Source organism: Esox lucius, chromosome 18 (assembly GCF_011004845.1).
Source record: "Esox lucius isolate fEsoLuc1 chromosome 18, fEsoLuc1.pri, whole genome shotgun sequence".
NCBI lineage: Eukaryota > Metazoa > Chordata > Actinopteri > Esociformes > Esocidae > Esox > Esox lucius.
The window spans coordinates 6,212,793-6,459,171 of NC_047586.1; the positions used below are offsets into that span (position 1 = coordinate 6,212,793).

The 246,379-nt window shown below is 45.2% G+C and overlaps 12 protein-coding genes and 1 long non-coding RNA gene across 29 annotated transcripts; 7 read left to right on the top strand and 6 right to left on the bottom strand.

Moving 5' to 3' along the window:
• Nucleotides 1–816: 816 nt before the first annotated feature.
• Nucleotides 817–16,783, bottom strand: mdm1 (Mdm1 nuclear protein). Of its 7 annotated transcripts, none has more exons than XM_034287994.1 (15): nt 16,760–16,783; nt 14,713–14,818; nt 14,224–14,540; nt 13,586–13,726; nt 12,978–13,163; nt 12,256–12,413; nt 11,651–11,747; nt 11,519–11,557; nt 8,460–8,674; nt 7,867–8,136; nt 6,701–7,155; nt 6,094–6,227; nt 3,779–4,016; nt 2,361–2,429; nt 817–1,469 (listed from the first exon to the last, which is right to left on the bottom strand). In XM_034287994.1, the coding sequence occupies exons 2-15, from the start codon at nt 14,744–14,746 to the stop codon at nt 1,363–1,365; spliced, it is 2,460 nt and encodes an 819-aa protein (XP_034143885.1). In that variant the 5' UTR covers nt 14,747–14,818; nt 16,760–16,783; the 3' UTR covers nt 817–1,362. The 7 variants fall into 7 exon arrangements, with proteins under 7 accessions (XP_034143885.1, XP_034143881.1, XP_034143879.1 ...); XM_034287990.1 differs by lacking the exon at nt 16,760–16,783 and adding an exon at nt 15,598–15,923 and having other exon boundaries at nt 14,287–14,540; XM_034287988.1 differs by lacking the exon at nt 16,760–16,783 and adding an exon at nt 15,598–15,922.
• Nucleotides 16,784–27,530: 10,747 nt separating this feature from the next.
• LOC105017798 (RAP1B, member of RAS oncogene family) lies at nt 27,531–82,434 on the top strand. Of its 2 annotated transcripts, none has more exons than XM_010882695.5 (8): nt 27,531–27,635; nt 64,979–65,058; nt 71,789–71,857; nt 72,232–72,288; nt 74,031–74,171; nt 76,520–76,663; nt 80,371–80,486; nt 80,726–82,434. In XM_010882695.5, exons 2-7 carry the CDS (start codon nt 65,002–65,004, stop codon nt 80,455–80,457), a joined length of 555 nt encoding a protein of 184 aa, XP_010880997.1. In that variant the 5' UTR covers nt 27,531–27,635; nt 64,979–65,001; the 3' UTR covers nt 80,458–80,486; nt 80,726–82,434.
• Nucleotides 82,435–89,163: 6,729 nt separating this feature from the next.
• nup107 (nucleoporin 107) lies at nt 89,164–99,220 on the top strand. The gene is made up of 26 exons (XM_010882696.5): nt 89,164–89,278; nt 89,851–89,948; nt 90,163–90,249; nt 91,504–91,616; nt 91,941–92,070; nt 92,360–92,463; nt 92,781–92,908; nt 93,042–93,090; nt 93,177–93,248; nt 93,335–93,423; nt 93,520–93,598; nt 94,071–94,184; nt 94,387–94,477; nt 94,558–94,697; nt 94,916–95,064; nt 95,205–95,253; nt 95,352–95,421; nt 95,810–95,925; nt 96,030–96,219; nt 96,523–96,635; nt 96,738–96,840; nt 97,375–97,535; nt 97,725–97,850; nt 97,993–98,106; nt 98,520–98,687; nt 99,012–99,220. The coding sequence occupies exons 1-26, from the start codon at nt 89,271–89,273 to the stop codon at nt 99,117–99,119; spliced, it is 2,769 nt and encodes a 922-aa protein (XP_010880998.1). The 5' UTR covers nt 89,164–89,270; the 3' UTR covers nt 99,120–99,220.
• A 105-nt stretch (nt 99,221–99,325) lies between these two features.
• Nucleotides 99,326–103,126, top strand: slc35e3 (solute carrier family 35 member E3). Its single transcript, XM_010882697.4, has 5 exons — nt 99,326–100,149; nt 100,464–100,574; nt 100,992–101,150; nt 102,195–102,277; nt 102,478–103,126. The coding sequence occupies exons 1-5, from the start codon at nt 99,748–99,750 to the stop codon at nt 102,662–102,664; spliced, it is 942 nt and encodes a 313-aa protein (XP_010880999.1). The 5' UTR covers nt 99,326–99,747; the 3' UTR covers nt 102,665–103,126.
• A 2,288-nt stretch (nt 103,127–105,414) lies between these two features.
• On the top strand, nt 105,415–116,854 carry mdm2 (MDM2 proto-oncogene). Of its 4 annotated transcripts, none has more exons than XM_010882698.5 (11): nt 105,415–105,532; nt 106,954–107,022; nt 107,132–107,206; nt 110,054–110,187; nt 110,625–110,674; nt 110,824–110,882; nt 111,135–111,207; nt 112,328–112,488; nt 114,091–114,246; nt 114,365–114,436; nt 115,624–116,854. In XM_010882698.5, the coding sequence occupies exons 2-11, from the start codon at nt 106,966–106,968 to the stop codon at nt 116,239–116,241; spliced, it is 1,455 nt and encodes a 484-aa protein (XP_010881000.2). In that variant the 5' UTR covers nt 105,415–105,532; nt 106,954–106,965; the 3' UTR covers nt 116,242–116,854. The 4 variants fall into 4 exon arrangements, with proteins under 4 accessions (XP_010881000.2, XP_019911839.2, XP_010881001.2 ...); XM_020056280.3 differs by lacking the exon at nt 105,415–105,532 and adding an exon at nt 106,281–106,547; XM_010882699.5 differs by lacking the exon at nt 105,415–105,532 and adding an exon at nt 106,593–106,835.
• A 1,367-nt stretch (nt 116,855–118,221) lies between these two features.
• Nucleotides 118,222–156,021, bottom strand: cpm (carboxypeptidase M). Of its 3 annotated transcripts, XM_020056281.3 has the most exons (10): nt 155,730–156,021; nt 155,207–155,393; nt 149,856–149,936; nt 145,985–146,082; nt 137,870–138,039; nt 124,194–124,378; nt 122,954–123,124; nt 122,428–122,580; nt 121,616–121,764; nt 118,222–120,362 (listed from the first exon to the last, which is right to left on the bottom strand). In XM_020056281.3, exons 2-10 carry the CDS (start codon nt 155,367–155,369, stop codon nt 120,102–120,104), a joined length of 1,431 nt encoding a protein of 476 aa, XP_019911840.1. In that variant the 5' UTR covers nt 155,370–155,393; nt 155,730–156,021; the 3' UTR covers nt 118,222–120,101. The 3 variants fall into 3 exon arrangements, with proteins under 3 accessions (XP_019911840.1, XP_010881004.1, XP_010881006.1); XM_010882702.5 differs by lacking the exon at nt 149,856–149,936 and having other exon boundaries at nt 155,730–156,019; XM_010882704.5 differs by lacking the exons at nt 145,985–146,082; nt 149,856–149,936; nt 155,207–155,393; nt 155,730–156,021 and adding an exon at nt 144,291–144,462.
• A 2,791-nt stretch (nt 156,022–158,812) lies between these two features.
• LOC105017803 (beta-2-microglobulin-like) lies at nt 158,813–161,661 on the bottom strand. Of its 2 annotated transcripts, none has more exons than XM_010882705.5 (4): nt 161,526–161,661; nt 160,390–160,662; nt 160,117–160,151; nt 158,813–159,979 (listed from the first exon to the last, which is right to left on the bottom strand). In XM_010882705.5, exons 1-3 carry the CDS (start codon nt 161,587–161,589, stop codon nt 160,138–160,140), a joined length of 351 nt encoding a protein of 116 aa, XP_010881007.2. In that variant the 5' UTR covers nt 161,590–161,661; the 3' UTR covers nt 158,813–159,979; nt 160,117–160,137.
• Nucleotides 161,662–162,108: 447 nt separating this feature from the next.
• cpsf3 (cleavage and polyadenylation specific factor 3) lies at nt 162,109–170,880 on the top strand. Its single transcript, XM_010882707.5, has 18 exons — nt 162,109–162,304; nt 162,643–162,706; nt 162,786–162,883; nt 163,089–163,217; nt 163,747–163,924; nt 165,054–165,143; nt 165,241–165,391; nt 165,508–165,683; nt 166,137–166,295; nt 167,429–167,575; nt 167,834–167,986; nt 168,635–168,743; nt 168,880–168,978; nt 169,269–169,363; nt 169,692–169,779; nt 170,072–170,138; nt 170,240–170,336; nt 170,433–170,880. Exons 1-18 carry the CDS (start codon nt 162,234–162,236, stop codon nt 170,532–170,534), a joined length of 2,073 nt encoding a protein of 690 aa, XP_010881009.1. The 5' UTR covers nt 162,109–162,233; the 3' UTR covers nt 170,535–170,880.
• A 5,535-nt stretch (nt 170,881–176,415) lies between these two features.
• Nucleotides 176,416–186,090, bottom strand: adam17b (ADAM metallopeptidase domain 17b). Its single transcript, XM_013138487.3, has 18 exons — nt 185,436–186,090; nt 183,161–183,293; nt 182,793–182,926; nt 182,411–182,499; nt 181,880–182,057; nt 181,312–181,442; nt 181,013–181,099; nt 180,664–180,774; nt 180,346–180,490; nt 180,069–180,172; nt 179,648–179,797; nt 179,272–179,471; nt 178,797–178,900; nt 178,345–178,479; nt 177,951–178,081; nt 177,450–177,617; nt 177,190–177,246; nt 176,416–177,091 (listed from the first exon to the last, which is right to left on the bottom strand). Exons 1-18 carry the CDS (start codon nt 185,518–185,520, stop codon nt 176,702–176,704), a joined length of 2,532 nt encoding a protein of 843 aa, XP_012993941.1. The 5' UTR covers nt 185,521–186,090; the 3' UTR covers nt 176,416–176,701.
• A 785-nt stretch (nt 186,091–186,875) lies between these two features.
• LOC105017807 (14-3-3 protein zeta/delta-like) lies at nt 186,876–199,943 on the bottom strand. 3 transcript variants are annotated; one of them, XM_010882709.4, is made up of 6 exons: nt 199,802–199,943; nt 197,506–197,957; nt 190,369–190,492; nt 188,516–188,679; nt 188,302–188,397; nt 186,876–188,055 (listed from the first exon to the last, which is right to left on the bottom strand). In XM_010882709.4, the coding sequence occupies exons 2-6, from the start codon at nt 197,797–197,799 to the stop codon at nt 187,996–187,998; spliced, it is 738 nt and encodes a 245-aa protein (XP_010881011.1). In that variant the 5' UTR covers nt 197,800–197,957; nt 199,802–199,943; the 3' UTR covers nt 186,876–187,995. The 3 variants fall into 3 exon arrangements, with proteins under 3 accessions (XP_010881011.1, XP_010881012.1, XP_010881013.1); XM_010882710.4 differs by having other exon boundaries at nt 199,763–199,943; XM_010882711.3 differs by lacking the exon at nt 199,802–199,943 and adding an exon at nt 199,631–199,649.
• Nucleotides 199,944–202,380: 2,437 nt separating this feature from the next.
• Nucleotides 202,381–219,670, bottom strand: LOC106024762. 2 transcript variants are annotated; one of them, XR_002198139.2, is made up of 3 exons: nt 218,953–219,166; nt 217,674–218,566; nt 202,381–202,594 (listed from the first exon to the last, which is right to left on the bottom strand). It is a non-coding gene; the product is annotated as an uncharacterized LOC106024762 (long non-coding RNA). The 2 variants fall into 2 exon arrangements; XR_001198516.4 differs by lacking the exon at nt 202,381–202,594 and adding an exon at nt 219,210–219,670 and having other exon boundaries at nt 216,497–218,566; nt 218,953–219,101.
• Nucleotides 219,671–223,812: 4,142 nt separating this feature from the next.
• Nucleotides 223,813–232,099, top strand: taf1b (TATA box binding protein (Tbp)-associated factor, RNA polymerase I, B). The gene is made up of 15 exons (XM_010882712.5): nt 223,813–224,352; nt 225,270–225,368; nt 225,686–225,776; nt 225,861–225,958; nt 226,514–226,606; nt 226,772–226,886; nt 227,279–227,456; nt 227,706–227,805; nt 228,142–228,289; nt 228,625–228,796; nt 229,291–229,334; nt 229,882–229,972; nt 230,201–230,271; nt 230,755–230,989; nt 231,638–232,099. The coding sequence occupies exons 1-15, from the start codon at nt 224,335–224,337 to the stop codon at nt 231,879–231,881; spliced, it is 1,797 nt and encodes a 598-aa protein (XP_010881014.2). The 5' UTR covers nt 223,813–224,334; the 3' UTR covers nt 231,882–232,099.
• Nucleotides 232,100–232,331: 232 nt separating this feature from the next.
• On the top strand, nt 232,332–242,218 carry LOC105017962 (grainyhead-like protein 1 homolog). The gene is made up of 15 exons (XM_013138490.4): nt 232,332–232,512; nt 233,444–233,630; nt 233,744–233,817; nt 233,952–234,243; nt 234,708–234,769; nt 235,141–235,297; nt 235,937–236,048; nt 236,392–236,486; nt 236,953–237,190; nt 237,603–237,727; nt 238,777–238,805; nt 238,913–238,998; nt 240,665–240,750; nt 241,020–241,084; nt 241,293–242,218. The coding sequence occupies exons 1-15, from the start codon at nt 232,493–232,495 to the stop codon at nt 241,405–241,407; spliced, it is 1,743 nt and encodes a 580-aa protein (XP_012993944.3). The 5' UTR covers nt 232,332–232,492; the 3' UTR covers nt 241,408–242,218.
• Nucleotides 242,219–246,379: the final 4,161 nt, after the last annotated feature.

Consider the following 246,379-nt stretch of genomic DNA (forward strand, 5'->3'; position numbering starts at 1 on the left):
TCATGGGCAAACCAAACATGCTCCTAAATTAATGACGCTTTTGTCATTTTACCAAACAAAGTAGCCTACGTCACCCAGGTATTAATTAGACAATCAGTTTATTTTTAAGCCGCTGTACAGTCCTAACTGTAAATTCCCCTATGATGAAATTAAATGTTACAGCATTGCAAACAAACCAGCCATTGAGTCCACAGCCCAGGTTGATTCAAGCACACCGTAGCTCAGAACCAAACGGCATTCTATTCCCTATGTTGAATTACTTTTGACCAATGCCAAGTGCACTGGTAAGTGAAGAGGGTACCGTTAATGAGACATGCCATGTTTACTCGTGCCAATAAATCAAGGGCCGGTGCACTTGAGACAGATTGGGTATTTAGTTGCCAAGAGACTCTGTGATAGATTCACAAACGGCACCCTATTACCTTGGTAGTAAACTACTTTTGACCAGGACCCATTGGGATAATTTAAAAAGTAGTGCACTATTTTCCCGCTGTCATTTAGAAGACACTCGGCTCTTTCACAATTCAAGGATAGTTCCCTCGATATTGAAAGACGGCAGTCAACACAGAAAATACGTCCTCTTAGTTCTGAAAGACAAAGTCCATCACCTTTGTTTTAGAGATGGATCTTAATTCCCTAAAAGTTAACCCAAATACCTCTGAACATTGGTTAATTGACAACTGTCTGATTTAAATTGATACCATACCAAAATATGTAAATGTGTAAATCCATTGGCACTTATTGTATTTACACATTGGAATGACTGACCTCAAATCGATTCTCTGGTTCTTTCATTAAGTCAATTAGACATGCAAGTGTAATACAGACGGTTCTGACGTTTATTTCCCTCAACACTGTTACACTCAGAGTGTTTCTCTCATACACAGACAACATATTTAAATTGCATAGTTGTTCATTTAGCAGTGCATAATTAGCTTTCTAACAAGTGTAGTGTGCCCAGAAATACATTAATTAACAATGTAGAATAGCTAAATTGGTGACAGTAAAAAAATATACAAATAGAAACAACTCAGTACCAAAACAAATACTTGTACAAAACTAAATAATTTAGAATAAATATTAATCATAGTCTATACACTATTCAAGTTTATACAAATTCAACATTGAAAGTACATTAGGAAAATAATACAATTCACACACGAGTGGTTTACTGGGCCCAGGATCAGACTTGACAACCCCAATATCTGTTCCCTTTCGTTTCCCAGTGGGTTTGCTAAAAGGCCATGTTACACTACTGTCATCAAACTGTGCTCCCAATGCATCCCTCTGAGCCTGGGTAGTGAATTCAGTAGCGAAGAAAGGCGCCATTTAGAGCCCCGCTGTGAGTCAGTGGTGGTAGGACTACATCTTTCCCCAGAAGTCCTTCCTCATCTGGGCTCGGCCCAGAACCTCTGAGGCCCTGGAGCAGGACGCCGTGGACCTGGACGAGATCTGGGACATCCTGTCGTCTGTGGGATCACCAAGGGTCAGGGGTTGGAGGTCAGAGGTTAGTCAGGTATGGGAGAGTGATCAGCATTTTCCAAATACATACACTCTCTTCCACAGAATGAAATGTGTAACAAGGAGTAGTTGTATTTATGTCATAAGCAATTTATTTTGCAAAATCACAGTTGTCTATTCAGGTCATTACTAAGACTTTTCATCTGTATTCCACTGATCAGGATGGGGTTTTCCACCTGATTCATTCTTGCGTTATTGAGGCCAGTATGATACAGTTCTCTGATTTTTGTACAAAGCACCTGTACCTGTGGTAAGTAAGAATGTGTAACACAGATTATTTCCCCCCTGGCAAGTGAGCCGTTTTCTCTACTCGACCAAGCATACATTTCTTTGGTGAGATGGTTGGGAAGTCTCTGCATGCATGTGGGGCTACCGTTAAATAACTTGCCATCGCACCACAAAAATGTATTGGACAAACAGCAGATATCAGACGCGCTCACAAGACTTGCTAGTACTAGAGATACCAAGGGCTTAGTCTGACTTGGGTAAAACTGATTTTGACCACCGTGCCCCATGTTCATGGAACGCCCTGCAGAATACACTTGAGTTCAAAGCATTGGCGTCTATAAGGCTGTTAAAAGTTCTGACACAAGAAGTTTTTACAGTGAACTGTGATCACTTAACGTATGTGTGCTTTCTATCTATGTGTTTTTTCTGTTCTTCCTCTCTCTCTCTCTCTCTCTCTCTCTCTCTCATACATATATAGAGAGAGCTCTTACAGATCTTCAATATTGCTGTAATACGGGCTCAGCTGCAAAAGAGACCTTGGTCTCAGCTTAATTTCCCTGTATAAATAAAGGCTAAATGGAGAAAAAAAAAATACTTTGCTGTTACATTACCTTCATCATCAGACCCACAGCCACCATTAGGACACAGCAGTAGCTCTGACGTCCTAAGGCCTAAATTACCTACAAGAGATAAGAGGGGGGAAAAGGCTAATATTAATTAAAATATAACTGTGAGTTTCTATAGTACACACACCGTTATGCAGATACTACATATTGTGTTGAAATGCACTGTCAGTAACAGTTTCATAGAGGGGACAAGGATATTCCCTATGTTACATAACGGTTTCAGAACCCGGAAACAACCTGTTGCCTCATCAGTGCAGTTCATCAATCTGCTGGGTATCAGGTGTCCCCAGGTTAGGTGTCGGCCTGTTATACTTACAACACACCTTAAGGCCCGTTGTTCAGGGGTAAAAGTGAAGGGTGAGTAATGAGAGGAAGGGCGGCAAAGAAGAGAAGAGGTGCAGGACTCTGGAGAGATGGGGGAAATTCCCAACTTCCATACTCTGGCTTCAAATTGTAAACCTTTTTGTCTTGAGGTGAAAGACTATTGCCAGGAACTACAATACTGGACAATATCCGGGCTATCAGGAAGGACAAAAACCTGGTTCGATCCAGGTATATATTATGTAAGCAGTAGCCTGGTGCCAGATCTGTTTGAAACTGCACCACGTCCTTTACAAACCAAGACAGCCCTTACAGATCCAAGACCAGGCAGTAATTCAACAGATACAATATGCTGAGAACTCGAATTACTTCTCAGACTTCCAGGCACAGCTGTCTCAGCAGCTACAGACAGAGAGAAGACCACCCCTCCCCACAGAGACTGACTGACTGACCTATATAGAGCGGAAACCTGACACACATCCATCGTTAACGGTAAGTGACGCTGTCACAGTTCTGCAATTCTACTGTAAATGTCATGAAATGGCTTTGATGAGGAAGGATGCAGCTCTTTGAACAGGAGATGATGTCGCCTCACAGAGTTTGAACTGTTCCAGGTGAAGCATCCCTACACGACAGAAATGTAAAAGAGGACAGGTGCACCAAAAATCAAAGCCACTTATTTTTTCAGATTCATTGCTGAGGCCGTGTCGTAACTGCAAATGAGAAGTGATTTTCAAATGGCTTACCGAGTTTAAATAAAAGGTGAAATAAAACGAATGAAAAGAACAAACAAAATGCACACCCAACAGGTACATGCCCAGTCCAATCATCTCTTAAAGACGCACCACGATGAGTTACGAATCATGATGACAACTACTTCATTCTGTAAGATCACCCCCACAGAATGGTCACTTTCTAAAAACAACTTTTCATATCTAATGTCCCATCTTATATACATTGAGTAATTGCCTGGGAACAAGGTTAGAGAAAGACAGTATAAAATAACCACAGTTTTGGGCCCTAAGGTTATTCACGAAATACAGTCAAGAGGCCGTTACTAAGAGACGAAGTTAGGAGGGCACCGTTGTGTTGGAACTCCGGGTCTCTGAGCGTCCCCTGGATGCGGTTGACCGGTGGAGGGGCGGCTATCTGGGGTTGTCCAGTAGTTGCGGGTTTATGAGACATTTTGGTCCGGGGTGGGGGATCGGGGGGGTTTTCCTGTGAGGTCACCCCCAACCGGGAGTCCTCTCTCAGGGGCAGGGGGTCCTTAGTGGACAACCCTGCTGCAGGAGGGGACTGCAGCTGGCTCTGCTTCTCAACCTGATAAAGGAGAAATCAGGGTAACTGACCAGGGCTGAGGCACCTATACCACAGGTCTATTTCCCCAAACAGCATGAAAAGACATACATCTATACAACATAAGAGCAAATTTTGATTATTATCAGTAGAACCGCTAGCAAATATCAATGAATCATATGTATTTGCAAAATGTCAGCAATTGTGTGGGAACACCTTTAAGACTTTCGAAAAGCATTCCAGGGGACTACCTGGTTGAGAGAATTCCAAGAGTGTGCAAAGCTGTCATCAAGGCAAAGGATGGCTACTTGGTAGAATCTACAATATGAAATGTACTTGGAAAATGTTTGGTCGCTACATGATTCCATGTGTTATTACATAGTTACGATTTCTTCACTATTATTCTACAATGGGGAAAATAGTAAAAATACAGAAACAGCCTTGAATGAGTATGTGTGTCTAAACTCTTGACTGGTACTGTATATTCTCACCAATGAGAAGAACTGCCAACACAATCTCACATATACAGCTCTGGAACAAATTAAGAGACCACTGCAAAATTATCAGTTTCTCAGGTTTTACTATTCATAGGTATGTGTTTAAGTAAAATTGACATTTTAATTTTATTCTATAAACTACTGACAACATCACTCCCAAATTCCAAATACAAATATCGTCATTTAGAGTATTTGTAGAAAACAACAACTGGTCAAAATAACCAACAAATATGCATTGTTTTCAGACCTCAAATAAAGCAAAGAAAACAAATTCATATACATTTTTCAACAAAAAAAGTTCAGAAATCAATATTTGGTGGAATAACACAGCTTTCATGTGTCTTGGCATTGCTGTTGGGTGACTTTATGCCACTCCTGGCACACAAAAGTAGCTCTGCTTTGTTGATGGCTTGACCATCAACCATCCATCTTCCTCTTGATCAAATTCCAGAGGTTTTCAGTAGGGTTCAGGTCTGGAGATTGGGCTGGCCTTCACAGGGTCTTGATCTGGAGTTTCTCTATCCACACCTTGATTGACCTGGCTGTGTGGCATGGAGCATTGTCCTGCTGGAAAAAACAAGTCTCAGAGTTGGGGAACATTGTCAGAGCAGGAGGAAGCAGGTGTTCTTCCAAGATAACCTTGTGCTTGGCTTGATTCATGCGTCCATCACAATGACAAATCTGCCTGATTCCAGCCTTGGTGAAGCATCCCCAGATCATCCACCAAATTTCAAAGTGGGTACGAGACACTGTTGCTTGTAGGCCTCTCCAGGTCTACGTCTAACCAGGTGTTGGGCAAAGCTGAAAATTTTACTTGTCCGAGAAGATGACCTTACTCCATTCCTCTACGGTCCAATATTTATGGTCTTTTGCAAACTTCAGCCTGGCTCTTCTTTGCTTCTCATTGATGAAGGGCTTTTTTCTAGCTTTGCACGACTTCAGCCCTGCCCCTTGGAGCCTGTTTCGAACCATCTTCGCTATGCACTTCACTCCAGCTGCTATTTGCCATTCTTTTTGTAGGTCACTTGATGTCATTCTACGGTTGTTGAGTGACATTTGAATGAGTTGACGGTCATCTCGGTCAGTGGACAGTTGTTTTCGCCCTCTACCAGTATGTAGCTTTGTTGTCCCCAATGTCTGTTACTTGACCTTGATCTTATTCACCGCCATCTTTGAAATGTTCAGGATGGAAGCAACCTGACGCTCACTGTATATCTCTGCCAGCAAAGACAGAATGGAACCCTTCTTTTCCTCACTCAAAGCTTCTCTTTTCAACACCTATGTAATCCTGAATCTTTTTTTTTTCTATTCAAATTACCTTTGAGGTACTACTTGCACTGTTTTTGCCATCCAGCTGGTCCTATTGCAAGAGGATAGTGATGACCACAGCAGTGGTTTTTATACTTTTATAATTCCTCATTAAATTAGATTTGGTTCAGGTAATCACCTAATCAGTACCTCATTAAGTAAAATGAGGTGTGCCTGTCTTGGAATTGAACAGACACTGGAATGGAAGGGCAACATGTAGAGATGCTGATTTAAGACTGATTTAGGAGTGGTCTCTTAATTCTTTCCAGAGCTGTATTAGTACCTGCAATTAGTACCTGTGTTGGTGCTCCTTTCTGGGAGGACAGCGACAAATGTTTAAAGGGTGGACTGGGTTTTCCCAGCGGCGCTTCACTTCTCACATTTCTGTCACCACCCTTGATTTTGGGAGGAGACACCAGAATGGCTCCACCTAACAGACAAGAGGAAATGTTATCAGATAACCACAAAAAGTATTACATTACATACATAACACAGGGTTTGATTAAAGATTTTTAACTGTTGCTAATGAGATATATTTTCCTACTCAACTATGTTGTTTAGTTGCTCAAGGAACCATCAAATTACACATCTATAAAACGATTAAGCTCTTTTACATTTAAAAAAAAGTTTTTTGTATTCGGTGAACCATTATGTGATTGTGAACACAAAAAATGTGTAGGCTGAAAAATGGAGCTGTTAGCCTAAGATGAGAGTGATTCTCTATAGTAATAGTGAAACTGCCACTCGGCACATGTTGAATAGAGGTAATCAAGTGAGTTATCTGTAAAAAGGGTTTGGAACTGTGAAATCGGTGCGTTCTGGTACCAGTGGCAGTAGCAGTCAGGTCATTGTGTGTTCTGGTACCAGTGGCTGGAGTAGTCAGGTCATTGTGTGTTCTGGTACCAGTGGCTGGAGTAGTCAGGTCGTGGTGTGTTCTGGTACCAGTGGCTGTAGTAGTCAGGTCGTGGTGTGTTCTGGTACCAGTGGCTGTAGTAGTCAGGTCGTGGTGTGTTCTGGTACCAGTGGCTGGAGTAGTCAGGTCGTGGTGTGTTCTGGTACCAGTGGTTGGAGTAGTCAGGTCGTGGTGTGTTCTGGTACCAGTGGCTGGAGTAGTCAGGTCGTGGTGTGTTCTGGTACCAGTGGCTGGAGTAGTCAGGTCGTGGTGTGTTCTGGTACCAGTGGCTGGAGTAGTCAGGTCGTGGTGTGTTCTGGTACCAGTGGCTGGAGTAGTCAGGTCGTGGTGTGTTCTCTGAACCGTGGCGATCCGGTACAGTGTGGGAGTGGGCATTCTGCCACCCTCTACAGGGCTGTGGAAGCCGTCTGAAGACGACGCACTGCCCTGCTCCTGCAGCATCTGTCTGGAACACACACACACAGCAGACAGACACATACACACACACACACACACACACAGAGACAGAGACACACACACACAGAGACAGAGACACACACACACAGAGACACACACACACAGAGACAGAGACATATACACACACACAGAGACAGAGACACACACACACAGAGACAGAGACACACACACACACAGAGACAGAGACACACACACACACAGAGACAGAGACACACACACACAGAGACAGAGACACACACACACAGAGACAGAGACACACACACACACAGAGACAGAGACACACACACACAGAGACAGAGACACACACACACAGAGACAGAGACACACACACACAGAGACACACACACACACAGAGACAGACAGACACATACACAAACACACAGAGACACAAACATACAGCAGACAGACACATACACACACACACACACAGAGACAGACAGAGACAGAGACAGACGGACACACACACACACACACAGAGACAGACACAGATCAGGGACGTGTTTAATCAACATGCAGTGCTAGATAACCCCTCTGTGGTCTGAAAAATGTCATGAAAAATGTAACTGAATATTGAACTAAAAGATGATTATGACCATGTCCAATATGCATAAAAACATTTAATAAAGAAGACACTTTATTACACTCAGCCACTCAGACAACCAACAGACAACCAACAGACAACCAACAGGTAACCACATACTCGTTCTGCCTCTCCTTCCCCTCAACTTTATCCTCTGCTTCCTTCTCCTTTTCTTCTTCCTCCCTATCTTCTGTTCTCTTTCTGTCCTTCCTCTGCGACATGCCCGCATTCTCCTCCCAGGCCAGTTTTCTCTGTACGGGGGGGGCTCCCGTGTCGAGGTGGCGGGAGGGGCCCGCAGTGTCCCCGGCCCCCTTGACCGAGCTCCTTCTGCTGGACCCGGGGGTGATGGAGGCAGGGTGTCCCGATATGGAGCTGGAACTGCCCTCCACACTGTGAAGCCGGTGTACAGAAGGACAGAACAGGGAGGACAGAGATGGAGAGCTGGTACTTGATAAGCCTGTTGTAGACCAATGGCAACAGCATGTCTAAAGACCTGCTAACTGAACATTTAAAAAGCAATATGAAAATGTTTGACAATGGCCGTCTGCAAGACACCCAAAATGTCCCTAGCACGTCCACATCTAGCTCTGCAGTCAATAAATTCATTCAAACATTTCAACCTAAGGATGTTGAACCCACCTGCCAAACAAATGACCTCTGGGAGACTAACTGGTTATACACATTTAACCCATTAAGTGGCAATGCTCCCTCACCTGGCGAGGTCCAGGCCCTGGACGGTAGGGCTGCTGCCGCTGTCGTCCTCCCCGTCCCCAGACACTGTCCCTGGGGTGAGGTTGGACGACGAGGGGGTTGAGGCCTCCCATAGCTGGTTTTGATCTGACAGGATCTGGTTGAGGTGAAGGCGGGAGAAGTGGGTTCCCCAGGCCCTCCGTTTGTAAGCATCCGCTTTCTCACGGAGCTCACGCACCTGCGAGGAACACATCGGTCCCGGTCAGAACATAAACAAAAAATGGATCAGCAGTACAAGCGTTTCAAGCACAGCAGCGCCATGGCGGAGAGCAGGACAGTTCTGGTGTCTTCAGAAGCGGAACCATTTGTTTTATTGCAGCCTCACTGTCAACACGGTGATAGAGATCTCACAGTCAGGGCTCTGTGAGTGAAAGCGTGGCATGATAAGGATCTTAATGTAGCTGTGAGACAGCGAGGGTGTGAGAGGCACTGAACTGTCGTCAGTAGCTTCTAGACATCCACACAGTTGTAGAGTTTGACTCAGAAGCAGACACGAGCCTTGCAGGGTCTCCCCTGACAGGTCTACGTAATGTTCTCCTCGGCCCGTCTGATCCATTGCCATTTCTGACTCATAGTCTTAAGGAGGCGCTGTGCATAGGATCATTTCAAACTTATGCACTGCAATTGGAAATGTCAATGATATGTCTGCACTATTCTTCCAAAAGATCACTTACACAGCTGTATTTTTTTACTGTCTGTGATATGTACAGTGGATAGAAAAAGTCTACACACCCCTGTTAAAATGCCAGGTTTTTGTGATGTATAAATCATGTCAGGACTTTTTCCACCTTTAATGTGACCCATGACATCACAAGAACCTGGCATTTTAACAGGGGTCTGTAGACTTTTTATATACACTGCATATGAAATTTATGTGACGTATCTATTTGAATTTATTTATTTCCTTAACAGGCCATCTACTCATATAATCTTCACCTGGCAAAGCCAGATGGGTTCCCCTTGAGTTTTCTTGGACTGACAGACTGAGGTATGGACTGACAGACTGAGGTATGGACTGACAGACTGAGGTATGGATAGACAGACTGAGGTATGGACTGACAGACTGAGGTATGGACTGACAGACTGAAGTATGGAGTGACAGACTGAGGTATGGACTGCCAGACTGAGGCATGGACTGATAGCCAGCAGGACTTTAAAGAGATCAACTGAACTCAGTTTTCATTCAATTCTACTGAAAATCATCTTCAACTGAAAGACAAACAAATAGGCCTTTCTTCACTCATTTCCTGCATTGACTAAATCTACTGAGAGGAGAAAAGGCGTTTGAGCCCTATCTTGGGGTCAGAGATTAGAACTTTGTATCTCTGTAGCCCAACAAATGGTCTCGTACATACAACTCTGTTTCCAAAACAGTTGGGATGATATATAAAATGTAAGGAAAAACTGAATGATGTCCAAATCATTTCAACTCTATATATATATATATATATATATATACTTCCAAAAACCACTGTCTGTGAACACAGTACGTCTCTGCACCCACAAATGCAAGTTAAAACTATACCATGTAAAGAAGAAACCAGATATAAACAAGATCCAGAAACACTGCTGCCTTCCCTGGGTCCAAGCTCATTAAAGATGGACTAAGGCGAAGTGGAAAACTATCCTGTAGTCTGACAACCCAAAATCTGAAACTATTTTTGGGAATCATGGACACCACGTCCTTCGGACTAAAGAGGAGAGGAACCATCTGGCTTGTTATCAGTGCACAGTTCAAAAGTCAGCATCCGTGATGGTATGGGGACATAGCATGTGTGACTTGCACATCTGTGAAGTCACCATTAATGCTGAACAATATATACAGGTTTTGGAGCAACATGCGCTGCCATCCAAATGCCTCTTCTTCAGGGAAGGCTATGCTTATTTCAGCAAGACAATCCAAAACCACATTCTGCACGTATTACAACAGTATGGCTCTGTACTAAAAGAGTCAGGGTGCTAACTGACCTGCCTGCAGTCCAGACCTGTCACCCACTGAAAACATTTGGCGCATTATGAAATTAAAACAATGACAAAAAAGACCCTGACATGTTGAGCAGCTGCAAGCGTGTATAAAGCAGGAATGGGAATACATTCCACTTTCAAAACTACAGCAGTTGGTCTCCTCAGTTCCTAAACTACTTACAGAGTATTGTAAAAAGAAGAGATGCAACACAGTGGTAAACATGCACCTGTTCCAACTTTTTTTTTAAATGTGTTGCTGGTATCAAAATGGGCATTTGATATGTTGTTGCCTTTGTTCTATTTTCAATGAAATACAGGGATAAATTATTTGCACATCATTGCATTCTGTTTTAATTTGCTTCACACAGCGACTTGCCTTTTTTGGAAACAGGTGGTTGTATTTCACTACTCTCTTTACAACGCCACTGCCAATGTTGTTTCGCAATGCTCAGACGCAGGTTATATTTAGTCCATTTCCTTTAAGTTTCTGTTTCGTTATAAGGAAACGCAAAAACCAGTCAGCATATTCAGGTTGAACGGAAAGAAAAACGCTGCCTCTGCTGACTCAACCGACACTGCCTGAAACACACACACACACACACACACACACACACACGGTTTAACATTAAAGCCACCCTTTAGAGTAATAATCAAAAGTGTATATTTCAAGTCCTTTCTGAAACTCTTAATAATGGGGGGGGGGGGGGGGGGGGGGGGTGTAAGACAGAATGCCAGCATTCACAAGAAAGAGGAAATAGTCATGATAGTCATCAGCACGAAGACCATAAAGCTATGCCAGGGGTATACTAGAAAGCAGGCTCGTCGAATTAGCGTAACGTTGGCAAACAGCCAGAAATGACCGCTCTTCTGGTTCATTAAGAACCGTTAAACACAAGACGTGTTTCTTGGGACGTTGGGTCATTTTGACCATGCACACGACAGGGCCCCCTACACACCCGAGAAAATAGCCCTACAGGTTCAGGCCAATCGACGGGCCTGGCTTTGTAGGCCGCCCCTCAGGCAGACCGGGCAGGCAGACCGGGCCGGGCCACGTTACCTCATGAAACCAAAAGTGATTATCGTGACCCTCACCATCCTGTAACAGAGAAAGGATTAAAGAGACCCGATATCAGCCGCATCAATGAACTCAGTCTCCACTAATAACGCCCACGCCCACGACCACACCCACCTCCTGTCCCCCCGAGGTCGCCCTCATCCAAGCTCCGTCCTTATAGGTGTAGTTCAGTGGAGGGCGGAAGTTGGAGCGGTACTCCGTTTTCATCTTCCTGGGTAGACGGAGGGAAGGACACAGGGACATAATTAGGATAATTAGCACCCAGTACCTCTTCTCCTTGAAGACTGGAAAAGCCCAGGGAGGTTCACTGCGCACACTGTTGCCTAGCACTGCAGTGGGCATCGGCATGTCTGAATCAGAAAACATTAGAAGGCCGGCGGTCAGCCACAAACCCTGCTGCCGTTCGTTTGGAGACGTTCCATGTAATACTGTGTCTATTACATGGACAGAACTACACCAATCAACACGAGTCGCCATTTTTGGCTGGTTCCCCTTACCTCTACCGCTTCTCTGGTCGGGACGGGGTGGGCGAGGTGAGCAGAGAGGGGGCACTTTCTACTAACTGCCCTCATCCCAACCAGAATAACATCTTCAAGAGCGTTCTGGGGGTAGCCCAGTCTGGATAGAAAACAATAGGCGCGGGACTTTCAGCGGGATTTCTGAGTTCCTGGAGAGCTTCTGACATCATCCTATACCTGACTTCAGAACCCTCATCTCACCTGTGGGGATGAGGCACCTTCTGGGAGCTTTGTAACTTCACTTCCTGTTGTAACATTCCATTTTCTCTCGGCCGCTCATGAGACTGCGGAACCGGAATGTTGTCCTGCATGTCACCGTAGGTTCTCTCTTTCTGTTCCCTTTTGTTCTTCCTCCTGCCCTGATGAATGACGCAAGCACAAAATACAGCAATTAATTCAGAGCGTCTCCACCGAAATGGCACCCTATTCCCTAATTAGTCCTACTGTACCTGGTTAGAAACAGTGCCCTTATGTATGTTGGGTTTAGGGGGCCATTTGGGACCTAGCACAAGCAAGTCAGAACCATGGAACATGGCGAGTACCCTCAGCATGTACACTCCAGTCTGGTTTGTGTTTAATGTCACACGCAGAGCACATCACCATAACTGTTCCACCTGCTTCCATTGTATGAGTGTTTGGAACTGGAAGTTCTGCTTGTGCACTGCATTCCTGGGTTTTCTGAGAGGTTCATACGTAGATGGAGAAACCCTTGAGATCATATCTTTCTATATCTCGCCTAGAGATCAGTTTAAAAAAGAAGTCTGTGCCAAGTATCCCATCAGTTTCTTTTTCTAAATGCAAAGACACCATTAAAGATTTTGTAAATGATGTCATTGAGGCCTAATCTTGGCACACACAATCCTGACACTGTCAACACTACAATTTGTAGCAATGATCAAGCCGTGTTTTGTATTGAGTAGTACCTTCACGGTTTTCTCAGGTGAGACTTTCTCTCTCCGGGACAGAGGCACCGGGTCTTCCTCCACATTTCGACGTCGACGTGGTCCTCTGGATGGGGGAGTCGCCTTGAAGTTTCTGCTGTACTCAGTCTCCATCACCCCCGGGTTGGACTTGAAGGGAGGGATGGCCCGGTTGCTGGTGTACAGCATCTGGACAAAGTCGGCGCATCAAATACTCTGTGAATTGTGGACAATTCATACAGCAGCTCGTAGTTGATTCACACTGCAACTTGATGGTGAACACTGTTCACCCGCTGTTGATTCACACTGCAACTTTGCTACCACCAACTGGCTGTTTGAGTGAAACACATCTCTTTTTTTCGAAGCTTTGACAGATAGCTGACCATGCACCTGAAACTGGGGTGCATACTTACCAGCAATCAAAGGTATAAAAAGGAGCACTGCAGTTCTATTTTATTAATTTGCGTGCAAGTGAGAGCCGCACTCTGTGACCAGAACTTGCTTTATATGGGTGTTATAAAGGTATTATCCAAGTGTTTGGCTTTTGAGAATGTATGCAAAGCTTTAATCGTTTAAACATTTCACCCATAGAAGAGTGTACTAAGCCATACCTGTTCAGCAGCCAGCAGCGGGGAGGCGTGGCCAGCTACCGGTGTCTTCCACTGGAACTGATTCCCGTACTCTGATTTGTGTAGTCCAGGCCTCTTTCCTGAGGGCTTCAGACCCGCCTTCCTCCTCAAAACGTGCTGAACCTGAAAGGCCACATATTATTACCACACGTGTGGTTCCTGCACATCACCTGTCCACAGATTAGTAATTACCACGTAACACATCCTACGTCAGGGCTTCTCCAAACCGTCTGTAGGTTTTAACTCCAAGCCTGTTCCTGGAGAATTACTTTCCTGTAGGTTTTAACTTCAAACCTGTTCTTGGAGAGTAACCTTCCGATAGGTTTTAACTCCTAACCTGTGCCTGGAGAGTTATCCACCTGTAGGTTTTAACTCTAAACCTGTTCCTGGAGAGTTACCTTCCTGTAGGTTTTAACTCCAACCCTGTTCCCAGAGAGTTAACTTCATATAGATTTTAACTAAATAGCTACTGTCCAGTAGATTTTCTTTGCTCCACCTAGCACACCTGTTTCTAATAATTCGCTGGTTGAAAACATGAATCAGCTTAGTAAATACTAGGGATGGATTAAAAGCGTTGGAAGATTAGCTACCAAATCGATAATATAAGTAATCATTCCCACCCCATTGAAAGCTGACTCCTGTCTCTCTACAGCAGCTATCGGACTTCGGGTCTGTTTCTGGACCTGAGGAACAGCAGAGTCTGGATACAGTGTGGTTGGGCCTTGTTGGTGGTCTCCTGTGGGTCCATTTGGGCGACCCCCAGGGGCCAGAGGGGTCTGGGCTCTCTCCTGGGTAGGGGGGCCAGATCTGGGGTTCTCATCCCGTCTCTGCTGGGTCTCTGTGGTGGTGGGGTTCCATTGGAAGGAGCTGGAAACTTGTGGTGCATGGGTCGAGGGCACCTTCCTCTTGGACAGAAACTGAGGCTCACGACTGATACCTGTTGTGATAGAAGTTAAAGAGAAGACAAAATAAGTTGTGCAAATGCAAAACATAAATACATACAAGAGCATTTTTAAAGGCATTAAAGAGTTAGAAGCAAAATATAGCAGCAGAAGAATCAGTCTTTTGAATTTATTAGGCCACAATCAGAGTAGGCACTGTGAACTTACCCAATTGGTCAGAGCGAAGTCCAGCCAATCGCATTCTTCGCTGAGGAGAGGCACTTCTGGACCGCACTACCCGCCCTTTATATTTATTTTGGTATTCACTAATGCCCTGCGCATGTGAGAATAACAAGATTAGGACGTATAATATATATACGCACAGGTTCATAAACTGGGTGGTTCGAAATGACTGATTTTCACTGTTGTAATTGCGTTGGTAACAGGTTTATAGGTCATTCGGTCGTTTATATGGTACCAACGTGCTTATACGGCCCCTGATATTTAGGCCACATTGTGTGCTTTATAATAGGTACTACAATATTTTGGTACACTGTCTATTTACATCAAACCAGTTCGCCATTGCATGATTTCTGGTTTACATGGGCAAACATTGGTAGTTGAATATAATAACAATTCAACATAGCAGCAATTATGTCATTTAGCTAACCATCTCGTTAATATTGCTAAACATAATCCAGATTATTCTAAATCCTGTCTATCTAGCGGTTGTGAGAAAATGTACGAGTAGATCATCAGCGTTCGATCGCTGTGGTTTATCGTCTACGCGAACACACTAGCCTCTTATCGCGTATCTCCTAACTGACCTAAATACTAGCCTACTACTGTACTCTTTGCGTGAAAACGTAACCATGTAAAGAAAAACAAAAGGGGCTATATGGTTTATGTTCACCCGACTATCGCCTACCTGCAATCGTAGATAATCTCAATCAACACGGCACATAGTGCAAAATAAAGAATGTTGCCATGTCTGTAGCAATCAAAACCTGGTTTTACCTACTTGCGGTGACGTAGATACCTGACGTCGAGTTCAAAACAGAGACAGCCAACTGTTGCATTTCTACTTTATTCAATAAAAGTGAAATTGTTTACCTTAAAGTCTACTGGCATTTTTGCACTGCAGACGTATACAGGAACTAGGTCTGTATGTTTTATTTTTCAGCAAACCGCAAATTGTTGAAAGTTAAAGATACTTCTGCAAGGATGTTGTTATACAGCAGCCACTTCGCGTTGCCTTGGTGAAGGTGGTCAACGTTCAAAAACGCGCATGCGTCGTGAGGCCAATCGTTCGAACGATTTGTGGAACATGGTGGAAACCAAAGCCGTGTTTTTCAAAAAGTTTTTAGATCGGCCGCCATGTCAACGAGGTTTATCTCGAAATCTCGGTGGTGTAATAATACGAGAATGTAGGTAAAACATGCACATTATACTTTCACTTAACATCTTCGTGCTTTTTAAACCAATCAGAAATGCTCAAACCGGAAGCGTTACTTATCACTTAGCAATAACGTAGGAGGAGAAAGTGTCGGTGAACGTTCAGACACGTCCCAACTATCATATAAATATCATATAATTTAAAAAAAATCTCTAAATTGGATTCTCTGTAAAAAATAAATAAAAATCGGACATAGGTCCGGTTATGTCACTGCGACACTTAAATGTGCAGTGGTTTAATCTTTCCAGAAGGGGGCGGTACACCCATTCGATAATTACATTAAGCATCAGTAATTTTGAAATAGATAAGGTTTACTTGTCAATAATGCCACTCCTGTTACCACAACACTGATATTTACATATAGTTAAGACTCCTTGCCTTCCTTTACTGTTGACCAACCTTTGAGCAATCTCATTAGATCTTTTGACTTATCAAAGTCAAGTCAGATCTCTTTCACACACACACACACACACACAATGCTCCGAGTCTGTTGGGATGACCAAAGCTCAGCAACACAGCAGGTCTCATTCCCACATAAAGACTTAAAGCAAACACACACAAACCGCACATATTGATTTGCATACCATCACGCACTCCAAGAAACTCACAGAGAAAAAAACACCCTCATGTTAAATATATTGTGCTTGCATGTGTTGCTCTATTTGTGTTATAAACTAACTGGGACTGTTCCTTCATTACATGACAACATCAAAAACCAAACGGCTAACCCCCCAACCCCCCCCCCCCCCCCCCCCCCCCCCACACACACACACACATACACCCACTATCATACAGACACACACTCAAACTGACATTCACCTGTTAATTTACAGCTGAATAGAATTTTCACCTGCTGTTCCCCAGCTCCTGTAATCCATAAGGCTGTTAAACAAGAACACACACACACTACTTAGACTGCAATATGCACACATACGCCCATCCACACACAACACATGCACACAAGCTTGTTGACACTTTGACACTCCCATGGCGTCTTTTACTTTTCATTATATCCTGTTATTTATTTACTTTTTCCTGATGCCTAGTCACTTTACCCCCACTTTTATTACTAATGCGCAGTGACCTCATATCCTTGAACACGGGAGAGAATATAGTCATGATTGTCATTATTCATGGTATATTTAGGCAGTAAGGCACAAAGGGGGTGGAATGTATGACCACCATAACATAGATAATGTCTGATCTAATGCATTATGCAATGCAGAATGCATGGATACAGCCAGAAAGCACAAAGGTGCATTATTGGTATTATTAACTAGTTACCAATTGAATTCGAATATCAAAATATGACTGATGTATGTCATGCTCTGATGTATGATCTTATGTACCAGTACTTCCAGTCAATTATTCCTTTTGTATTCCTTTTGTTACTATGTTCTATATTTTTGTCATACTTTTCTCCCCCTAAATTTTGGACAAGGAGGAGGTAGAAGTAGATTATGTTTACACAGCTTATTAACAGTAAGTAATTAGAGAGAGAACACACTATTTATGCAGGCAGTCTGTAACCAGGCAACACAGCCTTTGATGTATCTCAGAGAGGGAAAGGTGAGAGAGAGACTTGTCTTGTTTCATAGGCTAGAACTGCTTCCACTTTGACCCCCTCGGACGCTGAAACAAACACACACGTACATGCTGTCGCTCTCTGTCTCAATTTCAACTCATTAAAAGGCATTATTGGCAAGTGAAAAAAGCTTTTGTTTTTTTTACAAACCAAAGCTAGTGAAAAGTAAAAGCAGTATAATGAATAATAAAAGTGATTTGAACTTAAACAATACACACTAAACAATAAAAAATGTTTTGAATATTATGTTATAAGCAATGTACAGTGTTGTAGATATGTGCTAAGTAAGTCTCTATCCCTCTGCATGTCTCTATGTCCTTTCTCTCTCTATCTCTCTGTGGTACATGAGAGTGTATACCAAACTTATTTTTGTTGTATTTATATATGTAATTAATAGGTAATTAACAACAATGATATGATATTCTACCAACTAATATGCAAAGAATGTGAAAGAAAAATTAATTATTTAAAGGAAGGAATAAACTGATAATATTGTGCCTCTAGGAGTCTGATGGTTATTTTTATGTTTTGTGCTAATGCATTCAGACGGTCTGATGGGTGGTTTAACCTTTAAAACACAACAAGCAGAAGAAGAATCATCAACATAATGTTCTCTCATTACAACCCTCTATACTCATGTTGTACAATGTGGACATCACTGAAATGGTAATAACACTGGCTAGGAAGCGTTAATGTGGGGAGAACAATGGATTCCCAAATTTATTTGCGTTTGTAGGACACACTCACACACAAAATGGGGGAGGATAGCGAGGGAGGGGGTTGAATTGGACCCATGAAAGGGAACACTGAGATTTGCTTCATTAACGCATATCTGACCTCAATCTCTGGGTAGATGGAGGAAGAGGAGGGTGAGCAATGCTCGTCGGTGCCATAGTGGCTCGAGTACATCTTGTCTCACCGCTAAGGGCCTCCTAAGGGCCGACATACAAAACCACACTATGGATTTCCCCTGAAAGCCTGTATTTAAAGCCGTGTGACACCATTTACATTTTCCCTCTTCCTCCCTGTTATCTATCCGCTACCTCAGAGTGAACAGTTGCAAAGGAGGTGAACGGACAGCTGTCTCTATATCCTGGTCACGACACACTGGGTAGTGCTTATTGGCCCAGAAATTCCAGGGGTGGAGGGGGGAGTGGTTAACAGGGATTTCTTTGATTTATTGTGCTCTAGTGACTCCCTCAGGCTAGCCGAGTGCCTGCAGGCTAAAATTAGGTCGTTAGTTCTGCGATTGTGTTTTCCCCACACCTTCCAGGCTAAAAGACATCTAAATACAGAAAGATGACACATACAGTGCTTTCATAAAGTCAGCTTATCATGTGCCTTTTACACCGTCTAGATGCTCTACCATAAAGATGATTGTCTTTCTGGCAGGTTGTCCAATCTCTGCACAGAAACTAAAGCTGTGTAAGAGTAGCCATTATTTTCTTGCTCACCTTCCTGACCAAGGCCCTCCTTGCCTGGTTAGTTACTTAGTTTGGCTGGACATCGAGTTCTAGGAAGTGTCTAGGGTGGTTCCAAACATATTCAATTTCACAATGATGGAGGCCATTGTGCTCTTGAAAAATGTCAATGCTGTAGTCATTTTTTATAATCTTTCGCAGATCTGTGCGTCAATGCAACTCGATCTCGGAGGTCTACATTGGGGTTCTCGCAGGAGATATTTAAATTTTTCATTTTATAAAAACTTTTAGTGTTTTTAATCTGATGGTAAGGGGCATTAGGTATAGATTGATGGAAAAATATATACATATTTAATCAATTACAAATTTGTTCCCCACATTTAATTAATTGTAATCAATTACAAACAAGAAATGTGGAGAAAGTGAAGGAGTCTTTCTGAAAGCACTGTGTTTTATTTAGCCCAACAACTGTGTGTCTGTTTGTGTCTGTGTGTACATGTGCATCTGGTGCCTCCCTGTTCTTATACTTCTGTTCCTTCACCCGCCACACTTCGTGTCACCCTACTGTCAGTACATTATCATGGCTCTACCAGAAGCTTCTTGGTATCTTGTTTCCCAACACACATTTCCTCTTTCAAGATCCTCTCCTGCTGTGTGACAGGAAGTGTCCAGGCTTCAGCCCTCAGTTCACTCCACCCCCCCCTTTTTCCCCTCCCTGTCCAGCCGGCGGTTGATTGGTTGGTGGCTGTGGCCGACCGACTCTGTGTCCTGTCCCTCAGGGAAGACGAGGCCTGTCGAGGAGCACTACTAATCAGCTACATTCCAGAACACTCCGGAAGATGAAGGACAAATAGCATTTTCCTTCATTAATTCATGGACTGCAATTGGCCTCTCAGCTGTGTTTGATGGCCTGCTGGTCTGTTACCACTTGAATAAACCTCTAAGACTGAAGCAACTGTGTGGTATAAAATATAATTCTTTACAAATGCTTTTCCAAAGGCAAAGTCTCAGATCAGTTTCCTAAATCACTAATCACACCAATAATATCCATAGGACCTATGCGATCTGGGATCAGGACAGTTTTACTGACCAGATCTTGGGACATAGATCTGGTTTTACTAACCAGATATGGGACCAGAATGGAGTTGTATTAACCAGATCTTGGGACCAAGATAGAGTTTTGCTAACCAGATCTGGGACCAAGGTGGAGTTTTGCTAACCAGATCTGGGACCAAGACAGTTTTACTAACCAGATCTTGGGACCAAGATAGAGTTTTGCTAACCAGATCTGGGACCAAGATATAGTTTTACTAACCAGATCTTGGGACCAAGATAGAGTTTTGCTAACCAGATCTGGGGACATAGATCTGGTTTTACTAACCAGATATGGGACCAGAATAGAGTTGTACTAACCAGATCTGGGACCAAGACAGTTTTGCTAATCAGATCTGGGACCAAGATATAGTTTTACTAACCAGATCTTGGGACCAAAATAGAGTTTTACTAACCAGATATTGGGACCAGTGGCAATTTTATATGTAAAAAATTGGTGGGGCACAAAACATTTCAAAATATAGGATATATACCAGTAAAACTACAAAACTCCCTCTTCCTACTGATGTGTTTATTTACACATTAACAAACAGCGTGGCTCCACCAAACACTTTAAACGACAGAGCGGCTTGCTTCTACCAGGTGTTGAAGTACACATACTGAAGAGAGAGAGGCGCTGTGTTGGTTACTCGTCGGCCTGGCTCGTCCGTTCCATCGTGAATGGTAGCAGCCCATTCATCAGTTTGCTTCTGCATATTCTGGCATAAGAAAGAAAAAAGGTTCCAGCAGCTCCAGAAAGGGTTGGCCCTGGACTTTTTCTGAGAGGCTGTATGCCTCACTAATGGTGGCCTCATCCCATCCTGGTTGTGTGCGTATGTCCTCCATACACAGGAGCAGCGCAGCGCGGTTTTCCCAAACTGCACTGACAGTTCTATTCCACCGTGATTTACATGGGACATCAGTTGTCTCATCAAATTATGTCTCGTCCACTTGCTTGGCTATCTCCTCCCTGTACACTTCATACATACAGTCTAACAGTTTGTTTTGTACAGTGCTAGATCTCGCTTTGAAGATGGGCTGAGCGTCATAGTTCCTCTGATGTCTCATATTCCCCTCACACATTGTCTTGAAAATGCATCAGAATATTCCAGGATTCAGGGAGTCCACCGACTCGTCATGCCCCCGCAGTGCGGTTTCACATTTTCCACACAGTTTAATACATGTTATGATCTGACTGAGAACGTACCTGTTTGCCTCCACCTGTTTGTTATGCTGCTCAATGGAGCACCTGTAAGCACTGTCAACTTGGGCTGTGACATTTACCCTTCCAAGTAAGCCCAATACCACAGCATTGTCCAGATGACTCCCGCTGCTCTCATGTTTTGCAATCCTCTCAGAAATTTTTTTCAAATCTTTGTAACCCGTCCTTGACCAAGTACCATCCCCACCAAATAGCAGACATGGAAAACAGAAGAGTGCCGTCTTTTGTAGGCTAACCGTTTGGTATGCTAACCACTTTTTCTTCAAAACTACTCCACGTTAAAGCCGCAGTTACTTTTTACTAAGTTTCTCCTCCAAATCAAGGATTTCAAACCGGTGCTCGAGTATGAAATCCACTTTATTCACTTTCTCAAGTTATTTGGTTTTTGTGAAGCTAACAAGCTAGCTAAGACAATCTACCCTCCTCGCTCTTGTTGCCAACTAATGTTGGTGCCAGACGGACAAACAGCCAATCAGGTCTGAAATAGGAAATTACGCTGTAGTGGGGCTACCGGCTGTCAGCCCAACTTGGCATAAAATTTGTGTGATCTAGATTGATCAAACTAATATTCTGAGCATGCGTATTGGACCAAAAGACCAAGTCAAGAATATTCTGAGCATTGTGAGAGAGGGGCTAGCCCCACCTTCACGCTTAGCCTATGGCCTACTACTGCGAACTCGAATCGGCAGAATGCAGTCAGAAGCAGCAAGGCAGGAACCAATGAACATTAAATAAAATCCTAACACAAATTATATGCAATTTAGGAAGATGCTATATTCATAGTTAATAAATTATAGGAAGTAATCTTTGAGAAATAAAATGTTGTTGCAGTTCTTTCGGTTGACAACAGGTGGGGCTGTCCCTACTGACCAGTCGCCCCTGCTTGGGACCAGGATAGAGTTTTACTAACCAGATCTGGAACAAGGATGGAGTTGTACTAACCAGATTTAATTACCCTGTCACCAGGGAGCAGTACCAATACAGCATAGCTCTCTTTCTCAACAATAAAGACAGAGCAGGAACGTCTTTGTTGGTGTCTTAAGGTAGAGCAGGAACTCACTGTTGGCATCTTAAAGGGGACAGAGGAAAATTCATGGGAGCATTGTCTATTCTTAGTAATGTCTTCCTTCCGGGGTGGAGCCTCGATGAACTCTCTTTTGTCTTCATGACATTTGTGCCGCATCATCTACTTCTAGCCTGTGTCATAAAGTCTCCCTATGACCTATGTAGTGTACTGCTTCTGAACAGAGCCCATCAACAGTAGTGCACTAGATAGACAATGGGGTGGCGATTCTTACACAAAGTCCACTCCTTCTACGCACCTGAAAGATAGCCAAGAAAATGTTTACAGAGAATTTGCGAGTGATGAGAAAGAGCGAGGCCATTCCCTTATTTCGGTACTTCTCCATTGTGAAAGCAGTCAAAGAGCTATTTATGACTGTGAGAGACTGTGACCATTAATTAAAAAGACAGGAAACCTTGTGTAATGCTGAAAAACAAAACCTGGTGGAATATCACACAACTAATTAGATCAATTGGCAACAGGACGGTAACATGATTGGGTATTTATCGATCATTCCAGAGAGAATGGGCCTGTCCGAAGTGAGGATGGGGAGGGGTTCCCCAATCTGAAAGACTGCGAGAAAATAGTGCCACAATTCATAAACGATGTATTACAATGCAAAAATTTAAAAGAGCTATATCATCATCTATGGTGAACAATATCATTAAAGGATTCTGAGAATCTGGAGTAATCTCTCTACATAAGGGAGAAGGGCAAAAACCAATATTGGATGGCTGTGATCTTTGGGCCCTCAGACAGCAATGCATTAGACAGACACGATTTTGCAGTGGACATCTCTGCATGGGTTCAGGAACACTTCCGAAAACCACTGCCTGTGAACACAGTACATCACTGCATCCACAAATGCAAGTTGAAACTCCATGCAAAGATGAAAATACACACATAAACAACATCCACAAATGCCAGTGGTCTCTGGGCCAGAGCTCATTTTAGATGGACTGATTAATGAAAATCCGAGATTATTTTCTGGGAATCATGGACGCTGTGACCTCCGGGCTAAAGATGAGAGGAATCATCTGGCTTGTTACACAGTGCAAAAGCCAGCATCCATGATCATATGGGTGTGCATTAGTTCACATGGCATGGGTGGCTTGCACTTCTGTGAAAGCACCAATGCTGAACAAAATATACTGGATTTGGAGGACGAACACCATTCTGCACGTATCACAACAGCATGGCTCTGTAGTAAGAGTCCGGGTGCTAAATTGGCATGCCTGCAGATCAGACCTGTCCGGTATTGTAAACAATTGGCGCAAAATAAAGCAAAGGAGACACAGAACTGTTGAGCAGCTGCAATCCCATATCAAGCAAGTAAGGGTAAGGGTTAGGGTTCAAAATCAAAACTACAGCAATCGGTCTCCTCAGTTCCCAAATGAGTGTTGTTATAAGAAGAGTTAAAACAACACAGTGGTAAACATGCCCCTGTCCCAACTTTTTTGAAACGTGTTGCTGGCATCAAATTCAAAATGGGCATGAATTTTTCCAACAACAATAACTTTTATCAGTTTCAACATTTGGTATGTTGTCTTTGTACTATTTTCAATTAAATATAGGGATTCAATTATTTGCACATCATTGCATTCTGTTTTTATTTGCAACTTTTTGGAACCATGTTGTATTATTTAATATAAAATAAATAAACATTCCTGTAGTATCAGGCGAATATCTACACAAACCTCACAATGGATCTCAATGTAAAATATGAAACAATCTGAGACACTGAAATATGATCTATGGAAAGGGTCTACCCTTTTAAGTTAAACAAGGCATAATGGGTAGAAAGGGAGCTGTTAAAAACTAAAAATAGAATCACTTAAATAAAACCAAAGTCACTGGGAACCAAAACTAAAATAGGAGGGGATGTCAAATGGCTTCTGAAAGACATCAACGGTGGAATTCATTTAAAGTTGATTGTGAATAATTAAATGTGCCCTAAAGTGTACCCAGCACTAAATATCCCTCTGGAAAGGCTAAATAAATACCCACACCAAGAAGGGAATATCAAGTAATAACCAAACATAGAGAAAACCAAACAGGTGAAAACCGTTAGCTTGTATAATCCCAAGGTCTTCAGGTCTCTCCAAACGGACCCACAGCAATTCCTACCATTTTATTCCATGTATTCCAGAGCTAGTACACCTGACTTGTTAGGTAATCATCAAGCCCTTGATTAGTGAATCGGGTGTGCCTGTTCAGGGCCACAAAAAAATTGTGAAATGTTTGAGACATGGGCTAGAGATATGTAAGGATTCTCAAATCTGTAGAACAAAGCTTCAAATGCTCCACAGTGTCAGAATGATAGTTTCTGTTGTGTTTTGGCACTGTGCATTGTTGGTTTATTTATTAATGGATTATTTTGTTAGACAGTTAAACTAAGCTTGGCTTATAAAACATGTAACAAAAAAGCTTTACCTACCTACCTACCTACCTACCCACCCACCAACCAGCCATCCAACCAACTAAACTGTGAGTCCATTACTCTGTAATTATCAGGCATCCACACACTCACATGACCCAGTTTACTAAGCAACAACTAGGTAAACACAATGGGATGTACAAGCCAACTTCCTGCACAGAATATATTTGCTGCTCAGAGAGCTGTGCAACTGGCATGTTGGAACATGGACTCAGTGGATAGGCGTTTGCCAGTGTTTCAACATCCAGCATCGATTCTTCGCCCAAAGCGCTTGACAGTACAGCAATGCATGTTTTTCACTCCACACATCAATACCAGGTATAGACTGGCACATATCTCTAGAGCAATGCAGTGATTGTGTATTAGTAACTTATAAATGGCTTGCACAGCACGGCCATTGGGTGCAAGCGCACATTTTTCAGGCAAGAATGAGCCTCTGGAGAAAGACGTAGATCACCCTGCGTGTTCTAACATGCACTCAGCATGCACTTTGAGATCCCTAGACTGGGAGCCTTACGTCTTGGTAAAGTAGACGTAAGGCTCCCAGTCTAGCAAAATTTGTAAAAGGGATAGATGTTCATAATGTCAATGACAACCTTGTGAGTAGTTTGTCTCTAGCTGTGGCCACCGAATCATAAACACTGACTCTGAAATACAATTTTGTGATTCCAAATGTAACCCTCGCTATAACGCAAAGAACCCTGTTAACCTAATTCCTCATTCTGACATTAAACGCCAAAACGAAAAACATTTCTCAAACCTCTGCTTTCTGGCTACAGAATCTGACTCCATTGCATAGGAGTATTGGCAATGTTGCGTACACTGTGCAGTATAACAGTCCTTGGAGGTGCTTGTCACATACGACAGAAAAACGTTTCACTGATCAAACACCCCAGGTCGATCCACATTTAAAATTTAATTTATTTTATTAGGGCCATTTTATATCAAGCAGTAATAATGTGCTTTTACAGCTTGACACCACAAAGAGCAAGCAATTCAGATGCAGAAATCCACTGTGTTTAGCAGCATAGACAGAGCTGCATGGTGCCTAATCCTAGGCAGACTCGACTTGTTTCTTCATGTCAGCCACACGAAATCTGATGTCCTGCTTGTACTTCTGACATGTTTAAAAAAAATCGCTCTCTCTTTCTTCCCCCTTTCTTTTCTCTCTCTACCCCTTCACTCCCTCTCTTTATATTAATCACTATCCCAACCCCCTTTGTTTCACCCAGAGAAGACAACAAGATGTGCTAAGCCAAATCTCTTTTTTCCCTTTCTCTGTCAATTCAGTTCTAATAGGCGTTTGTTAACTTTGTCAAAGCAAGTGGGAAATAACAAAAGTTAAATAAAAACAGTGAAGTGAAAATAATGACAAATCCTAAGAAAACGTTACAAATATATAGCAATGTGCAAACATATATGAATGACCAAGGAAACTAAATCAATAAATTAACTATTTTACAACATTGTTTGTGCTCCTCTGATTGCTCCTCTGATTGCTGCTGAGATTGAATATTTTATCTAACAGAAATTAAATTTTATAAATTTTTGTCAGTATTTATGTGTCTGTAATGGGGTGATACGCTTGGCCAGAGATAGGTGAAGTGCAGCTCGGTTTCCAGCAAATTTCGTGGGCATTGTGAACATATAGGGAGGCCACCACATGGTCCACCTATGGTGGCCTCCCTCAGTAACTACAGTCTGTTTTGGTGAATTCCTTTCCAGTGTATGAAACAATCGTTCTCTTTTTTTGTTCTCCTTATACTTTTCTCCCTGCCTCTGTCTATCTTTCTCTCGCCACCGTTTCCCTTGGTCACCCAGAGAAGACCAAAAGCCCCAGCAGAAATCAAATGGCTCATTGAGAGTGAGCGACTGACTGACTGACTGCAAGAAGGAAGGAATGCCAAGAATTCCCCTTCTGGCAGTGGGAATGTGAGCCCACTCCCTTCAGCACTCCGCTCTGCTCAGCCCTGCTGGCCACAGGCATCAGTAGCATCCCCGTTAGCAGCGTGGAAATAGGGGTTCATTTTGGTGGTAGTCGTCGTGGCCCCAACTGGTCATTCGGCGTGCACCGCCGTTTTCGTGGGCCGGCCGTGACATATGCCCCAGAAAACAACTGTTGAATTGGGAGCTGTGTTTAAAATAATACAGTGGGGGCCACTTGTGTCACTAATCCGGCGTGGAAATCTAACGTGTGGTTGGGCTTGTGGCACGCTTGCCCCTGGTGCCCTGTTAAACCAAAGTACTCAGACACTTTAGATGTGTTTGGTTAACACATGTCCAATCCTCCTGTAAGCCCAACTTTCACCTCACCTTCACACTTCTTGACTAGGTCTTTTGGTCCAGTATCCTTACCACTGTTCCCAACTGGTCTCCTGGTAAATCTAAATCCCTCACCGTGGGATTTACATTTGACACTCCAAGCTCATTTCATAAATGTTACAAAAAAACAGATCTGTTTTCTATGGTCACAGAAGAAGGAAAATAGTATAAAATTCCCAAGTGTGAAGTCTTTCTTACTAATTATTGATCGATTTTGTGTACAGTTTGATGACTGTATCGAGTGAAGTCGATGGGATATATTCTGTATAAAAAAAAAATTGTAACTAGATATTTTGCCAATGTGAGCCTGGTAAATAATTAATCTCACTGTTAGTCAAATATTATTGTTATTAAATAATGTACCGATATTGCAACGTTTTCACACTAGGCTAAATTCTACAGCTACAACAGTGGGCTTGAGCAGGGTTCAGTTTAGCTCGCCTCAAACCGAGGCTGCAACGTCATTCGAAAACTCAAAACCTCACCCTGAGAGCCGACAGACTGAGCGACTAGAGGGAGAGGCGCTAACAGATTGGAGCTACGGAGGATAACTGTAAGTACTGTTATCTTCACAGATTTGTATTTTCTGCTATTTTGTTAATATCTTTGACGTTAGGGTTTTTCCGGCGCTCCGGGAGATGCGCAATATCTGCGCATGATGTCTGTTTTCTAGGGTGAAATAATTAATTCTTGCAAATAAAAACGGGAGACCGGTTTCTGGAAATGCACAACACACGATTTGCGCAAGAGCAGGTCAAATGTCTAAAATATGGCGGAGCAGAGTGAAACAATCCAACTCATAATGTTTTGCCATTGCAATTTTACATGTTTCTTGCCACGCGTAGCCTAATGCAGAACGCATTCTCAGCAGTTTCTATCCAGCGACAGCTCTCGGGCGTGCAGTGGAAACAATCGCGCTTAGGCTGATATCCTGCCCGTGACCAGGTTGAAGTTTACGGAAATTGAAAAGTTATTCGATTGTCTAGAATTACACGAATTCTTTGGGACACTTAAATCTTATTCGTTTTCAAAAAAAACCCACCAGAAATAATTTCAAATACGCTAATTTACGTTAAATGTTTAATGCATTCGTATTGTTTCTTCTGTACCATTTTAGGGTCTGAAAGCAGCAGTCAGTCCCAATTCTAGATGTGTTAGATAGGCAACCGGCCCCGCCTAGTTTAGTGGACTACTTCTGTCGGTTGGAAGGCAGACAACTGGGTGGTGGTTTCCTCTTTTAGTTGAAAGGCCTAAACTACATTGAAATGTATTTTTTCTCAGTTCGCGATTATGAAACACATAGCCCGTGGGTCAAAACCAAGACCATGTGTTTGGTTAATATTTGATTTATATTTTAATTGTGAAATTTTGTACAAAGTCAAATATGTCAGCTCTTTGTAAACCTATAGACAGCCATCATTTGTAAAAGTATTGTTGTATATACGCGTAACAAAGATGTGAATTAATTCCTCTATGTTATTCACACATTTCCACGATTCTACAGTTTTACAATTTGAACTTGAAAACAATGAATTCATAAATCTGTAGGTATCATGTATTCGTTCTGCAGTCAATTCATCATGTTTCACTCATTCTGCTGTCCGTTACTGGTAAGAGGATGTGAATCTCTCTCTGCTTGTAGGGAGGGTGTGAGAGACATTTAATTCCGAGAGAGAAAGAGAAGGGAGTGTAGAGAGCTCTATGGTATAAAGAGCTTGTTTGTCTTTGCGCTGTGTTTAGTTATTACCTTTTATGAGCTCAGTCCACTGTGTGCCTTCCCTGTGTCTGTGGGGCATATGTTCAGTCTTTGATGTTGATAATGAAAATGGTTTCAAAATTGTGTGTGTGCAAGCGTGCGTGTGATGATTTATAACAGTGTAACAAAGTCACAAGCCTCGACTTAGGGCTAATGTTAGAAAGGTGATTGTGACAAATGTTCACACGGAATCCGGAGGATATCTCTTTAACCCAGGGGAAAGAATTCTTCTGGTTTCCTGTATGTGTAGGGTTGAGGGACCAAGCAGTGGCACCGTTGTTCAGATAAACATTCTGCTGTTGACACAGAGCACCAGAAAAGCTTTATATCTACAGTGCCAGTCAGACGTTTCAACGCAGTTACCCATTCCAGTGTATATCTCTCCCCTGTCTGTTTGTTTCTGTGCTGTGGACACTTTGTTTTCCAGATACATCTGTTCTGGAACCCAATCTTGTAGTAAAAGGCACTGCATGGTATAGGCAGTAGGCTGCCTGCTTTCCTCTCCAGGTTCTGTTTGTTGTGATAGTCAGGGAAAAAGACGTGCTCTGACATTCATTCCAGATATTAAGTGCTATCAGATACTAAGTGCAGTATGGGTTCAGATTTATTACTTTAAAAGCTCACAAGAAACGTAGAACACGTTTTGGCATTTCAAAAGCAATTTGATGCTGAGGGTTGGGTTTAAGGATTTGGGATTAGGTTTAGGGGTTCAAGTTAGGTTTGGGCTTGTGAAAATATGATTTTGAATTGGAATCAATAGTTTGTCACCAAAATCTTTTGAAGTGAAACACAGGTGTCTGTGTGTGTGTTTGTGCGAACGGTTAACAGTGCAGTCTTGTGGGCGGATTTTTGGTAACTCAGGCCACATGCATAAGCTGGCTGTATGTGGCCTCCAGATTGCATGCCCACGTGAGACCAAGGCAAATAGGCTAGCAAGGTACTGCTTCATGGCAGCAGTTGTGGTCAGGCTTGCTGTTTGAAGAAGGTCCTGTTTGTATCCCCGAGTGTAGATGTACATAACATCCTTTGTTATGTTCGGACCCTATTTGAATAGTCAAAAATATCATTGCTTTATAGCCATATATCTCTCTGTCCATCTCTTCTTTTCCCAGGTGAATTGACTAAGGACACATTCTCGTTTATTGCAACTGCCTGTGAGCATCTAGCACTCAGGATTCACTCGGTCAACCGTTCATTTACTGGTCAGATACTTTAACCGCTAGGCTACCTGCCGTCCCATTCGATTTATGGATTGGAAATGGAGCATTTCAGATGTGTGTGAAAATGGAAGCGAGGGAGGGAGGGAGTCAGGCTGGCCGGTTCGAGGGAGCGAGTGAAGCACCCCGAGGGGAGGGAGTGAGTGAGGCACCCCGGGGGAGGGAGCGAGTGAGGCACCTCGGGGGAGGGAGAGAGTGAGGCACCCCGGGGGAGGGAGTGAGTGAGGCCCCTCCGGGGAGGGAGTGAATGAGGCACCCCAGGGTGCACCATAAATGGGACCTGGTCAAAAGTAGTTTGCTATAAAGGGCCCCATGTCAAAAGTACTGCACCATGAAAGGGCCCCTGGTCAAAGGTAGTTCACCTTAAAGGGCCCCTTGTCCATAGTGCACCATGAAGCTATTAAGGGCCCCTGGTGAAAAGTAGTGCACCATAAAGGGCCCCTGGTCAAAAGTAGTGCACTATATAGGGCCCCTGGTCAAAACTACTGCACTATATAGGGCCCCTGGTCAATAGTAGTGCACTATATAGGGCCCCTGGTCAAAAGTAGTGCACTATAAAATAAATGGGTTGCCGTTTAGGACTCCAAGCAGAGGAAGGAACTCCCTGTGATTGTGTGATCTCCTGAGGCTGAAGGAATGCCCGCCCCGAGCCTCCTCTGGAAAAACCCAACGGTTACCGTCTCTGTCCCCTCGACACATTTGGTGCCCTGTTTAGTGCGCAATGTTTGAGCAGTAGTTGGACATCAGCGTGAGGAATAAGGCAACCTCTGGAAATGGACATACTGTCTGGCTTGTCATTTGGCTCTCCAGCCTGGAAGGGGTGTGAATGTGAAGACCAGGTTTCTACCAGTACACAAGTCATTCTATAACCAATGAAATAACCGTTATCAGGGGGATTCTGTACCAGTTTAGAAACCATTCATTAGCATTGTTGGTCTTGGTATTAGTTTAGCCTGAGTGCTCTCAAACCCAATCCTCCTACCTGTCTTTGTTGGTCCAAAGATGTTCTTTGGCCAACGGAGTCTTTGGGCTTAGACCACATCTCAGATGACACCCTAATCTATATTGTGCACAAGATTTAACTGGGGCCTGCATTAGGCTCTGGTCAAAAGTGGTGAATGATGCAGTAAATAGCTTTTTTTTTTGACGCAGATTTAGTGTCAGCTGTCTCTCGTCTCGTTGTGCTAAGCAGTGTATTGGCAGCTAAGCGCTTGCCGTTTGCAGTGAGGTATATTAGAGTATTTGCAGGTCCCAGAATGCGTAGCTCAGCCAAGCATTGTTGGGAAGGATGGGGTCCTGGGGGAGTCGAGCATTATGGGCCCTGACTGGTCTGGCTGGCGGAGAGAGCAAACGTCCCTCAGCCTGACTGCTGGTGATAAATAACCCCCATAACCCCCCCAACATACACTGCACTGGTCTCTGGAGACAGACGGAAAACCACAGACGTAGAATGGATCACTCCTCTGGGACAGTATGGATACCGGCTGACCCATCACAGTCCCATTAAGGGCAGCTTTTTTCTCTGCAAAAACCTTTCTGGATTCCTCGCTTCCTGTCTCCACGTCCTTTCTCATTGGAGAGGGAGGCCTTTGGGTCGGAATTTCGGACATTCTCCCCCAGTGCAGTTAAGAGAAAGGCGAGACAGGGTGGAGAGTGAAGAATCGCGGAAAGATGAACTGAGATGTCCTGTTGCCTGCTGAGTTTGAGTCATGGCCATGTCTCCAACCAGGAAGTCAGGACACTGACGGCCCCCTTCCTGCTACAGACACAATTTTGTGGGGCGGTGGCTCTGACATGACAGTCATCGGTGTAAGGCTGTTGGTACCGCCCCCAGGGGAAAATAAAGGACCGAGCTGCTAGTGAGGGGTGTGGAGGAGACAGAGAGAGAACTGAAATGCAGGAGGGAGGGAGAGAGAGAGAATTGAAATGCAGAAGGAGGGAGACAGAGAATTGAAATGCAGAAGGAGGGAGGGTGAGAATTTAATTGAAATTCAGAGACAGTGATAGATAGATAGATAGATAGATAGATAGATAGATAGATAGATGGGCATGGGGGTGGGTGGGTAGGGTAAGACTTATCGCCACCGGACAGAGGAAAAAGGGGATGGTTGGTGGCTGACCACCAATTGGCCCATTTCCTCTTCAGGCCAAAGGGCCTCATGCAACACAGTGGCCTTGTGACGTCCTCCCTTCCTCCTTCATCTGTCTCTCTGCAGTCGCTGCTCCGCACGGTGTCTGTGTGATGTTGTGTTGCTATGTTAGCAGAAAGCTGTGGCATCGTGTATTGGGTTGGGTAATGCTAGCGTCGGACTAGCGTGTTACACTGGCCCGCTAACTGCTAGTTAACTAGTGAAAGATGGTGCTCCTGGGTGGTCATATGCTTGCAGCTAGTAGCTAGCCTAGCTAGGGAAGTGCGTTACTCAGTGCTACAATGCTAATAATGTCAAACGCTACACGCCTTCAACGGAGGGTTAATACCATCCTAGTTGGCATTGTTTTGTTTCCCATGCCTGACACTGGCGTAAAAGGTGCGGTGCTTGGGATGACAGGTTGGATTGCTATGCTAATGCAGTTCATCGTACCGCAGTCCCGTTTCCCTGTAGCGCCTGTCAGCAGCCCTCTTGTTCATGATAGTTCTCAGTCGCGCGTGTCAGATTGATCTGAGGAGCTCAGGTTGTTGGCTATTTACCTCTCATCTCTCTCTCTCTTGTTCTCCGACTGCCTCCATCACTGTCCGTCTTTCTCTGACATCGCTCCCACTGCGTTTCTCCCTCTGTGCTCGACGGGAGTGAGTTTTTCTCCGACGTGAAATACTGTTTCAGCCCCCATCCACCGAAAAGAGATAGGAGTCCCACGGAGCGATATGAGAGAGAGTGCGAGAAGAGGAAGAGAGTCGTGGGAGGGGGAGCGGTGCGGACAGTGGCAGTAGCAGGGAACCCACAGTGTAATTTGGAGCATATTAACTTAATTAAGCCTTAATAAACCCTTCAGGAGGACAGAGCTGAGCCTGTCACATTCTCTCCGTCATTTAACACATGCCTTAGGGTGAGGTTTGTGGGATTCCTCCTCCATACCCGGCACTCACCGTCCTCACTCCGCGCTAGCTGACCCTGTCCAACCTGATCTCTGGAGCATGATTGGGCAGCCTCGTTAATGAATTAGAATATTTTCCAGGATACAAATCAGATGGTTTAAATCCTGACTGCTGATATGACATCACACAACGTTTTGCTGTTCAAATTAATTTGGCTTTTAACCAGTTTAAATGAGCAAAAAAGCATCTCTGGGGTTTGTGGTATATCGTCAATATACCACGGCTAAGCGCTGTATCTAGGCGCTCCACGATGCGTGGTGCTTCAAGAACAGCTCTTAGCTGTGTGGTGTGCTGGCTGTATACCACACACCCTCGCGCCTCACTGCTTAAATACATAGGTGGTTTAGAAGTGTTGGGAGAGTGTTTGTTTGTGCTCAGGAAGTGTAGGTGGTTGTAGGTTTATACTGTATGAGCAGGCTAATGTCGCCGTCGGCTGCAATGCAAGATAAAGGACCTTATAGCGGCGTTGGCCGGTCAGTGGCTAGCTCTGTGTTAGTTCAGCCAACTATGGCACAAAGCGGTGTGTTGCCGTGTTGTAATATTGTCAGAACAGAGTGAATGTCCCGATTTGTAACAGTTTTGATACTTAACCCCGGCTTCTCACAAAAACAGCTGTGGCAATAGTAATCTGAGAAAAATAATGTTTCTCTGATTTTACCAGGTTGATGCAGCCACTGTAATTGAAAAGGTCCGTTTGGTAAATTGGACGATGTAAGCCTTGACACTCTGTGTTATCAAGTAGCCTGACACACCATGCGCGATGCCATGATTAAACCTTGACCTTTAAAGTATAATTTAATGATTTTGTTTCACACAGAGCTGAAAGGAAGGTAACTGTATATCAAGGTAAATGTCAGCGTCTGGGAACGAGAAACAGATGGTCATCCTGATCTCTAATCCTTGATCGAAACATGTCTTTTAAGGAAGGTGTTTTTATACAAGCATTTGCTCTGACAAAGATTGCCAACGTCTTCTACACCTGGTGAGATTTACTGTGTATTTCCTTCCAGTGTCTTGTGTTCCTGCCATTGGTTGCTAATCATGACACAAAAGAAGTGAGATTAGAAAGGTTTTTTAACCTGTATGTCTTTCTCTCCCAATACTCTCACATAGTCTTGTTTGTGTCTCTCCATTTCAAGTGCCCCCTGGCCCTCGCTATTTTTACCCAGCAGCACCACATCAGATCTGAGACCGATAGAAAGGGAGTGTTTAGCATTTAAAGAGCTCCTCTCTCAAGGGTGTGTTTTCGTGTGTGTGCGTGTGTGCGTGTGTGTGTGTGCGTGTATGTGTAATGTAGGAGACAACCTAATAGAAGAGCCTGCGTGTCTAAGGGCCACTTACAAAGCCTCTTTCACCATATCATCAGACATGAGAGATCAACCTTCTGTAGCCCCTCAAACCTTTAATGCTAATGACCTGCAATGCATTGTTCTCTGCACTGTTTTCTCTGTCAAAGAGAAAATAAAATGAGGTGTGTGCGTGTGTGTGCTTGTGCTGTGTGTGTGTGTGTGTGTGTGTGTGTGTGTAATAATCAGGCTGGAATAGAGCATCAGGCTGTGTCCCAATGGGCTCCTGGAGCCCTACATAGTGTACTGCTTTTGATGCCAGGGCGGAACTGATTGTCCAAAAGAGTGCAGTTCGCCTTAATTCGCTCAGTTGATTTACAGACACCTGATGTGAACACCTGATGGAAGGCAAGCAAGCCACCTGTAAGGAACGGAAATAATTGAGCTTGTCGTTCTCATGGGCGTGTTGCCATGGCAAGGGCTGCAATCCTAGTGCATTGTGGACACTTACAGCTTGATGAGGGTACAGACATTTTGAACATTTATGTGGAGGGCGTAGTTACGTGAAGTTTGGCTGTCACCCTCAAGGATCAGATGGGCAAGGGGGCTTGTGTCTCATGTAGGCCTGTTAGAGTTCCCCCCAAAGTGCATTTCAGTGAAGGAGAGTCGTTAGGGCTTCTGGTTGAAAGGAGTGCAGACAAGGAGTCAAGCTCACACAGGAAGGGTTGTGTTCCGAGGTGTAGGGGGTGTTGCCGTGCTGATATGGTGATTTTTATCAGGCAGATGTGACCCCCAACACGTCACATTCACAGGAAATGGAAACGGCAGCGTGCTCGGAGAAGAGGTAGGTGGGCAGCCCAAGGTTTATGAAGCAGCAATCTACTCCATGCTCATAAAATCACTCCTAGGAGCAATGCAAAGATTGTCGAAAAACTGTCCTCCTGTTTTAACTCTGCGTCTGCCTCTTCCCATCCCTCCCTCCATCTCCTCCCGCCTCTTCCCTCTCATCCCATCTTTCTCTTCTCGTCCCTCCTTCCTTCCATCTCTCCCCTCTCATCCTTCCGTTACTCTGTGACTCTGAAACAGCTACATTGAGCTAAACGTCCATTACAGACATTTAACAGCGTGTGGTTTGCAGAGAGGGTTTGCAGAGAGGTGTCGTGTGCGGTGTAACAGAGGAGAGGGTGTGCATCTCCCATTGGCCCTGGTTAAAAACACTGCTGCACCATGAAAGGGACAGTGTTTGATTTAGTACATAGACTTTGTAGTGGAGGACTACTGACAGACGGACAGAAGGTCAGTATGACTGCCAGACAGCCAGTCAGTCAAGAGCAGGGTAATCTAAACTGAATGATTGCCTGATTAGTTGTATCTGGGGCTCCCATTCGAGGACGATATCCTGAGAGACATAGGAAACAAAGCTGATGAAACTAGCTGGCGTGTCAAGGCAGGCTTATGTGATTGGTCCAGCCAGGCAACTTGGCCAGTTGTGTGGTGGCTTGTGGGCTTTTGCTTTCTCTGTGTAGGGTTTGGGTGTTCCGTGCATTTCCAAATGCGATTTCAACAAGGCTTTCAAAGTGTCATTCCAGCTTGGAAGGTTGAGAGAAAGAGTGGGGGTGGGGGATTGTTTTTGGTTACTAGTCCAGGTATTCTAGTTAGGATTCTAGCGGCCGTGTGCAGCACTAATTGACAAATCAATAAACAAACTTCAATTAGTGCTGCCCATGGCTGCTAGAATCCTACCTAGAACAAAAAAAATGTGAACACATTACTCCTGTGCTAGCGTCCTTACACTGGCTTCCTGTTAGGGTTAGGGCTGATTTTAAGGTTTTACTCTTAACTTATAAATCAATACATGGACTTGCTCCTACTTACCTTGCTGAAATGATCCAGCCATACATACCTACACGTAACCTATGATTGCAAGATGCATGCCTTTTAATTGTACCTAGAATTTCTAAACAAACAGCCGGAGGCAGGGCCTTCTCTCATAGAGCTCCACAGTGTTGCTGGACCCCCCCCGTCTGAGTTCCAAGGTCCTATGCTGCTATACTATTGTGCTGGGGGATTGGGTCAGTTCTCCTTCTCCACTAAGTTCTCCTTCTCCACTATAAATCGTTGTTTATATGAGGAATGCATTTAGCCCACATGCTCTGGATTTAGCCCACATGCATTTATTAATTATTCCAATTGGACTCTTAATATCTCACCCGGCACAGCCAGAAGAGGACTGGTCACCCTTCTGAGGCTGGGTCCTCTCTAGGTTTCTTCCTAACATTCGGCCTTCTTAGGGAGTTTTTCCTAGCCACTGAAATTCAACAGTACCGTTGTTTGCTCCTTGGGGTTTAAGGCCGGGTGTTTCTATAAAAGCACTTTGTGACAACTGTAAATAAATACATTTGATTGATTGATAAATATGTACACTCAGCCATCTTTCATGGGGTCAAAGGTGACACATTCACACACCGCCACCCTCATAAATGTAACAGTTTTGCTCCCCGGGAAACGGGGCGCACAGGGATCAAGAATGTGTGTCAGTAGTGATTGAGTGCCGTGCACGTCCTGAGTGCACGTGTGTGCGCGGGCGCTCCGGGTGATTGAGTGTGGTATGAAGAGTTCATGTTAGCCGTTTGTAATTACACTTTCAGCAGGAGTGAAATTAAATGTCATGCCACGGAGGAGCGGATGAGTGGGGCTCTAGCGGTCGCTAAGACCGGGAGGTGACACGCTGTAGCGATCAGAGGACGTTGAAGTCCCTTCGCAGGCTGGAGCCTGGGTTTCCCGGCTGGTACGCAACTCTGGAGACCGTAACAAGACCGGGACCCAGGGAAGGGCCATTAAAATATTTGCCACACATTTGCTAGGCTTAAAAAAAAAGAAAGAGGGGAAAGGAAGAGACCATAAAGTAATAATCGGGGGAAGAATTGTATTTTGATGAGGGAGTCCAATGCCTTGACATGCTATTGGCCTGGCTGAAGAGTTTCGAGGAAAGTTTTATGCAGGACACCTTGTTTGTGTGCCATACTTAATTAGACATCAGACAGAGAGATTGTCGAAACCTAATAAAACACGTGTCCATGATTTGGGACGTTCTCTGACTGCGGCCTCCGCAGAGACAGGCCTTTGAGGATTGGTCCTTCCAGCCGATGACTCAAATGACGCCCGTCCCTTATAAAGAGCAAGGTTGTACCAAAAAAAGTATAAAAAATAAGCTAACCAATAGCTTTAAAATGTCTAACCGATCAGTGCTTCGTCACATCCTGTCATTTAATCCTTAAATGCAATCAAAAACACACCAATGAGATGCAGCACGTGGATAAAGAAGTTATGTTTCCCAAAAAGCCGGTGCCACACTGCTTTCACCCCCCAAAACCTGTCATGTGAAGTGAGTGGGCTGGAGGGTGCCGGCATCACCTTCCTGTTGCTACTGTAGGTGTGCCTGGCAAGTGGGTGTAATTAAAGTACATCCATTTTAACCAGGCATGTAAGATCTCTAGCCAAAGGAGTTTACTGTACAGGTTCATGGATAAGTGCTATATGGCCAATATAACATTGGCAAGGAGTTGTCTTAGGGACCTCGTATATTCCCGCTTTCAGCCAGTCAGCATTCAGAGTTTGAACCACCTGGTTGATAAAACCACTTGGTATATACACACCCAGTTAGTCAACAGAAAATGTGCCTCTTATGTCAGCGGACAGTGTCTGGTGGCTGTCATTCTGTTTTCAGGGTTTGACAATGCCTTGCATGCGTCTATAGTTTCAGTATGTGTTTTGATTCAAGATACTGGCTCGCTCGTTGGGGATTTTAGATGTCTTCTGGATTACCAGGAGAGTTTAGACAGCTTCTTGTGGACTTTGTGCAGTTGGCTTCTGTGTCGTGTATCTACTGTATTTACTTGCTCTCATGCTCCTGCGCTCTTGTCAAAATATTTGGTTGACTTTTCCTCAGTGACGTGGGATGACACTCAGCTCTCTTCCTCCTCTCTGTCTCCTCCTCTACCTCTGTGTCTCTCTCTTGCCACCGTTTCTTCTGCTTCACCATACACATTCCCACCCTCTGTCTCTCTCTCTGTCTGTCTTAATGTTTTTCTGTTCTGTCTGTCCCTCTATTATACTTTCTGCTTACTCAGAGTCAAGCCTCCACTGAGGCCATTATTAATTCCACCTGATGTAAGCTGGGTAGATTTATCCAAGCAAAGAACACAACCCAACTACAAACTAATTACTAGCCTTCCTGGAAACACAAATGGAATTGATTTAGGTCAGGGCTTTTCTTTCCTCCATTCATTTAATATAATTAGTCAGATAATGTGTTTTGTTTGTCTTTATTACTTTTGCAGGTTTTCTTTGTCTTTTCTGGTGTTTTGTGAGGGTGTTTTGTATCACCCTTCATTAAACGACTGCCAGTTTGACTGTTGTAGCCGGAAATGGTCCCATAAGCAATCATGGATACTAGCAACATTGTGCAGGCTATTCATTGTAAACAATGAAGTCCCAGTATTGGTCGTGTTGATAAGTGGTCAGTATGGTCGGTGTTGCTAAGTGGTAGATACAGTCGGTGTTGATAAGTGGTCAGTATGGTCGGTGTTGCTAAGTGGTAGATACAGTCGGTGTTGATAAGTGGTCAGTATGGTCACTGTTGATAAGTGGTCAGTATGGTCAGTGTTGATAAGTGGTCAGTATGGTCGGTGTTGCTAAGTGGTAGATACAGTCGGTGTTGATAAGTGGTCAGTATGGTTGGTGTTGCTAAGTGGTAGATACAGTCGGTGTTGATAAGTGGTCAGTATGGTTAATGTTGGTCGGTGTTGCTTCCCTACAGTTGCTTTTTCTGTCGACGTGAGACTGTCCTCTTCACATTCCTCCAGCCTTGACCGACTTGGGAAATGCCAAGTACCTTTCTAGAGAGGCCAGGTTGTGGAATGAGTTAAGCCACTGGCTGGCCTGGCATTGGCCTTTGGTGGTGTCCCAAATGTGACACTTTTCCATAGACAACTTCTAACCAGGAACACATGGGCCCGGTCGAATGCAGTTCACTACTCAGGGAACAGGGTGCCGTTTGAGAGGCGGTCCTCGTGCTGAGTGGAAGCAGAACTTGAGGAGAGGAGAGCCAAAGGTAATGTTTATCCGGAGGGAGGGGGGGGGGGGGCCTCGACAAGACTGTGACTCCTCCCCTCGCGGCTGACTGCTCTAAACAAATGACGTGTCATCATGTGTTGATTAGGTCATCTGTTTTTGTAAAATTAATTTTAGGTTTGCGATTCTGCGGAGTGAAGAATGGTACCTTCATCCAGCTTTATTGGACACACCAAACATCAGGTATATAACCACGGCAGCTCTGTCCTAGTGCCTTCTCCTAGGGTCGCAGCTCGTAATATGATCCGTTTTTTTCTCTTAAGCAGAACGAACTGGCAAGGTTGTCTTTAAGTTTAGAGTACTTGGCACCTCAGAACAGATTGAAAAAGTTTTGTAGCCTGAACATTTGGCTAAAAATTGGGTTGAAAGATGCCTAAAAACACTTGACCTTACCTTTGGGCTAGAATCTTGTGAAGTACCCGATCTCTCGTTCTTCAGCTGTTTCACATGTTGACAATACAGCAAACTGCAGGGCGTCCCATGAAAACACTGTGCAACATATAATAAGCCAAAGCTGTTTTTGAAAGACAGCAGAATAAGTGAGCTATAATGAAATACACTTTAAGGCTAATACTATAATCATAATGACAATAATTACTATAAACTGGCTAGGAGATTTGTCACATGTTTTGCAGTGCAACATGTTTAGCTAGCAATATATGGCTAACCTTTGCTTCACTTGTACTTCTGCATTATTCCAGTGTACGTCTCTGATTGTCTCGTCTCTACTTGCTGGGCCAAAGTGTTATACTTGTAGAATCACCAGCGTTCTTTTCAATGGTTTGTATGGGTTCTATAAACTGTTCTAGAGTGTTGTCGTGTTGGGTGTTCTAATGGGGAGTCGGAGGACAGCTGAGTGTCCGTGACCAAAGGAGTTGGAACATTGGCCAGCAGGATAGTCCTGGAAGGGGTTAACACTTTCTGGTGTAATTTACCTCTCATCCAGAACTTTTAGAACACAGAGCTACAGTTTCCTGTTGTCCTTTTATGGGCGTTGAGAGCTGACTGTTTGTGAACAGGGAGGGGCTGTCGCTGGAGTCCGATTTCACCTAGCTTTAGATATCAGAGGGTGTTCCAAATGATTCTCTATTCCCTATATAGTGCACCAACACCCTATTAAAACGTAGTGTGCTGTACCAAGAATAATGTGCAGTTTGGTACGCTCATCAGTCTCTGCGTGTTCACAGGTCAGGTGTATCTGATGGAAAAAATGTCTTTATCTTATCGCTAGCTGCTAATCGGGAGGTGTATGTGTGTTTCATCGGGTGGTAGGAGCTGGGCTTGCGAGGCAGGGGTCACCTTGGACATAGCGTAGATGAAAGCCACCTCCTGAACATCATGTTAAAGGAAATGGAGATGAAGGAAAAATAATCGCCTTGTTTCTTCAGTCTACAAAGATCTGATGTAAGAGAGACAACCATGGGAAGGTGCTTCTGGGTGGTTTTAGGTGTCAGGTGGCAGCCAGGGGACCAAGCTCCCAGCCATCCCAAGCTGCCGCGGTCGATATCGAAGCTGCGTTTTCCGATTAATACAAAAAAGTTGCCACTGCAGGCTCTCTCATTTCGAATTTAGAGGAGCCTAAATGAAAGTCGGGGACAGTGAAATTCCATGAATGTCAGCAACATGGCACATGCAGATGCATGGACACAACAGCCTCCCACACGCTGGCATGTGTTAGGTAGCTGCTCCTGGCGTCCGGGTGTACAGGCTACCATCACACCACGCAGATTTGAGAATCTTTTTTATCTAGGCTAGGGTTCCTCCCACGTTAGACACACACACACAGGATGGGGGCATGTCGGTCAGATACGGCTGACCTATGAACCCAGAGACTGACGGGCATCCCAAACTGTCAAGCAGGAGAAGTACGCCTCCTCTTATCCATGTGTGTCACATTGCTCTGACGACAGTCCCTGCAGTCTTGCGCACACACACACACACACACACACACACACACACAAACACACATTCTGGGCTTGCATACGGATGTGAGCTGTCAATACACTCCCTTGCTTCTTCACTTCTCTCTTCCCTCCAAACGAGCGTTAGCGGCTAAACCCCTTCCCACACCTCCCCCCCACAGGGCTGTGAAGATGACACACACACACACCCACACACACCCACTCATACACACACACACACTCATACACATACACACACACACACACACTCAAACACACACACTCATACACACACACACACACACTCATACACACACACACACACACACACACCCCCACACACACACACACACACATTCATACACACACATACACTCATACACACACACACATACACACCCCCCCCCACACACACACTCATACACACACACACACACACACTCATACACAAACACACACACACATACACATACACCCACACACCCATTGGAGCCCTGCTCTTGGTTTATCAGACCCAGCTATCAGGTTTCTGTCACCCTGGGGGAGCGAGCCTCCTAATCACAAACAGCAAACACTTCCTGCCAACAAGCCACACACACACATGCAGACACCCACACACACACATACATATACACACACACATACACACATACACACACTCCACCATCAAAAGGGACATTGAACTCATTCCTCATGTCATGCACTGACACACCCGCTCACCCGCACTCCAGCGCAAACGTGCTTGCACGTGCGCGCGCACACACCACCAACACCATTTTGATTAGTCTGTGTGTTTTTAATTTCTCTTTCAGCTGGGTGTTCAATTGCTTCCTCTCCTTACATCTGGCTGTCAGAGGTAAAGGGCTGTTTGTATGAGGAAGGGAGGGAGGGACAACATCTGGCCTGCTTATGCATGGAGGGGTCGACAGCCAGGGGAGGTTTTCGGGGGTGTAATTCACCCGTTTCTCCACAGGAAAGTCTGCTGTGTGTTTTACCTGTTGCTTTTGACTTGTTATCCCCTCTGAGGCGCATCGTAAAAACAGCACGTTCTGTATTAGCCGACGTGGCAGTAATATCCTGTTATTCTGCCGTAATATAACTCCTGTCCGCTGATCCGGGATCAGCCATGTAATGTTAGTTTCTGTGACGTAAATGGCAAATTGTGTACTAAATCGGCCCTCCTTAGCAGATACACTGTCACTGCAGATACATCAGTCAGTCAGTCACTCAGCCAGTTTGTAAGTAGGAGAGAGAAATTCAGTCATGAGGGAAGGCATTCTCAGCCAGTCTGGTCAATTCTCAAGGTCTTAATCGGTGTCTAATTGAGAGGAACTTGCTGGAGCCCCAAAAGCCCTCCAGGTATGTTCTTGGAAGACCGTGTTGGCTGTGAATGGCCAGTATTTAAATGCACCAATGCTGAACAGAAGTCTGTAGGGCTTCCCCACAGAGAAGACTTGAGCTGTCAGGTTCAACCCTCTTAATATGGTAAATATCATCCTGAATTACCACATCACCATGGCCCCTTTGAGGTGTTCTTTATGTTGCATTCTCCAGCAGTGTGACCTATAACGATCTTTTGTCCAGTAATTAGTCCAGTGTGGATGACCTGAACGTTCGCCAACGTTAAAAAGGAAGTGATTTTGGCTGACCTAGAGTTGGGGTGCTGCCGAAATGTAGAACTCATGAGTGGGCAGAAATGCTGCTTTTGGTTCCTCTTCACATTCTGCTGATTGCCCAGACATGTTTGGTCGCATGGAGTTTCCTGGTATGGAGAAAGGAGGAGAGGAGCGGCTGGTTGGTTGTGTTAATATCCTCGGGTGTCTCAACTGCCTGTCACCCCTGGAGAACATGTGTCTGTGGGGAGGAGTGGAGGAGGTGAGGAGTGTCGAAGCAGCACACCTTCCTCTTGCTTTTTACTCTCTGCTTTTTGTCCTGTCTGTCTCAGCCCTGATTATAATAGCCCCCCCACACACACACACACTTCCCTCTCGAACTAACTGTTTACCAGTATCAGATTATAACTCTTCCTCTATTATAACGAATGTAATTTGGTCAGTGCGTGTTTGACTTGAGCTGGCTGGCTGAAGCCGATGTCGGACCAGTCACCTGGCTGTTAAAATGCCACCCTGTTGGCGGTCATGCACATCCTACAACCAGAGCCCAAGGCCTTATGACCAGTGACCACTCCCACTGGAAGCCCAGACACCCCGGAGTGATTTTGACCAATGAGATCACCCGTCAGTCACTCCCGCAGGCAACAAACACACACAGACATTCACGTACACACATGCATGTGTGTGTAGCTACACATACCATGCTCATGCAACAGAGAGAAGGAATTATTCATGTGTGTGTGTGTGTGTGTGTGTGTTTCAGCATCAAGTCAAACAGCCACAGTGTCCTTCTACAGTGTAACGGGACACTGTCATCACCTCCACATGACTGAGCACAGGGGGACGCTATTAACTGAGCTAGCCACACAAACACACACACACACACCTCCCTAGGATTGTGTCCTCATTACCACACCATCAGTGTGTCATTCTCTGCTGTGTGCGTGTCTGTGTGTGTGTGTGAAATGTGATCACCCACGGCCTCACTCTTTACATAATACTCTAATTCCATTCCGCCCTCTCCCCTCCTCTCCGTCTCTAACAAGTCGTCCCCCGTCGTATTTTCCTGGAGCTGCATTCAGGCCACGGAGATGGAGAAGGGAGGGATGGAGGAAGAGAGAGAAACGGAGAGGGATCACGGGTGAGGGAGGGAGATGGAGGAAGAGAGATTGGGGGGAGATTGAGGAAGAGTGGCCTGGATAGTGGCAAGGGAACATATGACAATCGCCTGTTCGGTTGCTGTCTGCTGGAGCCTGTTGTTCAGCGTTTTATTCAGGGATATTTGTGGAGAATTCAGGCTAATCCACTCAGTGGCATTTGCCTCGCAGTCTGTAGGTGTCGGCCTGAACTGGTTTTTTCTGCAGGCAGCGAGTCAGAGCTCTTTTCCATGCAGCTTTGCCATTCTGACTTCGTAATGAGATCGGGAGATAGATGGGTTCTGTCCCAAATTGCACCCTATTGGGTGTTGATTTAAAGTAGCGCCCTACAGGAGGAAAGGTGTGCCATTGGGGACGACCCGTGTCACGTGGGATGAAGGGATGCACCCTTCTGACCGAGGCAACCGAAATGAGCCTCCGGGATCGGGTCCAAAGTAGTGTGCTCACTGAACAGGGAAGAATAAGGTGCCGTTTTCCCAGGAGGAGCTGGGAGGTCGTTACACTCCTGCGTTGGGAAAGACATCCAAGATAGGAGGAAGATTGGGCGAGGGAGAGCCTTCCTGGGAACATGACATCAGCTGAATGGCTTCCCGGCCGAACCCAACAGGACAACTCCCCAGCCAGTGTGTGTGGTATTACTACAGAGAACAGGGATGTTCAACACCCCGCCCCCTTCTGCCATGCTCACATTCCAGAGTGGAATTCCGGAGCAGCAGAATTCCATCCCTTCTGGCCTGCCTGACTTTCCTCTTCTGAACACACACACACACACACACACACTTCTGCCCCCTGGGGCTTCTCTGGCACCAGACAGCGGACAAAGCTGTGTAAACAGACGTCTTCAGCGGCATGCTCGTGCAGATGTCTGTCTCCGGTATCTTGGTTCCTACCGTTCCTACCGTTGTCCAGGTGTGATTTGACCGCACATCCGTGTCTGTGGACAGACCAAGCCCCCGGCGCCGTCTGTCTGCCGGTCAAGGCCAAGAGACGACCCGGCTGAGGGTCCCTCCGCGCTGGGCACGTTGGGCCACTGAAGGTGGCAAAATAACTATTTAATGTGGCACAATTGTCAGGTTGTCCATGACAAGAGCCCCGGGCAAAGCCGGCGTTGTTGGTGTGCACGGTCAGCGCCAAACACTTGTGAACACACTGTGAAAGCAAAACTTGTTCACAAAGTTTCACAATGTTCTGTGTAAATGTTCCATTTTATGGTTTTCCCAGGTGGCATTGCAGGACCTATTACTTTGGCATTGTAACGTGCGCAGTGAGAAAGGGCCGAGGGGTACAGATGGTGAACAAGGGCTTTTAATGACCACAATCTCAGACCAAAAGACTTGAACGGCAACGTCACGATAAAACAATGACCAACACCAAACACAGGGAACTAGGGAAACTAAATAAAATGACCAACACCAAACAGGGAACTGGGGAAACTAAATAAAATGACCAACACCAAACACAGGGAACTGGGGAAACTAAATAAAATGACCAACACCAAACACAGGGAACTGGGGAAACTAAATAAAATGACCAACACCAAACACAGGGAACTGGGGAAACTAAATAGAGAGATAATGAGGGATAAACGAGACACATGTGAACAAAGAACATAGAAACAGAACAAACAGAACCAAAATACACAAAAAACATAGAAATGGAACAACCGGCACGGCACAGGCCAGCTGTTACAGGCTTGTTTGTTCATATGTAATGTATAAGTACTGTACTATGCTCAAGCATTGGCCTGTAGACATAGGTGTGTCAGGACGAGAGAAGGCTGAGATATTATCCTGATGTTGGATTTACATATTGCATCATAATTAAATTGACCACAAATATATACTCACTGGAAAGACAGAAGTGTACTTGGATTGCATCTATTGTGTAATTCCTTAGTCATTTCACAGCACTCCCTTTTGCATGAAAGGACATATTTGGCAGTGTTTCGCAAATGAAAAGAAATTAGCCAGATGGATGAAACTACCCAGGTTGTTCACAATGATTCATCAACAGAAGAACAACAGCCAAGATTTCGAATTGGAAACCCAACCCACACCAATGTGTGGTCACTTTCAGCTAGACCCTGACCCCTGACATGCTTCGACCTGTCAGCTCTGGTCCCAGTCATCCATGTTGGATTCTGCTGTCTCTATGAGGCTCAGGCCCCGGAGTGTCTGTCTGTAGCAGGGAGACTGACATTAAACTGGACCCAGCTGTGGGACCTGAGGAGGAGGGTCAGTAAGTATGTGGTCAGTTGTGGAAACGCCATATCTCTGAGAGGAAAGCAAAGGGGTGAAAGCAAACGGCAGGATGTTGTAACTGTCCACTGATGTCAAATCTTAATTTGGGCCAGTTTTTTTGCAACGACAGGAATATTGTCACGTCCTGGCACGGTTTGTTGTTGTTGCCCTCACCTGTGTTCCTGGTCGCTGTCCCCATTCCTAATGTGTCTTGTCAGTCTTTGTTTGGCTGCATCCAATGTAATGTTGTTCTGTCCTGTGATTTAGTATCTGTTTTGTTTTGTCTTAGTTTTTAAATTCAATCTCTGTTCTCCCTGCGCAAGTGTCCTGCCTCCATGCAACAGTGTTAAAAAAATAATCCTGCAAATTACAAACTTGTCTTTTTAAAACTTATCATACACTATACGTTTAAAATGTCTTGAATTACTGGCATGTTATTCTGCTGTAGGGAAATTAAATAAAGGCCTTACTGTTATGCCATTTTCCTAAATTTTGCAATTATTTGGGTGGGATTTTCTGTGTGGCTTGCTGTGTTGCGACTCACCCTGATCATGTGGGTTGTTGTGACATATCTGGTTGTTCTGCCATTTCCCACCTGGTTTGGGAAAACCTTGGACATGCATGTGCGCGTGTGTGTTTGCCTACACCTCATTTATTGTTAGCTCCAGACGGGAAGGCCTTAGCGGTATGGCACTCAGATATTCTGATGTAACGTGTGGTTTGGACTTTGGTGTCATAACTCTCCCTATGTGGTCCATTCCCTCAGCAGTCTGACTGGAGGTTTAGTTCTCTGCGGAACAGTAGGTGACATTGTGCACTATCTTCTGCAGTTCCTGGCTAGGTGCCTGGTGCCATTTGTCTCTCTCTGATTTGCTGTGGGAAGAAGTGTTGTAAATGTGTTGTCACATGGCCACGCCTGCTAATTCCCGGTGGGCTCTCTGATTTTAAATGTTATTGTCGTCAAGGTGCCGCCACCCCTCGTGTCATATTGAACAGTCAGTTTACTAACGCACTGCGGTTCATGTGGTTGGACTCCCCGGTCGACACCCATAATGGGAAATGTTGCTGTGATAGTCCAGTTGACCCAGGACAGACTGCTTCACGAAGACATTACCGCTATCGTCTCATTGACCCAGGACAGACTGCTTCACGAAGACATTACAGCTATCGTCTCATTGACCCAGGACAGACTGCTTTATAAGGACATTAAAGCTGTAGTCCCATTCACCCATGACAGACTGCTTTATAAGGACATTAAAGCTGTAGTCCCATTCACCCATGACAGACTGCTTTATAAGGACATTAAAGCTCTAGTCCCATTGACCCCAGACAGACTGCTTTATAAGGACATTAAAGCTCTAGTCCCATTGACCCCGGACAGACTGATTCACGAAGACATTACAGCTATCGTCTCATTGACCCAGGACAGACTGCTTTATAAGGACATTAAAGCTGTAGTCCCATTCACCCATGACAGACTTCTTTATAAGGACATTAAAGCTGTAGTCCCATTCACCCATGACAGACTGCTTTATAAGGACATTAAAGCTGTAGTCCCATTCACCCATGACAGACTGCTTTATAAGGACATTAAAGCTCTAGTTCCATTGACCCAGGACAGACTGCTTCACGAAGACATTACAGCTATCGTCTCATTGACCCCGGACAGACTGCTTTATAAGGACATTAAAGCTGTAGTCCCATTCACCCATGACAGACTACTTTATAAGGACATTAAAGCTCTAGTCCCATTGACCCAGGACAGACTGCTTTATGGGGACATTAAAGCCGTGGTCCCACTGACCCAGGACTGGCTGCTTTATAAGGACATAACAACTATAGTCAGGCTGCTCCACACACTACATGCCCCAGCTGACGTGCTTGTGAGTTGCTGCTGACAAGTGGGTCTCAGGGGGTTGATGCTATCTTGAGAAGTGTCAGTCAGAGTTTCCAGGTCTGTGTTGATCCTGTGGTTTAGAGACACTCATCGGTTGCCGTCCCGCTGTTTCATCACACTCGGAAACTGTGGTTGTTTCTTTTATGCCACCCTACTCCGCCCATTCGTTTGGCCAGGGTCCTAGTGCGCTATCCAGGGGAGTAGGTTGCGGTTTGGAACACAGCCCATGTGATTCATAGGTCTAAAGGTCCATATCAGGCTATTTCCTCCGTAATGGATCAACAGGCCATCGGAGCAGGGCACCCGGACATCGATTCGTGGCACACATTCGCGGGCCGGCTAATTGCACTGTGAGTAATGGAACCGTAATGACCTGTGACCCGACAGCGCACGGCAGGTTGGCCCCAGCCGGGCCAATGGCATTGATCAGATGGAGCTGGTCCACATTACTATCCGGAGCTGCTGGGAAAGACTGAGTGTGTTCCAAATGTGGCCCCTATTTCCCATGGGGCTCTGGTCAAATGTAGTGCACAGTGGATTGAGAATAGGGTGCTATTGGGAATGGGCCATGTCTTTCTGACAGCTCCTGGTCAAGTGATTGGCAGACGGTAACTGAGTCCTGCATTTTTCTTGTGCGATTGGTTGAGTCTGGGCCTGCAATTTTAAATAATAATTTCTGCATACTTCTGTCATAATTGTTTGCAGTAATATGTAATTATGTTGGAAGAGTAGTCTCTCCGGATCTGCACGGTAGGAAGCTGAACAGCATTCCCCAAAATATCTAATCTGTTTTTTGGATCAGTCAGACTCCTATGAACTTGTTCTCTCGACAACAAGCCGATGGACTGCATGCTAGTTTTGCTTGTTAAATGTTTGGATTAGTGCCTCCGGCATGCAGAGAGAGCACCTCATCCTAGTTCTTTGCCAGACATATTTTGGCAGTTCAACATACAGTAGGCACCATCTTCTTCTTTCTCTTCTCTGCCGTGATTGTGGCACCGATAAATAGAGATCTAATGTCCTGTTTACCACTTTCAGTCATAGATAGTTTTACCAATCCTGCCTGCATGTCTTGTGTGTGTTGGTTTCAGTTTGTCCTTGTCCTAGTTACATCTGCAGCTTGTCAATATTGGTGTGATGATGAAGAGGGGGTGGGGTCTCGCGGGTGAGAGGAATGGCAGAAAAATGGTTACAGATGCTGTATCTTAATTAGTTCATCCTGCTGTTGCAGGAATGTTGTCAAACGGCAAGAAATCGCAAACATGCAGTGCATTGGAGGTCTAGAAAGGCAAAAAGGGAGAGAAAGACGGACAGAGGGGAGAGAGACTGATTAAAGAGAGACAGATTAGAGAGAGACAGATTAGAGAGACAGGTGAGAGAGAGACAGAGGAAAGATAAACATTTCTGACAAATGAATGCGGGGCAGATCCGCTGCGCAGCAGGTAAACTGGGTTACTAGCCGTATTGACACGTCTTTCAGAATATTCTGCTGTTACTTCTGAGGCCCAGTGCCGCAAATCCCTTTATAGCGTGTCTGGAGTCCCGAACAATGGGCCCCTGAGGAGACTTGGTTCTGTCTGGAGGGGTGAGACCCAGAACAATGAGCTGCCTCCAGGCCCTGTTCCACATGGTTGTAAACCAGCTCGTCATGGCATTGCAAATCGGCTAATATCCGCGCCTCCACAGCACTGTCCCGACACCCTAGAGAGACGCCACACCTCTCAGCCGGCCAGTGGTGGGTGATCCTCCTCTGGACCACACCTCCTTCCCACGCTGGGGTCAGAACCACACAACCCCTCCCACGCTGGGGTCAGGACCACACACCTCTCCCACGCTGGGGTCTGGCCCACACACCCCTCCCACGCTGGGGTCAGGCCCAAACAACCTTCCCACGCTGGGGTCAGGCCCACACTACTCGTGGCCAGGACATGACAGACCATGCCTTAGGGCCCCCTGGGATATGCTGATTGATAGCCCCTTGTGTTCCATAGCTCCTCCCACAATGTGAGGCTGATGCTGTAGCTCCTCCCTCTCTGTGAGGCTGATGCTGTGGCTCCTCCCACTATGTGCATCTGATGCTGTGGCTCCTCCCACTCTGTGAGGCTGATGCTGTAGCTACTCTCACTCTGAGGCTAATGCTATAGGTCCTCCTACTCTGTGAGGTGGATGCTGTGGCTCCTCCCACTCCGGGAGGTTGATGCCACCTGACATCACTAGCCCGGGGGTAATAACAGTCAGCCGCAGGTTGGTTTCTGGTTTGGCAACTGGAATTCAATTCAAATAAAAGTACCGTCAATAATACATTCATTAATTATGCACTGGAAATGGACCACCACTAATCCCCAAAAAGAAAATCAGTTTAACCCAGCCTGTCCTGTTGATTTAAGACATGGGCCCCTGTCCCCGACTGCTGCTATTGGACCGTAAATGTGGCTATGAGCTGAACATCCAGCTGGATCAGACAGCTGTGTGCCAAGCCAAAACCACTGATGACGAGTGCCTGTGTTGGTCTGGGAGTGTGGGGTTAAGTTGACACAACAGATGATCGAGTGCCTGTGTTGGTTTGGGAGTTTGGGGTTAAGTTGACACAACAGGCTCAGTAAACCTGTGGATTAGACTGACCTGGAGCCTGTCAGCGGACTGTCTCTATGCAAGGCCAAGGGCTAAGTGTTGTCTGAGAAGAAGAGAGCCTATTCTTTAACAGCAGGCTAATGCCTTATTGCTGTTCTCAAGCAGAGGCAAAGATTGGTTACTTGGCGAGGCCACAGTGGTTTCCATCGCTCACCTGCAACAATGACGCATCCTGTCCATCACATCCCTCAGTTCTAAATCCTGTTCTGCTTCCTGTTTCTCCCTCTGATGTAACAGGCTGCGGAGCCAATGGCAAGGACCCGTGCCAATCCCTGTGTCATGACGCCACGCCCCTCTCCCTCAGTCTATCTATAGCCCTTTGTCAGGAAAAGGCTGTTGCCTGGTGACGCTGTCTGCCCGCGGATTCCGGTTCCTGTGCTTCTGACATCACACCTGAGACGTGCTCGTCCTGTCACGTCAGGTTAAGTCACGCTGTCGTGTCAGGCCGTGTCTAGGACGTCCAGCCCACCACCGTTTAAAGGGGCGGAGTTGTTACTCTCCGGGGCTATTGGGAGTAGACAGAGAGGGGTTCGTGATAACAAAAACGAGGTTCAGACAAGCAGGAGGGTGAGGAGGGGACGTTGGGGAGCAGGGAGAGAGTGTTACTGACCCTGGTTGGGAGGGGGAGGAGATTAGGAGGACAACGTGGAGGAGTAGATGTGGAGAGGGTAAGTGATGAGGGAGGAGGATGAGGTGTGGTGGAGGACGTGATGGGCAGGGGGGAGGACGGAGGAGAGGGGAGGACGGAGAAGAAACTAGGGATTCTCCACAGGCCCCGTGTTTGTTCATCGCTGTTGTCAAGAATCTCCTCCCCCAGCCGGCTAAGAGGCAGACGGTAGAAAGGGGCAACAGGGGTGGAGAAAGATCGACAACAGAGACGAGCTTCGGCAAAAAATAGAGCACACTGCATTATACAGGAGCTGACTGAAATGGAGTGGCATGTCTGTGGAACGGCGTCTGTCCCAAACATAGCCCTGTTCCCTTAATCGGGTACCGTGTTTGGCCCGGCCTCTTGGGCTCTGGTGAAAAGTTGCGTGCAGGATAAGGAGTAGGGCGCCATTTGGGACACGATGAATGCGCCGCAGCCGTATCGATCCTGTGCCCTGTGTTGATCTCTGTGGGCCCGGTTGTATTTAAAACAGGCCGAGGTGCGTCCCAAACCGCCCAAACCCGTTTGTTGCCTACGTAGCGCACTGCGTCCGACCGGGGCTCTGGTGAAGGATATTTGCGCTGTGCAGGAAGTGGGATGCAATTTGGGATGAAGCCTGGGGCTCCATAACCTGCCTGGGGTATCAGTCAGTCAGGTGCACCGTAGCACGAAACACATTGTTACAGCTACTGATGTGCCAAGTCATTGTAGGAACCTAAGCTCTCTCCCCCCCCCCCACCCCCCTCTGCATTGAGAGGGGCGGAGTGCTGTGAAGCTAGTTAATTGGTGTGTGTGTGTGTGTGTGTGTGTGAGTGTCGTTTCTTGTGTGTCCTGTGTTCTGATGCACGGCCTGTTTCAGCCGTCGGAGTTCATTCTGCACCGGTTCCACTCCATTTAACAACATATTTTCCTGTGTGTTTGACTCTTTGGGAGTATAAAATAAATACGTCCCTCCCAATAGGGAGTGTGGGTGTAGGTGTCAGGAGTTAGTGTCCTTTCCATGTGACAAACACCCTACAGCTCCTTTTTGGCTCGATTTCCCCTTTAAACTCGTCATGTAAAAAGTATTTGACGTAACACACACGTGCATTCTGTCTCTCATCTCTGTCTCTCTTCTCTGTCTCTCTTCTCTCTCTGCCTCTATTCTCTCTTTGTCTCTCTTCACTCTGTCTTTTTCTCTCTGTTTGTCATTTTTTGTTTCTCTGTTTCCCTTTCTCTCATCTGTCTCTGTCTCTCTCCAATCTGTCACTCTCTCTGTCTCTCTCCTCTGTCTGTCTTTTTCTCCCTTTATGATCTCAGAGAGGCTAGCTGTATAATCTAATGACAGTGAAAAAGCAAGATATTACAGAGAACCCCCTTCATTGGCCTCTTGGGGACCCCCAGCCAAAACCCAACCAACGCCCGACCACACATGCACACACACTCTAGCACACTAAAACTTCTACTTAAAATCTAATGTCCTCAAGCAAAACGAGCTGGCTCCGTCTGTGTTTTTCCAGAGCCTTGCTCGTGTGCTTGAATTATTTGGAAAGCGAGGGAGAATACTTTGAGGTCATAGGCCTAGATCTCTAGATGAAATATGAGACCTTTTGCATTCTGAGACCTTTTGCATGCCCGAATTGCATTCTGTCCCCCCATGTAGTGAATAAACCTTTGACCAGGGCTGATAGGGATATGATCCTGTAGTTCACTACACAGGGTAAGGCGTAGCATTTTGGACAGAGCCCCTTTTTCCCATTCCCGTAGCCCCTAGCCAATCTCACAGAATGACTCAACCATAGCTAGCATGGCTCAGTTTTATGCAAGCTGACACAGATGAAACAGCACAGCAAGCCTAGGCGACACATCAGGTTGTTCCAGCCATAGTTATATTTTCGGCCTTATCTTGTTGCGCGTTGTGTGCGCTACACCTGAGCTGGCCTCCGGCTAAACACACATCGTCTCAATCGGTGTCTCTCTCTCTGGACTCTCCGTTGTTAGATGACCTCATTCTGAGGGTGTGTATGTGCGTGTTATTAAGATTATATCTTATCTTACTGGTGCATTGTAATCTATTTGATATCCAGTTCCGACTAGGAGTTACATCTGTGCACCAATTAGTGTTGCTCCACGCTTTTTCTGCTGCTGTGTTTTTTCCACAAGGCCTTGGGACAACAGCCTGGAAGCCTGATGCTAGCTAGCTAGCTTTGCCTTTTTTATTGTTAGCCCCATTTATTCTCACCTTGTCTGTGGGCTCTGGCAATTACAGCAAGTTAATAACATTCTTGGAAATGTTTGTCCAATTAATTTCTGCTGGGAATGGTAATACGATGATCATCATGATAGCTATGGAGTTGGATTGATAGCTGTAGAATTGGATGGTGAGTATTAGGGGCAATTTAAATGCATATGAGTTTGTCTTCATGTCCAAATACCTGAAAAATGAGAACCTTCTTCTTCCCCCTCTTTCCATTATCTTGCTCTGTCTGTCTGTCATGCTCTCAGCTCTGTCATGCTTTCAGCTCTATCTGTCTGTTTCTCAGCTCTGTCTGTCTGTTTCTCAGCTCTGTCTGTCTGTCTCTCAGCTCTGTCTCTCTGTCTCTCAGCTCTGTCTGCCTGTCTCTCAGTTTTGTCTGCCTGTCTCTCAGTTTTGTCTGCCTGTCTCTCAGCTCTGGTCTGTTGTGACCTGCCTTGCTTTATCGTCTCTGTTGTCAGTGCCAGCAGTCTCCCTTTGGTACTGAGATGGTACTTGTAACGGTGTGCTTGGGCCCGGTCAAAAAGAGGGCGCTATGTGGGGAATAGGCAGACATTTAGGACATCGCTGAGTGCCCTAACCCAAACAGCATGCTGGAGTACAGATACAGGCCTTTCTGGTCCATCTTCCTCGTGTGGCTTATCTGTCTCTGGCTCTGGGGATTGGCTGAGAGCCAGTAGAGCCTCATGGAGGGACGGATGCCTGTACAAGGCCAAGACCCGGTCTCAGAGGCTCCACACTCATTCAACCTGCTCTGTGAGACTTCTGGCGAATGTCCTTCCTGACGTCCGACAACTGTGCAGCATGTGTGGCGGGTGCCAGCTCGCCGCGGCTTGGTCTTGATCTCCTCAGCAGTGTGTAAGGAGTATCGGTGTGTGCGCGTTAGATGACCCAGCGCCCCGGTCAGTATGAACAGCTGTGTGTCTCCTGGGCGCCTTGTTGTTGGCGCCGCCACCATGTCTGGCCTGGGCTCTTTGGGTCGTGTTTTGCCCATTTCTGGTTTACTGAACTGGTTTGCCAAGTTTCACAAATTGTCCCTCAGCCCTCAGAGTGTAGTAGGAGGACAGTCCACACATAAAGGGCTTTAGTCCACACTTCGATTCTAATTGTGAAGTCCCTCTTTCTCTGCACAAGCTGCTCCTCTGTCTCAGAGTAAACAGATCTCTTGCTGGATAGAACCATTAGCATTCTATTTTAGGATTCAATCCTGTGGATTGGAATGTGTTCCACAGTGGAATGTGACCACATAAAGACATTTGGACCAGCGAGGATCCGTGCCTAGCCGGAAGTCGTTCTGGTCGAGTGGCTGTGATGTAAGCTCTGCACAGAGGGTCCGCTAGCAGCAAGCTATAGCGAGGGGATCACACAGGCGTGGCCTCGTAGATCTGCTGTTGTCAAGCATCTCCTGGGTGGCCTTCCAGATACCAGCGCGGTGACATGACATTGCTCTCCGATGTGCTGCGCTCCCATGTGTTAAAGGATCAGACGTTACAGGACTCAATGTACTCAATGTTTCACACAGCAAAATCATCTGAGGTTATTTGCCTGTGAACAACCCTGTCCTTTGTACTGCCATGCATCCATGCCTTTTAAAAGTTGCACTGGGCTATATTTAAGCAATAAGGCATGAGTGGGTGTTATATATGGCCAATTAACCATGATTTAGGGCTCTTCTTAGACACATTTACTGGGTTATATTGGCACTATACCACAGACATCCAAGAAGCTTTATTGCGATTATTACCTGGTTACCAGCGTATTTCACCGCAGCTGATGTTGTCCTCGTTTGGTGTGAATGAATGAAGATAACTACCTGTCTCACCCCACAAGATCACCTCCTGTCTCACCCCACGAAATCACTTCCTATCTCACCTCATGAGACGGAGCAGGTGTGGGGCCCCCCCACCCACTAAATTTCTTCCTGGCTTCACACGCGTCTGTTCCCGAAACACCATGCTAATCTCCGCACAAAGACAGAATGAGATGACCTCTTTCTCAAATGGGTCAGGGATCTGCCATGTCACCCGTGGTACTTTCTTACCGGTAACCCGGGATCTGTTCAGCCCCATTCATTTAGTGTGATATAAAAGGCATCGTCTTTGTCAATTCTCTACATACCATCCCGGAAACTACGCAACAGGCCTTTTTTTTGTTAAATGACCTACATTTCCACTTTAAGTGAGGCCTGGAGATGTCTGTACAGCATAGGAACTGTATGCAATGCCGGGTCTTTTGTCATCCTTTATGGAATTACAGCATAAAGCACTCTGGTCTTCTCTGTGTTTGGGTCTGTAGTGTGATTGGACGATACGCCTCCATATAGATCTGTACAGAGATTTGTGTGTGGATATCTGTCTGTCTTTGCTTCTCTCTCTGTCTTTCTTATGGTCTTTCTCTTTCTGTCTCTCTGTCTCTTCCTGGTGGGCCTCTGGTGAGATGTGTTGCACTACACAATTTCACTTGGTTGTGTAGTAAGAAAGGCAGTGGGTTGAACATTAGGGTCAGAGAGCTCCGTGGAGTTAGAGGCATCACACACACAAACATAGACACACACACATAGACGCACACACAGTGAGCCTCTCTGCATCATGACTGTTTATTCTTGACCTTCTCTGAGGACAACCTGAGGCTGTTTCATAGCAATGAACGAACACTGTAACTGTATTGCAGAGAAAATGACATGCTGGCAAATGTTTCTGTCAATCCATAGATCTCTATTTGGAACCGTCGTTCTGATGTATTTATTAGTTTCATAATATTACCCCTGAAATACTGAACATTACATTTGAATGTATATGCAGAACATATTAGTTTGCGTATCAAAATATTTTACCTGTTTTATAAGATTGCTAGCATTCTTAGTAAACTGTTGTTGCCTGGGAGGAAAGTGTACGTAGCTTAGTTCAGTTGGACAGTTTTTTTGTCCTGGGACTACTTGGGTTATTGAGCGTCCATTTTTCTAATTTACTTCTCGCTTTCCTCCTGACCTTGGCTGTTTTGGCTATTCTAGGTGCCGAGAGGCGGAGAAAAATTAAATCACTTTTTTTTCTTCTGCAACCACCAACCACAGCAGCTGGCTGCCAGTGAGTGTAAATTAGATCTGCTAGCCCTTTGATAATCATCAGATGGGAGGAGCAAAGGAGGTACGAGACTATGGTGGGGCCCGGCCGGGGTAACTTATTCATTAAAAATGCTAATTATTCCGTAATCAAGCATTGCGAGCTGCCCCTATGCATAGATAGAGGAAGCTGAACTGGTTTCTCTCAGGCCTGGTGTAGTTCGGCAGAGTGGCGTAAAGATACAGCTGAACTGGTTTCTCTCAGGCCTGGTGTAGTTTGGCGTAAAGATACAGCTGAACTGGTTTCTCTCAGGCCTGGTGTAATTCGGCCAAGTGGCGTAAAGATACAGCTGAACTGGTTTCTCTCAGGCCTGGTGTAGTTCGGCAGAGTGGCGTATGGATACATGTGCACAAAAGTAAGATGGGTTGAGGCTAAAAGGGCGACCAAATATTGTTCAATGTGCGCTCCTTTTCCCCGACAGAGTTCAGGGAGCACATTTGGACACACCCTGTTCTGTGTTTGGCCTCAGTCACACCGCTTACCGGCAGAACTACACAACTAAACACACATGCCTAGAAGAGAAGCGAGGACAGCTGGAATGAAGCGTGTAGAATCTCCTTCACAACTCTGAAGTATTCAACAGCTAGACTGAAACCACGTGTGTGGAGGAGGGGGGGGACATACCGAGTGTCGTACAACGGTGAATTGCTCTGCAGTGACGTGTTGAACTCTTCAACTGTGTTTGTTGCCGGTTGTTTTGTGAGTTTTCAGAAACGCATCGGGCTCTGTCGGTATCCCAAACGGCCCTCCGTTCAGAATCTAGTGCACTACTAAAGACAGAGCCCTACGCGGCACTGTGAACGGGGTGAAGTGTCGTTTAGGATGCCAGTCCCTGGGGATTCTGCTGTGCTGCGTTCCAGCAGAACAATGGAACAAAACTTCTCCTCATGTGCGGTTTGTAATCCGCGGTCTTACACAAAGTGTGTGTGTGTGTGTGCGCGCTTTTGTGTGCGGGGCTTGTGTGTGTCTGTGTTTTCATACAAAGAGATTATTGATAAATGGCGAGAACCAATCGCATTGTTTTGTTGAGGATACCAGCTACTGATTTGCGTCCCAATTTCCACGTGTAGTGCGCTTGGTTTTGACAGGGCTAATATGGCTCGGATCAAGAGTAATGCACTACATAGGGAATAGAACGCCACTTGTGATACGGGCAGGCTTTATACACAACAGGTGATTTTAGAACCGCAGAGGGGGGTTGAAATATGTGGGAAACCCTGTCTGTTCAAAGAACATCTTTCTGGAGTGGTCCCTTAAACACACACACACACACACATACACACTAGTTGTGAGTGATGGTCTAGGACTGGAGATCATTATTCCGTCAGATTCTGAAACTATGGGAAGGACACGCCCCAAACGCAATCTTTTGTAGTGTCATTTCCACCAAATGAAATAGTACGTTTTAGGGATGCATGCGATAACAGAATTATTGGCTGATAGCCGATATTCTTTGGACGCAGTCGGACGATGTCGTCACCGATGTTTTGTCATTTCCATCATTAAACACGTAGCTTCTGATAATGTTTCTAATTTCAATAAATGAAAACCCAAATCATACAAGAGCTATCTTTCTATTTATTCTAGTAAAAGGCAAAAAAAAATAGAAACATTTGAGATTATATGATGAAAAAATGAATTCTCTTTCTGTGATTGTACATTATACAATGCCTGGATATACATTTAGTAAATAAGTATTATGTTTTGCGGTGTTGTTGATAAAGTGTAAATAAATGAAAAAAACAACAGACGAAAGCACAATTGGTCAGTAATTATTGGCTGTTTCAAAGCAACTGGCCAATACTGATTATTTATTTATTTGCCTGTAAACGGCCAATTCTGATTACAGGTCGATACATAATGTCACCCCTAATATGTGTAAATTGTGTTGTTGTTTATCCAGGGGAACTTGGTAGTTCCCATGAGCGGGGCTTAGGGGGAAGTAGACCCACACCTGGCTGTGCAGCTGACAGGCTTTCTGTTATTTTGTTTTTAGTTATTGTTTTGTTCTGGTGTTCGGTCGTCTTTCCTTGCGCTATTCTCCGTTTGAAATTAGAAACGGTAAAAGGCGCTTTTCGTTTTCATCAAACGTTACATTTGGCCCATATTGACTTGGTTAATTGAATATTTGAAACAGAATCCTTTGGGGAGGATCAATCTTTCAGCTTTAACTGAAGTGTGTCTAACAAGGCCCCATTCTCACCATACACGGCTCATTGTTCTTTCTCTCTCACTCTTTCTCTCTCTCGGTGCCCCCCTCTACTGTACAGCTTCATTGAGCCCTACTAAGATAAGGTGGAGAGCTGCAATACAACCAGCAACCATTAGTCATTAGTTATCAGTGCCTTGTGTTGGAAGCAAGGGAAGGGGGCTTTTAGTTATCTTGTATTCACGATGACGAACGTGTGAATCCTCCCTGTTTGATAAACATCTGATGTAGCCATGGCTGTAGGAAGTGTTCTTGGATATCTGACAAAGTTCAAAGGAAGTAGAGTTTTTATGACACACCCACCTGTTCATGGAACCCCTCCCCCTTAACATCTGCTATTCCATTAGTAACCGGCACACTGATCAATATCTCAGTCTGGTCACGATAATCTCTCACGGGTGGCAATTTGCAATTACAATGTCAAAATACAATTACCTGATTGTGGAAAACTAATTTGCCTGCCGTTTAATACAAGAGAATTTAACCTCAACACCATTCTTGCTAATGCTAAAAAAAAGAGAATTTGCTTGACCTGCTGTGACTGATGTGTGTTTGTTTATGACCCTGGAGATGAAGACACTGATGCACAACGTGCGTCATAGTTAGGCGGCCAGGCGTGTCTGAGAAGACTCCCCCTTGACTTTCTCTGGAAAATAACTAAAATGCAAATGTGAATGTAAAAATAAATATTCCGACAAACAGGCTGCATATTATTATAATAATGAGATCCGCTACTAAAATGAAGAGCACATTTCTAGCTTGGCTATTATTTTGTACAACTGTCCTACAAACACACTGGACTGTAGTTTAAGGCCATGAAATACAAATTGCAAAGTAGTAAAATTACCAAAGTAGCTTTGGATACCCATTTGAAATACATTAGAGAGAAAACCCCCATATTTGACATGACTGCTGTGTCTTCTTCATGTCCTGCACAGTGCCATTTTAGGGTTGTCTTCTCAGCTGTTGGTCTTTATACCCATGTGAGTGTGGCAGAACAACAGGGCGTGTAGCTGTGAACACGTCTTCTCGCATTCACTCGGCAAGGCGCTTGGTGCTAAGTCTTGTGTCTGTGAGTGTGTGTACTGGTTGGTGACTAAACCACAGGTAACCCTCTGCGTAACCAGTCACCACCATCATGTGCTGAAACATTACGGGAAGGATAATCAGAGGTTGTTACTTGTCGTTTTATGTAGCTGTGTCTTCTACAGTTCCGCCAAGCAACATGGTACTGGTTTCAGATTTTGGGTTTCAATCGGGTCTTGCTGGTTGTAAAGCAAAGTGGGACACCCAGTCTTGTATTACGGCGTATCATCTAATCTGTTTTACTATGGAAAACGTTGATCACTAAAGGTTGAAGGAGTTAGTGTTTTAATATTGAGGGGACATTTATGGTTTAGGCCTAGTTCTTTTATTAAATAGCCTAACCTTCTACACTCCACTAATACTGAGTAATTATCAGACATTCTTTGATAATTTCTTTACAGGGTTTTGGATTTCTGTTGATTATAGAAAAGTTGATATTACTTGCTTAATTTCCTTTTGAATTAAAGTAAGTACATTTGACTTTATATTGACAGAACTAGTGTAACACTGAGTCATTCCCAGACATGTTTGTTTAAATCACTTAGTTTGAAGATATTATAATTTTTTTCAGGTTCATTTGCCTTTTACTTTTCTGGTGACACAGCTCAAGTCATCAGTTCATTTCATTGTGTTGCCGTGCAAACATTGTAATTACTATCATCCACAACCTGAACAAGAAACGAATGTGTCAAGTAATTATCAGAAGGTAATAGTATTCATTGCTTGCTAGTGTTGGTTAGTAAATGGACACATTGCTTTCAGAAAGAGTTTCTATAGTAACAGAGGAAAATAGCACCTATGCCACCATAGCATCAACATCGACTAATGCAGGGGAATAATATTCTCCAGAGAAGGGTTGAAAATCAGCATCCAGAAGGTAATTGATTTTTGATATGGCATTGTAATTAGTGCAGCAGAGGGCTCTGGTTTTTTTTCCACAGAGTGAGTGACTAGAAGAAAAAAAAAACTAGCAGATGATGGACGGAAACGACAAGAAAAACTAAAAAAACATATCAAAATGACAATCTGTTTCATTTAGATAGCAGGGAAATAGTAGAAGTGGGTTGTTATGATTTCAATACTTGTATATATATATACTATACTATTTTGGTTTTATCGGTACATTCAACTAACACAAAAAGGCAATAGCTGCTATCGAAGTTAGTTTTGGGGAAACAATAGCATGCCAGCTTGTTTGCCAATATTGATTGAATCATCCATGTTGTTCCCCACTGACAAAAGCTAGCTAACAGCACAACGATAAGCTTCTCCACCATTTTTCTCCACCAGAACATGTTTTCTATTTTCCCCGCTTGGTGAGCGGGTTATGGCCAGTGCCGACGACTCGGCATAGGCACAATCAAACAAATTGAATCAATCAAATGTATTTATGAAGCCCTTTTTACAACAGCAGTTGTCACAAAGTGCTTTACAGAGACACCCGGCCTTAAACCCCAAGGAGCAAACAACAGTAGTGTTGATTTTCAGTGGCTAGGAAAAACTCCCTAAGAAGGTCGAATTTTAGGAAGAAACCTAGAGAGGACCCAGGCTCAGAGGGGTGACCTGTCCTCTTCTGGCTGTGCCGGGTGAGATATTAAGAGTCCAATTGGAATAATAAATACATTTCTCTGGGCTAAATCCAGAGTCTATTTGATTTTAGACTAGGTCAGAAGTATGACCAGGTGGACAGGGACAGCAATTGGCCCCCCAAACCAGGTAATCCGCAGGTGTGGACCAGGACCTCATCTCCTCCTAAAATTGAGACTGAGAAAAGTTAGTAGTGCATTCCTCATATCCCCCAGCACAATAATATAGCAGCGTAACACCTTGGAACTGAGACGGGGGGGTCCGGTGACACTGTGGCCCTATCCGGGGGAGGCCCCGGACAGGGCCCAACAGGCAGGAAATCAATCCACCCACATTGCCAGGCATCAACCAAAGGGACACCCACCAACCGCAACCCCCCTGAATGAGGACTGAGTATTGCTAGCAGTGTACAGCCCAACTGCACAAGTGCGCAACAGAGAGTCAACAACAAGCCAGTGACTCTTCCCCCGAAAGGCATTGGAGGAAGGGCATCCCAGTGGCGACGATAGCCCACCTGGCAAGACAGCAAGGGTGGACAGTATCAAGCCTACTGGTCACCTTCACGCCCCCGGGCCAGGCTACACCTAATTATAAACCGTGCTGTAGAGATGTGTTTTTAGTAGACATTTGAAAGTTTGCACTGAATTTGCATTTCTAACCTTAATTGGCAGATCATTCCACAGGAGTGGAGCTCTATGAGATAAAGCCCTGTCGCCAGCTGTTTGTTTAGATATTCTAGGTACAATACAATTCTGCTCACCTCCAAGCTCCATTGAAAATGAATGAGTCGCCCCGCCAACCCCTTGCTGTCTGAAACCACTTACTGTCTGAACCCAGTAAACCAAGCCAGAAATAATGCACCTCACAAATACGACTTAAAGGTCTTACACACTGGAACCGGCAATCGCTGCCTCCATTGCGTTCGGTGAATCCTGGACGGCAGCTTTGCCTCCTACCCTGGCGGCAGCGGCAAGCCGAAGCAAGGCAGCTGCCGCCCACGGGAACGTGCACAATATTTGGTCCTGCAGCCGAATCTCAACCATGTTCAACTTTTGCCTCTTGCCGCAGGACGGTAGCCAATCATAGACTGTGCTTTTGTCACTATCGCTACATTGAGGATTTGCTGGTAGCCGGAGTTAAATTACACAACATCCAATAATTATGAAGATAGTAACTAAATTAATTGGCCATAATTCCATAAACGAAGGAAGGCACATAAACGTTTGGCTTGTCATTTGCCATATTTACGATGTCACATCAAGTGTGCTAGGCCACGTCGGTTGCTATAGTTACGGCTCCATGTCCGTTCCAGTACCTTGTTCCACATACAAAAAAGTTACGTGTGCGGTTAAACTAGACTATATTAATTGGATCACAACACGTACCAAACCGATATTTCACATTCAGTTTAGTTTTAGTTGTACATATTACTAACTGAAATTATAATATCAACATACTTGGCGAACTGATAAGACAAGTCAGAGTAGATGTTGACCAAAACGTGAATGACACCACAGTGACTCGATCCCCAGAAAAAACGCTCAGCATTTCTGCCTCTTTGCGTACCGCCCCAATTGCCGCCGATGATGGAAAAAACGAGGCGTTTCGGCCGGCGGTTGCCCGTTCCGGTGTGTAAGCCCATTTAGGCTTGCCTTTCTTGTTTTTATGAAGCTGTTACGCTTGATTTTCATCTCTGCTACCTGTGCCTTCTCTTTATTTAGCCTCTCTCCCCCTCTTTTGCCATTATCAATCAAAACTGTTATATTCGATGACAGCAGCAGATTAGTTCTGTGGCACGGCCAGCTAGCTACAATATTAAGGATAAGCTTCAAGCTCTGAGGGTTTATTTGGCTCGAATTGCCTCTTTCCCATTTCTTTGGAGTTGAGTGTAGTGAACAAGTCTCTGCTTCTGTCACTGATGTTCGTTAACCTTCCTCTGGCATTTAGCACATGACTGACTACCCTGCCTCCACCTGACTCTCCCATCTACATCTGACTCCATCTGACTCCCCCATCTCTCACCTTCCCACAATACCCATCCCTCTCTCTCATACTCTCCCCCTTCACTTCCCCTTCACCTCCCTCCCATGTCCATTAGACTTTGATCTTTGTGATCCAGTCAGAATCAAAGAGATGACATGATCTCTCATGGATTTCTTCCTTTATCTAACCTCGAGCTGCGCTCTGTAAATGTTTGTGTGACAAGTATAACAGAAGAAAGCAAGAACAAGAGAGATAAGAAAAGGAATACAATGAATTAAGTTGAGAAAGAACGAGGTGAAGGAGAGGACAGCCAGGCTATGGAGACTGACTGAGTGGGTGGCTGGTGGGTGGCAAACAGCTCAGTCTTTCTCTGTGTGTATGTGTGTGTGTGTTGACTGAGCTACTGTGGTTGTTTTTGTACAGTGATATTTATAGGCCACTCCTGAGCAACACTTTGTACCTATCATCAAATGTACTGGATACCACCCTGACTTGATCTAAAGCTATACATTCATAGTGGCTAGCTAGACCTTGAGCTATACATCCATAGTGGCAAGCTGGATCTTGAGCTATACCAATCAAATGTATTTATAAAGCCCTTTTTACAACAGCAGTTGTCACAAAGTGCTTTACAGAGACACCCGGCCTTAAACCCCAAGGAGCAAACAACAGTAGTGTTGAATTTCATACATATATACATCCATAGTGGCAAGCTGGACCTTGAGCTATACATCCATAGTGGCAAGCTGGACCTATAGCTATACCTCCTTCAGCCTTTCTATCTAGAAGTGCCATGAAGTTCTCTGCATACAGAGTTTTCCATAAACATAACAAATAAAATGCTCATGTTCTTTTACATGTTCATTCATGGAGAGGTTTGCAGGGGTATGCACATGCTCTGAAAATGCATGTGCTCGGATACCTACCTGTGCCTACTTCAAAATCACACACGTTTCTGAGTTCTTACTAATAGAACTTCCACAATAAAAGTTTTGACTCAGGTTCATGGTGGGTCTGTCTTCGCACCCTGTACGTTGTTGGCTGTTAATCGTGTAATTACACTGCTGAGAAACTGAACCTGTCCTTTGTCTCTCCGCCTTCCCAGGGTGACACAGGACCCGGCGTACGATGCGTGAATACAAGTTAGTAGTCCTTGGCTCTGGAGGTGTGGGCAAATCTGCTCTGGTAAGTCGTCCTTCTGCTCCCATCGGACCTCTCGTTCGTGTGTTTCTCTCTCTCTCTCTCTCAAGCGCCGTCACTCGCTCACTGGTCTCCCTGTCTCTCTCATCTATCTCTCACTCTCCCCACGCACCCTACACCTCCACATGGCCATATATTTCCAGAGTGGATCAAATCCGTGTGAGGATCTTCCCTGGGTCCCCTGGTCGGTCTCTATAGAGCTCCAGAGGTCTGTGTGGGTTCCGTCGGTCTACCTGCTTTTTTATATTTATATTTTTTTTTACTGTGCTGCTGTTGCAGTGATCAACAAACGCATGCAGAAAGAATGTTCCTCGTGACGGTTCTCTGGCCAGCCGGTTCCCCTCTCCCAGGAGACCGGGGTCATGAGCCAGATTACAGAGGGGTGGTGGGAACATCAGCCATGTTCATAATTTTATCCGTCCAACCTCACCGGGAGGGTCACGTGTGATTGCAAACGTCTTTCTAAGGATACAACAAACCTTGTAACATAATGTCACAGTCAGATCCCGTTCTTTCTTTAAACGTACTGTAGTCCGTCGTTTTCCTCCATGTACTCTGAATATTTTATGAACTTCTGAAGTGAGGGTTTGGGCCTTTATGGGGAAAATATTTTAATTCTATACATTCTTGATTTTCCTGAAACATTTCTGTTGTGGAGATGCGATATTTTCATCTGTTCCAGTGAAGAAGTGTCATGGAGGTCAAACATTGCAATTGCAAAGGCCTGTTCATTAGAACAGCCTATTACATTCCGACCGAGGTGACTGAAATAGACTTTGGCCAACACTGCCTCAGACATACACAGACCTCGTATTCCTTTTTATAGTGACCAGCACATTGTTAAGATGAGACATACAGAGGAACAACAGGGCAGAAACCCTCGGGCCAAAGCCTGGACGGGCCCAAGATGCAGATTAACTTTTAAATGCACATAAATTATTTTTACTACAACCGACAGGAAAATCACAGTTTGTGTCGCAAGCAGGGAAAATACAGAAGTGCGCTTGTGCTGTGACCATAGACATGGTGTTATCTGTCTGCCTCTAGAAGGATTGTGGAACCAATTTGTCTGGTAATCTCCTGGGTACACAATAAATGGCTGCCAATTCTGACTTGAATCTGCCATAAGGGTTTTAATTCCGTGCCTGGTTGAGGCAGTCAGTTTGTTCTTCCCGAATCTGTAAGTACTATTTGGGGAACAACCTGGGCTACTATTTGGAAAGCAAATCCCTACTTCTAAACAAGTGAAGGAGGATCATAGATTCCCTGCTGACATTGTCCTGTTTTCTCTTTTCTCATTGGCCAGGACTGTTGTTTGAGGTTGGTTCTATTGGTCTCCATTGGTCATTGTCAGAGTAGTCTCTTGTTTTGGCGAATTGTTTGCTTTAGTGTAAAGGGAAACAGTTTTACACACGTGTGGAAATGCCCCCTTTAAAAGGTATTTGCGTAAACATTCTGCAAATGTTGTCATGATTTTTACACCCAGGGGATTTTTCTTGAGCAGTGGGCGGCCTATTAAAAGAACCCGCTCAGGGCATGTGACTTGTTTATCCCGCCCTGTGCTCACATGCATACACACTGCTTTATAAAGTAGCAACAATCTTTCATGAAGGCGTGTTCAGTGCCCACCGCTGTCTGACTGATTGGGTATTGTGTAAATGTGGGTGAACTTTCTGCTAGCACTCCAGGCTGGTTAGTTCCATCCTGCTGAACAGCATTAGGGCGTGGGGACTGGAGGGAATGGCCCCGGAATCAAAATGCACGCAGCTATTCTGGGGTAACAAACAGAGCACATTATCGTAGCTCTCTCTCTCGTCCTTTCTCTCTCCTGTGTGCTCTCACTCCGTCTGTCTGTCAGTCAGTCTATATCTCTCTATCTCTGTCCCCCCCCCCGCCCCCGCCATGCACTTGACCTCCCACTACATAGTTGGAATGCCTCCCCCCTTTCACTATACGCCACATAGACTTTCATTGTCCATTAGTTCTAATTGGAGCAGTGTAGAGCAGTGGTGGCGTGGAAGGGAACATAGTGACACAGAGTTAATCAGCCTTTTAACGGGCTACTAGGGACAATCAAGATTGTTCAGCCCAGTTCAGCCCTTTATAGTTACTGGTTAAACATTTTTGACTTTTGTGTTTTCTATTGACATTGATTGCTAGTAAATGTATGCCTGAATGATTAATCCTGCCCTAAGTGTTTGTTTAAATGCGAACTCATGCTTTATGGAGGCAGTGCTACCGAGGAGCCCGTCTGGCGGAAGAACACTTGATGTAGAGCTACAGAGAAAGTCTGGTGACCGCCCACAAGGGACGGGTTAGGGTAGTGAGTTAGTTCTGCCAGGGTCCGTAGTGAGTTAGTTCTGCCAGGGTCCGTAGTGAGTTAGTTTTACTGCCTCCATAGTGAGTTAGTTTTACCAGGCCCGTTGTGAGTTAGTTCCACCAGGTCCGTAGTGTTCTCCCGTGTCTGTAGTGAGTTAGTTCTACCGGGTCTGTAGTGAGTTAGCTCTACTGGGTCCTAAGTGTTCTCTCTAGTCCGTAGTTAGTTAGTTCTACCGGGTCTGAAGTGAGTTAGTTCTACTGGGTCCTAAGTGTTCTCTCTTGTCCGTAGTGAGTTAGTTCTACCGGGTCTGTAGTGAGTTAGTTCTACCGGGTCTGTAGTGAGTTAGTTCTACCGGGTCCGTAGTGAGTTAGTTCTACCGGGTCCGTAGTGAGTTAGTTCTGCAAGGCACATAGGGATGCCATTCCCAATTGTCGTAACTAGGCAACAAGTCTACCAGTTGCAGCATATGAATCAGGGTTTCACACACACTTGCACACTGCTAGCTTTTCCCAGGACAAATTTGATTTACTACTGAGAGAAATGAGGGTGAGATGGAGATTGTACAAGGCTCTCTGAGAGGTTTAACATGAAGTACAGCTTCACAATTACAATCTTAAGAGATTCCGTGGACCTACCTGTAATTCTGAACCATTACAAATTCTCTGGACCTGCCTGTAATTCTGAACCATTAGAGATTCCCTGGACCCACCTGTAATTCTGAACCATTAGAGATTCCCTGTACCCGCCTGTAATTCTGAACCATTGGAGATTCCCTGTACCCACCTGTAATTCTGAACCATTAGAGATTCCCTGTACCCGCCTGTAATTCTGAACCATTGGAGATTCCCTGTACCCACCTGTAATTCCGATCCATATATCTACATTTTTTTCTATAGCTTGGTTCGGCCCAGCTCTAAATGAACATTCACCCATCATGCTGTATCTCTATTCCGCTCATTGTAAAGTCATTGAAAAGGCTCCTATTTCCTGGATGGTACCTGGATTGACTGGACTGCCTCGGACTGGCATGCATGTATTGGTGGAAGTGGAGAGCAACGGGGAAGGAAAGGGGAAGGAAAGAGTGATGAGGGAATGAGAGGATGATGTGCTAACACCAGTGTTTTCTCTGCCAGGCAGAATAATGCCCCGAGAGTTATAATGTGTTTGCTTTCAGCTTATTCTTTTCGCTCTCCCTCCTTCCCTCCCTCCTTCTTTCTCCTCCCTCCCCTCGCCTCCCTCCTCTCTCCTCCCTCCCCTCGCCTCCCTCCTCTCTCCTCCCTCCCCTCCCCTCCCCCCAATCTCCCTCTCTGTTTGTCTCTCTCACTCGTAAGAACTTTGAGTGTGCTATGAATGATTCTTGGTTTAGAATCCGAGTCCTCTGACAAGATATTTCAAAAATACCCTTTTTCCTCCTCTTTTCTTTAGGCACTCTTTTATCTCTTTTTTTCTTCACTATATCCTTTTCCAATACAATAGTTTTTTCAAGGAGATCTTTTCTTCTGCCCAAATGCCTTTGGTGCCCTAGAATAGCCTAGAACTACCCATGTGTCTCAAATTGTACCCTGTTGGCTATGGCACCTGTTTAAAACTAGTGGACTGTGTAGGAAATAGAGTGTCATTTGGGACACAAACTCTCTGTATGCACTCCTACATTAGACTGAAGAGGGTGGAGCACCAGCAGACCTGGTGGTGTTTTAGATTGATTTGACCTAACTGCCAAAGGAGACTTTTTGAAAAACTGATTGGCTGTAGTCTGGGACAATCTGTGAAGCTGATTGACTGTAGTCAGGGACGATCTGTGAAGCTGATTAACTGTAGTCAGGGATGATCTGTGAAGCTGATTAACTGTAGTCAGGGACGATCTGTGAAGCTGATTAACTGTAGTCAGGGACGATCTGTGAAGCTGATTGACTGTAGTCAGGGACGATCTGTGAAGCTGATTGACTGTAGTCAGGGACGATCTGTGAAGCTGATTGACTGTAGTCAGGGATGATCTGTGAAGCTGATTGACTGTAGTCAGGGACGATCTGTGAAGCTGATTGACTGTAGTCAGGGACGATCTGTGCAGCTGATTGACTGTAGTCAGGGACGATCTGTGAAGCTGATTGACTGTAGTCAGGGACGATCTGTGCAGCTGATTAACTGTAGTCAGGGACGATCTGTGAAGCTGATTGACTGTAGTCAGGGACGATCTGTGAAGCTGATTGACTGTAGTCAGGGACGATCTGTGCGGACGGGAAACAGGTTTAACTACACAAGTCAGAGGGAGACTGAGGACAATAAGTTGTGGCAGTGGAAAGTCACTCAGGATTAAACATTTTAATTTAAGGAACTAACAGTTAATTAGAAGTGAAGCAACAGTTTAGACATACTTCCGCACTCAGAAACCCACATGCACCAACACACACACACACACACAAACATAATACACACACTTTCACACAGATACACACCCTGGATGGTGCGGCTAGGTGTTGTGGCTGGCTGGGTTGTGTGGTGTAGTTGGGTTGGATGGAGTGGATGGGTTGGGTGGTGTGGCTGGTTGGTGTAGTTGGGTTGGGTGGTTTGGCTGGTTGGTGTAGTTGGGTGGTGTGGCTGGGTTGGGTGTTGTGGTTGGTTGGTATAGTTGGGCTTTGTAGTTGGGTTGGGTGGTGTGGCTGGGTGGTGTATTTGGGTGGTGTGGCTGGATGGTGTAGTTGGGTTGGGTGGTTTGGCTGGTTGGTGTAGTTGGGTGGTGTGGCTGGGGGTGTCTATGGGTGACGTATTTGCGTAGTGTGGCTGGCTGGTGTTGTAGTTGGGTAGAGTAGCTGGGTGGTGTGATTAGGTGGTGTAGTTGGGTGGTGTGTTTAGGTGGTGTAGTTGGGTGGTGTGACTATAGGTATCTGATCAGCGTAACCAGGGTGTCTGTTGCCCATTGCCCACTGGTGACAGGCTGCAGTTAACTACATCTGATTATGTAATTCAGGTCTCTTCTGTGGTGGTACTATATTGGGGCTCTACATTAATATGCCCTGTACTAATCGTTAAATCATCTCTCTCTTTCTCTCTCTCTCACACACACACACAGACACACACACCAGCAGTAGTCATTGTTGTAGCCTACTTCCCCTGACAGACCCATCAGTCACTATATTGTCCAGTGTTCCAGTGTGGAGCTCCACCCAGCATAAAGGGAAATCAGCCTGCTGAATAGCAACCAGTTCATCCCTGCCCCGAGGCATCAGCCCTTAACCAATGCATCGACTAGCCTCTCTCCTGCACACACACTCCCCCCTCTCTCTCTGTCTGTCTGTTTTCTCCCTTTGTGCCTGTCTGACTGACATTGATGGACGAATATAGTACCTTTACTCCCCAGGCAGAAGAGTGGAGTTCCACACTATTATATTCTGCTTTCTTAGAGAGAGTCGGAAAGGAGACCTGTCTTATCTTTCTTTAAGAGAGAGACAGAAGGAGAGACGGACCGAGAAAACACGATTGCCTTTCTCAAACCCTCTTGACTCTGGTAAACGTCATCATCTAGTGGAGTCAGTCAGTGCTGATATTTGAACAGTTAAACACACATACACCAACACACACACAGAGACATTAACACACACATACACCAACACACACACAAGAGACTTTAACACACACACACACACACAGAGACATTAACGTTCACATTCACTAACACACACACAGATATTAAGACAAATACACCAACACACACACAGAGACATTAACACACACATACACCAACAAACACAGAGACATTAACACACACACAGACAGAGACATTAACACACACATTCACCAACACACACACAGACATTAACACACATTCACCAACACACACAGACATTAACACACGTACACCAACACACAGACAGAGACATTAACACAGACACCAACACACACACAGAGACACCAACATACACACAGAGACACCAACATACACACAGAGACACCAACATACACACAGAGACCAACACACAGAGACACACATGTCAACACAGCCACCAATACACAAATAGACGCACCGTAGCCTTTTTCATCTTCAGTCTCCTGGCGAAAACCTTCCAAGTGAGTGGATGTCCCCTGCTTCGTGCCGTCTCAGTTGTTCTCACGTTCTGTCTTCTGGTTCGACCTTCCCAGTTACTTCTTTGAGAAGGTCTCTGTGGGGTCTGGTCAGGTAGTGCGCTTGTGTAGAGCGTGTTTTTGAGTGTACTGACGACGGGCACCAGGCATCCCACCTGTTGTGGGTTCACTGTTTAGCGGACGTCCATAATCTGTCTCACAGCCTGCAGGTGTCTGCAAACTCCTCCCCTGATGAATCTTTCTCCACCTCTTTCTCCCACCCCCCCATCTTTCTGTCATGTTTCAAACTGTTTTTATTTCCCTCCTACTTGTCTCCAGACTGTGCAGTTCGTTCAGGGGATCTTCGTGGAGAAATATGACCCTACAATAGAAGACTCGTACAGAAAGGTCAGTGCAGTGGCGTTCTGTTTTCTCCACAGTTCAGTTCAATGAACACGTCCCAACCTGTACATCATCGTTAGCGGCTTACATAACTCTGACATCATACCTGAAGGCCCATGGCCCTATGACATCATCATTTGTCGGTTTATTAGGATTCCCACTTGATAGCCAGGCTTCAAAAAAGTTAAACCAATTTACTCTCTGAAATCTAGTTGAGTTGGGTTTCCTGCTTTGGACAGGGAGTGATCCTCGCAAGGTGGAGTAAGGAAGGGAGACAGAGGGTAGTATCATTGGGAGTAGGATATCATGTATAACCTCCATTATCCACCTGACTGTTAATCTTGTATTCCTGCATTTTTCACTTTCTCTGTCTCTCTCAGCAAGTGGAGGTGGATGGACAGCAATGTATGCTGGAGATTTTGGACACCGCGGGAACGGTAAGAGAGGGCGGGGTTACAGAAGGACGGACGGAGAGGAAAAGCGGGGAGAGGGAGAGGATGGGGGGGGTTACGTTTTTTGTGAGAGAGAAGGTTTAGGGACGGAGGGAGAGAAGGAGGATGTCAGGGGGTTGTGTCATGGTGCCCGGAATGTCCTTAGTGTTTTTGCTGGGTGGAGAGGAGGGGGAGAGAGCGGGTGGAGAGGAGGGGGAGAGAGCGGGTGGAGAGGGAGAATGCTTTGCTACAGGTGGTGGTGGGTGGAGTTGTGCTGGAGGAAACCATATTAAACACTGGACGGACAGACAAGGACAGGAACTGACAGAGAGAGAATGACTAAGACAAAATAGATTCAGTAAGAGTGAGAGACGAGTAAGAGGAAACTATAATTTCCCCTTGAGGAGATTAGAGCTCATTTCGGTTTCTCTCTCCACTGCGTCCTTTGCTGTTCTGTGGTGACAGATTGCTTATTGTGTCCTTGGGCTCTCTGCACCAGGATGGCTCAATCCACAGCTTCATCCAAGATGGACGACTGTCTCTGCGTCCCTGTGACTTGACATCAGGGGCGTCGCAGAAAGTTAGAGTGCCTCTGACGCTACGTTAGTCAATATGAACAAACAGATTTCTTGACTGGTGGACATCCTTCTAGATCATATCGGGATCTTTCGTCACATTTCAATCAGCAAGAAAGGGTCAGCGGAGTGCAGGGTGACAGAACCATCTTCATGTGAATTTGACAGATATAAATAGAATGCTAGCTGGGGTCTCCCTCCGTGAATGGAACAGTGTTGCTACGACGACAACGTCAGGGTACACCGTGACTGAAAGGTCACTCGCAGTGTCCCAAGCCGCACCCTCGCCTGTGTAGCGTGCTACTCCAGACCTGGCCCCTATGTCACGCACTGCATCACACCAGGGTGATCTTGACTAGTACACTACATAGGGAAGGTCTCCGTTTGGGACACGGGCCCAGTCAGTAGGTTTTCCTCTGTTGTAAACAGCTGTGTTGGACACTTGTTGACTCACTGTCAGAGAGGACGGTGGGACCTCTGGCTTGCTCAAACGTCTTTGCATTACCTTTGCTCTCAGACCCTAACGACCACAGTTAGGCTACAGTTTAACCCAGTGAGATGCTCGCGCGCGCGCACACACACTTGCAGGGGAATAACTCACACTCTTACTGCGCACGCTTTTGCACACACTCAATACTCTGTTTTCAACGATTTCAACCTACCCCCTCCATCACCCCGCCCTTTGCCCTGCCAGGGTTGTCCCTGACAACGCCTAATGGCCTGTGAGGTTCTGCTGTGTAAATAATAACCTTAACGAGTCTTCCTATCGTTGTCGGGGTTGCGGGGCAGCCATGGCTTTAGCAGCGTGTTAATCTTCTAGCAAAGAGTGAGTGAGTGAGAGGGAGATGAGAAGGGGTGTGGGGGGGTGGGTGAGAGGGGTAAGAGAACGTGTTATCTGTCACTTGTCAGTTCACGGTGGCTGTACTGTTGAAATCTCGCTAACTTTTCAGTTTTGAGAAAACTTAATCATGTTCAGAGTCAACGTTGGCTGGCGTTTTGTTTTTGCCTCACGTCAGTTGAAATAACGCCCAATTCAAACCAGTTTTAGTTTTTATTAAAAAGAAAATGAATTATTTGTTTTAGAAGTAAAGGAAATGTATTCATTTTCCTCTCCCTCCCACTTATGTTCTTCTGTGTCTCTGCAAATCTCTCTCTCGCTCCTTATGTCCACAGGAACAATTCACAGCCATGCGTGATCTGTACATGAAGAACGGACAGGGCTTTGCGTTGGTCTACTCTATTACAGCCCAGTCCACGTTCAACGACCTGCAGGACCTACGGGAACAGATTCTCAGAGTTAAAGACACCGACGACGTAAGTTAGCACGTGCACGCACGCACACACACACACCCACGACAATACAGCAGGGTGTCCTGGTGGTCAACATCTTTTTCTTAGGAGTTCTTCAGACAGGCTGGGTGTCTGCATGAAGAGTTTTTTGCCCGATTGATCGACACAATGACGATAATTACTGTTACACAGGTTCAGAAGACAAAAAACACTTGCTAGTGTCTGTCCAGGAAGTGGCCTTGGGTGTGTGTGTGTGCGCGAGTGTGTGTATATGTGCGAGAGTGTGTATGTGCAAGTGTGTGTATATGTGCATGTGTGTGTGCGCGAGTATGGGTGTGCAAGTGTGTGTGTGTCTCAACGCCTAAGAGGAAGAGGGAATTTGAAGTGTGACCTGTGGTATATCAGTCTTGCTTAGTGGACACACACACACAAACACACTCTCTCCCTCTCTCAGCAGTTACTTAAACAGGACTTATGTCCAGCTGGGTTGTGGTTCTGGGTCTTGTCCCTTAGGGCCTGCTTGGTCATCTTGGTGAAGAAATGCTCCTTAGTTTTTCTTTTTAGTTGCAAAAAATTTATTTCTTGTGACCTTAATTTATCTTAGACCTGCCTTTGGTGACAGAGAGGGAGAGAATTAGAGAGAATAAGAGAGAAAGAGAGAGAGAGAGAGAGGAAGGCAGAGATTGTAAAAGAGGAAGATGTACAGGGTGGGGTTCATTTCATTTCCTTTTCTCTGTAGTACTGTAAACAGGGTAGTTTTACACTGTAGTACTGTAAAATAGGGTACTTTAACACTGTAGTACTGTAAAATAGGGTACTTTAACACTGTAGTACTGTAAAACAGGGAGTGATACACACTAAGACTATACAGCTCCAGAAAAAATTAAGAGACCACTGCAAATTGAACGCTTCTGTTCCTCACTCAAAACTTTCCTTTTCAACTTTTTTGGAAAGGAAAGAAAAAGGTGCAGTGGTCTCTTATTTATTTCCGGAGCTGTATGTACTGTACACCCAGACACAAACAGAAATTCCCACTCATGTGGCCCTATAAAGTCTGTTCCAATTTCTTGGCCAATTCCGTTTTATTACCTTTCCAGTTTCCGTGATTTCTTTGTGATTCCATTTTTTATACCACACCTCCATGTATTCCCACTAGGCAGTAGAGGTGGGGGTGTCAGCTGTTTTATTTTCTCCCACTCAGGCCGTAAATCCAAATGAGCCATTCGCCACTACCAGACTGCAGGGATTAAACTCTGACCCTTAACCCTGAATACAGAATGCTGCGGTGACACGAGGGTCAACAGCTGCAGATATTGATTGTTATGATTCCTCGATTATTCTATGAATAAAATGCTTGATTATTCGAATAATCTTAAGGAACATGGCACAGGATCTATGTGGAGTTTCTTTTTACATTGAACCAAAATATAAACAAAATGGGAAGTCTTGGTCCAATGTTTAGTGAGCTGAAATAACATATCCTAGGTATATTACAATGGGAATATCTGTATTACCAGTCATGGGGAAATTAGAGACTAATGAATCTGTCAATTGACTTGTTTCCATTAACGAAATGTAACATAGTAAACAGCGTTTATAGTTTACAGTGTTGGATTTATAGACTATAGAATTAAAACGTTTTGGATTTTACTGTGTTGGATATATGGAATATACAATTTTAAGCTGTAAAACAGTTTGTGGACTGGCAGTTGGAATATAACTTACTCAATGGCCTAATTCTGTAGTTCTGAGAGATTTTTGCAAAAAAAATGTTTTAGGCCCAGCAATGTTATTCAACCCACCCGCAACCCTCATGCCCTAAACAATATGTCATGACCCTAAACCCACCCACACGCCCTAATCTAAACAATATGACATGACCCTAAACCCACCCACACGCCCTAATCTAAACAATATGACATGACCCTAAACCCACCCACACGCCCTAATCTAAACAATATGACATGACCCTAAACCCACCCACACGCCCTAATCTAAACAATATGACATGACCCTAAACCCACCCACACGCCCTAATCTAAACAATATGACATGACCCTAAACCCACCCACACGCCCTAATCTAAACAATATGACATGACCCTAAACCCACCCACACGCCCTAATCTAAACAATATGACATGACACTAAACCCACCCACACACCCTAATCTAAACAATATTTCATGACCCTAAACCGAAAACTGAGCTGTTTAATAAAAAGCTAATTTAACAATCCCTTCATACTTACTAACCTACTGGACAATAATGACTCCTCTGTCTCTCTCTCTCCCTCTGTGTCTGTCTCTCACTGTCTCCCTCTGCCTCTACCTTTGTCTCTCTCTCGATTTCTGTGTCTGTCTCTCTGCTCCAGGTCCCCATGATCCTGGTTGGTAATAAATGCGACCTGGAGGACGAGCGTGTTGTGGGGAAGGAGCAGGGTCAGAACCTGGCCCGACAGTGGAGCAGCTGTGCTTTCCTGGAGTCCTCCGCCAAGTCCAAGATTAACGTCAACGAGGTGCGGACACCATGCAGACAGTAAAACACACACACCTACACACGTGCGCAGTGCCTTCGGAAAGCATCACACACCTACACTCTCTCTGCATGTTGTTGACTTAGAGACTTTATGTCTGATTTACTTATAAGAAATGTGCCTGTTTATTGTAGAAGTACGTTTGGCGGCGAGCACAGCTTTGAGACTTTTTGGGGAAGGCCTCTGCTCGGGGGAAGTTTCTCCCATACTTCCTTACAGATCCTCTCAAGCTCTGTCAGATTGGCTGGGGAGGGTCGGCCCAATGGGATCTTCGGGTCTGAAGTCCTTGGCACCGAAGTACACAACGACTTGTCATGAAGCTGCTCTGGCAGCTTGGCTGCGTGCGTCGGGTCCTCGTTGCCGGAAGACGATTCCGAGGTCCAGTCCGAGGTCCTGTCCGAGGTCCAGTCCGAGGTGCTGTGCACTCCGGATCAGGTTTTCTTGAATGGACATCTCTGTATTTTGCTTCTCCTTCCCTCGGTCATGATGCTCCCAGCATGCTTCACTGTAGGGATTGTGTTATTCGGGTCAGCATCGTGTCATACGCCTTTTACTCATGTAGTGGCTTCTGTGTAGCCAATCTACCCTAAAGGACTGATTGATGGAGAGCTGCAGAGAAGGTTGTCCTTCTGGCAGGTTCTCTCATCTCTGCGCAGAAACTATATTAGCGTGGCCATTGCCGGATGGAAGGCTTTTGGAGGAGCCTTGGTGCGTCCAAATGTTGTCAATTTCACCACTGTGTTCCTGGGGCCGTTTTTTGGGACCTTCCCCAGATCTATGCCTCGGCACAATTCGAATCTCATGAGGTCTCCGCAGAATTCCTTTGACTTAACACCTTTTTCCTTCAGACATTCAATGACTGTGAAGTGCGGAACCTTATGGATGCATGTGTGCCTTCCTTAATCATGTCCGGTCGATTGAATTTGCCAGAGGTGGACTCCAATCAAGTCCTAGAGACATCTGAAGCATGATCAAGGGAAACAGGATTCATCTGAGCTCAAATGCGTCCCCGTCTTTCCGGGCCGAAGAATGGACAGAAGACCATAAAGTTCTATCTCTAGCCATCGATAGTTCAATGATACAATGTCCCTAGTTGTCTTATCTCCAAACCTCCATTGTCCACAGATCGGCCCATTTGTCCCAGTATTTTATCATGTCATTATTTCCCCTTGGAAGACCTCCCATTGCACCACTTTGTCTCACAACCTCCCTGTCTGCATGAGCTGACACTGGCCCAAAAATGGACAGTAACCATGTTCTCCCCAACAGTGGTCTACAGGTCCACTTACACCCTAATATATTACGACTTAACAGCTATTGCCATTGAAATGTGCTATCCAATGGATAGTGACAGCAGAGACTAGGCCAGTATTGTTTTTATTGATGGATGTGTCAGTTGTTGTTTCATATGTCAGATCATGGACCCAGTGGTACTGGTACATCAGCGATCTGTTCTTTGATGTACTGACATTCCTTTTTTGATACCACCAAGTCCAAGAAAGATTTCACTTTAACCGCGAACATTTAACGATTTGTGTTACTCTTTTTGCTCTGTGCTTGGTTTTGATCTTGCTATCAATGACAAAATCAGAAGTGCATGTTATTTCCATATTTGCTCAGTAACCTTACTGTCCTTCCTGTCAGTGACTCTAATGTCACCCTCCTCCTGAGTCACAATGGAGCTGTGTGTGTTGTGTATGTGTGTTGTGTGTGTGTGACCAGCTGCCGAGGGCCTCTAGAGACTGCCACCGTCGGCCAGCGACATCTCCTCATCTGGCCTGGGTCACCTCTACACACTGACACACAAACGTACCAACACACACACTTTCTCACACAAACACACACACACAATCACTTTCTCACACACATGCAAAACAAATACTGAACGTGCAGCTCCCTGCACATACAAGTCATGTTCCCAACCTCTGTAGGAGCACACACTCACATACGTCCCTCTGTGAAGTAAATTGTAGGCCATCTACCTCTGTTGACAACAACCCTGTGTTTTGTATCAGCACAGTGTTTCCCCATCTAAACCAGTGACCCCTTCTGATCTTGTTGTGTCCCATTAGGCGTCTGTCTCTCTCACACCCTGCACATGTCTCTTGTATCAAACCTCCTATCCAATTCATAGGTTTTTTACAAGTTGTCGACATGGCATGCGCCATTAGTCTGGGAGTCCTTTATGTGGGCCATGCATTTTCTATAGTGGTTGTTGACAGCGCTACTCTGATTTGGTAGTTATGGTTAAGTTTTTTTTGACCAGTGTAATGCACAACCAGATGGCTCCATTAGAGGAGTGGTGTTTTCAACAGGAAATGGGCTTTGTGGGTAATGCAAACCTAAAAGATGTCTTCCTGGCATGACAACAGCCACCCTCTCTACTGATACCTTATTGGTTTTGGTTTCATCACTATAATTATTCTCTTTCTGCAAATTGGCCCCAAGCTGAAACCATTGATTGTGTCTGAGGGGCTTTTATAGACAAGGCTTTTAGTGCAAAGTACAGATTTCACGGTAGGCATAATGTCTGCCAAATGTGGTCATTGACCCTAGCAGGAGTAAAAATTCTAGCCTGTCTGGTCATCTGGTAGCGGTAGGAGGCTGCTACATCACACAGACACTGGGAGAGTTGACCATCCCAACTTCTCTGAAAAGCCTGAATCATCCTGCCTTTTTGTTTTGTTACACGTTTCCATTGAAACGCAGTGTTTTCTTATCGGTTGTTTGCATTGCATGCGTTGGAGTTATTGTATAGGTATGTCGCTTGACCGAGGTGGTAGAGGAAATTATTGTTGAACGTTTGTTGCACACACATCCAGGTGAGGCTACCTACCACTTCTTACAATGGCCCTGTAGGTGGGATCTAGTGACCGTGGAGGTGGGATCTAGTGACCCTGTAGGTGCCTAACAGAGTGTGTGCTGTAGGTTAGTTGTTCAGTGAAATTAAAGAAGCAGACCAAGCATTGGCGTATGAGGTCTCGAAAACAACTCTATTACAATGTTTTGAACATTGTTTAAAAATGAACTGGAGGTTTTCAGTGAACAAGGACCAATTAATCTCTGTATTGATCCTAAGCACTGCAAGGATCAATACAGATCTCAGTTTGTAATATTTTACAATCTGAGATACCTAATATACTGAGCTCTTACTGCGATATTTACAGTGGTTGTGTGTAAATGGCCCTGATCTGGCTGTAACATTCAGACATTTGGTAATTTAATTAACCGTGAATATAGCCGTGAGGGGTTTTCAATGACTTCTCAGATATGAAGACATCTGTCTACTTAATGTTGTGGCTTGGGATGTCATCCCTTCGTCGTCCGGTTGGGATGTGGCACACTTCAGTCTAGTGAGGTCCGACCTTGGGTCTGGGCCGGACTTAAAAAAGACCTGACTAACAGCCGTGTGAATCGAATCACATTACAGGTCAGCGAACTTTGGATTAAAGCAACGTCCAATGGCACACGTCCTACATAATGTCCGCTTTGCATGAGAACGTCCAAGGTTTACTCCTTCAGTCCTGCTTGTTTAATGCAGTTTGAGAAGGAGCTTCGGAGGACAGGAGCAATCAAGGAAGGATTGAGAAAGAGCCTGTAAGAAGAGCCTAGAAGAAGGGGAATGCTAAGAGGTGTTTTGCCAATGACTTCAACATTGTATGTTAACTAGTTATCCTTGTCTGCTTCAGATCTTCTATGACCTGGTCCGGCAAATTAACAGGAAAACCCCAGTACCCGGGAAGGCACGCAAAAAGTCCAACTGTCAATTGCTCTAATATAGAGCTGATCTGTCGCACTGAGCCAGGTAAGAACAAATACGATTGAGAATACTAGCGACTACCTAATTTCTTAGAGATTTCCATTCGATTGTTGTGAATTTTTCTTGTATGTCTTTCTCTGTCTCTTTATCTCACTCCCTCAATTCATATAAATTCAGTGGACTTTATTGGCATGGAAAGTATCATTTATACATTGCCAAAGCAAACACATAGACCCATTTCTTTCTCTCTCTCTCAAGGTCTGATTTGCTGCTGTCTCTCTCAGCAGTGCCAGCATTCCGACGTTGCTAAAACCTAACATCGAATGGACTTTCCTGTGTGGTGACACCCCTGTAACAACAAACAAACCGACCGACCAATGGATTCAAAGCTACAGTACAACATCAGTTTTTGCACATAAATTAACCATTATCACTCTCCGGTGTTGCGGGAAAAGATTTTTACTATATATATATTCTAACTGTATGCAACTGAAATGGAAAAATTTAGTAAATAAAAAGGTAAATTAATAAATAAATGGGTAAAGAGGTAAATATGAATTCAACTAAAATTCAGAGCCTACGGTGTTATTACTAACGGGACGGTAGCCGTAGAAACAGCAGCTGTCTAACTAGACTGTGCACGTTGCCATGGTGAGTAGCCTCGCTACAATGATGCGGTATTTATAAGCACCACTATTTTAAAAAAAGAGAAAAAAAGAGAGTTCCAAAGAGCGCCAATACAGCCAAGTTCATACTGATAACTTGCTCCTTTGGTTTATTTTGTAACTTTTTATTTGTTCCCTTTGATCATTCAACATTCTTTCTGTTTCAGTCTTTTTTTTTTCTTTCTTTTTTTTCTTACTAGATTTTGGCTCTACTGAGATTTGCTATACTGCGACAGCTATTGATATGAGTTTTATTTTAGGTTAAAAACCTGTGGATACAACAGTGATTATTATTATTATTATTATTATTATATGTGTAAAAAGAAAAAAAAGGTATCATGGTTTTTCGGTCACTAACTTTATCATGTTGTCTTTTTGCCTAAAGATGTTGCCTTCAAATGTGTTTTATTTTTCTTTCTTTCTGGAGTGTCCAACTATGATCCAATAATCTTACTGTCATGCCTGGGTTTCCTCTGTGTGTCTGAAATGCCACTCAATTAATTAGTGCACCACTTTTGACCAGAGGCCAATGGAGCCCTGATTAAAAGTAGTGTTCAAAATAGGGAATAGGGTGCCATTTGTGACACTACTCTTGTGTTGTTTACAAAGATGTTTGTACAGTGGCTTTTTCAATATGGGATGTGCTTAAGGAGGGACTGAACATTTCAATGAGCTACCCATCTCCTGAGAGACTGGCGGCCAACATGATGGCACGATCTTCATCATGTTTATTGTTTTTTTTTTTTATATAATTCTAAGGCCGCCTCTCATTGGTCGGTTTGTCCAGTTAGCCAATCCCCCCTCGCGGAATCTCCTATCTAGAGCAGGAAATATAGATTTTTTTTAATGAAGAGGGTTTTAATATGAAAAAATGAAAGAACAAAGTGACATTGATGATGTCATTCTCCACATTTCTGTTGCCGTAGATTCTCACTGAACTACCCTTTCGCCCATCCTTTTTCCAATTCTCTCTCGTCTTCTACCTCTGCCCTCTCTCCCCGCCCTAATTCCCCTTCCCTAGCCCCTCTTCCTTACCCACTGTCCCCCTCTGTCTCTTAGCCTCTTACTAATGCATCTGTTGTAAACTGAGGATATGAAAACCAAATATTGGATCATGTCAGTAAAGACACCTGCCTGTTTGTAACTGTTGTTTCACCTGTGTTTATCCTTGGTTTGACCTTTTCACCCATTTCCTTCCTGTCTGTCGGATGATGAAAGTGATGAAGATTTACCGCGTGGAATTAACTGTTCTACATTGAATGTGGGGGAGGGGGGAGCCAACAGTCTTCAAAGCAGCAGGGAATATATAAAAAAAAAACAACAACATTTAGAAACAACCACAGTCAGCAACGTAGGAGACATCATTTGGATCAGAGAGAAAGGAGGGCCTGTGTTCCAAATGTCACCAAATTCCCCACATCGTGCACTACTTTTTACCAGAGCCCTCTGGGTTGAAGGTGCCATTTTGGACACACCCAGGGCTGGGGCAGGGGGGATAAAGTTGCAAGTTTGTTGTGAGTTGAGTGACCTGTTGACCTTGTGTAAAAGAATGCCTTTGTTGCTTCGTGTGCCGATAACCAACAACACTGACTATATTCACACAGGCAGGATGATTCTTGTCCTGCACTTGGTGTTCCTTCGACCCGTCTGATGAGCTCTAAAGAACATCTGACGTGCGGTTGTCTCGTGCGATGGGTCGAGGTAACAACTCGTGGACGGAAACTCGTAATCGGGGCTGCTTGTGTTAATGTAGCCGTCGAGTCCTTGGTGTGTAGACCACATAAACCATGTCCCATATGGAGCCACAGTGTTTGAAATGCAACATCATCTGCTTATTATTGGGGAGGGGAGGGACCGGGGTTCGGGGAGGGAAAGATGGGGGGGTGGTGGGGGGGATGGGGGGGGACAAATGTAAACTAAAAAGCCTTAATTAAAGTGGTGCAATTTTGTATAACCCAGCATCTGTAGTTCAATAAATTGGATCGCCATGCAAGGGCCTTGCTATGTTGCCGGTCCACCACCTGAATGACCTGCACTCCTGTTGTTTTGTCTGTATGGTCTCAGCCATGTCTGCATCCTTCGATGATTTCATGTTGGTTTCCTTTTCATTGGTCACCCAGTCATTAAAGGGGAGGGGTCAGAAGGCGCAGACAGTGGTTATTAGAATGACTGATTACACACAATGTAACACCATTTTTGATATCGGGTAGTAAGTGTTATTTTGTAATTGCTTAGGCCTAAAAAGTATAGAAAATGGCTATTATTCCCCACTAACTTTGCTTTTGTGACCAGGACGGTGATATTTTGAAATATACGTATTTCCAATAAGAAACTGTGCCTTTTCGTTTACATGAAGTCAGAAAAAAATCCTAATTAACATGTATTTATAATGAGGTAATACCAAAATGACTACAAAAGATTAAAAAGTGAGTCGTTTTTCGAGATTTACAATTATACTGTAAATTACTTTCATGAATCAGACCCCAAATGTAGTCTCCCATCATGTTCTTGATATATTGTCCTCGGTAGCGCCGTTCAAAGTCCAGTATATCCAGGTGGAAGCGCTTGCCTTGCTCCTCCGAGTACGCTCCCATGTTCTTGTTAAATTTATGAAGATGAGCATCAAGGATATGGACTGAGGGACATCCTGGAGCCCATTGTGCCATAGTTCTTCACCCGAGTCTCAACCAGTTGCACATAGTTTTTGGCCTTTTGATTGACCAGGAAGCCCTGAACCACTTCTAAAAAAGCTGTTCCAAGGAGCTTTCTCCTCACTAGTGAGCTTCTTGGGGAATCCATTGCACTCCAGGATCTTTATCTGTGGTCCGGCGAAGACACCGGCTTTGACCTTTGCCTCAGACAGCTTAGGGAAGAAGTCTTGAAGGTACTTGAAGGCTGCCGACTCCTTATCTAGAGCTCTGACAAATTGTTTCATATGGCTCAATTTGATGTGCAGTGGTGGCATCAGCACCTTCCGGGGGTCCACCAGTGGCTCCCACTTGACATTGTTCCTCCCCACAGAGAACTTGCTCCACTGTGGCCAGTCCCGCCTGTGGTAGTGCAGGGACTGCAGAAAAACTTGGTAAAAATCTCCACCTTGGAGATCCATTAGGAATGCCACTGTTTTGAAGTCTCCGATGACCTCCCAGCTGTACTGATCATATGTATCCACTTAAGGCCCCCGTATTTACACTACTATTTATATTACTGGAAAGTTCTAGAAAGTTCTGAATCCACCTGAAATGTTCTGGAAAACAGGTACATTTCATAATATGTCTGGGTTACAAAAGCAAAGTTTCTGGGGAATAATAGCCATTTTCTATACTTTTGAGGCATAGGCAATTAGGAAATAGCACTTACTAGCCAGGAACAAATAGCCAGGAAAGAAATACATATATTGTTACAAAGTGTTCCGGGTCAGTATCTTGAGATCACATCTTGCTGCTCAGGAGTCAATCACCAGAAAGGTGTCTAGCTGGTTACTTTGTGCAGTAAGACATTGCTGTTGGCATGCTAACAGCATTAGAATCTCCACAGTCCAAGCAGGATGATGGCGTCTAGAGTGGAGGATCACAGCAGCCCAGACCCTTGGATCATATATTAGAAGCCATTACATCATTGACAGAAGCTCTCTTTCTTCTCCCCTCGTTTCCCCTCTGTTGTCTCTATCGATGGAAGTCATTATGAGACAGAGGAGATGGGAGCTGTTGGACACACCATACGCCAGACATCTCCCACAGTCTACAACAGGATGTTGTTTATTTCTGAGAATTCCAGATATTCTCTAGTCGTTGTGTTTCTTTTATGTTGTGTGACAAGGGGCCCCTGCTCATTACTTCCTAGTTCCTGATGGCTGCTAAGGTATGGCCCTTTAGGAATGTCTATAGAGACTGAAGCTTCGGCTGTCTTGGGCTGTGTGCGCTGTGGGTTTGTGTAAGCTGTGGGTCTCTCATTCTAACAAAGCATTGTGGGCACTAATCATGTCCAGCCTCCTTCTGGTGTAATCTCTCCCTTTACCTCTCTGATGTACAAAGTAAGCCAGCAGCCGATGAACTCATCAGCTGTTTTGGCCTTCTGACGCAGAATTTACAGCTAGACAGCAGAACGGATGTGCCTGTCCGGGATAAGAGAAAGCAGCTGTCAGTCAGAGGAACTGAGTCATTCAGGGCCTATGGTTGGAGTCCCTACAAGTGGGGATTAAGAGGGCTGAAGGCAAGGAAGCATTCGATGGATAAAAAAAATAACTGACAAGTAAGGTTCTTGCTGGTCCAATATGACTTTGGTCAGGTTAATAAATGTGACCTCACTCACAGAGGGTATGTTGGTATTTTAAAGCAGTAAGGCAGAAGGGGGTGTGGTATATGGTCAATATAATATACGTGGGGCACATTGTGGATATTTTCATGTTGACATAGTCCACTTCAGTATATTTAATGGGCCGATCCCTCCCGATGAGCAGTTTTAATTAGCAAATGACTGACCAGGTTATCAGGAAGGGTTAGCTAATGAAGTTAAAACTCACACCCAGTTGAATACATTTAAAATAGTGAATGCATTTATTGGTAGCTGTCCTTTCTGGGATGCTTTAATTGAGACTTCATACCCGCACACTAACAGGCGACACTTCTACATGTATGAAAGTTGACTGATATCAGCAGAGCCTGTTTTGACATAGTCAAGAGCGAGGTCACTCGTTTAAGTTTCCGCTAACACTCATGCTGGAGCATACAATGGGAAACCAATAGTCTGGTCCCTAAGGAAGAGAGGGATTGGTTTGGTCTTTTTTTTTAAATCACATCCAGACAGACAAAAACCCTCACAATGTGGTGTATTATTGGAATACAGACACTAATTGAGTCCCCTCCCTGACATGTTTTGATATTTTTTTGTCTACTTAACTTCCATTGTTCCTTTCAACCGTCTTTAAGAAACGTCACTACGGGCACTATATGTTGTTCAAGCATGCAAACTTTGGAAAACATGCACTGGCGACAATCCAAACGGCAGCCTGTTAGTACACTGCTCTTGGCATGAACCGGACAAAAGTAGTTCACTAGATAGAGGGGATTATGTGCCATTTGGAACGTTTGAGTTTCACTTACTAAAACAAGTCTTGGATACTGCTCTGTTCTGAAAGCAAAAGTTAATGTGATCGGTTGATTCAGTGGAGAGGGCAGAGCTTTCGTTACAAATGGCTGAATTGTCCACGAGGAAATCTGAGTAGGGTGCGTTTGTGCTCGTCCTTAATAACCCTATAAGGGCCAGATTCACAGAAACAGATTAAGCGTAGTCTAGGACTAATAAAACAAGCTCAATTGAGTTTTCTATTGAACTAGATTTTTTTTGTCCTAGACTAGGCTTAATCTGTGTCTGCAAAACCGGCCCCACCTGTTTAAAATTTAAACTTAAACTATGTTACTTCAGAGTTTGGACATAAGCTCCGCCCTCTCCATTGAGTCAACAGATAACAGTAATTACTGACTAGACGCAGCTCTGCCCGCCAGGACCTGTTAGACTACATAAGACTCCCAACTCTAGCCAGCTGGGACACAGACTATATGGACTTCTCCAGCCAACCTCAGGGTGGGGTCACTCAGTGTCTGGATGTTTTGTTTCAGTATAACACAGCATCCTTGGATAGTCTAGATCATACACACAGTGGTGCTAATCTGGGCCTCCAGGAAACCCTGTGGGCTGATATAGGATTTCCTGCCCTTCAACGTGCAGGAATTTATCATAAATACTGATGCCAAATTGACATGACCTTACAATCTGTCTGAGAGGGACTGATAGGCACTTCCTTACTGATGACATGACCAAATACAGACATTATGTAAGAATTGTTATGCTTACTGTTGATGTTTTATGAGGATGTTACAACAAAAAACTCAACACAGACACATTTTACACCACTCTGTAGATGAAATATCCATATTGGTCTTTTTGGATGTGGACTGAAATCATTTAAGTAACACAGAAGACTTTATTACAAACAGGCTTTTGAATGTATGTCTCTGAACTTGAAAACATCCTGCGCTCACAACTCCTGATGGAGTTTTGTGATAACATAAATACATTGACCTAAACCAGATTACATTCTACATGTACAGTGGGGAGTACAAGTATTTGATACACTGCCAATTTTGCAGGTTTTCCTACTTACAAAATATGTAGAGGTACGAAAATCCAGAAAATCACAATGTATTATTTTTAAATAATTAATTTGCATTTTATTGCATGACATCAGTATTTGATCAACAACCAACCAGTAAGAATTCCGGCTCTCACAGACCTGTTAGTTTTTCTTTAAGAAGCCCTCCTGTTCTCCACTCATTACCTGTATTAACTGCGCCTGTTTGAACTTGTTACCTGTATAAAAGACACCTGTACACACACTCAATCAAACAGACTCCAACCTCTTCACAATGGCCAAGACCACAGAGCTTTTGTAAGGACATCAGGGATAAAATTGTAGACCTGCACAAGGCTGGGATGGGCTACAGGACAATAGACAAGCAGCTTGGTGAGAAGGCAACAACTGTTGGCACAATTATTAGAAAATGGAAGAAGTTCAAAATGACGGTCAATCTCCCTCGGTCTGGGGCTCCATACAAGATCTCACCTCATGGGGCATCAATGATCATGAGGAAGGTGAGGGATCAGCCCAGAACTACACGGCAGGACCTGGTCAATGACCTGAAGAGAGCTGGGCCCACAATCTCAAAGGAAACCATTAGTAACACACTACGCCGTCATGGATTAAAATCCTGCAGCGCACGCAAGGTCCCCCTGCTCAAGCCAGCGCATGTCCAGGCCCGTCTGAAGTTTGCCAATGACCATCTAGATGATCCAGAGGAGGAATGGGAGAAGGTTGCGTGGTCTGATGAGACAAAAATAGAGCTTTTTGGTCTAAACTCCACTCGCCGTGTTTGGAGGAAGAAGAAGGATGAGTACAACCCCAAGAACACGAACATGAAGCGTGGAGGTGGAAACATCATTCTTTGGGGATGCTTTTCTGCAAAGGGGACAGGACGACTGCACCGTATTGAGGGGAGGATGGATGGGGCCATGTATCGCGAGATCTTGGCCAACAACCTCCTTTCCGAAACAAACAGCCAGGGCAACTAAGGAGTGGCTCCGTAAGAAGCGTCTCAAGGTCCTGGAGTGGCCTAGCCAGTCTTCAGACCTGAACCCAATAGAAAGTCTTTGGAGGGACCTGTAAGTCCGTATTGCCCAGCGACAGCCCCGAAACCTGAAGGATCTTGAGAAGGTCTGTATGCCAAAATCCCTGCTGCAGTGTGTGCAAACCTGGTCAAGAACTTCAGGAAACGTATGATCTCTGTAACTGCAAACAAAGGCTTTTCTGATGTAGCAAATACTTGTGTCATGCAATAAAATGCTTATTAATTTCTTAAAAATCATAGAATGTGAATTTCTGGATTTATGTTTTAGATTCCGTCACTCACAGTTGAAGAGTACCTATGATAAAAATTACCAACTTCTACATGCTTTGTAAGTGGGAACCCCTGCAAAATCGGCAGTGTATCAAATACTTGTTCTCCCCACTGTACTTGTTATACGTTCTCATGTATGCCTTAAAATGAGACAATGGTCTAATATGTTGACTGTTAGTCCCGGCTTCACAAACACAGATTACGCCAAATCCTGATTTTCAATTATCTTGATTTTCTTTTTTGTTCTTGACTACGCTTAGTCCTTGTCCACAAAACCGGCTTAGATTTTCAGGTTAGCTTTCCCTGAAGGTTTGATGGTTAGAATGAAAAACGGTGTGAATATTTACTTGTTGCTGGCCGAGGGTGGCGCTGTAGAAATGTCCATTACGCAATAGATAATAGTAACTCTTCACATCTTGTTGAGTGCGTGACGCTCAGCCAAGGTGTGAGTCGAAAGTAATCGAGAACATTTTCTGATACATTATTAGAAACAAATATATACTAACATACACGTATTTATCAGTTTAAAAGATCATAATTTCACTTTTGACAAAGGTATGTGTTTCCAAGGATTGGAATATTGGCCATTGTAGCAGAAAATATTGGTTTTTATTGACTTCTCCAAACTCGACTGTAATACCTGGTCGAGCGGGAACCAAAAGCAGCAGAAGCTACTGGCTAGCTGTTTTAGCTTGCGTGGAGTTTGTATCATGGACTGGTAAATGCTGTTTATGCTTACAGTACATGTAACGGATTAACTACATGGAATATCATAGCAAACACTGATAATCCGTTTTTACATTTGTAACTACCATATAGGAGAACGCAGTGTTGTTAGCAAACCTTAGCTAGCTAACTTAGAACATTGGCTAGAACTTGTCTGGTAGGAAGTACTGACTGTTACTACACCAGCTAATGTGTCTTTAACAAACCGTCTTTAGATACCAAGCTAGGTGTTTTTTTTACTTTGAATGTCAAGTTATCCGTTAAGTCTAATGGTCCAGATACTCCTCGTTATCGATTCCGTATCACGGCACGCTGGCTAGTTTAGCTCCTCTGGTCCATTGCGTTACGTATGGTTTAAGACTTAAACGGCCTGCATTTTGGCTTTTCCCACCTCGATTTTAATAACATTGTACTTAATTGAATGGAGACCAGACGGATTGTCTGTTTATAAGCAAGCATAAACATAATAGGAGAGATACTGTGCACCTGGACCAGAGCAGGTCTGGTGTCTCTACAAGGCTGAAATAACTAACTGTAGCCGAACTAACATGATCCTCTCCTCAGGGACCAGAATGAGCTACTGTCGCCTATCGTACGGGATGCTGAAGTGACCAGAGCAGCACGGCGAAAGAGTTCAATTAAGAAAAAGGCTAAATTCAACTGTATCCTGATTGGGCGCATGAGATGAATGAGAAGCGTACCTAATTTATCTATGTGGATTGTACAAGGCGTATGATGTATCGCTTGACAGGAACGTAATATTACTGACAATGTTTAATGTTGTTCACCTGAGTAGGGTTTCGTAAGTTGATTTGATTTGAATCGCATTGTGTCGTGAACGCACTAAAACTATATTCCCTGACCACTATTCTTCAGTCCCTAATGATGAAACTCTGAGTGCCACGACCACACCTGCCCGCTCTCTGCTCCGCCAAACCCCTGGCTCCCTCCTGAAACAGTCCTGTAAGTCTCATATTCAGAACAACACCCCTGTCCTATTGGCCTTATTTAATATCTTCAACATCTTTAAAATCTCCTAGTGTCTCCCTTAATGACTGGAGACTGTGTTATACAAAGTGGAGGGGGACAATTACATAACTTTTTTGGGGGGACACCAGATTTAGTGCTGTATTATACTGTTTTAGTTTGCACTATTGGTTTGAACTACTGTAGCTCTGCAAATTCAGCTATTGTGTGCGTGAACCCTATAAACAAACTTACTGGATTAACCTCACGTTAGCTATGTGCATTGAGTGCCTTTCATAAGGTAGACAAGAACACTGTCATCTTGCCAGCTGTAGGACTGTAAGCTTCTGTCATTCACTCAAATTCAGACAGCTGCAAAAGCTGGTTGATGTTACTGTAGCTTGCTAGCAAACATCAGCTAACCGCTAGCTAACATAAAGAGTGACCTGTAATTTAATGCAGAGAAAATGAATGGGGCAGTGGCTCAAACCATTGTGAGGAAAAGGTGTGATGCTTTATATGCATCTTATTGATATTACTGAAATTACATAGTTATGTTTAGTTATATAATGGGGGGGACAAATCATAGTCTTCCCTGTTTATTCCAACAGTCAATAGGTCAACTTTAAAACATATATATATATATATATATCTCCATTTGTAGCCCCACACTACATTGGTAGGGTTTAGTACAAGGCCAGGGTTCAGGTTAGCTTTCAAAGTTGGAACCCTCCAAGTGCTTCAGCATGCTGGGTTATGTGCCTGGTGACCGGTGCTGAGGGGAAACATGCCCTACCCTGTGTCCTGATAGTATATCAAATTGACTCAACACATTGAAAAAGTGGAAGGTGTTCCGGTCCCGTCCCACCGGGAAGAGACCCCGGGGAAGACCTAGGACACGCTGGAGGGACTATGTCTCCCGGCTGGCCTGGGAACGCCTCAGTGTCCCCCCGGAAGAGCTAGAGGAAGTGTCTGGGGAGAGGGAAGTCTGGGCATCCCTGCTTAGACTGCTGCCCCCGGATAAGCGGAAGATGATGCTATGCTATGCTATGCTATGCTACATTGAAAAAGTGTTTCTCCACCTCACCTGGTTCTGAAGTAATTTGTGTGATTGGAAATAAACTTTTGGGACTTGAAAATGAATGTCCTGGTCAAAAGGCATGCACCCTTGTTTTCTGAATGACCCCCCCCCCCCCCCCCCAGCATCTGGACCAAACAGACAGTGTTTTGACTTCCTCTCTATTTCTCTAGTCACTCCAAAGACCACTGGTCGGAATCCAGATGTGTCTGCCATCTTGGCGAGTGTCGGCCGGACGCCCCGCTTCATGCACACTCCACGACCCCCCCTGGGGGGCATGAGCTTGGTAAGACGCCCCCCCCCCATCCACCAGCCTTAAATGAAGACAGGGAACGACCTACACATTTTCCAAGGGGTAGACAACTCAAGGAGAGTCATTACTTGCATAACAATATTGCTCAGAAAACTGTGATGGAAATGTACAATTTAGACTAAATTCTGATCACAAACACGCGCATACTTAGTTAATATTTTATCTGAAGGAAATATCTGCTTTATTTAGACAAAGAAAACATTATCTCTAAATTAAGTAGGAAGTGCTAACACCATAGGCTGGGTTCGAAACCCAATCTCATGGGGCCTGAAGTTTCACTGGATCTCTTCCTCACAGAACCTGGACGACAGTGACTGGACGACCGGCCTGTATCCGTCTCCTCTGTCTGTCCTGGGGGATAACAGCTTCACTGACGACCTCAACATGAGCTCTGTGATCCTGAAGGAGGAAGACCCTGGAGAGGCTGGTAAGATGATGATGATGATGATGATGAGGAGGGTGGGGGGAAAAAAATCTATATGCAGATTTGTGTGTAATTTTATGATGTATTTATTACCTTAGATTTACTAGAATAATATTTTATAGAATAGTGTATTTGTATTCACATTGTAGCTGGCCAGATTCCTCTAATCAATTGCTTGATGATCAGCTAACGTGTTGCAACGGGTGTATGCGTGTTGGACCCCGCGGTCCTGGGTTGGGGAATGAGAGCACCGTCCTTTACACCTCCCTGACACGACTGTCCCCTCCTGCAGCGTCCGCCAGCCTGTTCCCTGACTTCCTCCAGGCGTACCTCAGACACTCCTCCAGCGCCATCTTTGACCTGCTCGAGGAGTACGAGGCTATCTGCCAGGATAAGGTACTTATCGAGTCGGCCAAGATAAGGGGTGTGCTTCTCTCCCCTGAGGAGGCTTGTGAGGGGAGGGAGGTTCATGACAATGTCTGGAATGGATTAGGAGGAATGCAGTCCCAGTCATTACTTTGATAAAAGCCTTCCTCAGACAGTGCCACAAGTCTGATGTGTGTTTATCTGTCTGTCTCCCTCTCTCTCTCTCTCTGTGTGTCTCTCTCTCTGTGTCTCTCTCTCTCTCTGTCTCTCTGTCTCTCTCTGTGTGTGTGTGTGTGTGTGTTACCCTGGGATGGCCCATTGAACATGTTTGTGTGTTCCTGTCCCAGGTGGGCATGCTCCAGAGGATGGTGTCCAGGGCAACGCCGGGCCAACAGAAGTCCTCCAAGACGGCAGGGATGAGATGGCTCCTCCAGCAGGAGATGGTCACCTGGCGCCTCATCACCTCTCTGTATAGGTCAGGATTTGATCACGCTTTCCTGTCTCTCCCTCTCTGGGTGTGGTAGCCCTATGTGGTCATTGAACAGGAATGGTGTTGTTATGGAGACACACATGGTTTTACTCTCCCCCTCCCCCTCCCTTCCCTTCAGGGACAGGATCCAGACAGAGCTGGAGGATGACATCATGATGGATGTGGCTGTGAGTACAACTCTGATGCCATCAGGGAATCACAGGTATTTCCTGTTTCAGCAGGTGTGTGACCATGTCTCCTCTCCCCCCCCCAGACGTTCCATGCTAGTGAGAAGGATGTGATGGAGCAGCTTTTCCAAAGAGAAGCAGTTGTACGGCAAAGTCAGGTTAGAATACTACATCCTCAACACACACACACACCCACCTACCTCCTCCTCCACCCTCATCTCTCGACCCCCCCCATCTGTCTCAGTTGGTTGTAGATTGGCTCGAGAGCATTGCCAAAGATGAAATTGGAGACTTCTCTGACAACATCGAGTATTATGCCAAGTCGGTTTACTGGTAAGTCACTAGCAAGAGTCACAACAGAATTAGTTTGTGCTTTCCCAGAATGCATTAAGGGCAATTTCCTGGGCTAATATTCTGGTTGACCAACAGGGAGAACACTCTGCACGCTCTGAAAACGAGACGAAACACCGACAATTCTGGATTCAACATTCCCCTGGTTACCGAGCTGGTAAGTCTTTCTCACGCACCTACGCACACAAACACAAAGTCACTAACTTACTCATACACACCAGGACTGCAAACCTTTAGTCACATTGTGCAAGACTATGAATGATCCCCTGGACTACAGCGGTGAGCTGTCTAACACACCCAGTCACCCACCCATGAACGCAGCACTTTCTCCTTGCCGTTCTTCCAGCGTGCTGTCAAAGCAGACACTCGAAACATTAATCAAAAACATGAACGACACGGAGCTTCCCAGTGTGCACCCAAAACACAGCGCGCCGTAGAAGCAGAATAAAGCATTGGGAATAACCGAGTAAGGGGCTCACTCCCTTCCTTTCTGTTGGGTGACGCCGCAGATTATTCCAGGCGCCACCAAATGAGGGTCCGATGTCACCCACTCGAAACCACACACTGTTCCCGATAAGGAATGCCTGTTTTTTGTGTGTGCGTGCGCGTGTGTCCGTGCATCCATCCAGGACCCCGACGCCCCCATCCGACAGAGGCGGCCGTTGGCAGATCTGGACCGGGAGGATGACGCCCGCCTGCTGAAGTACCTGTTCACCCTGCTCCGAGCGGGCATGACCGACGAGGTGAGGTGCTGGCCAGTCCGTTGACACGTAGCCCTGCTGTCCCCCTCTCCATGGCAACGCGTCTGACTGGAGACGACGGGTTTCTACCCTCGCTGTCTCAGTGCGGCACCGGCCTGCCAAGCCCGAGGGCATGTTGACGTGTCGTCAGCCACTGATGTGTGTGTGTGTGTGTGTGCGTGCGTTCTTGTGTGCACGCGTGTAGGCCCAGAGGCTGTGTAAGCGCTGTGGACAGGCCTGGAGAGCCGCAACTCTAGAAGGATGGAAGCTTTATCACGACCCCAACATCAGTGGAGGTCAGTGTGCAGCCACACACCACCCGGCGTGACTGTGTGGTCAGTACGTTGACCTGACGTGTGTGTGTGTGTGTGTTCAGGTGGTCTGCAGCTCCTCCCAGTAGAAGGGAATCCTCAGCGCTGTGTGTGGAAGGTGTGCTGCTGGAGGATGGCTGAGGATGAGCAGTTCAACAGATATGAGAGGGCCATCTATGCTGTTCTGAGTGGAAATCTAAAACGGGTACATGTTGACTTACCTGAGGCGTGTGTCTGTGTGTGTTTCAATGTCGTTCTAGTGTTCCCATACATAGGGACAATGGTCATGTAAGACATGATGATAGAGCACACATTCTCTTAACAGGTTTTGGTTAAAACCTGGATGTTACACTTAAGTGTTTTGAGGAAGTAACTATGGGTTTATGGTATTTTTCAAACCAATTTGTCCGGGCCTCCTCCTAGGTGCTTCCAGTGTGTGAGTCTTGGGAGGACAGTGTGTGGGCTTACTTCAGGGTGTTGGTGGACTCTCTAGTGGAGCAGGAGGTTATCCGGTCCTCTGGGATGGACAGTGAGGAGCTGGAGGAGCTGCCAAAAGAGTACCTGGAGGCCAAGTAGGTTTCTCTAGACCATAGTCTTGCGGCGTAAAACGTGGGTCTGAATTTATCTTTTGTGAAAGAGCTCATATCCGCCAAATTATTACGCTAAGAGATCTGCCGATAAAAATATGTTAACAGTTGACATTTCTGTCCAGCTGGACCCTGGAGAAGGTGTTTGAAGAGCTGCAAGCGACTGAGTCAAAGGTATGCAGCAGCTTGTCCATTGATGGACCGTGTCAGTGCTTTACAAGGAATGTCAGCTGATGACTGAAGATCCTTGTGTCTCCCTTCCCTCTCCTCAGAGAGTTCTGGAGGAGAACAAAGAGCAGTATCACATCATCCAGAAGTTTGTCATCCTAGGAGACCTCGACGGTGTGTACATTTATTTATTTATATACATATATATTTTTTCCTCCTGCAGAATTCCTGGGGGCTGAATGTTTTTCGGTCTAACTGTGGAGAAGATGGGGTTGCCTCATCAATTTTGAAATTCAACCGAACGCCACACTTGTTTCTGTTAAATATGTGTCAAAACCCTTATTTTGTGGGCCAGAAAGGGCCCACAAAACAATGGAAAAATATATTTTTTATTATTATTATATATATTTTAAAGAAGTTGAGGTCTATTTTAATTTTAAAGTACTTTCAACGTAGTTTTAGATGTCCTGGAGTTGCATCATTTATTTTTACTCTAAGGGATAGTTTTCCCACGGTGGTCTACAAGACAGACCATAATGCAGTTCTTTCTTGTCTGTCTCAGGTCTCGCGCAGGAGTTCAGTAAGTGGTTGGTCACAGGTCCAACTCTTCCCTCTCACCTGCTACGCTTCATGACTCACCTGGTGCTGTTCTACAACAGCCTGGGCCTGCAGCTTAAGGTATAGTGTGTATTCACTAACACACACACACACACACCCACCCCATTAGGAGCTGTCACTGGATGTGCTAAAGGCCTGCATCTGTTTATCTTCTCTCCACCCAGGAGGAGGTGTCAGTGGAGGTCCTGAAAGCCTACATCGCTCTGTTGGTGAAGGAGAAGCAAGTGGACCTGATAGCCTTCTATGTCAGCCACCTGCCATCCGACATGTCCACCTCACAGTACGCGCACTTCCTGGAGGGGGTCAGCGAGGCCGAGCAGAGACAGCGGTGTCTGGAGCTGGCCCGGGAAGCCGGTCAGTGGCGCAAAAAGACGCCTTAACAGAGCAGGGGGGTCAGCAAGGTCAAGTAAAGACATTAATGTCTGAGATTGGCCAGGTGGGGGAGGGTGGCTTGGACTGAAAAAGCGATTGAGCGTGTGCACAGTGTGACCACTAGGACACCTGGCTGTTGTTTGTTTCATTGGTGTGGTCAGGTCTGGAAACGGCAGTGGTCACTATACCTGGCTGTTGTTTAATATGGTTCTGTTGTGGTCAGGTCTGGAAACGGCAGTGGTCACTATACCTGGCTGTTGTTTAAAATGGTTCTGTTGTGGTCAGGTCTGGACGTTGCAGCGGTCACTAAGATGGTGGTGGAGAACATCAGAGAGCGGGACACTGAGGAGTTTGCTCATCATGACCTCACACCAGCGCTGGATGCTGGCACCTCGACAGTACATAACACACACACACACACAGACAGACAAAAGTTGATTGTCAGCTAATAGGCATATTATTTCACATGCTGTTAACTCACCCCCCCATCTGCCCAACAGGAGGACCAGAGAAAGATCGACGTGATTGATTGGTTGGTGTTTGACCCCGCCCAGAGAGCTGAGGCCCTCAAACAGAGCAACGCCATCATGAGGAAGTTCCTTGGTGTGTTTTCAACACGCACATACAGCACAGCATCATCAGCATAGATGTAACCACATTCAGACTGCTCCACTTTTTCCACATTTTATTGTGGTATAGACTACGTAATAATAAAGAAAATTTTTTTTGCAATTTGTCAATATACACATAATGACAAGTAAAACGTTTTAGAAATTTGTATCAATTTATGTACAGAGGTTTTCAGACCCTATACCATGACAGAAATGAAGGTACGTGCCGTGTTCTTTGATCCATCTTCATTCTCAAGAGTGTGAGTCCACTCTTTATTTTATTGATTGGACATGACATAAGAAGATGCGCACCTGTCTACATAAGGTCTCACAGCGCACAGTGCATGTCAGAGCCAAACCGGGTGTGCCAAGCTGGTAGAGGCAAACTCGAGAGCGCTCAAAGCTGTGATCGACGCCAAATGCACAAAGTACTGAATAAAGGGTCTGAATACTCCTGTAACTGAGGTATTTCAGCTGTTCTTTATCAGTCAATTGGCACACATTTCTAACACTCATCCCTCTTCAGCCTGCAAGAAGCACGATGCAGCCAAGGAGGTGTTTGCTAAGGTACCAGACGACTCCATGAGAGAGATATACCGCCAGTGGGAGGAGCAAGGCCTGGACATGCCCCTTCCCGCTGAGGACGAGAACGCCATCAGGGAGCACCTGTGTATTCGTGCCTACCTGGTGAGAATACACGCCTTCAGAGTGCTGTGGTTTGCTTTGTTCTCTCTGATTGGCTGTTTTAGACGTGGACCCTTTGATGTGTGTGTTCATTGCTAACTGTGTGTGTGTGTGTGTGTGTGTGTGTGCGTGTGTGTGTGCGCGCGCGCGCGCGCGCGTGTGTGTGTGTGTGTGTGCGCGTCGCTGTTTCAGGAGGCTCATGAGGCCTTTAACGAGTGGTTCAAGCACATGAACACCCCTCCTCAGAAGCCCAGCCTGCCTGCTCAGGCCAAGTTTACTGAGACGGTGGCCTTTGAGATGAAGGAGAAGGAGTACCAGGTACAGGCCTTCCAGGGGTCCTCAAACCTCTCCTCTGGGACATATGTTTAATGAACACGTCTCTGGCAACTTTTTCTTCAGATATGTTAATGCTGTTCAGTTAATACGGTATGAGCCGACTGAACCTGTTTGCTTGGTGTAGATGGAGCATGACAACTGGAGTGGCCGCCTGGACGCTCTGACAGAGGACGTTAAAGAGCGGATCTACAACGTCTTGCTGTTCGTGGACGGAGGATGGATGGTCGATGTCAGGGAGGTGTGTGTGTGTTTATTTTTATTACCTTGTGGGGACAAAATGTCCCCATAGGTAAAGTAAAACCTGAAAAACATTACTTGTGGGGACATTTTTTAGGGCCCCGTGAGGGGAAAGTCTATTTCCGGCTCAGGGTTTAGGTTTAGGGCTGAAGTTAAAGTTCATTTTAGAGTTAGAATTGGGATTTCTTTAAGGTCCAGGATGGTTGGTTAAGTTTAGGGTTAAGGTTAGGCATTACATCTAGGTAAAGTTTAGGCATAAATGTTACTTTATTGAGGTTAGTGTGTGTGTATACAGTGCTGTGTGACATGCCACCTCTTTTTACTTTAATTACATTTTGTTGCCTTTTAAAATATAACCTCGAACAGGTTTGAATTAGGTTTGTTTTCATTGTGCCCAAATCAACCCAATTCCAGGATGCGGAGGAGGACCCAGAGCGAGGCCACCAGATGGCAATGTTGCGGAGGTTGTGTCTGCCCATGATGACTTTCCTGCTGCTGACGGTTCTGCAGAGAACACAGCGTCACCAGGAGAGCCTCAGAATGGCCGACATCATCGCCTCCGACCAGCACCGGCTCTACGAGGTCTGTGCTGTCATCTAGTAATTCTATGACCTGGTTTAGTCTGTCCAGGGTACCTCAGTACTCAAACTTTGCTTCCTGTTTTTGTCTTGTTTTCCTCATCTGAGACCCGTCCAGTTCATTGAATGAGAAACGATTAGGCTTTTGAAATACAATGCTATTCAAGTGGGAGCTTGGGGCCCAGCCTGTGGTGCATGTGTGGCGGTTTCTGTTTCCCAGTCTGCACTCCACTTGGCATGTGTCTGTCAGAACTCTTTGCCTTTCCATTCTACCTTCATCGCCATGTTTCATCTGTTAACCACCGTCTGTTGTTCGTCATTCTTTCAGGTGTTCTCCAAGGATGAGCTAAGGAAGTTCCTACAGAAGATCAGGGAGTCCTCTCTTCTCCTGTTGGATAAGGGTCTTGACCCACTAGGCTATGAGATCCAACCCTGAATTGAAGCCTTGCACTGGCCTTGATTTATTTCACTGTGTTTTTTTGTTTTTCTGTAGCTGAATGGAGTTTTTTTGAATTTACATTAAAAGTGACAAAAATATTGTGGTTGTTTGTTTTTTGATCATACACTGGTTATTACATAATTATGAATCAATGCATTTTGAGAGGATGCCCTCCCCCCGACAGTGTCCAACGTGTCCACTTGTTGGCGCTATCGGACATTAACGCGGTTAGGTCCTCCCTTTTCAGAACACCGAAGTACTATTAATGTTCATGCCGCTTCATCTGACGTCACTACTCGTGTACAGGCTTTCAACTGTTGTCGGCGTGCGATTGAAAAGTATGAAAGCGTTGCACTATCAGGCGCGACGCGGTGCATGCTGCGCGGAACCTCTCTAGAATGTAGTGGTATTGTGTAGGCCTTGAAAGGGTTTGACGAGAAGGGATGCGTGCGCGATCAGGGCAGCCGGTAACGTCGAATCACGGAGACCCCGGCAACTTTTCCTGATGCGTGGCAGATGGTAGACATTTTTGCTTTATTTTGGGGGATTTACATTGGGTCATAGCTAGCTATACATTACTGACGCGTGTAGCTAGCGTTGACTGGACCCAGGTAACTATACAGCCATGGCTACAAGACTTTCTGACCTTTTCTCAAACAGTCGCCTTGTCATTGGATTACTTGCCAACTTGCTGTCATCGATATGCATTGTTTTTATCAACAAATGGATCTATGTTCACTATGGCTTCCCAAACATGACTCTAACGCTGATTCATTTCGTGGTGACATGGCTTGGACTATGGGTATGCCAGAAGATGGACATATTTGCGCCGAAGAGTCTCCAACCCACCAAAATTATCTGGCTTGCTCTTAGCTTCTGTGGCTTTGTTGCATTCACCAATTTGTCCTTACAAAACAACACCATTGGTACTTACCAGCTTGCCAAAGCGATGACAACGCCCGTGATCATTGGCATACAAACTATGTATTACAAGAAGACCTTCTCTACCAAGATCAAGTTAACATTGGTATTTATTGCGGTTGCTATTTGCAACACAGTAGCCCGTCTACAGTTTCAATGTATATGTCACACCATACGTTATGTTGTCATAAAAAGTATACATTTACAACAGCTTTGACATCGTCACAGTCGCGATGTCTTCAACAGTGACCTCCCTCAGTGGCACGTTGACACGATTCCAGTTCAGACCATTTCTAAGTTACATATAGTTGTAGTCTCTGTGTCATGTCAAAAATCAGCATACCTCAATACTGTGTAGTAGTAACACTTTCCTTCTCTGTTTTCCTAAATAAAACGTATTTTTTTTTTACAATTACACAGGTACCCATAACATTAGGTGTGATTCTGAACTCCTACTATGACGTGAGGTTCAGTCTACTGGGGGTAGTCTTTGCCACACTAGGAGTTTTTGTCACCTCCCTTTACCAAGTGGTACGTATCAATGCTTTTATGTAAGCCCAAAGATGAAACCCTATTTACTAAAGGGCTCTGATCCAACTAGTGCACTTAATATGGAATATAATGCCATTTGGGATGCACACGTTTACTGCTCTTGGATTGACCCTACAGTAAATCTGTGAACTGTGCCACACCTCTCTGTAGACTATAAAGTAATGTTATTGGTCATCCAGGCCGTAGCCACAGCTAATATAACCGGTGTTATTATCCAGCGGTGCTCAAATGGTGGGTTACCACCCCAGTTTTGTGGCAAAACTAGTTGAGAAACACAGGTTTATTTAATTGTCTAATACTTGACGGCTAATGTATCTCGTCTCTCTCCCCACATCTCTCCTTACCTTACATCGTTGTGTCCCTCACACGCTGTCCAACCTCTTCCGTTGTTCTCAGTGGGTAGGTGCCAAGCAGCATGAGCTCCAGGTGAACTCAATGCAGCTGCTCTACTACCAGGCTCCCATGTCCTCCGCCTTCCTCCTCACCCTTGTGCCCTTCTTTGAGCCTCTCTCCGGGGAAGGTGGCATCTTTGGACCCTGGTCCTTCCCAGCACTGGTAAGATTGCTAGAGGTATCCCACTCTCAGATGATGTCGGCATTAGAATGACAATTATTTGACTATCGATGAGGTTGGAATTTTAGATGTAACGTTTGACATGTTAAATGTTTAACTGCCTCCAGTGGACACTGCCGCCCTGAACCGATGCTTCGAAATAGGTCTCAACAGCCAACATTTTTGATTGACCAAGCATGAAAGCGCTAAAACAACAATGCGGCATGGCGCTTCATTATTGCGTCACAGTTTGTGCACATTGACTAATCATTACACAAGCAGATTCCACAATTTTTCTGTTGAAAGCACAATCGGTCAGAAAAATGTCACAGTCGGCTGATCTGTATTGCTGGCCGATATATCAGTGCATCCCCTAAGTGGAATCACTTCAGAGTATGTCCTTTAGATTTCTGTTTTATGGGGAAACCTGTGAAGGACAGAGCATTTGTTTGCTCTGATTTGGGTCAGAGAGCTTTATGGGTATTTCATGCTGGTTGAATCAGACTTGGTTATGAGGGGGACTTCCTCAGTTGGATGAACTAACTATGAGTCACTTCACCGGCAAACAATTCAGAGTACTCTAAAAGCATGTCCTAGCTTGTTCAGCTCATCATGTGCATGGCCAAAGCCCTGCCCAGCAACCACAAGTATTGTCTGAGTGAAGGTCCTTACATGGCCTCCGTTATTTTGACCCCTAAGGCCTACAAGCCTCCACTTCCATCTCTTTGGACAGGATCTTGTAAAAACAAACAAGGGGGCAATGCTGTAGACTTACTTCTGTTGTTTTGAGTGTGATCTATTATGCTGTTGATCTTCTATCTCTCCCTCCAGGCCATGTTGATTCTATAAATAATACAGAATGCTAAAGTTGTGCTGATGTTAACATGTTATTTATTTAATCCGGCCCTCAAAGCTTTAGAAATGCTAGCTGTTAATAACGGATAATGCTAACACGTTTTTCTTGTAGTTTTGTGTCCCTCCATGCCATATTGGTCTTATCTGTAAATATAGGACCTTGCTGATGTTATTGCACCTCTCTCCCACCAGGCCATGGTGATGTTATCTGGCCTCATTGCCTTTCTGGTCAACCTGTCCATCTACTGGATCATAGGCAACACCTCTGCGGTCACGTATCCTTCCTCTCAGGCAAACGTCACAGGTCAACCACAGGGCTGTCTTAATTCATTCAAGGCTTCGTAAAAAGCTTAATGCTGTTGGAATTTGTTCAAAGGATTTTACTTTACCTGATTGCACCAGCAGGTACAAAGAGGATAAGCAATGTGTTGACAGAGTGTTTTTGCTTTGTGTCCTTAACAATGTACTCCAACAGCTACAACATGTTCGGCCACTTCAAATTCTGCATCACCTTGATAGGGGGCTATGTCCTCTTCCAAGACCCCCTCTCTCTAAACCAGGGCGTGGGCATCCTCTGTACGCTCACTGGCATTCTATCCTACACCCACTTCAAGCTGGCGGAGCAGGAGGAGGGCAAGAGCAGGCTGGTTCAGAGACCATGATAATTCTGCTTCCATTGGCTTTTTAAAAAGTCACTGGATGACACTTTAGAATTCTATGGTTAGAACGTGATTGGATGAAACTGTAGAATTCTATGGTTAGAACGTGATTGGATGAAACTGTAGAATTCTATGGTTAGAACGTGATTGGATGAAACTGTAGAATTCTATGGTTAGAACGTGATTGGATGAAACTGTAGAATTATGGTTAGAATGTGATTGTTGACTGAAGGGGAACTGGAAGTGCCCAGAGTTATGTCATAAGACCAGGGAACTAAACACTGATGTTCTGTAAAAGGAAAAACACCATGAACCCAGTAATAATTGTGAAGAAGATATGGCCAGTATTCTTGCCAGTACGATCAAAGACAATGTCCCAATGCTGAATATGTTTATTTGGATTTTTTCTCATTATTTAATGTTTTTTTCATACTCTGGTCTCCAATAAATATTATTTTACTGATATTTTGTTGTCTCTTTGCAGAAATTCTGAATTATGTTGCCTACTTAACTGACATACATATTCAAAGCAATGTTAATGCCAGGTCTACAGCTAACAACATTGTGACCATGGAGAAAGCTGGTGCTGAGTTTTCATTGAGGACTTTTATGTCAACTGTTGATTGTGCGCACATATTTTCTAAATAATTACCATACAACACTAAATATGTTAAAACTAGATAACAGAGATACTTTCACTCAAAAATAAATCTAAATTTCAAAAATTGTTAACGACTACTTGCTGTGACACATGAGAGACAGGAATACATACTGTGTAAACCTTTCCCATGACCAGCTGGCCAACATAATGTACTGCTACAGTAGGCTGGATGACAGTGGGGCCAGTTCAAGGGAATTTAGCATCACCAAAAAATATTAATTTATATTTAATTTTAGTCCTTTAGCATAACGTTATCCAGAGAGACCAATGATTCAGATGGAAATGTAATGCGTGGAACAGAAATGACAGATAGAACAAGGAATTGCGTCAAAGTCTGCTTTATAAATTGTATTGGCAACATTCAGGGCATTTCACTGCCCTGAATACACCCTTGGTGTTGCTTGGAAAGTGTAGGTGTGGACTGTGCTGTAAGGTGCTGGTAATTTCCTGGTCTCACATTCATAGAGGCTGGCCAGTGTCCTTGTGTCCGGCTCAGTTTCTGTCCACAGGGCTGCCTTTGTGCAGATCAATTGAGTAGTTTGTGCACACCCAACCACCAGACGCCAAAAAAAACACCAGAAACCAAAAACACAGGCATGTAGAATGTCTGTGGGACTCTAGAGCGTTCCAAAGGGTACCCTGTTTCCTATATAGTCCACTACTTTTTACCAAAGCCTTTATGTAGGGAATAGGTTGCTGTTCAATATAAATGTCCAGACCCAGTTAACCCTGAAAAGTTGGCAGTGTGGTTTTCATTGGATATTTATAATTATTCGACATTGCTCTGAACATTTTCCAAGTCAGTGAGAGGTTCGTTGTAGGAGTATATATATATATTTTTTAATAGTTTCTATTTGTCAGTGACATCAACTCCATCCATAAGTAATGTACATAAATAGTTTGGGTGTCTAATTCTACTCCATAATAATCTCATTCGTTAGGGACATTGGGTGACTCTTTAATCTAACATTTAATTAGGCTCAATCCCTAATTTCGAATAACACCTTTGTCATTCAATTTCTTCTAATCAGAGTTTAGAAGTACTTCATTACACATGCCCTAACATGTTGAGGGTCTGAAAGGACATGTTGGCTAAAAAAAACATCTGAGTCATTCTTTAAGCCCTGCTGGGAAGGAGTCATAGGAGTAGACAGGAAAATATGCAAACATTGTTAGAAGAGACCAAAAATGTCCAAATACAACAGTTCAATGAAAAGTAGAGGTGGTTTGAAGTTCAATGAAAACAGTGAGATTTGTATTTTTCTTTGATGCACCGATGAAACTTATCAACAAAGAATTAACCTTCCTCTGTTTGGGTGAATCTTGTCCATCAATAAAGATATTAAAATCTGTCAGCTGTTGTTTTATACTTCATATTCACGAGTGGTATATAAGCCTTCTGTTTTTACAAGTTGTGGTTTAGATTTATTTTACGAGAAAAGGCTGGCGTAAAAGTTCTATGTTTCAATCACCCTTATTTCCATTTCTGAGAACCTGAAACCAAAAGACTAACATCTTGAGACTGCGGTGAAAGTAATGATGATGAAGTGTGAAAGCCCAGGACATGTCTCAGCATCAGACCAGAACTTTGGTTCTGATCAAGCCTTAGTAATTTGTGATCTGAAAGGCAACACAGAAAGGCAACCTATATTAGCACTTGTAGGTTCGATATGTATTACTATTTGATTAGGCCTTAGATAATAGTAAAGTTGCTAGGGTCGACATGACAGAATGCAACAAACACACTGCAATGATTTAACAATCAGCAACCACGTGAAACTCACAATGCACCTCTCTATCAATGGGTCAAGTGACATGTAAAGGGATTTACCCATATTGGGGAATAAATACAAGTAATGAATACATTAACTGACAACTACTTCACTCTGTGATCTGAATGATAATGTAAGGTTTTCTGCCCTTTCATAACTGAAAGGGCAAGATGATCAGAAAGAAATCACTAAGCACATAGCCTTTATTACTTGTCATGACGTCCCTGGCTTTACTTTGAACATTCCCGAGGAGTAGGTACTCCAAAGAGATAAATAACTGCAAAACTGAAAACATTTTTTGAAAGTTTGATCAGCTGCTGGTATCAAGTCAACCTAACTAATCATTAGTGCGCGTAGCCGTTTTCCTAACTGCCACTAGGGGCGACAGAATTTAGCGTTCTTTTGCCACGCTACTAGGATCAAGTTCTTGGACTGAAAGTAAGTGAAACCAAAAATGTGATAACATTCTGAATAACTGTTGTTTTGAAAATGTTAATTCAGTTGACCTTATATCTTATGTTAATACGGCGGTATGTTTCCTTATTGACGTGTAATTTGTTAGCTAGCTATAGCTTGTGGTTGCATAACCTTGCTAGTTTCAGTTACAAGGCCTCTCATCCTCGAGCTTTCCAGATTGTGGAAGGCAGTAACGGGGCGGATAACGTTGGATAGGTTGATGTCAACATAAAGAAGTTCTGGTTGGGAACTAGTTAGTTCGGTAAACATACAATGTAATGTAAATATAGCTCTAGTGGTGTACTAGTTTGATGGTTAAAAGAAAGTGCTGGACAGAAACATACAGTTTAGTAGATAGGTAGTAATATTTTGTAACGTTACCTGTACTGTAAATACAGCAAATAGTCAGCATCTGATAGGTACGTTGCCCGTGCAGTCATTTGATTTTGGCGGGTGAACTTTGCTAAGGTTAGTTACATGTAGATGTTAATGCAAATGATAAACATTTTAGTTGGTATCAGTTTATTTTTTAATACATTAATTATATACATTCTTAACTATAGAGCACCTGTCATTGGCTAGAAGCTAGGCTACAACCGAGTTTTAGATTTTTACCAACAAGTAAACGGCACAACTCATGATAACGTAAAATCAGATATGGCTATCAGTAAAAAGTGTAAACACAGTCCAGCAGTCAGTCCGGTATAGCACAGCTATAAAATACTTTTGCATTTTAATCCCGTGCTTTGTAGCTCATTGCATATCCGAGCTGGTAATATCCAGTAACAACCAGCTATCGTGTCCAAATGGTCAACATTTGCACCTGTCAACTCGCCCAGCTCATTTTTTGCTGTTAAATGCCGATAAGAGAAGCAGGACACCAACTAGCACTGTCCATGTCAGTCAACCCGATTATCATAATTACAGCACGGGCAGGACTGCAAAAACAGGGACATGTCCGGGCATATTCCACATGAACGGCCAGCTCAGCACTAAGGTGTGTAAATCGCGGTCTGACCGATAGGCGGCATTACGGCATTGTATATTAGTCATGCTTTCAGCTGTCTGATGCCTGGCGCCGCCTGGGCCCAATAGCATTTTAGGAAAGCGTCGATGCGATGCTAGCCCTGACATGTCTCTCACAGCCTATTTAAATCCGGGGGAGACGATGAAGTATTTCCTACTGCAAGCAGCTGAGCTGAAGCACTTTATGTATAGAATATGAAAGGTATATTATAGGGGCGTATGTAAGACAGATCGAGAAAGTGTATAACTATTTATTTAGGTAAGGCTTTTGTCTTCCAAAGATTAAATTGAAATGTAATTTTGTAGTCTTATAAGGCATTGCATGTTTGACATTTGAATGAACATCGAATTGTCTTTTAAAATGTTCTTCTCAACAGGTGAAATACAGAATGGCCGAAAATTGTTTAAGCAGTTCGCACATAAATACCGTTGACAATGAGAAACTTGTAAGTATTAACTTAGGTAACTTAAATAAAGTTCTCTGTCACACCATACATCATGCGTTTACAATTACTTTTAATCTAATGTTTTTGTTGATGTTTAATACTTTTTCAGGTACGACCCAATGACAAACTGCACACCCTATTACAAGAGGCAGGTGTAGAAAAAGAGATTCTTACAATGAAAGAGGTAAGAAGACCATTCTTGACAGCTGTCTTGTGTTTTCTATGCTGGCTAATAGATTAACCCCACCAATTGTCTTGGGCCTGTTTTAATAAGAATTATTTATTAATAAGACTATTTATTAATTAGTCTTCTATTTAAGACCCAGTATGGATATTGTAGGCTTATGTTTTGTTGTTTTTGGTAAATATTGGCTTGGTTTTGCAGACACAGATAAAGTTTAGCCCTGGACTATCAAACTCCATCTCAATAGAAGTTCTCCATTGAGCTTGATCTTTCTTTTTTTAGTCAAACCTGTTTCCCATTATTCCTTCTGTCCTAGCACATTGGATATTAGTCTACTTCTAGAGTAGTTGAAAGTAGTTAATATTTATATCCTGGGAGGGAGTATAACTCCATTTAGTCAGCAGTCAAACAATCTTAATTATTTAGGTGTTGTCTTTTAGTCTGGATTCTTCTGAATCCCAGCATTTTTTGAATTATTTTAGTTTTACTATTGATTGTGGTTTTAGTCTTAAGTACAGCAGCACAGTAACTTAGAAATATATTCCCTGACCTTGTTTTACTGTAAATATACGATTTTACTGACATTTGTTGAATGCACTGATTGTAAAGTACTCTCGATTAGAAAATTAGCCAAATAGCTAGAATACAAGTGCCCTAAAATTATGTAATTTTGAACATCAACAACCAATTATGATTGGTTGTTAGGTAGCCTTGAGAACATGTAACACAGCTTTAGGGACATGTCAGTGCTATCTGCCAGAGAGGAAGTATTTTTGACTCATCATGCGGTCTGTCTCAGGCATTACTGATGTGGTTCTAAACAATCTCTGGAATTCTTACAAGTCTGTGACTCATCAGTTGGCTTCTTATACTTTCTGTTGTTCATAATGCACAAAGTTTAACCAAAAGACTGAGAGAGGGTGCTGCCACAATGATGCTTTAGCATTTGGAGTATGTATGGGGAGGATGTTAAATTGCCCATTCCGTGTGAGTGTTTTGCTTGTCCACACTGAATACTTGGAATGTGTTTATAGACTGTTCAATCAGCTTTAATGAGGAAGAACCAATGTGTTTATAGCAGTGATCATAGCTTTTATGAAATTACTGCTAGAGAAGTAACCAGAATGTACTCACTGCCATTATCACCTGAGTCTGTCTGTTGTGTATCTGACATGTGACCCAGAATAGTCTGTTATTCTGTTTGCTGGCTCAGTGTATCTAGGTACGTTTGCATGGGTTCAGCATACGGGCCGAGGTTATCTACTGGCCTTAGGTCGAAGGGGCCAATGCTGCTGCTAGCAATCAGGGATGTGATTATGTCAGCAATTCTAGTTTTGCTATCATTTAGTCTGTCTTTATTGGAGATTTTGCATATATACAATCATGTAATCAATGAATGTATCAAGTATGTTAATCACACTCATACAACTAATCAGTATGGCAATCTGTATAATCATTAATAATCATTGTGTGTCCTACATAATCACCACTATGCAATATGTGTGTCCTACATTGGAAGTAATTAGAACACTGTTGGATGCCTGATGGCCCTGTTACTTTATGGGGTTTCCAAGGCCTGCGCAACCAATATTTTACAACAATGGTTTGTTGGGGGAATTGCAGAATGATAAGAAATAATGGTGGCGGATTGAAGAAGATCCGCCCAAAGAATTAGCATAATGGGATGGCCAGGTAGTGTTATACAAGATGGTACTGTATACAGTTGTGTGTCCGAGGTTGGAGAGGCAGTTGTTCTGCAGACCAACTCAGCTTTTTTGAATCTTCATTAAAGTCTATTTTGCATTCACAAGTTCCTGAGTCTTTGCATCTTTTTTTGGGCTGGAGATCTGAAGTATTTTCCAAGACATCTTCTATGTAGCTATAATGTGGCCAATACAGTTCATATTATAGTGGTATTTGTGTAGCCTGTTTAGCTTCCAGCCTGCTTTGATTAGTAGGCATGTGTGCGTTGGGTAGTGGATTGGATAGAAACAGACATGATCAAGGCATGACTCTTCCTGTAATACTGTCCATGACAGAATGTTGTTACTTTGAAAGATGAGTAGGCAAATGTTAGTTCTGTTCACTTGGTATAAACATTTGTCATCCGTAGGTTGCTAATGAAGTGATGATAATAACTAGTCCATTCACCAATGACAACCTCTATTCAATGAATGGAAACTGAGCAGGATGAGTAGATTCAGGGATGAGATCCAGACTAAAGCTCTGAGGCTGTGCTCAGTGGTTTCAGGGTTATTCCAGACACAATGTGTTGCATCCAATAATTAAGTTTTGTCTGATCAAAAACCCGCTGTTTACATGAATACACCTATAATCATTACCCTTAGAAAAATGTGTGTGGGTGGGGGGGGGGTCATTGTGAAGCCTAAGCCTCACACGTCAGAAACCCTTGGGATGGTACATAAAAATCTTTTTCCAGTTAGTTATTGCATTTGCTAGTTACTCCGAGTCAATAGTCTGTCATTTTGGCAACAAGACTAGTTTAACAAGGTTTTGCCTACTATTTGACTGGTATGTGGGTGTCACATGCCTCATCTGGAGGTCAGAGCCTCTGGTGCTCATTTAAATATAACTTCAATAAATATTTTTGGTTGGCAGGTCTGAAATCCCGGTTTTCCTGATCATATCCCAGAGTTCTCCCCTAACCTCCTCAGACTAGTCCTCTTGACCTCTGCCCTGTTCCGACTGACCCCTGTACCCCATCATTTGTTACTTTCTTCGGTCCCACCTAACCCTTTGACCCCTAAATAGTTTCTCCTGAGCCCTGTGTGTTCTGCTCAGGTCCTGTTCTTCCCAACCTCTGACCCCTGGGTTGTCTTGTCTCAGGTCATATTCTACCTGGGGCAGTACATCATGAAGAAGCAGCTTTACGACAAGAAACAGCAGCACATAGTCCACTGTGCCCATGATGCACTGGGGGCTGTGCTTGGGGTGGACAGTTTCTCTGTCAAAGAGCCACAGTGAGTACCAGTAATCTCTCTCTCACACACACACACACACACACACACACACACACACACACGCGCTGCATGGAAAGGACCTGTGTTCACTTGAAGTCTTTGGTGGGGAACATAAATCGCTTAACTACAGATGCTTGCGTCTCTACAACAATGTTATGGATGGTGGGGAGACAAGTTGCTCTACTGGTATGTCTGCCTGGCCTCGTAGGGCGTGGCTCGCTATGTAGGGACTAGGGTGCCATTGGGAAGCAGCCAAAAGACCCCCTCCTCTACCATTGCTGATAGTTTTGGGCTGTCACCTGTGCGTGTGATGACACAGATTTGTACTGTTGTATGTATTTACAAAGTAACTGCATTGAGATGTGGCTTTTTTGGTTTAAAATGTCAGAAACCGAAATGGTTTCACTGTGCTAATGTTAGCTGTGTTTCTGTTTCAGAGTGCTCTTCGCTATGATCACACAAAATCTCACTGCAGTGAAAAATCCAGGTACTTTCAAGCATTCCATTTTAACTTCTAAATGAATATTAAACCCCCTTCTGGAATTGTCTGAAAGTATTGCAACTAGAATATTAATGAGTCTGTTTTTAATTGACTCAGTCCATTTTATATATATTTATGTTTTCTTGATCTTTTAGAATCCCAGTCAGGCTTTACTGAACCCAGAAGCCAAATTGAAACAGATAGAGGGCCTGAGGTAAAAAGACACCAAGCAGAATATATTCATACTTTTTCAATTAATTGCACTGATGTGAATTCAAGGAAAATACATAATGGGTTTGGTAAAATGTTGACACTCCACCACTTCATTTAAAGAAAACGCAAACTAACTGTATGCAGTTTCCTAGACCTGAATCTCTCAAACACACAGCTTAAGTTTGTTGCTGAGTCAGCAACAAACCCTCGGGTTTAGTCCTCGCTAACAGTTTTCCTGCCCGATCTTTTCTAGGAGACTGACTCAGACTCTCGTTCATCATCTACCTCAGAACGTAGGAGGAGACGGATCAGGAGTAGTATCACAGGTGAGACCAGCTCTCTGTCTGTCTGCCAAAGCCAAGTTTGGATTATTTGGGTGGAACTTGTCTGGGGAAGAAGATTATTTTATCTTGTGTCTGCCTGTCATTGAAGTCTGTGTAATTGGAGCACTCCAGCACTATTTACACAAACGTCCACCCACTAACCACACCCTTCATGCTCACGCGAATGTGGACAACAACCTTCTCACAGGGACTCTCTGCGACCGCCTTTTCTCAGCCGAGGGACGATCGCTTTGAGTTTCTTTGAGTTTGTCTATAAGAATATGGGCTGTTTTCGCAGACACGGATTACGCCTAGTCTAGGAGAAAAAAAAAAAAAGAGTTCAATAGAAAACTCCCACTGAGCTTGTTTTTTAATTTTTTTTTGTCCTAGACTAGGCTTTATCCGTGTCTGTGAAATGTTCTGGATGCATACAACCCCAGTCTGGGCCTGTGGAATCCCTGGTATTTAGACTCCTGGGTAAAGCAGCCTGTTTTACCCAGGAGTCTAAATACCGAGATGAGTCGGTCCTCTGTGGGCAATAAATGCCATCAGCCCGAAATAACACCCGGGATATTGGCAGTGTGTTTGAATGTCACCCTATGGCACCCAGAGCATAACGCTGTATTTAGTACTGTGTAGAGAACACACTGGTCTGGAGGCCATGGGGAACGAGTTCAGATGACTTGTCACAATGCTTCTCTTCGGGCCGCGTTTACACAGGCAACACAAAGACCTGCCTGTCCTCTTAAAACAGCACCGAGCACACAGGGAAATCCACAGTCGCAGCCTGACGGACCGACCCGGACCATTAATAATGGGTTTCTTATTGCTACTAGTATGTCAAGGTCAGCGCCCATTACTGGCTGGTCGGTATCGTCACTGGAGCTCAGTTGAAGACTTCGCCATCGGCGTGGGTTTTTCCCAAAGTCAGATGTGTTACTGGATAGATACACAACACTTCAGACCCCTGTTGCCGTCACAATGGTGAAATGGCATCATTGTTCATCTGTACTTTTCTTCAGCGTGTTCACCTAACTGCCAGGCACTGCCTGTCCTGAAAGGGAGGAACACAGTGTGTGTGTTCACCAAAGCCCCTGCTCACCTTTGGCGCTCGTTGTTTCAGAGGACACGTCGACGCAAGACGAGGACGAGTGCGAGCCCAGGAAGAGGACGAAGTCGGACAGCTTCTCCCTGACCTTCGACGAGAGCATGTCCTGGTGCGTGATCGGAGGCCTCAGACCGGAGCGGGGGAGCAGCGAGTCTTCAGACTCCCACAGCAACACTGTGAGTACTTCTACTGTACAACCACTCTTGGACAACCTCTGCACGTTTGGATACCGTCTCAAATGATCTAGGACTAGTTTTTCAGAGTTATCTGGCTGGTATTCTACCTTACAGGATTTGATTTTGTAATATAGACTGAACAGAACACGTACAGTGGGGAGAACAAGTATTTGATACACTGACGATTTTGCAGGTTTTCCCACTTACAAAGCATGTAGAAGTCAGTCTTTTTTATCATAGGTACTCTTCAACTGTGAGTGACGGAATATTTTTATTGTTTTTGCATTTTATTGCATGACATAAGTATTTGATACATCAGAAAAGCAGAACTTAATATTTGGTACAGAAACCTTTGTTTGCAATTACAGAGGTCATATGTTTCCTGTAGTTCTTGACCAGGTTTGCACACACTGCAGCAGGGATTTTGGCCCACTACAGACCTTCTCCAGATCCTTCAGGTTTCGGGGCTGTCGCTGGGCAATACGGACTTTCAGCTCCTTCCAAAGATTTTCTATTGGGTTCAGGTCTGGAGACTGGCTAGGCCACTCCAGGACCTTGAGATGCTTCTTACGGAGCCACTCCTTAGAAGCTCTATTTTTGTCTCATCAGACCACATGACCTTCTCCCATTCTTCCTCTGGATCATCCAGATGGTCATTGGCAAACTTCAGACGGGCCTGGACATGCGCTGTTTTGAGCAGGGGGACCTTGCGTGCGCTGCAGGATTTTAATCCATGACGGCGTAGTGTGTTACTAATGGTTTTCTTTGAGACTGTGGTCCCAGCTCTCTTCAGGTCATTGACCAAGTCCTGCCATGTAGTTCTGGGCTGATCCCTCACCTTCCTCATGATCATTGATGCCCCATGAGGTGAGATCTTGCATGGAGCCCCAGACCGGGGGAGATTGACCGTCATCTTGAACTTCTTCCATTTTCTAATAATTGCGCCAACAGTTGTTGCCTTCTCACCAAGCTGCTTGTCTATTGTCCTGTAGCCCATCCCAGCCTTGTGCAGGTCTACAATTGTATCCCTGATGTCCTTACACAGCTCTCTGGTCTTGGCCATTGGGGAGAGGTTGGCGTCTGTTTGATTGAGTGTGTGTACAGGTGTCTTTTATACAGGTAACGAGTTCAAACAGGTGCAGTTAATACAGGTAATGAGTGGAGAACAGGAGGGCTTCTTAAAGAAAAACGAACACGTCTTTGAGAGCAATAATTCTTACTGGTTGGTTGGTGATCAAATACTTATGTCATGCAATAAAATGCAAATAAATTATTTAAAAATCATACAATGTGATTTTATGGATTTTTGTTTTAGATTCCATCTCTAATTACAGACCTCTACATGCTTTGTAAGTAGGAAAACCTGCAAAATCGGCAGTGTATCAAATACTTGTTCTCCCCACTGTACGTTCTTTTCATTCTATTTCCATCCGTCTATCTTATCCAATGGGTTATCCAGGTGGATGACTCTTGACAAATTGGCCCCTGATGACTGGTGTCAAGTCTTGTGTGTGTGACTTGGATTCGTTTAGCGCTTTTTATTTTATCAGTGGCGGTGTCATTTTCACTGACCAATCTCTCTCTCTCTCTCTCTCTCTGCAGGAAGTAGGTTCCTTAGTCAGTGATGCGTGTGAGGATGGTCTGATCCAAGACATGGACTCTGACTGTGATAACTTCAGTGTGGAATTTGAGGTGGAGTCCATCGACTCGGACACCTACAGTGACAACGAAGAGGCGTCTGTGTCTGGAGAAGATGAGGTCTCAGCTCACTGTCTTTGTGTCTGTTGTTTGGTGTGCCTTGAAACACAGTGCCACCTGGTGTTCTGGGGGTCACAGTGCAGTTCTGTATTCAGTGGCCTCCACTTTTTACTCGCAGGTGTATGAAGTCACCATCTTTGAGGCCGAGGAGGAGGACTCGTTCGATGAGGACACTGAAATCACAGAGGCAGTATGTTACGTTTCATAACTACCTGTGTTGACAGCTCCACTATCTGCTAGATCATAGGTCTTCAACCCTCTCCTGGGGACCCCCCATCCATCTCTTTCAGTTTTAGTTTTTGCCCTGAACTAGCTCGCCTGATTTAACAGGTAAGGGCTTGTTAATGAATTAGTAAGCTGATTCAGGTGTGCTAGCTCTGGGATACATGGGGGTCCCCAGGAGAGGGTTCAAAACCTATGAGCTCAACGATCAGAACGTGTGTTGTGCAATAAGTTGCCTGGCTGTTTTGTTGATTGTGTCAGCAGCTGCACATGTGCGTAGAGTCAACCGCTGTAACTGGTGTGTTGTGTTTCAGGACTACTGGAAGTGTGTAGAGTCAACCGTTGTAACGGCTGTAACTGGTGTGTTGTGTTTCAGGACTACTGGAAGTGTGTAGAGTCAACCGTTGTAACGGCTGTAACTGGTGTATTGTGTTTCAGGACTACTGGAAGTGTGTAGAGTCAACCGTTGTAACGGCTGTGCTGTGTGTTGTGTTTCAGGACTACTGGAAGTGTGTAGAGTCAACCGTTGTAACGGCTGTAACTGGTGTGTTTTGTTTCAGGACTACTGGAAGTGTGTAGAGTCAACCGTTGTAACGGCTGTGCTGTGTGTTGTGTTTCAGGACTACTGGAAGTGTGTAGAGTCAACCGTTGTAACGGCTGTGCTGTGTGTTGTGTTTCAGGACTACTGGAAGTGTGTAGAGTCAACCGTTGTAACGCCGTTGCTGTGTGTTGTGTTTCAGGACTACTGGAAGTGTGTAGAGTCAACCGTTGTAACGGCTGTGCTCTGTGTTGTGTTTCAGGACTACTGGAAGTGTGTAGAGTCAACCGTTGTAACGGGTGTGTTGTGTTTCAGGACTACTGGAAGTGTGTAGAGTCAACCGTTGTAACGGCTGTAACTGGTGTGTTGTGTTTCAGGACTACTGGAAGTGTGTAGAGTCAACCGTTGTAACGCCGTTGCTGTGTGTTGTGTTTCAGGACTACTGGAAGTGTGTAGAGTCAACCGTTGTAACGGCTGTGCTGTGTGTTGTGTTTCAGGACTACTGGAAGTGTGTAGAGTCAACCGTTGTAACGCCGTTGCTGTGTGTTGTGTTTCAGGACTACTGGAAGTGTGTAGAGTCAACCATTGTAACGCCGTTGCTGTGTGTTGTGTTTCAGGACTACTGGAAGTGCTCCAAGTGTGAGGAACTGAACCCTCCTCTCCCCCGCAACTGCAACCGCTGTTGGACACTACGAACAGACTGGTTCCCGGACAATGACACCAGCAACGCCGCCTCAACCATAGCCCCGAACCTCAAACCGCTGCCGCCCAAGCCCTGCCCCTCCCCTGCCCCAATAGAGACGGATGAAGCGGAGGGCCTGGATGTGCCCGACGGTAAAAGAGCCAGGTCGCCCCTTTCCCTTCTCAAAGACTCCCAGGACTCGCCGTCCGTCACCGGGCCAGACTCCCAGGACTCGGCCTGCTCCTCCCAGCCCTCGACTTCGTCGTCCGGCTCCAGTGGTATCAGCTCGGGCACCTGCAGCGCCCCCTCTGGTCACGAGGAGAGAGCCCCGGACCTGGAGCGCTTCAACAGCCTGGAGGCCCATCTCCCCATCAGCTGCCTGGATCCCTGCGTCATCTGTCAGACCAGGCCCAAGAACGGCTGCATCGTGCACGGCCGAACGGGACACCTCATGGCCTGCTACACCTGCGCCAAGAAGCTCAAGAAGAGGAACAAGCTGTGTCCGGTCTGTAGGGAGCCCATCCAGTCTGTGGTGTTGATGTATTTCAGCTGAGGCTGGCCACCAGGTAGGCCTGTTCCCCAAATGATGTCCTCTTCCCCATCTAGTGCACTTGCTTTTGTGTAAGTTGTGCTCTAAATTGGGAGTTGGGTGCTATTTTGGGATGCGCCTATAGCCTTGCGCTTCAAAGTAAATATACAAGGAAGGAATAAATTGTAAATATTTATTTGAAATTGGTTTTATTTATTAACATTCTACTTCATTAACATTCAAATTGAGTGTCTCAAATCCAAACAAAGTTCTTAGAATTGCAAAAATGGTGTAACTGATTCATTGTGTGAAATGCATATATTTCTGATCTAGTGGTGGCAACAGCTTAAATCGTAGCAATCGTATGTTTACTCTTCTGTTCTGATCGAACGAGGTATCTACAGAATGTATACTGAACAGTAAATTTCATTTTCACCAAGGCCTTTTCTATGTTCTGCGTTAGGGTGCACTGGGCCTGTGTGGATAGCTATCAATATAAACACGTGTTGTTTGTGGACAAGTTGTTTGTGGACACATTTGTCACCAAGGGATTAAGCAAGCAGGTTGTTGCTAAGGGGACTTTTATTCATGAAATCTCAGGAAACATGCCTCAACATGTCCCCCCCCCCCCCCCCCCCCCCCAACAGAAAAACAACAACAATATGCCAAGGTAAGACTGAAGCACTTGTGCTTACCCCATCTGTTTCAAATGTAACTATGACAAAAATCTGCTTTTTCTTTTGAAGACTCCCTTGTGTTGACATGTGTTTGGTGTGCTGTAATTAGTTATTCCAACCTTTTCTTTTGTTTGAGAATCACCTTTCTGGTTGCGAGTTTGATTGTTTATATCAGTTTGAGTCTGTGCAGAATTGGAAGATGCAGTGCCCTTCAGTGCTGTTTCCTGCCCAGTTGTGCCAACACCATTTTCAGTTTAACCTACATATGTTGATGTGTGATTGTAAGTTCTCACCTTGTGCCAGTTACCTGTTTTAAGGACTGCTGATGGCTTTTCTTTCCTTTTATGTAAGATAAATATTTGCTACCTCATAGTAAAGATATTTATTTATGACTATGACCTCAATTCTTGCTGAAACTTACTGTTTAATTCTGCCTGGTTTTAAAGTGAGTCAGGGCTCTCCCTACTGGTAAGAAGTTAAAATCTTCCATCATGCATCCTCTGTCACACAACGCAAATTACTTCCATAGATGATTTACTCAACACATACATTTTTCTATTTAGTCATCCACTACTGTCGCTAAAAAGGGATCCGTTGCCCACAAATGGACAGAAATGACAAGTGGACTTTCAACAGTGCACTGAACTCAATGTTTATCCATCAAGGCATCAGGTGTTCTTGAAGAATTAGGGACTCGCTGGACATGTTAATACACAAGCCAAAATAACAATCAGACTTCCAATAGATGGTATGTTTATTCTGGCGTTAATGCATGAACCAAACTGTCCACCACTGTGGGTACACAAAACCAGGAAGTCCCCCTACGATAAATACTATTTTCATGACTCTACCACCATTTACCTTTAGTTTAACAATCACATTGGTTAGTTTCCTCTCAGAAAACCCCCTGGTAGTAACTAGGTTACAGTTCTACTAGTAATTTCTCACTCCTTATATTCTCTTATTCCTCTCTTTAATAGTTTTATGAAGTATTTAATAATAACTTTTGGTGGGGGGGGGCAGGAAATAATTATTTGGAACTAGGGACATGTGTTTTTTTGGGGGGGGGGAACAACGGAATTGTCAATATTCATACGCCATGACTCGTCACCTGTAAGGCAAGCACTGTACAAAGACGTGTGCAGTGTTTTAATTAAAATCTATCACAGGTGTTCATCTATTACATAATTTGATGTTGGTCTTCTCTTGCTGAGACGGAACCCATTGCTGCAACACAAACAGAACGGGCAACATTGATCCAACATCTGTCGTAGCCCACACACTGACAATGTAACAACTGAAATGGAAGAGTAAAGATTAATTCCAGGACATTATAACGTGAGGTTTATTCATCAAGGCACAACAACAGTCTCATCCCAAAGGTCAAAAGGATGTTCCTATATGAGGTAGAACAAACAAGGGGGTACATCTCTGGATAACGCTGTCAACACCCCAGACAGCACCCTTCGATGAAGTGCACTTCGTTTGGCCAGGGCCTTCAGGGTTTTAAACAAAGGTTATGCGGTATGTAGCTAACAGGGTGCCACACGATTCACAACTCTGATATTCACCATAACACCGTAATGCATCAGTCGTGTTTTTGGACGACAGTACTAGTATGGTGATACAACACGGTGAATCAGGTACAACAACATGTTTGACTGTCACTGAAGTGTGAAAAGCTGGTTCATTCCTTCAGAATAATGAGAAATGGCCCCAGAGTTGGGGCCGTGGCCTAATTTACCATCTCACAGTGCAATGTCCGCCACTGTGGCCAAGTGCGGTCGAAGGTACCCTGAGGTTCCAGCATAGGGCAGCGCTGATTGGCTCTGTGCTGATTGGCTCCGCCCTTCCGGCTGTGGACGGATGACGCATCAGCCAGGGTCGCAGTGTGATGAGAACCTCTGTGTGGTTGTCATGACGAGGCCATATTCTAGGATTTAACATCGCAAAACTGGTTGGTGGTCATGACGAGGCCATATTCTAGGATTTAACATCGCAAAACTGGTTGGTGGTCATGACGAGGCCATATTCTAGGATTTAACATCACAAAACTGGTTGGTTGTCATGACGAGGCCATATTCTAGGATTTAACATCACAAAACTGGTTGGTTGTCATGACGAGGCCATATTCTAGGATTTAACATCGCAAAACTGGGAGAGGGAAACATTGGGGTGAAATCCGGGTGGTGACATAATGTTCAGGTGTGGTCTGTGCTGTCGGCAGAAACTCTGCATAATGTTTGGACTGAAGTGCAGGCCACAACACATTCTTCTACTGGACCAGCTTCCATGGCACCGGTATGAACTTTATTAACATGGTCTTCCACGATCAATGGAGACAGTCCTGTCACACAGAATGTGCTTAAAAATAAATACTCATGAAAGATGTGTGCGCGTGTGTGTCTTCATATTATAACTTGATCATCCTTATTTGTCTCTACTACAAGGCCCACTACTTGGTTTTGACAAAGGTTCATGGTGGTTTGGGTTTCGCCGATGGATATCAAGCTAGAGGTGTTCATGGTTGCTGGTTTAGACTGTAGCTCTTTATCGATGTAATAATGAACAGTGGTTTTCTGAGTGTGAAGAGTCCAATCCTCACTCCCATGGATAAGTCCCTCCAGCATGTCTCTCTCTCGCCAGACACTCCAACCAGAGTCAGTGGCTATTTGAGGAGACCTTGTGTAGACAGTTAGGTTTGGTGAGAGTTTGAGGCCAGACAAACAGTCCCTTGGTTAATGTGAATCGCTTCCTGTCTGCATGCAGATGTGTGCAGATATCACATTGACTAAAGGGGGTTTTCCATCCCCACTAACCCCCTGGTCCGTCGCCTGGTCCGTAGCCCTCTTTGTACTCAGCTTAGTAGAATGCTGGTTGGCAGTATTGCTTTCAGCGCAGTGTGAAAACTAAAAAGCAATGAAGCATCAACGCAAAACATAATTTAAAAACACTAAGACATCTCAAGTGTTTGTGCAAGGTAGAGCAACGCTAAGTGTTGAATGTTTTTTTGTTTTTTTTTCTATTACAAAAATACACAGACAGAAAGTACAATGTCTCCGGAAGAAATACCAGCCAGTCTATATCTCCATCTCCATGTGTAACATCCTAAATGACACTCTATTCCCTATATAGTGCACTAGTTTTGACCAGGACCCCATAGGGAATAAGGCGTGATTTGAGACGCCGACCATCGTCCTATCTCTGTCACAGTAACATGGTACTACAGGCAGCCTGGAGGACCAGGACGAAGGTGCCGCCCCAGGAGACCAGGCCTGGAGAGTGGCCCTCAAGGGACTCCCAGACCTGGCTTGAGGTGCAGGACTCTGGGGGGTGGGTGTTGCCAGGGCTGGGGGTTGTGGCTGCGTCCCTCTCCAGGCGGAAGTCGTGGGACAAGGCTGAGAACGACGCGGGACCATACGGGACCGCCAGCGTCTCCATCAACACACGGTGGCCTGGGTACGTCACCTGTCGAGATCACAACAACTGATCGGTCAGTGTATTGATCAGATATCACAGTGTAAACTAGACACGCACAACACCGACTGATCTGTTATTAATAGATTGATAGACTGATTTTGCCACAGTTGTATACAGCCGAAGATAGAGAACTGTACAGCTAAATATGTTCTACATACGAACTGAGTTAAATTAACTAAATATAAAATAAACATTTGTCGTCCCAAGTTTCCAAATAACTGTGGGAACGTTCTTATTTGTTTGTTTGACCCATGCCTTAGAGACCACCCAGAGGCCAGAGTGTAAGTGGCATAAAAATATACAAACATTTGTTGAGTGAGACGACATTCCTTAATGGCAGTCCAATCTCTAGTCAGATTGGGAGCAACACTGTGCAACTCTCACTCAGAAGGTTTCCAAAATGGGACACGTCTCTGTCACGCGCTACCATGAAGCCTGATCGGAGGTAGCACACTTCATAGGGCATAGTTGGACCATTTAAGAAGTAGATTCAGAGTTTGTCCCTCAGTGAGCGAGTGCCTCTCCACACAGGGTTACAACAATGATCATTTCAGAAGTTTACCTAGCGTTGTAAGCTGCTTGTTCTGTAGAAAACCACATAAATAACATTTAGGCCACTTAGCAGACAATCTTATTGTGTACGCGTATTTGTCTGTGAGTGCACATATTTCAATACTTTGTTTTAATAACTACAACAAAAAAAAAAGCATAATCTAGTGCAGTGGTTCCCAACCATGGGTATTAGGACCCCTGGGGGTACTTGGCCTCTCCACAGGGGGTACTTGAAAACACTCATGACACCATGAAAACCTGAAACCTTTTGGGGGTACAGTAACTGAAAAAGGTTGGGAGACACTGGTCTAGTGCACGGGGCCTAACCAAGCCTCACAAACTAGTAGGTGACATCAGGGCTACACTGTCAGACGCTGTCCTCTGAATGCCACTATGAAATGTTTAGCCTCCATTCGGCTTGATTTATTTCAGCAGCTACATTGCTTCTCAGTCCACTGTGATTAACTGCATTTAGTCTGTGTGTGGTTTGACATCTCAAATGGCACTTTATATCCTGAAATAGGGATCAAAAGTATAGTGCGCTGACTTCCATTTCGGACAGATGAACAAGGAGGGTTGAACAGATAAACTGGAATTGTGGGAGTAGTCATAGTTGGTAGTAATAGTAGTAGTAGTAATATTACCCTATTACAACTTCCACCATCAGCCACTAGAGGGTGCTGTCTCACCTTGAACGTGTAGTTGCCAGGCAGCAGCAGCCTGTAGTATTCTCCATTGCTGTCTGTTCTGAAGGGACAGAGGTTAGGTCTGCCCTCCACCTCCACCAGAGAATTCTGTACTGGCTTTCCATCTGCGTCCAACACCTGCCCTTTCACACCTATAGACACACACACACACACGACGAAAGAAGAGCCTGAGCAAGAAAATCAACACCAACCAACCCAACCCAGTTGCTTCTCAGTCTTCTTAGGTAGATGATACCCTTTTTTCCCTACTGACAGGGCTTGGCGTTTCCCCCCATTTGACTCCACTGGAATTAATTAACAAGCCGGCGCCCCCATTCCGTGCTTTCCTCTGCACAAAGCAGGGGAAACCATGTGTGATTATTATGAGAAAAGCTTTTGACTGTGACACGGCGTGGGCTGCTGACCTTTACATCAGGATCAGATTATACGGGTGAATGTCGAGGTGTTGGTCTCATCCTGGATGAGTGTCTGCATGACACCGTGGGCGTGTCCCTAACCTCTACATGAGTAAAACTACATCTGATATGAGCCCTACGGGAACACCATCTGCCGTATCACGTGGAAAAACAAAAGACACACCTCGAGCTGACATTCAATCGTGTCCACATGTCACACATAAACAAGACAACATTCATTATAACAACACTTCATTCTACTTATAACTACATTCTGAATGACATTATAAATTATAAAGTGAAACGATCAACCCAGCATTTATTAAATGAAACACTTAAAACACGCGTCGATCTTACTGCCCACCCAGCAGAGGTGGTGAGTGTGGCAACAGTACTGACCCAGATGGACCTGTTGCATGTAGGCCAGCAGCGCGTCCCGGTTGGCGTCCCAGAAGCCCGGCAGCTCACTCTCATTGGGGAATTTACAGCAGGACAGCTCCAGAGTGATCTCCAGACACTGGCCCCACACATAGTTGTAGTCCTGCATGCCACCTGTAAAGCAAGGGTCAGGCCTCGAGTTGGACACGTGGGCGAGAACCACGTCCCCCGGCGTTCTCTCGTCAACCCGTGGGAACCCTAAACACAGTTCTAGGCTCCGCAGGCTGAAGGAACGGCGGACGTTTTGACCGACGCGGTCATTAAATGACAGGCATTTCCCACTTCCCTCCCTCTCCTGGCACTGGTTTGTTTAAATCACAGTTGTCAACGGAGGGCGTTACGTTGTTGTCACCAGATTACCGAGCTCTGTTAAGTCGCTCGTGTGAAGAAAAGCGTCCGCTATGTTACTAAAACGACACGCGAATGTAATACATCTGCTCTATTATGAATACTCTTTGTCGGGAGCTCGAACGCAGAGTGGACCAACCTGGTAGGGGGTACCAGTTGTAGCCATTGGTGATGCCGTCCGTGAAGTCCTTGGAGTCGTAGCACTGGTCGCCCTTGTGCATGAGTGTGTGTGTGTAGGAGTAGGTCTTCGCCAGGTGGACAAACACGTCATTGTCAGGGGTGATGCTGGAACCGCCCTTCAGTTCCGCACCTGGAAGACCAAGCATAAAGTCAGAGGCCGAGTCCCATACGGCACCCTGTTCCCTTTATAGAACACTACTTTATGGCGAGGGCCCTTGGGTCGTTCAGGAATCGGCCTGACTGACGTGACATGACAGTGAAACCATTTCGCTTCCAGGTCGAAGCATGTGTTTGGTGGACCAGTGGCTTGGGATGTTTTTTTTCCTATTCAGACAGTACTGGGTTTCCTGCCTAGCGTGAATCTGCCTTTCTAAAATCAATTCCGCCTCACTCTGTGGGCAGTGTGCTTTTCCTGGGAGCCAAGTCTGCCAGGGTCAGAATCTCTGGACAGCAAGGCCATGCTCAGAGCCTGGACATAGTCAAGGTGTGTCTTGAAGTTGGGTCAGTCGTCATGGCCAGGTCAGGCCACTGTGTACTATTTGTTTTGGACAAGGCAGCATTAATGCTTTTGGGTTCGTTCTGTCTAGTATGTGAAATTGTTATGCTTTAGCAATTCTCGTTTAGTTGGATTTCATTGTCTTGCCCTCCTGGGGCTCTGTGGGCCCTGTTTGGGTCTGTTAACGCAAGGTTTGAGCGTTTTATGTGCTTGTGAAATGTTCGATCTTTTGATTTCACAACCATATAGGTCATGAGTGCATGTGTGTGTGTGTGTGTGTGTGTGTGTGTGTGTGTGTGTGTGTGTGTGTAGGAGTAGGTCTTCGCCAGGGGCACAAACACGTTATTGTCAGGGGTGATGCTGGAACCGCCCTATGTCCTACAACTCCCACTCTCTCTTTGTCTGTCTCCCTCTGTCTGTCTGTCTCTCTTTATGTCTGTCTCTCCTTGTCTGTCTGAAACTCTTTCAGCTGTCGGCTGGAAACAAACAAACACCAAACTATCAACTGTAATTATAGCAAATGACTGTCCTCATGCTCCCTGCCTCCATTTTCTTCTCCTTCTGACCTCCTCTCTCCATCCCTCTCTCCACTCCTATATTTTTCATCCTCCAAGTCCTTTCTCTGTTGCCATCTCTTTTTCTTCTCTCTCGGTTCCCCCAGCCCTTTTCCCTCCCTCCCTCTGTGCGTGTTGATGTAACGTGCCTTTGTTGCTGTTGTCGTATGGATAGCTGGCCACCACAGCCCCTCCATGCAGGTTGGCAGACAGGACGAAGCTCTCCGTCTTCAGCCAGTCAATAATGGCTCTCACCTCCATCTCTCTGGTTCCACTCTCCTTAGAAAAGGCATCGGGGAAGTTCCGGTTCAGATCGACACCGTTCTTGTTGAACCTAAGGCGGGGAACCACACGTCAAAAGACCGAACCAGATGTAGACAGAGGACAGACCGTCAGACTTGGAATGTGTTTGTTCCAGTTCGTGTTTATTTCCACCCCACATAGCAGCGAAGGTAAAGGAGCCCCATTGGACATAACCAATGGCATGGGACTATCTAAACACAGTTTCGTTTAGAGCATACAGGACTCATGGGGGCCTATCAGAAGTCACAAACAACTGCTAGTGTTTCATTCTTTTTTCTACAGACTCTTTGCTCAGACATTCAGAGTGGCAACATCCAAAATAGCACCCTAATTGCCATATAGGGCACTACTACCACATGGCTCCCATTCACAGTAGTTCACCATACAGGGAACATTGGCAACACAGACAGTGACTCTCAGGGCTCTGATGCCCATTTGGTATCATCAGTCCACTGTCATTGGTCCATTCATGAGATTCAGGCTGGGTTTCATTGACAGAATGTCTGCAGTGGCTGTTTACCCACTGGGCTCCTGACACATTGAGAAGCCCGGAGAGAAGACACCAAACACTCAATGCAAACAGTCGCTAACTGGGACTTTGTCTTCCTAGTGGCCTCTCGGCCCTGTGATGACATTCAGATCGACTTGACGGGTTCAGATGCCCATAGAAACAGAGCAAGAACAGACACTAATTCCATTTATATGGTGATGCCTGTACCAACATTCCATTCATGAAGTTTAGACTGAGACTGCAAATAAAATGTCTGCTGTTAGTCCAGAACTGAGAGAGAGAGAGAGAGATGGACAAATAGAGTGTGAGAGGAGAGATACGGAGAAAGCGTAAGGAGAGGCGAAGAAGAGAAGGGCAGAGGCTCCGAGCGGAGGTGGAGAAAGTGCCAGGATGTTTGCCGACCTTGTCAGCGGCAGAGCGTGGCCGGCCCGGGGTGCGAGGCTCATTAGGTAAACATTATATGGCTACCCCCCCCCCCCTCCTCTGCCTCTCCCCCTCCCCTCCCCTCCCTCCCCTCCTCCTCCTCCTCTCCCCTCCCTCCCCAGTGCACAGAGAGCTCTTTGTCCTCACGTTGCCTCTCAAGGAATCGCAGCTCGGCTATCGTCAAGGGAAGGACCTCGCGGTTTGATTCAATTTTGTACTGCGTCCCAAAATGGCACCCTACCCCCTCGGTAGTGCACTCATTTCAGCCAGAGTGTCCCGGTGCACTGCTTCATATAGGGAAAAGGATGCAAGTTAGGACGCGTGCCGAGGCTGTGAAAATGTCTCAGGGAGTAGAAGAATGTAATGCATTTGTATGTCAGGGTCCCTTGGTTTCCTGAACACAGAGGCTTCATGCATCTCCCAAACAGCACACTCATCCTCCAGACAGTCCAAACCGTCACACGTATTACGTATCAGGCGACACTGTGTGTCAAATAGAATTAGTATGTTTTTACCTCTCAGGTATTAGATTATTCATCCATTCACTCACAGTTCCCACTGCTTTCCAGGAATTGCAACGTGCATGGTGTGTTTAGTACTGTGAGGCTAGCCTTGTGGCGTGTTTAGTACTGTGAGGCTAGCCTTGTGGTGTGTTTAGTACTGTGAGGCTAGCCTTGTGGTGTGTTTAGTACTGTGAGGCTAGCCTTGTGGCGTGTTTAGTACTGTGAGGCTAGACTCATGGCGTGTTTTGTACAGTGAGGCTAGCCTTGTGGCGTGTTTAGTACTGTGAGGCTAGCCTTGTGGCGTGTTTAGTACTGTGAGGCTAGCCTTGTGGCGTGTTTAGTACTGTGAGGCAAGCCTTGTGGCGTGTTTAGTACTGTGAGGCAAGCCTTGTGGCGTGTTTAATACTATGAGGCTAGCCTCGTGGCGTGTTTAGTACTATGAGGCTAGCCTCGTGGCGTGTTTAATACTATGAGGCTAGCCTTGTGGCGTGTTTAATACTATGAGGCTAGCCTCGTGGCGTGTTTAATACTATGAGGCTAGCCTCGTGGCGTTTTTAATACTATGAGGCTTGCCTTGTGGCGTGTTTAGTACTGTGAGGCTAGCTTCGTGGCGTGTTTAATACTATGAGGCTAGCCTCGTGGCATGTTTAATACTATGAGGCTAGCCTCGTGGCGTGTTTAATACTATGAGGCTAGCCTCGTCGTGTGTTTAATACTATGAGGCTAACCTCGTCGTGTGTTTAGTACTGTGAGGCTAGCACAATAAGGGAGAGCAGGTGCATCGTGGCGACTATTCCGGTTTTCCTCCTACCCTGTGGCTCAATGCCTGGTTCAGCAGGCTAATTCCCCCCCCAACCCTGGCCTTCCGGAGGTGATTATATAGCTGCTGTGGTCTGGAGGATGGAGGAGGCTAAGACAGGCAGGTTGACAGAATGCCTAGCCTAATTCTGATTCCACTCGTATACGCATTCACCACCCCTCAAGGATTTAAAAGCAATGTCTTGGCATGAAGGCTGAGCGTCTAGCATATTTCCTGACCTACACCAATCCATCGCTTTCGAACACTTCATGGGCAGTGAACAAGTGCACACTGAAGTGGGAAGGGAAGAGCCAGCATTTGGCTCCAGTCGCGGGTCAACGCAGCACATCCAGAACACCATGTTTCTTGCATCAACATATCTAAGGGGGAAGGGTGCACTCCATTGCCTTTTAACTTGGACGTTTTAAAATAAACTGAAAGCACACAGTACATACTGGCGGCTGGGGGTCTGAAAACCCAGCGGTTTGAAACAAACATGATGCATGTTAAATCTGTTTTAACCCTGTTTCTTGTTAACAGGATTGTAACCATTTTGCTGCGAACATTTGTTTAGGGGAATAGAAACTGTTTATGATTGTTCCAGCTGAAGCTCGTTAGCGGACAGAGGAAAACAAATGGAGCGCGGAGTTTGACTCGACTAGGCTGACAGGCTTTTTCTGCTTTCACTTACTGAAAATCAAGCTTATCAGAAAACATTCTGGTCATTAATACTGGGGTCAGCAACAGGCCATCACAAGGAGCCTTTACAGTGTTCACAAACACAGCAACATGTATTGTGACAGAAGTCAATGTGGAAAATGTATAATCATAGAAATGACATGACATGCTGATTAGCCGACACTTACAGCCAAAGCAAACCTACAGTCAAGCACGCATTTTACACACAAATGGTCCCAGGAATCAAACCCCCTACTGACATTGCAAGCACCATGTCTACCAATTGAGAAGCAGAGGACCGTAATATATATTTATGGAGGTCTCTACTCACAGATAATAACAGCCCATTACAATGTTTGTTTCTCTGTTACCTCAGCAAGGACACTACCTGACATTTACAAGCACCCTATTCCGTTTTTAATGCATTGGTCCTGGTCAAATGTAGTGCAGTATATACGGAATAGGGTTCCATTTGAGATGCTATCAGAAATAGATGAGAACATTTGAGAACAATTTCTATCTGTGGGACATTTCCGTTGTTTATAAAGCAATATTTACACTTACCAGTCTTACCACTTTCAGGGTAGAGAGAGAAGCAAAAAAGAGCAGTTGAGAGAGAGAGCGTGGGAGAGAGAACAAAAGGGAGAGAGCAAAAGGACAGAATGAGGGAGAGAGACAGAGCGATACAAAGGAAAGAGAGAAAGATGAAGAGAGTGAATTAGGAGAGCCAGCATGTGGAGGGAGAACAAAGTTACCATAAACATACTCCCTAAACAGCCCAGAATGTGTTTTTAATAAGGCTCCTGCAATTGACCCTCGCTGATCTGCATCATGACATCTGCATCATGCCAGAGCCCCAGAGACTGGGGGCCCTCTGCATCATGCCAGAGCCCCAGAGACTGGGGGCCCTCTGCATCATGCCAGAGCCCCAGAGACTGGGGGCCCTCTGCATCATGCCAGAGCCCCAGAGACTGTGTAAAGTTTACAACCTGTTTACTCTTGTTGACTCGCTCAACATGTAATTTACTCAAGGGAGAAGCAGAGCCGAATGACAAAGCCACTCCCCATAGCAACTAATGTCTTCTGTGTCCATACCTGTCTCACCCCTCATCCTCAACTGTCATCCTCAGCCCTCATCCTCACCCTTGCATTCCTCTTGCTCAGCCTCAGGGTCTTTTTTCCAGCCTAGAATCAGTCCCACTAAGTTGACAGCAGCTTTAGTCCTGCAGTCAGTGGGCCATGTGCGTGTCTGTCCGTGCGTGTGACCGCACCTTGCAGGTGTACATTGTGGTTAGTCTGTTGTGATCTGTGTGAAATTAGTAATTGTGGGTTTTAAACAACATTTCAACACCTCCTCTGATCTGGGTGTGTGCGAGTTGTGAAACAGCGTGCGAGTGACTAACAGAGATAACACAACAAGGATCCACTGCTGGTAACAGAGAAAACGCATACGAGCGGCAAAGTGTGTGTGGGTTTGTGTGTGTGTGTGTGTGTGCGCACGTGAACTTATGCCAGTGGGTTCATATTTGACTAAAACCTTTCACCAGGGTTATGTACGGATGGGTTTAGGGTCAGAGTGTTATTTTGGGGTCAAGGGGCGCGTTGTAGTTAGGTGATGGGAGAAGATACGATGCTGAATGACAATAACCTTTTGTTTCCCCACTAGGACAGAGACTCTCTAAAATGTCTGTAGTCTGGCAGTTCGACAATAAGCAAAACAACGAATTCTAGCTTCCCTGATAAGAATAATTAAAATATATCATTATTGACAATTTTCTTCTCGATTAGATGGAAACAAAGTATTGCACTTCAGTCAATCATTAATTTATCTACAGAATCAACATCTTGAAAGTACTTCATATTGACTATTTTCTAGCGCTGCTTTTCATTTGATAAGATTTCAGTTTATGGGTCCGTTTTTATTTCTATAGGACGATCCTGGACAAACAACCCATGACACAGAAAGAAGGATCCTTTAGCATGCTCATCTCCAACAGAGACAACAACAAAGACTACAAGGGCAGTGAAGAGTGGGAGAGTGGGAGAGACATGGGAAGACAGGGGCGGCACGATTAATAGAATGACGCTACGTCGTCCAATGGGACGGAAGTCTCTGGCATCATGGCCATCGATGCACCTATGCCTGGCCTTAAAGGTGCAGTGTGTAGAACGCTTCCCCTAACGTTAACAAGACAGAAATGACACAATGACACAGCTTGTCTCCTCCTCTTCCCTGACAAGACCGGAATAATATCATCCAGGCCAGGGTTAGGGTTAGGGTTTGGGGTGGGGGACAGTACTGCGAGTGTCTGTATGGAGTATGAGGAGACTACAAATCAATGCAAACTGATATACGGCACGTTTTTACAAAAAAAAGACAAATTTGACTTCAGATGTCTTCTGGTGATTTCTGCTTGAATGTCTGCTAGTAGCTCAATAGAAACCTCACATATGGCCTCTAATGCTTCACCAAAAAGTAATTTCCTTTGGCCGTTGTTCACTACTCCTACTGCTGGGTGGTCAGATGGACATGGAGCTCGTTGTGATTCATAGCAAACAAAAGGTCTGTCTTGGGGTTTTCCTAAGAGTGTCTGTAGTTTAGTTAAATACCTGGAATCCCTTAATTCTATGCAATGACACGCCGAAGTGGCGGCCACAACCTGAGCAGCATGAGCCATCTGGAAAGCGGACCAATACAGGGTTTCCTCTTAAAAGCCCTGCATGAGATAATTGGCGTCTTCTCATGTGAGTGGCACTGACATATTGTCCCACATACCCAACCACATAGTTATTACGAGTTTCCGCTTCAAGGTCAGTGCCTGTAAGCAGGTAGAAAACATCGCTCAAGTGTTGAGAAAGTTTGCATACTGGCAACAGCGCAAATGTAGCAAACGCCAACGCATTGTACATACTACAAGCTTTTAGACTGTAGGCCTACCTATAATCAGAAAATGCTTCCCACATGCTTCAGATGCTTGTTTTATTCAGTAAGCACATTATTTAGGCTAGGATTTCTATGATGAAAGGAGTGAGGCTCTAAATCATGTTTACAGTCACATGTTTGAAAATCGCAATTAATACAATTAAATTGCAATATTTGGGGGGGGGGGGAACAAACGTGATTGAATTTTTTATCCAAATCGTGCAGCCCTATAGACAGAGACAGACAAGGCAAGGACAGAGACACATGGAAGACAGAAGGAAATAGAAATAAAGAGAGAGAGAAAGAAATAGACCATAATAGACCACAGAAAGAAGGGAGGTGACCCACTCTGGTTTGTTGAAATACCACAGAGGTTTTACTGGGCACCGTGGCTTTGTCTTCCAACCAAATGGGACCCAATTCCCCTTATAGTGCACAACTTTTAACCACAAACCTTTTCTAGAACCCCATGGATCCTTATTCCCAACATTCCTCCTGTCGGTATTCACTGCATAAGAATATGCATAAGAAACTAAACTACTTCCACGAGCAGCCGAAGAAAATTCTTCACGGACATAACAAAATGTGCAGAAAAGCTTCCGTGTCGCTCAGTGTAATCAGGTCAAAGAACCAGTCCTCTTGTTTGCCATGCTCCCATGTCAGAGTGACATACAACCGAAAGGGGGGGGTGGTTCTGTGGCTTCAGGCTATTTGGGGGAGGACAGAGGAGAATTGCCGGGACCTGGTGTCCAACTAGTTGTAGCCACATGTGTGGAAAACATCTAATCAGCGGTAAGTCGCTGAAACTGTTTACATCAGCCTGTTTCTTGAACCACTTGTTACATTGCGGTCTCTGTTTGTTTGGTCTTGGCTAGCTCATCTTTCAGGTCGTCAGTAGCTAGCGCTCGTGATGATAACATTGTTGCCATCAGGAGCCGGGGCGTGAGGAACCCGCTACCGTATTAGTGAGAACGATGCCATTCTGTCTACACTGCCCTGCTATGGGCCCTGGTGAAACTAGTGCACCATAGGTGTCTTCTGGGAAGTGTGAAAAGAAATAAACCTGATAACTCTCAGACAGTCATTTGGGAAGTGCGAAAAGAAATAAACCTGATAACTCTCAGACAGACATAATGTATCCAGGATTGTTGAGTAACAACCTTATTTACAGGTCATAACATCGTAAAAACTCACTTGAAATCATACTGTGCTTTAACGGTTCCTTTTTGTTTTTTCATCCACACAGACATCCACACAGACCCAGGAATGTACTTGATGTAAAGAAGCCCACTACAACGAGACTAGACCAACACACCCTCCCAACTCCCCAAACAAGGAAGCGGGAAATACTGCCAAACCTCCCTTACCATCTGCAGACAAACAACATTATGTTATTCACAGGGGTAAAGTAGTACAGGAAAAAATTAAAATACGGAAACTAAACTAAATAAATAATTACGCAGAAATATATCCAGCATTGGTTAAGCAAGTTCAAAACCCCTTAATGAAGAATAACATTTTGAGTACCGTGACGTCGCCCGGTATGGCGCAGCCGGGGCCCCACCCCGGAGCCAGGCCCGGGGTTGGGGCTCGAATGCGAGCGCCTGGTGGCCGGGCCTTCCCCCATGGGGCCCGGCCGGGCTCAGCCCGAACGGGTGACGTGGGGCCGCCCTCCCGTGGGCTCACCACCCACAGGAGGGACCATAAGGGGCCGGTGCAAAGAGGATCGGGCGGCAGTCGAAGGCAGGGGCCTAGACAACCCGATCTCTGGACACAGAAACTGGCTCTAGGGACGTGGAATGTCACCTCGCTGGCGGGGAAGGAGCCTGAGTTAGTGCGTGAGGTTGAGAGGTTCCGATTAGAGGTAGTCGGGATCACCTCTACGCACGGCTTGGGCTCTGGAACCACACTCCTTGAGAGAGGATGGACTCTTCACCACTCTGGAGTTGCCCATGGTGAGAGGCGGCGGGCTGGTGTGGGTTTGCTCATAGCTCCCCAGCTCTGCCGCCATGTGTTGGAGTTTACCCCGGTGAACGAGAGGGTCGTTTCCCTGCGCCTACGGGTCGGGGATAGGTCTCTCACTGTTGTTTGTGCCTACGGGCCGAACCGCAGTGCAGAGTACCCGACCTTCTTGGAGTCTCTGGGAGGGGTGCTGGAAAGTGCTCCGACTGGGGACTCTATTGTTCTACTGGGGGACTTCAACGCCCACGTGGGCAACGACAGTGACACCTGGAGGGGCGTGATTGGGAGGAACGGCCCCCCTGATCTGAACCCGAGTGGTGTTCAGTTATTGGACTTCTGTGCTAGTCACAGTTTGTCCATGACGAACACCATGTTCAAGCATAAGGGTGTCCATCAGTGCACGTGGCACCAGGACACCCTAGGCCGCAGGTCGATGATCGACTTTGTTGTCGTCTCATCTGACCTGCGGCCGTATGTCTTGGACACTCGGGTGAAGAGAGGGGCGGAGCTGTCAACTGATCACCACCTGGTGGTGAGTTGGATCCGATGGTGGGGGAGGAAGCTGGACAGACTCGGCAGGCCCAAGCGTACTGTAAGGGTCTGCTGGGAACGTCTGGCCGAGTCTCCTGTCAGAGAGATCTTTAACTCCCACCTCCGGCAGAGCTTCGACTGGATCCCGAGGGAGGTTGGAGATATTGAGTCCGAGTGGACCATGTTCTCCACCGCCATTGTCGAAGCGGCCGCTCGGAGCTGTGGCCGTAAGGTCTCCGGTGCCTGTCGAGGCGGCAATCCCCGAACCCGGTGGTGGACACCGGAAGTAAGGGATGCCGTCAAGCTGAAGAAGGAGTCCTATCAGGCCTGGTTGGCTTGTGGGACTCCTGAGGCAGCTGACGGGTACCGACAGGCCAAGCGGGCTGCAGCCCGGGTGGTTGTGGAGGCAAAAACTCGGGCCTGGGAGGAGTTCGGTGAGGCCATGGAGAAGGACTATCGGCTGGCCTCGAAGAGATTCTGGCAAACCATCCGGCGCCTCAGGAGAGGGAAACAGTGCCCTACCAACGCTGTTTACAGTAGAGGTGGGCAGCTGTTGACCTCAACTGAGGATGTCGTCGGGCGGTGGAAGGAGTACTTCGAGGATCTCCTCAATCCCGCTGACATGTCTTCCATTGAGGAAGCAGAGGATGAGGGCTCAGTGGTGGACTCGTCCATCACCCGGGCTGAAGTCACAGAGGTGGTCAAGAAACTCCTCGGTGGCAAGGCACCGGGGGTGGATGAGATCCGCCCTGAGTACCTCAAGTCTCTGGATGTTGTAGGGCTGTCTTGGTTGACACGCCTGTGCAACATCGCGTGGCGGTCGGGGACAGTGCCTCTGGGATGGCAGACCGGGGTGGTGGTCCCTCTTTTTAAGAAGGGGGACCGGAGGGTGTGTTCCAACTATAGGGGGATCACACTTCTCAGCCTCCCCGGGAAAGTCTATGCCAGGGTTCTGGAGAGGAGAATACGGCCGATAGTAGAACCTCGGATTCAGGAGGAACAGTGTGGTTTTCGTCCGGGCCGTGGAACACTGGACCAGCTCTATACCCTCTACGGGGTGTTGGAGGGTTCATGGGAGTTTGCCCAACCAATCCACATGTGTTTTGTGGATTTGGAGAAGGCATTCGACTGTGTCCCTCGCGGCATCTTGTGGAGGGTGCTTGGGGAATATGGGGTCCTGGGTCCTTTGCTAAGGGCTGTCAGGTCCCTATACAACCGAAGCAGGAGCTTGGTCCGCATTGCCGGCAGTAAGTCAGACTTGTTCCCAGTGCATGTTGGACTCCGGCAGGGCTGCCCTTTGTCACCGGTTCTGTTTGTAATTTTTATGGACAGAATTTCTAGGCGCAGCCAGGGGCCGGAGGGTGTCAGGTTTGGGGACCACACGATTTCGTCTCTGCTCTTTGCAGATGATGTTGTCGTGTTGGCCCCTTCTAACCAGGACCTTCAGCATGCACTGGGACGGTTTGCAGCCGAGTGTGAAGCGGTGGGGATGAAAATCAGTACCTCCAAATCCGAGGCCATGGTCCTCAGTCGGAAAAGGGTGGCTTGCCCACTTCAGGTTGGTGGAGAGTGCCTGCCTCAAGTGGAGGAGTTTAAGTATCTAGGGGTCTTGTTCACGAGTGAGGGAAGGATGGAACGGGAGATTGACAGACGGATCGGTGCAGCTTCTGCAGTAATGCAGTCGATGTATCGGTCTGTCGTGGTGAAGAAAGAGCTGAGCCGCAAGGCGAAGCTCTCGATTTACCAGTCAATCTACGTTCCTACTCTCACCTATGGTCATGAGCTTTGGGTCATGACCGAAAGGACAAGATCCCGGATACAGGCGGCCGAAATGAGTTTTCTCCGCAGGGTGGCTGGGCGATCCCTTAGAGATAGGGTGAGAAGCTCGGTCACCCGGGAGGAGCTCAGAGTAGAGCCGTTGCTCCTCCACATCGAGAGGGGTCAGCTGAGGTGGCTTGGGCATCTTTTTCGGATGCCTCCGGAACGCCTTCCTGGGAAGGTGTTCCGGTCCCATCCCACCGGGAGGAGACCCCGGGGAAGACCTAGGACACGCTGGAGGGACTATGTCTCCCGGCTGGCCTGGGAACGCCTCGGTGTCCCCCCGGAAGAGCTAGAGGAAGTGTCTGGGGAGAGGGAAGTCTGGGCATCCCTGCTTAGACTGCTGCCCCCGCGACCCGGCCCCGGATAAGCGGTAGAAGATGGATGGATGGTTAAGCATGAGGCTGGTCAGGCTGGAAACGTTCTAAAGGGCTACAGAACGACAAGAACACAACGTCCTCCCGCGGAACGCTTGGCTTGAACCAGGACCCGGTCTGGTCAGGGATGTCTCTGCCCAGTCACGACAGGAGTGAGAGGAAGGGTTTGTGTCACAGTAGGACCGAGGTGTTTAGACCCTGACAGTTATTCCGAGAGTTTAATAACTCGGGCTTCAAAGATAGAAAAGGTGATAAATCTAGGGAAACTGCTAGAAAAGTTGGACAGAGATGTTGGAGACTTGAGTCGCTGGTTGAATTCAACACAGAAAATGTTGTAAGTGTCGCATAAGGAACAGCTCAGGTGTGACGTCTGAAGCCCAGTCAGGATATAAGCAAAGAGGGGATTTTTAACAAAAGGACTAATTAAAACAATTATATATAGGCAGAAATGCACTAAAATAGCCTGTTCAAGGTTTTGTGTGTGTGAGTATGCGTATGTACACGAGACATCTTTGAAAACACTCTATTTCTAGTGACTTCCTGCCTTTCCAAGCAACCACAACATCATCAACAAGCCAGTGTGTGTATGTGCGTGCTTCTGTGTATGCGCATGTGTGTGTGTGTGTGTGTGTGTGTGTGTGTACACGTGTATGTACGTGTGTGCGTGCATGCGCATGCGCGTAATCTCCTTTCATTCTGCAGTTCACAGACTCTCCCATGTAGTCCTCGCTAATTGCAGAGTAGCAGTCACGACTCGAGATCCATAATTGGTCTGGAGGACGTCTTCCTGTGTCCGGTCACTCGGATGACAGAAAAGACTAAAGGGCCAGTGTTTCCGGTCATACGGCCCTGTGCTGTCGGCTGCTGTGTGGGCCTATCGGTCGGCTGGCTGCCACTCAGCCCCACCCTGCCCCCACATGCCCTCTGTGTTTGGGCTGAAAACATGAGCACACAGGGGGTAAACGATAAAGGTTGTGTAGGGATGTGTTTGTTTTATCCCAACCACCTAAACACACGCCGTGAAGGACACTGCACAGACGAACGGACGGGACAGGCAGACTAGTCGATAATGTTAGTAGATGGTGTCATTTGGAAACTGCGTTGTCATACTGAAAACGGTTCCGAGACACCATCACCATGACCACGTGTCATTTAGAGGCAGAAAGCAAGGCTGTCATCGGCTTCAATCATAACATCTTTAAACCTGTTGTGTTGTTATTACTCAAGTTTTTCTCTGTTTTTTTTTTTGTGAGAACCCTTGCCTGTGTGTGTTTGTGCGTTTGTGTGTGTGTCAGAGTTCCTGTTTTACTGTCTGATAGAGGACCAGCTGTCCATTAACATGGACCGGAGGTCCTCGCTATGATAGTAAAATTCAAGTGAGGACATTTGGCTGCTCCTTAGTTTAACAAGAAGCTTTATCTGAATAGAGTAGGGTGTTAGAAATTGGGTTAGGGTTAAGTTTAGGCATTAAGGTTTAGGGTAAGGGTTTTGTTTAAGATTAGGCATAATGGTTAGGTAATAGAGGTTGGTGTTCGGGTTAAGGTTAGGGTAAGGTTTTGGGATCTCTGGTTACGAAAATATGTTTTTAATGATAATTAATTGTTGATCCTCACATAGATAGTAGTATGAACACATATACTTGTATGTGTTCCAGATCAACAGCAAGTGAAACACTTGAATAAAGATGGTCTGTCTTCAGGCTGAGACTTCCTGTTAATCAGAATGTTGATGACAATGAATGTCGGAAAGCAATTGCATCTACAAATGTCTCAGATTAGTCTCCAGGCCCAGGGAGGCGTCGATTCGGAACATAATGTTCCAGGAATTTGCACAAAAAAACTAGTGGTTTTCCAGATCCTGCTTTGTCAGATTTCCCGCTCATTCCCTTATGATTCCTTGGAATTTTCCAACCAGGATTTTGAGCGCCCCTGCCTAGGTTCCCAGCCTAGGTTGAACATATTGTGGACTGGCACATAGCTCTGCTCCTGGCATTTCAAGCCAATTTATGTTCCAGCCGACATCTGCAGCATTTCACATGAATTTAATGTCCACAGACGTCTGGCACATTCCCTTTAAAAGGGACGCTGTTGATAGAGTGAGGCCTTCTCTAGTCAAAATGTGTGTTTGATTGAATCCTGGCCATAGTGTCAGTTTACCAGTTTCAGAGAGGACACTGTCAGTTACACCACCATATGCTTTAAAAAAAAACATACAGTTTCTTCAGCTTTCCTGTCAGAAACCCTTATTCGGTTCCAGAGAGAAAATGTTTTGGTTCCCTTATGAATCCATTCTTGTGTGTATACCTCCAGTGGGGCTTTGTGGAGAGCGAGTATCAAATGGTGAATAGGGAATAGGGCGCCAGTTGGGACTACAGTCACAACCCAAAATCCTTGGAGTTTCATCTGCGACATGATACCTTACCCCCCCCCCCCGCCCACACACACACACACACACACAAAATTCTGATTTGAGATCTCTCAGGGTGTTAGAGACAATGGGAGAGGTTCTCCGGTGTATCATCGTTCAGTGGAAAGGGGATGCCACCCAACTCCTTATGTTGCTGCTTTTGTTTTGAGCGCTGCATAGGGAAAACTACTATTTGGGATGGAGAGGAAGTCACATTCTAGCAAACCAAAAATGGTTCTGTGAAGGCTCCCATAATATTCTTTAGGTTGTAGCAAACACATAAACTGTCTGTTGTTCAGATAATTGGACAGTGTTTGGCTCATGTTCCGCCCAACAACATTGTCTGTTCTTCTATTACATTAGCTACAAACCTAATGGGAATGTTTTAGCTAGTGTCCGGAGAACATTCCAAGGACAACTGATTTAAAACATAACAAACATCTTGTTATTTGCGATGTTATCATCCAAATGTACCATAATAAAATACCCAGAATCCCTGTTTCCTGCTTTACTCTCATGCAGTCCCTCTGATCGAGGTTAATTCCCCAATCGCACGCACACACTCACACACCCACACACACAGTATCTCACCTCCCCTGAGAGTACATGCAGTCCCTATTGGAGGACTCAAAGCCGTCCGGATTCATGGAAACCAGGATGTGGACTCGCGTGCTGTTCAGGAGGCGTGTCACCAACTGGTCCTTGAGGTAACCACGGGTCAGGTAATCAATCAGCTGGAGGAGAAGAACTCGGCCCACCACCTGCAGAGCACACAATATAAATCAACAGTGCTACAACACCCAATATAAATCAACACTGTGTTACAACACAAAATATGAAACAACACTGGGGTACCACACCCAATATAAATCCACACGGTGTTACCACACAATATAAAACAACAATGTGATACAACAGAGTGCCTCAGAAATAAAACACAAAAATCATTCATTACTAAATGCCTGAGTGTGGTGTTATACTGCGGCAGACAGAAAAGGAGATAAACAGCCAAACTCTTTGTTGGTAATATTGTTTGAGCAGAGACCATTGTGTTTATGTATCTGAGTCCTTTTCCTTATAATAAATCTGTGTACAAATTCCAGCTAGCAAATACTGATCTGAGAACCAAAGGTCTCTTTCTGTGAGAGAGTGGTTTTCCTAGTTTTATATCTGCATAAAAAAAATTCCACAACTATAAACAGAATTATAAAAAAAAACTAAAAATACCCTTTTCATCCTTGTAATGAAAACATTCTTAGGGTTTCCTGAGGCCTCGTCCGCATGTACACAGGTTTTAAAACTGTTTTTTTTTCTCCTTCGTTCTTGAAAAAAACAACAACAATGGCGTGAGTGTTTGATGTAGCAGTGACCTCAGCAGTGCATTCTGACACCTCTGGCCCTCAATATAGTGGGAGAGTAACTGTACATTTGTGTGAAAATATGTAAAAAAATCCCTGTTAGCAAAATAAAAACCAGCACTATTTTGGCTATGTCCGTCATTACACAAAATTGCCTCATGTAAACAAAGGAGATAATGGCGCACAATCTGATGTTACAAGCTAGGGGTATCGCGATATACCAGTACTGACAATAACCGTGATATTTAAAAAATGAAATACTGATATCATGTTAATAATACACATATGATAATATCATATTCAGAAGGCGAAAGTGAAGTTGTATTTTCCCAGAAACCAGTTATTCGATACCTTATTCATGTCACTTATAGACAAACGATGCATGTGCTTAAACAAGGTAACTGGACCTATCAACTCGTTAGCCCCACTAGAACCCCCGGGAGAGATCTGCAAAGACATTCCATTTTTGTAGCCCATTCACATGGAAAAAAAGGACATTGTATTTTTCCCAAAACTCCTCTCGGTTTTTCTATAGCTTATTCATGGACAAACAATGCATGTGCTTAAACTACAACTCTGGACCTATACACTAACGTTTGAATTAACGCCTTTTCGTAGCCTATTTAGGTGAAAATGTTTTGTATTTTGCCAAAACCTCATGGATCTTTTGTTTATCTAGCTGCCTTTTCATTATCCATTAAGTGTAATTGTTCTTTTTGTATGCTTTTATTTTTTTTATCTGTACAGTTATGGTTACAGACTCTCTCCACCTCCATACACTTGTATTGTGAGTGTAATTCATTTGCCAAAAAATAAAAAAATTAAATAACACATTCAAGAAAGTTGAAGATGAATTTGACAGATAGCTATTTTTTTCTTCACATTTTTTATAGATTTTTATAATATATTTTTTCATATATTTTTTAATAATTTATAATATCATTAATCTGATATCGTGACAGCCCTATTACATGCCAAAATCTACATTTTCCCTGTCTACATGTAACCACTAAAAACTGATTTTCTGAAAATCTTCACCCTGGAAGGAGTTTTTCAAAACTTTTGTTTTCAGTGACCTAAAACACAGTTTGCATGTGAAAGAAAGGCCAAAACGCATAGAAAAACACCAGTTTTGAAAAATACCCGTGTACGTGTGGACTAGGCATAAGAGGCACATGTCTAAGCCATTGCATGTCTGCGACCTTGCCCAGGAGTCCCTCAAAAGATAGTCAGACAGGGCTGCCTTGGCACATCTCTCTCTAGCGACCTCTTGTGGCAGGTCAGAAGCCTGCAAGCTAAACTCTGCTTAGCTGAAGGAGAGCTCTTCCTGATTAACTTCCTGGTTGAGCCAGTAGTGTGATAAGAAGCAGGGAGTTGCTGTGAAAAGACCAAGGCGATAATCATGAATTGAACATGATGAAATTGATGGGGCAAAACATTTGTACAATTGTGAGTATGGGGGACGACATTCACAGAACCTCTGTGTAACCTATTGATAATTCTCCCGCATATTTTACTTCAGGGTTTAAGTGATTTGCTCCAAATTAACATTCCAAATTAACATTCCAAGACCTGACAAAATGCTTCAAAATGCTTCACAACTAATATGAAGCCAAAAGAATATGTTCTCACAACTTCCAAGGAACCATCTGTGCTAGCTGAGGTTCTTCCCTTGAGACCCTTCACTCATTCTGTCTCCCCTTCCAGCTCCCTCCGGGATTTTGTGTTTAGTATGACTAATCTGTGGCGACCTTAAGACCAGCACGTAATTCCACTTGGTCTCGGATTGATCAAATCCGCACTCACAAAAGATCTCCTACCGAATACCTTAACAGCCAGCTAAAGCAATACCCTCCCCCCCCCCCTAGCCAGTAGTAATCAACAAGCCCTACGCCAACACTACAGGACTGTAGTCCGACTAACCACAGCAGTACACAACAACACATCACGTACAATATACTTACAGTACACACACACACACACATAATATCACTAAGTTCATCAGTCTGTGCCAAGAAAACAAGTTTTTCACCCATAAATGAAACAGTAAGTCCAGGCATAAAGAAGACCAGACAATCCAGCGGGAATGACAGGGATCACTTTAGTTGCGTGATAGAACTTTGACATTTCCGTAAACCATCGAGCATGTGTTAACAGACAGAGTGTGTGTTTTCCAAAGAGTTTAAGGAGTGTCATGGAGTACACTGTAGTCAGAATGGTGGCTTGACTGGCTTTCTGACATATTTAACAGGATATATTTTTAGCAGAGAACTGGGTTAAGCCGTAAGTGTGCTGTGATCTAGTGGTATTATAAAAAGCATGACAAGTGCCACGTAGGCAGCAATGTAACTGTAAATGTGACTAAAGCAGAGGCATCATTGTTTTTAGACTAGGATTAGTTTGCCACATGACACAGCTAACATCTCTGTACTCAAACTCTTTTGTTCCACACGCATGTCAGTTTGTGTGGCAATGTCAGCTGGTGACTGCTTTGAAGAGGTGAACAAGAAAAATAGAACCTAACACTAAGATCAGTCTACCAAAGAGATGTTGTAAACCCACTGGCCCAAAAACTGAGGAAGAGATAACAATGACTGTCACAAATAAAAACACAGGCGACAGTTTCAGCCATAGGATTCTATGGAACTGGAAATCACTGTACTCCTTTTGATCGGAGCCCCATGGACTCTGGTCGTAAGCAGTGCAGACTACACTGTAAGGAATAGGGTGCTATTTGGGACGCCTATCCTGCTATGACTGATGCTGATCCAGGAAGGGATTTTGAACGCCTGTTAACGGTGACGCCTGGAGGCGATGGGGGTTTTGGTCCCTCGGTCCCACAGAAAGTGCGTCTCAAATTGCACCCTATTCCCCTAAACAGCACAATAGACTTTTGCAGTGCACTGTGCGCAGAGTAGGGTCGTCTCCGTTTTGCCGGTGAATGTACACTCCCCTTACGGTCCCCATGGTCGGGCGGAAGACTGTAATCAGAAGTGTACATCCAGGGGTGAACTGGCCGACCCCGCCTGGGAGTTGGGAGATCATAGCTGGGAGTCAGAGGGAGGCGGTCAGCTAATGAAGGCTTGTTTTTGGTCAATGACAGCACCGAAACATGAATTAGTTGAAACGGAAGGAGGAATACTGGAGAATGCTACTCAATGTGTAAAAGATGTGTCCAGAGACCCAAATGGCTCCCTAGTCACGGTTAGAGTTCAGCACTGCAGGGCCCTCTGCTCATGGATCACTGCACAGTGGGTCTGAAAACATCTGTCTCACCAAAACTCCCTCCCCTATCTTCCTCCCCTGTTTCATATGAACAATCCAGAATATACTGCATCTTCACAGACCTGTCTAAGTAGTATATTATAATCTTCTATATACCTCTACCTCACCCCTTAACCCCTATACCCCTCTACCTCACCCCTTAACCTCTATACCCCTCTACCTCACCCCTTAACCTCTATACCCCTCTACATTATCCCTTAACCTCTATACCCCTCTACCTCACCCCTTAACCTCTATACCCCTCTACCTCACCCCTTAACCTCTATACCCCTCTACATTATCCTTTAACCTCTACCTCAGCCCTTAAGCTCTACTGTCTTACACCTCTTCACCTAACTCTTAATGCTCGTAAGGGGACTCCAATAACCTAATTCAGTACTACCCATTCAGTAACTCAAAAAAGTTAAAGAAGTTGGAATTTTGAGAGAAGTAACGAGAGAGAGAGAGAGAGAGAGAGAGAGAGAGAGAGAGAGAGAGAGAGAGAGAGAGAGAGAGAGAGAGAGAGAGAGAGAGAGAGAGAGAGAGAGAGAGAGAGAGAGAGAGAGAGAGAGAGAGAGAGAGAGAGAGAGAGAGAGAGAGAGAGAGAGAGAGAGAGAGAGAGAGAGAGAGAGAGAGAGAGAGAGAGAGAGAGAGAGAGAGAGAATTCACAACAGAGCCATTGTACACAGCTTGTCCAAACAACCGGGTTTTACCTCAGCCGGACGTGAAGCAGCATAATAATTCAAGACGGAAGTGAAAACTACTGGAGCGGAACTGGAAGAAGGGGGCTTGGACCTGTCAGTCACACCGTATTGGTTGTGTCCACTGGACCGGTGGGGACATTAGTCCCAAACGGCACCGACTCCATGCATTGCACCATTCCTGAGCAAGGTCACGTTTGGGAGCATCAGGTCAAGAAGGACGTTAGCAGATGAAGTCATTCATTGACCCCCGCCCCCCCCGATAAATCTCCCTATTCAGAGCACTTCTTAACAGAGGTCTCTGCTCAAAAGTGGCACGCCACAGTGTGAAAAAGGGTGTGATTTGGGAGGCAGCCATACCTCTGCCCTACTGACCATGTGAAACCTGTGGCTCACTACAACTGCATTCTAACAAAGTCACGGCAATTTACAATCAGTCACCTATTACCAGCAGCCCGTATTACAATTCAACCCTCATCCCAGTTCAAATGTCCAACAGCTACTGTATATTTGCTTTACAACACTTGGTCGGAGTTCACTAGACGGATATATATATATAGTTTATGTGAAGGGGCACTAGGGTCAGTCTCAATTATGCGCGGAGGTATCCTTTTGCTCTTTTTAATTTCTCAGGCATCCTGTTGAGGACCAGAGCCTGTGGACCACTAGTCAGGACTACCCAGCCTGACAACTCCCAGCTGTCCCTGCCCTGCCCACCTGGCCGTCCCTGCCCACAGCCCAACTGGTCATCCCTGCCCACTGCCCTCAGCTCCCCTGGTCGCTGCTGCCCACAGCCCCCCTGGTCATCCATGTACTTGTCCACCTGGTCGTCCCTGCACACTGCCCAGTGTTTGTTCCTGCCATCCACCAGTCACGACTACCCAGCCTGACAACTCCCAGCTGTCCCTGCCCTGCCCACCTGGCCGTCCCTGCCCACAGCCCAACTGGTCATCCATGTACTTGTCCACCTGGTCGTCCCTGCCCACAGCCCCCCTGGTCATCCATGTACTTGTCCACCTGGTCGTCCCTGCACACTGCCCAGTGTTTGTTCCTGCCATCCACCAGTCACGACTACCCAGCCTGACAACTCCCAGCTGTCCCTGCCCTGCCCACCTGGCCGTCCCTGCCCACAGCCCAACTGGTCATCCATGTACTTGTCCACCTGGTCGTCCCTGCCCACAGCCCAACTGGTCATCCATGTACTTGTCCACCTGGTCGTCCCTGCACACTGCCCAGTGTTTGTTCCTGCCATCCACCAGTCACGACTACCCAACTTGACAACTCCCAGCTGTCCCTGCCCACCCGGCACAGCCAAAAAAGGACCGCTCAGAGTCTAGCCCCTCTAGGTTCTTCTTCCGAGGTTTCGACCCTATCAGGGAGTCCTAGCCACACTGAATACATTTTCTTGTTGATGCTTACAGCCTGGGGTTTTTAGGATGGGTATATGTATAAGCAATTGGTAACAACTGCTGATATAAAAAGGGCTTCAAGTAAAATGTGATGGATTTACGTACCCTGGCACGGCGACCAACATACCACAGAGCCCCAGTTAGCTTGTTCTAACTTTACTAAAAACACAGCGTAGCTGAAATTTAGCTGAAACATAAGACAGGAGAGCAGGTTGAACAGCGACACGGTTACATTACATCAGAGCTCTGTAATAATCATACCCACCCCCCTTCACTGTACCTGCCCCATAAGGCTGCTGCCAAGCCCACCACAGACTCAGCAGATCACCCTGCACATGGAGACTCGGTTCAAAACAAATCCAGACAGAATCAGCTCAATAAAAGGATCCTTCCATCATTGTTTTGATTTCTGTTCCAACATGCCTCCATCCAGGAATGCAACTCTGAGAAACTCAATTAGCACAGCATAGCTTGTTGTCATTATATATCACACAGTGTTCTGCTCCATTGCGCACTAATTTACACGAACCATGTGTGATGCGCTGCTACAGATAATGGTTGGTTTATCTCTACGCGCAAGGACAGGAGGGTGGATCCCCCAGTAGCAGTTCCCAAAAACCCCTTAGGGGCCCAACTCTATACTACCTGGTGGATCCTTAGTAAGGGGATATTTGTCATTTGCACATGAGGTCCACACTAAATTTAGTTTCTGCATTTATCCCAAACCCAAGGACCCCGAAGGGCACCCAGGGATCCATTGGAATTAACTGTCCTTGTCATTTAACGGGCCCTGGGATGCGATACAACAACCTTTCGGTTACTGGTCAGATGTTCTCTACCTGCCCTCCCTCCCCTCATTCCTCCATCCATTCCTCACCCCATCACTCACAACATCCATTACGTGCCTTGCAGTTCTCTGCCCTGTCAGGTTGCTTCTTTCTCTCTCAATATTCCTCTCTTTCAGGAGGTGTGTGGTTTTTCTGCGCATAGACGGTTTCATTTGGACCCCTGTAGGCGTTCTGGAACTCAAACAAGACCCCGGGAGTAACGCGGAGGAAACAGGGAGTAACGCGGAGGAAACAGGGAGGTCAGGAGGAGGAGACATGGGGACCAGAGTGGTGGGGGGGGTTGGAAGAAAAGGGGAGAGGACCAGTGTGAAACAGTTGGCTGCTCCTCTGTGTCCCCCCTCCCGCCCCCCCCCCCCCCCCCCCCCCCCCCCCCCGACATGTCTTTGTGCTCCCAGTCCCCTACTCTCTCCCACGAAGACCGATCAACACACACACACACACACACACACACACGTCCCTCCAGACATGACATATCTCTATTTAAGGACTCTCCTCAAAGCTCCCGTCCGACACTGTTGAGTGTGTGTGTGCGTGCGTGTGTATGCGCGCGTGTGTGTGTGTGTGTGTCTGTGTATGCGTGCGTGTGTGTGTGTGTGCGTGTACACAACAGCCCACCTCTCCTTTCAGGCAAGCTGAAGGACACGCAAGGCTGAGTCACTTTTGTTGGATTTGGGAGGAGGGCCTTTTGTCCCAATTCGTTTCCTGCGCGGTAAAAAGAGATTAAACCAGGAAACCCCTCACTCACTACTTGGTTTTTATTGAATGGGAACGGGGACGATTGCTTAGACCTGACTTGAAGGGCTGACTAGACATGTGCTAAATGACCTATTGCTGTAACGCTACTGTGTGTGTGTGTGTGTGTGTGTTCCCATTTTACTAACTTGGTGTGGAACGAAAATGTACCATTCACCAGTTCCATGAGGAAAAGTGTTATTTCAGACATAACAGGTCTGGTGTAAAGTTAGGATTATGAGTTAAAGGTTTTGTTTAGCTGTTATATGGTAAGTTTAGGGATAAAAGTTTAGGTTAAGAGTTATATGAAAAGGATACACAAGGTATTAAAATAAACGGGTTCACAAATATGTATGTATAGGGTGTGTGTGTGTCTGTCTGTGTATGAGCTTACCTCATTTCCATGCATATTCCCAACATATTTGAATTCTGGAATTCCTATCTGGTGTTCTGTTGGATTCTTTCCCAGAATAAGAACCCAGAGGTCTCTGCCTGCCAACAAACAACAACAAAAATAGAAATAAATAAGCAAGACTTTTACAAATGAAATTAAGTAAACATTATGCAGTACAATGAGTCTGTGTTCTTGTGTCTGTCTGTCTGTCTTTCTTTCTTTCTTATTCCACAGCCCCTAGAGCAGGAAAGGCACAAGATTGTTTTTGGTTGCTTCAGCACACAACCCAACCCCACACCATCTCCTGACCTGGCAACTCCACACCAGCTCCTGACCTGGCAACCCAACTCCACACCAGCTCCTGACCTGGCAACCCAACTCCACACCATCTCCCAAGATCACCTCCTGCCAATAACTTCTCCTTTCTCCCTAGGTGTGTACTTTTTAATCTACGGACACAAGTTGGAAAGGATGTGACATTCATAATAAAATGTGCCGTGTACACCCCCCACTTGAGCTTGTCCGATCCACGGCTTTACAGGATTGCGTAGCAAACAAGCATTACACATCAAGACAAGTAGAGACCATCGGGGCGCGAGCCGTGCGTGTTCTCCCATTGCCAGAGGGACGTTAGAGCTGTAACCAGCAGCGTGCCTGAACGTGCTCTGTAACCTGGAGTCTGTCAGTATCTCTGAGTCATCGTCAGCTAGCTTGTTCTGGCCGCAGGATAGAAACAACTCCATCTCACAACGCCAGTGTTTACATCCACATTAGCAATTCCATATTAGCAGGCCATGGCTGGGTACGGCATTAGCACATGTAAACAACTACGGTCTGCTTATCTTAATCGGTGTGTGGTCATACTCAAAGTGCACATGTTTTCAGTAAAACACCTATTTTTTCTCCCTGAGAAATCTGCTGAGTTATTGAACAGCTTAACTAGTTAGAGCGACACGTGTTTGTGATCTGGGACAGTGCCAGCACCGGCTAAGCCAACCACCCTCTGCCACAGGCGAGTCAAGTGAGATCCGTAAAACTGAAAGTATTCAAGTTTGCATTTGGTTCCATTGCCATTTGCTGTGGAAGAATGCTGTGGAAAGATGATGTCCAATAAAATTTTTGATTCAGGTATCCCTGCAAACAGGACTGTCAGAGCGATTGTTGAGCATACATCACACTATACTAATCAGCCAATTCACAATAACAGATAACATTTTCTGTCATTTAGAAGGCACTCTTATTCAGAGCGAGTTACAGGATTCATCAGGCATCCTTGCTCAAGGGCACAAGGACAGATGTCTTCTCTTTCTTTGGGGAGGTGCAGGAGAGGGTATCAAACAGATTAACCAGAAGGGTTACATTGAAGTAGCCGTGTATGGCTCTCAGAGATAAGACCATACAATAGAACAAGTGCTTTACACAACCCCCCAGACACACATACCACCCCCCCCCACACACACACACACACACACACACACACACACACACACACACACACACACACACACACACACAACCCCTCACGCACGCATGCACGCACACTACATCACAGTAGATCACTTTAACACCTAACCAATTATCTGTCCTGTGTTTTACATAGATTCTTAAACATTTTGTCACGCATCTAACGTTGGCACGCATCTAACGTTGGCCGTGGTACAGAGCGGGTGACAGAGCGGGTGACAGAGGGGGTGACAGAGGGGCAGATAAGAGCAGGGGTGTAGGAGTGCAGGGGGTGGAGGTGTGAAGCGGCGGATCGTGGCAGGGAGGGGGCGGCAGTGGGGTGGGGCACGGAGCAGGCAGGGACAGGTGGTGCTCGAGATTAACGGCGATTACTGTAGCTTAGAGTCTCTCATCCCCAGCGGGCCGGGCCACTTGCCGGCAGAGGGGTTAAATGAACCGCCCAGGATGACATCACAATCTGCAAGAGGTCTACAGCAGGGTAACGCGTAAAAAGCCCATCAGAGGGCCTGAAGACAGACCGCTGCCGAAACACGACGCCGTTCATAAATACAACGGGCGGTGCTTAAACACGTCACCACAGCCCAGACAAACACCATTTAATTCACCCCAGGTGACGTCAACCACCTGAGCAAGGTGACCGTAACAAAACGGGTGGCATTCTACCCCTCCATCATACGGTCTGTATCGTCATGTTGGGTGGGAGCAGGGAGTAAGAAGACACGGCTGGGGGGGGGGGGGGGGGGGGGGGGCTGGGGTTATGAAAAACCCCATGCAAGAAAAAGGGGCATTAGAAATGATACAAGACATTTTGTGTGATGTTGTTTAATAAAGCTCATCTGTCCCCATTTCTTTCAAAGAACTGGACCCGGAGAAGCTTTCCATTCCTCAGCGTGGGAGCGGGGTGTGGTCTCAGCTTTAGCAACCTTGCCTCCAAGCAGTGTTCCATTATACAGGCCAGTGCTCCATTATGCGTGTCTATACCCGGTTCTAGAGGACTTCATACTCATCCTCTCATCCTGCTTTAGGTCTCAGGATCTGTACAGCTTGAATCCAAAGTTCATCTCGGGTTGTAATCAAGTGAAGTGAGCGGCCGAGTTCAGACAGACAGATGCTGTCAAAAGCTTATTCTAGTCTGAGACGTCTGGTCTTTCTCTCAGAGACAAAGGGAACCGGGACGTCGTTAGTTGACATTTGTTAGGCAGACCCGGTTCCTGAGCTCCAGAGGTGGAGACATTGTGTCAGGAGATTCGAAATTTGCATTTGAATCTCTTGCAGACCGAAACACGAGAGCGAGAAAAAGGGGGAGAGGAGATGGAGGTGGTGGTGGGGGGGGGGGGGGTGGTAGACAGAGGGGGAGGTAAAGAAAGTGAGGGGGAGAGATAGAAGGAGAGAGATAGAGGTGGAGGGGGTAGAGAGAGTGAGGGGCAGAGAGAAGGGGGTACACAGAGAAAAAAAAGAGAGGAAAGAGAGACAGACCAAAGGAGTGTGTCTCAATGCCATCTTTGTGTCCAGTCATGCAGGGCCAAAAGCGGAACCAACTTACACCCGGAGGGCACAGACAATTTTTCTGTTTTCATTTTCTTTTAATATTTATTACACTTATCTTTTTTTGCACTTGCTTTGGCAATCTAAAGAATTAAGACCTTTAAACTTGAATTCAAACCAAGACAGAGAGGGGAAAAAAGAGACAAAGGGAGAAAGAGAGACAAAGGGAGAAAAGTGACAGAGAGAAAAGAGAGAGGAAAAACAAAGACAGCAATGGAATAATGAATATTGTTGGCTGGACTGAAGACCCAGAGGGCGACAAGAGATTGTCTCAACCACAGAACAACAGTAAAAACAACACACAGACTAAAGACATGCTGAAGCAGAGAATCCATCCTGGGACGGTCTGCATCATCTCTCTATCCATCCTGGGACGGTCTGCATCATCTCTCTATCCATCCTGGGACAGTCTGCATCATCTCTCTATCCATCCAGGGACGGTCTGCATCATCTCTCTATCCATCCTGGGACAGTCTGCATCATCTCTCTATCCATCCTGTGACGGTCTGCATCATCTCTCTATCCATCGTGGGACGGTCTGCATCATCTCTCTATCCATCGTGGGACGGTCTGCATCATCTCTCTATCCATCGTGGGACGGTCTGCATCATCTCTCTATCCATCGTGGGACGGTCTGCATCATCTCTTTATCCATCCATTCATGCCCTCTAATTCCATCTCGTCTCTCCCTCTCATGTGTCATGTCAACCTATTCCTATGTGGTTTATTCTAGCTTTGGCAATAGTGTAAAACAAATTAATGACAGGCAGACAAACAGACAGGCAGACAGTCAGGCAGACAAGCAGGCAGACAGGCAGGCAAGCAGACCACAATGGGTTTTCACATCAGTGATGACACTAACATTGTGTCTGGCCGACAGTAAACCCACACTGCCTCTGTGAGCCCTGTTCAATGTATCTGGAAGAAGATGTTGCGTGACGGTCTGAAATAAAGGTGAAATAAATAAAAATAAACAAAAACCTGTCACATTACTGTAAAGAATCATCACCTCGCTCCACCGAAAATAACAGTGCGGCTTTAAAGCACATATATTGTTCACATTGAACCACATTATTGAGTGTGCAGGAGTCAGGACGGCGAGGGAGACAGAGTCAGGGGGAGAGAGACCTAGAGGGAGAGAGCAGTAGAAAGAGAGAGAAAGAGAGACAGAGAGTTTCAGAGAGAGATCTCCACTGTTAGCAAGTAGCCTGTGCGATGAACCCCAGCCAAGATCCCTATCAAACTGTTGTGTCTACCAGCTATGCACTCCATTTCCTAGACAGCACACTGCTTTCAACTAGGGTCCATGGAGGGCTTTGGTCAAAATAGTGCTTGATGTAGGGAATAGGTTGCCATTTGAAATGCCGCCTATATGTTACCTGCTGGGCTTCATGAATGTGTCAGTTATCTCTGATCCAGCATCCTGATCAAGCTGTCAACACCAACATCTAACTGTCACTTTTGTGCCAGAAGGTGGGAAAAACTGAAGAAAACCTAAACAGGGTGGGAATTTAAAAAAGGGACAGGAGGGCGGGAGAGTCACAACCCACGTGATATTTCAGGAGGCAGGCTACTGTCACAACCCACACTGGTGTAGTAAAGCTGAACTCAGCCACATGAGATTACCAGCAGAGTGTTGCATCAAACCAGCCTCTAGGAACAGCAGGGTTGCATCAAACCAGACTGTAGGAACTGCAGTGTGCTGTATCAAACCAGCCTCTAGGAACAGCAGGGTTGCATCAAACCAGCCTCTAAGAACAGCAGGGTTGCATCAAACCAGCCTCTAAGAACAGCAGGGTTGCATCAAACCAGCCTCTAAGAACAGCAGGGTTGCATCAAACCAGCCTCTAAGAACAGCAGGGTTGCATCAAACCAGCCTCTAAGAACAGCAGGGTTGCATCAAACCAGCCTCTAAGAACAGCAGGGTTGCATCAAACCAGCCTCTAAGAACAGCAGGGTTGCATCAAACCAGCCTCTAAGAACAGCAGGGTTGCATCAAACCAGCCTCTAAGAACAGCAGGGTTGCATCAAACCAGCCTCTAAGAACAGCAGGGTTGCATCAAACCAGACTGTAGGAACTGCAGTGTGCTGTATCAAACCAGCCTCTAGGAACAGCAGTGTGTTGCATCAAACCAGCCTCTAGGAACTGCAGTGTGCTGTATCAACCCAGCCTCTTGGAACAGCAGTGTGTTGCATCAAACCAGCCTCTAGGAACTGCAGTGTGCTGTATCAAACCAGCCTCTAGGAACAGCAGTGTGTTGCATCAAACCAGCCTCTAGGAACTGCAGTGTGCTGTATCAAACCAGCCTCTAGGAACAGCAGGGTTGCATCAAACCAGCCTCTAAGAACAGCAGGGTTGCATCAAACCAGCCTCTAAGAACAGCAGGGTTGCATCAAACCAGCCTCTAAGAACAGCAGGGTTGCATCAAACCAGCCTCTAAGAACAGCAGGGTTGCATCAAACCAGCCTCTAAGAACAGCAGGGTTGCATCAAACCAGCCTCTAAGAACAGCAGGGTTGCATCAAACCAGACTGTAGGAACTGCAGTGTGCTGTATCAAACCAGCCTCTAGGAACAGCAGTGTGTTGCATCAAACCAGCCTCTAGGAACTGCAGTGTGCTGTATCAACCCAGCCTCTTGGAACAGCAGTGTGTTGCATCAAACCAGCCTCTAGGAACTGCAGTGTGTTGCATCAAACCAGCCTCTAGGAACTGCAGTGTGCTGTATCAACCCAGCCTCTTGGAACAGCAGTGTGTTGCATCAAACCAGCCTCTAGGAATAGCAGTGTTGCATCAAACCAGACTGTAGGAACTGCAGTGTGCTGTATCAAACCAGCCTCTAGGAACAGCAGTGTGTTGCATCAAACCAGCCTCTAGGAACTGCAGTGTGCTGTATCAACCCAGCCTCTTGGAACAGCAGTGTGTTGCATCAAACCAGCCTCTAGGAACTGCAGTGTGCTGTATCAAACCAGCCTCTAGGAACAGCAGTGTGTTGCATCAAACCAGCCTCTAGGAACTGCAGTGTGCTGTATCAACCCAGCCTCTTGGAACAGCAGTGTGTTGCATCAAACCAGCCTCTAGGAATAGCAGTGTTGCATCAAACCAGACTCTAGGAACTGCAGTGTGCTGTATCAAACCATCCTCTAGGAACAGCAATGTGTTGCATCAAACCAGCCTCTATGAACAGCAGTGCATTGCATCAAACCAGCCTCTAGGAATAGCAGTGTGTTGCATCAAACAAGCCTCTAGGAAGAGCAGTGTGTTGCATCAAACAAGCCTCTAGGAAAAGCAGTGTGCTGTATCAGTTTTTGAGAAGCAATTATGTGTGGTAATGGTCTAAAAGATAAATACAAAAAGAAGGCCACATTAGATTTAGTGAAGCATTAACTAAAAATATTGATTTTATTCCCCTGGGCTCAGCTTTGTCATCTGAAACTGCTTTTTAAATGCTGATAAGAAAAATATGGTGCCGTTTACGAAATCTACACCTTAAAAAATCTCATTTATAATCACTACAGAGGAAAATCAAATACAGTAGCAACACATTTTAACAGGGGTGTGTAGACTTTATATCCACTCTCCATATGTGAGAGTTGGCTGGCTGACCTGAGCTCCTGGGAGATTAACCTGTATGTCTTTGTTTATAAGGCCGTGCTGAGACAGCCGTTTCACTTGTGTACCTACACAGACAAATGACTACAATCTGACAGCATTCTGTTGACTGCCTAACACACGCACAGAGTTGGGTACAAATAAAAGCTCTCCAGTTCTCTGTCACTTCCACTTGGAAAACAAGGGCAAATGGGCATGAAATTGCATAAGCTTGTCCGCCTGAATGAGGTTCAACCCAGAGTTAAAGATATGATGGACAATGTAGAAGGAACTGTCCCACAGTTGCACCACACCTCACCAAGGAATCTCTTGTATTTTTCCATGTATAACTTGTGTTCATTTGTAGTCCTTCGTGTTTTACGTTATGTTTCGAAACTACATGGGGCTATTTTGGACAGGTCTCTCTTGGAAAATATATTTTCAAGCTCAATGTCACTGACCTGGAAAAATAAAAAACATTACAAAAATCATAGCAAGTCGTTCACTTCATCGTTTTTTTTTAGCTACACAGGTCTTCCTGTGGCAGCAAGTGGCACAGTCTATAACCATATAAGGACTGTTTCCAGAGGATGTGTCTCCAGTGAGAAGAGGTGAAGTAGCCCCTGACATTTGTTCCTCCAGGGCTGCAGTTTGGAGGGAGATGGTGCATCGAGCACAAGCACAAATACCTCTTTAGCAGGTCCCGGTCCTATAAAGAGCGATAAAAACTATGCATAATTGATTCGTTTAGGTGATATGGTGAATCTTTCACCCAGCGCAGCTGGAGGCACGGTGGAGCCATTGCCAGATATTACCAGATTGTCGACAAGCGACTGTCCTACATCACGCAAGCGCACATCTCTTCTAGGTGACAGATTTCAATCCATCACCTAGCATTTACATGTATGCCCATGTGCAGTAGAACTGCGCTATAAAATATGGACCTGAAAACACAAAGCCAACTCCGCTTTTGCATAAACTGGACAATTTGCATAAACATAAACACTCAGTCATGCTCTGCAAGGAACGCCTGATGAATCACGCTCTGCAACTGCCTCTGCATGGCAATGCTGCCCGGAAATCAATGAACTTGGGTGCACCAAAGCGTGTTGAGACGTTAGGTCTGATCAAAAGATAATCGCTGTAGCACACTTGCGTCAAGCTTCTGAGGGCCCTGTGCTTCATAGCTTTGTCCTATGCCCTAAACTGTGAGGCCCAGGATGTTCTGACAGAACCCAGAAGACCCGGTTATTATTTTAAGAGTTACAGAGGGTCTGGGAAGGTTGACAACACTTTTTCGGAGGTTGATATTTATTTTGCCCTTTCAGAATTTCCTTTCTGTTAAGCGCGCACACCTGAATTCGGTGACATTTTCCGTAAATGTTTCAATAAAACCATTTTTGGATGTGTGGTCCTCTTTCACAGCCTAGACACGACCGACCTTCACCTCACGTTCCAAGAAGAGGCTTGGTTCCAGAGACATCCAGAATGGCAGGAGCAGGAATAATCGTAATCAATACCACATGAAAATGCCACGTGATAATCCCCTCCCGGTTGCATTTCTGAACTAATTCATGCAGTTCTAATAATGTGTAATTTTTCCCTTCTGGCAGCTGACTTTGCCTGTTTAGCTGCTTCATTGAGTAAGGTGTACTTACTAATACTGGGTTTCAGTGGTGTGCAGCCATAACATCCAGCCATCTGAGGATGAATGCACCAATGGTAACTCGCTCTGGATTAGAGCGTCGGCTAAATGACTAAAATGTAAACATATTTAAAGTACCACAGCGCAGACCACTCTATCCTATACTCTCTGGGGTCCAGGAACCGTCAGCGTTCCTAAAAGCACGCAGGCCTCCCGCCACTTCCAGACCGGTGGTTGAACCCTGCATTCTGAGTGGGATAATTTCTTTTAAATTCCCAACCTGGTCTCCAGTCAGTAATCTGTCCCACTCCCTTCCTTGGGAGTGGGAGGTAGGGGCTGATCCGGTGGGAGGCTGGGGGACCTGGAGCAGTGGTCAGGATGATATACTGATGGTTTGTTTAGGCGAGTGTTCACACGGGCCTTTAACTGGCCAGCTGCAGGCACTGCCTGGCAGACAACACACAAACCCCCCCTTCACAAAGAGACCTCTTATGAGTGGGGAAGAATATGATTGAGTCCCAAGTGGCACCATGTATTTTCTTTGTAGTGCACTACTTTTGACAACAGTCAACAAGGGCGCCTGTTAAAATGTAATAGGATGCCATTTGGGATTAGTCCTGTGAACGTGTCACATACATTTGTCACTATCTTTACACCCCAGCATTGCTAAGCCACACTGAGCTGCGTTCTTACCTACAGGAAACCATAGAAAGGCAGAGCAAACAATGTAGAGGATTGTGCAGTCAGTGTTTCTAAGGTGAAGTGGGACTCATTTGTCTGGGAGGTACATTGCTTTATTTTATTTCCATAAGTGGAGATATTCGCACAACGATCCCAATACACGTTCAAACGTCACCATCAACTTTTCAGTGTCCTGTGTAAAAACCAAAATGTAGGCATAGGCATAAGCTAGAAATATCATAGACTGGACATCAACAGCAGTTCACACCAACAAATTAGGTAGATAATGTATTCTTACCTTCCACTGATTTCCCGATACTGTGCAGGTGTGTGAACCCGAAGGTATTGTTAACGTTTCGCAGGTACTTCTCAACCTCCAAGGAATTGTGGTAACGGAACTCCAGGCCGACACCCGCGGACACCACAATCCCGAGGCACAGGGAAAGCGCGATCAGAAACATTGTCTTGGACTGGATAGCTACCACCTTACAGAACAAGTTAAATGGCACGATTTAGGCTGTTACCCATTTTAAATGTAAGCTCTGTAACATTTTATTAATGGAAAACGAGTATATACAGTATCAGCTAAACCGCAGTCACAGCACGTGCCGAGACCTGAATAGTGTCTCTGTACATCATAACATAATGTTTAGTCTTGCAATAAATCGACATTATAGCCACAATGTGTCATACAATATTTGTACATTTTGTAAGCAATTCCATTTTCTTTGGCCTGAAATATCAACTGTAGGCTAGGAACAGATATTAAATTAATCAAAATAAATTGAATTGTAGCACATTCATAGCATTAAAGAAAATACCTTATCGCTTCAATGTATATTTAAAGCAGCTCGCGGCATGCGCATAACTTCTGTGAAGACGTTTCCTGAAGTCACACGACCGTCCCCCTTGCCAGTCTACCAGCTTTCATGTCAACTCTTTAAAGTTCCAGGTCGCTAGTTTGGTTCATACTCGATGGAAACCCCCCCTCCCCGACCACGTCACAATGATAGGGTCCCCTGTCTGCCTGCACGCCCGCACTGTACGCCATATCAGTCACTGTACGTATCTTCATACACACACACACACACACACACACACACAAACACCCGAAGATCAGTAGAGGGGGGGGGGGGCGGAGCTAAACTCTTCTCGACTTCCCACTCTGCATTTAATGAATGACAAATAGGCTCACTGTGTCTGTCCCAAATGGCACCATCAACAAGGAGTGAAACGTAGGGAATAGGACTCCACTTGGGACAAAAGGAATAATTGCTTTTACAAGTGGCCATTTGACCCCAGCTTACTAATTTGATTTACTATTTGCTCAACAATTAAGCTGCAGACCTTATCATTCAGACCATGTGCCCAAATGCTAAATAGTAAATACGCTCACATTTACAATATCTATATGCCTACTCTATAACCTCATCATATATGTTTTATAGCAAATCATGAAGAGTTGCTGCAAAGTGGTCAGAGTTTATACTACAGTGGACCTAGAGATCCAGAGTTTCCAGATGCTTCAGCAAGTGTGGATCAGGTTCTGTGCTTGTGTAAATTCTCTACTCAGGCAGTTCTGGCAAACATGTTCAGCTCTGTAGAGTACTGTAAAAGGTATGTGATCTTGCAGACACTGACTCAGCTCTGATCTCTAACTTCATAAAAATGTAACAAAACACCATTCACCAGAGGTGCCTGGTCAGTACTAGTGGGTTGCAAATATTTGAAAGGCAAGCTCTGGATCCTGTCATAATGGACCGGGACGTTTGTTGGCAGAGAAAACTCCCACTGTGTTAGAATATCTTTTGTTTCCCTTATCCAGAATCTCTGCAAACTTTCACTGTAATTAATCAGGCCATCGGGCCAGCACCCATGCCTGCCTGTTCTCTTTCACTGGAAACATGACTTGTTGGCTGTGATGTGTGTGTTTGCGGGAGTTTGTGAGTGTATGTATGTCACTCTTCCTCACTTATCCCACCAACTACACACTAAGAAGTGTATGAGTGTGTGTTAGACCACCTCTGGTCTCCCTACAACCATCCTCTATTTGTCTTTACACTGATCCAGCCCAGATCCCAGATTATTAACAGTAGTTCCCCATTCTAATATTGGGACAATGGTGAGGGGATCCAGTTTGTAAACAAAAGGAAAAGTAGCAGGCTGACTGCAGCCCAGCATTAGGGCTGCACTGCCCTGATTCAACAACATTAGCAGTCTATTCCCCACATAGTGCTCTATGTTGGGCTTTGGTTGTAAGTGGCACATTAAATAGGGAGTCATCTGGAACGCAGATTCTTCCAGGGCGGCTGGATGCGCTCCCTCGGGTGAGGTATGGGACGATTGTCTGAAGGATGAGGGACATTAGCTGTTTTGTTCCAACAACTGTGTCAAAAGGGTGGGAGCAACTTGCTGCTCTGCTTCTTTAGGAGGGCAGTGTGTGTGTCTGTGAGATATATGTGTTGCCCCGACAACTAATTACTTTATCTGTTTTCTTTTCATTCAAACGTATTCTCCCAAATCACTAATCCTTACACCAAACTCAATCCAAGCCTTAACAATTTACCTATCAAAAGCATTTTCAACATGTTTGTGTCTTCTCCAGACATTTTGGTCTTGGAAAGGTAAATAGAAACCACACACACACACAGTGTTACTTTGAAATCTAAGAGGGCCATCTTGTGGTTAAAGTAGGAAATTACAGCAAGATCACAGTATGAACAGAATTTTAATCATCCATCTAAATAACATTTGATTTTAGTAATTTAGCTGACATTCTTATCCTTAGTGAATTTAATACATTCTCGGGCCAATAAAACCAGGGATTAAGTGCCTAATATTGGTGTTCTGATTGACTCAGACCTCACATTTAACAGTCATATCAAACCGGTCACCAAAACAGCATTATATCATCAAAAAAATATAGCCAGAATCAAAGGCTTGGTGTCCCAAAAAGACCAAGAGAAGCTCCTCCATGCTTTTGTCTCTAGTAGGGTTGACTACTGTAATGGCCTCTTAACTGGACTCCCGAAAAAGACTGTAAAACAGCTGCAGCTCATTCAGAAAGCTGCAGCTAGGATGTTAACCAGGACCAAAAGAACAGAACACATCACTCTGGTTCTTTAAATCTTTGCATTAACTTCGTCAGTTACAGAATAGATTTCAAAGTGGTGCTTTTATTTTATAAATCTCTGAATGGTTTTATGATCCAAATACATTTCTGATACGTTTGAAGAATATAAACCGAGCAGGGCTCTTAGATCCATGAACACAGGTCAGCTAGTAGAGCCCAGAGTCCAAACTAAACACGGAGGAGCTGCGTTTAGCACTTATGCTGGACACAACTGGAATAAACAATCAGAAGAGCTTAGATGTGCCCCAAACGTATACATTTTTAAATCCAGGTTAAAAACACTACTCTTTTCACATGCCTAGGCCTGAGCACTTAAACTTAACCACGGTTTAGCCTTACAGCTTATAGCGGTGTTTTTATGTTATTGTATTTAAACATTCTTTGTAAAGCACATTGAATTGCTTCGATTTATGAATTTTGCTAGATAAATAAACTTTCTTACATTGCATTTGTGCATAACCTGTAGTACAGCACGATTATCCTTTTGTTAGAGGGTTAGGAGAGGGAATTAAATGACCCAACTAGATGTTTCCATGACAACAGGGCTAACACACAAACTCTTAAAATAAGTGGATACCAGCTTTGACAGACGTCTACATTTAGAAAGCCGTGGACCACTTGTGACCTTATTACGTTGGAGAGCTTTTGAGTTCTCCAAGTTTCACTTTCTAGCTTCCAGTTTTACGGCCACGGTCACAAGGTTGTCTGGAAAGTACTGCAAAGCTTCATGAAAACTGATCAAGACAACAAATCAGAGAAGACCAATGTCACTGAGCATTTTTCTAACATGTTTAATGAGAATCTTTTTATTGAACATTGTTTTCTGTATTCTATCAGACAAAGAGACACATTAAAGATATACAACACACAATAATGGCCTCTATAAAGGAGAGTCTGCTGGATTCCTATAATTTGACATATTACAGTGAAAGAGGTTTACATATATAGGCGGCCAGATCACATCTAGTTTGGCTGGACTGCTGTTACGATTATCAAAAGGTTGCGTTTTTTGCCAATTTACTAAACCATAATTCAGTTGAGGGGTCCCAATTCTATTTCTAAAACACCAAGAATTACTACTGAGAAAATCAATTGAGAAAAACAACAATACCAAAAAAAATAAACATACAGAAGGTGCATTTCATTCACAGTCAAGTACAACCATTTAGTATAAGAGCATCTCACAATGAAGGATAATAAAAATTAGCAACATTTTTAGAAAACCAAAATAAAACAATTTAATAATTCCTGTATAAGAGGATCCCGCTTAAATAGTTGTATAAGGATATAAAAATCTAAAACAATTGTTAAAACACCTGATCAATCCCCATTTATTGTTTTTAAGAGGAAAATGAAAAGGGGCCATGCAGAAGTTACATACTCCCATGAAGCATGCATAAAAGACATTAAGATTCAGGCTGATGGATTCTCCTTTAATATCTCTTCTGGGCCTCTTTTGGGTTGAGGATTTTCCATATCACCTCCGGTGTCCAGAATAAGGCATTTCTAAGGTGTGCATGCACTGGTAGACCGCATGTCCTGGCCATTACCATGTTCTCAGATTCAGCATCAGGGAGAACGATGTGTTCACATCTTTGTGTGCTTCAGGGGTGCTTTTAAGGCGCCTGTAGATTCTCATGGTTCTCCAGTTTGTGTTCTAACGAGGCTGAGATCGTCCAACATATGAACCCATGAAAAAGAACACCGGGGACATTACTATGAAGATTCGAAATACACTGGCAGCTCATTTAGAAGAGCTCACCCACAATTGAACAACCATGAACAAAAGTGTGAACACCTTGAAAACTGTACATTGGCATAGTGTGACACCAAAAGTGTAAAATGTAGGGGAAATTGCCAGGCAGCAAGAGACTGCAGTGACTTTGCCGCTAAGCTATTCAGGGGCCCAAGCATAAGAAACAAGGGATTCCCATTTTCCTGTAAGGAAGGAAAGAACTTGGAGTTGGACAAAGGCGATTCCTGGGAAAGCAGCATGTTGATTCACAAGCTAGTAATTAGTACCAATAAATCAAATTAAAGTGTAAAAAAACAAAACAAAAAAAAACACTGAATACCTGCTCATCTGGTCAAAAAGCTTACATGTCCGCCTCTGTAAAAAAACAAACAAAAACATTGTTACAATACTGTTTTCCATTCAGACTTCCATTACCTAGTCTCCCAACATGGTTTAATGACAGTAAAATGTGATCAAGTATAGTATTTTTCTAACATGGATTAAAAAGGCTATCAAACACATTAATTAAAATAGACACTCCAAATAGTAGTTGGCCTTGTATAGGTTATGGGCACGCACCTGCACACACTCTCAAGGAGGTATAAAAACTCACCCCAGGTGTAGGTCTTGAGATTCTTCAGGTGACGGACTCTGCAGGAGTATTCTTCTTCAGCGGCCGGTGTGAAGAAAACACTCTTGGTGAGATGGAACTGCCAGCCCTGTTCGAAGGCCAGGTCAGTCTGATTGGAGTTGGGGATCTCCTTGCCGTTCTTCAGGAGCTGGATGCTGATGTCCGGGGGATGAAACCCGCTGACATGACAGATCAGGACGTTTTTCTCGCCAAAGTTGCCAGGGTTGCGGCTGTACACCTGAACTTTGGGGGGAGCTGTGGGATGCAAGAAACGGAATTCCGTTGTGTATGATGTGCCCATGAATCGAGCAATTGTACTTCCTCTAGCACTGCTTGTTTATGCCAAAAACCTGTTCCACCCTCAACTGATCAATACAGCAGGATACATTCTGCTTAAACAGTCACTGTCAACGTACACGTTTTATGCACACTTTCTGCTTAAACAGTCACTGTTAACGTACACGTTTTATGCACACTTTATGGTGCTGTTGAAACAACGGGACGGACAGGTCATAACTAGATACATACCATTAAGCTTTGTCGGGCAGCTTGCATGTACTTAGATAAAGAAATTATTTCGTTGTCCTGTAGAGACAAACGTATGGTCTGGGCGTATCAGACAACTATGACAAAGCGAGATCTCTGGCTCATACCAGAGCTACCAAGCAAGTGAAAGTAAAACTGACAGGGACTTTCCAGCCATAAAACAAATATGGCGTTAAGTAATTGCAGGCCTACAAAATTATATTAATACGTATGGTTTGTTGATACCGAATGTATTTGCTGGCAAAATGTTTCACATTATCTCAATTTACCAGCATGCTAGCAAAGAGCTGAAAGGTAGATCAGGCCAATATTGGAAACTAAACTGCGAAAAAAAAATAAGATTATATTTCAAGCAGGGGAAGTTGAAAGATAAACCCGTAAGCCGTGTTTATGACACAAAGTAACAACGGACAAGTGTTTAAATCAGTTAAACTTTAAATGTAATACGTGCAGTTTTCAAACTGATATTCTAGTAGTAAACTGATTTGAAAAAACATGTTTCTAAATAAATATTAACTAGAAGTAACATTCAAAAGATTTACAGGAAGTTGCTATAACATCAAGATACATACATTCTTTGGACTCCACAGTAGCGTAAAATAGTCCAAGAGCAAGAATTGACAGAATAATCTTCATGTTTAGTCGAACAATGCTTCAATCAGAAGGAAATAAAAACGCCAGCGTCAACAACTTCAATAACACCATAAGATACAACTATCTTATATAACCTATCTTTAGGCCCGCCTTGTCTGTATAACTAGCCAATCAAATATTTGATTTTCTTGTTTCTAGGCCAAAAAAAGCCGCTAAGGTTGAAACGCACTTAGAGACCGTAAAAATGCCTTGAAATTCCAAATAAAGGCTGTCCTTTTACATAAACAAAATATCACAAATTGTAATTAATTTGGAATGTTTATAAAATACTTTCTACTTCTCCTTTCATACTCATATTTTTGTAGTTGTTGCTGTTTGATCTTTTCGTGATATCTATTAATATTAATTAGGGCTACAGTGGACAATCGATGTTGACTTATGAGTCCACCTAAGCATCTCCAATTAATTTATTTTATATGAAAGTACGTCTATACAATTAATCGACATAAAAATAAAACTGCGTGTAGTAGGACTCATATTTTGAGGGACTCCAAAGCAGTGGCCCGGAAGTACTTTGTTAATTGTGTCAGGTTCATTCATACAGCCGTGCGGTTACAGTCGTAGGTGCAAAAATAATGAACTAAAATACGTATATACTGAATCCAGTTAATTTAATCAGTAAACCAATGGCTGCAAAACGTAAAGCTGATGTATCGGTGCCTGCAGAGGAAAGTGATCAGCTCCTAATTAGACCACTGTGAGTTTATTCTCTTCAACACTTTATCTAAAGGAACGATAGTTAGCTAGCCTAACGCTATCAGGTTTAGCTAGCTAACATCACAAATAATGAATAATGCATGTGTGGTTATCTAGATATATAAGGGGTGTATTGTATGTTTTCTTCCATTAACTTCTTGTTGTCCAAAGCTGACTCAGTGTTTTGTACATCTGGAAGGACATAGCTGGCTAATTGGTATTTTCCAGTAGTAGGTTCATAGTAATTTACCTACTTATGGATTAGATCATGTATTTTGCCGACAGTTTGAGTCAAATGTCATCAACTGACAGCCAGTGTCTTCTCTTTCCAACTGTCAGTGGAGCTGGGCAGGAGGTGGGCAGGTCATGCATAATTTTGGAGTTCAAGGGACGAAAAATCATGGTAATTATGTTACACACAAACATATTGTCAAATTGTCAAACAGGGGTACCATGATAAGCACTAACTCTTACCTTTTTAGTTGGACTGTGGAATTCACCCAGGACTGGAGGGAATGGATGCACTTCCCTATATAGATTTGATTGACCCAGCTGAGATCGACCTGCTTCTCATCAGCCAGTAAGTCTCACTCCTGAAAAAGTGATTCTTAGTTAATAGTATTGTAGTCCCTCCCTGTTTCAGGAATTTGTGTCCACCACTTCAATGGACTGGACAATTCAACAAGGTCATGTCGAAGGAAGGAATGTGCGTAGACAGTACATAGAAGTACATAGACAGTTGCATTCATGTAATGTTCATTTATGTTTCACCTTGTCTATCTTAGTTTTCACTTGGATCACTGCGGAGCATTGCCGTGGTTTCTTCAGAAGACCAGTTTCAAAGGGCGGACCTTCATGACCCATGCCACCAAGGCCATCTACCGGTGGCTGCTCTCAGATTATGTCAAAGTCAGGTAGGCTGCTGATCATTACCTTCCTACAGCAGCAAACTCTGTTTTTTCTTTTGTACTAGAGCTGCTGCGCAGTGTATTTCCCATAACACAGGCATGACTTTAGACTCTTATGTCAACACCTTTGTACTGCTTGTGATCACTGGTGTTTGCAAAGTCGTGTTATGAGATCAATTGACAAAGAATACTGTACTTTACTCAGTGTAGAGTTACAATTCTCCATTATGGATGATTTGGATTTGCATGGTGTCCCTAGGAAATTCTCAGTTGACCTCCTCATGTCCTTTTTCCTCGTCTTCTCAAATTCGTTTTAGTCTTTCAAATGAGTCATTGCATGTTTGTGCTATTAAACAATTACTTTTGAAAGAAATTCAAAATTGGGCAAACACTTTTTCAGAAAGCAAATATTAGGTTGGCTTTTCATCTAGTGTTTTCTTGAGGAGTGTGCACCTGTGATCTCCTTGACCAGGAGAGGGGATGAGAGGAGTGTGAAGTTGAGACCTCTCCCTTGACACTCCATTTCCCCTACCAGTAACATCTCAGCAGATGACATGCTGTATACCGAGACCGACTTGGAAGAGAGCATGGACAAGATAGAGACCATCAACTTCCATGAAGTGAAGGAGGTGGCTGGCATCAAGTTCTGGTGTTACCACGCAGGCCATGTCCTGGGCGCAGCCATGTTCATGATCGAGATAGCCGGGGTCAAGGTGAGTTCTGCGTTTAGAATGTATGTGTACCGACAGTATTTTGTGTACCGACTCCAACTAGAATGTTCTGCTGCACATTGTCATTCACTGCTTGTTTAAATTACTTCAAAATAACTGGTCAGGTACAAAACAGTACCCTGTGATGGGATCTCTCACCAATCAGACTAAAAAGACCAAAGAAGTATTTTGAAAATGTGCCTTATGCTCTGGCACTTGTCCAGTTCTTGTTTTTGCCAGACCGCATAAGCGGACCCGGCCAAGAAGAGTGAATGTCTCCTAGTGAGTGAGTGAGTGAGTGACTGACTGACTAACCATTGTTACATAGTGTAGTGGTTAGAGACGCGGACTGCCATGTAGGCGATCAGTGTTCGGTCCTCGTCACGGACAGAGCAAGCAGGCATCAGGATTTGTTCAGGATTGACTCAAACTTTTCTGGCCACAAGCTTCAGTAGCCATGTTGTTGTAAGCCTAAAATAAAACTGTTTACAGTTACATTGTGATTGACGAACTGCAGTGACAATGAACACATTCCTTTCGATTTCGATAGCGTAGTTCACGTAGCGTTTCCTTACTGCATAGCTATTAGCTAGCCATTTACAGAAATCTCTAATTTAACATGTGGAATGTAGTGTTGCGACACTGTTATACCTGTTGTTGGTTTGGATGTTAGCTAATGTAGGGAACTACTTTCACGATCCGTGGTGTTTCGACTAAATTGTTTAATAATGCCCGGCAAACTGACACCTCATCTCTACACACGTATCAAGTGCAACAACACCTGCTGTTTAAATAGCGTAGTAGTTAAAGACACGGTCTGCCACCTAGGAAACCGTAGCCAGGGGCAACAACATTCATCCCTTCTAATTGCGGGGCCTGCAGGACTTGCCTTGTTCCTTTTCTTGTTAAAGTAAACTTATTACGTTTCGTAAATGTCTTCCCGGTGCGTCACAGAGAATGTGTTGTTTATTCAGGCCAGTAGATGGCGCCCATATTCCGGAGAATTGTTCCGGTGCAGTTACATGAATTGATGTAACGGACAAACATTTTGTCCAAACGGGTCTCTCAAGATGGTAGGTTTCACCTCGGCTGTCTCCTCTTTCCTTGTTGTTTTGGATGTCTCTGTCTGCAGATCCTATACACCGGGGACTTCTCACGTCAGGAGGACAGGCATCTGATGGCAGCAGAGATTCCCAGCGTCAAGCCAGATATCCTCATCACTGTGAGTCTCTGCCAGTGGTGACATACGACACACCTGCAGTCAAAAAGTCCGTTCTCCCCACTAGAGGATTTAATTTGTAATGCTGTCCCGTCCTCAGGAGTCCACATATGGGACACACATCCACGAGAAGAGGGAGGAGCGGGAGGCCCGCTTCTGCAACACCATCCATGACATTGTGAACAGAGAGGGCCGCTGTCTGATCCCCGTGTTTGCTTTGGGCCGGGCCCAGGAACTGCTTCTCATCCTGGGTGAGAAACTTAAACCAGGCCCCCCACCTTCAGCCTGCTCATAGGGCAGGAAAATGATTTCCTATGTTACACCCTAAGTCTCAATCTTCTCGTGTGTGTGTGTGTGTGTGTGTTAGACGAGTACTGGCAGAACCATCCGGAGCTCCACGACATTCCCATCTACTACGCGTCGTCCCTGGCCAAGAAGTGTATGGCTGTGTACCAGACCTATGTCAACGCCATGAACGACAAGATCCGCAAGGCCATCAACGTCAACAACCCCTTCGTCTTCAAGCACATCAGCAACCTCAAGGTGGGAGAGCCAAAGGGAGCTGAGAGGTGGATTCTGTATGTTGCCTTTATGAAAGAGACATCCGCTGCCTGACCGTGGGCTGAGGGGAGGGAGACACACCCGGTCTTCACAGCAGTCCTGTCTGAACATCGCTAGCTGTCAAATCCGGTCTTCCCTCATCCTCTACTCCGTTCTGAGCAGAATGGAGGAAGTGTGTGTGTGTGTGTGTGTGTGTGTGCACGCACGTGTTTTGAAGGAACGGAGTAGGACATTTTGAAGCAATTGAGAAAACAAGGACATTGGTTGCAAAGATTTGACAGCTAGTGACCTTTTTGTGACAAATGAATGGCTGTGGTCTATTTGGTTATTTCTTATATAATATTTAGTTTTATTGGTGCCCAGTAACCTTATGTGCTGCCGGCCAGCCAGGGTGCCCTGGATCCAGGCTAACTCTGCTTTACGCCTCAACCCCAGAGCATGGACCACTTCGATGACATCGGACCCAGCGTGGTGATGGCGTCTCCTGGAATGATGCAGAGTGGTCTGTCCAGAGAGCTGTTTGAGAGCTGGTGCACCGATAAAAGGAACGGCGTGATCATTGCCGGCTACTGCGTGGAGGGAACTCTCGCCAAGGTGAGGCTGACTCTTCAACCCTTCTGATGTTGTCCTGTTAAATGTCCAGGATGGGAATGCTGATTCCAAATTAAATCAACCGTTTACGGGAGGAAAAGATTGCATGTAATGTTGGGAAGATTGCACGAAAAATGCGAAAGGTCAACTTGTTTTATTTTCTTTGTTTTTCTTTTCTTTTTCTCATGTCAAACTACCAGAAACACAAACTGAGTGGGAAACATTCATTTCATTTGTTTATCCAACTGTCAACTAACAGCTGTTTTTTTTCTTTTGATTTGACCGAGTTGGCTTTAGGCAGACCGTTTTTCATAGGAAGCGGGTGACAGCTGTCCAGATTGCATAGTGAATCTCAGGTGCTCAGAACAGGAGTAGAAAAAAAGACCGGACCTATTTGGCATTATGCTTCCATAGAAAAACAGTGTCACTTCTGTAAAATATATATTTGAACGGATCAGGGACTGCCTGTTTCTTTATGTAATCCAAATAAATTAGGATGAGTAGACGCCACAGGGATCCCAATGCCCCGCGTCTGGATAAAGTAACCCTCTTGTAACATGACATGTTAGTGAGTACAATTTCAGTGAGTGTTACTAAGCACACGTTACAAAAGAAAAGGCCTGAAAAAAAGACAGCAGAAAGAATTCTCAGGAGGGCAATCGTATGTAATATTATCATACTGCTTGTGTCTTTTACAGAAAGACAGGTAGCTGTTGAACTTGGCCAGGCTGACCAAATGAAATTGTTAAGACTGGCCAGCAAGCTAGTTCATCCTGGGCAGTTTTCAGCATGAGGTCTGGGAGCATTGACTTCCTCAACATTGCTCATTCATCATGAATAGCAATGAACTGACGTAGTTTCTGTCTCCTGTTTGACATGTCCCTTGAAGTAATTAAATGACAGTCTTTGTTCGAAAGCTAGCTGAAGAACTAGCTAGCTGGTGCCTTTGAAGCAGACATTTCTATGTGACCTGATGATTCACTGGAGAAGTATTCCTGGTGTGGGTGTTCATTTCAAGCATTGATTTTTATTCACAGTGTAGTGATAATAAAGCGGGGTTTTCATTTTTTACCTTCAGGTAAATTTTCAAGTTGTTTGGTATGAAGCTGACTGTCTCTCTGTGATACTGTCCTCAGCACATCATGTCAGAGCCGGAAGAGATCACCACCATGTCAGGCCAGAAGCTGCAGCTGAAGATGTCTGTGGACTACATCTCCTTCTCAGCCCACACTGACTACCAGCAGACCAGCGAGTTCATCAGGGCCCTGAAACCACCTCACGTGGTACAGAGACATACACTATCCGTCCTCCATTAAACGGCTCCGGTCCGCTACAGGCGTTAATCAAATAGAGGACGTGAACGGGACGCTGTTATAACCAGGAGCTATTATGTTAGGGATCGCAATTTCTTTCCCCATGTCCAGAATGAAAACCGAAAGCAGACCAAACTCTTTGGTCTTTAATCTGTGTTATTTTTTTTTTTTCTGTGGAAGATCAGTGACTCTATCAGTGAGGCCTCTATTTCCTGTTTTCTTGTCCAGATTCTAGTTCATGGGGAGCAGAACGAGATGGCCCGTCTTAAAGCTGCTCTGATCCGAGAGTACGAGGACAATGACGAGGTCCATATCGAGGTGCACAACCCACGAAACACGGAGGCCGTCACCCTGAACTTCAGAGGAGAGAAGCTAGCGAAGGTGAGTCGCTACCCTGGTCTCTCTCTAGCCATCACCTGTTGAGTTGTCAGTTATTGTGGTGATTAGTCTCGAATGTGTTCCAGTTTTTTTTTTATTGATTATATTTTCATCCGTTGGCGTCTGTAGATCAGGGTGAGATGGGGCTGAAGCGCCTCCAAGAATTCAGCCCTATTTTCAACCTACAGTTTTCTTCTTTTCCTTGTCAGCCAGCCAGAATCGCTGCACCGCATTGCTGAAACAAGCGCACATTTGAAAGATTTTTTCAGAACCCCCTTGTAACTAGTACCATTTTTGCCCCCCCCCCCCCCCCCCAGTGAAAACCTTTTTCCTTTTAAAACATCTATTGGCATCATTCACAGTTGTGAGAAACATTTACTGACTGAGACAGTTTGGGGGACATACTTTTGCTGAAATGGCTGTTGATCTGAAATGGCTAGCTTCTAGCTTTTCTTTACTCACAGGCCAAACTTGCCACAGTAAATTAGTAAACAAAGTTCAAGAGTCTGTATATGCTCTGATATGTTACTGCTTTTTATTGATGGTGTGAGTGTGATGAAATGGCAGTAGGCAGGAGTCAAACCCGTGTTGCAGTGGGACATGTGCACATCACCTCAGCCCACATGCACATTTTGGTGTGTTTGTGTTTAGGTGATGGGCAGCCTGGCTGATAAGAAGTGTCAACAGGGCCAGAGGGTGTCTGGAATCCTGGTCAAACGCAACTTCAGTTACCACATCCTCACCCCCTCAGATCTGTCCAGTGAGTTCTTTCTATCTTTCCGTTTGTCTCTCTGTCTGTTACTGTCTCTCTGTCTGTTACTGTCTTGTCTGTCTGTTTGTTTGTCGGTCGGTCGGTCTGTCTGTCGTGTTAATGGTTCACCCTCTCGTGTCTCCAGACTACACAGATCTAGCCATGAGCACAGTGAAGCAGACCCAGGCCATTCCCTTCACCGGGCCCATCTCTCTGCTGGCCAGCCAGCTGCGTAACCTGGCAGGTGGGTGACTATTAACCTCCACTCCCATGGGTGTAGATCAGAGCCCCATGGTCAGACGGTGAACAAGACAGACAGACACTGATTGAATCAGGCAAATATCCATTTAGCGTAAAATGTCCATCAACAAACATCAACCCAGCTGAGTAGTTATTAGAGTTTACTGTGGCGGCATGCGAGCTGCTTCCTACTGGTTGAGGTCCACATCCACTACAAAGCTGTCCTAACCAACCAGGGCCTGCTGTTTTTGCTGCTTAGATTGTCTGTTTATAAAAAACCTGTCTGTCTTCCAGGGGATGTGGAGGAGGTGGAGTCTACTGAGAAAATCACCCTCCGGATCTTCAAGAACATCACCCTGGTGCATGATGCCGGGATGGTGGTGTTGGAGGTCAGATACTGTTCACTATGTGGGCTTTTTCTGTATTCCGGTAACGTCCCTGAAATTCCCCAGTTTTCCAGCGATCCTTGTTTGGAAGGACTCCCACATTCGGTGTGGGAATTCTGAAATTCTCTGGGTTTTAATTTTGTACGCCCAGGTCAGACAGTGTGTGTGGGCATCCATCAATTGGGTTGTGTTGGTTCTGTGTGTGTGTGTGGGCATCCATCAACTGGGTTGTGTTGGTTCTGTGTGTGTGTGGGCATCCATCAACTGGGTTGTGTTGGTTCTGTGTGTGTGGGCATCCATCAACTGGGTTGTGTTGGTTCTGTGTGTGCAGTGGATCGCCAACCCTCTGAACGACATGTATGCTGATGCAGTAACCACTGTGGTTCTGGAGGTCCAGTCCAACCCTAAAGCACAGAAAGGTCAGTGAAGTCTGTTCCCATTGGTATTTGTTCATCTCCTTCCTTGCATCTTGTGACCTTTCACTGCTTTTCATTTGCATTTTATTTTACGGTCGCCATAAATAATAGCATTATTTGGCTAGATTGCAGCTTTTGCGATCAATCAGTTTCATTTGATGAAAACCTTCTAACATTAGCATTTGTTGCTAGTGTACATGCCCCGCTTGTGTCAGTGTATTCCTGACGGTCATTTCGGTGTACTCTGTGTCTGCCTGTGTGTGTCCGTCCCATGCTTATGGTGCATTTCTTCTAGTCATGGAACACGTGAAGGAAGGTGTCGACACGGACGTCTTCCAGCAGAGGTTGGAGATCATGCTCCAGTAAGTCTCACCCTGACGCCGACATCACACCCAGTTGACGCGAGACGTTGTCGGTACGTTTCAGCGTCATCACCAGGATGCTCTGTGTTTTTAATCAACAGCGACATGTTTGGGGAGGATTGTGTGGACTTCAAGGACAACAAGACGTTGACCGTAACCGTGGACGGGAACACCGCGTTCATCTGTCCAAAGACCAGAGTGAGTTTTGTGTGTGTGTGTGTGTGTGTGTATAAGTGTGTAAGTGTGTAAGAAAGTAAAAACAAATATTCTCTGACCGGTGTGTGTCTCGTACAGACTGTGCAGTATGAGGAAGGCAGTGCTGAAGATGAGACCCTGAGGGAAATGGTGGAGCTGGCTGTGCAGAGGCTCTATGATGCACTCTCCCCAGCCACCTGAGGGCCTGGCCCCCTCCCCTTTACGGAACGAGGAGCACCGACGCGTGGTCTGTTCAGTGGGTCTTTCAGGGATTTTTTTCGTCTATTATGAACTAGTTATTTGTGTGTTAGACAGGAAAAGGTGACCGTAGTTATCTCCTGCTGGTTACCTGGGGCTGGTGTTGTAATGATCCAAATGTCAGTGGAACTGCCTTCTCACACAGAGCGTTGTTGTGTTTGGAAAACTGAAGTGATTCCAAAGGAATTAACCTCAATTTGCTTATTTTGAATTCTCAATGTACCATCTTTGTACATCTGCAAAATGCATTTGTTTTAAATAAAGGTCTATGCTGACCACATTTTGTTAACTTTGTATATAAAGTAGTTTATTTATTTGACGTGAAGCTGTACAGTAATTTACATAAACTTTTCAATATTGATAAAATAGGTGAATCTCGCAGTAAACCCACAATACAAAGGTAAATAACAACAATAACAGATTAGTGATCATGGTTACTGCTACAGTCTCTGAAGTCTGACTGCCCTAGCAAACACGTCATTTCCATGGCGATTAACGGTAACGAATGAAAAACACACAGTAATACAACAGGAAATACATGTTAATACATTGAATGAGCATCACTTGGTACTGATCACTTTCGTAGGCTGGAAATATCAATGTGGAAGTCTGATGTGAAAGCAGGACGTAAAACATTATACACTCACCTAAAGGATTATTAGGAACACCTGTTCAATTTCTCATTAATGCAATTATCTAATCAACCAATCACATGGCAGTTGCTTCAATGCATTTAGGGGTGTGGTCCTGGTCAAGACAATCTCCTGAACTCCAAACTGAATGTCAGAATGGGAAAGAAAGCAATTTTGAGCGTGGCATGGTTGTTGGTGCCAGACGGGCCGGTCTGAGTATTTCACAATCTGCTCAGTTACTGGGATTTTCACGCACAACCATTTCTAGGGTTTACAAAGAATGGTGTGAAAAGGGAAAAACATCCAGTATGCGGCAGTCCTGTGGGCGAAAATGCCTTGTTGATGCTAGAGGTCAGAGGAGAATGGGCCGACTGATTCAAGCTTATAGAAGAGCAACTTTGACTGAAATAAGCACTCTTTACAACCGAGGTATGCAGCAAAGCATTTGTGAAGCCACAACACGCACAACCTTGAGGCGGATGGGCTACAACAGCAGAAGACCCCACCGGGTACCACTCTTCTCCACTACAAATAGGAAAAAGAGGCTACAATTTGCACAAGCTCATCAAAATTGGACAGTTGAAGACTGGAAGAATGTTGCCTGGTCTGATGAGTCTCGATTTCTGTTGAGACATTCAGATGGTTGAGTCAGAATTTGGCGTAAACAGAATGAGAACATGGATCCATCATGCCTTGTTACCACTGGGCAGGCTGGTGGTGGTGGTGGTGGTGGTGTAATGGTGTGGGGGATGTTTTCTTGGCACACTTTAGGCCCCTTAGTGCCAATTGGGCATCGTTTAAATGCCACGGCCTACCTGAGCATTGTTTCTGACCATGTCCATCCCTTTGTGACCACCATGTACCCATCCTCTGATGGCTACTTCCAGCAGGATAATGCACCATGTCACAAAGCTCGAATCATTTCAAATTGGTTTCTTGAACATGACAATGAGTTCACTGTACTGAAATGGCCCCCACAGTCACCAGATCTCAACCCAATAGAGCATCTTTGGGATGTGGTGGAACGGGAGCTTCGTGCCCTGGATGTGCATCCCACAAATCTCCATCAACTGCAAGATGCTATCCTATAAATATGGGCCAACATTTCTAAAGAATGCTTTCAGCACCTTGTTGAATCAATGCCATGTAGAATTAAGGCAGTTCTGAAGGCGAAAGGGGGTCAAACACAGTATGGTGTTCCTAATAATCCTTTAGGTGAATGTATATACATATATGATAATATATTTAATTTAAGAAACACAGCAAATGTGAGGGAACTTTCTGAATGTACGGTTAGTTCTAACTGGGCTTTAGTGGCAGCCTGGGCACAGTTTCTGCACGTTTGCTCATTCAGTGGAATCTTTGTTTATAATTGTCTTATTTTTTCCCAATTACGGATGTTATTGCAAATGTATCTGGTATTGCTGACCCACAGATTTGCAGATTGAATGGCGTAGCAGGGTTAACTGGCTGTTAGTTATAGCTAGCTACAGTTACCACCTACTCTGTGGTTTATGTTTTTGTTTGATTATCATTGGAACACAGTTCACGGTAACAGCTAAACTGGGGAACGTCTGGGGGACCCCGAGGAGTGGGTTGAGAACCACGGCTCTACAAGATCATTAGCAGCCTCCATCACCAACATCCACCATACTGTACATTGCCCGCGGCTCTCCTCTAAAAGCCATAACCCAACCGTCTCCATCTTCAGAGGATCCAGCAATTAGACCTGTCCTTTATTGGTTGACCTGTCGTGATATAGCTTGTTTGTTTTTGTGCTCTTGAAGTGCTTTGAGATTCGACAAAAATAGCTATGAAAATTAAATGAATTATCGCCACCATTAATTATACTGACAGATTTGCCTGGTTTTACAAATGACCTCTCAGCAACATTCATAATGTAGTGTGTTGATTGGCGTCATACATCATCTGTGGTATCTGAAACACTGATTCTGTCTAGGGCTCATAGGAATGGACAGTAAACGTACTGGTTTGTTATTGTCTACAACCAACCAGGCTCTCCCAACAAATGAAAAAATACATGTGTATATAAATATATATATGTATATAATACAGTGGGGAGAACAAGTATTTGATACACTGCCAATTTTGCATCATAGGTACACTTCAACTGTGAGAGACAGAATCTAAAACAAAAATCCAGAAAATCACATTGTATGATTTTTAAATAATTAATAAGCATTTTATTGCATGACATAAGTATTTGATCACCTACATACCAACAAAAAATTCTGGCACTCACAGACCTGTTAGTTTTTCTTTAAAAAGCCCTCTAGTTCTACACTCATTACCTGTATTAACTGTACCTGTTTGAACCTGTATAAAAGACACCTGTCCACACACTCAATCAAACAGACTCCAACCTCTCCACAATGGCCAAGACCAGAGAGCTGTGTAAGGACATCAGGGATAAAATTGTAGACCTGCACAAGGCTAGGATGGGCTACAGGACAATAGGCAAGCAGCTTGGTGAGAAGGCAACAACTGTTGGCACAATTATTAGAAAATGGAAAAAGTTCAAGATGAAGGTCAATCTCCCTCGGTCTGGGGCTCAATGCAAGATCTCACCTCATGAGGCATCAATGATCGTGAGGAAGGTGAGGGATCAGCCCAGAACTACACGGCAGGACCTGGTCAATGACCTGAAGAGAGCTGGGACCACAGTCTCAAAGGAAACCATTAGTAACACACTACGCCGTCATGGATTAAAATCCTGCAGCGCACGCAAGGTCCCCCTGCTCAAGCCAGCGCATGTCCAGGCTCGTTTGAAGTTTGCCAATGACCATCTGGATGATCCAGAGGAGGAATGGGAGAAGGTCATGTGGTCTGATGAGACAAAAATAGAGCTTTTTGGTCTAAACTCCACTCGCTGTGTTTGGAGGAAGAAGAATGATGAGTACAACCCTAAGAACACCATCCCAACCGTGAAGCATGGAGGTGGAAACATCATTCTTTGGGGATGCTTTTCTCCAAAGGGGACAGGACGACTGCACCGTATTGAGGGGAGGATTGATGGGGCCATGTATTGTGAGATCTTGGCCAACAACCTCCTTCCTTCAGTAAGAGCATTGAAGATGGGTCGTGGCTGGGTCTCCCAGCATGACAACGACCTGAAACACACAGTCAGGGCAACTAAGGAGTGGCTCCGTAAGAAGCATCCCAATAGAAAATCTTTGGAGGGAGCTGAAAGTCTGTAATGCCCAGTGACAGCCCTGAAACCTGAAGGATCTGGAGAAGGTCTGTAGTGGGCCAAAATCCCTGCTGCAGTGTGTGCAAACCTGGTCAAGAACTACAGGAAACATATGACCTCTGTAATTGCAAACAAAGGTTTCTGTACCAAATATTAAGTTCTGCTTTTCTGATGTATCAAATACTTATGTCATGCAATAAAATGCTAATTAATTACTTAAAAATAATACAATGTGATTTTCTGGATTTCTGTTTTAGATTCCATCACTCGCAGTTGAGTACCTATGATAAAAATTATAGACATTCTTTGTAAGTGGGAAAACCTGCAAAATCAGCAGTGTATCAAATACTTGTTCTCCCTACTGTATATTGTTCATTCAGTACTGTACAAAAGTCTTACTCACCTGAAAGTTGAATGAAGTGAAGGATGTTTTTTTTTTTTTACAAATGAACATTACCCAAATCAATGGCTTCACTTCGACTTTCAGGTCGTGTGTGTGCGTACATTCCTGTAACATACCACTGTCCGGTATAACAGTTTTACAGAGGTTCCTAATCTTTTCCATTCTGATGACCTCCCAAATCACTTTACAATGTTGTGAGGACCACCAGAATTGTTTGAGCACAAACATATTAGTATTAAACATATTATTATTACACATATTAAATCGACAATGTGCATTGTCAAAATGCATTCAATGCCTTTCCATACACTGCTATTTAAGAAAACAAAAATGTGTTAAAGAAAAGCCGCACCCCTGCAAACCTAATTTTAAAATCCACTGCTGAATGAAGAATTACTCTCTGCTCAGATAGATACAGTATCTCACAAAAGTGAGTACACCCCTTACATTTTTGTAAATATTTGATCATATCTGTTCATGTGACAACACTAAAGAAATTACACTTTCTTTAGTGTCCACCATGCTTGACTGTAGGCAAGACACACTGTCTTTGTACTCCTGACCTGGTTGCCACCACACACGCTTGACACCATCTGAACCACATAAGTTTACCTTGGTCTCATCTGACCAGAGGACAGTATTCCATGTCCTTAGTCTGCTTGTCTTCAGCAAACTGTTTGCAGGCTTTCTTGTGTATCATCTTTAGAAGAGTCTTCCTTCTGGGACCACAGCCATGCAGACCAATTTGATGCAGTGTGCAGCATATGGTCTGAGCACTGACAGGCTGACCCCCCCCACCCCTTCAACCTCTGCAGCAATGCTGGCAGCACTCGTACGTCTATTTCCCAAAGACAACCTCTGGATATGACGCTGAGCACGTGCACTCAACCTCTTTGGTCAACCAATTTAACACACCTGCTCCCCATTCACACCTGGGACCTTGTAACACTAACGAGTCTCATGACATCGGGGAGGGACAATGGCTAATTGGGCCCAATTTGGACATTTTCACTTAGGGGTGTACTTACTTTTGTTGCTACCGGTTTAGACATTAATCGCTGTATGTTACTTTGAGGGGACAGCAAATTTACACTGTAATACAAGCTGTACACTCACTACTTTACATTGTAGCAAAGTGACATTTCTTCAGTGTTGTCACATGAAAAGATCTACTCACTTTTGTGAGATACTGTATATTTTTTAGCTCTGGATAGGAAATGAGTATGACTTCCAAATGCTGAGGTACCCAGCTCTAACCAGAGGCCAGGACCAGAGCATTATGGGCAGATATTCACATCCTGATATCAAGAGTATTTAACACTAAACGACTCAGGACAAAAGTTGTGCCGTATGTAAGGAATAGTATGTTGTTTTGGATGACCACGGTCAACTACATTTCCTAAATACAATGAGGTTTTGTCAGGGCTGGAATGCGGTTTTAACCAATAAGCAACCAGCATTAGACCCACCAGCTACGACGTGTCATCTGAAACCAAAACTCTGTAAATATTAACTGGTCACCAGGCACTTGGATTAACATGGAAAATTAGTAACCATGTTGATTAATCTTATCTTTTGAATAAAACGGAATTTTAAATGCTCAATAGCTTTCATTTTTATCCCTGTGGGTAATTTGAATTTTGAATTTATTTCAAATTAACGCATAAACTAGACCCAACCACTGTCAGCCCACTGATTCTATCCCGGACACATCATTCTCATTCTTCACTCCTGCTGGACCCAAAGACCCTCATCCCTCCTGTGTCCGGTTTCTCAAGTATTTCATCCGTCTTAGGAGCTGATCTCTATCACACGCTCTCACCCACTCCCTCCCTCCCTCCCTCACCTCTTCACCCCCTCCCCTTTAACACTCTGTTTCCTGGCTGGTGTTGCGGATCCGGGCCTGTCTCTGTAGTCTGAAGGACCGGGACTTAGAGGACTCGACTGAGCTGGCCAGGGACCCACGCTCAGTCAGGTCCTCGAAGGAGTGCGCAGCCGGACTCCCCATGGGAAAGTCCTCCTGCAGGGCCTCCTCGTCAAAGTTGCAGTCCTCCTGGATGGTGGTCATGGACGGCAGGGGGCAGGGGTCGGAGGTTGCGGCTGGAACCCCTGGGGTCAGGGCAGGAGCTGGGGCCTGGATGGGGGGAGTGCTGGTCTGCTGGGGCCCGGAGGTCGGGAAGCGCAGGGCTGAGTTCGCAGGGGCTTTGAAGATCCGCACTGAGGCTGAATCCAGACTGCTCATAAATTCTCCGTTCTGGAGACGCAGACACCATATTAAAGCCAAGGGTCCAATATATCAAGATGATTAGTGGGAATGTATGCTCACAAAAGCTGATTCAAATTAGCACTCACACTCGGGAAAAGCAGAGACTTGGCGGTCTGCTCATATTGCCGATCCAGTTTTTTATCCTGGAAAAGAAAATATGAAAGACACGATAGCATGTGAAGTACTATATAACAACATGACAACTGATTAATGTCATTCACTGATTTTAGAATTTCACCCTGCTTGTATTATCACGTGTAAACAAAAACAACAGGTCCCATAATGCAACAGCCGAACCTATGCACCAGTCTTTTCCTTCAACCAAGGAACAAAATGGGACACCAACCATACAGTGAACCAGTATGCTGAGAGGGACCCAGAAGACCAGGGAGAAGACCACCACAGAGCCCACAATGTTGTCCGCTAGGAATTTCCCAAACGTGTTGATGTCCAGCTTGTCAATGAAATCCCACAGCCTCTCAATGAAGTCCTGGACATTTTTCATGCATTTACCCTGAAGAAACAAAAATAGGACATGCTAGTTAACCGATGGGAACAAGCCTCTCAGACCACAAACAAAAGTCATCACTGCCAAGCGCACATCAAAAATCTTTCACCATTTTCTTATTTTGGCCCTCAAGGACTTATTTAAACCTGGGATACCAGGTGGGTGCAATTAATGATGAGGTAGAACAGACAACCAGCAGGCTCCGGCCTTTGTAGGGTAAGAGTTGAGTACCACCTGTAATGTGACGTTCACTCAACATGCCTCCACTATTTATTCTGTGTATAGGCACAAGACCAACTGAGGAGTAAAGGCAAGGGTTGTGGGTCATGGGTCACTTACCGCTCCATCGCAGAAACCCACGGTGCATGGTTTGCCCTTACGGAGGTAAACATAGTCCCCTCCATCGTCCTTGAACGGGGAACAAACTCCACTGGCCTTCCGGCAGCAAACTTTACATGACAAGTTGGTCTCTTGTAAGGACAGAACGTCAACAACATTTAATCTTTAATCTTATAAATTCACCAGCAAGTGTTTTTCCTTAGTAAGAGCAAAAAAGGTTCCTTTAACAAAGCCTGTCAATTACAATGTATACCGTTTCACCTCAAAATCCTATATTAGTAGCAACTCTGCCACGAGCCTCAGACAAAGGGAGTGGAATCCATGTGCAATTGAGATTCTTTAAAAAGGGGGGTTTGGATTTAAATGAGGGGCGGTGCTGCTGATCCAGTCATACCGTTGCAGGCGCAGGACGACAGGTTCTGGACAGCCTCGCAGAAGGGGATACAAGCACCGTCCAGACACTCTCCGTTGTCCAAACACACCGTCTTATCGGGGGCGTTCCCAGGGTGCGGACACTCACTACTGTTACCTAATGGGAAGCAAACAACCGGCCGGCTGGTAAAGCAAAATTCATTCAAACCTCATTGGTTGACTCCCGTTTTCATAGGCTGACGCCTATAAAAATAACACCCCTAAAGAGTTTGTGCTGTATGACCAATACAGAGAACCCATGTTCTACCTGGAAACCCAAAATTGTTCCTACCAAAAGAGAGTTCTGGGTGGAACCCAAAAAAAGAAAAGCATTCCCCCACTGAAACAGCCGGACAAGCCCTTCCGGATCCTGCGTTTGTGGCCCGGCGGTTCAGCTTCTGCCTGGGTTACATAAGATGATGACACTGGACCCACCTGTACAGTAAGACCTTCCCTTGCAAGTGGAATTGATGGGCTCCTGGCACACTTTGCCCTTTGTTTCAAACTGGCACTGCTTACAGCAGGCACTGTTTCTGTCACTGCACACAGAGAGGGAGGGGGAAGAGAGTGTTATTGGTGATGTGCTGTGTTACGCTGCGCCAAGGAAGCAAACTTGAATTTAATTGAAGGGGTTTTGGCGCAATGGGCATGGCGAAAACGGGATGACATCATACAGAGGTGATTCAATTCTTCAGTACCACTGCTACATTCCAGCAACATTTCACAGACTAACATGTCCTGACAGACCTCAGGAGGCTGGCGATATTAATCCCTGAAACCCTGTGCGTAATGTGCTCTGCGCCGTGCCGTTCCAGCCGTTACCACAAGCCAGTCCGGCCCAATTTAAGGTTCCACCAGTTGCCTGACTCTAGGTCTCAGGGGCAGAAGGTTCCAGAGAAGAGGGTCTTGCCTGCACTGGGCAGTTGGGCGGAGCTTGCAGTGGGAGGTGCAGCAGCGGTCGTTGTGGATGTCCAGTAGTCCCGGGTCACACTCCTCGCCCTGCTCCACCCTGCTGTTCCCGCAGACATGGCGGTTCCTCTCCCTGAAGCACCCCGGGGCCTTGTTCCTCAGACGCTTCACGATGGAGGTCTTGCTGCAGTTTGAGAAAAACTAGGGATACAAGACAAGGTGATGAGCTGTGTCCGAACCCTACTGCCCCCATAGTGCATCGCTTTGGGGTAGAGCAATGCTTGGCTAGGTTGCCCGGGGCAACAATTACAATAATTTACAGTGAGGAGTTGATGTGCAGCGGTTCGCCAGAGGGGCGAGAGAACGACAGGACAAACCTTGTTGTTGACTTGGTCTCCGCTCACAGCGAAGGGGAACATCACGTATTTGCCACCTTGGTCTTCTCCCGGGGCGCAGTAGGGGATTTCTGGGTCATGTTCTGCCCCGAAGTTGTGGCCCAGCTCATGAGTAGTCACCAGGTCGGCCTCCTGAGGATAAAAGAAGATCTGATGCTCAGACTCGTAAAACTGAAATGAAACGCAGCCTTTTCCATGAGGCTCAAAACAGAGTATCGCTTCAAGGTACAGCTGAATGTTACAAATTGTCGCTCTCTTTTTGAAAGTCAGGATTAGCATTTCACAGACAGTTATTGAGCCTAGTCCTGCGCTAAAAAGCAAGACAAATGGGAGAATGTCAATTTTAACAGCTTTTTGGGCCAGGTCAAATCTGGTGCAGGTAGAAGTAGTTCTACATACTCACCTTGGTGAGAATAGTCTTTCCATAGTTCTTAGTGGTGGTCAGCCCGGTGTTGAGGTAAATACCTTCTGTTCCAGACAACGGCGGACATTCCGACGGGAGACATTCTGACGACGAAGGAGGCAAAAACACAAAGATGAAGCGTTGACCGCTTATGACTTCCTGGGTTGGACCGTCTTAGGCTTAGAGGCATACACCCTTGACGGTATCTAAACGGCGGAAAGGTCTACCAGAGGGTTATGGTAAACGCCAGGGTAAAACGCCACATGGGGAAACGTACTCTCTGAGCAGAGACCCCCAGGGATCCCCTGTCGGGAGGGGGCAACGTAAGCCAGGCCCAGGGTCCCCCCGTCAAAGTCCTGATAGGTAAACAGGTGAGCCAGACACACGCCGGAGGCGTTGCCCGCTATGTCCACACTGAATTGCTGCATTGGGCATACAGAGGGGACAGTACAGCTGTGTGTTATAACATGCACGACACGCCCTGCAAAGACACGGCATTAAACAACATAGAGGACCTGTCGTCTCTGAGGGGTTTTAAAACAGGCTCTAGGATGATTATCAGGAAGTGCTCAGAGGGTTAAACACAGTCGGTCACCTCCAGGAGTTTCTTGACATCCCAGACATCCTTGCCCTCGTCTGGACTTCCCTTCATGTTGAAGTGCGTAGTTCCTTGGGTAACGTTTGTGGGTTCCTTCTTAATGATGATCTACGTGGGAGATTTGGAATTGAGATTGACAGGAATCAGGATCCCTCTATCACCCTTAGCATTCTATGGAAGGGACAGTGATCATCTTTCTCAGCACACGGCGGTGCCACGTTTGACAAAGAGGATACCGTGCTGAAGAAACATGGGGGGCGAACCCAACCCCAGCCACAGCCGACCCAAAAAACAAATGGCAGAATGTGCAGGTTTCCAGAGTGGTGGTGACATCGCGCTTCCTCACCTGGTCGATCTGAACACCGTAGCCTTTAAACTCGTCATCCCACGACGTGGCCCTGTAGATGTCATCCACACGGTCAATCAGCTCAATCTATCAGACCAAACACAACATCAAGGGTTTTTTTTTACATAAAATTATAAGGCCAAAGACATGCCCACACTTGTGGCGGTATTCCCCAATGACATCCTATTGGTTTTAGCACACTACTTTTAACCAGAGCCCTATAGATGTTTAGAACGCACCACACAGGGAATGCTATTTAGTACATGGTGATAAAATGTGGACTGAACAGTGCCCCCTACCAGGTAGTTGAGGGTAGTGCTCTCCTCGCCACGGCCCATCTCTTGAAAAAAGCGATAGTCAGCCACTAGCAGCAGAGGACAGGTGTTCTTTTTGTGGTCATGGACCTGTCTCTTGTCCCTGAGCAGGGGCTCTGTGGGGAGGAGACTGGTGTTAGTGTTAGAAGACCAAAGTAGGGGTGACGTTTCATTGTTGAGCTGACAAGCAACACTAGAAGAGAAGCCTCGCGCAAACCCAAGCAGTCAATGGCACTTTTGGGGTTGTATTAGTGGTCAGTGTTTGTGGAAATGCCACAATACCTAAAAATAACTCGAATCCAAACACAAGGCCCAATTTTTACACCCAAATCTGAACCCTGTGCCGAGAAAAATCCCAAGGCCAAAAAACCTTGCGGGGACCGCTGTGTCATACTTTACTTTTACAATCTCTAGTCCCAACATACAACACATAAAATGCGTGCGCGCACTCTCCCTCCACCACACATCTTTCTCTCTATTCATCATCTTCATCTGCATTCACAGCCTCAAACACACCCCCACTTCGACCCGCTTCTCCCCCCCTCCATCTCACCTTCCATCCCCCAGCCCTGTTCGCCTGGCCTCGTGTTGTCAGGCAGAGGGTCATCAGAGCCGGCCCTCACGTAGCCACAGACTTTGGGTGAGGCCAGTCGGCTGATGTTCCTGATGTCCTCAGATCGGTATACGAGCAGACGGCTGTCACACGGTCCTTCTGTAAACCTCCACAGAGGCTGTGTGTGTGTGTGTGTGTAGGGGGGGGGGAGGGGGTGGGGGGATTTAGTGGCTGTTGGTTTTTTTAGTTTTTTTAACTTCACTAAGACAGCACGGATTCTAGTTGGGAGAGATGTCTTGATAAGTGTGGACACTTAGACTTGAGCCCTGGTTTCCGGTGGCGAGGTTTGTATATGTGGCATTTGCCAGAAGTGTCATCCCTTAACTGTTACTCAGCACAGGAAGGAATGTCTAATGCGGTTCTAAACTCACGCGGTATATACAGCATATGAATCACGCGCGCCGCGACAGCTCGGAGTTGTTATTTCGATATGATACCAAAATCACTGGTTGGGATAGCGCGATACCATACCTCAATGTTGTACTCTGCCTCGTCGGTGAGGATGTGCGCTGAGAAGTCATTGTCATCGATGTGTGCCTGGACTCTGGAGTTCTCCTCCCCTTCATGGGAACAATACTGAGTAAACAACTATGTTGGGAAACATGATAATATATAAATGTGGGATAGAGAGAAATTCCTGAGGCATTAAGATTAATTCAAAATTAGATGTTGGATTTTTTTCCTGACCTCAAAGGTTAAAACGGTGATGAGTACATCAAATTATCTGTCGATCCGGAGGTACCCCGCAGCCCAACCCCAGATGGACGGGAAACATAAAGACAGCAACCATCTTTAATGATCTACGTTGAAAAGTATAGCCCCTTAACGGACCTCATTCTGGTGTGTGTCTTACCAATCACATGGCCAGTGAAGAAGTTCTGCCTGTTCACCTCATAGCTGTCCTCTTGTCCGTGCTCATCCACAAACACGGCACGGAAGCCCTCTGTGAACAGCTCCGTATTGGTTCTCAGGTACAGCCTGAAATGTCTTGAATAAACCGGGTGAAAGGAGATACCAGCGCTTGTGGATAAGAAGTGACTAGTGCAACTAGAGTCAATTACAACTTGAAGTTTGTCCAAAATGGTTACCCTATCCTGTGTATATATATATATATATATATATATATATATATATATATATATGTATATATACAGGATAAATATATAGCGCACTACTTTTGACCAGGATTTGTAGGCCAACAAAGGGCCTTGGATGTCTTACCTCTGTAAGGCAGTGAAGCTGAGATGTCGTTCCAGATGTGTCTGTGTCTGGATGTCCCGCTGCCGGATCGAATGAGACCGGAGACTGGCGAGGGGCAGCACCTCAAAGTCTGAGAGAGTTGAACTAAGGAAGCCTTCAATAAAGACAAAAGAATGGGACACTTTGCTTACTGAATTGCACCAACCCAAGTTCACAAAACCTTTCTACCCATTTCGTTATAAAACCACTCAGTTGGGTTCTGTTAAAACACTCCCTAAAACGGTCAGACACAGTGATATACCTGTTCATAAATATGTCTCTATGGCAAATCATAAAACAGCTAATCCACTGTTTTTATTTAAGGTATTATTGCTGCCATGATTGCTACATTCTATGTGTAGGGTACAATACGTATCTAAGTTATCTGGTTCATTACTCTCCAATCTACAGTGGATATAAGAAGTCTACACACCCCTGTGAAAATGCCAGGTTCTTTTGATGTAAAAGAACGAGACAAAGATAAATCATGTCAGAACTGTATCCACTTTTAATGTGACCTATAATGTGAACAATTCAGTTGAAAAACAAACTAAAATCTTTGAGGGGGAAAAATGAAAACGAAAAACCTTTCAATAATCTGGTTGCATAAGTGTGCACACCCTCTATAACTGGGGATGTGGCTGTGTTCAGAATTAACCAATCACATTCAAACTCATGTTAAATCGAAGATTAATCACAAATAAAGTTCAGCTGTTCTAGTAGGATTTTCCTGACATTTTCTTAGTTGCATCTCAGAGCAAAAGCCATAGTCCACAGAAAGCTTCCAAAGCATCAGAGGGATCTCACTGCTGAAAGATATCAGTCAGGAGAAGGGTACAAAAGAATTTCCAAAGCATTAGATATACCATGGAACACAGTGAAGACAGTCATCATAAAGTGGAGAAAATATGGCACAACAGAGACATTACCGAGAGCTGGACGTCCCTCCACAATTGATGAAAAGACGAGAAGAAAAATGGTCAGGGAGGCTTCCAAGAGGCCTACAGCAACATTAAAGGAACTGCAGGAATTTCTGGCAAGTACTGGCTGTGTGCTACATGTGACAACAATCTCCAGTATTCTTCATATGAATGGGCTATGGGGTAGGGTGGCAAGATGGAAGCCTTTTCTTACAGAGAAAAACATAAAAGCCTGGATGAAGTTTGCAAAAACAACCATCAAGTCCCCCAAAAGCATGTGGGAAAATGTGTTATGGTCTGATGATACCAAGGTTGAACTTTTTGGCCTTAATTCCAAGGTACGTTTGGCGCAAAAACAACACTGCACATCACCCAAAGAACACCATACCCACAGTGAAGCATGGTGGTGGCAGCATCATGCTTTGGGGCTGTTTTTCTTCAGCTGGGACCGGGGCCTTAGTCAGGGTGGAGGGAATTATGAACATTTCCAAATACCAGGCAATTTTGGCACAAAACCTTCAGGCGTCCATTAGAAAGCTGAAGAGGAAGTTCACCTTTCAGCACGACAACAACCCAAAGCACACATACAAATCCACAAAAGCATGGCTACACCAGAAGAAGATTAACATTTTGGAATGGCCCAGACAGAGCCCAGACCTGAATCCAATTGAACATCTGTGGGGTGATCTGAAGAGGGCTGTGCACAGGAGATGTCCTTGCAATCTGACAGATTGGGAGTGCTTTTGCAAAGAAAAGTGGGCAAATATTGCCACGTCAAGATGTGCCATGCTAATAGACCCAAATCCTACCCAAAAAGACGGAGTGCTGTAATTAAAAAAAAGCTGCTTCAACAAAGTATTAGTTTAAAGGTGTGCACACTTAGGCAACGTTTTTTATTTTTCTCCCTCAGAAATGTCAACAATTATAAGTTATAGGTCACATTAAACGTGGAAAAAGTTCTAACATTATTTATCTTTGTCTCGTTCTTTTACATCACAAGAACCGGGCATTTAGGGGTGTGTAGACTTAATAATTCTCCCTTAAGTAATTATCTTAAATATATATATTTTTGTCAAATATTTCTCTGCTTTATTTATGACAGTGATGAAAAGAGGAGAGTTGTTGCTGAAAAAGTAGTGGGGCGCTTCGACCTCATGCTGCAGCAGTATATGCGCACCGAACACAACAGCTATGACCGCTGGACCACTTTAGGCCACCAGAAATTGCCCCAAGTAGAATACTTTAGTAACGTATTCGATGCACCAATGTGTCATACTGTCCTCATCTGTAGACATCATGATGAACTCATTACAGTGGAAAATTTAATTACCACTCACCATATTGCAGATCAACCTCCGCAGGCGATTTTGTTAAACCATGTGTTAAAAATAGAGAAGATACAAAGAAATACAATATCGGCATATCAGATTGTATATGTAAAACAAAATGTTAAAAACATAAAATCCATACAAGAATTAGTTTTCACAGAATGAGTTGTAGGCTATCGAGATATATCTTCCAAACCGCACTAGCTTAGATATTTTCGCATGCTTAAGGCCGACATCAATGTTACAGCATTGGTACCGTAACTGTGTAAACAAAAGTTAATTCGAAATGGAACGGCGATTTTTTGAACTACGACTCAGTTTTTCTCCAGGAAAACCAGCGCCCGCATACCCGGAAGTGTTGTGACAGAAGTAAAACTCTGAATAATATGGGCGGCTTTACAGTAGCCTATAGTTTACAGTAACATGACGCGGTACTTCAATATTTCCATGGCAATTAATCTACCCATAATAAGAAATGGTTCTGTTCATCTGTAGATGTGAGTCTCGCAAGAAATGTGTTGCTTCAGTCCGCGCTGCTCTTACTAAATGATATAGAAGCTTAGAGCAGCAGAGGGATTTTAGACCAAGAGACATCTGGCTGGTCTATTTTTAATGCTGTGATATCTCATTCACTTTTAGCATTTAAAAACTGAACCATAGGTCTAGGCCTGGTCAGTGTAGTGCGTGCACAGATTCACAATTTGAAATTACTCTAGCTAATTTATTAATTCACTAACATTGTAGAAAATAATCCAACATTGTATACAAAAGGAAGCCTATTATTATTTTTGTCACGCCTGTATTTAATGAGCATTAATAAGCATTGCCACTATAAAATTGAATACGACATTACGTACCGGTAGTCAAATTCTTAACACTCTCCTAGACGCGATAAAGGGTCTAAGAGTTTTAAAGCCTCTTTTTTCCATTCTCCAGACCCAGCCGGTCTTAACAAGTCTATTACTGTCGTTCTTTTTAAGGCTACCGGGATTTAGTATTCACTATAGTAGTATAATGGAACCACATGCAGTCATCTTACAGTCTGGGTTGTCCTTGCAATCGTAATCGTTCAAGACCTGCCCAGGGCCTGCAGTTGAACAGCAACCAGCCTGCTGAAACTTCCCCTTGTACACAAATGTGTACTGTCCCCTACATTGAATAAAGGTATGATTGTGCCCTATTTCATAGTGTCCTGTACTACAGGGAATGATGCCCTTTAGGCCTGGGAGGGTTTTTACCCAGTCAGCTCCATGAGAAAACAGATTTTTTCCCCAGGGGTCTGTAGAAGAAGTGTATGTGATGTAGAACAACTTGATATTACTTATGAAAAACCACTGCCCTTTTCCCAGAGCAGCATAATTCTGAGACGTTTGGAGGTATTGGTATCCGGAGCACTCAGCAGCAAAGCACTCCCTCCCCTCCCACAAACAAGTCCTCTCACAAATCTAGTTTACAAAATGTCATTTTTATTCATGTTACGTAGCTGTTACATAGGGCATTAAAACAGTTTCACAAGGCTTAGGGGACTACAATCAATGGGCAAGAAAAAAAATACAATTAGTGGTCCAAATCTCTAATGACAATCACTGGGCTAACCAAACACCTTCTTTACTATGTGCACAAACCTGCAATGAGAAGTACTGAAAAGTTACCAACAGGACTTTGTGGATGCAATATTGACACCCATTCCAGTGTACATTGAGAGAGAAAACAAAAGGGGGCATGCATGTTTTTGATAAATTTCTTTTTTGTCTTTTCAGTTTTTATACTTTTTTTTTCTTCATAAAGTGCCACCTTTTCATGGTCAGACATGCTACAAAGTAACACATTGATGTGAATAACAAAACTAGGGAAGTGTTCTGCAAGACCTACAGGAGCCCACGCCCAGCACCTTTACCAAAAAAACCTGCAACCCAATAGCACCCCTTTGCCGGTTTACAGCACACTGCAACTGACCAGGGATCTGGTCAAAAGCAGGGCATTAAGAGAATTGGCTGCAATTAGGGACGGACAACACTGACTTTCGTTGTGTTCGCGGTCCAGCAGGTGTTGACCAGTGCTAGCGTGCAGCTTTTATTTTGAAAGAACACCAACGTGGAACAGCGGATGTGCCAGAATTCCGGTCACATCTGGGTCGGCTTAACGTCTCTCCATCCTCACCATGACCAGGCTGTACGATGCTGGCGCTTTATAAATCGCCTTTGAAATTCCCCAGACAGACGTTTCTGGACCCAAACATTCAATGTTGTCGAGTTCAGACATTTGAATGTTAGGTCGAAGCTAATTACTTTTCTAAAGCAGAAACTGCACATCAGGAATGGCCGAGACAAACAGGATCAGGGATGGCAATAATGTTTACTTTAAATCAAGCCTTTCTTCGAATCAAGATGAGTCGTGGTGAAAACTAAAACGATTCAATTCCCACACACTAACAGCTCCATGGTAACAGAGGGTGTTCAGTACTGGAATCATGTCAAATGAAACAATAACAAATAAAGGTGTAAAAGTTTTATTTTTTTTCCTTCTCATTTTGTTTTTTAAATTTTCTGTCGAGGACGGACGTGGAGCCTCAGTTCTCACCACCCTCCCCAGCCTCCGTCTCATCTGGCGCGTTGTCAGATGTCCATAGCTGAAACAGACAAAACATGTTCACAGCATACCCCATTTTATCAGGCACCGGATAAAGGCATCTGCAAAATGGTACACCTTCAGGCTAGGCACATTGGTCAAATCATTTCAAAACCGTCCATCACATCAATAAATCAATTGTACACAGCAGGCTCTGTGCCTGTGTGTGTGTGTGTGTGTGGGGGGGGGGGGGGTCGATGGAGCATCCAATCCCATTGCTCCTATGAGAAGGCCAGGGTTCACTTACTGTCAGGTTGTCTCTGAGCAGCTGCATGATGAGGGTGCTGTCTTTGTACGAGTCTTCGCTCAGCGTGTCCAGCTCAGCGATGGCGTCATCAAAAGCCTGCGAGAGAACACACACGATATGCATATGAACACCGCTCCTAGCATTTCCATGCACAGTGCGCTGCTATTATCAGGGGTGCCACCGGAGGGCGCCGTGCGGTGTTCTCAACGCCCACCTGTTTGGCCAGTGAGCAGGCTTTCTCCGGGGAGTTGAGGATCTCGTAGAAGAAGACTGAGAAGTTGAGGGCCAGGCCCAGGCGGATGGGGTGTGTGGGCTGCATCTCACTCTTGCTGATGTCAAACGCCTCCTGGTACGAGTGCTGAGAGTTGGATATCGTCTCTGCGGAGGGTGAGGGAACGTTAAAATGTCTACAAGTACCAAGAACAAAACATCGGCTAGGCCCATAAATGGTACACCATTACCCATAGTGCACTGCTTCAGCAAGACCCATGGGGCCAAAAGTAGTGCACAACTAAGGGGACTTTTGAGGGCCAATACAGGACAAGATCAGAGTATGTGAGATTCCACTATTTTGAAAACATATTGAAGACATCCATCAAGTCACATGACTGTAGGTATCCCATCACCGGTCCAAATGGAGTCATTTTCCTTGCCCTGCCGGAAAATAAGCCTACCGGGAAGTGTTTATGAGCTAGATTACATGAGGCAATGGGCTTAAAAATACCTTTCGTTGTTCACCCAAAGCTACAAACAGTGCTATCATTTCCTTACAACAAAGGAATCGAAAATGTGTTTGTTATTAACTAGGTCTGGTGCTTTTCAACTACTCATTGATAGCAGACAAACAGTCGGTGTGGTGATGTGGGCAAAAACCACAACAGTAGCTCTGGATTGTCTGGGGTTCAGTGTGTCAACACCATCGCTGAACATTTTGGGTGGCAATGAGAACAAGGCCAGATGTCTTAACACACAGCCACAAACAAAACAAATGCCCAATATTAATTAAGGAATAGGGTGCCTTTGGGGATTCAGACAAGCCATGTTCACAGTCAGCTCTGCAACATAACCAGCCTGGTTTTATTATCATCACACTAAAAACTCAGGCAAACAGCATTTTATAAAGGTCAAACCAGAACTTCTACATAACCATCCTCATTTCATTAAAGTCTGTCTAGAACCTCAAAAGCCCTGTTAATCCTTTCTACTACTAGGACATTCAGATTTAGTCATTTATCCACTCTTGGCTGGAGTCACAGAGAGGGGCAGTGAAAGGACGGTGGCAGTCTTCTGTCCTTCCTCAGGTCCTTTCTAATAACGCTGAGCCATGAGCTCTGGGCATGCGCCGTCCTACATTTTTAAATTTCATTCAAAATTATTTTAATGAGGCCCATTCTGTTGGATTTATTAAGCATCTCCTTCTGCTATAATGCTCCCTTTGTGCAGAGATTTTCCCCCAAAAGAAATAGTCTCTAGCCTTTTTGATGGGAGCGTTGAACGCAGACATTTTGATGTCTTCACGGGTCATTCTTTAGTACACGTAACTTTGTAGCAGCTTGTATGTGCAAGGCAAGGCCCTGTTGATGATACCCGTTGCTGAACGGGGCACTCCTCCCACCTACAGACGCTTCACTGTCTTTTATAGATGGTAGGCTGTAGCCTTGAAATAAAATCATAGCCTAAATCATTAATTCATGCCCACCGATGGATTCAAGCTTTTAGGGTGTTTGATTTACCCGACAATGTTGAGGGTTTTCTTCAGACAGCCCACAGGCACTAAGCCCTACACACCTACAGAAGTAGATGCGATGTTGTTGTCGTTTCTCTCCCCGGTGAGCGTGGAGACAGTTTTAGCAGAGTGACGACACAGATGTGCAAGCGCCGGACTGAGTTAGGTTCCCGACCCTTCCGAGGAGGAGCCCGGGGCCCATTACATCATGACAGACTGAATCCAAGTCACACGGTCAACCTCCAGCCCACATATAGGGCACTACATCTAACCAGGCCCATAGGGGGGGGCAGTGCACTAGATGCAGAATAGGGATCCATTTGGAACAAAGAGACACTTACCCTTCTTGTCCTCCCCAGAGGCCACTTCGGCCAGGTACCTGTAGTAGTCTCCCTTCATCTTCAAATAGAACACCTTGCTCTCCGCATTAGGGGCGTTCTCAATGAGATACTTGCTCAGCAGCCCCTGAGACACACAGGAGGACAAGTCATGTTATTGACATCCAAGCCCCCACCTGCACCCCCCCCCCCACCCTCTCCCTGAACAGTGCACTACCACTCCTGTAGGGTAACAAAGGTAAGTTTGTTATGTGTCGTCTTTGAAGGGACTGATGCATGATTTTAGGAATAAATCCCATTTGAAATATAATAACGTGCCTGTTTAAAAGGCCTTGCATATAAACACATCGGGGGAAGCTGGCAACTAAACCTCTGAGGCACCATTCTAGGGCTTTGACATTCCAAAATGTTTTGCATCAAGCTGCAGCAAAACAAAAATGAAAAAAAAAAATTGCCTTTCTATCGCTATCAATCATCCTAGCTGTACTCGATGCCTTTATCGTCACCACAGACTGTGGGTGTAACACAAACAGGTTGTAATGGCATTCACATGAAGACAGCACCGGTAACAGAATGAGCACTCTACAACTAGCTTCCTGTGTCAACTGAGCACTCTAACATCCTCTTAAAAGACCCACTGGAGCTCACATACATTTTATATTTGGTACCTCGTCTAATAAAATCACACTGTTAATGTACGTTAAATAAAACATTTGTTTCCAACAAGCTTCCTTTGGCCCTTTATGCTCAGTCTGTGTGTTCCAAAATAATTATTGTGAGAAACACTGCCTCCCCACAAAACATTAAAAAATATATTATTATTATTATTATTATTTATAAGTCCTTGAAGTGCTTACCCAAAAAGGGTCCTCTTGTAAATTGCTCTGAATTAGAGCATCTACTAAAACAGGGGGGTTTGGGTGTGGGGGGGGCCTACAACACCTGTCACCTCCCAACACAGACACCTGGTAGCTACACCCGTCCTAACCATGTTTCACAGTATGTGCCCGGACAACATTATCAGGGGTTTGTTTTTAGAAAACTGCATTTTCAAATTGCAGTTTTCTAAAAGAAGTTTAAGTCGCATTAGAATGTGCTACCAAGGCAGTCCGTAAAAAGACCTCACAGCCCTATACATAATGCTGGTTAACTCTTTCGAAAGCATGTTATTGAACGGAAGGATTAATTTGCCTAAAGACAAGAGCAAAGAAAGTAGACGTGCAACTCAAGAAATGATACATTAAGAAGAAATCCAGAATTCGTGTTAATGCACGCTGTGGCAATTCTTTAGCAGACAGAGTGGAGCATACAGGTTAACAGCGGCACCCAGGAACAGGGAGGAACGTGGCTGAACAGGCCTGGGTGGGCGGCCGTTTCCTGTGCGTTGCATCACCCCGACAAACATCCTGAGAGAGGCCGTCCTATCCTCCACAACCACAGCTCTGAGCGGCTGCGTGTGTCTAGCTGACCAATGAAGCCGTGGCTCCTCTCCTACAGTTACTCAGCTAACTGGGCATTTTACGAGGAAACAAAAAGCCTCATAACCCGGCCGGACAATTCCAGCGACGAGCTCAGAGAGTTACGTAAACACACCCGGGTCGATACTAATTAAATACGCCAGCCGTTTTTTATTGTAGGATCTCTCTGCTGTGGGCCGCTCTGTGCCTGCGTCACCATATTTCCTTTTGACCAGGGTCAAAGAACACGCACAATCATCGACGTTTTTCACAGCGTAAAGACCATGTTCGACCGCGTACCCGATGCCTGAACTCCACCCCAAATGAATGCCATCGCAGACCCTAGGTAATGTAACAAAATGTTGGCATGCTCCGGCCCTTGTGCGGGACTATAACAGAGACGCCACCCAGTCAGAGAGGGGGGGGGGGGGGGGGGGCCCAGGCGCGACGAGTCGCAGCAACACGCTGCACCGTCAGAGAACCCCCACGTCCACCGGTACGACGCCATGTTCAGAACGTACAGCACCGCCCATCTCCGGCTCAATCGGACAGGTACGGTCGTCGTCGGAGGCAGGGTGTGCACGTGTGCGGCTTATCATCCACAGATCTACATGCCACGCGTGCAGGTTAGTTTCTGGGTCTGGGGAGAGCTCAGCGTGTGTCAAACCCCGGATCAAAAGCTACCGAGAATAGATGGATCCATCTGAATTATTGGCGATCGGCTTTAGAAATCAAGTACAGGGTACCTTGATGTTAGCTTGACCTCCATGAGAAATACAATAGAGCCTCTCCTTCAACCGCCAAACCTCGCTTCAAAAAGCGGGTCTGGACAAACGCTTGAAATCAGCAGACACTGATTCTGGCCAAGGGGTTCGGGTCTTGTGCGATACAGACGTTCTCAGACACACGCTTCTTAAGTTCCCTTTCTGACAGGAAACCATTGGGTTTTCATGCCACCCCCAACTGTCACTACACAGGCACCACAAGCAGGGAGTTTAGCACGGTCTCTGAGTTTTGAGGAAGTGCATTAGATTCTACTGAGACTAGTCTACCCCCTGACCTATGGGGACCCAGTCAGAAGTAGTGCACTACAGAGGATACTAGTCTACCCCCTGACCTATGGGGACCCAGTCACAAGTAGTGCACTACAGAGGATACTAGTCTACCCCCTGAACTATGGGGACCCAGTCAGAAGTAGTGCACTGCAGAGGATACTAGTCTACCCCCTGACCTATGGGGACCCAGTCACAAGTAGTGCACTACAGAGGATACTAGTCTACCCCCTGACCTATGGGGACCCAGTCAGAAGTAGTGCACTGCAGAGGATACTAGTCTACCCCCTGACCTATGGGGACCCAGTCACAAGTAGTGCACTGCAGAGGATACTAGTCTACCCCCTGACCTATGGGGACCCAGTCACAAGTAGTGCACTACAGAGGATACTAGTCTACCCCCTGACCTATGGGGACCCAGTCACAAGTAGTGCACTACAGAGGAGACGTAACCACTAGAGACAGGTGATGGGCGTTTAGACTTTGTTATTGGTACAGTCATAACATACAACGTTAAGGACTTTGTAGGTGTCTGGGTAATTGTGCTGGTTTAGTAGTTAAGAAGAGTACCACGGTTCAGGCACAAAAGCTAACATTGAAAAGTATTTTCATGATTCCGGGAAATAATTTAAGGAAACAGTTGACAGAGACGTCGGGCATTTCCATCCATAAACAGCCTGGGGAAAGACGCCAAGTAACCAGGTATGATGACATGGGTCAACCCATAAGGACATGATTAACAGCAGCGTGTGCCACAGTGAATGCTAACAGCACTGGAATGAGCTGGAAATCACCCAAGCCTGCCATTTAGATTACACCAGTCATTAAGACACTCTTACGGGTGACTACGGTTAAATGCACACCGGTTTATTTTTACCTTGTTAGCGTAGGGATTTGAAACAGCGACCTTTACCGTCCCGTCCCCACTTTTCAACTCTAACCAGGGATGGCTGTTTTTCTTTTTTGACCTACATCATTAATTGTGACCACCTGGTCTCCCGGGCCTAAATAAGGCCCTGATTAGAAGGTTGCGGGAAAACAAAACAATGAAGCGGAAAACAGCCTGGAGGTCTGGAGTGGCGTTTGAGGCATCAAGACCTAGAGCTCATAGCCTCTGCTGCTCCACCAGGGTGTACCGACTGGTTTGTTAAATTGTATATGGGGGCGGGAGCCCGAGCAAGAAATCTGACCACCATGATCTCACCCCCCCCCTGTAGGCAGGTGCAACAACACATTCTCAGACTGGCAGCAGATTACAAACAGATCAGGAAAAACTCAAACCAACACCCGGGCTGTCTCAAATGGCGTCCTACCCCCTAGAGCACAGTGCTGAGGACTGTCGTCTTCCACAGGCTTGCCGTGGAGAATGCAGTAAGGCTACCCAGTAGAACAAAGACCACCACATGACAACCTCACTCCAAATGGAAAATCCCCACCACATTACAGCCCCAAGTTAAATACGATCCCAAAAATTACAGAATCATCCACAACTACATTGTTGGGATAATGTTGAGGGTCTATACTCCGTCTTGGCAGACCGAGTGGCTGCTTGAGTTTGATTGGCCAAATCAAATGAGGCAGAACGCCCTGAGAACTACCTCCAGTGGGCCAGTGACGGCATCTGGCTGTGACGCTTTACAAAAACCACCAGCAGTTGACTAGGACACAAATACGACTGGTCACATGACCACATAAAACCACATAGAGCAGACCGGCATTAACCTGGTTTAGTCCAATCCAAGGACACGTTATTTGTGGTTTCAAAATGGAAAGTTACTCAATTCACACAACAGATCCATTAATAAACTATAGGGGAAAAAATATATATAATAATTCACCCTCATCCCCACTCAATGGGTTGGTACATGAAACTGTTTTTCATTGACATCTGCTATAAGGCATTGGTTAATATACCGTGTTTTCCAAAGTTACTGGCACCCTTAGGTTGAGTTGATCAGCTTGATCTTACACAGAATGGGAAATGTAACCTTTAATTAGGTGAAAATACACCAAATATGATATCAGGATATATAGAGCCCTAAAAGCATTTAGCCATCCTTGGCACCTCTGCATTGAGTACTCTGTGAAGCCTGCCACTGCCTAGAATACAGCAGCGTCTTCTCGGTTTGATGAGGTGGGAGAACACAGCAAGGGATCTCAAACCATTCATATTCTCAGATATATCCAAATCCTAGGTCCTGGCTAGTGGACTTTCTGCTCCACACCAAAGGATTTCAGCAGTGTTTAAATCAGACAGCATACATTCTCCAGTCAGACAGCCATTTGTATGTGGACCTGGACAAATGCTTTGGGTTATTGTCCTACTAGAAGATACAACAGATCTACATTATCCTGCCAGTTGACAGAGGCTGCGATGCCATGTATCCTTACCAGGTTCCCAGTCCACAACATTACATACTGGCTGGATGATTTACCCCTTGTCAGAATGACCTGTCCAAGCATTGTCTGTTGTTGTTTTTTTAATATATGGAAGGGGTGAAATGGCAGGAACAAAATGTATTAATACACATTGGGAAAAAAAACTGCATACAATATAAATCTTAAAATAACACAAAACATTTGAAAATAAAAAGTTTCAGGCCTTTGTCATGCCTTGCACTATAAAGTGACTTGGATAGCTTAGTGAGGGCATTGTATTCTATTGTGAACTATACATACATTTCATGAGACCATATATAAACAAATAGGGCCTTAGAATAATAGGCTTATTATTTTGTTAATTCATATGTAAACTACTTTGGACACTCCTTTCCATTTAGGAAACTTTACCACTGTCTCACTCTCATATACTGCATTTGGTTTAATAATAAACTAGAGAGGGCAACATTTTTAAACGGTGTAGAAAATAAAACTTCCCATCTGTTTGGCAGTTCTTCAGATTCAGGTTGAATGTTATATGAGAAAGGACAGTCTAGAGTCGGATTGGTTTCGAGCCTTAAAATAATACTGATTGTTATTGAAACAAGCTTCATAACTTTTATATTAAAGCGTAAAAAAATTTAGCACTTTAAGATATAATTGTTGAAACATAATCTGAATTAACTTAATCATAGCTTATTCAATAAAAATCCTAGTGGCCCAGACAATATTACTGACACCATCTAGAAGTAGTTAGAAATAGTTTAATTTCAAGCACTTGATGGTCCTTAACGTCAGAATTGAACTCCCCCGTGGGGAAATAAAAAATAAAAAAATGACTAGTTTGAATAAAGAAAACAAGTAATTCTTCTGTTTTGTGCCACTGTGTGTACTGCAATGAGCCTGGAGGGGGGGGGGGGGACTACTGCCTCACAAGGTCAGAAAATTGTAGCCAAGCATGGACAATATTAGTCAATCTTCAGAGACCCAGATGTTCCTGTTTCTATCGTACATAATGTTATCAGGAAGTTTCAGGTCCATGCCGATGCTACCAACTGGGCCTGGAGGTGGCTGCAAGAGAAAACATGGACGACCTCAGCAGAAGAACGTTTTGAATCATGAAGCACCTCAATCAAATGCCCCACCGATTCAAGCTGACCCACAGGTTTTAACCATCCACCGCCAACCCAGTGAAACGGTAAAACAAAATGAAGCTCAAAGAAAAGAACACCTCGCAAACTGTTAAACATAAAGGTGTAGTATTTTTGGTTCGCCTGGTAGCCTCTGGCAATGGGCGCATGACAGCCTGAAGTCAGGAGAATCCAAGGTCAGACGGCTCAGGGCCGTGGGTCTTCTAGAAGGACAATGACTCCTTCAAAAAGCACCCAGGAATTGGTTCAAGACAAAACCCGGCACAGTTCGGCATAGGCCAGCAATGACTACATGTCTAAGTCCTATTGAAAACCCATGGAGTAACCTGAAGACAGCAGTTGTGAGGTATGAGTCAAATCTGGTAGAACTGGAGCAGATAGCACAAAAAGACCGGGCCAAACAGCCGGTAGAAAGGTGCAGGAAGCACTTCCATAGCCTATACAAAGGGCTTGATTCCAATTATTTTGATCAAAGGCTTTGCTATGAAATATTGAGTCCAGGATATCAATAATTTCTACAACGACCTTCTGTTTATTTCAGGATTTAAAATAATTAGATGAATTAGGTTCTGTAAAATGTTATGAAAAAAAGAATTATGGAGGCTAAAGACTACAGTTAATTTCTACTTATTTTTTAAGGGACAAAGGGAGTTATTTGAAGAAAGCAGCAACACCAATACTTCTGGACACAAGTGTAGGCTTGTCACACAGGGAGGATACAGTAACCCGAATCCCCTCCTCCCCAAAAAGAAAAAAATTATCGTTAGCAGCAAATGTGACATTACAGCATCTCAATCAAGGGGCCATTGATAGGGGAATTCTTGGATCCTTTCTATTGAGCTAGCATCTATCCAAGGCAGGGCCCTGCTCAGCCTAAAGGAGACCGTGAGGACGTGTTGATGATCATGTCAATCAAGAAGCTTTTTATATCACAAGTGACCCCGTTTGTTGCATGTGCAGAGCCCCGAGGCTCTGGGAGGGTTCTCGCTGGCGTCACGGTGTCCTCAATTCTCAGCTGTGAAGGTGAACGGGGCTGGACTAAGTTCTCTATAAGTCACGCGTGCCCATCTGTATTGGCAGGCGGAAAACACATGAACTCACCAACACATCGTTGCAGATGTCGCGCAGCTCGGTCTCCACCTTCTCCCGGTACTCCTTTACCATCTGGAGCTTCTTGTCGCTGCCCTCGGTCTTCTGCTCAATGGCCGAGATGACGCGCCATGCCGATCTACGGGCCCCAACAACGTTCTTGTAGGCGACCGACAGGAGGTTCCTCTCCTCACACGAGAGCTCTGCTCCTTTCTCGGTCACCTCCTTCATGGACGCGGCCATGTCATCATATCGCTCAGCTTGCTCTGCGAGCTTGGCTTTCTGGATGAGCTCGGTTTTATCCATGTTAATTTACGCTCAGACTTTCACTAGCAGTCTCAAAGAGTTCGAAGAGAGGGGAAGGAAAGGGACACTGGCGTGGGATGACGGTGTGACGTTATAACAAAGGTTACGTTTGCTGGGGCGGACGGGTGGAGGTTCAAGTACGTTATCCACAGGGACACCTATGGAGGAAAATGAGATGGTTGTTTAGGATGAGAAACGCATGCACAGCTTTTTAAGGCAATATGTTGGTATCAACTAGCAAGATAGGTCAGCGCAAAAAAACGAATATCTTATTCAGAGATCATTAGCAAGCCAGTATAAACCTACTCTGACTACACCTGTCATATTTTATTCCCACAGAGAGTTTCAGTTGCAATGGTCACTATTTGCTAACAACACTGAGTCACCATCTGTCAATACTTGGAACATTTGTATTCTGGAAAGTGTTGTCCTTCAAGGTAGTGGTTAAATTCTTACTCAATGCAAACTTATTGGAAACAAGCACCAACCTTTTCCTCAACAGAATCCAGGTTTACTGGCATGTCAAGGCCACTGTCTACAAATACTCACTGTCCAATCAAATTACATCTACAAACATGTGTCAAACAATCACATTTCAAAGGTAATATTAGGTGCATACAGTTGAGCAAGTCAGAGGTTGTATTCTATATCGTTTAGTATGAATTTAATCAGCACCACCAATTGTAAAGGTTAAAAATCACAGGTAGCTAGCAAAATATTAAATTGTTTAATATTTTTTGTAAGATACAGCACACCTGCTGTTAAGCCGTTTTATCACCAATGACAACTTAACATTTATTTTAAAGTTGGAGTGTACAAGTTATGTTCTACTTCCGGTCTGCAGCAGCATGCTGCCAATATCAAGGTTTATAAAACAAACCAATGTGAAACTGAAATGTGAGCAGGGCAACCAAGACAACATGCAATCATGTCTAGCAACGATTTGGAGGCGGTGGTACACCCGCAAAAGGATTTCATAATATCTATGGCACTGTTCCAGAATGAAAAACGCCCCATTCCACCAAACGGATCTACTGATAAGACTGTCCAACACGCTGCTTGGAATCCACATTTCACCCACCTTATGCCATACCCTAAGACGGGATGTTACGGTTACTGTACACGTGTAACTGTAGTTATGTGAAGGCGAGCTTTCTGCATCTAGGTAATCTGTTAGCTAGCTAGAAAGAAATATTCATCAATTGACAGGGAAGGGAAGCCTATGTACGGAGATTAAACTGTTGATCAAAATGTTTCCAAAAGTAGAATGTTAAAAACAGAGTGGGCTACGTTATTTATACTTTAATCGTTGCAATACCTTTCAAGAACTTAGCTTTGTTTTTGCACATTCTCACATACAGTAGGCGTGTCATAACAGAAACAAGTTAGAACGCGCCAAGGTCGCCCAATAGGATCCAACTAGTTCATGAGTGTCTCTGTCCACCTCCTTCCCTGGGTTCTGCCCACTCGGCTTCACTACTCCCACTGGAAACGACAGTTTGTGGGCTCTTAATTTACTTAAACGAAATTTTTGTTGCTGCTTTAAAGATTGTCATAACTGCTCATCCACTTGGCTGGCAAGGTAGTTGCTAAGTAACGTTCACCGAACTGCATTGGTTGCTAACGACAGTTAACTAGCTGGCTGAAATGGTGTGACTGATGTCATTCATTACTAGTTTTATTAAGAGGGTATATAATAAATATAACGTTTGCCTTTTCATTTACAAGCGAGTGTGGTGGTTTAATAGTCAAATTTGATTGTCTAAAACACTAACGTTAGCTGGTACCCTGACCGGCTACACTAACCCACGCGAGCCCGAAATATTTTTACCGTAGTACGGCTGATGATGGTCCGGCTTGCAGCGGCGACCACACCTCTAACTATCCATAGTCAGATAGTTTACTTTCTCTTACAATACTGGAACAGACTAACTTAAGCATAACAAATAAACCCTACACTTACTTCCAATATTGAAAGAATAAGCTGTTAATAGTTCCCAACCTTTAGGTGGTTCCGATCCTCCACTCCGAGTAGATGCGCGTCGCTATGAGATTCTTACACGGGGAAAAAAATGTTCGCCTTCAACCAAACCTGACCAAAGGGCGTGTCCAACAAAACAAGAGCAATGTGAAAACCAGTCCTGAGTCGGATAACCATCATCGTTTAAAATAAAAACCAATAGGACGATAGCGCGCGGATAGAAGGCGGGTTTTTTGAGTCCACGGGGTTTCCTCCAATTAAAGCAAGGGAGAAGACGTCATCATTACCATGGATATCCACCACCCTCCTCATCACTCGCAGGCACGTATGCGCACGCGCGCAAGCACACATACATACATACATACATACATACATACACACACACACACACACACACACACACACACACCCACACCCACACCCACACCCACACACACGTGCGGGTGTGGCAGGGGTACACAGATTTTGTAGTATAACATGTAGGCACATGACATTATGAAGTTACATGTGATTGATGTTATAAGCCATTGTTATACTGTCTTTCCCAAAGGTGTGAGCATCAAGGACTAAGGAGGAATCTGATGAATCAGTCCACATGTGTTATTTGTACAGGATAGATTTTCTTTGGTTAGTCATCGTGGAGTTAAGAAAGAGTAATTACCAGGCCGCTGTTCAAAGTAACACATTATTAAGAAGTCCACCTGGAATGCACATGTAAACCTCGCAACTTCAAGAATTTATTTTATTTAACCATTATTCAGCTAGGTAAATCAGTTGAGAGACAATCATCATTTCAAATGAGAACCTAACCAATGAGTAATTTACCTATCAGCATAACGCACAGTCTTGCTTTGAATAAGTAGACTGCATTAGCTGCAGACACTCATACTAACAGTCCCACATCGCTGCATGGAGAAAACAAGACACTCTCCTTCCCATTTTTCTCAGGCTAGTTTGTGATGTGCCATTCTAGTTTCACAGCTCCTTGTGATGTGCCATGCCAGTCGAGGGCTTCCATGTTCCAACCCACCATGTTTATGGTATTACATTCAACCAGAGCCCATGTCCATATAGAGCTTGCTTTTGACCAAAGCCCTGCTTAAATAGGGAATGTGTTACCGTTAGAGGAAAAACATCAGGGATTGCAGGTAGCAGGTGACCTAGTGGTATGAATTTCCCAAATCCCTGAAGTGCCTTGTTGCTATTGTATACCGATAACACACTAAATTCAAACACAAACATCATTATTTTTTATACCTGTGGCTATATGGTACCAGCCAATCAGTTTTCTGCGGGTTTAAAAAAGAGCACTAAATGCTGTAGTTCTGCAGCTTTAGTTTAGTGTTGTTGTTGTGCTATATACTACAGTTTAATATATTAATATGTGTAGTATGATAATGTGCTAGTATGTGGTTTTGTGAGCATTAATTGTTGGAGTATACTACAGTGTTCAATATATTCTATGCAGCACACCATACAATTCACAATTCACAGCACACCATACAATTCACAATTCACAGCACACCATACAATTCACAGCACACCATACAATTCACAATTCACAGCACACCATGCAATTCACAGCACACCATACAATTCACAGCACACCATACAATTCACAATTCACAGCACACCATACAATTCACAGCACACCATACAATTCACAGCACACCATACAATTCACAATTCACAGCACACCATGCAATTCACAGCCAGGGGACACAGATAACCTTTCATCTTCCAGGGAAGGCTAAGGCATTTATGTGTTTAGGACATAAGACACGGATGTCTTGAAACCACCTGTAGGAATGTCAGCTGGGAAAACACCCCATTCCACGTATTCTGCTAGTTGATTGACTTTAAGTGTGAGCTTTGCAGAATGTGACATTTTCAGTCCCCACGTGAGGTTTGATTTATGAGCACATTCACTTAACTCCTGACATGCACCCAGTCAGTCAGCCAATCAGTCAGTCATTGTCAGAGGTGTGTTTTGAAAAAGCTAAACCCTAACTAATATATGTAATAGCAGCCCCCCCCCCCCCAAAAAAAATCTAACTATTAAAAACAAGTATGGAGGTATCATGTTTCTGGTTCTGCTCTGTAATTATGATGGCCCACAGGCTTTAAGCAAGGCAAGTCCAGGCGTATATATGGCGAAGTGTGGCTGCTCAGTTAAGACACGGCAGACTGATCTACAGCAGGACTAGAAGGAAGCTTTCGTTTTATGTTTTTTACCACTTCATGCGTGGCTACGCCCTATCCGTAAAGCTTTGATGAAAATGTTGGGTTTTGAGGGTTTATTGGTGTGTAAAATATCTTATGTTACTGCTAGAACAATGGGCAATGTGGCTCTCTCTGAAGAATTTACCTAGATCCTTTTCCTGAGGTCTGGAATGTTTTGCTCAATATGATCCCATGCCAGAGGCAGAATATGACAAAACCCCTCTTTTCTTCTGATTTACTGGTATTCTTCCGCAGCTCAGTTTGAGATGTCATACCCTCTGCAGGAATTTGTGACGCTCTGGAATCAACATAACCCAGAGAATGTTAGGGCTTTGTGTCTGAAGCCGATTTTAATTCTGTTGTACTGTTCAGGAAAATATTTGCTTTTCTTAAATTTTTTGTGTGACTAAGAACTACAAAAGAAACTTGAAACAGTATCATCTCCTCTCATTTGCCATTCTGTCAGCAGCTTCACCCACCTTGCTAGACAAACCAGGTTCTGTGACAGGTGAATGTGTCAGAGAGGCCAACTGGTTCAGCGACCGCAGTCCAGGATTTATCTCAGTCGTCGTTTGATACACTGCTCCTGTTCTGGTGAGAGAGAGAGACATGGAGAAAGGTGGGGAGGGGGAGGGGGAGAGAGAGTGGAATTGGAGGGAGAGGGCAGGAGTGGTAAAAATTGAGAGATGCGGAATACCGCCCAGAGAAAACTGTTATTTGACAATAGCCCTGTGTGAACCAGTAGGGATACAGAGGGTTGGGGAGATGAAGCACTATGGCCAGACAAGGCCTGACCGCTCAGACTAACATCTTCTGGTGGGCTGTTGTTTTTCTACGTCCATGGGCGTGGCGTCATGTTTGCCCAGAACATGTAGTTTGGGTCGACAGGCAAGATAAGAAAAGCCATTACAGACTCTCTGGTTTTAAACTGTGTGTGTGTGTGTGTGTGCAAAGAATGAACCAGGGTGTGGCTCTCCCCCCACCCCAACACCCCTTTTTTGAACACACCCATCCCGTTTCTCCTCCCGCCAGCTAAGTAATCACACAGGCCAGCGCGTCAGTAAGCTGTCGAACGGCATTACGTAACAGGGCTCTCTTTCAGAAACGAGTAGAGAGCGAGAGATAGAGAGGGAGAGGGAGAGAGAAAAAAAGCCTCTGGGCGTTGTCTGGTCTCCTGAAACCTGCCTGGAAACAGAGCTTACTCAGCCTGAGCAGTGACCCCCACCGTTCCCTTCTCAACCCCACACTCCCTGTCTGCTACAGCTACGCCCTGCAGTGCAGGCGGCATTGGTGGTGAAGCACTCTCCTCTGTCCGCATGTCCTCCTGACTGTCCCAAAATGACCTTATTAAGCGGGGTACGGTGATTGCGGTGAGCTATGATTACACAGGCAGGGTTTTTTTCACAACACGTTTCATGCCGTGTTGCGTCAAATTCCCTCCTCCCTCATCATCCCCGGGCCCTCAGAAAATATAGGGAAAGTCAAGCCTTGCACCAAGCAGTAGGGACATTTTGAAAATTATTATAATTTTATTGCCGTTTCATCACTCACATTTGCATGCACAATGCCCCCCTGAATGCGATATTGCTCTGCTCAGCGGTACTGAGCAGAGACAATAAGTCAGTTTTTTGGCCCCCCCTATTTTTTTTCTTCTACTACAATGAAGCATTTTTAATAAAGCTATGGTGGCTTTAATTATATTTTTAGTTCAGTGTATATCAGGCTTTTGATAGTTATCTTTGAAATGCTGAGTCATTGCGATTTAGCAGGGGTAGCTAACATTACACAATGCTTCCTTTCCTCACTGTTAGGTAGCCATTCCTTAGTCATACATCCGTGAACAGCATCCCACCAGGCAGGCAGGTCCAAAAGGCACAGTGGAGGATGGACCTGGCACTATTTAGACTGGCTGTATGTACTGAGCATCAAATAGTGCAGATATAGGAACACTATGGCCGTTTTTAGATCGTAATAAGTAGTTATTTGCACAGGGTAGACACGTGATCCCCGATCAGAGCTCTTGTACTTTAAAAACGCTTGATAGATATGAGGCCCTGTCAGAGACCTGCTATAAGATCTTCAAGGGTTTGGTAGTATGGTGCTTGTAACGTCAGGGTTGTGGGTTTGATTGCTTCCTGGGGCCAGGACAAAAAAATACAAAAGTGCACATACTCTGAACTCTTACTGTAGGTCGTTGGAAGATGCTACAGTGTGCAGAGGAGTGGGGTGAATGGAAGCACAAGGGTTTGATTGCACCAGCAGGGAGCTCAACCAACTGTGAGTTGAAGTAGTCATTGCAGACAGAAGATGACAAGTGCCTGAATTAGTACCTGAGCCACTTCCTGTGTGAGATTAGGTCATACTCAATGTATGTTGTAGAGCATGAATCTGCAGGAGCATGTCGCTACTTCGATATTTGTGGAGAACAACAGCATGCTGTCTAGAGTCAAGCAAAGGTAATGAAGAATTGTTGGAGTGGACATGCCTTCAGCTGGAGGAAGAGCATCTCTGTCTTGTTGAGGTTAAGCTTGGGGTGGTGGACCAACATCCAGCCAAGTATTACTGGATGAATGCAATTGCAATGGTTTTATTAAAATATTTGTTTTTATTTGTTAAAACAAGGGCTAATCTCAACAAATTTGCTTTGGGCTCAGTGTGAATTTTTTAAATAAATATAATTAAGGTTATGAACACATTTAATCTCTATGGGAGGTCCTGCAATGTTTAAAATAAGAATGTAACTGAATTCTAATTAAAATTGACCGCAACCCTGTAATATACAGTACTTGCTCCATCTTCATCCATATAACCAGTAGGGTGTCCTCAGGCAGGTCTCTCCAGTTTAATGACAAATTGATTTTCCCATTTAGTGATCAAATAGTCATGTCATCTACATAATGCAAATGTGATATATTTAGGATATATATAGTTTCAGAAAATGCATTTGGCAAATTAAAGCTTGAAGCATGAACTGCGGGGTACAGCATTAAGAATCAAACATGATAAATGTATAACGGTTGAAGTTTCACTAAAGTATTAATTTGGTGACATCCTTCCCCCTACTTATCTCAGTGTGGAACCTGAAACGAATTGGCCAGAAAATGACATTAAAAAAATCTGTCAGCCACAAGTTATATGGGTGGTGGGAGAATAGAATAAAGAGAGGCAAAGTTTAAAAAAAAAAATAATAATAATAATAATAATAATAAAAAGAAAGAATAAACAACTATCAGTCTGACGGACGACGTAGAGAAAGGTTGCTGAGGGCTCTGATGTCATCAATGAGAAGGAGGCTGTCTGGATAATTGATTGAGTCCCAGTTGTCACCGCATTCCCCCTTCCGGAGCAGTGCACTACAGAGGGAATATGGCGTCATTTGGGAGGCGTAAAGTCATTGTGTCAGCATGGTGCGGGACCTCTAGGACGCGGGACCTCTGGGATGGCAGGCTTTGATCCGGTGAATAGCCGAACCTGTTGCCGTGAAAACACACCGCAGTGGGCGTACATTTGTGACGATAGGGAGGAAGCGTGTCGCGTTCCGTTACAGACCGACACAAACATGCCTGAGTGAGGCACGCACACGTATAAAAGTGTACGGAATGGCACACACACACACACACACATTCCCAGACACACGAGAATCCTGCACGAGAGTTTTAAATGTGCCTGAACAAGATGTCCCATTTATATCTACCAGATATATTACACTGGGGAAGGAAGAAAAAAGCCAAATTGACATGCCGCACCTTAATGTCTGCGAGTAACCAAATTATTTGCGTGAATAAAAGATCATGAGCTTGACTCAGCGCAGAGAACTAAATCAACCTGCGTCTGAAATAGCGCCCTGTTCCCTACATACAGTGCACCACTGTGCTATATTCCCCAATAAAGCAGTGCACTATTTCGGGGTGCCATTTGGGACAAGAAAATTAGGAATGACAGCCCACAGCACTGCCTCTGAGAAACTGGCGCTCTTGTTCCATTCTGTTCTGTTCCAATGGTTGAGGGATGTATGACTGGGGGCTAATGTCGAGCCTGTTGATGTATGGCCGGATGCATACTGAGATTGTGGAATCTAATCACTCCCAGTCTCACAGGCTTACAACTGCATACCAATCAGGAAGTACTCGCCAGCAACTACGTGCTTAGAGGAGAATGCGAAAACCCCAATTGAGAATGCAGGCGGCCAAGCTTCACTGAGGAGTCGCTAGGGGGCGAAGTGAAAAGTCGGCCCTTGTCCAGCACACATGCCCGGACCGTGCTGAGCCAATTCACACCGCCACATGCCACGCCCCCCCAGCACTGTTAGTTTACCGCAAGCTGGGATTCAAACCCCTGGCTGCTATGACACAGCTGTCCTACCATGTCAAGCACTTTTCTTTACAATTTTGTCATATCCCAATATACCAGATATTCCTTTCCTCTATCTATTTAGTCATTTTATGTGCCATGCTTTTCCCACAAAACACCATGGAGACCCTACACTCAACCAGTTGACCCAGGTGTTTAGAACTGCAGGAAATCTGGTCGTGGTTGGTCCAGCTGCATGTGACACATGTGTACGCCTGCGAGGATTTGTGTCTTTCCACACTTTCTGGTTAGAAACGATGCATAAGAAAGCCAGAAACATATATTTTAAAAACCAATGAAAGAGTTGCAGGGAACAAGCTTTAAGATTGTTATATTTTCTCTGTTCCAACAAGAGGGCCCCTCCTTAGCTTCCAGAAATGCTCAAACCCAACATCCATACTCAAGGTCTTTGTTCTGACTCCTCTGATATCTTGTCCTTCCCACCCCTAGGGGAAGGCAGCTTTCACTAAGCCCAATCACAGCTCCTTTCTGTCCTGGCACTTACATTTCCTGGCACTTGGAATGGTGCAACCAGCTTTGCCTTGAAGCTAAGACAGCAGTCCCTGCCCATTTTCCAAAACCTTTTGAAACCTTTTTGAATAGTATCTGAAATAACTCCACACATTCCCGCACTGCTGCCTTTCGTGAACTAGCAATTTTTTTATTTTGTTCTGACTGACTTTGTTGTGCTTGTGCACTGAATAAGGTGTACAGAACAGTATGAGACTGTTTTTCTAGCAGAGTGATTCTTCCAGTGCTGTTGTCCTAAAAACCAACACAAGGAGCTCCGTCACCAGTGTATCTACCATCCCAGTGGAGCTCCGTCACCAGTGTATCATATCTACTGTCCCAGTGGAGCTCCGTCACCAGTGCATCATATGTACCGTCCCAGTGGAGCTCCGTCACCAGTGTATCATATCTACTGTCCCAGTGGAGCTCCGTCACCAGTGCATCATATCTACTGTCCCAGTGGAGCTCCGTCACCAGTGTATCATATCTACCATCCCAGTGGAGCTCCGTCACTAGTGCATCATATCTACTGTCCCAGTGGAGCTCCGTCACCAGTGTATCATATCTACCATCCCAGTGGAGCTCCGTCACTAGTGCATCATATCTACTGTCCCAGTGGAGCTCCGTCACCAGTGTATCATATGTACCATCCCAGTGGAGCTCCGTCACCAGTGTATCATATGTACCATCCCAGTGGAGCTCCGTCACCAGTGTATCATATGTACCGTCCCAGTGGAGCTCCGTCACCAGTGTGTCATATGTACCGTCCCAGTGGAGCTCCGTCACCAGTGTATCATATGTACCGTCCCAGTGGAGCTCTGTCACCAGTGTATCATATCTACCGTCCCAGTGGAGTTCCAGTGGAGCTCCACTGGTTTGAGGCCCACACACGCACATACAGGCACGCATACACACACACACACACACACACACACATACACATACAGACATGCACGCACATTTTGCTTCAACACAGTACGTGTAGCATTATCATCCTGGGTGGAATAGAGTTGGGTTGAATTGAGAGTGGATTTTCACTGGTACCAGACTGACCTGCTTGGTGAACGGGCTCTGGCTTACTCCGGACTTCCTCTTTCTGGATTTGCAGAGGAGGAAGGTCCATCTGGCTACAGACGCTGAGGACAGCTTACTGGGAGAAAGGCCAATGGAAAACTGGACCCTCGTGCCAAAGGATTTGGGGTCTGGTTGGACTGGCCAAACCCTCAGTGACACATGCTGCCGGAGTGGAATGGAACTAAGATGGACAGGGCCTCAGGCTGCAGTGAAAACTCACTGGACTGGCCCTAGATTGCAGAGGGGAAACTCACTGGACTGGCTTCAGACTGCAGTGGAAACTCATTGGACTGGCCCCAGACTGCAGGGGAAACTCACTGGATGGGCCTCAGACTGCAGGGGAAACACTGCACTGGACTTGCCCAAGACTGCAGGGAAAACACTGCACTGGACTGGCCCCAGACTGCAGGGCATACACTGCACTGGACTGGCCTCAGACTGCCGGGGAAACACTGCACAGGACTGGCCCCAGACTGCAGACGAAACACTGCACCGGACTGGCCCCAGACTGCAGACAAAACACTGCCCCGGACTGGCCTCAGACTGCTGGGGAAACACTGCACAGGACTGGCCTCAGACTGCAGGGGAAACACTGCACTGGATTGGCCTCAGACTGCAGGGGAAACACTGCACTGGATTGGCCTCAGACTGCAGGGGAAACACTGCACGAGACTATGCTGACCATTCTGTCTTCCACTCTGTGTAGAATGCAGCTCCTGGCAACCACATCCAAACCTTTACTAATGAAGCGAGTTGGCGGATTCAACCAATAAAACACGATATAGCACCACGGTACACTGCAGACCATGATCTGCTCTAGATTTTAAACCCTGAAATGAATATGATTGATTCTGTTGCCCACATTGTTAATGTTGTTCATACAAGGTTTTCTATATGGCTTGACATTACTATCTTGTCTACGTGCTAGCTACTGAGGTGAGACAGACGGTCTTATAAACAACACAAAAGTTGCCAGATAATTCTACTGTTTAACTGAGCACACTTAAAGTACTATACATTTTTGACCTACATTCAGCACCAGTGATAATGTCTATGTAAGTAGCCAAAAGGTATGTGGCGAGCAGATTCAAAGACCTGCCTAAGATCCAGAGCAAGGCCACTGGCTAGTGGAAGAGAAAGTGCTCTTTGTTCTCTTAAGTACAAGACGTGTGTATGTGGTCAAACAAATGTGTGTGTGTTTGCATGCGTGTGTGTGTGTATATGTGTGTGTGTGTGTGAGCACTTTCAGTTCAAAGAGAGCGGGGCCACAGCCCTGCATCATCCACTGAATCCATATGGGAGCCTGCACCTCCAGAGGCTAAAGCTGGCTAAACTAGTCTGAACCAGGTTAAACACTGTGATTGCAGTGAGTAAATATTAACCTCTTCCAACCTCTGGAAGAAATGTGCTGAGCTTAAAATGCTGTGGGTTGTTTGGTAGCGATTGAAAAATCTCATAAATTACTTTCGTACTTTCTCTGAATAGTTGATCAGGCTAGTAATGGGATGAGATGCAAACCCATTGTTGTCTAGGATGAAACAGCATGTTTCTATTTCCTATATGTGTCTGTTACGCCACCATTTCTATGTAAAGGTATAGGAAACGTCTCATTAATTTAAGAGAATGTCCACACAAAATACAAACTGCAGGTGTACGCAGAAACAATCGGAGAACAGTCTAGATTCCAGACAGTCTTTGACTCAATTGTTTGAGTTCACTCTGAGCCGCGCACAAAGTCCAGAGACCCTGACAGCTTCAGCCATCAAAGTGATTTCTCCTTCAGGTGCCTACATGGCATTAAATATCAAGAGAATGCAGCCTGACTGACAGCCTGACTGACAGCCTGACTGACGGCCTGACTGACTGACTGATTGACTGCCTGGTGGACTGACACCTTAGAGACAAACTGCTCTATTATTCATCACCAATGGTAAACCACTTTTATACTTTGTCAGAAACCCTTTCACTTCCCTCAGCAAGTGTATGTGTGTGTTTGTGTGTATCTGTGTTTGAGTGTGTGTGTGTGTGTGTACATCCTGTTGAGCAGTGACAACAGATATCCAAACAACCCCACAGCTCTCCCCTCCCCTCTCAACTTGGAAGAATGCACGGTTAGCTGGCGTCCATCTTGTCATCTCCACGGCCTGTGTCATGCTGGCAGAGCAGCCGACACTCGATCGCCCACGAGAAGGACCCCCGTACGGAGACTCTGTCCACACAATGACACCCTTCTACATTCTACGTCACTCTCTCTTCCTCTGCAAGTCTGCAATGTAACATCTGCCATAACTGTGCCGTTCGCATACTAGAGCCGGGTGCCGTTACCGACTGCACTGTTTGTAGTGAGAACACAGAAGCCTATATATTGCTTTGAGGGAGTTAACACGTCCAAGGACTGCATACAGTGGAATGTATGTCTGCAGACACACATCCAATTAGCCCCCGTTCAACCTCTGCTGTTAACTTCAGCTGCAGCGTGGTGACCACTTTGTTGTTATTTGAATTCCAGATTATCCCTTTAATCCCGGACAAGGCCGCTGGGATAGTGTTGGCCAAGCACTGTTTGTCTCACAACATTGTCAGCGGTAGCGTTAGGCTAGTGAAAACACCAGACACTCTTAAACTGGGGTGTGTGCTGTTGACGTAACGCCAAGCTGCTTACTCGACCCTTGAATTGATTGCGTCATACACTCAGGGTATACCTTAGAGCAGTGTTTCTCAAACCCTGCTCCTGGACGCCCCCCTGCCCTGCATGTTTTAGATCTCGCCCTGCTCTGTCACACCTGCTTCAAATGATCAGCTCACTAACAAGTACTTCATGAGCTACATCAGGTGTGTCAGGGCAGGGAGAGATCTAAAACATGCAGGACGGGGGGGCGTCCAGGAGCAGGGTTGAAAAACAGTGCCTTAGAGATTGGGCACAAGTTGTGGTATATGGTATATGGTATATGGTATATGGTATATGGTATATGGTATATGGTATGTGGTATATGGTATATGGTATATAGTATATGGTATATGGTATATGGTACATGGTATATGGTATATGGTACATGGTATATGGTATATGGTATGTGGTATATGGTATATGGTATATGGTATGTGGTATATGGTATATGGTATATGGTATATGGTATATGGCCAGTGGCTGTTCTTATGCATGAAACGAGATTAGGTGCCATGATGCAGACTTTAGACAGACAAACACCCCTTAGATGCCTTATTGCTATTGAACACAAGGGTGGATTAAATCCTGAATGCTGATTGGCTGATAGCCGTGGCACGTGAGATGGTATGCCATGGTTATGACATCACATCACATCACATGTTACTGCTCTAATTGCTCTGGTAACTGGTTTATGGTAGCCACGACGCATCTTGGCGATTTCTGGTGTATTGCCAAAACAACACCACTCAGCGCCGTGTCCAAATTGTTCCAAATTCATGAACTCCCCCTTTCAATCAGGCCCATGCAATGACGCTCATGTAATTTGCAGTAAAAAAAGAATATCATTTCTACCACCACCAGTCACTTTTAGGACTGGACTCACCCCTCAGGAAGCAGTCAAAGCTATTCATGATGAAGTATCTGTTTTCCCTATGTGTTTTCACCATCTCTCAGGGTAACGATGAGCTTAAAGAACAGCCTACTGTAACTCCTAAAGTGGTGGTTTGCCCTTCTTCACTGTTATTTTTATGCCAGCCCTGTCACAACTGGCACCCTATTCCATACACAGTGCACTGCTTTTCACCGGAGCCGTCTGGTAGAAGTGCACTATAAAGGGCACTATTTATGTCTCCCCTGACCTATCTAGGCACAGAAAAGGCAGGAAAAGAGGGGGCAGTCAGCTAGAATGGAATATAGTGTAACTGTGTCTCTCTCAGGCATCTCCCTTCTGGTTTGAGGAGAAGTCTTGCCATAAATGCTTTTTTGGGGGAATGGAGATTCAGCTGGAGATGATGTGACATTATAACAGAAGATCTGACTATAATGTCAGGGAAGGGGCACACCCCGATACAGAATACAAGGCCACTGTTATAAATACAAAGAACAGTAAGACATCACAGAACAATTGACTTTCTCACAGAGGAGGACTGCAGCAGGTCACAGAGGCCCCCTGTGTTAAAAATGTCTGGCCAAGTTAATCGTCTGTTCTCAGGAAAGGAGAAGATATGGAAACCCCCTTGATGTCATCATATTAGTTACACTTCCTGGTTCCATCCTAACTGAAGCACCTGTAAAAGTCCCTAGGATGACTGCTGTGCATGTGTCTGGGGGGTAGTTCTCATGTCAAATGCAAAAAATGTACATTTGTATACACATTTTTGTGGAACAGCGTTGCGTTGTAACAAACACCAGTGATCTGGGCTGTATTATACTAAACCGGGTGGTTTGAATCCTGAATGCTGATTTGGCTGATAGCTGTCGTGTTTTAGGCCGCATACCACATGAATGACATCACACATATTTTTACAGTTATAATTGTGTTGGTAACCGGTTTATGTGAGCAATAAGGCTTCTCATGGCGTTTTTATGTACTGTATAGGAAACATTCTTAGCCATCATTGTAGAGTGTGATTAGTAATGTTGAGCATTGAGACCACAAAATATCCAAATCTATATCTATCATGCAGACAACATTTCCTCAATCAAATCAATCGGAAGTGGTCTTTAAAGTAATTTTTACAATTGTCATAAAGGTGCTTAACAGGTCCCCTGCCTAAAATCACAAAGAACAGGCAATGCACTGTATTTCCAGAAGCACAGTGGTTAGCACACAAAGTAACCAAGAGAGGAGTGACACAGGGTGACCTCTCTGGTAAATTTTTTTTGCTGCTGCTTGTGCATTTCCTGACAGTGGATTTAAGACCAGGAAATGAAACCCCTTGTGTTGGTCAACACTCCACCTCTCTGATAAACTTTCCACCTCTCTGACCAACACCCCACCTTCCTGGTCAACTCACCACCTCTCTGACCAACCCGTCACATTTCTTGACACCCCACCTTTCTCCATCATAATTGAGCCAATAGGCCTCCCACTTTCAAGTGTGTGTGTTTGTGTGTGTGTGTGTGTGTGTGTGTGTGTGTGTGTGTGTGTGTGTCAGTGTGTCTGTCGGTTTGTGCAAGGTAGGACACTGTCCCATCTCTGTTGTGTCCTATGTCTGGCTGTCTTGTAGGCTGCAGGATTAGGAAAAAATTTGAAAGATAATGTGATGGCCTTAACTATGTTCCAAATGGCACACTATTAATAACCTTGTCAGTCCCACCTTCTCTTCTCCTCTCTACTGTCTTCCTGTTTCACTAATTTCTGTCTCTCTGTCTATCTGTCTGTCTATCTACCTGTCTGTCTGTTTCGATCTTCCATATCTCCATCTATCTTTCCTTTTCTCCTCTCTAACTTTACCATAAGTTGTACTAGACCAGAAGACTGCTAAATGCCAAACATGTACATTTCTCTCTCTAACTCTTGCCTTGTGTAACCAGCTAATTTTCCACTCTAAAATGCAGGCCTTTGAACTTCTTAGTGTAAATACACACACACTTACTTTTTTTTATTCCCTGCTTGTGTCCTGTAGCTGTCATATTTATTTTTTGCACAAGCAATAATTACAGTTAACAGTCCAATACTGCAGTGAAACAATTTCACGTGAGTTTAATGTTGTCCATTGTGCTAACAAACGTGTTCTTACAAAACGCAGGACATGCCACGCTCTGTCTCTGATCAACCACTGCTTTTTGATCTACTGTAGTAGCATGACTCCCCCGACTTCTGTGGAAACCACAGCTCTATTCCATTAAGCTGAGAGGTCTTTCCCTCCACCACTGAAAGAAGGAGAGCATGTGGGGGTTTAATGAGATGATGCTGAAGCTGGGACAGCAGACAGGAGGAGATCTATAATATATTAAGGAGGGAAGAGGAAAGGTGTGTGTGTGCAAGTGTGTGAGTGTTTTGTGTGCATAATTACTGAATAAAGATGTGTGTGAGTGTAGAGGCTGGGGAGAGAGGATGTGTATTCAGGAATGTGGATAATGCATACACAGGCATCTGGTTGATAACACTGAGGTGGTTGATAGTACTGTGATGGTGGTTGATATTACTGTGATGGTGGTTGATAGTACATTGATGGAGGTTGACAGTACTGTGATAATGGTTGATAGTACTGTGATAATGGTTGATAGTACTGTGATGTGGTTGATAGTACTGTGTGGTGGTTGATAGTACTGTGATGGTGGTTGATAGTACTGTGATGGAGGTTGATAGTACTGTGATAATGGTTGATAGTACTGTGATAATGGTTGATAGTACTGTGATGGTAGTCCATAGTACTGTGTGGTGGTTGATAGTACTGTGATGGTGGTTGATAGTACTGTGATGGTGGTTGATAGTACTGTGTGGTGGTTGATAGTACTGTGTGGTGGTTGATAGTACTGTGATGGTGGTTGATAGTACTGTGATGGTGGTTGATAGTACTGTGATGGTGGTTGATAGTACTGTGATGGTGGTTGATATTACTGTGATGGTGGTTGATAATACTGTGTGGTGGTTGATAGTACTGTGATGGTGGTTGATATTACTGTGATGGTGGTTGATAGTACTGTGATGGTGGTTGATAGTACTGTGTGGTGGTTGATAGTACTGTGATGGTGGTTGATAGTACTGTGTGGTGGTTGATAGTACTGTGATGGTGGTTGATAGTACTGTGTGGTGGTTGATAGTACTGTGATGGTGGTTGATAGTACTGTGATGGTGGTTGATAGTGCTGTGTGGTGGTTGATAGTACTGTGATGGTGGTTGATAGTACTGTGATGGTGGTTGATATTACTGTGTGGTGGTTGATAGTACTGTGATGGTGGTTGATAGTGCTGTGTGGTGGTTGATAGTGCTGTGTGGTGGTTGATAGTACTGTGATAGTGGTTGATATTACTGTGTGGTGGTTGATAGTACTGTGATGGTGGTTGATAGTACTGTGTGGTGGTTGATAGTACTGTGATGGTGGTTGATAGTACTGTGTGGTGGTTGATAGTACTGTGATGGTGGTTGATATTACTGTGATGGTGGTTGATATTACTGTGTGGTGGTTGATAGTACTGTGATGGTGGTTGATAGTATGTGTGTGTGGTGGGTAGGACTGTGTGGTAGGTAAGAGGCTGTATGACTGCAGACACTTTGCGGTATGAATAATGCAGCATCTGGGTTCGGCATGCGCAACGCGTTTGAGATTCTCCTCAGAGCAGAATGTAGATCTCATGCATCCCTCACCACAGAGCAGAGAGACTGAGAAACAGAAAGAGAGAGCGAGAGACAAAGAGAAACAGATGGAGAGGAGGAGAGTGATAGAAAAAGAGAAACACATAGAGCGAGAGAGAGAGACAGACAGACACTGAGAAAGAAAGAGACAGGCTGTCTTTCCCACTATCACACCCTCTTTTTATCTCCCTCCATCGCACAGCCCTCTGGGAGAATGCCACGGGTCAGGTCCCACCAAAGCTTGAGACTGTTGTGCGTCGGTTGGTCACCCAGTCCGCTGCCGTCATTGCAATACCCCGTCAGGGAAATCAGTGAAATCAGCGTATCTAATCACATTCATCCGTCACACCATGAGGGTGCATCTTGTCACCAACCGTGGAAGCCGTACCAACCCTCCTAGGGAATTGAGAGAATGGAATCCAGACTCTCTTTGCCACAATTAAAGGGCAATTCAACCTAATTTTAGCCTCTGCCCCGCCATCTCTCGTTAAAACAGATTGCTTTCAAGTGAACATTTGGGTCGAGGGGAAATGTTTATGAATATTCATTTTGGCAACGGACAGAGTCCTCCGTGTATTCGCGTTAACTCGTCCCTTCATGTAGGTACCTTTGAAATGTGCCTCTGTGTCTTTAATTTCAGTCAAAGAGTTTAACCAACAGGGGGTAAAACAAGAATAGAATTACTAATGAATTGAAATATCTAACTGGTAAAAATTAAGATCAGAATTTGATGTTTTGTGGATATTTACTGTTTAAGCTGTGGTGGATTGAGCTGTATCAGCTTCAGGGCCTTTGTGTTCCAGCTAGAACACTTGATCCATCCACATCTGGACACACCCCCTGGCTGTTCATTGTATCCATGGAGTATCCACTATTACACAAAGTATACATGTCCTTACTGTAATGGTGCTGCTAGCTCTAGACAACATATAGACACAATACACAGACTATAAGCAGGACAGCTTGGCAACAGCATGTTGCCGTGGAGAGGCAGGCAGAAGAGTGGGTGGAGGACAGGAGACAACAACAGCAAACACAACAACGTCAACAACGACGACCATGCCAACAACAATAACAATGACTTCAACAACAAACACAACAACAATGACAACAACATAAACAACAATAACAATGATGACAACAATGACAACCACAACAACACTAACAACAACATGAATAACAACAATGACAACAACATAAACAACAACATGAATAACAACAATGATGACAGCAGTGACAACAACAACAGCAGTGACAACAACATCAGGGTGTCACAGAGAAGGTGAAGGGTCGATATTCATATTCATATTGGGTGAACAGATATATGTACAGAGTGGTCTGTTATCGTCTGGCCCTGTATTTTTTAGTATACTGGTTTTCCCTTTGTGGTTTCACACGTTGCCATTCACACACACACACACACACCCAACAACTTATTATCCAATCCCAGGACCAAACAAGTCTTACCATGAACTCTGACCTCTGCCTCTGACTCACATTTACACTATGTGCATTCAGGGTTATTTATTTTGTGACAGGGCTACTGGTGGTAGACAAAATATAAGACAAAATACGCAGAATATAATCCATATTGACATACATGCATTTACAGGTGTGCACCTAATTACCTTTATTTTAAATTGCATTTGACCAGAGACCTGACCAGAGACCTGGTCAAATCTGGCCCACTATATAAGGAGTAAGGTCTCCTTCTGGACGAACCCTGCTGTCCAACAGAGCACACATTTCACTGATAAATTACTAATTCCTCTGGCATCAGCATGAAAAGGTTTTTTACATGCATTTCTCAAGGTACTCGGGTACAAGGAAGACATTTTACATCTCCCCCATTTGGATGCTGTTTAAATTAACCCAGCCAGTATTGTTGCTGTTGAATGAACTAAGGACTGGTAGCTACAATTAAATCCTTCCACCCACTCTCCATTGTTCTTATTCTTTGCACAGTTTAGCAGCCAGCAATGACGTCCTTACAAAAGAGATTATTATTATTATTTCGTAACGATAAGTGGATATGTGTGGGTAGTTGATCGGGGTGAACGGACAAAAACAGTTTGCGGTTTTCGTTGTTAATTCAGCCAAGCAGAACCCAGTGGATTCCGTTGTGTGATTTGATAATGTCAGCAAAGTTTGGTCTGCAGCCAACAATCCCAGCCCTGTAGACTGAAATAATGCATCTAGAAAGGTGGCCATCTGAGTGGTGTCATGTCGCCCAAAATGTTGTATGTATGCATATTAGACACTACCAAGGCACAACATATGCAACAACATTCATAACGACCTTGTGGTGGTGCTAAAACAGGCACACACTATGTCCACTGCTCTGTAAAAAATTTGGCACACATGCTCAGGGAAGTGAATCTTGATAACCCACACAATATCTCAGACACCACTGGACACATTTTCACTAAACTCGGGTGATTCCTGCATCTTGGAAATCTAACATTTACAAAATGACACCGACTGACCCAAGGAGGCTGTGCGTCATTCGTGGGGGAGGGGTGACGTGTCCACTGTCACCTCCTCTCAAACTGTCCGCTAATTGCGACGGCTGGAATGCACTGAATGGGAACAGCGTCAAGCACATCGGACACATCGCGTCCATCCCATTCGCCGCGTCCGACTTCTCACCAGCCTACCCCGGAGATAATCATCTTCCTCCTCCCCCGTCACGACTCGCCGCCTCACCCTACGCAGGCCCCGCTGGTTGTCGTGACAGCGTTCGGGAAGCGTGACAGACGATCGAGGGGACGGCATTCATTAACGTGCCAAATAAACAGTCTGCTGGGTGGATGCAGCCGGCGGTCATTATCTCCGCACCAACGCAGGGACCTTACTGTGCATCGCCGGCCGTGATTTGGCCGACCGGATCATTTGGATGTGAAGATTAGAAAATTATCTTGCATGATGTTCCTTCCAGCACTCCCAACACAAACCAAGCCACAGTAGCATGCCAGTCTTCTCTCCCTCCATTTCTCCCATTCCCTCTCTCCCTCCCTCTCTCCTCTCTCTCTCCCTCTCTCTCCCTCTCTCTTTCACGCTGGTCTTCAGAGAGACCAGCCGTTCGGACTCTGCAGAACCCCCTCCCCCACCCTGTTTCCGACCGTTCCGTCTCGGTCTGCAAGGCACTGTGCGGTCAGCTGGTCACTCCACTTGGGGCTGAGCTTCACCGGCGTTTGGTTACCATGGAAACCCATCACCGTCAGTTCGCCCCGAGACTCGCTTTGTTGTACCACCAGGATCGCCGACATTTGATTTTGTCCTGTACAGTATGGTGTAGTCTGGTGTAGTCCGGTGTGAACTGGTGTAATCTGGTGTAATCTGGTGTAGTCTGGTGTAGGCTGGTGTAGGCTGGTGTAGGCTGGTGCAGTAAATAGGAGAGAATGCATACATGAGGGAAATTACAGGTGGGTGGGAACAGCAGCATAATCTACATGTTTTGAAATAACCTAAATGTTTCCTACTGTTCAAGTAAATTAGTTCATTTTGTTACTGACAAATCATCTCATGTCTGTTTGCCCCAACCCTGAGCTTCCTCATAGCCCTCCTGTGAAACCAATGCAAAGCAGAATACTAGTCTATTAACGTAGAGTGACTGCAGGGATTCTCTCCACGTCAGTTAACTGTCCCCCCGTCTCAGAATCTCAGAGTTCAGATCAGGACGGAGGAGGAACGGCCAGTTCCCTTCATAGTGCTGACCACGGTCTATGGTAATGGTGTTGGCCTCGCTTGCGATCAATCACTTACCCCATGGCTCGGCATCCACTCACGGAAAACGTATTGCTTGTTGAAGGGAATCTGGGTCCCTCCCTGGTTCATCCTTTCATTAGCTGGGGCGCTGGGCATAAGACGAAAATCCGTAATTCCACAATTATGGGTTGACCACCAAGAGAACCCTAATAAAAGCTCAATATGTCAGTGGTCTTTCCCAGTGTATTTTTGGAAGACAGAGAGAGGGAGAAAGGGCAGGGGGGGCGGGGGGGGGGGGGGTTGTTGTAAAATACCTGCATTCAGTCAGAGTGCAGCCTGTTCCTATGCAGATTATTATCTGTTCATCTCCCATGTTGGTGGCAACCTGACTGACAGCCTAACCAGGTTGGGGTGACCACAGGGCGGTGGGCCACTGCACCTCCGGTCAGACCCAACCCTCCTTAAGGTCGTTCCAGGGTTGGGAGGAAATACGAACGACACAGCGGGTTGCGAGATCGTCTCTGCCACTACAAGCCAGGCTCCCACCCGCGTGTCACAGGCGATACCCTGTTCTATGCACTGTGCGCGCTTCATCGCGTTTGACTGGAGTCCTATGGCATGTAGGACCGCCACACCGGAAATATGCTGCACTCCTCTCTGGCGTTCCACACAGCTGTGTCTGCTGAATAGAGCCCGATGTCCGGAGGAGCTGTTGTGTGAGGATCCAGCCGTCACCAGCCATGTAGGGAAACTCCCCCGCCCAGTCCTCTGCCTGACATGTGATGCAGCATATGGCAACAGAAGGCGGGGCTTGGGGGATGGAGAATTTCAGCACTTTCATGATTCACAGTGTCAGAACACATAATTTCCTGGCAATGGAGGGTGGGGGTGGGGGGGGGGGAGTGCAAGGGGGGGCTGAATTCTGTCCAGACTTGACTGGGAATGCTCCGGAACACTGTCTTGTACCGGAACTCCAGAACGGGAACGTGTCTGTTTTGTCATTGAGGAGCAGGTCTGACAATGCTAGAGAGACACAGAGAGACAGGGAGGGAGAGACAGAGATAAAGACAGAAATACAGAGATAAAGAGAGAAATACAGAAATAAAGACAGAAAGACAGAGATAAAGACTGAAAGACAGAGATAAAGACTGAAAGACAGAGATAAAGACAGAAAGACAGAGATAAAGACTGAAAGACAGAGATAAAGACAGAAAGACTCAGATAAAGACAGAGATGGCAATAAAGACAGAGACCCAGTTTGCTGCCTCAACATGTTTGCTTAGACAATAGTGGCAACCAACCCTTCATGCCAATAAAGCCCCTGTGGACCTGAATGGAGAGAGGTGTAGGGGTAAAGCAAGAAGGGTTGGAGAACGAAGATAGGGCTTGAACGGAGAGAAAGACAGAGAGGAAAACTAGCAGAGAGAAAAAAATTGGTTTGGGAGGTGGGGTTGTTTGGGGAGAAAGATGAGGATTGTGCGTGTGACTGTATCCCTGACGGACTCCCCCTCCAGACAGGAACTGGCAATTCAACCTGAAGTACCTCCGAAAACAGCTCTGTTTTAAATGTGGTGAAGAGAATAGCAACCACACACACACACACAAAAAAAAATAAAACACCTGTGACATAGATGCAGCAAAAACAATCTATTCGCTGTCAGCGGACGCTAAATGTTGAAGTCAGTGCCTGTTTCATCTTTCCAAATCGTAAGCTTTGATCGCTTGAAGAGAGAACAGTCGTGGCAACGTGCAGGTCTCAGTTCGGATGACGGATGACAGAGACAGACAGCCAACGTGCAGGTCTCAGTTCGGATGACGGATGACAGAGACAGACAGCCAACGTGCAGGTCTCAGTTCGGATGACGGATGACAGAGACAGACAGTCTCTGCTGCGGAGGAAGAACGCCCGAACCGTGGTTGCTATGGAGATCAGCCTAGCACAGCAGTGAAGTGGTGTGCCACACACACACACACACACAGTGATACAATGAAACACCTCGTCCTATTTAGTCACTCATCCTGCTTTTATCTGCACATCTGTCGCATAATGTATTATGCGACCCGACACCAAGGCACCGGAACATGAGTAGTGTGGTAATATTAATGTTGTGCCTGTGGTCAATAATACAACGCCATTATAACACTAACAGGATGTGTTCCGGGTTTGTGAGACTCTCCACGTTGATTTATCGTACAGAAAAAAAAATGGACCACTAATACTGCTATGTGCTGCTAAGTCTCAGAGTCTGGACGTCTATTTTCGTCTCCATCGGAGTTAATCTAACGGACAGGGCAGACTCTCTGGGGAGGTTCTCTTCCTGTTACTGCACAGAATGGCAGTGTCACAAATGAAACCCTATTTCCAATACAAGTGCACTCATTTTGACCGGAGTCCTGGTCAACACTAGGCACACTACATAGGGAACGGGATGTCTTTTGGGTACACGGCAAGACGTCCGAGCGGCGCTGCATTCCCACATTACCTCAACCCAAAAACATGCCACACAGACCTCAGCCTCAGGGACCCCCGGATCCATGGAATGATTGGTGTCACCTTTGTGTGTGAATGTGTGTGTGTATCTGTGTGTGTGTATGTGTGTGTGTGTGTGAGAGAGAAAAAATTATGTATTGTTTTGAATACCAGAATTTTTGAGGAGGTTACTGTTGATTTCTTTTCAATCTAAAATCTTCTGCTGACAGAGGAATAGGAGTACACATTCCCATTGGGGTAGCTGAGTAACCATGCTAACCATGCTAACCATACACTTGGGCTGTATTACCGTGCAATTCTACACTACACCAGATGACTCCATGCGTCCCTGTTCTGATGGTTTCTCCAACAGACCAATCACAACGCTCACGTCACCTGCCGACCTACGCCCATCTCCCTCCCCCTCCTCATCGTGCTCCATCTGTGAAACACAAAAGGAATACAAAATCCTCTGGACCACAGAGAGATGAGGGCCGGGGCACATTGTAAGTGGTGCCGTGTTTGTGTGTGGACAGGCGGGCAGGGAGACAGGCAGATAGGGAGAAGGACAGGTAAGCAGGTGAGCAGGTACAAAGACAGGGAGACAGTCAGTTACTGACCGTTACTGATTTTTGTAGACAACAGGGTTTTGCTTTGCATAAATAATGCTGGAGTCAGCCTGAGAGGCAACAAACCATAAAATGGGTCCTTGGTAGGCTGAGGCGTGCAAGCGTGTCCTGCTTAGATATTCAGGCAGCTCTGCTCTAGGGATCGACAGGAGATACTGTGGGAGCTCACAGCATGTAGGTTAGGTTTAACTTAAAACAGAAAACACACACACCAGACATCACATTTCCTTGGCAACCGCAGGCACTGTAAATGTTCTAGGGTGCCATTGGGACGGGTGGAGGCCATTTTTGGGCAGGTGGAGGATATCTGGGACGGGTGGAGAACATTTGGGAACAGAGTGCCCTCTGTGCTTCAGTTGCTGTGATGATGTCATGACAAGGCAAATGGGTGTTAATGTTTAATGTTGCTCTTACGGATGGAGGGTTGAATTCAGCCAACCGGAAACAGCAAGCTCTGACTGAAACCTGATAAGAAATGATCCAAATGGAAAGCATAGGTTCACTCAGTTTGCATTTCTTAACGGCACCCTATTTCCTCCCTGGATCACTCATAAAGCCAACAATTGCTTGCTTTTTTCCTTTTCTGAAATGATTTACGTAGTTCTTTGTGTAGTCCTGTTGAAACTAAATGCCTTCGGCCAGATTGTCACTGAAAATTAGAATTCTCAATTACTTACCTAGCTAAAAAGTAAAGTAAATAAAAATGTTTCTTTATAAGGAATAGTGTGCTATTTGGGAAGCAGTCTCTGTCTTTACAAAAACATTATAAAGCCCAATCTCCAGATGGCTCTGTTGTTTTTATACTTTCTAGAATATCAGAGATATTATATGCATTCAGGGACAGATGGGCCCTATTTATAGACCTTGGCATGAATAACTGGAGTAAGAATTGTAACTATCCAGAAAAGATAATGCTTCAATGTCTGAATGTTTGACTCAGGCTGTAATACTTACAAATGGTTTCACTAAACAATGAATCCACCCACTGTAAAATGTTTTGTGGTTTCCATGGTAGCTCCAGTACAATCCTACCACACAGTACAATCAGCACAAACACACACACAGATAAACACACAAATATACTAGTTATATTATTCTTGTGGGGACTTTATCCAGGACCAAAAATGCATTCCCATTAAATTCCCTTTTTCACAATACCTAAATCCTAATCGAGGATACAAACCAAACCTCAACTCCAACTCTGCCTTTATGTCTAACCCTGAACCTACTTACACCCCTAACCTTCAACCCAAGCCTAAACTATCCTTTTTGCGAAGACCAGCAATATGTACTCAAATTGCTGTATTTGCAATGGGTTACTATGCTTTTGAGGAATATACTGGTTCTCACCTTGTAGTAATACATGTACACACACACACACCAACTAATGATTACAAATAGTATAATCAACTAAAGCAGGGTTGGGTATATTGCATAGTCCCCAGGTATGGGTAACAGTTAGTGTCATGACTCAGGTGACAACCACGAACAACAGGAGCAGCAGGCTGTCATTCACCTTCAGTCTTTGGCGCCCTCTATAGGATTTTTTTTGTTGCTAATATACAAATTAAACTTTATCAGTGCTTTAAATAAGAACACGCGGTGACTAACAATAAAAAAACTTAGGAGCATCCAACTCCCCGAATATTGCAAATGTGAGAAAATAGAATAAAATAAATGAAATTGGAGAAATACAATACAGGGTATGAACACACGCGATATAAAGGCCTACACTGTGCTTTTATTTTTATGGCGATGTTTTTTATTTTTTTTATTTTAACACAGCGGATTACCAGTATCATAGTATCAGGTGTGCAAGCGGTACGGGTTGGTTGGGTCTACGTAGTGTGTTGAAGCCTCCAAATCGTTTCGGTTTGTTGGCCGAAAATGCAATTTCCAGCTTAGAAGATACGTCTAGGGTAAAATTTACAGTTTGGGTTACTTCTAGGTGTAGGGTTAGATATTAGATCTCATGAGTCACTCTAGAGTTTAGGCATAACGGTTAGGTTATGGAGGTTAGAGGTTAAGTTTTATGGCTAGGGAATATGGAACATGTGTTTCTGGGTTAGGGTTTGAAGACCCAACAAGTATTCCAAAAACATAAAACAATTTATTTTTCATCTTATACACTGATAATAACATTTTCTATGTGTGATCCGGTCTCACCCGTTTCCACGGTAAAACACGTTTGTTTCCGGTCGGATTAATTTATTGGTAACACACAGGAAGTTTGTATTCTACCACAACAAACCACCATGTGATAAAATATCTACTTAGTTACTGTACTGTAGTTACCTAGTTATATTTTGAATCTGATTTGAAACAAACGTCTTGTAAAAAATGGACGAAGAACAAACGGTAAGATGTTGTAACTTGTTATAGTCATTCGGTTACTGTTTGATTTGCATGATGTATGTGAACAGTGTACAGTAAATTGCACTGTCTCATGTTTTGCTCTGCTGACTGTGATATAAAAATAACCTGACAGGAGTACGAATATGTCGTTTTCTAGTGCGATGTGGTGGAGCTGTCTGACCTAGCCCTGAACCGTTTACGCATTTTGAATATCCTGGCTCTACTGTACACTCAAATTAGCCCAAAGATTCCTAGTTGTATTGATGACATAATGTCCAGTTTCAAGTAACACATTTTCGTATATCACGATACGCAAGGTATGAACTATTAAACGAAATGCTATGGAATAAGGACAAATGAAATAAGGACAGAGTACTAATAAAGATGTCATAGGAATAAAGAGGTCAAAAAGGAGTAAAGACGTTTGCTGGGTCCTTTATTATATTGGGTGGGTGGGAGTTTGAAGTGAACTGTTGGGTAATGTCAGCGGTTGTTTGTGGAGCAGTTTCCATAACCAGGCCATAATGCCGCCGATCAGGACGTCCTCTCGGTCCTGATCGGCACACTAGTGTTTGGAGAAGACCCGGGGGGACCTGTCGAACGTTTGTAGTCACCTTAGGATGTAGGGCCACTGTTAACGCCTTTTCACGAAATTGGTCAGCAAGATCATCCGGAGCAGCAAGAGCCTTCCTGGTTGTCTCCGTAGCTTTTTTTCACCTGACAGAATGTATACAGAGAATGGGATGTAAGCTATGGAGATAGCTTCCAAGGCTTTGGAATCAATGGACATGGTTGTTTCTCTCTCTACCTTCTCTGTCTCTCTACCTTCTCTGTCTCTCTACCCTCTCTGCATCTCTCCTCTGTTTGTCTACATCGGTGTGCGTGTGTGTGTGTGTGTGTGTGTGTAATGTGTTCCATAGGGGGGCTACAGTGCGATCTGCGGCCAGTGTGGAGAAGTCGATTGGCGGGTGTCGGAAGAGGGCCGCTTCTACTGCAATTCCTGTCACAATGTCATTGAGGTGAGCATTGAAACAGCACACTGTTGTTTATCGGAGTCAGTGTTGCTTCAGGTGGTGGCCTAGGGGTTCCCACTGCCCTTCTTAAGGCGATCCTGGGCTATGTCCCAAATGGTACCGTATTCCCGAATTAGTGTACCACAACAGTGATCCTCTACGCCTGTCCACCAGAATATTTTTCTTTACTGATAAAAAAAAAATAACTGTTATACTTTTACCAGCCATTCAAAACCTCTTGCAGCCACATTTCAGTTGAGAACCAGTGTACTGAACAAGGATTCCCACATGAACAACCTTTGTTTCTCCTTAAATGTGCACAGAGAACCAGAGAGGAGGTGGACACGAATACGCTGATGGTTGGTACCAGCAGAGTGTCCAGCATCTCTAAGGGAATCAAAGGGAAAGGATTAGGTTCGTCTCCGCTCTCCTGTGACATCCCGATTCCCTCAGTGAAATGTTTTCTCGGGTTGCTGTGTATGTGACCGTGTGTTTCAGAGCGGGGCCGAGAGTGGTTTGTGTGTGAGGGGTTTCAATTCATCCTGAAGCACCAGGCCGAGGCCCTCCTGGCCATGGGCGTCAGCCCCCGGTTCAAGGTCAGTCAGGGCGGGACGCACAAGGGTGGTTTGCTGGACACTGATTATGTCGGTGAAGAGGTCACCTTACAGGGGTGGAGCTTCTTCTATCAGGCTTTCTACTTATTCCTGAAATGTGTAATGGTCGATTGTACTAAGTGAAATTTATAAAGTGTTTAGTACTCCTGACAGTTTTTTTCTGTGGTCGTTTCGGTAGTTGCAGACATCAGAGGGCTCTTTATAACCAATCAAATTAATATAGTTTTTAATTGGTAAAATGCCCTATCAGTCAATGAGAGGTGTGGCCACTTTGTATCATGGGCAGTACTTTTGCTCTTGGAAAGATCTTAGCGTCTTCCCCAACGATGGGAGCTGGGATCTAGTGGAGTAGTTTGGGAACCAGTGGATTTAGCCTATCGGCACCGGACCGAAAACCGTCCTGACCTGACCAACTCTATTTAAATGTTTAGTCTGTGTCCAAGAAACCAGAAACGTAAAACAAATAATGAATTGCTACGTAAATGTAAATACCATCAAAACGGACTCTAGAAGTTGTGTGTGTTCTGTGTTTTCTAGGACGAAGTGCTGTGTCAATTCTGGAGGATGTACCTACAGAAGAGCCGCCAGGCCTACACAAAAAATCCTGTGCATGATGGGAAATTTAGAATGGTTAGGATTCCAATCACTGGAATAAACAAATTATGTTGAAGTGACCGAGAGACTGAATATAAACTGTAGAAATGATAATGGGCCTACTGTACATGTACTGCCCAGCGTGTCCTCGTGTTTAATGCCGTCTCTTCTAACTGGTCTGTTATCGGGGTCCCTCCCCAGCACTCGCAGGGCTCCCAGGAGTCAGGCTGTGATTCTGAGTCTCCAGTGCCCAGTGATTCAATGATGTCGGCCAGTGAGACGGACGGGGATGCCAGTGGCGCTGGCTCTGGCTCAGGTAAAGACCCGCGCACACACACACACACACACACTTACTCACTCACACACTAACTACACACCGTCAGGGGTGTAAAAACAGCAGAGTTAAAGCTCTTTGTTGGGGAATTTCCTTATTAAGTCCTAAACGACCAAGTGAACTAAACACTGAGCTTAATTAATCAATGAATTTAAAAGAAAAAAGGTGTTAAATTGGAACTTCCCTCAATGGGTGAACACAGCCAAGTACTTTCACTGTGTACTTTCTACAACTCTGAACACAGTCATCGCCAAGCGGTCCCCTCTAGCTTAGATGACATCTGTTAAATGGAACCACAGTTGGGAAAGTATGCAGGCATCTATATCTCTCTATCCCTCCATCTCTCTGTGTTCCTGTGCGTTTGTGTTCCTCAGGACGCCTCAGTGGCGACGAGGTTTCCTCTGTGTGTTCTGGTTCTAAGGATGCCGTCTGTTACCTGACGCCACGCCAGAGGAGGAACCAGAAGCTGATGAGCATGCCCAAGACCCTGGCCCTGTGTCACCTGGCCTTGTTGTGGTCCAGGGAGGCCATCACCCTGGCAGACCTGCTCAGGTCAGGGACAGTTCATAGTGCATGTGACTGGACAGCAGACAGTGTGGCTTTACATTATTTTATTTATTTTTATGTCAAGCGTGATATGGAGTGGATCTGGGTTAATTCCATTTCACAAAATGCAAATGTAGTTTTTTTTGTTTCCTCCACATTATATTTGCATTTTGGGGACAAAATGTAATGACGGCTGTCAAGCTGGCTGATCTGCGTCCTTAGTGCCTCATGAGTCACTCTGTTATTCCTGGGCAGGTTTGTGAGTCAGGGCCACATCCCTTATGTGAACGCCTACGAGAACTTTCCAGAAGAGATGAAGCTTTACGGCCAAGACTCCATCATCTTCAGAGTGGAGGTGGGCGAGCTTTCATTTAAAAACGTTGACGTTTTTACCTAGTTTTAACATTCTTTGTAATATGGTTACTGTTTTTCTCCCTTTGCAACAATTTTGAGCACTTCCCAGTTCTGGTGTAAGTGTTCGTGTTGTAGTTTCTCTGCTGACTGTCCATTGTGCACAAGCGGCAGACGCCCTCCTGGAACCAACTGCTGCTTGTTGCGACACGTCAATCCACCTGTTACCCCGCTGCCATTTGCATATCTTCACCTGGTATCTCATCCCTGTACTCGACAGAGTTTCTGAAAGCGAAGGCCTGTCACATAGCAGCTGTGTGTGTGTGTCTGTGTTCCCCAGTCCATCCCCTCTCATGGGAGATTGCACAAGGAGGCCCGGACCCTGGCTGTGTTCCTAGGGCTCCCCCCATTCCCCCCCGTCACACCGGACTGCCTCCTACATCCTTCGCTACTCACCGTCCGCTACCTCACCGAAGCCAACCTGCCCGGTGGGTCTTCCCAGCCAGCAACGCACAGTTTTTCGCGAACCCCGACAAACGTGGCTACGGTGAACCGGACGACAGCACACCTGTCGTGGGAAACCTAACCAGCCAATAGCGTCCATGCGTTACTGCAAGGGCTGACACTTTATTTGGGATATAATGTACTATAATGGCCTGTGAATGGGACTGGTGATAACGGAGCCACCCGAAGTGGAGTTGTTTCCTTGTTTAGACTTTAAACACCTGCATTCTTTCCTAGGTCATGTCATTTCTCACGGGTGTTGGTCTTTGCCTGGGTTATTCCATCTGGCCATTTTTCAGTTCTTATTTCTTTGTTTCAGACGAGTTGCATGATTGGGTCTGCAGGATCATGATGATTGCTGGATTGGCGTCTGACATGACCTTTGAACCCATGCGATCCAGGTCCCCTCTTCCCCTCTACGACATCCAGGCTGCTGCCCTCATCATCATCGCCATGAAGCTGCTTTTCAAACTAGACGACAACACTGAGTGGTAGATATCCTGTCTTTAAAACGACAGAAGCCTTCCCACTGCGAAATGTTTAGCTCACCAGAAAATCTACATTTTGCAATCTTGTCACAGATTAAACCTGTGGGCCGTCAAGGACAGAGGCTCTGGATGCGTGCTTGGTGGAGGAATGATTTAAGATCCCTCCCAATGTGTTCTAAAAAAACCTTTAGAAAACGTTTATACTCCAAGGTGTTGGAAACAGGGGTGTTTTTTAATACGCTCATTTTCTTTCACATATTTCAGTAATGTACACACTTTTTCACCGCACAGTAAATCAGCAATCTCAACCTTTTTACATCCATTTAGGACATTTTAAATGCCCTCAAACACTAAGGCCTTCGCTCATTCTGCATCGTCCAAGCCGGCTGGTCTGGATGTCCCCTTAGTCTTGCAGAAATTAACCTCAGACTCCATGATATTGCACATTTTATGATTGCTCACTCATATCTCCAGCATGCTCTTCTGTTTGTGTTCAGGGATTTATCCAACTATTCAGCTGACCAGAACAAGGACAACCCAGGTAAAAGCTAAGCTGATCGACTCATCTTGTGTGATTTTACATTTTTCTAAAGACATATTTTTGAGGTGGGATTTTACTGTCAGAGAACAGGTATTCACATACATGATGCCTGAGAGGATCATTTCACAGGCCCAGTGGTAAATATATAAAAAATGAACATATTTTTAACCATCCTACAATCTTGGCTTGTTAGTTTGTCTGTTGAATATGTAGACGACACTTTAGCAACAGATTCTCTTTGTCAGTAAAGGTTATTACAATGTTTGGTTATGGAGGAATGTGGTTTGTGCTGTTTGTCTGCGTTCCTTTGTCGTTTGACTATCTTGACATGACACGCTGGGGACATAAATATTTGGGTGATTATTTCAAAAGGCTGAACGAGACCACGTTCAGTCCATTATGAAAGACTCTTATGAAAGTCCATAAATGCCCAATGGTAGCAAGTTGTGTAGACCACTACGGTTTAGTCTGCCCGGGAGAGTCTTCTAATCAATTCCATCAGTTAGCGGAGTTAACTCTGGTCCCTCCTCCGTCTCTGTGTTGCCAGATGGGAATAATTTCAGCCTGAGGAGGTGGTACAGGACCGTGCAGTCGGCCCTCACCAAGGCCACACAGACGCAAAACGACAACACAGCCAGGTGAGTCCCAAATGGCATGCTGTTCCCTATGCATTCCCATGGGGCTGTTCCCTACGCATGCCCATGGGGCTGTTCCCTACGCATTCCCATGGGGCTGTTCCCTACGCGTGGTGCACTATAAAGGGATCGGGGTGCCGGTTGGGATGAGACCTCACGTTTCGCTAGCTCCCTCAACCTCTTCTCTCAAGGGTTGGTTGGTTTCATTGACCCGCCTTTCTCTTTCCCCAGGAAACATTGGAAGTCTGAGAAACCTCTCTACCCCTCGAGGAAAGACAAGTCGGTCATTCTCAAAAGGAGACGTAGGTTTCACCCAAAAAAAATAATAATAAACTGCCCTGTTGTTGTTGTGTATGAAATGGGCCGTATGAATGCAGGCCAAAACAACATGCTGGTGCTCCTTCATGCAGCTCGGTTGACTTTCGTTAAAGGACAAGGTCAAAGTGGTAACAGTCACTCCACCCCTATTCCCATCAAGGCCAGGTCCTACTGTTACACACAGCGTGTTTTGTATATTTGTTCAGATCTAGCATGGGTGTATGTGTGCGCCACTTAGAGGGGTTTTGGGTTAAACGCAGAAGCCAGGTTTCACTCATGAAAAGACATCAGTAAATCTCTCCTGGTATTGCTTGTATCTCCCTCTGTTCCACGCCGATCAGACCACACCCTCCCCTCATCCTCTCTGCCCCATTTCACTCGTGTTCACTGCCTCTCTTTCACACACCCCCCCCCCCCCCCCGCTCTCGCCCTCTCCTCTCTTTTTGGTCCCTTTACATTCCCTCCAGGTATTGCGGAGCAGCTTCAGTTGAGTTTCCAGAAGTTGTCTCGCTCCCCCACGGCCCCTGCCCCCTCCCCTCCCTCCAGTTTCTGTTTCCGCTGGGCGGGGGAGGGGGAAACGGGCCGGGACGGGCCCAGCCTGCACCACCAGACCCTGGACAGCAGCGTTTGTCGTAGAGGGGGGACCCTCCAGCCCTTAAACCCAGAGTACTGGCATCCAGCACCAAGAGCCTGCAAGACCAGGTACTGTAATCCCCAGCTTCTATAGCTTGGGGTTTATCCTGTATCAACAATACTTCACATATATTGGAGCCATTAGGCGTAAGTGCCTTGCTCAAGGGTCCTGCTCTGGGATTTGAACCAAAGGCTCATGCGGGGGGGGGGGGGGGGTTGTCCTTCTGACGGTTCCTGTTTGGATGTCCACGCATGCGTCAGTGATGTCCACGCATCCAGGAAACATGCTGAACTTCACAGGAAGTGGGCGCACTGCCATATGCCGCGTGACCCTATTATTCCCCTGCTTAATTTGTCGCCGACTTGACCTCTGGACGGGGTAATCGTCCCTCTAATGTTGTGGGGTGTCCGTGCCGGCGACCCTCTCCCTCATACTGTCTCCATTCCGTTACCTGGTACTTTTAGAGGCAGACTCCGCTCCAACCGTCTCAAAGGAGCATGTTGTTTTATTTCATATGGTTACTCTCTTTAGACTGTCCTTATAAAACACAGCTTAACATCAGTGAGAGTGAGGCTGGTGGTGGTCTGTAACGGTCTGTGCCCCTGATGCACATCTACTGCTCACCCACTGCTACTTCATCCAAACCATTTCCTCATTCCTCGTCTGACGAACAGTGACATGGTTTTCTTTCTGTGGTGTTCTGTCTTCCATGTCAGGGTTTCCACAAGTCACTACGCGGAGGCGGAAGCCACTCTGCCCAGGATGTTCGTGTGGCTTTTGGACCTTTTCTCTTTTCTTCTGGGGGTGAAACCAGGCTGTGTCTATGACCAAGTACAGAAGTTGGAGAGATGCATCCTAAGGAACAGCAAACAACAGCCTGGGGCAAGAACTACTCCCAGAAAGGCCCGGGCCAGTAAACCGGGCGACGGCAAACAAACAGGAAAAACTTGTTCTAGGTAGCAAGAGTGACATCAATGAGAGCTAACTGCTGGGATGGTATTGTGTGTTGTTGGGATGTGGCTTATATATTTTTTTGTCTCCTGAAACATTATTGATAAGTGTTTATGCATTCTGTAAAATGTTCCTCTCTGCATTGCCGTTAAGAAATGCCAGTGACACTTCGCCCTGCAGAAGTTTGTGAACATGCTATACTTACATTAAACTGTTTTATGTTATTAGTTTCATGTTGAAATTTGTCCTTGCTACGACTCAGTGGTTCAGAAAATTGAAGAAGATTATACAATATAATCACAAACAAGGTCGTAGAAGTATTCGTGAGAATCTCGACAGAATTTCCTTGGCAAATGCTGGCTATGTTTAACAACACGTTGTACAGTTGAACTAAGGGCCTGTGTACCTGAAACCCCGCCCATTGGTGTCACAGCAAGCCAATCACTATGCCCAATCACTGGTAAAACTCCGGCTCCCGCTCATAGATCGAGGAAAGCTGACTTAACTAGTTCTGGACGCAACACGCGGTTGACATAAACTACCAGCATTTTGAGGATTTTTTAATAGTGGACGGATCGGAATTACTGTTCCAACTAGAAAGTCCAGTCCGACGGAGCGAAATGACACAGGAGCTTGCCAAGTAAGTACACAGTCTTAGATCTATGAATATCTACAGCGCACAACTGTCAGGTGCGCAGTCACCTGCAGGGGTTTTTGGGTGACTTGAATTTGTATCGAATGGTAGGTGTATCACATGTTAATCTTTAGAGTAATGTGAAAATATTGATTGTGTTTAGAATCGTTTTATTTGTCAAACTTTCCAACTATATTGATAACAAACTTAGCCAGACTTTACTCAAACACCGATGCATCAGTTCAGTTGTCCAATTTCTATACGTCATCTAAAAATGTGTGATTTGCCTGCAAGTACAATAGCTTATTCGTAATTATAGTTAACACTTATTGCAAGTCCAGACAGTGTTTAATGGGGACTTCACGTTCTGCTGCATCAATTTTTTTGGACGTATAAATTAAATGTAGCCATTAAAATAAGCTCATAAATGCGTCATGAGCTTAGTTTAACTGTAGTATCCAAACATAACTCCAGATATCAAGTTCAATCTTTGCATCCATAGCTCTCTGCGAATTTCAGAGTGGCTCCCTCTATCCAGCCCCGTCTCTCAGCTTTTTACAGAAACAGGAGTGGTCAGAAGATTTTGTTGTTGTTTTAGTTGCTGATTTCCGCTCTAAGACCTGTCATGCTGGTAAAACAGGAACATACAGTAGATCATCCTGGAGAGTGCTGTTCCTGACACGCATTTCCTCCTGTTCCAGGACTATAACTGTGCATGGCAGGGTTCGACCTCTGTTTTAACCCCCCAGTCCTTTGACAGTTAGTTTGCTTTGAACAGTGAGGGGGTCGATATTGGACCGCTCTCAACCTGGACTGTCGCAGAATTACTGGGCCGTCTAAACCTGAACTTAAGGTGTTGTTAACCCAGTGTCGGTGTGTGCAGAGACATGGTTGTTCGAAACCTGAACTTAATCCCGGCCCGTCTCGCTCCGTGCAGAAAGAGGGGCGTTCCAGGCGAGCCGTCGTCGTATGGCGGGGGCCTGCAGCAGGCGGTCATGGGGGAGGATGATGCTTGGAGGGCCTTCCTGGAGAACCCCCTGACTGCTGCCTCCAAGGCCATGATGAGCATCAACGGAGACGAGGACAGTGCCAACGCCCTGGGCCTCCTCTACGACTACTACAAGGTAGATACAATTTACCTGCCCTTCTACCAGTGCTATATCAACACTATCGCTGTATTTTAAGGTACGTTGTACTTAACAAGAATGTGTGATAATGATCTATTTTCCGTTTCTAGGTGCCGAGTGAAAAGAGAACGGCTGGACAGCCCAAAACAGAAGTGCTCCTGGGTGATTCTGATCCCAACAAAATGTATTGAATCTCTTCAGCTTTTTTTTTTTTTTTTTTTTTAATCAAGTTATGACTTTGCCTGGTGTTTGTCGAATGTGCGTTGAAGTGAAGAAAGCTGCGTTGGTGACTAATGCTCTAAACATGCCCTTCATCAGAACCTTCACCCAAGACCCTCCACTGGATATGACCACACTGAGGACGGTCCCTCTCCACACTGCGGCCCAGGGAAGCAGCCGGCCGGGCCAGGGGGAAAAGAACCGGGACCCCTACCCTGCTTTGGAAGGCCCCTCCAGCCCTCCCCTCTACTCCATGAGCCTCTCCCACAGGTCCCTGTCCGACGGCATGGCCTTCAGTCACCAGCTCAACCACAGCCAGTACAGCCCCCCAGCCCAGGTCCTCACCCCCGACCCCATGTACACACAGCCCTACAAGGACAGCTCCGGTGAGGTAGGTCCTCTGACCGTCACGCCACGGCCAGATAGGTTGATCACGCATCCCGATTCACACGATGACCCCCCCAAAACGCACCCGATTCACACGATGACCCCCCCAAAACGCACCCGATTCACACGATGACCCCCCCCAAAACGCACCCGATTCACACGATGATCCCCCCGAAACGCACCCGATTCACGCGATGACCCCCCCGAAACGCACCCGATTCACACGATGACCCCCCCCAAAACGCACCCGATTCACACGATGACCCCCCAAAACGCACCCGATTCACACGATGACCCCCCCAAAACGCACCCGATTCACACGATGACCCCCCCCCCCAAACGCACCCGATTCACACGATGACCCCGGTCAAAAGCAGTGAATAATGAAGGGAATGGGGTGCCATTTGGGAGGCGGCCTGTGTGTGGCGCTGATGGTCCCCTGGTTGATGATGTTGTTGTGACCCACAGGTGTTCCCTGTATCCGTGGATCCCCCTACTGGTGGACCCCCCTACTGCAGCGACACAGCAAGGTAATGTGGTCAGTAATGTAGTCAGGTTACTACCTAATGCAGTCAGTAATGTAGTCAGGCCTGGGACGGAGACCATCGGTCAGACTGGGTTCAAACGGCCAGAGTGGTTACTACGTCAGCAGCCAATTCCTGACCTTAACCTCACTGACCCAATGTCGAACCCAACTGAACCTTGAGTCTTATTCCGTTTTCCTTGCCTAACCCTTAAGGCCTAGTGAAGTCCGAACGTGATGTGACGTTTCTCCTTATTGCGTCTTTCTTCGTACGTGGCAAATGTAGTGCCGTAATGGGGGGCGGGGAATTGTGAGTGCTTTCATAGTCACATGACGAGCTATCAGGACGTCCTTTTATGCTGACGTCCATTCCCCCAGTCAACACTTCCACTACCTACTGGAGGCTCCCCAGTCGCAGAGGTCCAAGGGTGGCCACGGTCAGATGAGCTACCTGAACAAGGGCCAGTTCTACCCCATCACCCTGAGAGAGCGAGGGGGCCCCGCGGCCCCACCACACCTCAGCGGGCGGGTCCGGGTAAGAGCTGCTCACTCTCGCTCTTTTCACCCCCCACTCTCGCTCTTTTCAACACCCCCCCCCCACTCTCGCTCTATTCACCCCCCCCACTCTCGCTCTTTTCACCCCACTCTCACTCTATTCACCTCCCCCTCCCACTCTCGCTCTATTCACCCCCCCCACTCTCGCTCTTTTCACCCCACTCTCGCTCTATTCACCCCCCCCACTCTCGCTCTTTTCACCCCACTCTCACTCTATTCACCCCCCCCACTCTCACTCTATTCACCCCCCTCTCACTCTATTCACCCCCCTCCCACTCTCACTCTATTCACCCCCCTCCACTCTCACTCTATTCACCCCCCCACACACTCTCGCTCCCTCTCCCTTTCCCGCGTCCTATGCTACGGTGCATCTTCGTTCGACGTATGTTTCGGGAATAATGCGGGGATCAGCCTTTTTGTCTGAGGACCTGGCCCCCGGCAAACGTTCTCGGTGAACAAGGTGTCATCAGCTGAACCTGTTCTCTGTCACCTGGGTCCCAGAACTTCCCTCTTTGGTTTCCGCCGGATTGGGCATGTATGTTCCGCTGTGAGTGTCGTGCTGTTTAGAGCCGGTGGCCGTTGCGGGGGGCGGGGTTTAATGTAGATCTGTGTATTTCAGAGTGTGGTGATGCTGGTGTTCGGGGAGGAGAAGTTCACGGACGACCAGCTCAAACACTGGCGGTACTGGCACAGCAGACAGCACACTGCCAAGCAGCGCTGCATGGATATCGGTAAGGGGCTGTCACACGCCTCCACCCGCACACTCTTTGGCCACGTCTGTGCCAAGTGGGCCGGGAATTCTGCCAGACAAATGTCCCTTAAAGAAACTTAAGTAGTCATTAATTCAGACACATGGACGCCTTCTCTTTCTTTCTCTCTCTCTCTCTCTCTCTCATACATGCACATACATTCACTGCACGTACGTGCGCGCGCACACACACACACACACACTATCTTGCGCACACACACACCACAACACGGTCATCTGTACTTGGATGAGTTGATTTGTAAACCATAAATTGTCTGTGAGGAAACAGTTTTTTTTTTCCTCACATCCCTGTTTTTTCTGTCCAGCTGACTACAAAGAAAGCTTCAATACAATCTCCAGTATCCAAGAGATTGCATACAATGCTGTCTCTTTCATCTGGGATACCAAAGATGAGCCACGGGTAAGGGAGACTAATATGTATGTAAAGAGGCAGTGGATATCTTTGAATGATGAGCTCTGTGGTGTAGCTTTCCATTGGTACGGATCTAAGATCTGCTTCCCCTCAAGTATCTGTGGGGAAAATTTCAAACGGATCAATTTCTTGAGACAGCTTTAGCCTATAACAGATTGTGGGTAGCCAGATTTCTGTCAATGTTTTGCCAGACAATATGTTGTTGGAACAATCTCCAGCAGAGGGAGACATACTAAATCAATTATAAACAATACTTTGCCTGAAACACAGCTGTAGTAGACAAAAACATTTAACTTTGATTTTCTACTGACCAAGCAGACATTTTGAATTGCTTCTAAAACGTTGAATCCTGATTTACTACTCTACCCTACCATTTGTTGTCTGTTTCTTGGCAGTTTCCTGTCTAAATGTACAAGTTTAATCCTCATCTTTTTTTCCACCTCTGCCCTATCAGGTCTTCATCTCGGTGAACTGTCTAAGTACGGACTTCTCGCCTCAGAAGGGAGTGAGGGGCCTTCCTCTCAACCTCCAGATTGACACCTACAGCTGTGGTGGCCACGGTGACAAGCTAGTACACCGAGCCTACTGCCAGATCAAGGTGTTCTGTGATAAAGGTGCCGAGAGGAAGATCCGGGATGAGGACAGGAAGCAGACTCACAGGAAGCCAAAGGGACAGAAGATAACCACCGCCCGTGAGTTTATCCCCTGGTGCATTCTACGTTTGAGTCATTTAGCAGGAGCTCCCGCGAGCGGCTTACTGTTAGCGCGGCTGCTGTCGAATCCTTGAATCGGTCCTTAGGTCAATTGAGATTTTCAGTATAAAGCTTATTCACAAAATGAATGACCTCAACAAACCCCTAAAAAGCAAGGTCAGGGTGACAGTGTGTGAAGGAGAAATTAATCTGAAGCCAAACCGTCGTAGGGAACCAGACACTCTGCAAAGTGAATATCCAATGGTAAACCTGCTTTAAAAAAAAAAAAAATCTGACTATAACCCGCTGGTCTCTGATGGCGAAATGAGTCGAGTTCCCCAGTTCTCAGGAGCAAGACTACATTCCTCATGTGCCCCCCGTGTGTACCCCCCCCCCCACCTCTCTCTCGCAGATGTTGAAAACCCTGTGCAGCTGAAGCATGTGGACATGACAATGTTCAAAGACATGACTGACATGGACTCCCAGCCGGTCCTCTTCATCCCTGAGGTCCACTACCCGGGAACGCAGCGCCACCACGTAAGGCCCGACTTAACAAGATTTTGGGGCTGGAGCTTTTCACTTTTTGGGGATATTTTTATTCTAAGTTTTTTTTATTTTATTTAAACACCAGCTGGAGAAGGGTTTTGGACAGAAAATGGATTGCAGGCTGACCCGAGTTACTCCGCAGAGCCAAACTTTCCATAGTCTCTGGAGACGTGTGTATTTTATCTGTTGCTTGGCTCTTAGGACCAAGTTAGATTTTACTTTATGATTTGTGCTACAATTTGGTTATATCAAATAGACGCTTCGTTGGCTACTTGGGTGCCAATTCACAGAACAAGCATAAGGTTACTATAATAAGAATTTGCATAGTTTGCCCCCCCATGTTGGTTCCTCAAAAATATGTTCTGAGAAATGCATAGTGCAACATAAAGGACACGAAGGTGTATGACAACAAACACAGATGCTGTAAGTGTGCTAATGCTACCCGGCCTGGAGTGTTTTATGATAGTTGTCTTGAGACAATAGCTGCTGAACTAATGGCCCAGGTGAAGAACATTTCGGAGATGGGACATCACGTGTCGCTTTTGTCCTGTAGGGGCGTTGGTTTTCCCCCCCAGAGGGTGTTTATCCCTCTTTAACGACTTACTGTGACAATGGCAATTTTGCATTTGATACTTATTAGCAGTCTTTATTAGCAAATCTGGATTTTACACAATCAAACAATGGGCTGTCAAACAATGTTAACGAAAACAAAACTGTTGTGTTTACTTGCTGGATTTGCTGAGATCGATTGCAAATTCCGGATTTGCTCTAAATATATTTTATAAAACATTTGTTCACTATTATTAACCCCTTTTAGTGGACATAGGTAAATGGAAAAAAACACTTTATTTATCCTCAATGTCAACGTTTTCGCATTTCATTGTAGAATTGTATTGAAATATGTGTGTTTTCAGTGCTTTTTAACACTTGGGAACACTGAAATTGCAATTGCAATAAAACAAGGCGTGCACTAAAATGACAAAACGACAGCCACTCTCATCTGAAATGTATCTAATTGGGCCTTTATCATTCTTCATCAGGCATGCATTGCAGATGACAGTGAGGACGGGTGAGTACCTCTTAAATGTCGAGTAGATCTAAATATAGACCGTGGTTGTATTGTAGTGCATCTGCCGCTTCATGACAGTCTTATGGGTTGTTATTATCTGCTTAAAGCTTGGGGCAGAAGCGACTCTCCCACTATGATGAGGACATCGACCCTGCTCCTCACAAGAGAACCCGGACAGATGAACCAGAGAAAGGTAGTTGATCTGTAAGGAGACACGAGCGGATTGGTTGTATGCAAGGAAGGTGTTTTATTCCAGAAGGTTTGGACGGAGAAAGACATGTTTCCCCCCGGACGTTGGTGGTCCGTTACAGTTCAGAGAAGGGTGGGCGTAACCGGGAGAATTATAGGAGCGAAATAACGGAAGAAAGAACGGAAGACTGAGCGAGGGGGAGTGGCCTCTGGCTGGCTTTACTAGTGGTTGTTGCTCTCTTGCTCCTCCCACACAGTTCAGCTGACTGCATGTAAACAAAGGACACATGGCTTCCCAAGCCCTGTTTCTAGATGCACGAAACACACAGACAAAACACACACACAACACACAAACATACAAAACAGGTAAAAACATACACACCACACGCCTGCGCGCGCACACACACACACACAACAAAAGGCGGACACCCACACGTGGAGGCCACTCGTTTTTCTTGACATCCGTCCAAACGGCATCGGTTTCCTCGCCCACGTGCCCGCAGGCATCCTTTATAAGAATGATTAATGGTTGCTTGCCGTTTGGCTCGGTCCCCCCTCAGACTGATCTATTTCTGACCAGGCTCACAGCCAATTCCCAAGACGCCGGCGTGAAAGGAGCAAAGACCAAGTACAGTCACGTCGCCGGAGCCCAGTCCGTCCAGGGTTTTAAGGGGTGTGTCCGGAATGGCTCGCTGTCACGAGCGCCGGCCTACACCAGTGCACCATACAGTGAATAGGGCTCATTTTCGGACCCTGGTGCCTGTTAATCGTGTTTCCCCGTCTTTCTGAGGGATAAGGAGGGCAGCTGTTTCTGTATGAGCCGCAGGATATTAGGGCAATGCTGTCGTATTTGATGGGATCTGTCCTCAGTGACTGGCTTCAGAGAGTAACCCACACTGTGGCACAATGTGTGAAAGGTCTCACGCCCACGTCTCAAAAACACCCTCGTGTGGATTCCCTCCTTTATTTCCGTTTCACACGGCAGGAAAACTGTCCCGTGCAGCGACAGGACACTGCAGTTGTTACGTGGATTTTGATTAACGGTCGTTTTTTTTTTTGTCAGGATAGGTTAAAACCTTTTCTTTTGGGGAAATTCACGGCAGAAATTTCAAGTGAAAGCCTTGTCAGGCACTAAACTCCATGAAGCCCTGGTGCAAGACGCTTACTGGGGTGAATCAAACTGGGCTGCTCATGTTACTAAGAGGGGGAACTCAAAAATCTATTGTGACGTCAGATGTATGGACAGGTCGTCCTTCAGCAGAACTGAGATTTGACAAATTATTCCAACACTTTCTTCCTAAAAGCATAGCTAGCTAGCTGGGCAAGGTCGAAGTTATAGTTACACAACATTATATACCAGTCGTTTTCGCACCCTTAAGGAAATATCCAGCACCAGATATATTGGAAACGCTGTGCTGCTCCTTTAGAGCAAGAATGGCCATTGCAGTTAAGCTGGTCGTTATGTTGTTCACTATATAAACATTGCAGCATTCTTTATCAGAAAAACTGCCGCAGATCGTTTGTGAAAGGGATACAAGGGTGCATTTCCTGCTTTACAAGACATTCCTGCATCAACAGGATGATCAAATTAAGATACAGCATGTGTGTCTCGCTAGATAGTCTCAGAATCTGATCTGACTGTTCGCCTCCTCTGTCGACATTCCCTGCAGTGCTGCTTTATGTCCGCAAGGATGCGGAGGAGGTGTTTGATGCTCTGATGCTAAGGACTCCCACTCTGACAGGCCTACTGGAGGCGGTGAGTACATTTCCTTGCGTTACGCTTTGCTTCCCCCCCCCCCCCCGCCCAAAAAAAAAACATTAGGAGGAGAACGTGCAGCTCACCACCCACGCCACGCTGCCCAGGGCTTCTACACCCTGGTCCTCGGCCTCATCCCAGAGCCTCAGCCGGAGGAGTGTTTTCCCCGTTTGTGTCCATCAGGGACGTAGCCACTCAAGTCGGGCGAGGCACTCGGGCGTCCGCGTTTCACTTTCTCACACGTGTTTTCCGATGTTTTTCCACTCTAGGTAACGGATAAATACAAGCTGCCCCTTGAGAAAATGGGGAAGGTGTACAAGAGGTCCAAGAAAGGGTAAGACTGGTGCCACTGCTTATGATGTCCACCGCTGAATGGCCAAAATGGCATCCTGTTCCTCAGAGCAGTGCACATTTCATTTGACCAGAGCCCTTTGGGCTTTAATAAGAAGTAGGGCGCTACAGGAATAGCTAGAATGCTGCAATGCCCCCCAAGTGTAACCCTCTGAAAAGCAGTAAATCACTCATCTATTGCTCTCCTGTAGGATTCTAGTTCACATGGATGACAACATCATCAGGCATTACTCCAATGAGGACGCCTTCCATATCAACATACAGGAGGTGGCGGGGGAGGTTCTGCTGACGCTGACGGAGATTTAAGTTCTGAGCCCGGAGGTGGGAGGGGGTTGTCTCAGGACTGAAGTGTCCTGCAACAAACAGAAAATTAGCTTTTCTTATTGGACCGTTACAAGTTATGGGACCTCACTGATTCGGTACCTTTTCTTCCATTCGTTGCCTGGGGACTATGAATGGGACTGTAGCCAGGTGGAAGAGGAGTCTTAATAGGGGCCTCCGGGGCTCTTGGAGGTGGAACGGGTTGACCCCTTGGGGGCCCGAGGAGAGGCCCAGGACATTGGGATTAACCGCCTGTTTACACAACTCTAATAGACCTCTACAAGAAAAGCTCGACAATCTCCCTGAGTTCTGCCTTTTTGCTGTGCCATCGCCCGCTAGGCCCTTCGGTGGCGTTGGCAGCTCTACATGGCTACCTTAAACACCATCGAGAAAGAGACGTTTCAGTGTTTTCAGTTCAAATGGGACTAATTGATTCACAGGTTTGCGAATCACACCCTACTACTACTGGGGCGCGGTAGCTATGGTAAGAGTTGAAACGAATCATGACCGTCTGGAAACACTAGCGTGTGCTGCACAATAAAACTAGTTTTGTAATGTGTTATTTTTGATACTACTATTCAGTATGTACCTTGTGATTGATTTCACAGATCAGACAGCGATGTGTTGTTCCGAATGTAACTGTTCGTATCGAAGTATTATTTATTTTTAATTGCGGTATATTTCAAGACACTGGCATGTTGAACATGATGCTGTAACCAGGACAATTTCTGAGTACTTATATTTATGTCAGATTTCTTGAGGGGGGTTTTATTGTTTTTGTTTTTATTGTTTACAGAAAACAAATATAACATTGAATTTATATATATATATATATATATATATATATATATATGTATGTGTATTTATATTTAGAAAATGTTGTCCCAAGTATGCCCATGACAGGTGACAGAACGTATTGTAACAACATACATTTTTTTTGGTCTTTGAAACAGGAAATGGGGGCCAGGGATCAGGAAAGGTGTTATAAAACTGGATTTGCAGTCAGTCCTATGAGCAGTCAGTCTTGTCAAGTTTCTAAATCTTTGCATTGCTCAGACTAGTCATTTCTTTAGACAGCCCACGTTTCTAGGGGAGCGAAGCCGCATCAACAAGGTTTGAGGTACAGATTTTGTGACTTATTTGGAAATTAGGGTTCTGGTTAACCGAAGTGCGCTATATAGGGAATAGGCTACGGTTATGGGAAGCAGTCAGTGTCCCTTGGCCAAATTGAGAGACTTGCATAAAGACCAGACCGCCACAACAGTTTAGAAGACATCTGGACTACTTCTTTCAAATTACACCTTGGGCCAAATTATGTACAATACATTTGGTAACAGCAAATATGTACTTTATTAGGAACAAATAAAAAAAAAAATATGACTCGGGACGCATGAGTTGGATTGTTTATATATATTCTTTTTTATATATACTCCCGCAGGCATTTTTATGCTTTCCTTGACAGGAGGAACGTGGGTAATGATGGGAGGGTGAAAGATGCTGAATTGAAGTTGGACTGAAAGGCGTGCTGGTGCGGTATTACCGTATCTGTGCTGGGGGGAGACTGCCGAGAGTGAATGGATGTGTGGTCATTTTGCACGGGCTACTGTTACATTGCGTCGATTGCCATGTTTCATCACAGCCACTGCGCGGGGGGGGGGGGGCTGGACATTTAGATGTTTGAGCCTGTGTTTAAACCGTCCGTAGGATGAATCTGCAGACCAGGATGTAGACCCAGGCTACTAATCCAGATCTATAGTGCACCACTCCTGTTCAGGTCCTCTCGGGGGAATAGCGTGGAACGGAGCCCGTGTCCTTATGTAGCCTCAGCAGGCTGAGCCACTGTCCACATTCGCCCTGGTGAATCTTTTTAACAAGGTCTTCTGGGTCTCTGGCCCGGGGCCCAGCTCTCCCGACTGTGAGGATTGTAGGCTGCCTGGTCTAACTGGCTTCAGGCTCCGGGCGCGGCGAATACAGGGTGTGTGAGGGAGTGATGGAGTGAGAGAATGCTGAGTGATTTGTTGGGGTTGAACATCGAACCAGAGAGACATTTTTGTGTCTGACAGTTCAGACGCTATTCTGGAAGCATAACCTTCTGCCAATTCCACCAACTGTGAGTTTAGTATGAGTGGGATGGGTTATACTCGGTGCAGAGCAAGCAGATTTTCAGATCTCAGTGGTTGAGTCAGGTCCTCCCTCATGTCAAGCCCTACCTTTTTTGGGGATGTGTGAGTATGCAGCATTCCAGAACGCCACCCACCGACACACGCCCCTCTGTTAGGAACACTCGCTGAAGTGGTGCATTTTTTTTTTTCTTCCCTGTGTCTCGGTGCTGCTTCTGGGTCGGCGAGCCCATAGCCGTTTGTTCAGTGTCTCTTGGGGCCGTTGTACCTCTGAGCTTCCAGCCCACCCACCCTTTCACTGAAAACGTCTTCCATTCATTCCAGTAAGATCCACACGCGCAATGTAAAATGTGAAGGGTTTGAGCAGTGAGACATTTCTTTGGGCCATGTATTCCAGCATGGCCCAAAGAAATGCCCAAACAAACATTATTGTACATACTGTTAATCTGACTAAATCATTTTGGCACCGTAAAATGGGTGGGGGTGGGGGGGGGGTGACAATTTCTATGTAATTCATACTAGATGGATTGAACTACCCTCAGATGAAAGATGACACTCCGGAATTTACACTTTAACACCATAATCGTGGTATCATTTCAAATCCAAAGTGCTGGGATACAGAGACACAAAGGAAACAAGTGTCCCTGTTCCAATACTTTTGGAGTTCCCCTGAAGCTTTGTCTTCCAAACGACACCCTGTTTCCTGGTGGACTTCTTTGGATCAGCCACCATGGGGAATAAGGTATCCGTTTGTGATGCAAGCTTGGGGATGAGTAGGATCCACGTGTAAATATGTTGTTTTTATACTAATGATGTACCACAATGTCTCCGTTTTTGAAGAGGTGTAAATCAAGAGCTTGTGTGTAGTGGGGGGAGGTGGAGAACTTCAAGGAATCATAACCTCTGACCTCTACGTAATATGCACCGCTGCTAGGACAACAGGATGTGAACTTAGACACCCCCCGCAATTTCCATGCTCTAAAGTCTTCACGCAGCATATAACACGCTCGTCAAAACCTGGGTCAAATTGACACCAGGACAATTGTGTGATACCAAAATTGCCTTTTGTTCGGCAGCTTCTGTTTTTATCACATATCTTCCATTTCATTTCTGCTCACCAAAATAATCGTCCATGCCAAACACCAATCCAGTTTAAGTCTTTTAGGTGGAGCCTCCAAGCCTTGGCAAGCATTAGTTGGCTCCATGTTCTAACGTTACCAAGACAACAGCCACCCAATTAGCATCTCTTGTAGCCATGTGTCGGTCAAAACGCAATTTTGGTTTGTGTATCTCCCTGTGTTCTGGAAATCTAATTTAAACCACAGAAAATAGGAAAGTGAAATACTGTTCACTATATAGTAAATGCATGACTACAAAGAAACTATTTGAAATCTAGGTCACACACTCAGAAATTGGTTTTGTCATTTGTCTGTTCAACAGTGACTACATTATTCTTACCAAATTATGTTTTTTTCCCTCTGGACCTTGGAAAATACTAAATTTGAACCAATCCTAGGGCTTTAGCAAGCGTGTAATTTTACCATGTCATTCCATCAGTTACCATATTGGTGCCATGAGCACAAGAAAATAAACACCCAGGAATATAAAACGCAAACATTTGTTTATTTTAAAGCTGGACATTTGTGTTTGTCATCCAAGTACAACCTCGTTCCCAAAAAAGTTGGGACATTGTTCAAAATATAAATAAAACAGAATGCAATAATGTGATAATCATTTAAACCCTATATTAAATAGAAAATAGTACAAAGACAACATATCATATACATATAAAATTTTAAAACTGAGACATTTTATTGTTTCTTAAAAAAATATATGCCCACTTAAAATTTGATGCCAGCAACATGTTTCAAAATGTTTGTGACAGAGGCAAAAAAAGATTGGAAAAGTTCTGTAATGCTAAAAAAACGAAACCTGGTGGAATATCACACAACTAATTAGGTCAATTGGCAACAGGTCATTAACATGATTGGATATTAAAAGATCATTCCAGAGAGGGTGAGTCTGTCAGAAGTGAGGATGGGGAGGGGTTCACCACTCTGAAAGACTGTGCGGGCAAATAGTGCAACGATTAAGAATAATGTTTCTTAGCGTACAATGCGAAGAGTTTGGGGATCTCATCATCTATGGTGCATAATATCATTAAAAGATTCAGAGAATCTGGAGAAATCGATGTAAGCAAGGGACAAAGCTGAAAAACAATGTTGGATGGCTGTGATCTTCGGGCCCTCAGCCGTCACTGCATTAAAAACAGACATGATTATGAAGTGGATATCACTGCACGGCCTCAGGAACCCTTCTGAACAGAGTACATCACCCATTGAAATCTTTTGGTGCATTATTAAACATTATTACAAATACAACAAAGGAGCCCCCAAAATGTTAAGCAGTTGAAATCCTGTATCAAGCAAGAATGGGAATACATTTTACTTTCAAAACTACAGAAACTGGTCTCCTCACTTACAGAGCGTTGTTAGAAGACGTGATGCAACACAGTGGTAAAAATGCCCCTGTCCCAGCTTTTTTGAAACATGTTGCTGGCATCAAATTCAAAATGGGCATGTATTTTTCCCAAAACAATGACATTTCTAAGTTTCAACATCTGATTTGGTTTTTAAGTTGAATTAAATATAGTGATAAATGATTTGCATGTCATTGCATTCTGTTTTTTATCTGCATTTTACTCAGCGTCCCAACTTCTTTGGAAACAGGCTTGTATTTTACATGGGTGAGGCTGCTCACTGCAGAGGTTCGGTGTCTGCATTAGCTCATGACTGTGTGAGTGTGGAAGTTCATTCAGTTTACCTCAGACTCATTTC

Bases quoted from the DNA above. Each gene is read 5' to 3' on its own strand.
- mdm1 (XM_034287988.1), bottom strand. The intron at 12,414-12,977 runs GTACTACTCAAT...GTCATTCATCAG, and splicing joins CACCTGAGAAAACCGTGAAG to GGCAGGAGGAAGAACAAAAG. The intron at 8,675-11,518 runs GTAACGTGGCCC...TGTTCCTCGCAG, and splicing joins ATCACTTTTGGTTTCATGAG to GTGCGTGAGCTCCGTGAGAA.
- LOC105017798 (XM_010882695.5), top strand. From the start codon at position 65,002: ATGCGTGAATACAAGTTAGTAGTCCTTGGCTCTGGAGGTGTGGGCAAA. The intron at 71,858-72,231 runs GTCAGTGCAGTG...TGTCTCTCTCAG, and splicing joins TAGAAGACTCGTACAGAAAG to CAAGTGGAGGTGGATGGACA. The intron at 76,664-80,370 runs GTGCGGACACCA...TGTCTGCTTCAG, and splicing joins CCAAGATTAACGTCAACGAG to ATCTTCTATGACCTGGTCCG.
- nup107 (XM_010882696.5), top strand. The intron at 96,220-96,522 runs GTCAGTGGCGCA...TGTTGTGGTCAG, and splicing joins GGAGCTGGCCCGGGAAGCCG to GTCTGGACGTTGCAGCGGTC. The intron at 96,636-96,737 runs GTACATAACACA...TCTGCCCAACAG, and splicing joins TGGATGCTGGCACCTCGACA to GAGGACCAGAGAAAGATCGA.
- slc35e3 (XM_010882697.4), top strand. From the start codon at position 99,748: ATGGCTACAAGACTTTCTGACCTTTTCTCAAACAGTCGCCTTGTCATT. The intron at 101,151-102,194 runs GTAAGATTGCTA...CTCTCCCACCAG, and splicing joins CCTGGTCCTTCCCAGCACTG to GCCATGGTGATGTTATCTGG. The intron at 102,278-102,477 runs GTATCCTTCCTC...GTACTCCAACAG, and splicing joins GGCAACACCTCTGCGGTCAC to CTACAACATGTTCGGCCACT.
- mdm2 (XM_020056280.3), top strand. From the start codon at position 106,524: ATGAACGGCCAGCTCAGCACTAAG. The intron at 110,675-110,823 runs GTACTTTCAAGC...TTGATCTTTTAG, and splicing joins CACTGCAGTGAAAAATCCAG to AATCCCAGTCAGGCTTTACT. The intron at 110,883-111,134 runs GTAAAAAGACAC...GATCTTTTCTAG, and splicing joins AAACAGATAGAGGGCCTGAG to GAGACTGACTCAGACTCTCG.
- cpm (XM_020056281.3), bottom strand. From the start codon at position 155,369: ATGTTTCTGATCGCGCTTTCCCTGTGCCTCGGGATTGTGGTGTCCGCG. The intron at 146,083-149,855 runs GTTAGTGTCATC...GTTTGTTGGCAG, and splicing joins TACTGTCGGCCAGACACAAT to GCAGAGACCTCTGGGTTCTT. The intron at 121,765-122,427 runs GTCAGTACTGTT...GTGTGTCTATAG, and splicing joins CATGCAACAGGTCCATCTGG to GTGTGAAAGGGCAGGTGTTG.
- LOC105017803 (XM_010882705.5), bottom strand. From the start codon at position 161,589: ATGAAGATTATTCTGTCAATTCTTGCTCTTGGACTATTTTACGCTACT. The intron at 160,663-161,525 runs GTATGTATCTTG...TGCATCCCACAG, and splicing joins TACTGTGGAGTCCAAAGAAT to CTCCCCCCAAAGTTCAGGTG.
- cpsf3 (XM_010882707.5), top strand. From the start codon at position 162,234: ATGGCTGCAAAACGTAAAGCTGATGTATCGGTGCCTGCAGAGGAAAGT. The intron at 162,305-162,642 runs GTGAGTTTATTC...TCCAACTGTCAG, and splicing joins CAGCTCCTAATTAGACCACT to TGGAGCTGGGCAGGAGGTGG. The intron at 165,144-165,240 runs GTGAGTCTCTGC...TCCCGTCCTCAG, and splicing joins AGCCAGATATCCTCATCACT to GAGTCCACATATGGGACACA.
- adam17b (XM_013138487.3), bottom strand. From the start codon at position 185,520: ATGCCGATATTGTATTTCTTTGTATCTTCTCTATTTTTAACACATGGT. The intron at 182,927-183,160 runs GTAAGACATCCA...GGTTTATTCAAG, and splicing joins AGCTTCACTGCCTTACAGAG to ACATTTCAGGCTGTACCTGA. The intron at 180,491-180,663 runs GTGACCGACTGT...TGCCCAATGCAG, and splicing joins ATGTCAAGAAACTCCTGGAG to CAATTCAGTGTGGACATAGC.
- LOC105017807 (XM_010882709.4), bottom strand. From the start codon at position 197,799: ATGGATAAAACCGAGCTCATCCAGAAAGCCAAGCTCGCAGAGCAAGCT. The intron at 190,493-197,505 runs GTGAGTTCATGT...TGTGTGTCTCAG, and splicing joins ACATCTGCAACGATGTGTTG to GGGCTGCTGAGCAAGTATCT. The intron at 188,056-188,301 runs GTAAGTGAACCC...TGTCTGTTTCAG, and splicing joins TGCTCAGAGACAACCTGACA to CTATGGACATCTGACAACGC.
- taf1b (XM_010882712.5), top strand. The intron at 225,959-226,513 runs GTCAGTCAGGGC...TGTGTTTTCTAG, and splicing joins GCGTCAGCCCCCGGTTCAAG to GACGAAGTGCTGTGTCAATT. The intron at 227,457-227,705 runs GTCAGGGACAGT...ATTCCTGGGCAG, and splicing joins ACCCTGGCAGACCTGCTCAG to GTTTGTGAGTCAGGGCCACA.
- LOC105017962 (XM_013138490.4), top strand. From the start codon at position 232,493: ATGACACAGGAGCTTGCCAA. The intron at 233,631-233,743 runs GTAGATACAATT...TTCCGTTTCTAG, and splicing joins TCCTCTACGACTACTACAAG to GTGCCGAGTGAAAAGAGAAC. The intron at 238,806-238,912 runs GTGAGTACCTCT...ATCTGCTTAAAG, and splicing joins GCAGATGACAGTGAGGACGG to CTTGGGGCAGAAGCGACTCT.